The 277,796-nt window shown below is 42.7% G+C and overlaps 1 protein-coding gene, 3 long non-coding RNA genes and 1 pseudogene across 9 annotated transcripts; 3 read left to right on the top strand and 2 right to left on the bottom strand.

Annotated features, from left to right (window-relative positions):
- The first annotated feature begins 60,640 nt into the window (after positions 1-60,640).
- On the top strand, positions 60,641-92,859 carry LOC126929569 (uncharacterized). 3 transcript variants are annotated; one of them, XR_007717225.1, is made up of 4 exons: positions 60,641-60,738; positions 61,440-61,819; positions 81,389-81,476; positions 87,371-92,859. It is a non-coding gene; the product is annotated as an uncharacterized LOC126929569 (long non-coding RNA). The 3 variants fall into 3 exon arrangements; XR_007717226.1 differs by lacking the exon at positions 87,371-92,859 and adding an exon at positions 83,052-83,702; XR_007717227.1 differs by lacking the exon at positions 87,371-92,859 and adding an exon at positions 81,823-82,479.
- Positions 68,129-80,855, bottom strand: LOC126929562 (uncharacterized). Of its 2 annotated transcripts, none has more exons than XR_007717208.1 (3): positions 80,729-80,855; positions 80,230-80,278; positions 68,129-68,257 (listed from the first exon to the last, which is right to left on the bottom strand). It is a non-coding gene; the product is annotated as an uncharacterized LOC126929562 (long non-coding RNA). The 2 variants fall into 2 exon arrangements; XR_007717209.1 differs by lacking the exon at positions 68,129-68,257 and adding an exon at positions 72,396-72,782.
- A 17,312-nt stretch (positions 92,860-110,171) lies between the features above and the next one.
- Positions 110,172-114,077, bottom strand: LOC126929571 (uncharacterized). Its single transcript, XR_007717229.1, has 2 exons — positions 113,416-114,077; positions 110,172-112,811 (listed from the first exon to the last, which is right to left on the bottom strand). It is a non-coding gene; the product is annotated as an uncharacterized LOC126929571 (long non-coding RNA).
- Positions 114,078-114,169: 92 nt separating this feature from the next.
- On the top strand, positions 114,170-277,568 carry GRK3 (G protein-coupled receptor kinase 3). Of its 2 annotated transcripts, XM_050745912.1 has the most exons (21): positions 114,170-114,474; positions 155,806-155,882; positions 196,687-196,760; positions 213,946-214,047; positions 216,300-216,374; positions 220,430-220,491; positions 225,218-225,269; positions 227,082-227,173; positions 227,954-228,053; positions 235,241-235,319; positions 237,307-237,437; positions 239,953-240,047; positions 244,789-244,896; positions 252,668-252,734; positions 253,293-253,393; positions 258,911-258,977; positions 260,072-260,167; positions 263,423-263,585; positions 266,316-266,452; positions 269,351-269,464; positions 270,637-277,568. In XM_050745912.1, the coding sequence occupies exons 1-21, from the start codon at positions 114,362-114,364 to the stop codon at positions 270,796-270,798; spliced, it is 2,067 nt and encodes a 688-aa protein (XP_050601869.1). In that variant the 5' UTR covers positions 114,170-114,361; the 3' UTR covers positions 270,799-277,568. The 2 variants fall into 2 exon arrangements, with proteins under 2 accessions (XP_050601869.1, XP_050601870.1); XM_050745913.1 differs by lacking the exon at positions 196,687-196,760 and having other exon boundaries at positions 114,456-114,474.
- LOC126929517 (tyrosine-protein kinase Yes-like) lies at positions 198,260-211,328 on the top strand (annotated as a pseudogene). The gene has a single exon (XR_007717193.1). The product of XR_007717193.1 is annotated as a tyrosine-protein kinase Yes-like (transcript).
- Positions 277,569-277,796: the final 228 nt, after the last annotated feature.

Genomic DNA, 277,796 nt, shown 5'->3' with positions numbered 1-277,796 from the left:
TGCGGCGCAGTCACCTTGCTGTCCTATCCCCTTCCCCACAGATGGGGTGATTTTATGGGCTGTCTTTTCTGTTCCTGTAGTCTGTGTATCCCTGCACTCTTGCCACATTGTTAACGACTATTGCTTTGTAGTCAGTGTTGAGGTCCCTAAAACGGGGGCCCTCAAACCCTGGGCCTCCCAGGGCCTGAAATGGGGGTTGCACAGCAGGAGGTGGGCATTACAGCCTGAGCTCCGCCTCTTGTCAGACCAGCGGTGGCATTAGATTCTCACAGGAGTGCAAATCATATTGTGTGAACTGCACGTGCAAAGGATCTAGGTTGCATGCTCCAATGAGAATCTAATGTCCGCTGCCCACAGCCCGTGAAAAATTGTCTTCCACAAAATCGATCCCTGCTGCCAAAACATTTGGGGACCACTGCCCCATAACATGATTCTTTAGGAATGTTTTAGATGTTCTTTCCCCTTTAGGACTCCATTTAGAAGCGTTCCCTCACATTTGGAAAAGTGGAAAACCTTGTTGAATGAGCCAAAGTGGTTAAAATGATTATCATAAAGGTAGAAACCAGTAAGTGCTCCATATACACCGTAGAATACTATGCAGCCATAAAAAAGAATGAGTGCATGTCCTTTGTGGAAACATGGATGAAGCTGGAAACCGTCATTCTCAGCAAACTGACACAGGAACAGAAAACCAAACACCACATGTTCTCACTCATAAGTGGGAGTTGAAAAACGAGAACACATGGACACAGGGAGGGGAACATCGCACACTCAGGCCTGTCGGGTTGGGGGGCAAGGAGAGAGCATTAGGACAAATACCAAATGCATGCAGGGCTTAAAACCTAGACGATGGGTTGATGGGTGCAGCAAGCCACCATAGTACATGTATACCTATGTAAGAAACCTGCACGTTCTGCACACGTATCCCAGAACTTAGAAAAAAAAAAGTTAAGTGCTCAATAAATGTTACTGTCATCTATTTCTTCATTCTTCAACCAATACCTACTGCGTGCCTATTTGGATACTTGGCTTAGTACCTGGGTGATGAAATAATCTACAACAAACCCCCATGACACGAGTTTATAACAAACCTGCACATGTACCCCCAAACTGAAAAGTTAAAAAAACAGAATCCACACAAGTCTAAGCTACTTCCCTTGAGAAAAAGACTCCAGCTGAGATGAGATCTGAAGGAAGAGTAGAGGTTGCAGGGCTAAAGAAGAGTGTCCCAGATGAGAGCGGCATGTGAAAGGCCTTGTGGTGGGAGGAGCCTGGTAGCTCTGAGAAACTCCACAAAGGCACGGTGGTGGCTGGAATGCTCAGAGATGTGGGGGCACATGGAAAACCTTGTTAAAGTGGTTAAAATGATTATCATAAAGGTGGAAACTAATAAATGCTAAATAAATGTTACTCTCATCCATTTTTTCATTGATTTTTCACCCGATACTTGGTGCCTATTTCACTCTTGGAACTGGGCAGAGTAGGGGTACAAAGTAATAGATTCTACCCCTAGAAGCTCTCACTTAGGGGGGTGGGGGTGATTGTAATAGTTTGAGAGTAGAGCAATGGTGATTATTATGGATTGAATGAGAACCTCTCAAATTCATATGCTGAAATCCTAATCCTTAGTACCTCAGAGAATGTGACCTTATTTGTAAACTGGGTCATTGCAAGTGCAATTTTTTTGAAGCGCTACGGTCTCTACTGTCCAGGCTCGAGGGTGGTGGTACAATCATAGCTCACTGCATCCTCCAACTCGTGGGCTTTCAAGTGATCCTGTTGCCTCAGCCTCTGGAGAAGCTGAGACTGCAGGCGTGCATGACCACACCTCTCTAATTTTTTATTTTATGTAGAGATTGGGGGGTGGGGGGCGGACTCACTGTGTTGCCCAGGCTGGTCTCCTGGTCTTAAGCAATCATCCCATCTCCGCCTCCCAATGTGCTGTGACTGCAGGTGTGAGCTACCATGCCTGGCCAAATGTAATTAGTTATAGTAGTGGATCATACTGGAGTAGGGTGGGCCCCTAATGGAATGTGACTGGTGTCTATGAAAATGGGAAACTTGGAGAGAGCCACGCACACAGGGAGAATGTCATGTGAAGATGATGCTGGGGTGATGTTTCTGCAAGGCAAGAAGTGCCGCAGATTGTCGGCCACCCAGCAGAAGCTAGGGGAGAAACGAGTGTCACTTGCAGCCTCCAGAGGGACCCGACCCTGCCAATGCCTTAACCTCGGACTTCCAGCCTTCCTGGGGACTTCCTAGAGAGTACCCTGCCCGTCCCCTCTCTTCCTCCCCCTCTTTCTCGCGTGAGAAGTGCTCTGTTCGTGTCCCTACTCACCTCCCCTGGGGGCCTACAGTTTCCTCCTCCGGTCTGTGCAGGACCCGGCCGATTCTTCCAGTCGTCAAGGCTCCACTTCCTCCTGCAGCCACTAGGTGTCAGCAAAGCGTCATCCTCGGGGCTCCCGGCTGGGCGACCAGAGCTGCGCAGGCTCTGAAGCGCCGTCAGTGACGGGCGGGCAGCCCAAGCTTGGCGGGGCCACCGCACCTCCTCACCCTCAGTAGGGGATCTGAGGCTCAGCCCGGAGCCCGAACAGTGTGGCCCAGAGTCCCATGTCTTTGCTTTCCAAAACTCGGGAGGGGGAGAAAAAAAAATCCAGCAACCGTTCTTTGCCTTAGGAAGGTGATTCCAAGATTTCAAGGCCCTTTCTCACCCATGATGTCACTGGAAGCCACGGAGCAAAACCCCAGTCCCGCCACTTGGGCATCTGACAGACCAACTACTCCGTGCTTCGGTTTCCTTTAAAATAGGAGCAATAATGCCGCTCAGAGGATTGCGGTGAAGAGTCCAGAAGATGACACTTAACAAAGTTTAGGGCAGAGCCAGTCACACAGCAAGGCCCTGGGTAAAAGCACAGTGTGAGAAGTGGCTGTGGGGGCTGGGGTGTGGGCAAGGAAGGCTCCCGGGAGGAGTCGTCTTGGGTTTTGTAGGAGGAATAGGAGTTTGCCAGATGGCCTGGACGGAAACACCTTCCATATGTTCATTTACCAGTTCACTTATTCATTCCTGTCACAAAATTACAACAAATTTAGTTTAAAGGCCTTAATTGACTTTTTTTTGTTTTGTTTTGTTTTTTTGTTTTGGAGATAGAATCTCACTGTCGCACAGGGTAGAGTGCAGTGGTGCGATCTCAGCTCACTGCAACCTCCACCTCCCAGGTTCAAGCAATTCTCCTGTCTCAGCCTCTGGAGTAGCTGGGACTACAGGCACATGCCACCATGCCCGGCTATTTTTATTTTTGTATTTTTAGTACAAAGGGGGTTTTGCCATATTGGTCAGGCTGGTCTTGAACCCCTGACCTCAGGTGATCCACCCGCCTTGGCCTCCCAAAGTGCTGGGATTACAGGCGTGAGCCACCGCACCCAGCCTTTAATTGACTTCTATTTGCCGTTGTAGAATTGAGCAACAACATCTCATTCTGTAAGATAGAATTATGTGTCCAGATGAGTTGAACAGAAGAGATTTACAGACAGCAATGGGCAGAAGGAAGAAGATAGAACAAAAAAGCAGAATGGTCCTTTCAAAGTTACTTTCCCTGTAAAGGTTAAATCCTAGGGAACTTCGTTCTCCTGCCGGCTGAAACTGGAAGGCTGGGCAAACACCTTGGTTTGGGCTTGCTGGTGTGGCATGTCAGCACGAGTCACTCCATTTTGATTTGGTCAGTGGGGCCTAGGGCAGGAGCTCAGTCCAAACCAATGGTCTCTTATAAATTTGAGCGCTCCCATCTTCCTCCTGCCGCCCTTGCTCTGCTTCCGTCGTCTTCGCCCTTTTCCTGTTCCTCCTGGTCCTCTGGTTTCTCCTGCTCTGCACCCCTACTTTTCTCCAACCTCCACCTTCTCTCCTTCCTCTCCTCACTCATGGCCCCAGATGCAGCCACTGAGCCAGGCCCCAGCGTCACCCCCTAGCGTGATGGGGTGGAGGGACGGGCAGCTGGAGCAGGTGGGCTTATGAAGGTGGACAGACCACTGTCTCTAAGCAGCTGCGGAGGGCCTGCCTGTCCATCTGTAGGAGCCTTGGGTTTCAGGGGAACTAGTTCCTGGTGTTGGAGAGCTGGACTCAGCAGCCAGACTAGGCCCTGGGAAGTGGGCTGGAGTCTGGCAGAAATGGGGAGGAAGCCACAGGGCAGCCCTAACAGGCAGTGGAAACAGCCCCAACCCAGGCAGTGGAGCCAGAGGCCCCCGAAGTCAGGCAGGGCTAGAGTCAAGTCCCAGATCTCCTACTCATTGACCCTGTGATGGCAGGCAAATGAGCTTACCTCTCTGAGACTCTGTTTCCTCATCTAACCAAGGGCCATGGGGTTTTTACCCCATTGGTAATTCTCAGACACCTGGTCACCGACCTGACACGAAGTAGTTGCTCAATAAATGACAGCCTAGTTGCCTTTTCGCTCTTCATTCATTCATTGAATAGTGATTGGGGACTCTCTCCTGTGCTGCCTGCTGCTCCAAAGCAAAGGAAGGCTCCTTTGTCACTTGTCAGGAACTCCTGCTCCCTCCTAGGGCAGCCCCTGGTTAATGGAGCTGAGAGAACGCAAGATGCTGAGCCGTGGGGTGTGCACAAGAACCGGGAGGGAGGCTTTATGAAAATCAGGGTCCAGGTGCAGCCCCAGGCCAGGTCAGCTCACAGTGGGCAGGCAGGTGAAACTGGAGGAAATTGGAGAGACAGCAGGAGGGAGGGGGAAAAGGTAAAACCTTTCGCCGCCTCCTCAATGCCTATAAAGGTCTGAAGCTTGCTCAAAGCTAAGAATTTTAAACTCAAACTCAGACATCAGCCAATACTAAATGTTTGCAAGGCTTGGAGAACAAAAACTCTAAAGCGCTTCTGCAGTGATGTACACTGGTGCCATCACTTTGCAAAAATTAGAATTTGAGGCTGGGCGCGGTGGCTCAAGCCTGTAATCGCAGCACTTTGGGAGGCCGAGACGGGCGGATCACGAGGTCAGGAGATCGAGACCATCCTGGCTAACACGGTGAAACCCCGTCTCTACTAAAAAAATACAAAAAACTAGCCGGGCAAGGTGGCGGGCGCCTGTAGTCCCAGCTACTCGGGAGACTGAGGCAGGAGAATGGCGTAAACCTGGGAGGCGGAGCTTGCAGTGAGCTGAGATCCGGCCATTGCACTCCAACCTGGGCGGCAGAGCGAGACTCCGTCTCAAAAAAAAAAAAAAAAAATTAGAATTTGACAGATTCTAGTAATGTTGAAGATGCAGAAATCTGGAGGCCCAGCTATTTCTTCACTGGGTGTTTACCCTGGAAAATCTCTCCCACATCTGTACAGGAGATAGGCTCAGGATGCTCAGAGCAGCGTTGTCTGCACTAGCAAAAAACTGGAAACAACTTACATGTCCGTGAGAAGGAGAATGAGTAAATAATCAGCATGCAATAATATTATCATGCAACAGACAAAAGGGATACACAAGACCTTATGTATTCAACATGGGCATATCTCAGAAACATTGCCGGAGGTAAAAAACAAAAACAAACCAAAAAAAACAGGCAAGTTACAGAACAATATTTGATGTTTATAAGAATGTTTTTAAAACACAAATTATCTGCAGTGAAGGATCAGTTTTTGTATTTTACTATTTTTGACCCCTTATGGACTGAAAAGTTAGTAGAATATAATAAAAATGACCAGAAATGCAGAATGAAAAATACAACAAACATCCCCAATTTAAAATTTTTATATTAACAATTAAAACAGACTGTCAAATTATTAAAAGTCATCTTCTTTTTTTTTTAAGAGACGGGTTAGTAGGGGGGCGTCTCACTATGTTGCCCAGGCTGGTCTTGAACCCCTGGCCTCAAGAGGTCTTCCTGCCTCAGCCTCCCAAAGTGCTGGGATTACAGGGGTGAGTCCACCATGCCCAGCCAAAAGTTTCTAATCTTACTGTCAGTTTCTGTGTTTATCTCATCGCAGATTGATAACAAACAATTACCACCGACCAGACTTTGAGTAGGTGTTGGCAAACTTTTTCTGTAAAGAACGAGGTAGTAAACAGTTCACATTTTGGGGGACAATATGGTCTCTGGCAACTACTCAACCCTGCTGGCATCACATAGAAGCAGCTGTAGGTAAATGAATGGGTGAGGCTGTACCTCTGTAAAACTTTATGTCCACTGAAATTTGAATTTCATTGTCATGTATTAACACAAATATTTTTGTTACCTTTTTACATTTTAAAATTTATTTACTGATATTTTGGGGGGTAGATGTGATATTTTGATACACATACACAATGTATAATGATCAAGTCAGGGTAATCAGGATACCCATCCCCTCAAACATTTATCTTTTATCTTTCCTTTGTGTAGGGAACATTACCCAACACAAGTTTTCTCTTCTGGATATTTTGAAATCTGTAAGACATTATTGCTAACTATAATTTCCTTGCTGTACTATTGAATAAAAGAACTTTTTTTCTTTTCTTTTTTTGAGGCAGGGTCTCACTGTGTCGCCCAGGCTGGAGTGCACTAGCGTAATCTTAGCTCACTGCAACCTCCGCCTCCTGGGCCCAAGCAATTCTCCCACCTCAGCCTCCTCAGTAGCTGGGATTACAGGCACACACCACCACGCCTTGCTAATTTTTGTATTTTTTTGTAGAGACAGCGTTTTGCCATGTTGCTCAGGCTGATCTCAAACTCCTGAGCTCAAGTGATCCACCTGCCTCTGCCTCCCAAAGTGCTGAGATTACAGGCATGAGCCACCATGCCCGGCCTGAATACAGAACTTACTTCTTCTATCTAACTGTATTTCTGTACCATTATCTAACTTCTCTTTCATTCTTCCCTCCCCACCTTCCCTTCCCAACCTCTGGTAATCACCAATCTACTCTACCTCCGTGAAATCCACTTTTTAAGCTCCCACGTATGAGTGAGAACACGCCTATTTCTAATCCTTTGATTTTTTTCCCCAACTATTTAAATATGTAAAAACTATTTGTAGCTTGTGGGTTGTATAAAATGAAGTATTGGCCAGGTTTGTCCTACAAGCCACGGTTTGCTGACCTTTCCTTCAGCTTATCCAGCAATAGACATAAATCAACGTAATCTTTGTTTCTTTTTTCAGGAAGATCTAACACAGCTGCTGTCCAATTTCTCTTTTCTAAACAAAACGCTAATGATTTTGATTGAGTTACATAATTTTTTTAAGTATGCACATAGAAAAAAGACTGGAAAACATGCCAGATTATTAAAAAATGTTGAATTTGTAGTATGGGCCATTTAGGCAATTGCTACCATTTGCTTTATGCTTTTCTGTATTTTTTATTTTAATTTCCAGGAAGTTTCTCTTTTCATCATCGTGAGTCCTGGAAGGGTGCTGTGTTCTGTCCCTCTCACTCCTGACTGGCAGTGACTCTAAAAAACCCCCCACCTGTGAGGAGGCCTTAGAAAGTAGAAGTGGAGATGTGGTCACTGCTCTCAGGGGAGGCTGAAAGCGCAGTCATCAGCCCTGGGAGGGGGTTTCTGCACTTCCTTGGCCATCTCTGACCTCTGGGGTGTTTCACGTTTTTCTGGCAAACAGGATCATTCTGTGGAGTGAGTCTCAGGACCTTGGGATGGGGGAACAAAACTTTCTTGCTTTTTTGGTGCCCCCTGGGTGAAATAAGAAAACCACTAGGGGTGAGTCTTCAAAGCAGAGACAACCCAGGTGAGCAGAGTGGTGGGGAGGGTTTAAAAAAAAAGGTGGAGAGGAGCACTTTCTGTCAGCTAAGACCTCATCCAGTGGGGAGAACCACGCCTGCTCAGGATGGGATGCCGGCCTCAGAATCCCCTGGGACGTGGACTCCACCCCACCCATCTTCTTCTACAGCAACGGAATTGGTTTCTATCAAGGTGGGACCGAGGTGCTGGGCAGGTTGACCATCACCTCCCAAGTGATGAAGCAGCTGGCTGGGGATGTGGATGGGGAGGAGCTCACAGGCTGCCCGAAGCTCCTCCCAGCACGAAGCTGAAAACCAGACCCTTCTGCCCCTAAGAGGCTGTCGAGTGCTTCCTGGCTCCTCTTGTGAGAAAAGAGACTCAGCGAAGCAGGGTTAATATTAGTGAGTCCCCAAAGGTATTCCCAGCTGCTCTGAAGCTGTGGTTCTCAGCGTGTAAACCACAAACCAGCATCACTGGCATCACCTGGGATCTTGCTGAAAACGCAAGTTCTGATCAGGAACCGTGGCTCAGGCCTATAATCTCAACACTTTGGGAAACTGAGGTGGGAGGATCGCCTGAGGCCGGGAATTCGAGACTAACCTGGACAACATGGTAAGACCCCATCTCCATAAAAAATAAAAACTTAGCTGGGTATAGTGGTGCACACCTGTAGTCCTAGCTACTCAAGAGGCAGAGGTGGGAGGATAACTTGGGCCTAGGAGTTCAAGGCTACAGTGAGCTATGATCTCGCCATTGACCTCCAGCCTGGGCAAAAGAGTGAGAACGTGTCTCAATAAATAAATAAAAAGAAATGCAAGTTCTCGGTCCTACCCAAACCTACTGAATCACAATTTGGAAGGGAGGGGTGTCCAGCGATCTTCGTTTAACAAGCCCCTCTCAACTGTAAACCCAAGTTTAAGAACCATTGCTTTGCCAAGATAGGGTCTTGCTATGTTGCCCAGGCTGATCTTGAACTCACGTGATCCTCCTGCCTCAGCCTCCCAAAGTACTGGGATTATAGGTGTGAGCCATTGCATCTGGCTACCATTGCCTTTGGGTTTTGTATTTCTTTAAATTGTTCACCTTTCTGCATCTTTCTTTCACTAAAATAAGTGGGTGATATGTTCATTTTCCAAGACCAGTTTATAGTTAATGCTGCTGCTTCATAGAGTTATTTTTTTCACTAAAGAAGGCAACATTGAGTGGATTGGGCATACATTTTCTTTCTCTCCATTAATCCAGGAATTAGGAAACATCAACCAGGTGGCTCACGCTGCCATTTCCTGAGAGAGCAGTTTCTGTCCAAAAGATTGGTCCACATATTGGTCAAATCCTCCTTTTCTTCCAGGCATGCTTTATATTCATCATTATTATATATTCAGGAGGGAAACTGTATTCTTCTTTCTAGAGACAGGGTCTCACTCTTGCCCAGGCTGGAGTGCAGTGGTGCCATCACAGCTCACTGAGCCCTGATCTCCTGAGCTCAACTGATCCTCCTGGTTGAACCGCCCATGTAGCTGGGACTACAGGTGTGCATCATCATGCCCTGATAATTTTTTGTTTTTATTTTTTGTAGAGGTGGGGTCTCGCTCTGTTGCCCAGGCTGGTCTCAAACTCCTGGGCTCAGCTCAAGCAATCTTCCCGTCTTGGTCTCCCAAAGCGCTGGGATTACAGGTGTGAGCCACGGCACCCAGCCTTCAATTTTTCTTTAACGTTGGTTTCTCTGTTAGAATGAAAGCTCAGTGAAGCACATCTTGTTCGCCATTGCGTCACCGTCACCGCCACCGCGTACCATGACAGGCTAACAGGAGGCATTTAATTTTTTTTTTTTTTTTTTTTTTTTTTTGAGACGGAGTCTTGCTCTGTGCCCCAGGCTGGAGTGCAGTGGCGCGATCTCGGCTCACTGCAAGCTCCGCCTCCCCGGGTTCACGCCATTCTCCTGCCTCAGCCTCCCGAGTAGCTGGGACTACAGGCGCCCGCCACCTCGCCCAGCTAATTTTCTTGTATTTTTAGTAGAGACGGGGTTTCACCGTGTTAGCCAGGATGGTCTCGATCTCCTGACCTCGTGATCCGCCCGTCTCGGCCTCCCAAAGTGCTGGGATTACAGGCTTGAGCCACCGCGCCCGGCCACAGGAGGCATTTATTAAGTGATTGCTGGCTGATTTCCTCACACTCCAACCTATCACCACCTGTGGCTTACTCCCATTTTCTACGGGAGCCCCTGAGGCTCAGAAAGGGTGAGATGATTTGCTCAAGGCCATGCTGGTGGAAAATGAAAAAGCTAGGTTTGAACCCAGGGCTCTATCCCACCCAGGGTGGTCAGCCTCTCTGGCTTTCCTTGTACCATGGCACTCCAAAACCTGCTTCAACCATGCTGGAGGCCTCTCTCCTGGCTGCCCATGGTCACTGCACAACCCTGTGTACAGAGCCTGTCTCTTGCTGGGCTGGCGGGAGGTGAAGTTTTTGAAGCTTCCAGTACTGGAAATGTTGGTGGGCAGGGCACCCTGACCCCAGCTTTAAAAATGGGAAGCCTGAAATAGCTCTTTCTGGGCCTCCCCCTTGCTGTGGTCTTTGATGCTGCCGGGGTATTCTAGGCTGAGAGTCCCGGCGTCTTGTGGCTGCTCTTGACAGCCTCTGTGAGGAATCCAGGCTGGAAGCTAGGCCCAGGTCGGAGCCACAGTCCACCACAATAGTGGCTTCCTAAAACCAAATCTTTGCTCCGCATCTCGAGTGGGGGAGTTGATTGGTGGTAGACACAGGCATCTGGGAGCCTTGGCAGGGCAGCCCTGAAGAAGAACCTAAAAGAAGAGTGTATGATTTCTTCATGCAGCTCTCCTGAACTTCCATCACCCATTTGAGCTCATGAATTTGTTAAATTCACACACTTCTCACCAATCCCCTGATCCAGGCCTGCATTCTGTCTTGTTCACACAACGCCAGCAGCCTTCTCACAGGTCTGTCTGCACTCCCTCTGTTCCCCTACAAATCCCACGCAGAAGTCAGAGGGATCGCAAAATGCATATCTGATCGTGAGACCCTCCTGCTTAAACCTGCCATGGCTCCCCTTCACCCTCTGGATACAAATTCTAATTACTGACTCACAAGACCTGTGTGAGCCAGCCCTTGCCTTGTCTTTTCAGCTTCCTACCATGTAAATAAACTTTTTTTTTTTCTGTCCTGTGTACCCTTGATGAGTCCTCCAGCCACAGGACTCTGGCACATGCTGTTTTCCTGAAACACATTTTTCCTCCAGCTTACCTAATTATCCCCATTAAGAGACAGAGTCTCGCTCTGTCATCCAGGCTGGAGTGCAGTGGCGTGATCTCGGCTCACTGCAGCCTCCACCTCCCAGGTTCAAGTGATTGTCTTGTCTCAGTCTCCCGAGTAGCTGGGATTACAGGTGCACACCACCATGCCTGGCTAATTTTTGTATTTTTTAGTAGAAGCAGGGTTTCACCATGTTGGCCAGGCTGGTCTGAAACTCCTGACAGATCAACTGATCTGCCTACCTCGGCCTCCCAAAGTGCTGGAATTACAGGCGTGAGCCACACCTGACCTAATTATCCCCCTTATGCAGGCTTCAAATCTCAGCCCAGTGTCCTCCCTGGCTTCAATGGCCAGGCCAATCCTCTGATGTGTAATTTTCTGCTGTGCTCACCTCTCTTTGGAAGCCCTAATCGCACATGTTGCTTTATATGTATTTGTTTAGTTCTTTGATTTCATTTCCATCTCTCTTCCTAGGCTCTATGAGGGCAAGGGCCAGGCCTAATTTTTCATTCAGTATATCCACAGAGCACAGTATGTAGTTGAGGCTTGATAGGTATTTATTGAATGAATGAACGATCTAATGAATGAATGAGTGGTCAAACCCAGAGACTAGGACTTGACTAACAGGAAAGCCTCCTTAGAATTAGTCATGTCCAAGCACGAGGCCATGGAGACACCTGTTATGCTAATGAAAATCAAGGACTCAGATAAAAAGCTTGTCTTGTTCTCTCCACATGTGCTGATTTCTTCAGCTGAAAACAACTCATGGTTCAGGCACAGATGCTTCCCCCTCCTTGAGTTAGTGACCACCCCCATTCCTCCCTTCCAGAGCACAGACTCTAGAATCTGTTACAATAACTCTTTAGAACTGCGTGTCTTAACCAACCTCGTCTCAACATTCTCATCTGGAAACGGTGCATGTGGCTTGCTTGGCAGGAGATGTGGCCTGCAAAGTGAGGAATCCATAGCCTGGTGCCCAGGTGCTGTGTAAAAACATAATTTCTCCATTTTAAAACTTGTAATGCTTTCTTCTACCTTGGGTACTACCAGAACGCTCCAATCATCTCAGTCTTGAGAGTGTAAAGAAAAGTATCCAATAAATGCTTTCATTCTAGGCAGGGCTACTCATTCTCAACTTCACCACTTATTTATTTATTTATTTAATTTATTTGAGACAGTCTCATATTACCCAGGCTGGGGTACAGTGGCACCATCAGTGTTCACTGTAGCCTCAGCCTCCCTGGGCTTAGGTGATCCTCCTGTCTCAGCCTCCTGAGTCTCTGAGACCACAGATGCACCACCATGCCTGGCTTTTTTATTTTTTGTAGAGATGGGGTTTCGCCATGTTTTCCAGGCTCATCTCGAATTCCTGAGCTCAAGCGATCTGCCTGCCTCGGCCTCCCAATCAACTTCACCACTCTCGATGTGTGGTCGGGGCTGCCCTGTGCACTGTAGGATATTAACTGCATCCCTGGCCTCTACCAGCCGGTTGGCCAGTAGCAACCCCCAACACGTGATGACCAAAAATGTTTCCAAACATTGCCAGGTATCTCCTGGGAGCAAAATCACCCCAGGTTGAAAACTGTAGGGAATTAGGGATATTCATACTAGGGATAAGTACATTTCCAAAGAGGATAGTGGATGGGGTCACCAGTGGGATTTCCAGCAGGATTGTAGACAGGGAGGTGAAAATTTAGGACAAATTATGCAAAAAAGCAGGTGTTTGCCTCCACCTTCTATATGAGACAGACTCAGATAAACTGTCAGGGATGAAAGGGATTAAATTTCCCATTTTATAGATGGGAAAGTAGAGGTCCACAGGGAAAGGTTTTGTTATTGGTCAAGCAGTGAGACCTGGGTGCGTAAAACACACCCATATAAAAGCATATGCATGTAATATGTACATATGTATTAGATAAATATTTGACATGTATTATATGTAGCAACTCTATTAGAAATGTAGAACTCTTGAGGCCAAGACTTTGAGACCAGCCTGGCTTATGTTGTGAAACCCTGGCTGTACAAAAAATACAAAAATTAGCTGGGCATGGTGGTGTGCACCTGTAGTCCCAGCTACTCGGGAGGCTGAAGCACAAAAATCTCTTGAACCTGGGAGGCAGAGGTTGCAGTGAGCCGAGATCACACCACTGCACTCCAGCCTGGGTGACAGAGCGAGATCCTGTCTCAAAAAAAAAAAAAAAAAAAAAAAAAAAAAAGGATATGGGGTCACAAATAGGAAAGGAATTTTTTAAGGTTTTTTTTTTTCTGTGTACCCATGTGTGAGCACCCATATACTGACATACATGCATGCACACACAGACACAGGTGTATCCTAACCTCCTTGCTTGCTTTTGTTCAGGGAGGAGAAAGGCGGGGGGAATTTGGGGTGCATTTACTACCCGCAGTCTTTTGGCTTTGGGAACTCAGGAGGAGGAGGAGGCAGGACAGAAAGAGCAGATGGAACAGGTACCCTTTTGGTTAGCCAGAGGGGACATTTTTGGACTTAGTGGGAAGAAAAGTGTCATTTTGTCCTTTTGTCTTACGAAGCTATTTTCATGACATTCATTTGGTATTGAATGAAAGAAGCTGAATTTTACCACTGATTGTACATGTGAGTTGTCAGCGAACAACAACAACCACAATGAGTCTGGGAACTCCGGGAAAGTGTGATGGGGCCATGGGAAATGGCCCGCTTTTCCTTCATCGAGTGGTGGCCGATGCCAATCTCCTGGCATGGCCTGTCGGACTTCTCCTAGGATGCACTGTGCATGGTGGTGAGGACTCCAGGCATCTGACCGACAAGGCTGGCAGGGGGTGAGGGCCTTTTCCAGAAAAGGGGGTCACATATGCAAAATTATCAAGGTGAGAAAAACTACTGGGCAAGAGGGAGTGGAGGTGGCTCTGCATGCATCTGATGTGGCTTCTGCAGGGTATGGGAACAAGAATGGTGGCAGGTGAGGCTGGCAAGGCAGCAGGGCCCAGGTTGTGGAGGTAAATGTTGGTCCTGGAAAGGAGTGTGGGCTTGCTTCTGAGGGCACTGGGGAGCCATGGGAGAATTCTGAGGAAGGGAGTTGCCTGGCACAATTAGCCCTGAGGAATATTCCCTCTGGCTAGTGTGAGGAGTTGGGGAAAGAGGGAGAAGGCTAGAAGCTGCTCCCTTTGGTGAGTGAGAGACGCCAACCACCGGTGCTATCCAGGCAGGGGCATGCCGAGGATGGGGCAGGATTTCCCTGGTGCACCCATTCCTTGTAAGGGGGACCTGGGATCACAGCAGTCTCAGTGTGCAATGTGGTCCCATCTTTTGCACCTTTCTTTTGACATAGAGTCATGCTTTGTCACCCAGGCCGGAGTGCAGTGGTGTGATCTCAGCTCACTGCAGGTTCTACCTCCTGGATTCAAGCAATTCTCGTGCCTCAGACTCCTGAGTGCTGGCTTTACAGGTGTGCGCCACCCTGCCTGGCTAATTTTTTGTATTTTTAGTGCAGAAGGGGTTTCGCCACGTTATTAATGGCTGGTCTCGAACTCCTGGCCTCAAGCAGTCTGCCCACCTCAGCCTCCCAAAGTGCTGGGATCACAGGTAAAAGTACAGCCATAGGGCCCAGCCTGTACTTTTCAAAGCACATTTGTAAATTTCTTGTCTCAGACATCCTTTTGATTAGAAACAAAATGTTACATATACAGTGGAAGCCTGCTGGGTACTTCTCTGACACCACTCCCTTTTTTCCTCCTACTTTAATTTTTGTATCTTTTTTTTCACTTTAGCTACATGTGCCTAACCACAAACAATATATAGTATTGTTTCCACATTTTCCATAAGTGTTAAACTGTATGTATCATTTAGCAAATTGCAATTTTCCCTTCAACATTATGTTTCCAAGGCCGGGCCAGGTGGCTCACACCTGTAATTCCAGCACTTTTGGAGGCTGAGGTGGGCGGATCACTCGAGGTCAGGGGTTCGAGACCACCGTGGCCAAAATGGTGAAACCTCATCTCTACTAAAAATACAAAAATTAGTCAGGCGTGGTGGCAGGCACCTGTAATCCCAGCTACTCAGGAGGCTAAGGCAGGAAAATCTCTTGAACCCAGGAGGTGGAAGTTGCAGTGAGCTGAGATCATGCCACTGTACTCCAGCCTGGGCAACAGAGTGAGACTCTGTCTCAAAAATAATAACAAAAACATTTTGTTTCCAAAACTTATTTACAGTGGACTCTTGAACAATGAGGGAGGGAGGGGCACTGTCTCCTTCATGCAGTCAAAAATCCCCCTGTAACTTTTGACTCCCCCCAAAACTTCACTTCCATTGAACAGAAGACTTGCCAACACCGTGAACAGTGGAACAACACGTATTTTGTATGTTGTAGGTATTCTATATTGTAGGTATTCTTGCAATAAAGTAAGCTGGAGACAAGTAAACATTATTTAAAAAATCTGAAGGAGGAGAATATGTATTTACTATTCGTTAAGTGGACGTGGATCATCATCAAGCTCTTCCTTCTGGTCATCTCTATATTGAGGAGGCAGAGGAGGAGGAAAAGAGGAGGCTTTGGTGTTGCTGTCTCAGGGGAGGCAGAGATGGAAGAAAATCCAGGAATAAGTGGACCCACACAGTTCAAACCCATGTTTGAAGGGTCAACTGTATATTGCCACATATAGTAGATTTAGATCGTTCATCTTAGCTGGTGTGCAGTGTCTCACGCATAGGTATAATGCAAGTTATTAATCTGGTCTCTCTTTGTTGTTGTTGTTGTTTTGAGATGGAGTCTCGTTCTGTTGCCCAGGCTATAGTGGCGTGATCTCAGCTCACCACAACCTCCGCCCCTGAGGTTCAAGTGATTCTCCTGCCTCAGACTCCTGAGTAGCTGGGATTACAGGTGCCCCCCACCACACCCGGCTAATTTTTGTCTTTTCGGTAGAGACAGGTTTCGCCATCTTGGCCAGGCTGGTCTTGAACTCCTGACCTCGTGATCCACCCACCCACAGTCCCGTTTTGATGGACACTTGCGTTGCTTCCAGTCGCTGCTGCTGTGCACCATGCTGCCATGAATAGCCCACATGCATATGGAGCTATGTTACTTCACCTCTCCTTGATGGAGCTGTGACCCTGCCGAGAGCAAGAACTCGGCAACTGGGCTGACTGGGTTCGGATCCCAAATCTGTAATTTATGGGCTGGGCAACTGAGCAAGTAACTTAAGGACGCTGTTTTTTCATCCAGAAAAGTGGAGATACTAGCAGTACTTCCTTTAGAGGTTGTTGTGAAGATTAACCTGTTAGCGTCTGTGAAGCGCTTAGTACTATAAGGTGTTTAACATAATTATTATGCGGCTAAAACTTGAGCATGGGGCTGTTCTCACTTATTTGTGGGAGCTAAAAATTAAAACAATTGAATTTATGGAGATAGAGAGTAGAAGGATGGTTACCAGTGACTAGGAAGGGTAGGTGGCAGGGTGAGGTTAGGGGAGAAAGACAGGATGGTTAATGGGTACAAAAAAATAGAATGAATAAGATTTAGTATTTGATAGCACAATAGGGTGGCTATAGTCAACAATAATTTAATTGTACATTTAAAAATAACTAAAATAATATAATTTGATTTTTTGAAACACAAAGGATAATTGCTTGAGGGATGGATACCCAATTTGTACCGATATGATTATTATACATTGCATGCCTCTATCAAAATAGCTTGTATGCCCCATAAATGTGTACATCTACCATGTATCCATAAAAATTTAAAAATGGAAAAACATTGAGCATAGGAGAAGGTGTGAGTGGAGCTGTCCCAGCCTCATCTCTCAGGCTGTGCGACTTTGAACAGGTCACTGCACTGCTCCGAGTCTCACCTTCTACATCCATGAAACAGCGGTGTCATAAGGATAACAGGAGATGATGTGTAGTCTGTAACAGACACTCAACCAAGATTCGTTTATCTTTTCCCACTTCTTTTCCTCACCCTTGTGAGGTCGTTCAGGCACATGTCATTCAGGCACCTTCTTTGACAGATAAGGATACTGTGGCTCAGAGAGGTGGAGAGACTTTCTGCAGGTCACCCAGCATGTCAGAGGTGAATAGACTCTTCAGGCAATGTTCCTGGGGTGGGTCCCAGTGGTTGTGGTTGCCACACCCTGGAGCCAACCCATCTCCTCCTGCAGACCCCATTACACAGCCCTCATCCTTGACCTCCAATCCTACCCTCCTCACTTAGCCTCCAAGTTTGGCCACCCGCTGCGTTCTTGTGATGAGGTGGAACAGACACAGTCATCCATGTGGCCTTTTAGAAACAGCTACCAAATGCTCCCGTATCGTAGCAACCTCAGAATCAAAACAAGCTCTTATTGAAAGATCCAGGAAAGACAGGGAGCTGGAAAGCCCACTCCCCAAACCAGCCAGCCCTCTGAAGATTCCTGCTGCTGGGGTTTCAGTTCAGGGAGCTTATTTGATTTGCATCTTCAAATTTAAAGGAGTGCCCTCCCCGCTCCACATTGTTAACTTCTAGCAGACTGTGGCTGGGAGCCAGCAAGCGGGTTTTAAATACACAAAAGGAAACAGAGCATGGCGAGGTCTGGAGGAGAGAAGCCATCAGAGAGTGGGTGTTCCGGGGGGTGGCAGATCGCAGAGGCATTGCACCATGCCTGGAGCCAGGGAATGACCTTGTCTTGGCCCTTGAAGTTTCTGGAGGCTGAACTTAAGCGCTGCAGCCCCTTGTACTCACTGCTTAGCCTTTAGTTGGTTCCTTGCAATGAAATCCCAAAAGGGAAAGCCAGGAGGCCTTAAAGATCTCTTGATCCAATGGTTTCCAAACTTTTTTTTTTTTTTTTTTTTTTTTTGAGATGGAGTTTATCTCTTGTTGCCCAGGCTGGAGTGCAATGGCATAATCTTGCTTCACCACAACCTCCACCTCCCAGCTTCAATCAATTCTCCTGTCTTAGCCTCCCAAGTAGCTAGGATTACAGGCATAAGCCACCATGCCCTGCTAATTTTGTATTTTTAGTAGAGACAGGGTTTCACCATGTTGTTCAAGCTGGTCTCGAACTCCTGACCTCAGGTGATCTGCCCGTATCGGCCTCCCAAAGTGCCAGGATTACAGTCATGAGCCACCGCTCCCGGCCCCAAACTTTTTTTTTTTAAGCAAAGAAAGTGTTTCCTGGATAACCTCACATAAAGCATCCCAGTATGTAAAGCAGGTAACAGTGTTGGAAGTGAGGAACCTGGAATTCTGTCCATGGGGACTCTTCCCCTCGTCCTCCCAGACACATAAACCCTTCAGCTTATGCTTCCAACGTCAGTGTCCAGAGTTCAGAGAAATCCAGCCCCTTCATTCATAGATGGAGACATTATTGTTAGTCTTAGTAAATATAAGCTAACTACCAGTATTTACACTTTAAACATGCCTGGCCTAGGAGAATGATTTTATGTGTCCGATAGGATCAAATCCCCACAACTACCTGAGAAGCTAAGTATTCTAATGACCCCCGTTTTGCAGGTGGGTAAACAGAAGTCTAGAGAGGTACAATCACTTCCCAAAGTCAGCCAGCTGTTAAGTGGTGAGGGCAGAATTCAGAGCCCAATGTGGCTGACTCTATAGCCTGTGCCATTCATCCCTATATGGGTTGCCCACGGAGGTTAGAGACTGTCCCACAGTCTCACAGGAGCTGAGCTGGGACAATGAGGGGGCCCAGTGTGGAGGGAAGCTCACAGGTGTGTGGGGCTGGAGCTCTGGGTCCAAGATGTTTATCAGGCAGCCATCCCGGCTGGTAAGAGACTGAGGGTGAGTGGTCAATGAGCATGAGAGGAGGAAGGGAGCCTTGGGAGACCACACTGGGGAACCTGGAACTAGGGAGCTATAGCAGGTGTCTGAGCTAGAGAATTAAATCGTACCCTTGGTTGTACATCAATATTGGGACAATAGGCCCAGATGTGTCATTCCTAATAATCACAATGGTGCAGGATGGTGCTCAAAGCACTTTACCGGCATGATCTTAATCATCAAAAAGCCTCTATGAGAGAGGTGATGCCATGATACCCATTTTACAGATGAGGTCGCTGGGGGCTCAGGAAAGTGAAGTGCTTTGTCCAGGGTCACATGGCTGATGAGTCGGGGAGCTGACACTTGAAGCCAGGACTGGCTGACTTTCAAGCCCATGTGCCTCTGTCAGTTAAGTGTGGTGATGGTAATGCTGTGTAACAAGCCCCCAAATCTCAGTGCTGCAGGACAGTAAGTATTGATTTAGCTCACATGTCTAATGTGGGTTGGCTGAGCCAGGCTGAACTCAGCTGGGCAGCTGTGTGCTCATCCGTGTGTCTCTCATCCTCTCCTGGGATCAGTGGACCAGCCTTGGCATATGCCCCTCCTGCTCGTGGCAGGAGTGCAAGGGAATGAGCAGAAACACACAGAGTCACTCCTGCCTCATTCTATTGACCCCAGCAAGTCAGAAGGCCAAACCCAGTGTCAGTAGGTGGGAAATGGTACTCTGTTCCTTTAATAGGAGGAACTGCAAAGTCGCTTGGTAAGGGTGAGAATACAAAGAAGGGTAAAGAATTGGAGGCAAGTTTTGCATTATACCATATTGTCTGTGCTGGTTTAAAATATGTCCACACAGTCTTTGATAATCCCTTCAAAAGATGGAGCCTAATTCTACATCTCTTGAGTGTGGGCTAGCCTCACTGACTCCCCTTTAATGAATAGAGCAAGGTGGAAGTGATCGTGTGCAACTTCCAAGGCAAGGTCATAGAAGACATTGTGGCTCCCTCCTCTCTCTCTTGAGGAGCACCCACTCTAGGGAAGCCAGCCGCCATGTTGTGGGGATACTCAATCAGCCCAACGGAGAGACCCATGTGGTGAGGACCTGTGGTCTCCAGCCAGCAGCTGTGTGAGTGACCCATCTTGGAACCAGCTCCTCCAGCCCCAGTTCAGTCGTCAGATGAGACTGCAGCTGCAGCTGACATCCGGATTGCAACCTGATGAGAGACCAGAGTCAGAACTGCTCAGACTAAAGTTGCTCCTGAATTCCTGACCCACAGGAACTGTGAGACAACTGTTTATTGTTTTAAGTTGCCAAGTTCTGGGGTAAATTTGCCTGCAGCAATAGATACGAATGCTGTGTCTAAATATTCTGCCAACTCACTGCTGCCATAGCAAGGCCCATCATAACAAGCGAGGCTTGGATGGAAGCAGCTTTGTCTTCTCCCCAGAGAACCAGCAAAATCCCAACAATTTACCAAGATTAGAGAACCAAAAATACTCATGGTAAACTATAGTTGTTAAGAAACATCTGTTTTTGAGCTGCCTAAATTGGGTAGTTCTCAAAAGGAATAAAAATGTATCAGAGGATGGGGACAGCTGGGTGGGGACCGATGCCAACTGCCTGGCAGGCTCAGCTGGTCACTCGGGTTCCTTCTCAGAGCTGAGGCAGGGAGAAAGATCCAAACAAAGATCTGATGGGGCAAATTAGACAGAGTTGCCTGTAGCAAGGCATTGAGGGCTGTGTCCAGCTGCAGGGGCAGTACTTATGCTCACTGCATTCCTACTATGTGCCAGGTGCGTGGTGGGCACCTGCATGTGAGGACCAGGCATTGGGGTGTTGGAAGATTTTGGCTTTAGGCCAGGACTAAAGGGTGAGAGGCAGTATGGAGAAGGAATTAAGGACCTGTGGAGAGGCCTGGGCTTGAATCCTTGCATTGATGCTTACCAGCTGTGAGGCTTGTACGTGGCCACTTAAATACTCTGGGCCAGTTTCCTAAACTGTAAAATGGGCGTAGTCACAGTGCCTACTTGACCCATCCTTGTGGTCCTCTCAGGCTTGCTTTGTAGGACTCCTCCCGGACTCCTCAGGTTTTATCAGTCCTGGTGCCCTTCCACTGTAGCACATCCCTGGATCACAGTGTGGGTTCAGGAATAGACACATGACCCAAGGGAGGCCAGTCAGGTGAATATAGGGAGATATTCTTTCTTTCTTAAGGTGGCTACATTTAGGACATGAGCCAGGGCTGCTAGTGTCACCCATCACGTGTACCATATGAAGAGCTCTTGTCTGAGACCTGGCAAGAGATGATGGAGCCTAATGACATTGTTAAAGATCCTGGATCGGCTGGGTACAGTGGCTCATGCCTGTAATCCCAGCACTTTGGGAGGCCGAGGCGGGCAGATCAGGAGGCCAGGAGATCGAGAGCATCCTGGCGAACACAGTGAAACCCCGTCTCTACTAAAAATACGAAAAAAAAATTAGCCGGGCGTGGTAGCGGGTGCCTGTAGTCCCAGCTTCTTGGGAGGCTGAGGCAGGAGAATGGCATGAACCCAGGAGGTGACGGAGCTTGCAGTGAGCAGAGATCGCGCCACTGTACTCCAGCCTGGGAGATAGAGTGAGACTCCGTCTCAAAAAAAAAAAAAAAAAAAAAAAAATAGATCCTGGATCCAGCCATACCTGAAGCGTATCCAGTATTCCTGCTGAGTATCTGTACTAGTCAATGTTCTCCAAATAATACGCACAGGCATAACTCAGAGATATTGTAGATTTGGTTGCAGGCCACCTCAAAACAAATATTGCAATAAAGTGAGTCATAGGAATTTTTGATTTCCCAGTGCATATAAAAGTTACACTATACTGTAGTCTATTAAGTGTGCAATACCATTGTCTGAAAACCACTGTACATACCTTAATTAAAAATACTTTATTGCTAGCAATCATCTGAGCCTTCTGCAAACTGTAATCATTTTGCTGGTGGAGGGTCATGCCTTGATGTTGATGGCTGCTGACTGATCAGGGTGGTGGTTGCTGAAGGTTGGGGTAGCTGTGGCAGTTTCTTAAAATATGACAACAATAAAGTTGGCCACATTGACGGACTCTTTAGTTAAAGATTTCACTGAAGCATGTGATACTGTTTGATAGCACTTTACCCCCAGTAGAACTTCTTTCAAAATTGGAGTTAATCCTCTCCAATCCTGCTGCTGCTTTAGCTATTAAGTGTATGCAATATTCTAAATGTGGCCAGGTGCAGTGGCTCATGCCTGTAATCCCAGCACTTTGGGAGGCCCAGGTGGGTGGATCACCTGAGGTCAAGAGTTCGAGACCAGTCTAATCAATATGGTGAAACCTCATCTCTACTAAAAATACAAAAATTAGCTGGGTGTGGTGGTGGGCATCTGTAGTTCCAGCTACTTGGGAGGCTGAGGCTGGAGAATCACTTGAACCCGGGAGGCGGAGGTTGTAGTGAGTTGAGATTGCACCACTGCACTCCGGTCTGGGTGACAGAGTGAGACTCCATCTCAAAAAAAAAAAAAAAAAAAAAAAAAAAAAAATATATATATATATATATATATGTACACGCACTCTAAATGTTTATTGTCTTATCAACGATGTTCACAGCATCCTCACCAGTCGTAGATTCCACCTCAAAAACCACTTTCTTTGTTCATCTATAAAAAGCAGTTTCCCATTCATTTAAGTTGTTTTTTTCAAAGAGTTAGAATCTCACTTTGGCACCCAGACTGGAGTGCAGTGGTTGTGATCATAGCTCACTGCAGCCTCAAATTCCTGGGCTCAAGTGATCCTCCTGCCTCAGCCTTCCAAGTAGCTTAGGACTACAGGTGTACACCACCGCACCCAGCTTAAAGTTGTATTATGAGATTGCAGCAGTTCAAGAACCAGCAGCCTGGATACTCAAGAAAAACTCATGTTTTTGTTTGATTTGGAAAACAGGAGAAGATCGGTGTCCCAGCTCAATGACAGTAGTCAGGAAAATTTCTCTCTAACTCGCAGGAGTATAAGCCATTTGTTCTATCCAGGCCTTTAACGGATTGGGTGAGGGCCACCCATATCAGGGAAGATAATTTACTCAGTCTACCAATTTATGTGTTAATCTTATCCAAAAACACCCTCACAGACACACCCAGAATAATGTTTGACCAAATATCTGGGCACCCTATGGCTCAGTCAAGTTGACACACAAAATTAACCATCACAGTGTCCAAGTTACGTGATCTAATACCTTCCCCGATTTATTTTATTTTATTATTTTTTTGTTTTGTTTTGTTTTTTAGATGGAGTCTTGCTCTGTCGCCAGGCTGGAGTGCAGTGGCAGGATCTCTTTTCACCCCAACCTCTGCCTCCTGGGTTCAAGTGATTCTCCTGCCTCGGCCTCCCAAGCAGCTGGGACTACAGGTGCGCACCACTACGCCCACCTAATTTTTGTACTTTTTTTAGTAGAGACGGGGTTTCACCATGTTGACCAGGATGGTCTTGATCTCTTGACTTCATGATCCACCCGTCTCGGCCTCCCAGAGTGCTGGGATTACAGCTGTGAACCACTGTACCGGGCTACCTTCCCCTATTTATTTTAAACACATTTTGGTTCATAGAACTTGCTCACAACCAGCAGTTTGAATGATAGAAATGCTTATTTCATAGGGATAGTGAAGCAACAAATGATCTCTCTCATAGCACAATGCCTGAGGGAGACAGTGAGTGCTCCAAAATAATGATCACTGATGCATGTTATAGAGAAATATCATGGGAACAGGATTTCCCCATTTTGCTCCCACTTCTCCCCACAATGCTGACACATAAAATTAACTATCAGTGTCCAGGTTATGTGTTCTAATATCTTCCCCTATTTGTTTTAAACATAGTTAAAAATACATTTAAACAGAAATAATAATCATTGATGTATGTTACAGAGAAATATCATGGGAGAAGTCAGAAAACAGACAGACATTTTTTCTACTTCCACTATATCACGTCCTCTCTTTATCAGGGGTATCCAGTGGTTTTAGGCAGATGGGACAGACCCTGCAGTCCACAGACAAACTCTGTGTTCTAAGATGTTTGGCACAATTATTCATAAGCTCAAAGATGAGGAACCTGTAGAATTCTTCCTTAAGGCTATCGTCTGGTACATAATCTAATTTTGATGTCTAAAGCTTAACATCACCTCTGTCTTTGTATTTTCTGTAATAAATTCTAATCTCACCCAGACTAATGGATGCCGAGGGTGGTGGAGATAAAAATCTGTACTCAGGAAAGCAAAATGAAATACACATTAAAAACTTTTAAACTAGGTATCCCTGCTACATATCTTTTGAAGCATGCTGGATGTATTGATTTTGACTACTAGCGTCCCTTCCTTTATGAAACCATGCCTCCCTCACTCCCCAGAGGCTGTTAATCACTGTTATCTGCCTCCTGACCACAGTGGAGGGCCTATGACCAGGCTGAGCCAATTGTAGCACCCATGTCAGTGTCCTCTTGGGCTCAGTGATTGGTCCTGAGGTGAACATGTGACCCAAGCAGAGCCAATCCAAATCCTTAGTTGGATTTCTATATGGATGCTGAAAGAGAGAGCCACAGACAGATAGATAGATGGATAGATAGATAGACAGACACAGAAGTTTTGGATTACAAACCATAAGGATTCTGGGACTGCCTGTGACCATTCTTTCTACCTAGTAGAGAGAGTAACACACAGAAGAAAGATGGAGAGAATTGAGTGCCAGCCACATGGGTCAATAGCACGTGAGAACCTGGATCTAGCTACATTTTCCCCATCTTGCTTAAATTCATTTGAGCTAAAACAATGATCTCTGGCAGTTCCACACTCCTCAAATTCACTTAAAAATGATGAAGAAAGCTACAGACCTGTTTGTGCAAAAGAGTTCCAGCTTGGGCCATGCTAGGCTGAGCATCTCCATGCCAGGTGGCCAAGACTCCCATTACCCTTTTGTATTCTGGCAGTCTGCTCTGGTGCCCCAACCTGCAGGTCTTGGATGGAGAGGCCTAGGATAGGATCCCCAAATCCTGACTCTCTGAGCCTCAGTATTCTTATCAACTGTAGATATCAGTCCCTACCTCAAAGGAGAGTAAGAGAATTAAATAAGATTAATTTTATTAGTTAATAAATTAATGGCCTGGCACAGAGGAAGTGCTCCGTCGGCAGGAGCTGTCTAGCCCCAATTCAGAGTTCCCAGCCTGCTGCTCCCTCTCCTGCCTGACCCAGTTTTTCATCTAAATTTGGCCATTGGCCCAGGCCCTGGCCTATTTTAGGTACACCTCTTTTTGTTGCAGGAAAAAGAGACCCAAACAAGCTACCTTAAAACAAGGGGTTTATTGTAAGAATGAATGGGAACAGGAACATGGAGGGGGTGGAGGCAGGGAAACCCTTAGGACTGAAGCTGTTTTGATGTGAGAATTCTTTTTTTTCTTTTTCTCCTTCAGAAGGAATCATTTCACCTGTCACATATCCTTGCAGAAAGGGCCTTTTGCAAGGCCTGGATGTAAACAAAACTCAGAGAGGTATTGTCAAAGGCTAAATCTCTCCTGCATTGGTAGGGAGAGAATGGATTTTGGTGGTTGTTAATAATTTTGGTTTTAACAGCTCTCAGGCCCATGAGGTCTGTAGTGAGAAAGGAAGTGAGCAGGAACGTCAAAATGGAGGGATGTGTGAAGTGACTGTCATTTATTATCCTAAGCAGGATACTTTGAGAATGAAAGGGGCACCATGAAGAATTACACAAGGACAATAGACATGAAAACAGTCCAGGGAAACCAGGACATAGGGTCGCCTTAAGAGTACAAGGGTCTGGGAAGGAACGGACGGGGAAAGTGGGTTCTCAGACTGAAAAGAGTGTGGCTGCTGCCCAGGAAATGCCAGGTTCGTAAGTGGAGGGCTGGATGGCCAGTAAGGAAGCACCTGGGTACCCAGAGATCATTTTATATTGCCTGCCCCCTAGGTGGACAACCTTCAGGTATGGCTTGATCCGGGGGCCTGGATCAGGAGGTCAACAGGATCCTGTTTCTCTCTCTCTCTCTCTCTGTGCTCATGGAACTTTGATTCATCTGCAACAAAGGCCGATGGCAGCCTGCAGCCTACACACAGGGAGACCCAGGCCCTTCAACTCATCTTCTCAGACTTCCACTCTCCAATGTTTGAAACCATAGGAGACCTCTGTGCACTGACAGGTCATGGAGAGAAACTCCCCAGATACTTAGAGTGGGAAAGTGGGACTGAAGATGAGCATCCCCGTCCCATCCTGGATCAGTGTGGGCACCCTCCCTGTGACATGCAGAGCTCTTCATATCACATCTGTACACTCAGAACTCGATACATGCTGTGAGTCTTCCCTGACCTCCCCCACTTTCTCCAGGTCTCTGCTTTCTAGTGTCTGCACCTCTCCTTGACTCTTCCCTTTGTCTTCCTGACCAACTCCTTGCCCTGATGCTTATCAAAGCTTAGCAATGCCGAGACAACCTTTTCCACTCCCCAGGTAGGCCCCAGAATGCTCTCACCCCTGGGGGACCATGGGCACCTCCCTATGGTAGACATGCATGGCTCTTCTCATCCAGCTTATTATCTCTGCCTTTTATGTGGCAACAATGCCCCAGTATTGCTAAAGCGAGAACCCCACCCCCACTCTCATTTATTCTCTACGCTTTCAAGGAAGCCATCTCCACCCCTGGATATGAGTAGTGGAACATAGGACCTACGCTAAGCCAGTCAGCACATTCTGTCTCTCTAGCCACTAACTAGTCTAGTTATGGGTCATTCAGAGTCTGTGCATGGCCTACAGTCATAAGGAGAGCCTGGGGATTCTTTTCTGAGGCTCTGGAGGGGTAAAGATGGAATGCAGAGCTGTCAATGCCATTTTTGTTGAGGATTTGACACGTTGTCAAATCCAAGGAACTAATGTTGACAAGTGGAGAAACAGGATCTTGGTGATATCAGTGAAGCCCCTGGATCAAGCCATACCTGAAGGTCTGCCCTTGGGCTGTTCAAACACAGGAACTAATAAATTCCCTTTTCTCAGGCCAGGTTCTCTGCTACTTGCAATTGACAGAAGATTCAGCTCTAACTGAAGATTAGGACCCTTGGCCAAGAGGTGCTCAAACCAAAGGGATAAATGAATTACATAGCTGCTCACACAAAGCTCTGAGCCTTGCCCTCCCATAGGGTAAATTTCGAGGATCTACTTAAAGCTATTGACCCACATCCTCCTATCCACTAACCCATGCTCTTACACAATCTAGTCCTGGCAATATTATGAAGTAGGTTAAGTCTGTTTCTGAAGCTCCAGTGTCCCACCTGACTGCCCTCTGTGCAGCCCCCAGCCCAAAAAGTGGGTCTGCACAGCCTGTTTCATGCATATGTGGGTTCCCTGGAGCTACTTACGCCCCACCTCCCTCTGCTCAGGGTCCCAGATCCCACTGCTGTCTCCAAGACCCTGCAAGACTCAGCCCCTGACCTCCCTGTGCTTGTCCTGCACTGTATGCCCCTCACTCTGGGTGCCGGCGACGTGGGTGACTTCCGGGGTCCTTGACTCAGCAAGCTCTTTCCCACACTGGAGCCTTTGCAGATGCTGGTTTCTCTGGGCAAGAATCCCTTTTCCATATCTGTACCTAGTTATCTTCTAATCCTCCTTTAAGTGTCAGGTGAAATGTCACTCCCCCAGCAAGTCCTTTACAGCCTTTAATCCAGATCAAGCCAACCCATTTTACATTCTCATAGCACCTTGTGGCTTGTCTCTTGTAACTGTAATTCTGCGCTTAGTCGCTCCTTGGGGGCTGTCACAAAACCTGGCACATAGTAGGTTCTCAGAAACGTGGATGAGTGACTGTAGGAGGCACAAGCCCCACCAGCAGGCAGCACAGAAAGGAAACAAAGATCAAAAGGGAGGTGGTGACTTGCCCAGGGTCACACAGCAAATCTATGGTAGTGTGGACACCTGAGTCCAGACTCTTTAGTGCTCTTATGAGCCCAGAGGTGGTTGCCCATCCCTTTGCCTGTAGATGCTTGTTCTGTTTACATTCTGAAGGTCTCTTCTGAAACTCTGTGGCTGCCCGGCTGGTGGAAGGCCTGAGCAAGTGGCAGAGATGTGAGCCCGGCAGAAGGCATGGCTGTCTTGGGGCCCAGCAAGGATGAGTTGGGTTAAAGTTTATCCCATTTCCTGAATATCTGAGTCATCAGACCAACAGCAGGTGCAAAGAGCATGATTGTGTGGGTGAGACCCCTGTGTGTCAATGGCCCTGACATTGCTACAAGGCCCAGAACAAAAGAGGCAGAAGGCCCTGAATGCAGTAATTTCTCCTCCTGATCTTCCACCGTGATCAGTGGCTACACTTGGGTTTCAATCGCAGCTCTGATGCTTGCCAGCTGTGTGACCTTAGGTACGTAACCTCACTACTGCGAGTCTGCTTGCCTCTTTGTGAAACATGAATATTAATAGTAACAACCTCATTAGGTAGTAATGAGAATTAAATTAGAAGATAACATGTGCCTGTAACTGCCTTATCCCGAAAAGGTGCTCAAATTGCATCCCCTGGGCAATGGCTTAATATACCTACCCAAAAAGCAATTATAATATTGATTGCTTTGTTTACTTAGTGTCTGAACACCCCTCCAGAGTGTAAGCTGGACAAGGGCAGATTTCTTCTTCTTTTTTTTTGATACAGAGTCTCGCTCTGTCGCCCAGACTGGAGTACAGTGGCGCGATCTCAGCTCACTGCAAGCTCTGCCTCTGGGTTCACGCCATTCTCCTGCCTCAGCCTCCCAAGTAGCTGGGACTACAGGCGCCCACCACCACACCCGGCTACCGGCTAATATTTTGTATTTTTTTTAGTAGAGATGGGGTTTCACCGTGTTGGCCAGGATAGTCTCGATCTCCTGACCTCGTGATTCGCCCACCTCAGCCTCCCAGAGTGCTGGGATTACAGGCGTGAGCTACCGCACCAGGCCAACAAGGGCAGATGGATCATGTTCACCAGTAAATTCCTGGCATGGTGCCAGGCACATAGAAGGCACTCAGTAAATGGTGAATGGATGGATGAATGGGCAGATGGCTGGGTGAGTGAATGGGAGAGTGGATGGGTGGATGAAGAGATGCATGGATGAATGGATGGGTGGATGGGTGGGTGAATGGGTGTGTGGATGAATGGGTAGGTGAGTAGATAGGTGAGTGGATGGATGGATGGATGAGTGGAAAGGTGGGAGTAAGGTAGGTGGATGGGTGGATAGATGGATGGATGGGTGAATGAATGGTGGAAGGGTGGGTGGAAGGGTGGGTGGAAGAGTGGGTGAGTGGGTGGATGGATGGATGGATAGGTGGGTGGATGGGTGGGTAGATGGATGGATGGAAAGGTACGTGGAAGGGTGGATGGGTTGATGGACAGATAAAAATGGATGGATGGGTGGATGGGTTGATGGACAGATAAAAATGGATGGATGGGTGAATGGGTGGGAGAGTGAGTGGGTTGATGGGTTGATGGGCAGGTGGATGGATGGATGAAAAGATGGATGGAAGGGTGGGTGGATGGGTAGATGGATGCATGAGTGGATACAAGGATGGGTGAATGATAGATGGATGCATGAATGGAGGCATGGATGAGTGGATGGATGGACGGGTGGGTAGATATGTGGGTGGATGGATGAAAGGGTGGATAGAAAAGTGGATGGATGGGTGGGTGGATGGATGGATGGATGGACGGATGGATGGAAAGGTGGATAGAAGGGGGGGTGTGGGTGGATGGGCTGGTGGATGGATGGATGGAAAGGTGGGTGGAAAGGTGGATGGATGGATGGATGGATGGATGGATGGATGGATGGATGGATGGATGGAAAGGTGGGTGGAAGGGTGGGTGGATGGGCAGATAGATGCATGAGTGGATACAAGGATGGGTGGATGATAGATGGATGCATGAATGGAGGCATGGATGAATGGGTGGATGGGTGAATAGGTGGAGATGTGGAAGGGTGGGTGGGATGGGATGGGTAGATGGATTTGTAGAAAAAATGTAAGTTTTGGTTTCTGAAAACCTAGGTCTCCAGCCTCGGCCTTACGCTCATGTCTCTAATTCTCTTCCCTCTCTCATCTCGGTGTGCATAGCCCAGGTAGCTGTGAGTGCAAAGAACGTTAGGATAAACATAGAGCACTCTCCTCTGAGTATTATTTTTAGTTTCCATGCTGCAGAGGTCAGAGTGTCAAACAAAAAAGATAGACCTTTTCTCTCTCAAGGAGAGAATCGGTCACATGTGTGTGGGCAGCAGTGGAGGTGGGTGTTAGTTTGTTTGGTTTAACAGCTATTTGACTCAGACCTCCTGCCAGCAGGAGTGGGTGACCTTTCCTTGGAGCTCTGGACACTGAGCCAAGCCTAGGAGGGCAATTCCCTTTGCTCATGAGCTCTGTTAATGTAGCTGTGTCCTGCTGAGATTCAATTTCCCACTGACTTCACTTCCCTGTTGCCACCAAATGTGTGCATATGAGGGCTCTGCAGAAATAAGAGTCATAGGGGCCTGGAACGAGAGTGGAGGAGGAGGTGAAGAAATTGAAATGCCAGTCATACACACCCTGTTACATTAACTCCTTGTGGTAGACTAAGATGATAATAACCCCACAAAGAGTCTGTCTCTCTGAGTCCACACTCCTTTGCAATGTACTTTGTTGCTTTTCCCCTCCTGGATTTATGACTTGCTTTGGCCAAAAGGATGTGGTATGAGTGATGCTGGGTACTTTCCAGGGCTCAGTCTTAAGGGGTGCTGTAGTTTCTCTTGCTGTTTTGGAACTTTGGTTCCACCAGGCTGTGTAGAAGCCCAGTTGCACCTGTGTGGATGAGAGACCACATGAAGAAAACTGGAGATGGCCCAGTAGACAGCATCAAATGCCAGACACTGGCAGTTGGCCCCTTCAGCTCAGCGAATCCTTTAACTAAATGCAACCTTGTGAATGAACTCAGGCAAAACTGCAGAGGAACTGCAAAAGCAACCCAAAGCATCAGAAGCCACAAGGCAATGTTGTCTTAAGGCACATTGTGGGGTGGTTTGCAACCCAGCAAAGGCCAATGAATTGCTTCTGTAACAAACATCCCCAAAACTCACAGCTCAAATGATAAAAGTTTTCTTCTTGCTTCCATCCCAGTCTGATGTGGATGAAGACTTCTGCTCCGTGTCATCATTGAGGAACCCACATTTCTTCTATACTCTAGCTTTGATCATATTACAAGGTTCCTCTACTGAATCCTTAGGCAATGAGGTAAGAAAGGGCATGGAAGATGTCCCAGGAGGCTTAGGGGTGAGGCCTAGAAGTGACCCATGTCACTCCTGCCTCTGTTCCACTGGTGGAACTCAGTCTTATGGCTAAGTGGATAGCAAGAAGAGGGAAATGGTATAGGAAGCAACTAGCCAGTTCCAGCCTCTTCTTGCCAGACTCTGGGCTCAGCGCTTTGTCCTCAGCATCTCATTAAAGGCTCATAGCCACACTTCGGGATAGGGACTAGTCACCCACAGATTTGCACAGCTGTCCAACTTGAGCCAGTGATGAATAAAGACAGATAAGGTTGCTGTTCTCTCGTGGAGCTTACATCCAAGGGAGAAGTCAATCCATAAATAAGGAAACTAATACATAAGTAATTTCAGAGAGTGATACATTCTATGCAGCATGTATCAGAGTGGAGGTTTAGAGTGAGGGGTGCTATTTTGGATAGGGCGGGCAGGGGAGCTTTCTGCGAGGAGGTGACTAAATTAAGATCTTGCTGTGAAGCTGTTTCATTGCCTGCTACCCTCCACTTCTCCCTGAATAAAACAGCCATGATCTACTGTTGAGTTCCTCAATATCCTTGGCTATATAAGCATGTTTCCTAGCTTCCTTGCAGGAGGAGGGTTGGATAGGAGTAAGTTGTTATATGGACATTTCTTTTAAGTTCCTTAAGAGAGGAAAACTCAACTCAGAGGTGAGAATAATTTTGCCATTCCTTCCTTTTTCCTGCCTATAATGCAGATGTGATGGCTGGTGCTGCAGCAGCCATAAGGCACTATGAGGTGAGATGCTAAGAACAGCAGAGCAGAAAGACACAAGGAGCTGGGTCTTGTGTGGAAATGCTATACTGCCCTGGATGTCATAGTACAATACTTCTTTTGTGTGAGGGAAATAACCCTGGTATATCTTGTTTATACCATTATTATTTGGAATTGCTGTTGCTGAATGCAATTCCTAAGTAATACAGGCTGTATAATGGGATTTTATGATGAGCAAATTGAGACTTAGAATGGTTAGCACTTCTTGCAAAGTAACATAGTGAAATTGAGGAGTTAGGTTTTGAACTCAGGTCTGTGGGGCCCTAAGTTCAGAGTTTTGGATGTAGCTCAGCCTCCCTTGGCTGGGGGTGGGGGTGGACAGAAGGAGTTAGCCAACAGTATCAACTGTGGAAAGGAGTGTACTGACTGGATCAAGGATTGCTTCAAAGAGCCCCCAAATTCACTTTTGCGAGGTAAATTTTTTCTTCTTGACTTTATGATCCTGATCTAGGTTCTGGTATCCTAACTTCTCTCAGCCTCATTTTCGTCCACTGCCAGGTTGGTGCATCTGTCCTCTTACTGCTGTGTCAACACACTCTTGCAAGACCCTCACTGCAGCAGCACTTGGTGAACCGTCCTCCCAGGACCCTCACACAGAACATCTAAGCAAGCATCAGCCCAGCCCTTTGCTCCTAGTGCCAGGTTGATCCCAGGGAAGCCAAGTTAAAAAACAAATGCAAGGACATTTTGAGGGAAAAATCTCACTGATGCCCAAGGTAATATAGAAGCCAAGAGAAGATATTTGCTGCCAAGCAACCAGGCTGAGTTTTATGGGAGTTCGGGGTAGTGAAATGCATGCATGTCGATCATTCGAATGCCTCTACCTCCAAAGCATGCTGCCTCCTGGAATCACTCCAGTCGACTTTCCCACCCACGATTCCTCAGGCTTCCTGAAAATTGTGGGGGCCTGCAGAAGTCACCCCAAGTTGCTCAATCCAAGAAATTTTCCTCTGAGCTGACAATAAACCCTTAGACTAAATTTTCTCAGGTTGCATTCAGGAAGAGACTAGACACAGCTCGGCAGAAAATTGGATTTGTGCAGCTTGAAAAAGATGCTCTTGTAATTCCTCTAAAGCCTGTGAGCCACCTAAAGGGCCCTAGACATGTATAGCAGCCCATCTCCAGACCTTTGTCTGTGCTGTTCCCTCAGCCAAGAAGAATTTTGCCCTACCTTTTTACATGACTGACTCTTTCTTATCCCTGAGCTCTTAGGGTAAGTGTCACCCCCTCAAGAAATACAAATATGTCCACACAAAAGCCTGTATAGAAGTGTTCATAGCAGCATTATTCATAATAACCCCAAAGTGAAAACACCTAAAGTCCATCAACTGATTGATGATTCCACAAAGCGTGCTATATACGTGCTGTATCCTTGCAACACAGTATTATTTGGCCGTTGAAACAGATCTCTCTCTCTCTCTCTCTCTCTCTCTCTCTCTCTCTCTCTCTCCTTTCTTTCAAGATGGGTCTTGCTCTCTTGCCCAGGCTGGAGTGCAGTGGCATGACCATGGCTCACTCTAGCCTCAACCTCCCAGGCTCAAGCAATCCTCCTCGCTCAGCCTCCCAAGTGGCTGGGACCACAGGTGTGTGCCACCACACCCTGCTACTTTTTTTTTTTTTCCAGAGATGGGGTGTTGCTCTTCTGTCCAGGCGGTGTTTAACTCCTAGGCTCAAACTCCCAACTATGTCTCCCAAAGTACTGGGATTACAAGTGTGAGCCATCATACCTGGCAGGACTGATGTTCTGATACATGCTGCAATATGAATAAACCTTGAAAGCATTATGCTAAGTGAAAGAAGTCAGGCTCAGAAGGCCACACATGGTATGATTCCATTCATAATAAATGTCCAGAATAGGAAAATCCATAGAGACAGAAAGTAGATTAGTGGTTGCCAGGGCCTTTGCGGGAAGGAGAAAATGGGGAGTGACTGCTAATAGGTACAAGCCTTTTTTGGGGGGTGATGAAATGTTCTAAACTTAGATTGTAGTGATGATTGCACAACCTCGCAAAAATATTAAAAACCACTGAATTTTGCACTTTAAAAGGGTGAATATTACAGCATGTGAATTATAACTCAATAAATCTGTTTAACAAAATACCACTCCCTCAAAGAGGCCTTCTGTGAGTCCTCTCTCTGAAGGTGGTGTTCTTTTAAAAAGTTTTTTTGAGACAGCGTCTTGCTGTGTCTCCCAGGTTGTGGTGCAGTGATGCCATCTTAGCTCACTGCAGCCTCAACCTGCTGGGCTCAAGGGATCCTCTTCCTCAGGCCCGAGTAGCTCTACAGGCACACATCACCATGCTTGGCTAATTTTTTTACTTGTATATTTTTTTAGAGATAGGGTCTCACTGTGTTGCCCAGGCTGGTCTCAGACTTCTGTGTTCAAGTGAGTCAGAAGTCTCCTGCCTTGGTCTCCCAAAGCGCTGGACTTACAGGCATGAACCACCGTGCCTGGCTTCCTGATGTTCTTTAATTCAGGCCCTGCTTTATTCAATTCCCCATCCTGTTGACCACCAGCTGCGATAATTTGGTACATTTATGTGTATGTTGTGTGTGTTCATGCATGTGTGTGCTCCTCACTTCTAGCAGGAAGTTACATAAGAGCGGGGGGCTACGTCTGCCTCACCAGAATGGTTTCCCCGGCACTCAGTACAGGGATGGTTGTTGATTGAATATCTGTTGGTTGATTGAAGGAGTCCTGGCACGCTGTCGCTGGAAGGGAACTGAGTGCTCATCCAATCCTTCCTGTTTGCAGATGCAGAGGCCAATTGCTCAGAGGGGGAGGGGCTCACTCAAGGACTTAGCTTTCAGTGGCTGTGTTCTTTAATTTTATTCTCCCTCAGTTGTTTTCCAAAGATTTGGGAGTCCAGTAAACCACTGCTCAAGTGGAACAGACAGACTGTTCTGGACTTAGCAGTTAAGTGACAAAGATAAATGAGGTTGGGGGGGGGGTCCCCGTTGAGTTAATAGATGCATACTCCCTTCTATAGCAATAGATGGTGTGTGGCCTTAATGTCTATAAATGCCACTCATGTAACCATGAGGACCCAACCTCTGCTGAGCTAGTGGCAGATGCTGCCACAGGGAATGGGGGTTCCAGCCAACTTGGGTCCTGCTGTGGGACCCAGCTGACAGGGCACAGTAGCCCGGCCGTGCCCCATCGTGGCAAATTGCTCCTCAGTGAGCCAGCTGGCTCTTGGCCTGCAGAGCTGTGGGTTCTTTTGTGCCTTGAAGTAATTAATTATGCCATATGGCAAGGAAACACAACAAGATTTATAGCAGAGTCAGCGACAGATGGCCCCGAGAGAAAAACACAGATCTGCAGAGAGATACAGAGACGACGGGCGTCCAAAGCCATGGGAGATGATGTGTGTCGGGGGAGTGGGGAGGGAAAGGACCCTTGGCTGGGGTCCGAGGCTTTGACACTTCTTTGAGACTGTCCGTCGGAAGGCAGATCCTTTCTTCCGCCTTTGGAATTTTTTAATTTACCCCCCTCCCAGTGTAGGGGAAGAATTGGGCTCTGACTTCCAGGGTGTCTGTGTGGGATGAGAGAGAAATGCCAATTGAGAGATACAGAAAAGAGTGAGAAAATCCTGGAGAGGACTGAGTTAGTGTTCCAAGAGCCCACAGGCCCCCTGAGCTCTGAGAAGCTTCCAGCTTCAGTGTTCCGAGCCGCCTTCTGCATTTTGATCTGAGGAGTGATCCACCTCCGCTGCCATCGTCTCAGTGCCCCATCAACACCTCAAACGCAGCATATCCCAAACAGAAGTCATCCCTTCTTCCTACTCCTCATACAGCTTCTACTCTGGTTTCTCCCCTACTCCCCCGGCAAAGTCCTCCTTCTAGAATGCAAATCTGGCCATGTTACCCCTTGTTCCCCCACCCCACACTTAATACCTACTCCCCAGACTCTCCCCAGGGTCTTCTATATCCTTACCCCCGAGGTCCATCTCCCAGCACCCCTCCCTGGCTCCTACTTATGCCACATCTGCCGTTTTCTTTTTTTCTTTTTTCTTTTTTTATTTGAGATGGAGTTTCACTCTTGTTGCCCAGGCTGGAGTGCAATAGAGTGATCTCGGCACACCGCAACCTCCACTTGCCCTGGTTCAAGCGATTCTCCTGCCTCAGCCTCCTGAGTAGCTGGGATTACAGGCATGCAACACCACGCCTGGCTAATTCTTGTATTTTTAGTGGAGACAGGGTTTCTCCATGTTGGTCAGGCTGGTCTCGAACTCCTGACCTCAGGTGATCAGCCTGCCTCAGCCTCCCAAAGTGCTGGGATTACAGGCATGAGCCACCGTGCCTGGCCACATCTGCAGTTTTCTATACTCAATATCCTATTTCACACTCTATGCCTTTGTAAATGCTATTTCCCTCTACCTGGATTGCCTTTCCTCAGCTGGCTTGCCCAGAAAATCCTCAGTCATCCCAGCTCACAGATCTCTTCCTCTGTGTCCCTTCTATGACATGTTTGAACAGAGTTAATCCTATGCTCCTTTGTGCTGCCACCAAAATTTGAATATTGCTCACTCATGACTCAGCACTTGGTTTTTACAGGTCTGATATCCCCACTTGGTTTGTGGGCAAAAACTCTTCTATTACTTCCTTTTTTCTAAGCATAATAAAATGCATGGTGCACACAGTAGGCACCCTTGGGCTTCCCCTCCATCACCCAGTTATGGATCCTACATAATAAATGCATGTATATTAGAAAGATGAAAGAATAGCTGGGGTTTCAACTCTGAGGCCAGGATGGGAGTCAAAGGAAGAACCTAATCGAATTGTTTCACTGACGTTTGCTGTTGATTGATTGCATGGACTGATGCCAATTCATGGCCTCCCTGTATCCACACTTTTTGCAATGAGACTTTGAAGCACCTCCCATCAAGAAATGGAGTCTATTTCCCCACTCTGAATCTAAGCTGCTCTTGTGACTTTGACCAATAGAATGTGATGGAAGTGATGGCATGCAAGTCCCAATCCTTACAACCTTTCTCTCACTCTCTTGGACCTCTGCCCAGCTGCCATGTGAACAAGCCCAAGCTACTCTGGTGGAGGATGAGAGACATATGGATCAGAGACGTGCTGTCCTAGCTGAATCTATTCCAGACCAGCCCAGTCTAGCCAATCACTTCCCAGATAAACAGAACCATCAGGCTGACCTAAGAACTTGTGAGCTGAGTAAATCCCTGTTGTTCCAAGCCATTGATTTTTTGAGGGTGGGGCGGGGGGGTGGTTTGTTATGCAGCTATAACAAATACATGATCCAACATGAGCAGAAACCCATTATGCTGTTAGTTAATAATTAACTGACCCTTGATTGGAAAGAAGTTTCGAATGGGGCAGTCGTTCTAGGGCCTTTAATTTTCCTGCTGGTAAAACAAGGAGAGAAGGAGAACAAGAAAATAATACAAAGCTCTTACTCATCCCACCAAGTTATGGGTCTTATGGTTGAGCCAGAAATCTTAACACCAAGTTGTCCAGTGTTTCTCAAACTGTGTCCCACAGGGCATTCATTCTAAGGGATGTTATCAGATGTTACCAGGAGGAAAAAGGAAGATCTTTTGGCTAAAGACATTTGGAAAACACTGACTTCATGAAAGCAACTCAAAGTCTTTGATGGAGTCAATTGTCAGTGTCTTTAACATGCTCATTATGTATCCTAAGTTTGAGAAGGAGGACTTGATGTTCAGTGCATCTCAAACATATTTTCACTACAGTTCTATGGGACACACTTTGGCAAAAAGCTTAATTGGCATAAGTATCCGTCTGGTACACAGAACCAAGCTATGGCATTCTTGAAAAGCAGTCGGTCAGCCAAGACCCAGAGCTGAGAAATGTTTGTTTAGACAAGTGATTGGATTTTCATTCTTGTATTAACAGCTAGACCCCAAGCTTACATCTTCCAGTCCCACAGAACTTACACAAGTGTCAGCCCTCCAGAGACCATATCTTCCTCCTCTCCAGTCTCCAACCTACTCTAAGCAAAACATTTCAAGTTTCTTCAATTACATCTCACAAGGCTGGTTACAAGCTCCCTTCATCTACCTAGATACTCTCTTTTATTTTTATTTTTTTGTAATTTGAGGAGAACCATAACAAAATTTAAGTATTTCAAGCGTGGTATCATCATCTCCCTCATTTAGATTCCGGACCTCTGTTAATATGACCTAAAAAGGCTTTAGTGTTTGTGTTAATGTCAATGCACTCTTGATTTACATTGAGTTTTCTTTGAACAACAACAAAAAAAACCCCGTGTATTTAACTCATTGGAGCATTTGCAAAATTCATCTTGTACTTGTGCCATTTTTAAGACCTAAGTATAAAGCTTTATATTTGTCTCTTCTAAATGTCATCTTCTAAGATTTGCCTCCTAACTTCTGTTTAGATCTTGATTCTGAAATCCCTCATATTTCCAGTCTCTTAGAGAACTCTGCCTACATCATGCAGTTTAGCATATGACCTTTGTAGTGGCTGTGTGATATTCTTCCCACCCAGAAACTCTTCCAGTAACAGCAGCATGACTTTCCTCTGTTAGATTCCCTTCCTCACTCCCTACAGAACTGCAGGTGGAATTGACTCCACTTCCCTACTGGGATGAGCATGTGACCAAGTTTTGACCAATCAGAGTGTGGTGAACGCCCCCCATCTCTGGTTGGTTGACACATAGTCACATGATAAATAGCAGTGAGAGCAAAACCTTCAGTTTAGTCTGGAGAGACTGTGAAAGTGACCAGAAATGCCTCATTTTCCTCCAGGCTTGGTGCAGTAAGGATGAAAACCTGGAGCTGCTGACGGCTGTCTGGCTGGTGGTCACACACAGGGGCCTGCCTCCTGGGTTCACGCCATTCTCCTGCCTCAGCCTCCCGAGTAGCCGGGACTACAGGCACCTGCTACCACGCCCGGCTAATTTTTTGTATTTTAGTAGAGATGGGGTTTCACCGTATTAGCCAGGATGGTGTTGATCTCCTGACCTCATGATCCATCCACCTCGGCCTCCCAAAGTGCTGGGATTACAGGCGTGAGCCACCACACTCGGCCTGTCAAGGTTTTCAATTGTCTGGAGGATGTGGTTCCAACTGGAAGTGTTTGGAAAACAGTTGGCATTTTCTGTTAAAGCCAACCACATACGCCTACCCAATGTCCAGCAGTTCCATTCCATTCTTAGGTATATACCCAACAGAAGTGCGATGAATAGATGTGTTCACAAAAGACTTGCAAAAGAATGTGCATAGCAGCCTTTTTCTCTAATAGCAAAAAAAAAAAAAAAAAAAAAAAAAAGAAATCATAGTCCTTTAGTGGTAGAATGAATCATAAAATTGTGGTGTTTTCATATGATTGAATACTATAAAAATAATTGAACAAACAAGTGCTTCTCATTTCAACATAAATGAACTTCACAAACATCATGTTAAATGAAAGAAGCCAGGCACAAAAGAGTATATCTGAGAGATTCCGTGTATGTAAAGATCAAAAACGGGCAAAAGTAACGTATGGTTATACAAATCAGAGTTGAGGTTCCCTTCAGTCGGGGAGGGTAATGACTGCAGAGGACAAGGGGAGGCTTCTGAGAGGCGGGGATGAAGAATGTTGCTCCATCCCTTGTTCCTGGCTCTGGTTACAGAGATGTATTTGCTTTCTGAAAAATTATGATAGAGGTATATGCTTATGATTTGTTCAGTTTTCTGTATGTATGGTAGACTTTAATAAACCTTTACTTACAAAGGTGATTGGGAAGCAGTCAGACATTTCTGAGCAGGGGCCAGGGATGCCAGGCAGTACTACACAATGAAGAATTGTCTAGCAGCTCAGGCTACGTTCAAATGCCACAGCCAACATTGAGTTTGATGAAAACCCAGTTTGTAATTATTTCAGCCAGGAGCTGAACTCCATTTTTTCCCCCCATTCTAAATCTACACGGAATTTTCTGGAAGGGAAACGATGGTATAAATATAATAGAAGGAGAATTGTATTTCTTTTTTATCCTGAACAAGCATTGTTTGGAAAACCACATCACTCACAGCCATACCACTGGTAGTAGGCCATGGACACAGCCTACCTGTCAGCCTAAATTTGGAGCTGACATGTTCTTGGAGGATGTGGGCATCTCCTGTTTACTGCTAGTAATCCGTTCTTTTTTAAAAAGGTGTGACTCATACACAGTAAGGTGCACAAATTTTAAGTGTACAGTTTGACAGTTTTTATAGATGTAGACTACTGCACCACTGCCTAGATCAAGATACAGAAAATTCCCATATCCCCAGCAGCAAATTCCATCATGCTCCTTCCCAGTCAATATACCACCAAAAGCAACCACCATTCTGAATTCTCTCACCGTAGATTAGTTTTGCTTGTTCTACAATTGCAAATAAATGGAATCCTACAGTATGTACTCTTTTGTCTCTGGCTTCTTTCTCTCAACATTAAATTGATAACATTTCTCTACATTTTTGTGTGTAGTGGTAGTTATTCTTTTGCACTGTGGTATATAGTTTTCTTGTGCATGAATATATCACAACTCAGTAATCGTTCCTAAAAATCAGATGTTCTGGCCAGGCACAGTGGCTCATGCCTGTAATCCCAGTACTTTGGGAGGCTGAGGCAGGCAGATTACCTGAGGTTGGGAGTTGGAGACCAGCCTGACAAACACAGAGAAACCCTGTCTGTACTAAAAATACAATTAGCCAGGTGTGGTTGTACATGCCTGTAATCCCAGCTACTCGGGAGGCTGATGCAGGAGAATCGCTTGAACACGGGAGGTGGAGGTTGCAGTGAGCCGAGACTGTGCCATTGTACTCCAGCCTGGGCAACAAGAGTGAAACTCTGTCTTGAAAAAAAAATCAGATCAGATGTTCTATGTAAAAATACTGTCTATGATTGATACTATCTATTTATAAAACTTTACCTCCCTTTATGTTCCTTTGCCCTCCCCACTATTTATTATTGTCTTGATTATATCTTCTATATGCATTTAGAGGTGTTACAACTTTTGTTTCAATCACCAAACATAATTTAGAAAACTTAGGAGAAGAAAAGTCTATTATATTTACTCATATTTTTGCCTACTGTGTTCTTTCTTCCTTCTTGATGTCCTAGAATTTCTTTTATTGCTTCTTTTCTAGTTAGAAAACGTTGTCTTCTTCTTTCTTCTTTCCTCCTCCTCCTCCTCCTTCTTGTTTGTTTGTTTGTTTTTTGTTTTTCATAAAGAGACAGGGTCTCACTCTATCACCCAGACTGGAGTTAAGTGATGCTATCATAGCTCACTGCAACCTTGAACTCCTGGGCTCAAGTGATCCTTCCACCTCAGCCTCCTGAGTAGCTGGGACTGCAGGCATGTGCCACTATACCTGGCTAATTTATTATTACTATTATTTGTAGAGATGGGGTCTCACTATGTTGTCCAGGATGGTCTTGAACTCCTGAGCTCAAGTTATCCTCCCACCTTGGCCTCCCAAAGTGCTAGGATTATAGGAGCAAGCCATGGCACCCAGCCAGAAAACTTTCTGTAGCTATTCTTTTAGGGTAGATCTAGAACCAAAATTTCCTAGTTTTCCTTTGTCTAAGAATGTCTTGTTGTTTTTTTGTTTGTTTGTTTTGTTTTGTTTTGATTACTAAAGGATATTTTTGCTGAATATAGGATTCTACAGTTCTTTTCTTTCAGTACCTGAAAATTATCTTGCCATTTTTTTCTGGCATCCATGGTTTCTGAATAAAAATCTGCTATCATTTGAATTTTTTTCCCCCTATGGCTAAGATGCCATTTTTCTCTGACTGCTTTAAAAATTTTTCTTTGTCCTTAGTTTTCAGAAGCTTTATTATGATGTATCTTTGGTTTGCTGAGCTTCTTAAGTTTCTTCTTGATGTATTTGGGTAGTTTCAGCATTATTTCTTTGAGTAGTTTTCTAGCCTCTCATTTTTTTTTCTCACCTCCAGGACTCTGTGGACACAAATGTTAGCTATTTTTTATAATCTCATTGGTCCCTGAATGTGTTAGTCCATTCTCACACCGCTATAAAGAGCTGCTCAAGACTGGGTAATTATAAAGAAAAGAGGTTTAATTGACCCAGTTCCACATGCCTGGGGAGGCCTCAGGAAACATACAGTCATGTCAGAAGGCACCTCTTCACAGGGCGACAGGAGAGAGAATGAACACAGGAGGACATGCCAAACACTCATAAAACCATCAGATTGCATGAGAACTCACTCACTATCATGAGAACAGCATGGGGGAAACCACCCCCGTGATCCAATTGCCTCCACCTGGTCTCTCCCTTGACATGTGGGGATTATGGGGATTACAATTCAACATGAGATTTGGGTGGTGACACAAAGCCTAACCATAAGCTTTGTGAGTCTCTGTTTATTGTTTTTTTTTTCACTCTATTTTCTCTCTGTTGTTCAGGTTGAGTCATTTCTATTGTGCTACCCTCCAGTTCATGGATACTTTCCTCTGTTCCCTCTATTCTGCTGTGAGCTGGTCCATTTAGCTTGGTGTTTCAGTAATGGTGTTTTTCAGTTCTAAAATTTCCATCTGTTCCTTCTTTATATGTATTTCGTTTCTGAGCTGTCTTATTTCTTTGCTGAGGATTTCTGTTTTTTTCATTTGTTTCACACGTTTGTAGTTGCTTGTTGAAGCATGTTTATCAAAGTATCTCTACAATCACTGTGAGAGAATTCTCACATTTCTGTCATCTTAGTGTTGACATATATTGTCTTTTTCTTCCACTCAGTTTGAGATCTTCCTGGTTCTTGGTATAAAAAGTGATTGTTGATGAAAACCTGAACATTTTAGTATTATGTTATAAGACCCTGAATCTATGTAAATTTTCTGCCTTGGCTGGCTTTTTCTGACACTACTCTGAAAGAACAGGTGACAGGGGTGCCACCTAGTCACTACCAGAAGGAGGTAGAAGTCCACATTTTTCATCACTGACACTCAAAAGGAGGTGGTTTCTTGTTATTACTGGGTGGGTTTGAGAGTTACAGCTACCTTTGTAGTACCACTGACACCGAGGTGGCTGTGGCCTTATTACCACTGGACAGTGTTGAAAGTTTTGGCTCTTCACTAGGCCTTCTCAGACACCATCCCAACAGATGTGTTGGGCACCTCATTACAGCCTCAAGAGCATGGAATTCCAGGCTCCTCACTTGGTCTTTGATGGTGTAGGTGTAGTTAGGCTACTGACTTTTCTATGTTTGGATGCAACAGAACAGTTATTGTCTAAAAGTCTTCTGTCTTTCTAGGTTACCTCTTTCTTGGTCCTTTGCCTGGAAAAAGCAGGGTTTTGTTAGAGTCTTTTTTTGTCTGCACCCATTGGTGTTTCTGGGTTGCCAGCTTTTTCAGCTTCAACTCTGGGATATATGAAGCCAAAAACAATTTCCCAGAACTCACTACTATGTTGTTCTTCAAGTCCTGAGGTCTCTAGCTAGTCCTGTCTCCATTTCTCAATGTTTTCTTATATTTGTTTACATACAATGTCCAGGGTTTTAGTTGTACTTAGTGGGAAGAAGAGGGAAAAATACATCTGCTTCATCATCCTAGAAGCAGAAGTCTTAGTTTCCATTATTTTAAAATAGAAAAATTATGCCTTTGTTACCCCAAATCCCCAACCAATTTCTTAAAATGTAATTAAAACACAGTAAAATTGCTATATATAAGTGACAAATTCTTATTTATGATGTAAGATACCTAAAGCATCACCACAATATCAATACCATTGTTAGTGAACAGTTGTTTGGGTTCAGTGACTGCCTGAGGCTGGGAGTGGAAGATGAAGTGAATTGCAAAGGGGCACAAGGATATATGAGGGGTGGTGGGTATATTCTTGTGGCAGTGGTTTCCCAGGCATATACATCTATCAAGACTCATTGAATTGCATACTTTATATATTTTTATTTTTATTGTTTGAGACAGGTTCTTGCTCTGTCACCCAGGCTGGTATGCAATGGTGCAATCTTGGCTCACCACAACGTCTGCCTCCCAGGCTCAAGCCATCTTCCCACCTCAGCCCCCAGAGTAGTTGGGACCACAGGCATGTGCCACCACACAAGGCTAACTTTTGTATTTTTTGTAGAGATGGCATCTCACCATGTTGCCCAGGCTGGTCTCAAACTCTTGAGCTCAAGCATTCCGCCCACCTCAGCTTCTCAAAGTGCTGGGATACAAGCGTGGGCCACCGCACCTGGCCTGATTTATATACTTTAAATGGATGCAGGTTATTGCATGTAAATTATATTTCAGTAAAGGTGATAGAAAAGAACATAAATGGTAGTTTTGTTGATATTGACATGGCTTGTCTTTGCAGCTGTAACATAGGAGATTCATGTACCTTTTGTTGACATTGGGCGGACTTTTCAAACTGGGATCGTGATGTTCCACCAATTGTGTTTAGAGTGTAGCATCAAACTTACTCTGTACAGCATTTTGTTTACAACGTTGCATTGAATTTTGGAGATGCAAATGTAATTTTCTCCTATGTTAACATCAACATACACTGAGAGATACATTCGTTTCATGATGTTTGGGTATGAAAATCCACGAGGCATTCTACCAGGAAATGCTAATTAGGAAGACTTTCTGAGGGATATGCATATATGTATGAAAATGTCTATGTCACCATTATTCTAATTTGTTAAATATAAAGTAAAACTGTTGACAATATTTAGCCAAATATTGCATCACGTCTGTTCAAAGTGCAAGCTTTTGATGACTTCATTATGTCTTCTAGTGGAGTTGTGTGTGAACATTTATATATTGAAAAATATATTTTTATTATAAACCTATTTTCTTCTCCTTTGTATCATAGAGAGGGCACTATATTGGTGTTCTATTAAACTGTAGGGTAGGTAGATTATATTTTCTGTGAATTTCATTTCAGAATTCATGACATGATAAATTATTTGTTATAGAAAGATGTTAGGCCTAGTAGTGTTGACACCCCCTGATCAAAACAGACCTGGTGATGTATTTATCCCAAGCTCTAAACCACTACCTTGGCCTAAGCCTCTTAGGCTAACAGTTTAAAATTAAAATTAAATAAACTCATTTTATAGGTCAATAAGTGCATTTTAAAAAGCTAATTAGAGTTGGTATTTCTTTTTCAACTGCGTACATCCTGACTCATAAAATTACAGATTATTGTATGATTATGGATTATTATATTACAATTATACAATTATTGTTTGCCTTCTGTTTCCATGGGCTTTCTTCTTTCACAGTCAAGGCTGTGAGCTCTTTTAGAGCAAAAATTGCATCCTGTCCAGGTCATAGCTTTCCCCATATTGTAACCAGAAGAGTATGTGTTTTGAAGATTTAATTTTATTGATCATCTCTTATGTGTTCAAGGTCTGGGTCACATTCATTTTTAGTATCTGTTGTGCACCCACCTGTGCCGGGGCCATTGCTAGGCACTTTGCCGATACGATCTCCCTGAACACTTCAAACAACTCTTTGCTGTATAGGTATTATTATCTGGTATTGCAGACATGGGAAAGGAGTTCTGAGAAAACACTTGTCCAAGGTGGTACCAGGCAAGGAGCAAAGGCAAGATCAACCCCAGCTGGGGTAGGAGGATCGCTTGAGCCCAGGAGTTCAAGGGTATAATGAGCTATGATCATGCCACTGTACTGCAGCCTGACCCCAGGTCTGTGTGACTGCACAGCCCATGTTAAGTAGCTGTTGTTCTCCGTGTTGCGAACAGTGCTGAGTACAGCATAGTAATGAGGAAGATGGGCAAATATTTTCACCTTTATGAGCCTCAGTTTCTCCATCAGTCTGCAAATGGGGCAATTAGTAGCTTTGCCATGGAGTGGTTGTGAGGATTCAGTGGGAATAGTGTCAATCACTTAGCGTCTGCTTGTGTTTAATCGGCCATAAACAAATGTTCATTTCCTCCCTCTTCCTTCCCATTGGGAAATTTTACTCAACTGTGGTTCAGTAAATAGCCTTGGAGATGTCACTTCTCACTGAGCCCCAGGTATATATAATTGACCTAAAATCATAATCATAGTTTTTAAAAAAACACTCGAACTGCACCCCTTCTCCCCGAACACGCTCCAGGGCATTGCAATGGGGATGAAATTCTGATCTCTAAGTGGATGGTGTTTCCTGATATTTTGTTTGCAAATTTCCTCCGGTTGTTCCTGTCAGACACTAAAGTGCAGTTATGAATTAGTCCATGAGAGACCCTGGAGGAGAAAAGATTCTAGACCCTGCGGAAGAAAGGAAATGATCCTCAACCACCAGCCACTTGGCTCCACCCTGGCTTGACTCTGGTGGTCCAAGGACACAGTGGCCACTATGTATCTCCAGCTACCCCTTATCCCACTCTGCCACCTGTGATAAAAGATGCTGGATAGATTTTAGCAATTCCATGTGCAAATGGATGTAGCATGATTATAGTTGCTCATAGAGTGGCCTCATTGCTGTCTTTTTATAGATGGGCTTAGAGTGAGGTTGATTTTTTATTTTTTATTTTTATTTTTTTTAGAGACAGGGTCTCGCTCGGTTGCCTAGGCTGGAGTACAATAGTATGATCATAGCTGACTGCCACCTCGAATTCCTGGGCTCACGCAACACTCCTGACTCAGCCTCCCAAGTAGCTAGGACTACAGGTGTGTACCACCATGCCCAGCTGATTTTTAAATTTTTGGTAGAGACAGAGTCTCGCTATGTTGCCCAGGCTGGTCTTGAACTCCTGGGCTCAAGCAGTGCCCCTGCCTCAGCCTCCCGAGTAGCTAGGACTGCAGTTGCATGCTGCCATACCCAGCTGATTTTTAAATTTTTGGTAGAGACAGAGTCTCACTATGTTGCCCAGGCTGGTCTTAAACTCCTGGACTCAAACAATCCTCCTACCTTTCCCTCTCAAAGTGCTGCAATTACAGACATCAGCCACCGCATCTGGCTCTAAATTTTTTTTTTTTTAAATAGATTCTCACTCTGTCTCCCAGGCTGGAGTGCAATGGCATGATCTCAACTTACTGCAACCTCTGCCTCCTGGGTTCAAGTAATTCTTCTGCCTCAGCCTCCCAAATAGATAAGATTACAGGTGCCCACCACCATGCCTGGCTAAGTTTTTGTATTTTTAGTAGAAACGAGATTTCACCAAGTTGGCCAAGTTGGTCTTGAACTCCTGACCTCAGGTGATTCACCCGCCTTGGCCTCCCAAAGTGCTAGAATTACAGGTTTGAGCCACTATGCCCAGCCTAGATTTTTTTTTGTAATTAAAGAAGCATATTTGTCCCCAGAAAGAATCCTAAAGCCCTATCAGTCATCCAGACCCAAAAGGCCATATAACTGCCCATTTTGCAACCTTCATTCCAGGATTCCAGTACCCAAAGACATGAATGAGTAACATTAGACAATCATCCCCCCAGCTTTTCTAAAATGAGAATTCAGCAATGAGAGGAGTAGAGATTGTGTTCCAAACATAGGGGTCTCAGCCTTGGCTGCACGTTAGGATCGCCTGGGGAGCTCTGAACAATCCCAGTGCCAGCTCTGCACCCAGCTCATGAGGTCAGATGCTCTGGTTGGGGCCGGGTACCAGTGTGGTCAGGCTCTTTGGGAGTTTCATATGTACAGTAAAATCGAAGAACCACTGCCTGCAAACAAGTGGGTGGCTGGGATGCTCATAGAGTGTCTTCTTAGCTTTGGGGGCCAGACGGACATTTTTTGGAAAAGTCATATAAAAAAATCAAAACTCACATAGACTCCCAATTCTCTTCTCCCTATTCTAAACCACAGTGATTTGTATGAATATTTATTCAAATATTTGCAACTGTATATGCTGAATGTCTGTTGGATTGCAGGTACTGTTCTAAGCACCGCGGATGCAGCAGGAGGGCTAGCAGTCAGGACCCCTGAGCTCATGGATCTGGCTTTGTGGCAAGGGCTAATATGGAAAGCAATTGATGTCAAAATGCATTGTTTACTCTTGAGATGAAGGCAGTGACAAAGGTGTAAAAGAGGATAAGAGAACAGGGGCTGGCTTGGGTAGGAGAGGTGGTGATCAGGGAAGACTTCTCTCAAAAAGAGACTCTGAACTGGGCTCAAAAAGTGAAGGCTGAGGGGTGGGGTGAGGCATCTGGGAAGAGAAAGCCAGATTTTCTGTGGCTCTGTCCTCTCCTGCCATCATCTCACTGCTTGAAACTGGCAACCAAATGATCTGCCTAACACATCCTGATTTCATTTCATAGCCCGTATATGTAAACTTTAGATCACATACTCATCACCTATCATCAAGGTTATATGCTAAATCCTCACCTTTGGTGCTGGGATCAGCTCAGCTCATTGGAATCTCTAAATTGCTGTTTGTAGATACTGTAAAATATTCTTTGTTTTTTTTCTGTCTTGGTTTCCTGTATTTCTGGCCACTGTCCCCGAGCCCTGATGTATCCCTGCATCTGGCTTGTCATTCTGACTCCCTGATATTATCCATCCATCCATCCATCCATCCACCTATCCATATACATATATATCTATATATATGTACACATGCATACATCCTATCATCTACCAATCTATCATCCATCCATCCATCGATCCTCCATCCTTTTGTTCATCCATCCATCCATTCATCCACCCATCCATATACATATATACACACATACATACATCCTCTCATCTACCAATCTATCCTCCATCCATCCATCCATCTATTCACCCATCCATATACATATATATTTACATGGATACATATACCATCTCATCATTATCCATCCATCCATCACCATCTCATCATTATCCATCCATCCATCACCCCTTCCATTAATTCATTCATCTATTCATCTACCCATCCACCCACACATCCTTTCCTTCATTCCACAGATATTTATTGGACACTCACAATGTGCTAAACCCTAAGCCAGAATAAAAGTAGAATCTTGCAGTGCTGTCCTCCAAACAGGACAAGGTGGTCTCCTCACTGTCCATATCTCCATACCTCTGTTCACTTCACTCAGTACCTGGATCATCCTACCTATCCCCTCTGCTTATCTCCTGTCCCTACCCTCTAGAAAGGCCTGACTTAAGGCTGTTGAGCGGAACCCACCTGAACATAGACTCACTAGCTCGCTTGAAGGTGAGCCTGGAGGAGGATGAACGGATCTAGTCCATGCACATCCCATGAGTTTAGCACAGGGAGGTGAGTGTAACAAGAGCCAAATGCTGCAGGAAGAGAAGACAGTCCAGAGTCGGGCTCCATAGTCTTTACTTGAAGGAGTTGGAGGAGTGTTTACAGAGGGGAATGACATGAGGGGTGGGGCATGGAGGGCCAGTTGACACTCCCCAAACAGACAGGATGGGGGCAGTCACTCTAGGCCAGAGGAACCGCATGTGTGAAGGCATGTAAGTGTGAAGCACTGTCTTCAGGGTCGGTGTACGTGCCCAGAATCACGGAGTTTTAAAGGAACAGCTCAGAGACCATTCAGTTCAACCTTCCATTTTATAGATGTGGAAACTAAGATTCAGAGGAGAGTAGTCAATTACCCAGGGATGCATAGCAAATTTTCTCAGAGATACCCTACTCCCTTACCTCCTGCAGAATCATCGTAAACCTTTAAAGTTGATTAAACCTTTAAAGGCCCCAGGTTAGGCCCAGAGGTGCTGACTGTATTAACTCACCAAGACAAGCCTTCAGGGTAAAAACGATTGCTATGTTCATTCTACGTAAGAGAAAACTGAAGCAGAGAGGTTAAGGAATTTGCACTAGGCTACACAGGAAGTGAGTAGTAGAGCTGGGATTCAAACCCAGCCAGAGCCTCCAGAGCCCATCTTCTTCTTCTTTTTTTTTTTCATTAGCCAAATACTAAAGACATTTAAAGAGCCCATGTTCGTAACCACTGCGATGTGCTACCCATCTCACCAGTTAATTTAATGTATTTTTTTTTTTTTTTTTTTGAGACAGTCTCACTGTGTTGCCCAGGCTGGAGTGCAGTGGTGTGAACTGCAACCTCCGCCTCGCAGGTTCAAGTAATTCTCTTGCCTCAGCATCCCAAATAATTGGGATTATAGACACCCACCACCAGGCCAGGCTAATTTTTTTGTATTTTTAGTAGAGACGGGGTTTCGCCATGTTGGCCAGGCTGGCCTCAAACTCCTGACCTCAGGTGATCCAGCTGGCCTCCCAAAGTGCTGGGATTACATGCATGAGCCACCGCACCCAGCCAACTTTTTTTTTTTTTTTTTTAATAGAGATAGGTTCTTGCTCTGTCACCCAGGCTGGAGTATAGTGGTGCCATCATAGGTCACTGCAGCCTCCAAATCCTGGGCTTAAGTGATTCTCCTGCCTCAGCCTCCTGAGTAGCTGTGAACACAGGCATGCACCCCCACACCCAGCTAATTTTTGTAATTCCTTTTGTAGAGATGGGATCTGGCTGTGTTGCCCAGGTTGGTCTTGAACTCTTGGCCTCAAGTGATCCTCTTGCTTCAGCCTCCCAAAGTGCAAGGTGTGAGCCACCAGGACCAGCCAGTTCATTTAACTTTCAATGTATATTGTCCTCATTTTTCTGGATGTTACAGAAGCACAGAGAGGTTAAGTAACTTGCCCAGTGCTGCACAGAAACTAAGTGGTGGAGCTGGGATCCGAACCCAAACTATCTGACTGTACTGACAAAAGATGCATCAAAACCCAAAAGGGCAAGGTATTATGGCCATTACTAGGGGGAAGGGAGAACTTAAGTTTTCCTAATTCCTCCCACACTACCCAAGAAATCCTCCCTCTAGTCTCAGCGTAGCCCTGGGTCACAGAGCACAATCATGTTCTCTTTCTTACTCTTCTCCTATCACTTCATTAATCACTGTTTGAATTCTGCTCTCCTTGAAAGCAGCCGGTCATCTTGGCAATCAAAAATCCTGCCAGCTGGACACAGTTCAAGTTCAATTGCGTCTCCCTGACCGGGCAGAACCCGTCCGTGTTGAAATACTTGGCTGATAACAGCCAAGGGGATGAAGCCAACACAGGAAAATGGATTGCTCACAGATTGGTTTGCTCTGCCTCCAGCTCAGGATAATATATGGGCAGTGACGTAAAACAAATGGAGCCTTGGCTGGGTTACTTCACATCCTTCTTGGGGGCCTCGCTGCTTCTACCATGGGGCCTTGGAGCTGTTACTTCATAACCTGCAGGCCAAAACCCATAAACTGTGTATTCGCAAATTCCTAAAAATATTGCCCAGTGGTCTTGAAAAAATTAATGTCCTGTGACATGTTAGCATAATTTTCATGATTGAGGTGTTGAATATAGATTCTGTATATATTTATTTATATAGAAACCAACCCAGACTGGGGCATAATATTTTTAATTTTTCATGTTTCTGGCAAAACATTGACTGAGTTGCTTTTATTTATTTCACAGTTAGAGAGAAATTTCTTTTCACTGGAGAGATAAATGGGTAAGTTATAAGGGACAAGAGGAGGACAATCTTATAAAATACTCTCTGTACTTTAATAATCCCTGCTTTCATTTCATTTCTTTTTGTATCTGGTGATAATTTTAAGAGTCCAAGTGCTTGAGAATGGGTCCTAAGACCATCACCCAGGCCCCCTTTTCAGAACTCCTGTAGCATATTCAGTCTGGACCCCTTAAAGTTTAAGACTTAAATAAATAGTTACATTCTAAGAGGCAGGGAGGGACGGTGAAAACTTATTCAGCTCAAGTCCTGGAACCTGAGGTTCCACTGAGTGTGGAGAGGATTTTAAAGTAGTTCTGTGGCTGTTAACACTTTTGGGGATTCCTAGTCTCTTGAGAATTTGCTAGATGGTACATGTACACCCTCTCCAGAAAAGTGGACATACAATATAAAAATGGATCCACAATATACAGTATATAATTTTATGTGTATCAATCAGCTATTGCTGTGATTATGCCACATAACAAATCATCCCTGAACTCAATGGCTGACAACAAGCATTTATTTTTCTTGCTCATGCAAGTATAAATTGCTCAGGTGTTTCTGTTTCAGATTGTGGACTGGCCATGCCTGGCTCTAGGCTGTGGGACAGTTCAGCTCTGCTCCACATGTCTGATTCTGGATCCCATGCTGAAGAGGCAGCAGCTATATAAGGCATGTTCTTTTTGTGATGATGGCAGAAGTTTGAGAGACAAGTCACACTATACAAACATGGCTCAAGATTCTATTGTATAACATCTGCTCACATTCAACTGAACGAAGTCAGTCAAATGGTCTAGCTCAAGGCCAGTGGGGCCAGAAAAGAATACACTGCCCCAAAAGGGAGGAAAAAGTGAGTGAACATGTGTTGAACAATACTCCAATTTATTACCAGTAGGTCATGGAATCTTTGAAGCCTGAGTCTCGTGTGGTGATTCTCAAACCTCAGCAAATATGGATATCATCTGGGGAATCTGGTTCAAAATGCAGATCTGAGACTATTCTCCTCCGGAGTATCTGAGTCAATGGATTTGGGTGGGCCTAGGAATCTGCATTTTAAACAGCCACTTCCTGGGGTTATTCTGATACTGATGGCCCAGGGTCCATACTTTGAGAATCACTGGTTTAATGGTTCTCGCATGTGCTGAGGGCTCAGAGAGGTGAGTTCAAATCCCATCTCCACCCTAGCTTTGACCTTAGTAAGTAGCTTTGCTTTTCAGAGCCTCAGTTTTCTCCTCTAAAAAACTGAGTTGGCCAGGCGCGGTGGCTCATGCCTGTAATCCCAGTACTTTGGGAGGCCGAGGCGGGCCGATCACCTGAGGTTGAGAGTTTGAGACCAGCCTGACCAACATGGAGAAACCCTGTCTCTACTAAAAATACAGAATTAGCTGGGCATAGTGATGCATGCCTGTAATCCCAGCTACTCGGGAGGCTGAGACAGGAGAATTGCTTGAACCTGGGAGGCTGAGGTTGTGGTGAGCCAAGATCGTGCCATTGTACTCTAGCCTGGGCAACAAGAGCGAAACTCTGTCTCAAAAAAAACAAACAAATAAATAAAATAAAAAATAAAATAAAAATAAAAAACTGAGTTAACAGTAATACCTCTCTTAGGATTTGTATTAGGGTTCTCCAGAGAGATGTAAACACACACACAGGAAGAACACTTTGCATCCTTCAATCCAGTCAAGTTTTGACACTCAATATTAATCATCACAGGGTTGTAGAGAGGATTCAAAAATGGTGCCGCTAAAGCAAGTAGCATAGTGCTTGGGACAGACGAAACCAATAAAGGGTCGTTTGCTGAAGCTGCTACCTCAGCATCATGTAGTAGCATCATCATCATCTATTGCCATCATCACCATTGCCATTGTCTTCATGACACCATCAATCATCATCACTATTAGCATCATTGGTTTCTTCCAGCTCCAGTAGTCTATGATTCCACACCACCTCACACTGTTCTTTGACCATAAATCTTATTTCCTCAGACAGTTAGACTTCTAGAATTCTTTTCTTGAATCCCCATGGTGGGAAATGTTCTGCTTATGGCGAGGTCCAATGTCCAAGTTTAATTTCACCCACCTCATTGGGCCATGGTGTTCTGGATGCTGCATGGCAAGTCAGAGATGAATTTCCCCCATTCGGAACCAGGTAGACTGCAGTTTCTGAAGGCTTAAAAGATTCAGAGTGGTTTAAGAGCAGGAACCATGGCCGATCATCATTGCATAAGGAAGCAATGAAAGGTAAGTATATACCCTGAAGCTCATAGCTCACACTTTAGTGTTTCCTATATCCTTTTCATTTTCTGACTTCCTCTCTTATCTTGTTCCTTCTCTATTTCTATATTTCTGTATGTTTCCCTTGCTGCTCTTTTTCCTTTCCCTCTACTTCTTTTTCTCTCTCTCTCTTTCTCGTTACCTTTTCTCCCGTCTCTATATCTTCCTTGTTTTTCTGTATGTCCTGCTCTTTTTATACTCTCTGCCCCACCCCCTTCCTCATTCAGTGGAATGTGTGATTCCTGGTACCTAGTGGATGTTTGAGAAATGTATCAGTGAAGGAAGGAGTGAATGAAAGAAAAGCCTTCCTGCATCTGAAATCCAGTTTCCTTTCCTTGCACTCCAGCATGTCTCACTGCTAGACTCCTCTTGGTGAATGCAGTATTGATTAGCTGAGTGAACAGCAACAACATCCCCTTCAAAATCAGCCCAGGATCTGAACCAATCTCTTGCCTTTTAGAAGTGCCATTTACTGGCCGGGTGCGGTGGCTCACGCCTGTAATCCCAGCACTTTGGGAGGTCAAGGTGGGCGAATCATGAGATCAGGAGATTGAGACCATCCTAGCCAACATGGTGAAACCCTGTCTCTACTAAAAATGCACAAAAATTAACTGGGCGTGGTGGTAGGCCCCTGTAGTCCCAGCTACTGGGGAGGCTGAGGCAGGAGAATCACTTGAACCCAGGAGGTGGAGGTTGCAGTGAGCAGAGATGGCGCCACTGCACTCCAGCCTGGCAACAGAGCAAGACTCCGTCTCAAAAAAAAAAGAAAAAGAAAAAAAAGTGCCATTTACTGCCCAGAATAACTGCCCTGCAGCTTGCTTTTCCTCCACATCTGAAATTTGCTTTTCTGAGCCAAGTCTTTGTCCAGATTTTGAATTCCTTTTCCTTTCATCTACATACCTCTTAAAGATGCCATTGCTGAGCTCCCTGGGCCCTGCCAAAGCCTACGCATTCCTCACCTCTTCACTGTCTCCATTGCTTTTGATGGCTGGTTTCTTTACATTTCTAGTCCAGGTGTCGGCAAACTTTTTCTGCAAAGGGCCAGAGAGATAATATTTGGGGCTTTGTGGGCCACTCTGTCTCTATTGTAACTACTCAATTCTGGCTGCATAAAAGCAGCCATAGACAATAAATACATAAGTGAATGAGTGAGTGTGACTGTGTTCCAATAGAACTTTATTTTTACAGAAACAGGTGAGCCCAGTTTGGCTGCTCTAGTCAAGAGGATGGTTTAGACTTGGAGCTAACCCCCAGGTCCACCACTCCTAGCTATGTGACCTTGACCCAGTGCTATGTGACCTTGACCCAGTGCATCTTATATAGAACCTCAGATTCATGACCTGCAAATGGGTTTGGGCCGATCAATGGATGAATGTCTACAGGTCCTTATCATGGAGTCTGGCATATAACTGCCCAGTAACTGCTACTTAGTACCAAAAATTTGACTCTTATTTATCTGACTAATCTTTACAGAACACCTACTGTGTGCAGACTGCATTCCATAGAGATTCAGAAGGCTAGAGCTGGAAGGATTTTGGAGATCTCCTAGTCTAAAGGTTGAAAACTGGCAATGTATTCCTAATCTTTTTTTTTTTTTTGAGATGGGGTCTCGCTCTGTTGCCTAGGCTGAAGTGCAGTGGTGTGATCTCGGCTCACTGCAAGCTCCGCCTTCCAGGTTCATGCCATTCTCCTGCCTCAGCCTCCCCAGTAGCTGGGACTGCAGGCGCCCCCCACCACACCTGGCTAATTTTTTGCATTTTTAGTAGAGATGGGGTTTCACCGTGTTAGCCAGGATGATCTTGATCTCCTGACCTCGTGATCCTCCCGCCTCGGCCTCCCAAAGTGCTGGGATTACAGGCGTGAGCCACCGCGACCGGCCCATTCCTCATCTTATCCAAGGAGGAACTCTTTCTTATTTATCAGCTGTGTGACTCTGGGCCAGTTTCTGAACATCTCTGTGCCTCCGTTTCCTCATTTGTAAAATGGGAATAGGGTCTATCTCAGAGGGTGTTATGAGAAACACGAGTTAATACTTGTAAAGGGTTTAGGATAGTACCTGGAATTATAAGCGCTCAACTGTGTTCACTGTTATTTATTATTTGTGTTATCTGTGTCGATATTGTTAAGTTTTCTCTTACGTGGGGGCATGCACTTCCTGGTTTCCCTAAATTCTTAATCCAGCCTTCTGAAATAGCTTCTTTACCTGCTTTGCCTCTGAAGCCGTTTGATTTTTCCACCCCTGGTTAAGCCCAACCCTCATACTTTATAGACAGGAAATCTGAGACCCAGATCAGAATGAGTGACTCGGCTAAACTCCCACAGTGAGTCAGGGACAAACCCATTTAGATTCCTGGCATTTACTCTCTAACCGTAGGGCACACACAGCTCCTCACAGCCACAAGCCACACACCTTTCAAGTTGAAATCTTCCTCCTTAAATATTTCCACACTTGTTGCCAAGGAGTCGGAGACTGCTTCGCTTTAAAGCACTGTATCCCCTTGGTGAAATGCTGCAGATGGGCCACCAGCTACATTGGCTGGGAGACAATCTATGTGATAGGGATTTCCACCCACATGTACTTAATTTGGCTTATTGAGCTTAATGGCATATACTTTAAGGGGTGGGGAGTCAAGCTACAAGGAAAATCGAGGCTGCTCAATGGCATTCCCAGAAAGGGTCCAGAGAGACCTCTCCAGGAAGAGCCTGACTTAGGACTGAATCATTTCTGCTACAAAGTCACTGAATGTCTGCCGTAGATTAAAAGTCAGTCATGCACGGAGTGAGAAGGTCCTCCTTGCGGTCACGGGAAAACCAATAAGCTCACCTTGATTCAATCTTGAATAAGTGGCAGATGCATGAGCTGCCTTAAAATTACAGGGATCATGAAAAAAAAAATCACTGTTCTGGGCATTCAATTTATTTCAATAAAGGCATGTGGCTTTTGTTCAAAACTTCTTTGATAATGAACCCCATCATTTGTTTCTGCTGGATTGCTATCAAAAAGACTCAGTTGGGAGCTATTTCTTCTTGGTGAAAGAGAAAGAAGGACGGTCTTTGGGGGAGTAAACCATTAATAAACAAAGGTGGTGGTGTGCTTGCATGAAATTGTGTATTTCCCCCCTGAATTAGCTTACATAAAACCTCTCAACGATAGCAGTGTCAATGATGGGAACTAGAGGGCTTACCTGTGACCAAACATGCATGGAAATGTCCTCTGATCAACTCAGGCGTGATACATACATCAAACTGCCTTGCACAGTGGAAAATTTACAATATTATTGACCTTCAATACCCAAAGTAAGCCTCTTAAATTGACATTTGCCAAAGGCCCCAAATAATTTGACTCGAATTTCATGTAATACAAAAGCCACTGGGGGAGTGGAATGGAAAAAGTAGATTCTTGGTCAATTCTGCATTGACAGCATGAACTGGAAAATCTTAAGTACAATTGAGAATATCAGAGAATTTTTGTTCAATAGAGAAGTAAGAACTGGCACTTCTAGTGCTGACACCCCTCTAGCCTCAGGGTACCTTTGAGAGGTGTGACCCAGCTATATTTGTGGTTTCTTGTCATATTTGGCTTTCCAAATTCAGAGAGGCAAGTATGGAGATGGGAAGATATCATGGGTTTTGGATTAAGTCCTGTGTTTGATACCAGCCTCATCTCCTAGTTGCTAGGTGACAATGGGCACAGTAGTGAATCTCTTCGAGCCTCACAGAATTTGTCTGAGGTTTTGAGGGTTAGAAGAGATAGTGTACATGCCAGCCAGGAGCAGTGGCTCATGCCTGTAATCCTAGCGCTTTGGGAGGCCAAGGCGGGCAAATCACGAGGTCAGGAGTTCGACACCAGCCTGGTCAACATAGTGAAACCCCGCCTCTACTAAAAATACAAAAAATTAGCCAGGCGTGGTGGCGGGCAGAGGTTGCAGTGAGCCAAGATCACACCATTGCACTCTTGCCCGGGTGACAGTGCGAGACTCCGTCTCAAAAAAAAAAAAAAAAAGAAAAAAAAGAAAAGAGAGATGGTGTACATTAGGTACCTGGTATTTACTAGGAGCTCAATAAATTTTGGCCCCTTCCAGCAGTGTGCTAGCAAATGTTGAATAACTGGCTTTCAAAAAAAGACTCTGACTTAGCATTGGCTGATTTCTGTGGTGTAAATACTACCATCATGGCCAATTTCAAGCTATTGACATGATGTCACAGCATTTGGAGTTGAGATGATAAGTAGATGGGTGAAACAGAGTCTCTGGGTTCAGAGTCACATAGCCTATTAGTGGCAGAGCTGGGACTGTGCTGTATGCCTCCTCACTCCCAGTCCAGATCACTTATCACATTTTGATGCTCTTGGAACTCGCCATGGGGCTGTCCTTCCTAGCAAAATGGTCACATAGAGTGATTTTTGGGTGATTGCAGAAATTAAGTCCTTCTAGCCAGGCTCTAATAGGTCAGCTTTGCTTTTGATTATACAATTGATCCTTGACCAATGCAAGGGTTGAAAATCTAAGTTGAATCTATGCAGTTGAAAATCTAGGTATACATTTTTAATCCCCAAAATCTTTTTAAAAATTATTTATTTTGATCGGGCGCGGTGGCTCATGCCTGTAATCCCAGCACTTTGGGAGGCCAAGGCGGGTGGATCACAAGGTCAGGAGATCGAGACCATCCTGGCTAACATGGTGAAACCCCATCTCTACTAAAAATACAAAAAATTAGCCGGGCGTGGTGGCAGGCGCCTGTAGTCCCAGATACTTGGGAGGCTGAGGCGGGAGAATGGCGTGAACCCGGGAGGCAGAGCTTGCAGTGAACCAAGATGGTGCCACTGCACTCCAGCCTGGGCGACAGAATGAGACTCTGTCTCGAAAAAAAAAAAAAGAAAATTATTTATTTTATCTAATTTTTTGAGACAGTCTTGCTCTGTTGCCCAGGCTGGAGTGCAATAGTGTGATTATAGCTCACTGCAGCCTCAATCTCCTGCGCTCAAGCAATTCTCCTGCCTCAGCCTCCTGATTAGCTGGGACTACAGGCACATGCCTCTGTGCCTGGCTAATTTTTGTATCTTTTGTAGAGATGGGGTCTTGATTTGTTACCCAGGCTGGTCTCAAACTCCTGGGCTCAAGGGATCCTCCTGCCTCAGCCTCCCAAAGTGCTAGGATTACAGGCATGAGCCACTACGCCTGGCCTGACTCCCCAAAATCTTAATGACTGATAGCCTACTGTTGACTAGAAGCCTTACTAATAACATAAACAGTCAATTAGCATATATTTTGGATACTATTCATATTATATATTTGTATTCTTACGATAATGGAAGCTAGAGACAAGAAAATGTTATTAAAGAAATCATAAGGAAAATAAAATATATTTACTATTTATTAAGTGGAAGTAGATCATCATAAAAGTCTTCATCCTCGTTGTCTTCACGTTAAGTAGGCTGAGGGAGAGGAAGATGAGGAGGGGTTTTTCTTGCTGTCTCAGGGTGTCAGAGACAGAAGAAAATCCACCCATACATGGACCTGCACATTTCAAACCTGTGTTGTTCCGAGGTCAACAGCACATAGAAAGGGGTCACGTGGAAGAACTCCTACATGCGTGTGCAGTGTTGACAATGAGATTGTCTCATTTTCTAGCCTTGTGCATACCCTTCCCCACCTGGATTACTTGTCATCATGGAATGAAGCTTCTTCATTCTAATGTCCTTCAGGCTCTAGACCCCCCGAGGTTGGATAAGCTTCTCTTGTTCTGTAACACAAAGTGTCCTGGGAAAGATGGATAAGCTATGTCCAGTGTTGTTGGCAAACAAACCGTGGGGACCTCACCTTGACGTTGATCCTACATGACCTTTCTGTTCCAGGGGCATTCAGATGATGTTATGGGAGATGTTTTGAAAATCAGTTGCAAAGTCTTGGGGAAAATACCATCCATAAAGAATCCTTTGCTTTATCAACTAACATATCAGTAGATCTATCTATCTACTTATCCATCCATCCATCTATCTTATCTATCCATCCATCTAATCTATTATCTATCAATCATCTGTCTAATCTATCAGTCATCCATCCATCCATCCATCCATCCACCCATCCATCCATCCATCTTATGTATGTATGTATCTAATCTATCAGCTATCTATCTATCCATCCATCCATCTATCTCTATGTATCTATCGGTGTCTATCTTTATCTCACTTGCTAGCTAGCTATTATTCTTTCACATTTCTTCATTTAATCAATCAGGCATTCACTTGGCATGTTCTATGTCCTAGAGGAACTGTGTTCACAGGTTGTGGATTTGAAGAAGGATAGTCTTTAGGAAACATGTTTACATAGAATATAAAAGTATGCTTAATAGTCGGAGAGACCCAGATTCAAATCCCAGCTCTGCTACCTACTTACTGAGTAATCTTGGATAAATTGCTACACTACACCCCACCCCCAGGCCTCTGTTTGCTTATATAGAAAGAAAGTTAGTCCCTACTTTGTGAGACTGCTGTAAAGGTTCAATGACATGGTGAATAGAAAGTACCTGATGTAGGCCTGGCGTGGTGGCTCACCCCTGTAATCCCAGCACTTTGGGAGGATGAGGCGGGTGGATCACCTGAGATCAAGAGTTCAAGACCAGCCTGGCCAACATGGTGAAACCCTGTCTCTACTAAAAATACAAAAAAATAGCTGCGCGTGGTGGCAGGCGCCTATAATCCCAGCTTCTCAGGAGGCTGAGGCAGGAGAATTACTTGAACCTGAGAGGCTGAGGTTGCAGTGAGCTGAGATTATGCCACTGCACTCCAGCCTGGGCAATAAAAGCGAAGCTCCATCTACAAAAAAAAAAAAAAAAGGAAGGTACTGATGTAGAATCTGGTGCATAGTATGTTCACGATAAATCTCAGCTTTGCTTGCTTGCTTGCTTGATTGATTGATTTTGTCTATGCTGCACTAAACTTAGTTTGGGGACGAAATATACAAATACAAATCATACATATATAGCCCTTGTTTTTAGGAGTATACTGTCTTTTGGGAACAACAGATGTGTTTGATAATTAGAAGTGTTTGATAATACCCAGGGAGGTATTTATAAGCACTGTGGGTGTCTAGTGTGCTGGGCCTAAATCAGCCTGAAAATTAAGAGGTATTATCTGTGGATTTTCAAGTCCTTTATCCCATTTAACTCCCTAGAGAACCCTGAGAGGTTGGAAATATTTCCCCATGTCAACAGATGTGGCAACAGAAGGCCCAGAAAAATCAAGGCACAGTGGCCAGCGTTCTCTGCTGCACCTGGAAGGTACCAGACCCCCTGAGGCATCCTTGCTAGTGTACTCCTCATGGGTGAGGCCTAAGCCATGCCCACTGCAGAGTCCAGATACTTCCAGGAAGGTCTGATTATCAGTGAGGCAGTCTGTGTGTGCAGCCAGGAATCTCCGAGTCCAAATGACAGAGGAATAGAAATCTAGCAGGACAGGCTTGGCTCCAATCCCACATCTCAGGGCCAGAGAGCAGAAGAGATTCTGAGTGGAGTGAGATGACCATCTCTGGTCTCTTACTTTGGCCCAGTCCATGGACATGTGTCTGGGGCCCTGGAGGAGCGAGGGCAGCAAAGAAGAATGGGCAATGGGCTCCATGCAGACCTCTGCAACACACTGGAGCCTAAGCCCACTGCTGCAGGACTCATCAACTACAAGGAAGAGGGAGAAGGTGTATGCACCGCCCCCCCAACTCTCCCATGATCTCCATGGAGACCCAAAGATAGAGACTGCAGCACCCAGCAAAGACATGGTACTTGGTAAGGACAGCGGTACCCACCTGTTCCAGAGGGAACATACTAATCGTATTTGTAAACCTGTCTGAGACAGCCCCTGAGATGGGCTTGAATACCCGGCTGTGGAGGAATTATAAGAGCTGAGGTCCTATGGAGCCAAGAGGCAGTCAAGTTGGTATTTATTTATGTATTAATGACTATTAATGGGGCACCTTTTATGCCCACAGACTGCTGAGGCCCGCATTAAGCTGGCACAAGAGTTTGATAAGAGGACAACTAACCCTGTACTTTGAAAACCCAATTCACATTTCGTGAGTATGACTATGTCCTAGGCAGTGGGGATATGAAGGAGAATAACATAATCACCATCTATTGGAGACACCAATGAGAAAACCAGAATTGTAGTTCAACGCAATAAAGGCTATGCTAGTAATACTTGTGATAATCCCTGAACCAACTGATATGGCCAATCATAGGCATGAGATCTCAGCTAGCCCAGTCAGAGTAAATCTCAGAGCTCTGCTGGGAAAAAAAGCTTGTTTTTTTTTCTTCTAGGTGTTGGAGTGTGGATATGAGTCATGGAACTCTGGGGCTATGTTGCTGCCAGGTAAGAAGCTGTTCTAGGAAGGACAAAATCAATGGACATAGAAAGGCAGGCTGGAGGAGAATGGAAAGCGAGCTGAGCCTTCCTGATAGAGTAAACCTCTGGATTAAACTATGCCTGAAGCCCACATTCCTGTTTGACTTTTCATTTATATAAGCTGTATTACTCAGGGTTCTCCAAAGAAACAGAAATAAGCAGAAATACATATATTTCTATATAGAGAGATATATAGAGATTTATTATGAGCGATTGGTTTATGTGACTATGGAGACTGAGATGTCCCATGCTTTGCTGTCTGCAAGCTGGAGGCCCAGGAAAGCTGGTGGTGTAGTTCCAATCCAAAATTGAAGGCCCCAAAACCAGGGGTGCCAATGGTGTAAGTCCCACTTTGAGTCCAAAGGCTTGAGAGCCAGAAAAACTGATGTTCAAGGGCAGAAGAAGACAGATGTCCCAGCTCAAGCAGAGAGAATATTCTCCCTTTCTCTGCCTTTTTGGTCTGTTCAGGCCCTCAATGGATTGAGGGTGGATTGCTGAGGGTGGATCTTCTTTACTCAGTTGACTGATTCAAATGCTAATCTCTTCCAGCAACACCCTCACAGACACACCAGAAATAATGTTTTACCAGCTATCTGTGTATCCCTTAGCCCAGTGAAACTGACACATACAATTAACTATCACATAAGCTAATATTCTTTATTGTTTAAGGCTGTTAGAAATGGGTTTGCCACAACTTGCAATTGACGGCATCTTACGACACAGTAAAGACAGAGTGCAAGATTCAGGTCCTTAAAGGCTATAAAATGCCTTGGGTACTCATTTAACAGATTACAACTCTTTCCTCAAAGTCATGGGGGACTTCTTGAAGCAAAGGGTGAGGTAAATTATTAGGTTCTTATATTTTAAATGTCTTACTGGCTCCAACGTGGAACGTGGATTGAAGTAGGGCAATAGTGAACAAGAGGGGCAATATTTGACTCGGGAAGTTTAACAGTTGCCCAAGTAATGAGTGTAATATGCTATCCTGGATGAAACCATGGGACAGAAAAAGAACATTAGGTAACAACTAAAGAAATCTGAATAAAGTACAGACTGTAGTTAATAACCGTCTTAGTTCATTTTGTGTTGCTATAACACAATACCACAGATTGGGTAATTTATAAAGAAAAGAAATGTATTTGGCTCATGGTTCTGCAGGCTGGAAAGTCCAAGAGCATGGCACCGGTATCTGGCAAGGACCTTTGTGCTGTGTCATCCCATGGCAAAAGGTGGAAGAGTAAGCAAGCATGTGAGGAAAAGGAAATCAGGCCGAACTCATCTTTTTATCAGGAGTCCACTTCTGCAATAGATAACCTACTTCCCCCATGACAGCATTAATCCATTCATGAAGACAAAGTCCTCATGATCAAATCACCTCTTAATTGTCCCACCTCTTAATACCATCACAATGGCAATTAAATTTTGACATGAGTTTTTTGGAGGTGACCTCCAAACCATAGCAGTAATGATGTATCAATATTAGTTCATTCATTGTGAATAATGTGTCATATCATATGAATGTAAGATGTTAACAATAGGGGAAACTGGGTGTGTGGTTTGTTGGAGCACTCTGCACTACCTTTGCAATTTTTCAGTAAATCTAAGACTATTCTAAAACAAAAAAGGTTATTTTAAATTACCTTTAAAAAGCAGGTAAAAATGTTTTGGTTTCAATGTGTTTATGCTTTCACGTCTATTCCTTTATTGATCTGCAAGTATGTATTGAGTACCTCCTCTATGCCAGGCTCTGGGCTGAGTCCCGGGAATGAGCTAATATCTTGCTTAGGCTCAGGAAGACATTAATGATTTTATCTTCTATCTTGTTCACATGACTATGAGGTCCACAAGTCAATGGCCCAGAACTCTGGCTGGAGTCCCTGTCCCAGCCTTGCCAGTGACTGTTAACTATGACTTCACCTCTCTTGGCCTCTATTTCCTCCTATGTCATTTACAAAGACTTGTGCCTGCTTCGCCTACATCAGTCATAAATCATGAGGCTGAAAGGGGCACCAGAACATAAAATCAGGCCATGGCTTGAATGGACTTTAATGTCTATCCAGGCCAACCACTGTTTGAGGCACAGGGAAACTGAGGCCCAGAGAGGGCAAGTGACTGGCACAAGGTCACACAGATAAAATCAGAAATCAGACCTTCTCGTGCTTTCCACTATAGAAGGCTGGAAGGGTCCTGGAAAGTTTAAAAGCTTATGCAGGTAAATGCAAAGACAAATTTCTGTTTTTAAGAGTTCCAAAATTGCTAATTCAGATACTTTGGGTTTGTATCTTCGGCAAATTCAGGTAGGTTTTGGCCATCAACTGAAATTTGAATCTAAAAGGCAATGGGTTCTCAGAATATGGGTTCTCAGTCTGCCTACCTCTCTTTCTGCATACTTTTTTTTTTTTTTTGAGATGGAGTCTCGCAGAGTTGCCAGGCAGGAGTGCAGTGGCATGATCTCAGCTCACTGCAACCTCTGCCTCCCGGCTTCAAGCGATTCTCCTGCCTCAGCCTCCTGAGTAGCTGGGACTACAGGCATGGGCCACCATGCCCAGCTAATTTTTGTATTTTTAGTAGTGACAGGGTTTCACCATGTTGGCCAGGATTGTCTGTATATCCTGACCGCGTGATCCACCCGCCTCAGCCTCCCAAAGTGCTGGGATTACAGGCATGAGCCATTGCACCTGGCCCTGCATATCTTTTCATTTATTCATTCATTTATATTTAACTTCATGTTTTGAGCCTAGTTTCACCCTACTCTGTATGATCTGGCCAAGTTAGTAATTTCTTCTTGTAGGGAGAGAGCAATACTGTCAGTAGCATCTCTCCCTCCCTGTCTCACCATGCTCCCATTTCTGGAAATCCTAATAGTCTTCAATAGTAGGGCTGGGGGAAGAGAGATGACAACAGGTAGCCAAAGGACCGGCATTGCCTGGCTCAGGGATCCCCAAGGCTGGCCTGTGGCCACTTGGCAGCACAGGTTAGTGATTATGTCCAGAGAGCTTAGATGCAAACTCTGTGGCACAAATTCCAGCATTTCCCAGCAACAAAACATCAGGCAAGTTATTCACCCTGTACTTCTGTTTCCTCATCTGTAAAACAGGGACCACCCTTACCTCATGGGAGCACTGAGAGAATTAAATGAGATAATACATGAAACGTGCTTAGCACAGGTTGTGACATATTGTAAGAGTTTAAAATTACTGGTTCAGATCCCTAAGCTTATCCAATCCACATGTTTCACACTCATGAAAACTGAGGCCCAGAGAGGTGGCAAGACATCCTGGGAGGTAGTGACCTGCTGCCACTGGAGTCCTTGAATATTCACAGATCATGACGGGCCCTAAGAAGGTCTTTGTGGTGGTTTCACTGGGGTGGAAGGATCCTGCTCTCCAATCCTCACCTTCCCATCCCATTTCTGTTAGTCTTCAATTCTGGCCCCTTAATATTGCATCCATCCCTACTAGATCTGCATCTCTGGTGCCCCCCCGACATTTCCCTTGTTTCTTTCCCACCACACCACAGAGAATAATTAAAGGCCCTTAGCTAGGAGGGATGAAGCTTATGGGGAGGAGGAGGGTGGAGAGTCAGAGGCACAAGACTCTTTGACCATTATGCAGTGAGTGGTGTAAAAGAGAAAGTGGAATCGACTTCTGTATATAAACCCAAAAGAATTGAAAGCAGGGTCTCAAAGAGGTATTTGTACACCCATATTGATAGCAGCCTTATTCACAATAGCTAAATGGGGAAACAGCCCAAGGGTCCATCCAGTGATGCATGGATAAACAAAATGCCATCTATCCACACAGCGGAATACTCTTCAGCCTTAAAACAGAAGGAAATTATGACACATGCTTCAACATGGATGAACCTTGACAATATTATGCTAAATGAAATCAGCCAGTCACAAAAAGACAAATACTGTGCGATTCTATTTCAATGAAGTACCCAGAACAGGCAAATTCATAGACAGGAAATAGAATGGTGGTTGCCAAGAGCTACGGGGAAAGGGGAGAAGGGAGTTATTGTTTACTTCGTACAGAGTTTCAGTTTTGTAAGATGAAGACTTCTGGAGAGGGATGGTGGTTATGGTTACACAATAACATGAGTAAACGAATGCCACTGAATTGTACACTGAAAAATGGTTGAGGTGCTACATTTTACGTTATGTGGTTTTTTTTTTTTTAACAGTTAAAAAGGAAAAAGGAAGGTGGGAGAGCTCTAAAACGAGAAGGTAACAGTTTGATTAACTCTTACCAGTTTGATTAACTGTTACCAGTTTGATTAACTGATTAGTGGCATGAATGTACAACTTCTGTTTTGAACGTGGCTCAGATCTCCTGTGTTCCTATCCCAGCTCTATCACTTTCTTGCTGAGTGACCTTGAGCAAGTTGCTTGACCCCTCTGAGACTCTTTCCTCACTCATAAAATACAGATAATAATAGTACCTATGTCACAGGGTCGTTGTGAAAATGAAATGACATCATTCACGAAGAGTGCTTAGCACAGAACCTGGATATTTACTTTTCAGTTAGCAAATATTTATTAAGCTTCTACTATGTGCCAGTAAGTGCCAAAGATGCAACAGTGAACAAAACAGACAAAAGTTTCTGCCCGTATGGAGTTTATATGTCCATGTGCATTAGCCTGCATTTCCCAGAAAGCAGAACATGAGGCAAAAGCTTATGTGTTGCTTTTTTACAAGGAGGGGTGCAGTCCCAGGGAAATATGAGCGAAGGAAGAGAGGAATGAGACAGGGAAGAAAGGAGAGACAACACAAGTATGCAATCCTGTCTGGACATCTCTTGGTATCAAGGGCTACTGGTTGCCCCTCTCATGGGACCATCTTTGGTGGGGCTACATGAATTACTGTGTTTAAAGATCATTAAACTGGGAGCAGGAAGGGGAAGGAACAGATGCATCAACTTCCAGTCTAGATTTGTCAAAGGTTTGCTGCAAAGGGCAATCATTAAAAACTTAAGTTGCTTATGAATGGTTGCTGTCAGCTCTGCTGCTCTTAAGTCTCAGCATCAACATGAAGGTGAGCAAGGGTTGCAGAGCTTTCCCTGTGTAGAGGTGGTCGGAGCCCATGCACAGTCGATCACCCCCATGGCAACTGGAATAGAACCAGTAGCCAAGGGTCCCAAAAATAGCAGAGGTCAGAAGTCCACAGTGGTGCCCAAGAGGTGTCAGATACAATGTATGTAATGCATGTGCCTGTACCTACCCACATCTAGGTACATATTATAATTAAAACTCAGATGACACCAGCATCTGCAGCTAAGAACACTTTCAGGCAAATACAGCTCTGCTGATCATCCCTAGAAGGACAACCATATTATAGGACCAGCAGGTTTGTATGTCCACTGTGCAGTAACATACCAATTACACTGAGACAGCAAGGTTTGCAACAGAGAAAGAGATCCATGATCATAGGGCACTGAGTGAGGAGATGGGAGGAGACCCTCAAATCCATCTCCCCAAGGAATTCTGGGCTGGGTTTTTTAAGGGGATCATGGAGGGTGAGGGGCTAGAGAATTGGAGCTGTTGATTGAACAGGGAAAGGGGGATGAAATCATCAGAATGTGAAAACTGCATTCTTTGGCAGTCAGATTCTCATGGGGTCCTTCAGACCGGCTGGCATTATAGTCTTATTAGTATGCAGGACCTGAAGGACTATCTCAAAAGGAAAACTTAATGTTTTTTAATATTCAGGTTGTTATCTATAGAGCAGTTAAGGGGAGCTATAATCTTGTAACAGAGTCTATGTGATTGTGGGACAATAAGTACCAAAAAATATGAGGAAGCAGGTCAGAGAGCAGGCTGACTTAATGATTAATGCTGAATATGCTGCAAGCTTGGTTTATTTTCATTTATCCTCCTCCCGTTTTTCCTGATTAATTTTATAAAGTTCATAGGGGTGGTTTCAAACACATGAGAAATTACAGCCTTTATTATCAGAGTCAGAGCCTGACTATATTGATTGAATGAAGCTTTCCTTATAAAATGCAAAGTATGTAAACAATTCCAACACAGTAACATATTCATGAGTTTTTAAATTCATGAGTTTTAGAGAAGAGAAAATATTTTACTTAAAACTGGCACATGATGATCTCTGACAATATTATGTAGCCTGAACCTGGAGTTTTGGCTGATGGATTGTCTCAGCCTGTGGCAGATTTTAGCTGGCTTTGGTTCATTTTGTATCACACCCCCACACTCACATGCTCACACACTGTCTCACTTCAGACTGCCATCACAAAATGCGATAGACTGGGCGGCTCAAATAACAGAAATTTATTTCTCACAGATCCAGAGGCTGGGAAGTCCAAGGTCAAGGTGCCAGCAGGCTCAGGTCCCCAGTGAGGGCTCTCTTCCTGTATTCCAGGTGTCCACCTTGTTACCATGTCCTATGGCAGAGACAGAGTGAGAGATGGAGAGGGATTGAGAGAGAGAGGGAGTGTGCACATTGCCCCGGTCTCTTCATCTCCTTAGAACACCGATCCCATCACGGGAACCTGGTCCTCATGACTTCATCAAAACCTAATTACTTCCCAAAGGTTCCCATTTCCAAAAACATCACATTGGGGGTTACAGCTTTAACATGAACTTTAGGGAGACGGAAACATTCAGTCCATAACACACACCCTGTGATATACCCCCATAAAATAAATACATTGAGTGGCTGTTGGGTTTGTCTTCGGGTGGAAGGGTCTGGTCCTCTGAGCTTCCAGATAGGGTTCTTGAATGATCCACACCACATCTGCTTCAGTGTTGTCCAAGGAGCTGGTACAAAAGTACAGACTCTCAGGCCCCACCCTGGACATTTCAAGTTAGGGTCTCTGGGGCTGGGGCCAGGAATCTGCATTTTGGACCAATCCTTCTTTCCTCCACTTGCCTGCCCAGAAGATTCTAGCAGCTCCCAAAGCTTGAGGACCACTGCTCTGTGCCTCTGCATCCTCTGGAGATTTTCCAAAACTGGTGTACCTTCTTAGATCAGTTGTCTTTATAATGACTATGACACATAAAGCCATGTGATATAACAAAGGCTGAGCAGGATGCAGAAAGGGCTTTGTGACTATAGCAGGCTTTGGAACATGGATTTAATGAGCTACTACTTTGGTGAGTAGAGAAACGGGGAATAAAATCTCAGTGGATCAGGATTTTTAAAATTGAATTTATGTTTGAAAGGATAGGGAGAGAAGGGCATTGCTTCCCTAAAAACTAAAGTCCTTTCTTTTCTTTTTTTTTTTGATGGAGTTTCACTCTGTTTCCCAGACTAGAGTGTAGTGGTGTGATCTCAGCTCACTGCAACCTCCACCTCCTGGGTTCAAGAAATTCTCCTGCCTCAGCCTCCTGAGTAGCTGAGATTACAGGAATGTGCCACCACGCCCGGCTAATTTTTTAATTTTTAGTAGAGTCGGGGTTTCACCGTATTGGTCAGGCTGGTCTTGAACTCCTGACCTCGTGATCTGCCCACCTTGGCCTCCCAAAGTGCTGGGTTTATAGGCGTGAGCCATCGCACCTGGCCAAAGCGCTTTCTTAATCATATAAATGACTCATGTCTTCGTGCTTGGTGGCTGCTTTCTGTACCCTGCTACAGATGATGCTGCCTGTTTGTGAAACAGGACCAAAACAACTCTTCTGGAAGGAACTCTTTCATATCTAAATATCAAAACTGTTAATCATTGTTATTAGTAATTCATTAATATTTTTAATAGCTCAAGTAGTACAATTAACTATTCAGCTATTTAGCCCCCGTTTTCCTTTTCTAAATTTGTTTTTCCAATAGCACTGTTATTTGAATGCCAACTTTAGATTTTAGCCTCCTTTCAACTTAGGTGACTGTGAATCTATAAATTCTTATCAAGGAGCAAATGTGTAGAATCCATAATGCTTAGAGTTTGTTATTGGAACTATAGAAAATGTTACATTTGTGGTGTCAGACTCTATTTAGCGAGTAAGGACAAAACAGGAGCTAAGGCCAATTACTCGTCATCATCATCACCACCACATTTCTGGAATATTTACTATTTACCAGGCACTGAACCAACATTGTATATTCATCATAGGATATGGTTCTCATAGCAGCTCTATGAGGTTTGTGCCCACATTATCCCCATTTTGGTGATAAAAAAGCCAAGCCCCACAAAGGTTAAGTAAATTATTCAAGGTCCACAGCCAGTGTGTGGCAGAACCAGTTTCCGAAATCAGGCAGTCCAATTCCTAACCATTGTGCTATTCAGCCTAATGAAAGCAGCAAAAGATTCAAGGTAGACAACTGTATATTGTCAAGGGAATGTTCAACAGCAAGGTTGTTTGTTTTTAAATAATGTTGAAATCCATGAACAGTTTTTTGCTAATATTTGGAGCAACTGATAAAATACATCAAAGTGTAAGTGTGGACACGTCTATGCACCCTGGGGAAGTAGCAGAGTGGCCTAATTTTGTGTTGGAGAATCAAAGGCCGGAATGAAATGCACTTTTTACATCCCAAAGGAAAATTCCCATTCCAAAAGACATTAACAGCTTTTTTAGCAGCACCCATTCATCTGCTCCCCAAAGGCATGGGGTCATGTGATTTTGAGAGTATTGACACTACTCCCAATACATGGCAGTCATATGTAATTATTTAGGGGACAGTGGCTCCATTCACAGTTCCAAAGGTAAACGCCCCTCCAATTGACTAAAATCAATCAGAAAATCCTACTCTAGCACAGGATTGTTTCAGAGATGGGCACACATCTCATCCTGAGCCAATCAGAGCATGGCACTTCCCTCAGTCATGGTGATTGATTCAGAGATGGGCACACATCTCATCCTAAGCTCATCAGAGTGTGTCCAGAATTGGTGGGTTCTTGGTCTCAGTTACTTCAAGAATGAAGCCCTAGACTCTCGTGGTGAGTGTTACAGTTCTTAAAGATGGTATGTCCAGAGTTTGTTCCTTCAGACATTCAGATTGTCTGGAGCTTCTTCCTTCTGGTGAGTTTGTAGTCTTACTGACAGGAGTGAAGCTCCACACCGTCACGGTGAGCGTTACAGCTCTTAAAAGCAGAGTGTCTGAAGTTGTTTGTTCTTCCCGGTGGGTTCCTGGTCTCGCTGGCTTCAAGAGTGAAACTGCAGACTGTCATGGTGAGTGTTACAGTTCATAAAGGCAGCATGGACACAAACAGTAAGCAGCAGCAAGATTTATTGCAAAGAGCAAAAGAACAAACCTTCCACAATATGGAAGAGGAAAGGAGCAGGTTGCCCCTGCTGGCTCGGGTGGCTTGCCTTTATTCCCTTATCTGACCCCACCCACATTCTGCTGATTGGTCCATTTTACAGAGAGCTGATTGGTCCGTTTTGACAGAGTGCTGGTGTTTACAATCCCTGAGCTAGACACAGAGTGCTAGACAGAAAAGTTCTCCAAGTTCCCGCTAGGTTAGCTAGTTACAGAGTACCAATTGGTGTATTTACAAACCTTGAGCTAGACACAGAGTACTGATTGGTGTATTTACAAACCCTGAGCTAGACACAGAGTACTGATTGGTGCATTTACAATCCCTTAGCTAGACATAAAAGTTCCCCAAGTCCCCACCAGACTCAGGAGCCCAGTTGGCCTCACCCAGTGGATCCAGCACAGGGGCTGCAGGCAGACCTGTCTGCCGGTCCCAAGCCACGCCTGTATTCCTCAGCCCTTGGGCAGTGGATAGGATGGGGTGCCACGGAGCAGAGGGTGGCATCCGTCGGGGAGGCTTGGGCTGCAAGGGAGCCCCATGGCAGAGGCAGGGGCTTGGGCATGGCGGGCTGCAGGTCCTGAGCCCTGCCCTGCGGTGAGACAGCTGAGGCCCGGTGAGAATTTGAGCACAGCACTGGTAGTGCTGGGGGACCTGGTGCAACCTCCGCAGCTGCTGGCCCGGGTGCTAAGCCCCTCACTGCCCTGGGTCAGCAGCGCCGGCTGGCCGCTCTGAGTGTGGGGCCCGCTGAGCCTGCGACCCCTTTAGAACTTGGGCTGGCCTGTGAGCGTGGTGCGAAGCCCGGGTTCCTGCCCGCACCTCTTCCTCCACACCTCCAGGCAAGGGGAGGGAGCCAGCTCCACCCAGGCCAGCCCAGAGAGGGGCTCCTACAGTGCAGTGGCAGGCTGAAGGGCTCCTCAAGTGCTGCCAGAGTGGATGCCGAGGCAGAGGAGACACCGAGAGTGAGGGCTGCTAGTGCATTGTCACCTCTCAGGAGCATGGCACTTCCCTCGGCCATGGTGATTGATTCAGAGATGGACGTGTGACCCGTTTGCTCAGTTAGAGTGAAACCTAGGATTTTGTTTGGTAGTTGAGATAAAGACACTTTTCTTCAGGAAGATGTGAGGTATGGAACTGTTCCAGACATTGTGTCACCATGACAAAAGTGAGTGTGAAAAGTAAACCATCACGTTCAGGAAGGCAAAATCAAGAGAACTGCAGAGCAATGGAGTCAGCACCCTGATCAAGCCATTCCTGAAACTAGTATTGACCCATTTTTATTTACATGAATCAATAAGTTTCTTTCACTGTTCACATTATTTTAAGCTGGGGTTCTGTTTCGTTCAACTAAAGGCATTCCAGTTGGTACATCAAGCATTATGCTTGCCATTTAAATACAAGTGGGTTCCAGTGGGGAGATCTGCTGTCATTGTAAGAGCACCTTAAAATGGACACAGCACTTGGGACCAATATTTAAAAACAAAGTCTAGCTACCCTCTATGTTAATGAGAAATGGGTGTTTTACATCGTTATGGAAACACTGGGGAGAGAATTTACATCACATATGAAAAAGCAAAACTTAATAAGATTCCTCATCACCCATCCCCATAGGACTTCTGTGATGACACCTGTTCCACTTTTCCTTTTCCTTTTCTCCCTGAAGCTTCTAACATCTCCTTAGTAACTGCATTCTCGTGCTCCATTAATGTTCTGCGTGCTGCAACACACAAACAAATAAAACAACAGCAACGATGGGTGGGGGGGAAGTCATCCTCTGTCCCTCTAGCCTGTTCCCAATCCCAACCCAAGGCACTTCCCAGAGAGTAATTCAGCTGCTGAGTAATATTTCCATATGGTTATCTACTGTGTTCTAGAAATACACAAGGAATGCTCTTGGGCTCTTGTGCGATCCTCTCATCTTTGCAGCCACTCCCACAAGAAAGAGGACAAATCATTACCTCATTAAGTGAAACTTGAACTTTACCCAGCTTCAACTCCCTCCCTTGGGGAATTTGGAAGAGAGAAATCACAGAGCTGATTGAATGTGATAGACTTACTTTCTGAGTGATGTTAAGAATAACACATCTTTCTATAACCATCTAAAACTATCTTGGGATTCAAATCCTTTCAAGTCAGACAACCTCTTCCAGTTCAAACATTGCCCATGCTTAGCCATTAAATTATTCAGGAATAAAGAAGGCTCTATGGTTTCTCACTGCGTGCCAGGAATTGTGCTGGGTGCTAAGAGCCCAAAGCTGAGTAAGACACAGGCATTCACATCCTATAGTAAGAAGTGGGTATGTAGTTTTCTTTTCTTGCGATGTTTTTATCTGGCTTTGGTATCAGAGTCATGCTGACCTCATACAATGAGTTAGGAAGTGTTTCCTCCTCTTCCATTTTTTTTTTTTCCTCAACTAGAGTTTGGGAAGAGTTGGTGTTCATTCTTCTTTAAATATTTAGTAGAATTTACCAGTCATCTAGTCCTGGGATTTCCTTTTAGAGAGCTTTTTGATTATGCTTTAATCTCTTTAATCTCTTACATTGTTATAAGCCTATTCAGATTGTCTATTTCTTTTTGAGACAGTTTGGTAGTTTGTGTGTTTCTAGGAATTTGTCCATTTCATATAGATGAATTTATTGGTGTATAACACTTCTAAGAAGTGGATATACAAACCCATCTCTGCTGTAGAAGATAAATACTAAAACAAAGCCTGACAACAATGTAACAGAAACCTGGAGAAGGGAAGGCTTAGTTGCCTTTGGAGTTGGGGAGATGAAATAGATTCACAGGAGAGGTGATGGAAACACATTGGGTGCCATAGAATGAGTAGAAGTTGGTTAGGTGAAGATGTAGGGGTAGGGCATTGCATGTAAGGAAACGATATGAGTCAAGGCAGAGAGGAATAAAAATTTCTAGCATGCCCTAATCAGGACCATGATGTGGGAATAGCATAAAAGAGTTTCTAGACAAAAAAAAAAAAAAAAAAGAGAGACAGAGAGAGAGAAAAAAAAGAGAGGGTAAGATTATGAGACTATGAAAGGTGTTTATACCATGCTAAGGATTTTGTATTTTGTTCCTTGATTGATGGGAGGCCATTGACAATTTTTTTTATTTCTAATTTTTATTTATTTATTTATTTATTTTTGAGATGGAGTCTTGCTCTGTCGCCAGGCTGGAGTGTGGTGGCATGATCTTGGCTCACTGCAACCTCTGCCTCCTGGGTTCAAGTGATTCTCCTGCCTCAGCCTCCCGAGTAGCTGGGAGTAGTACAGACATTGAGCCACCACACCCAGCTAATTTTTGTATTTTTATTAGAGACAGAGTTTCATCATGTTGGCCAGGATGGTCTCAATCTCTTGACCTCATGATCCCCCTGCCTCAGCCTCCCAAAGTGCTGGGATTACAGGCGTGAGCCACCATGCCTGGGCCCCCACTGACAATTTTTAAACAGGACTTTAAGACTATCAGGCTTGTGATTTTTCTAGGAAGACAGTTTTGGTTGCTGTATTGTGAGTGCTTGGAGGGGAGGGACTGGTGGCAGGGAAACTAGGCTGTTGCTACTATCCATCATGAGAGATGCTGGTGGAGGGAAGAAGCCAAGTAGAAAGGAGAGGCAGGCTGGATGTCTGAGACCCTGAGTGCTGGAATCAGTAGGACACAGAGGCAACTAGCAGCGATGGAAGAGAGAGGGAGAGCATGCAACGAATGAGGCTGAGGCTTCTAGCCAGGGCTGTGCCAGTCCTGCAAGGCAATGAGTAAGTTCAACCTGTGGTGCTTCGGTACATTCTATTTGTGGATCTGTGGAAGAAAGTTATAGACATGGCTGCGTTTGTGTTGTCACATTAATCATAAAAGCTTTCAGGGGAAAAAATCCAAAGGGAATAAAGATTTTCTGAAAAGCATTCTTGTCTGAAGGAAGCTGCATGCAAATGGAAAACCTTGACATTTAATTGATTTCAATAACCGTAATGACATTGTGTTTTCATTCAGGTTGTGCAGTGGGGCTTTGAAACTGTGGGAAATTGATAGACAGGTCCTTGTTAGGGGAAACAAAAATGGCTTCTAGTTTCAAGGTTGAATATGTTTCTTTTCATAAAAATACCCCATCATTTCTAACAGTCTGAATGACACTTAGTCTTATTTCTCTTCATTAGTGGGTAAAACCTAACATTTTCTAGATAATAAAAAGCAGTCTGAGAGATATGGGTGACACATTTAAAAATACTAACATCCGAAAATATATCATTTTATAGATTTGACTTGGGAACCATATAAGTTTCTTTTACAATGATAAAAAGTCCAAAAGAAAATGAAAACTAATTCTTTAAAACTGAAAAGAAAATGAAACAAATGAACCTCGCCGTGCTGGCTTAGTGACTTAGCCACATACATGTGACTCTAAACACAGCAATTTGACTGTACCAAATAACAAGAAAAACAAAAAAAGGAAGAAACTATTCTCATTAATCATACTATTAGCAAAAATATTGGTATTGTTATTTCAATACATAGTGGGTAAAATAAATGGATTGGTAAATTAGTGTTGTTAGCAACTAAGATTTTCAGCATAAGAGAAAACATATAAAAATACAAGATCACCTAAGTGAATGAAGCCTTGTAATCCTAAATTTGAACTGGAAATAATATGAACTTATGATGCATTTCTTTTGTAAAATTTTTACTTCCTAGCTTTGATTATTGAAATTTTAGGTAATTGCGGTTTTTGCCATTAAAAGTAATGGCAGGCCAGGCGTGGTGGCTCATGCCTGTAATCCCAGCACTTTGGGAGGCCGAGGCAGGTGGATCATGAGGTCAGGAGATCGAGACCATCCTGGGTAACACGGTTGAAACCCCATCTCTACTAAAAATACAAAAAAATTAGGCAGACGTGGTAGTGGACGCCTGTAGTCCCAGCTACTCGGGAGGCTGAGGCAGGAGAATGGCATGAACCCGGGAGGCAGAACTTGCAGTGAGCCGAGATCGCGCCACTGCACTCCAGCCTGGGCGACAGAGTGAGACTCTGTCTCAAAAAAAAAAAAAAAAAAAAAAAAGTAATGGCAAAACCCTCAAATTCTTTTGCACCAACCTACTACCTAGAAACAATGACCAACCCAGCAATAACACAGATTATGGTCTCTAAGAACAATTTCAAAGTGAAAGGAATTACAGCTCCCGGGAGAAATGGCTGATTCCAAGAGTGGGGCAGGAAATGTACAAGATGATCTTAGGACATCTTGGTAATCAGAAGAAAGGAGGCTATCAAAGATTACTATGGTTGTGTCAAAAGGGCTCAGGAACCAACCCACTGACTCTTGCTGGCTAAAGATGAAATTCTATGAGCATCTGAAAGAAGAATAACTACATTGCAGTGAAACACATTAACGATTCTAAAGTCCATGAGTTACCAATGATCCTAAAAACAAAACAAATCAAACCAAAATGCATTGGCCTCCTTTGGAAGGTATTTTAAAGAACCAACTTATTATTCTGAAAATGGACAAATAAAAGAATTGAGCATTTATCTTTCCTGTAGGTACTGTATCTTAGTCGATGAAAAAAAGCTTTCTCCATAGTAGTCCAACTAATAAGAAGGACTTAAAATAGAGCCATTTTGCAAGTGCCTACAGAAATAAGAGCTCTAGGCAATGGTGATCATCGACTGCTAAAATCCCCTGAAGAGAGACTGTCAGACGTTAGGAGCCTGCTGATTGAATAATACAACTAACTACGAAATATTCTTGCTGAAAACTCAAACCTGAATCAGATAAAATCTTTAAATCTAAAGACCAATTCACGGAACATACAAGGGATGGAACAACGTCAAAAGATGCCACAAGAATACAACCAATGGAACACAGATTGTGAGGTACTCTACAGAGCAAATGATCCAGTTTTTAAAAATATGTCAATTGCAAGGGAAATTTTTTTTTTTTTTTTTTTTTTTTTTTTTTTTTTTTTTTTTTTTGAGACGGAGTCTGGCTCTGTCTCCCAGGCTGGAGTGCAGTGGCACGATCTCGGCTCACTGCAAGCTCCGCCTCCCGGGTTCACGCCATTCTCCTGCCTCAGCCTCCCGAGTAGCTGGGACTACAGGCGCCCACAACCGCGCCCGGTTAATTTTTTGTATTTTTAGTAGAGACGGGGTTTCACCGTGGTCTTGATCTCCTGACCTTGTGATCCGCCCGCCTCGGCCTCCCAAAGTGCTGGGATTACAGGCGTGAGCCACCGCGCCCGGCTGCAAGGGAAATTTTAAAAAATAGGTGGAGGCAGAAGCCATAGATAAAGGAGACTGAAGAGACATACCAGCCAAAGGCAAATGTGTGGAGGGATGAATCCTTCCCTAGTACTCTCTGTCTTAAAGAATGCCGCCACTAGTAACGCAGGTGCCAGAGTCAGGAATCTGGGATTTGCTTTTATTCCTTTCTTTTCCTTAGCCCCCTCCACCTGCATGCAATAAATGAGACCCAGCCCTACTCGTTTTACTTCCTAAGTGCCTTTAAAAATATCATTTGTTTTGATTTTTAATTGTAGCAAAATACACTTGACATAAAATTTACCACTTTATTATTATTATTATTTTTGAGACAGAGTCTTGCCCTGTTGCCCAGGGTGGAGTGCAGTGCATGATCTCAGATCACTGCAACTTCCACCTCCCAGGTTCAAGAAATTCCCCTGCTTCAGCTTCCTGAGTAGCTGGGATTACAGGCACCTGCCACCACACCCAGCTAATTTTTGTATTTTTAGTAGAGATGGGGTTTCCCCATGTCGGCCAGGCTGGTCTCGAATTCCTGATTTCAGGTAATCCACCCGCCTTGGCCTCCCAAAGTGCTGGGAATACAGGCATGAGCCACTGTGCCCGGCCAATTTACCACCTTAATTTTTAAGTGTATAATTCAGTGATATTAAATGTACATTCATATTGTAGTGCAACTGTCACGACCATCTATCTTCAGAACCTTTTTCATTTTGTAAAACTGAGACTATAAAACAGTAACTCCTCATTCCCCCCAACCCCCAGCCCTGGCAACCACCATTCCACTTTATGTCTCTATGATTTTGACAACTCTAAGTATTTCACGTAAGCAGAATCATATAGTATTTGCCTATTTGTGACTGGCTTATTTCACTTAGCATAGTATCCTCAAGGTTTATCCATGTTGTAGCATGTGCTAGAATTTCCTTCCCCTTTAAGGCTGACTACTATTCTTTTGTATGGATATACCACATTTCCTTATCCTTTCGTTGGTGGATGGACATTTGGGTAGCTTCCACATTTTTTAGTTCTTGTGAATGATGTTGCTGAGGACCTTAGTGTACAAATAACTCTTCAAGACCCTGCTTCCTATTCTTTTTTTTTTTTTTTTTTGAGACGGAGTCTCACTCTGTCGTCCGGGCTGGAGTGCAGTGGCCGGATCTCAGCTCACTGCAAGCTCCGCCTCCCGGGTTTACGTCATTCTCCTGCCTCAGCCTCCCGAGTAGCTGGGACTACAGGCGCCCGCCACCTCGCCCGGCTAGTTTTTTGTATTTTTTTAGTAGAGACGGGGTTTCACTGTGTTAGCCAGGATGGTCTCGACCTCCTGGCCTCGTAATCCGCCCGTCTCGGCCTCCCAAAGTGCTGGGATTACAGGCTTGAGCCACCGCGCCCGGCCCCTGCTTCCTATTCTTTTGGGTATATACTCTAAAGAGGAATTGCTAGATCATATGATAATTCTATTTCGTTTTCAGGAACCTCCATACTGTGTTCTACAGAGGCTGTCCATTTTACATTCCCACCAGTAGGGCGTAGGTGTTCCCAATTCTCCACATCCTCGCCAACACTTGTCGTTTTCTGTTTTTTTGATCGTAGCCATCCTAACAGGTGTGAGGTGGTATCTCACTGTGGTTTTGATTGTCATTCCCCTAATGATTAGTGATTCTAAGCATCTTTTCTTGTGCTTATTGGCATTTGTATATCCCTTTCAGAGACATGTCTATTCAAGTTGTTTGGGTTGAGTTGGGTTGTTTGGCCTTTGCTGTTGTTGTTGAATTGTAGGAGTTCTCTATATATTCTGGATATGATTCCTTATCAGGTATATGACTTGCAAATATTTTCTCCCATTCTATAGGTTTCCTTTTAACTCTGTTGAGAATGTCCTTCAATGCGCCAAAGTTTTAAATTTTCATGAAGTTCGGTTTGTCTCTTTCTTCCTTTTGTTGCCTGTGCCAAGTGCCTTTTGAATCTCTCTCTTCTCTCTACCCACCACCACCTTAACCCAGTCCAGGCCAACATTTTCCTGGACTCCTGTAATTGCCTTCTTACTGCTCCCTCATAGCCCTCACTGAAAACTTTTCTGTGGATCCCTCTTACCCTCAGAACAAAACTCAATCTCCTTACCATGTGACTCTTTGCCCATCTCTGCCTCTCCAAGGCATAGTGCACCTGGCATGTAATAAATGCTCAATAAACAGTCACTGTTAAATTAGGTGGTAGCTTGGGGATCTCTGAGACATCTTCTTATCTAAAGGTACCTCTCTCACCAAGCTTCCAGTGTCTCTAAACCCCACATTAGATATGCATTTCTGAACCCATCCCATAATTCTAGTGGTCCACTTTAAAAATAATTGTAATCATGGACATACAGAGTACACTAATAGACACTGGAGGCTGCAAAAGGTGAGAGGGTAAGAGGGGGCATGAGGGTTGAAAAATTACCTATTGGGTATGGTGTTCACTATTTTGGTGATGGGTAGACTAAAAACCCAGATTTCACCACTATGGGATATATGTATGTAAGAAACCTGCATTTGTTCTTTCTAAATATCTAAAAATAAAAAATAAGGCCATGCACAATGGCACACCTAGCACTTTGGGAAGCTGAAACCAGGAATTTGAGACCAGCCTGGGCAACATAGGGAGACCCATCTCTACTAAATAAATAAATAAATAAATAAGTAGCTAGGTGTGGTGACATGCACCTGTAGTTTCCCAGCTACTTGGGAGAGTGAGGCAAGAAGATTTCTTGAGCCTGGGAGGTTGAGACTGTAGTGAACTATGATCACATCACTGCACCCCATCTGGAAAAACAGAGCGAGACCTTGTCTCTAAAATAAATAAAAGAGTTGCAATATTGAAACAAAGATTGTAGAAACCAAAGACATACATCTGAGCCTGAAGGCTGTGATTTACCTCCCAGCTGTGTGATGCAATTAAGATCTCTGGACCTTTGTTTCCTCATCTGTAAATTGAAGGCAATAAAGCAAAATTTTACAAAGATATTGTGTGATCTAGGGATCATATCTGTGAAGTGTCCGCTCTGTTTAACACATCACGGACACTCTAGAAGTACCTACAGTTTGGGTGATGAATAACTACAAGAAAAAATAGTAAGTAAAATAAACAAAAAATGGGAGCATTCAAAGAAAAGACTAATGGAGTCAACCCAGGTGCCTATCAATGGTGGATTGAATAAAGAAAATGTGGTACAGATACACCATGGAATACTATGCAGCCTTAAAAGAGAATGAAATCAGCCAGGTGTGGTGGCTCATGACTGTAATCCCAGTCCTTCGGGAGGCCAAGGTGGGCAGACTACCTGAGCTCAAGAGTTTGAGACTACCCTGGGCAACATGGTGAAACCCCGTCTCCACTAAAATACAAAAAGTTAGCTGGGCATGGTGACCCTCACCTGTAGTCCCAGCTACTTGGGAGGCTGAGGCATGAGAATCGCTTGAGCCTCGGAGGCAGAGGTTGGAGTGAGCTGAGATCGCGCCACTGCACTCCAGCCTGGGCAACAGAGCAAGACTCTGTCTAAAAAAAAAAAAAAATGAAATCATGTCCTTTGCAGCAATATGGATGCATCTGGAGGCCATCATCCTTAGCAAACGAACGCAGGAACAAAAAACCATATACCACACGTTCTCACTTATATATGGGAGCTAAACATTGAGTACATGCAAACATAGAGATGGGAAAAATAAACACCGGGGATTCAAAAAGCGGGGAGGGAGGTAGGTGGATAAGGGCTGAAAAACTACCTGTTGGTTACTATGTTCGCTACTTGGGCAACTTAGACCCAAACTTCATCATCAACAATCTGTTCATGTAACAAACCTGCCCATTTACCCTTTGAATCTAAAATTTTAAAAAAGCAACTATTTTGTCTTTTCAGCATGCACAACCTATTGAGGGTAATTATTGCCTTATTTATTATTGGTTGGGAAGGTAAGATTTCCCTGATTTTCCTACTAAGAAATAAATAATGATGATGGCCATAATCTATGTAACGTTTGCGATATGACACACTGCTTCCGTATGTAACCTCCTTTATATTTCTCCACCATGCTAGGAGGAAGGCACCTTGATGATCATATTTTATAGACAAGGAAGATAAAATGCTGGAAAGTTAAGTGACTTCTCCAGGACCACACAACCAAGTAAGGCAAACTTGAAATTAAATCTGGCTGTCCCTGACCTCAAAGTCTATGCTTAAATTTCCTCTTTCATCCTCAAGGATGGCCCTGGTTCTCACATTTTTTAACAGTAAACTTTCTATTTGAGAATTCATTTTGATTTCAGACAAGTTGTGAAGATCGCAGAGAGCATTCTAACATACCACCCTGTTTCCTCTATTTTTAACACGAATTATATCTTACATGAACATGGTAAATTTGCCAGAAGTGAACCTGTACTGATACATTAACTAAAATTGTTACTTTATTTGGATTCCCTTAATTTTTACTTAGTGTCCTTTATTTGTTTATTTAAAAATTTTTTTGATAGAGACTGGGTCTTGCTATGTTGACCAGGCTGGCCTCAAGTGATCTTCCCACCTCGACCTCCCAAAGTGTTGGGATTACAGGTGTGAGGCACCCCTCCCAGCCAGTCTCCTTCTTCTGTTCCAGGATCCCATCCAGGATAACATATTCCACTTACTCATCGTGCCTCCCCAGGCTCCTCTTGTCTGTGACAATTAATCAGACTTTGTTTTTGATGACCTTGACAGTTTGGAGGAGTACTGGTTAGGTTTTCTTTATAGAACACTCCTCAACCAGGATTGATCTGGTGTTTTGCTCATGGTTAAACCCGTGAGGTGGGTTTTTAGGAGGGAGACCACAAACATAAAGTGCAATAACTCATCATATCATATTAAAGTTACCTATGACACCATAATTTAACCTTGATCACCTGGCTGAGGTAGAGTCTGTCAGTTTTCTCCATGGTAAAGTGACGATTCTCTTCCTTCACCCACCCCTGCCTTGTAACCCCTGAAGAGAGGGAAGTCACTATGCACAGCCCACACTTAGGGAGTGGGATGTTAGACTCCCCCTCCTTGAGGGCAGAATATATATGGTTATTTTTTGCAATTTTTCTGCACAGATTTGCCTATTTTATTCTGTATTTATTTCACGTATATCAGTATAAACTCATGAATTTTTTAATACTTTGGTTTGTAATCCATTGCAACTTTATTTATTTATTTTCTTGCTCGAATTGTTCCAGCTTTGGCCACTCGGAGCTCTTTCAGTGGCCCTTGTGTTTCTTTGACACACCCCCATCATTGTGTGTGTGTGTGGTTTTGTTTGAACAATTTCTAGCACTACAAGATCCTCCAGGCTCATCTTGTAGATTTCCTACCCCAGTCCTAGAATCAACCATTTCTCCAAAAAAATTTCTTTTTAATTGGAGAATGGCATTAAAAACAAAGATCTGGGTGTTAGGTGCTTGTTCTATTACTTTGGGTTGTGGAAGGTTCCCCCTTTTACACTCGGAAGTCAGAGCTTTTCTATAATTATTTTTGATTTTTCAGAATGGGGAACTTTGGTCTGTAGTTCCTCTCTGCTCTTGGTGTCTGAACCTCTTCCAGCTCCATTTATGCCCATATTGACTCCTCTGTAAGCAAAACAACCGCGTGACTTGTAGGCGTAAATGCTTCATAGTCATGAGCGGTGGGGTTGAAGGTGGTGGTGGTGGTGGTGAGTGGTGGGTGGTGTTTTCTGTCTTGATTCCAGCACCTTCTTTGCCGATGCACCGTGCTTTGTTGACTCCCTTGTCCTTGGAAGCCCTGGATTCACGTCATGAGGGATGAAGTTAACCATGGCTCTGGAATTCCATCTCTGGATCGTGTGTCATCTCAGAGCATATTATCTTTAACAGAGTCTGGAACATTTCCTTCAACATGTGCCTGACACTTCTGTAATACCTTCCTACCCCCTTTTTTTTATTGTCTCCCGTAAAAAAGTAACCTGGGAAAACACAGTATCCTTTGCAAGCTTGAGCAACTCCACCATATTGGCTCACTGCTGCACAATAAACAACACATTTCAATGTCATGCAGCAAGAACTCATTTAGTCCGTGGTTTGTGGGTGGGTTGTGGCTGATCTAGGTGAACTTGGCTGGTTGGCTCTGTTGATCTCAGCTGGGTTTGCTCACACATCTGAGGGTCAGCAATGAGAGCTGGGCAATCTAGAGAGAATTGGCTGGAGTAGCTCTGGCCTATGCATCTATCATCCTTCTCCTAGTTCCAGCACGCTAGTCCAGCATGTTCTTCCAGTGGCAACAGCAGACGCACCAAAAGGCAAGTGAGAACTGCAAGGCCACTTGACACGTAGTTCCAGAACTAGCAATAGTAAGTTCTGTCTCATTCTGTTGGCCAAAGTGAGCCACGCTGCCTAACTCAGCATCAAGAAGTGGGGGAAATAGCCTCTGTCCTTTTAGTGGAGAGGGAACAGGCAGTCAATATTTCTGAACAATAGTCTACCACATCCCACTCTGTACTTCGCTTTCTGGTTACTTATCAAGGCTAAAAATGGTGTTTCTGGAATCTCTGAATTTTCTACAATAACCATGTGAAAGAACTGCAGAGATTCCAAAAGCTGTGATTGATGACACACTGTTAGGAAGGTGCTGGTGTTCACCAATATCCATGTTCCCACCTCCACCTGAGCACCCACTATTCTATACTTCCCAGCTCTGTTGTATGTAGGTGGCACCATGTGACTAGTTCCAGCCAATGAAAAGAGACTAAAAGTGTTGGGTGTTACCTCTGGGTCAAGAAAATTAAGGGTGGCTGTGCCTTTTCTGTGTGCTCTCTTTCCTCATCTGCTCATTGGATGTAACAAATCTCGTGAAGATCCCCAAGGCCCTCAGGTACAGGAGAGCTATTTGATGGAAAGAGCCTGGGTCCCTGAATGACTATGTGGAGCACAGTGGTCTCCAACCCATGCTATCTTGGACTTCTTTGACAAACTGTTGTCATGTCAAGTCACTGAGATTCAGGATAGTTTGTTATAGCAGTTTGCATATTTTGACTAATATAACCCACCTTCCTGGTGGTCACTAGTGACACCTGTTGACTTCTTTGAGTTAACTCTGTAAACTGTAACTTTTATAAGAATTATGTATCTGAGTGTTCATTTTTGATAAGTGACCTGAAGGTTTACTTAAGACATCCACCTATCATTCCCAGCTCTGACAATATAACTGATTTTGCTTCAGAGAAATCATCCTCTCTCTAATCTTAGCTGATGTGATTCTACGGAAGGTGACCACACTTTCTGGAATCTAGGAGTAGTATATGTAACCCAAGCTGAGCCATGAGGGCCTTGTGTTCCTCCAGCCACAGTGATTGGTTCAGGGGTGCAGAAGTGGGCATGTGACCTAAGTTGGTCCAGATTTAATCTTAAGATGTTGGCTGGGCAGGTTGAAACCCCGAGTGCTTTTACTAGACATTATTAGAGAAGATGATAGATAGTCATGGTAGGGGCAGGCAGCTATCCTGTAATTATAAAAACAGCCAGCCTAAGGAGAAAGTTTATACTAAGGATGGCATAAGCTTGCACTAGAAACGGCAGAACAGAGCAATGGAAAGAGCAGTTCCTTGGCATCATATCAGACACCCGGATCAGGCCTTGCCTGAAGCTGACACTGTTGAATTCTCATTCAAACAAAGGTCAATAAGTAGCTTATATAGTTTAAGTGAATTAGTTGAATCTTCATTACTCATATGCAAACTATTTTCAGTGGATTCAGCCTTTATCACTTTTCTAATCAAGTAAGACAATGTTATTCAGAGAATGCAAAACAGTATCAAAATAATTGATCTTCAGGGATCACTTCTAGTTCTAAAATTTAAAGTTTACAAGGCCTAGTATGAATTCCCAGCACTTAAAGTGTTTACAGTGATCTACACCTAGGAATATCTGTTTATCTTAATAGCCAAGGAAAGTCTAATTATTTGGAGACTTTGGGCAAAAAGATGATGAATATTCCATAAAAGAAATACAGGCCTTCCACACATGGGCAAATCCCCTTCATGGTTCCCATTGCTCTTTTTTTTTTTTTTTTGATGGAGTCTCTCTCTGTCGCCCAGGCTGGGGTGCAGTGGCCGGATCTCAGCTCACTGCAAGCTCTGCCTCCCGGGTTTACACCATTCTCCTGCCTCAGCCTCCAAAGTAGCTGGGACTACAGGCACCCGCCACCTCACCCGGCTAGTTTTTTTGTGCGTGTTTTTTAGTAGAGACGGGGTTTCACCATGTTAGCCAGGATGGTCTCGATCTCCTGACCTCGTGATCCGCCCTGTCTCGGCCTTCCAAAGTGCTGGGATTACAGGCTTGAGCCACCGCGCCCGGCCTCCCATTGCTCTTAACAGGTTTTATACCTGACTGCTATCCACCTATCTGACCTTATCAGCTACACTCCCACCCACTCCCCAACTCACTGAACGTTAAATCCTCCGAGCTCATTTCTGCCCCAGGACCTTTGCACCTGCTATTCTCTTTGCCTAGAATGCACTTGTGCTGACTTCTCCTGGAATCTACTTTAGGTTCTCCTCAGAGAGACCTTCCCTGATCACCCTGCTAAAGAAAGTCTTTCTTCATTGACACTCTTTACAAATTACTGTTTAGTTCCTTCACAGCATTTTTACAGGCACAGTCTCTGGTTCATTTATTCCCTTGTCATCTGGTTCATTTATCCTCTCTTAGATTGAGAGTTCTTCAAGGGCAGGGCCTCTGCCCGTGCTGGTGTCCCTGGTGCTGGAGGCACCTGACACATGGCTGGTACAGAGCAAAAAGTAATCAGTCTGAGGAGTGAAACAGAGGCAGTAGTGGTGGTGGTGGTGGTTGTTGTTGTTGTTGTTGTTTATTTTTTAGACGAGTAGGGAGTAGAAAATACTTGTAGTGTCATGATAAGGTAGGGAATTTCTGGGAGTGTGAGCAATGTGACAGGGAACAGGGAGCAGGGTGCTACTTGGAAACTCTTATCCAGATTTATTCACAGAGACCCCTCCCCTCCCCTCCCCTCCCCTCCCCTCCCCTTCCCTTCCTTTTCTCTCTTTCTTTTTTCTGGAGACACAGTCCCACTGTGTTGCCCAGGCTGCAGTGCAATGGTGCTTTCACAGCTCACTGCAGCCTCAACCTCCCAGACTCAAGTGATGTTCCCACCTCAGCTTCCTAAGTAGTTGATGCCATACCTAGCTAATTTTTTTCATTTTTTAAATTTCTGTAGAGATGAGGTCTCACTGTGTTGTCCAGGCTGTTCTTGAACTCCTGGACTCAAATGATTCTCCCGACCTGACCTCCCAAAGTGCTGGGATTACAGGTGTGAACCATGGCACCTGGCCTCATAGAGTATTTTAAAAAGGAATAAATAGAGAAAGAGAGAGAGAGAGTGTGTGTGTGTGTGTGTGAGAGAGAGAGAGAGAGAGAGAGAGAGAGAGAGAGAGAGAGAGACCAACCAATAGAAAGACAGAGGAAGAGAAAATTCCTCATCCAAAGAAAACAATAGAATGAACATTAGAAGCTTCCTCAGATGCTTCACTTAATTTCTGCTTAACCCCTGGTATTTCAGGGTCTGTGCCCTCCCAGAGCCTTTATTACCCATGGGAACTTCTCCTCAAAGTTGCAATCTGAGAGCATCCACTTGGGGGAACAAAAGGACATCGCAGGCCACTGCAGTTCAGCTTCATCATTACATTTCACTTCCTTTTTATGAGATGGGAATAAAGATAGTTCCCTTAATTTCAGAAGATATGAAAATAATTTTTCTTTGGGCTGTTGGGTAAATGCTGTTAACTCAGATCCATATGCCCCTTCAGGTTTGGGGGGAACTTTCTCAATCAAATGTTGTGATTGAATGCAAACCTCAAAGCAGAAATTCAAAAGAATGAAGCTCAAGGCAGCTATATCTTGTTTCTGTTTTGCTTTAACCGAGAGTTAGAATACGCGATCAAAACCTATCTTTCCCTTCCTTATTCTTCGTTTTCCTTTTTCCAGCAGATAAGAAAAAAAAAAAAAAATAGCGGTGCTTCTTTTATGACTTAATTTTCAGAAGGATAATATCACACGGAGTTGGAGCCTCAGAAAACTGCTCTGGAAATTGATGTGCACACAGCCTGTTCTTGATGAGCTGAAAGAAGCATGAATGTTGAAACGGACCTGAAAAGGCAGTGGTAGGATGGCAAGGGAGACTGTGATATGTTTTTCTTCCATTTCTCCTTTTGAACATTGTAACATTTTCTTATTGTAGATGACCAAACCTCTACAAACCTGGTACCTGGTACCACCATGCTGCCGTTATTACTGTTTAAGTTGTCTCATGTGTCATGTGTCTGGTGTTACTTGTTCTTGGTGTTACTTGTTCATATTTTCTGGTTCATTTGGTTGATTTAAGATTTAATCTGTGTTGTCACGATTTGAGGAGGTTTTGTGTGTGTGTGTGTGAGACAGGGTCTTGCTCTGTCGCACAGGCTGGGGTACAGTGGTACAAGCTCAGCTCATTGCAACCTCTGCCTCCTGGGCTCAGGCCATCCTCACACCTCAGCCTCCTAAGTAGCTGGGACTACAGGTGCGCACCACCACATCTGGCTATTTGTGTGTGTGTGTGTGTGTGTGTGTGTGTTTTTGTAGAGATAGGGTTTCATCATGTTGGCCAGGCTGGTCTCAAATTCCTGGGCTCAAGTGATCTGCCTGCCTCGGCCTCCCCAAAGTGTTGGGATTACACGCGTTAGCCACCACATCCAGCAGAGGAGTTCTTAATTTCTGTTTTTTATGCTGGATACTGGATGGGAAAAGAGGAGGCAGCCACATTTTATGGAGGAGCTGTGGTCCAGCACCAGTAAATATTTACTCCACAAGTGATTTATCCCCTTTCATGCCATGATTAAAGTTTAACTTTCATTGAACAATTGCTCCATTTATATAGATGAAAATAAATAGTTGGGAACATATGTGACAGCTCTTTCACTGGTTTCCCCACAGTCCCCGTGGCCCCCCAGTAACCCATTATGTTCACAACAGTTTTTTTGAAAAAGAAAATCATGCCCCATTCCCTGCTCAACACATTCAATGGCCCCCTTTTGCCCTCAGAATTCAGCCCACACTTCCTATTCAAACTTTGAGAACTTGCAGAGTCTAGCTCTTCAGTGATATCTCCAGTTGAATCTCATTTCTGCTATCTTTGAAGAGAGGGATGGCGGTTTGGGTGCGGGGGCAGAAACTGGGTGTGTTGGTGAGAGGTTAGTCCGGGAAGCAGAGCCACACGGTGGTATGTTTGGAATAAGAACTGCATTACAGGAATCAGATGATACACACCTGTAGGAGAAGCTGGGGAAGAAGGTCTATTGAGGGCAACTGGAGATCACTAACAAGGGCTGGTACAAGTGAATGAGTCAGGAGCTTGCAGGGAAGTCCGAAGCCTGGTGTATTGAGCTGGTGCAGAGACACCAGGAAAGGGGCTGGTCTAGAAGGCTATGGAATGTATTAGTTCTCCATAGTGAGTGCCCCTGTGAGTCTGCAGCTAAGGGCCTGGGGGTGGGCTCGCCATCACTGCTGGTCGGCAGGGTCAGGGGAGAGCTGGATACGGAGCAGGAAAGATGGAGGACAAACTGGGAGCTGCTGGCCCCTCTGTGTCTGGCCACCCCTCACTGCTTCTAACCAATGATGACCTTCAGAGTGTAACGGCTGCTGCTTCCTGTGAGCCTCCCTGGTCTTGCATGACTTCATTTTTGGGCAACTCTAACCTAGAATCACACAGGAAAAGGAGGTCTGGGAAATGTAGTTCCCAGCGTAACCAAGTTGACAACAGAATAATCAGGTAGATGTAGTTTCTGTACTCAAAGAACAGGAAAAAAGAGCAGAGAGGTCTAAAGAGGGTACTGGGGCAGTTTTGCTATGTGATGGGTGATGTCATCGCTCCCTTCATATCTCCACCTCATCTTCAGTAAAATCCACAGCCCTTGGCCATACTGTTTAAGTTGGATTTATTTTTTCCATTTTCCCACTTTCTTCTTCCCTCTTTTCCTCCCTTCTTCCTCCCTCCATCCCTTCCTTCTCCCCTCTTCTCTCCTTCTCTTCCTTCCCTCCCTTCTCCCTTATAGATGTCCGAGGTCTGGTCTGAACTTGGCATGGGGGAGGACAAGGCCTGCAAAGGTGGCCCAAGCACACACAGTTTCCATTTTACTGAAAGGAGATGTGGGTTTCCAATGTTGAGAAATCACAATCTAGCCCAACCCTCTCGTTTCTGTTAACTTTGTCTCCTATCTATGAATGAGGCAATGCAGACGTACAAAAAAACAGGGAAAAAAGGAAAGATTCTGTCTCCCCCCCAGGAAGAAGGTGATGAAAAGGGAGAAGCTAGTGCCTCTGCACCAACTGCACACAACAAGCTTCCAGACTTCCCTGCAAGGATCCCTCCCAGCCCTACTTACTCTTTGTTTCACAGTCAAAAAAGCAGAAGTCCAAAGAGGTAAAGCAGTTTGCTCCAAATCACACAGCACTCATCTTGGCGTAGAAACGGGCCAATTAGGAGTGACCCATCTCTGAAAAGGCCACACTCTCAAAGCCTGTTCTCTAAAGTGCTTACATCTCCCCGAGAGGTCGGAGAGCGTCTTCACCTAAAACAATTTGCATTGATCATTGTGGTCGCAATTTCCATTTCAACATTAAACCGGGGAAGCGAGGCTAATTCTTAAGCTGTTGTTGGCAGAGCTTCTTACGGGGTGGTTGTGTCTTGGTTGAGGCCACCACGGATCAGGGACTGACCTCTGTTTTAGAAACTCAACTCTGCCGTTCACTTGGGTGAAGTCAATTTATTAATTTACCTCTGCAGTGACTGGAATGCTTGTGGATACATTTTTGGGCTCAGGGACTCTAGAAGTCTTTGATCATGGCCCATGGTAAGAAGTACATTATATTTAATACAAAGCAGCGGAACACACACACACACACACACACACACACACACCACACACACCACACATACCTGAAACAAATATTTCACTTAACGATGCTTACAACTGACTGTGTATGACTCACTCCGATGATTTTTATTCCATTCTGTTTCACTTCATTGTGTAAAAATGCTGCTAGCATCCATGTAAATGTATTCCATGACCTACCGATTGGCCTGGAGTCTCAGCATAAAAAACACTAAGCTAGGGCCTCTCTTCTTGCAATCGAAGGATCTCAGAAGGAAGAGAAATTGAATTGAATCATTATAAAGTTGTTGTTATACCTGGAGTCAGAGTGGAGAGTGTGAGAGCAGTTTGAGGATGAATTGAGTAACAGTGTGATGGGTCTGCGTGAGTTATACCTGCTCTCTTGCAGGGCTCACTTTTCTAGAGACTGTCACGCTCAGTTTGCTAAGGAGTGTTCTCTGTTCCCATTTACTGAGTCCTTATAGCGTGCTCAGCGATGGAGAGCAACAGGAAACATGAAAGAGGTCTGACAACAGGGTGGGAATGAGTAGATCGGTGTGAGTGAAGGAAAGCACTCCTCTGCAGAGTCCTGCCCAGGGACAAGCATAATGAAAACCAAGTCGTTTTAAAACCAGCTGGTGTCTGTGATATGGAGGTATGTGGAAGGAAACACCTGTCATCCATGTCATCGTGGTCACAGAGCATGATATAATTTATATGTCAGGAAGAAGACAGCAAGAGGTTTTTTGTTTTTTGCTTTTTTTTTCCCCCACTAGTAAGGGCCATTCAGGTCCTAAACATGGGGGTTCAGGACACCAAACCTCCAGTGTTATCATTACAAGAATATGGGAAGAAGCACTAGTTACTTGGGAGGCTGAGACAGGAGGACTGCTTGAATCCAGAAAATTGAGGCTGCAGTAAGATATGATCATGCCACTACATGCCAGCCTGGGCAACAGAGTAAGACCCTGTTTCTAAAAGAGGGAGAGGGAGAACTAGATGTGCAGATCTCAAAGGCTCCCAGGTGGGATGCTGTGGGGAGAATCTTGTATGGAGGGAAGAGAGAGAGCAGAGGAATGAGAGACTTTTTGTGTTGCATTGGAAAACTCCAGGCAGGATGCAAGCTGTGCATCTCTGTCTGCCTCTGATCAAGTTTGTGTAGATCAGATAATAACTCGCATAGGTGTAGATAATAACTCGCATGGTTGCATACCCATGTTGCCTCGCTGGTCAGCATCACTGTGGAAGAAATCTTGGGCTGGGAAATGGTAGATGGCCTCTCTCTTGATGCCTCAGGTAAGGACAATCAAGGCAGTCTGCTGCACTGTGGCCAAGAAGGTTAGGGATTGGAACAGAAGGTCAGCACCAAATACTTTGCTTTGCTTTTCTTATTTGTAACTCAATAAGCGCATGGGTCAATTACATGTATATACCCATGTAACCACGACTAGCTCAAGATATAAAACGTTTCCAGCCCCCAGGAAGCTCCCTTCTCCCGCTCCTGGTCAATACCCACCCAAGGTAACCCCTGTTCTGATCGTTATCAGCATTGATCAGTTTTGCTTGTTTTTCACTTTCACATTGTTGTGGTCTCAAATAACACGCATTCTTTTGTGTCTGACTTCCTTAACAGTACGTCTGTGTGAACCAAATTGCTGCATGCCATGGTGCTTTAGCATCACTGTGTAGTATTACGCTGTGTGAATATGTTACAATGTATCCATTCGATCACCAATTCCCAGACCACAGACCCGTACTTGTTAGGAACTGGGCTGCACAGCAGGAGGTGAGCTGCAGGTGAGCAAGACAAGCTTCATCTGTATTTACAGCTGCTCGCCATTGCTCATATTACCACCTGAGCTCCATCTCCTGTCAGTGGAGGAATCACATTCTCATCGTGAACTGTGCATGTGAGTGATCTAGGTTGTGTGCTCCTCACGAGAATCTAATGCCTGATGATCTGTCACCGTCTCCCATCACTCCCAGATGGGACCATCTAGTTGCAGGAAAGCAAGCTCAGACTCCCCCTGCTTCTACACTACTGTGAGCTGTATAATTATTTCAGTATATGTTACAATGTAATAATGATAGAAATAAAGTGCACGATAAATGTAATGTGCTTGAATCATCCCGAAACCATCTCCCCAGACTGTGTCCATGAAAGCATTGTCTTCCATGAAACCAGTCCCTGGTGCCAAAAAGGTTGGGGACAACTGCATTAGATTGTTGATGAATATTTGGGTTGTTTCAGTTTGGGCTGAGAATAAAGCTGCTGTGAACATTCATGTACAGGTTTTCTTGGTCTACATAAGCACTCATCTCTGTAGGGTATATATCATGGAGTTAAAATTCCTTGGTCGCGCATTTAGCTTTTGTGGATATTGCGAAACAACTTTCTGAAATGGTCAAACCAATTGACACTCACACCAGGGGCACAGAAGAGCTCCATTTGCATTCTCACCAATATTGGTTTTGCTTGTATTTTTCATTTTAGCCATTCTAACATAAAGCACAGTTATATACATGATGTCAGTAAATCCTCATGACAAACCTATTATTGTTCCTGCTTCCTCATTAAAGAACCACAGATTTGGGGGGTCGAGCCAGTTGCTTAAGCTCTCTCAGCCACTGTATAGTAACGTCGCGATTCAAACTGTGCATATAACACCCTGGGTTGCTGGTCCCTGCTGGATGTGCTGTGCCGTGATCCATTTTCACTCTGTCACCAACCAAGTCAACGTTTAGGCTGAGGTGCTTTGGGATACAATCCCCATGTATTGTATCCTCACATGTAATTATATGTTTTATTAAGTATCACCTTGGAATCTGGGGAACCACCCTTCACCCTGGCTGGTCCATTCAACGCCCTGTACATTGTGTTGATAGAGCTAATTCTCTGTTAAAAGCATACATTTTATCCAAGTGATATCTGTGCCTATTTATTAACTATATACCAATTATATATATGTGTGTGTATATATATAGATATACACACACACAAACATGCTAAGATTTGAATGTGTTCCCTCCAAACTTCAGGTGCTGAAACTTAATGGCCATGTGATCCTATTAAGAGGTAGCGCCTTTTTTTTTTTTTTTGAGACAGAGTCTCACTCTGTCACCCAGGCTGGAATGCAGTGGTGCGATCTCGGCTCACTGCAAGCTCTGCCTCCTGGGTCATGCCATTCTCCCGCCTCAGCCTTCCAAGTAGCTGGGACTACAGGCGCCCGCCACCTCGCCCGGCTAGTTTTTTGTATTTTTAGTAGAGACAGGGTTTCACTGTGTTAGCCAGGATGGTCTTGATCTCCTGACCTCGTGATCTGCCTGCCTCGGCCTCCCAAAGTGCTGGGATTACAGGCATGAGCCACCGCGCCCGGCTGCGAGGTGGCGCCTTTAAGGGGTGATTAGGTCATGAGGGTTCCTTCCCTCATGAATGGGATTAAGGCCCTAATAAAAGAGGCTTCACACAGTCTGGCTTGCACTTCTACCTTCCCCTATGTGAGGACACAGAATTCCTTTCCTCTGGAGGATGCAGTGTTCAAGGCACTGTGTTGGAAGCAAAGACCAGCCCTTGCCAGACAATCGAACCTGCTGGCACCTTGCTCTTCGACTTCCCAGCCTCCAGAACCATGAGAAAATCAATGTCTATTGTTTATAAATTACCCAGTCTCGGGTATCGTGTTATAGCAGCTCAGACTAAGACTCCAGTGGACTAAGAATATCTATATGAAATAGCAAGCTACTTGAACCAGTGACTAACAGTTTTGTTCTCTTCAATGGAGGAAAGCTTTCTAAAGTTGTGGCAGACAGACTGTAGGCTCATGGGTGGCCCCATGATCCCATGTTCTGGTGTCCCTGGCCTTTTGTGGGCCCTTCCCTTTGAGTGTGTGTGGGATCTATGACTGGATTTTAACCAATACAATATGCAAAGGTGATGGGATGTAAAAGATTGTAATAGCCATCTTGAGATGCTTTGGGCCATATTTGGGAGGTTCATGTGGCAAGGAAATTAGTGTACTTCTAGGAGCTAAGGGAAGCCTCTGGCCAACAGTCAACAAAAATCTAACAGCCTAAATCCAATAGACCACAAGAAACTAAATTTTAGCAGCACTCACATCAACTTGGAAGCAGATCCTTCCCCAGTAAGCCTCACATGAAACCACAGCCCTGGCTGACACGTAATTGCAGCCTTGTAAGATCCTGAACAGAGGACCTTGCTAATCTATACCCAGACTCCTGACCTACAGAAACTTTGAGATAATAAATGTGTAGTTTTAAAAAAAAACATGTATTTTTAAATTTTATTTTAATTTCTGTGCAGGATGTGTAGGATTTGTTACATAGGTAACAAATCCTGTGCAGGATTAATATATGTGCAAGATGTGTAGGTTTGTTACATAGGTAAACGTGTGCCATGATGGTTTGCTGCAGCTATCAATCCATCACCTAGGTATTAAGCCCCACATGCATTAGCTATTTTTCCTGGTGCTCTCCCTCCCCCACTCACCCCTGACAGGCCCTGGTGTGTGTTCCTCTCCCTGTATCCATGTGTTCTCATTGTTCAGCTCCCACTTATGAGTGAGAACATGTGGCGTTTGGTTTTCTGTTCCTGTGTTAGTTTGCTGAGGATGATGGCTTTCAGCTCCATCCATGTCCCTGCAAAGACGTGATCTCGTTCATTTTTATGGCTGCATAGTATTCTACGGTGTATTATGTACCACATTTTCTTTATCCAGTCTATCATTGATGGCATCTGGATTGGTTCCATGTTTTTGCTATTGTGAATAGTGCTGCAATAAACATATGTGTGTATGTAGCTTTATAATAAAATGATTCATATTCCTTTGGGTATATACCCAGTAATGAGATTCCTGGGTCAAATGGGATTTCTGGTTCTACATCCTTGAGGAATTGCCACACTGTCTTCCACAACGATTGAACTAATTTACATTCCCACCAACAGAGTAAAAGCGTTCCTACTTCTCCACAGCCTCGCCAGCCTGTGTTGTTCCTTGACTTTTTAATAATCACATTCTGACTGGCATGAGATGGTATCTCATCATGGTTTTGATTTGCATTTCTGTAATGATCAGCGATGTTGAGCTTTTTTTCATGTTTGTTGACTGCAAAAATGTCTTCTTGTTGTTTTAAGCTGTTAAGTGTGTGGTCATATTGTTACAGAGCAATGACTAATATAAAAGCTTTGTCTCTGCATGGAGATAAAGAATGTAATCAAGAAATCTGATCTAGCTGGGCATGGTGGCTCATGCCTGCAATCCCAGCACTTTGGGAGGCCAAAGCAGGAGGATTGCTGGAGACCAGGAGTTTGAGACCATCTTGGGTAACATAGCAAGATCCCCATCTCTCCAAAAAAAAAAAAAAAAAGAAAGAAAAATTAGCTGGGCATGTGGTGTGTACCTGCAGTCCTAGTACTTGGGAGGATGAGGTGGGAGGATTGCTTCAGCCCAGGAGGTCCAGGCTGCAGTGAGCCACGATCATGCCACCACATACTAGCCTGGGCAACAGAGCAAGACCCTGGAAAGAAAGAAAGAAAGAAGGAAAGAAGGAAAGAAAGAAAATAAAGAAAAGAGAGAGAGAGAGAGAGAAAGAAAGAAAAGAAAGAAAGGAAAGAAGGAAAGAAGGAGGGAGGGAGGGAGGGAAGGAGGGAAGGAGGGAGGGAAGGAAGGAAAGGAAGGAAGGAAGGAAGGAAAAGGAAGGGAAGGGAAGGAAGGAAGGAAATCTGATTTGATCAGCTAATAGAGATAGGAAAAATCCTCAGCTAATAGAGATAGAAAAAATCCTAGTGTTTTTTGTACTTTCATATACCACTCGACACAGCACTTCTGACACCAGAAGTGTGGAGATTTCTTCCCATCAGCAACCAGTCAATTATTCAGGGGACACCAACTGGGTATCCTCTAATTCAATTCACTCTGAGCAATTGCAAGTAGTAGGTTGTCACTTAACACTTCTGACCAATCAGCTATAAATTGGGGTTCCCATGATCCCCCTCCTCAAGTTCAATTAATTTGCTAGAATGACTCACAGAACTCAGGAAAACACCGTATCTGTGTTTACTGACTTATTACAAGGGTATTACAAAAGATATAAATGAGCAGCCAAATGGAAGAGATGCATCGGGCAAGTCCTGGGGCTAGGAGCATCTCTGCCCTCTCTGGACATACCACACTACAGGACCTCCATGTGTTCAGCTATATGGAAGCTCTCTGAACCCACTTGGTTTTTCTGCATTTATCTGGAGGCTTCATTCTGTAGGCATGATTGATTAAATCACCAGCCATTAGTAGTCAACTCACCCGTCAGCCCCTCTCTGCTCCTCAGAGGCTAAGGGGTGGAATGAGAAGTCTCAACTCTAGGCTAGATGTGGTGGCTCACACCTGCAATCCCAATACTTTGGGAGGCTGAGGAGGGAGGATGGCTTGAGCCCAGGAATTTGAGACCAGCCTGGGGAACATAGTGAGACCCCATCAACACAAAAAATTAAAAAAAAAAAACAGCTGGGCGTGATGGGGTGGTCCTGTAGTCCTAGCTACTCAGAGGCTAAGGTGGGGGATTGCTTGAGCCTGGGACGTTGAGGCTGCAGTGAGTGGTAATCACACCACTGCACTCCAGCCTGGGCAACAAAGCCAGACCCTATTTTTTTTTTTTTTAGTGTCAACCCTCTAATCATGCCTTCGTTTTGTGGGTAACCAGTCCCATCTTGAAGTTGTCTAGGGACCCTAGCCACCAGTCATCTCATTAACATACAAAAGACACTCTTAACATTTTGGAGGTTCCAAGGATTTTAGGAGCTCTGTGCCGGGAAAAGGAGGAAGACCAAATATATATATGTACACATGAATATTTAATATATACATGAATATTAATATATATGAATATGTAATAAGAACATATATGAATATTTATAAATCACAATATCACATCAGCCAACAGATCTCACCCAGTTTAAGTGCTGGTGACAGACAACCACACCATTTGTAGACGGGAGAAAACTCCCTGGAGAGCCGCTGAAGTCCCGTAACTCATGACCAGCAGATGAAGGCTTTCTGAGCCAAACATCCCATGACATCTGGATTGTAATTCCAGTCTTGGGAAATCGCTTTTTCTCTTGCAATTTGCTAGGTTCTAAGGGGGATCAAAAGAGTCACAAAGACTCCCCAGTGGGCTGTTAGCTGCAGCAACATTTCTTGAGCAAGGGTTCAGCCTGAGAAGCTTCCTGATCACGTGCTCAGCGTCCACATGGATGGGAGCTGGACTGATGGAGTAAGAAAGATCAGTGAGCACAGGGGAGAGGTCAGATGTTGTCAAATACACCGGCCCTGGCTGAGCCCCGGAGAGCCTTTGTCCCCAGCCAATTAGCCCATCTGTATGTGGCATCTATTTGCATAGCACACACTGTTCCCTGCACTTCTGAGGAAGAGGTGAAACAGACATTTCTTTTCAAGACCTCAAGGGTGGAGACGCTTTTGCCTGCAGTTGCCCATGGTTCTTGTTTGTTTAGAAAAATTCAGGCCTGGATGGACAGAGCTATCATTTGTTTGCTTCCTCTCATTTCTATTTAAAGCAGTTTATAAGGAAAGTCCTCCAGAAAAATCCAGCCGGCTCCCCACCCCCACACATGCCTTTTTTGGACTGTGTTAAAGGGAGAGAAAGGTTATTATCCAGAGGGCAGTCAGAGTTCTCTTTCACAAGGTCATGGGTCATGTCATGCCCCTGCTGAAAGCCCATCTCTGGCTTCTCATTGCTGTCAGGACAGAGACCCAGGTCCTTGGTGTGGCCTCCAAGGCCCTGCAGGGTCTGGCCTCTGCCCAGTCTCAGGTGTCATCACACACCCTACTCTTTTGCTGCCCAGCTGTGCTCCTTCTTTGCCGCCCAGGGCCTTTGCCTGGCTGTATGATCCACCTGGAGGCTGTCTGTGACTCCCTTCCGTTCCTCCTTCAGTTCTCGGCTTAAATGTCACCTCCTCAGAGAAGCCCTCCTGGGCCCACAACCAACTGTGGGCTCTTCTAAGACATCTATTAGATCGTTTTGGCTCAGAGCACAATTTTAATAAATTAACCAATTAACCGCCAATGCACCCTCCCCCCTGCAAATATGTTATTCCGTGAAGGTGGAGGGTGTTTACCTGTCCACCACTGTCATCCCGGTACCTCACATACAGTAGGTTTCCAAGAAAAATTTGCTGAATAATTGGTTGATGGACTGAAGAAATCAATGGAGATCAGTTTTTGTTTAATGTGAGTAATTGTTTAATGTGAGACCTTCCTCGGCCCCTGGAGGGCCTGGGAGGAAACCTTTCCTTGTCTTTAGATAATTACCACTTTGGCTTTTGGGTTTATGGTGGCTGGATTATAATTCTTTTTAGGGGACTGATGTCTGGTCAGGTTTGGTGATGCTTATGAGAAAGGTTGTTAGCCTGGCAAGACAGACAGTGACATTTGCTGGTTATAGGGACAGGAAGCAGGGCTTCAGGGCTGGAGCAGTTCCAATCCCCAATTAAGTCTTCCATGCTCTAACACTGGCCCCAAGAATGTGATTCTCTGGAGGAGAGCATTCTAGACGCGACATGGCCAGGATTCCAGGACGTTTTGTGGTCTCCTGCCAAGTTTCATGCCCAGTTCTTTCCAGAAACAATTGTGAGCAGTGGGGGCCCCAGGAATGTGTGTCGGTGTCTTCGAGCCCAGGCATAGGGTCCATCAGGCCTGACTGCACCAAGGGCAAGGAGGACTTCATGCATTCCAGCCCCACTGAGCCCTTATCGTGTGTCCTGTGATCTCATCTAGCACTTACAATAATCTTTACAATAGTTGATTACCCTCATATTATAAAGGAGACAACTGGGAGTCAGAGTGAAATCACTTAGTCTAAGATCATTCGAGTACTATTAGAGGCGAGATTCAAATTGAGGCCTTCCGTATTTTAATGTCCATCCTCTTTCCTTTCAACTGTATCACAATGCCTGAAATTATTCCAACTGAACAAAGTCAGCCTGAATGATTCCTAGAGTTAACCTGCTGCTCCTAACACATCACACACACACACACACACACACACACACACACACACACACAAAACTAGCAATCCTGTTGTATGAAATTCCTTTAAGAAAAGCAAACCCCACTATTTTATAATCAAGCATATGGTTTAAAATTCAGACACTGCTGGCTGGGTGTGGTGATTCACACCTGTAATCCCAGCAGTTTGAGAGGCCAAGGCAGGCAGATCACTTGAGGCCAGGAGTTCGAGGCCAGCCTGGCCAACATGGTGAAACTCTATCTCTATTAAAAAATACAAAAATTAGCTGGGCATGGTGGCACATGCCTATAATCCCAGCTACTCGGGAGGCCGAGGCAGGAGAAGCACTTGAACCCAGGAGGTGGAGGTTGAGGTTGCAGGGTGCCGAGATCGCACCACTGCACTCCAGCGTAGGTGACAGAGCAAGACTTACTTGGTCTGAAACACACACACACACACACACACACACACACACACACACACACCAGACATTTCTGGGAAAATTGACCTACCAACAAATTCACACTAAGGCATATATGATGGATAGGACATCTTTTGATGCCAGCAGCTTTTGATTAAGGAGGAGAAGAGAGAGGCACTTGTTCTTGAAGGGCTAAAGGGGCAAGGGGAAGTGGGGGGAAGTGGAGAGGAAGAGAGAAGAAAGGAAACAGGAGAAAAGGGCTTACAACGCAATAGGAGTCCCCCAAGATAATTTTTGACAGATTTGCATTATTGCCTACAAGTGTCTCAGTGGCTTCTCTCCCAGAGATGCCAGGGGTGATATCTGAGCAGAGATCTGAATGGTGAGAGGCCAAAAAAGGCCTTGAAGGAGAGTGTTCCAGGCAAAGGGAAAAGAAGGACAAAACCCTCAAGGCTGGAATTGCTTGGCCATTGTGACCCGGCATCATGGATTAGCAGGAGGTGAGATGGAAAGAGAATCTGAATGGGGTTTTATTGTGCACTTTAACATGCCGTATTTGATGTTGTTTCACTCACAGCCCCATGACTTAGAGTACAAGGACATTCAGAGGACAGGGGTTGAGGGAGAGGTTGAGACGGCCTGAATTCATATCCTGTGAATTTAGTTGTTGCACTTACTTTGCAAGTGACTTGATATTTTTCTTTTGGCTCAAATGAGCCCAACCAGCCAGGCGCAGTGGCTCACGCCTGTAATCCCGGCACTTTGGGAGGCCGAGGCGGATGGATCGCTTGAGCTCGGGAGTTCAAGATTAGCCTGGGCAACATGGTAGCACTCCTCCAAAACAAAAAAATTAGCCAGGCATGGGGACACATCCCTGTGGTCTCAGCTACTTGGGAGGCCGAAGTGGGAATAAGGGAGGAGACCACCCCTCATATTGTCTTATGCCCAATTTCTGCCTCCAAAGAAAGAAGAAGTAAAAACTAAAAGGCAGAAATGAAATCCACAAGCAGACAGCCCAGAGCCACACCCTGGGCCTGGTAGTTAAAGATCGACCCCTGACCTAACCGGTTATGTTATCTATAGATTACAGACATTGTATAGAAAAGCACTGTGAAAATCCCGATCCTATTTTGTACTGATCTAATTACCGGTGCATGCAGCCCCCAGTCACGTACCTCCTGCTCGCTCAACTGATCACGACCCTCTCACGCGCACCCCCTTAGAGCTGTGAGCCCTTAAAAGGGACAGGAATTGCTCACTCGGGAAGCTCGGCTCTTGAGACAGGAGTGTTGCTGATGCCCCTGGCTGAATAAACCCCTTCCTTCTTTAACTTGGTGTCTGAGGAGTTTTGTCTGCGGCTCGTCCTGCTACATTTCTTGGTTCCCTGACTGGGAAGCGAGGTGAATGGCGGATGGTCAAGGCAGATCCTTAGGCAGCTTAAGCCTGTCCTGTGGAATATCCCTGCGGGGGACTCCGACCAGCCTGAGCGACGCGGATCCTAAGAGTACTCCCGGGTAGGCCTTTGCCCTGGTGGGACGCCTGGCCAGAGCAGTGTGTGGCAGGCCCCCGTGGAGGATCAAAGCAATGGCTGAACACGGGAAAGGAACGGGCACTTGGAGTCTGGACGTCTAAAACTTGGTAAGACTAGTCTTTGAAACTTGCCCACTCTGTTTGAGTGGAAGCGTGGCCTGATCACCCATGGCGTGCCTTTATCGGCACGTTGGTTTTGGTTTTGGTTTTGACTTGGTTTGAATTGCTTGACAGGATGGTCTTGGGAACCTGCCTACTCCATTTGAGTGGAAGCGTGGCCTGATCACCCATGGTGTGCCTGTACCAGCACTTTGGTTTTGGTTTTTGACTTGACTTGGCTTGCTTGATACTTTGATTTTGGTTTTGACCTGGCTTGGACTTCCAGATGCTCTGATTTTGGTTTTGATTTTGGTTTGGTGCAAACCGCAAAAGTGTGTGTGTGCCCTTTTTAACTCGTTCTTTGTTTTGTGGTGTGCATGTGGTGTTAGCATGGTATTTTGTCTCGAAGAAGCATAGGTCAGGCACAAATAAGCCCACCCTACTAGGAAGTATGTTGGAAAATTTCAAAAAAGAATCTAAAGGAGACTATGGTGTAGTATGACACTAGGAAAACTTAAAACTTTGTGTAAGATAGACTGGCCAGCATTAGAGGTAGGTTGGCCATTAGAAAGAAGCCTGGGCTGGGCGCGGTGGCTCACACCTGTAATCCCAGCACTTTGGGATCACGAGGTCAGGAGATCGAGACCATCCAGGCTAACACGGTGAAACCCCGTCTCTGCTACAAATTCAAAAAAATTAGCCGGGCGCAATGGCGGGCGCCTGTGGTCCCAGCTACTCAGGAGGCTGAGGCAGGACAATGGTGTGAACTCGGGAGGCGGAACTTGCAGTGAGCCAACATCGCGCCACTGCACTCCAGCCTGGGCGACAGAGTGAGATGCTGTCTCAAAAAAAAAAAAAAAATAGAAGTCTTTTAGCACATGTACCACCCCTAGAATTTCTGGTAAACCAGTACCAGCCTGAAGATCACATTCTCATCAAAAGGTGGAAAGAAGAAAAACTTGAACCAGCCTGGGAAGAACCCTACCTTGTGCTGCTAACCACCAAGACTGCTGTTCCCACAGCAAAAAAAGGATGGACTTATCACACCCGAGTCAAGAAAGCACCACCCCCTCCAGAGTCATAGGCCATAGTCCCAGAGGAAAACCCTACCAAACTAAAGCTAAGAAAAATCTAACTCTTTTCATCTATTCTATTACTCTTTCTTCTTTCCTTGTTCTATTCCTGACCATCTAGTTATTAACATAACCAAGTCAATTTTGCCTCAAACTATTGCATTTAATGTTTGCCTTGTTATACACTGTGGGGACTTGCCAAGTCAAAGACAGCTTTCCACTTCAGAAAAGTACTTCTTCCTGACTCTCCTCAGACTAGGCATTAGTAAAGTAGGATCATTGAATCCAGGGAGATTTCGATAAAGACCCCAGTGCCAACCAGGTGTCTTGCCCCCTGATGTAGAGCTTTCATGCCATAGTTGGTCCAATGTTCTCTGGACTACTAAAGAGCAAGGATGGACTGCCCCAACCAGTTTTTGTAATTTCCTAAAACCATACACTCATTTTACTAGAGGATCATAGAAAGACTTAAAACAAACTTTAGCAATTAAGACAGGATACCAAGATGCAAATGCCTCGTTAAAATGGATCAAATATTCCATCTGCACATTGAACAAAAGCAATTGTTACACTTGTGCACATGGCAGGCCAGAGGCCCAGACTGTCCCCCTTCCACTAAGGTGGTCCTCCAGTCGACCAGGTGTGGGCTGCATGGTAGCTTTTTTCCAGGATTCTATAACCTGGAGTAATAAGTCATGCCAAGCTCTCTCTGTTATATCCCAAAGTCCGGCACCCTGTGGGTCAGCCCCTGAGGGCCATCCAGCCTCCATCTCCCAATACTAAGTTCACTTCGTGTCTCTCACAACAGGGAGGAAACTTAGCATTCCTTGGAGACCTGAAAGGATGCAATGAGCTTAAGAATTTTCAAGAGCTTATCAATCAGTCAGCCCTTGTTCATCCCTGAGCGGATGTGTGGTGGTATTGTGGTGGACCTTTACTGGGCACTCTGCCAAATAACTGGAGTGGCACTTGTACTTTAGTCCAATTGGCTATCTCTTTCACTCTGGCATTTCATCAACCAGAAGGAAAAAAATAAGACATCATAAAGTGAGACAAGCCCCTTATGGGTCTTTTGACTCTCATGACTAGACGCGATTGGAGTCCCATGAGGAATAATGAGGAATACCAGATCAATTTAAAGCTTGAAATCAAATAGCTGCAGGATTTAAGTCAATATTTTGGTGGGTGACCGTTAATAAAAATGTGGATTAGATAAACTACATCTATTACAACCAACAGCAACGAACTTTTCATGAGTTAAAAGAAAAACTCACGTTGGCCCCAGCCCTGAGGTTACCGGACCTGACAAAACTCTTTACACTCTATGTGTCAGAAAGAGAAAAAATGGCAGTTGGAGTTTTAACCCAGACTGTGGGGCCCTGGCCAAGGCCAGTGGCCTATCTCTCAAAACAACTAGACAGGGTTTCCAAAGGCTGGTCCCCAGGTCTAAGGGCCTAGTAGCACAACAAGCAGAAAAACTAACCCTTAGGCAAACCTGAATATAAAGGCCCCCCATGCTGTGGTAACTTTAATAAATACCAAAGGACATCACTGGTTAACAAATGCTAGATTAACCAAGTACCAAAGCTCACTATGTGAAAATCCCCACATAACCACTGAAGTTTGCAACACCGTAAACCCCACCACCTTGCTCCTGATATCAGAGAGCTCAGTTGAACATAACTCTGTAGACGTTTTGGACTCAGTTTATTCTAGCAGGCCCAACCTCTGAGACCATCCTTAAACATCAGTAGACTGCGAGCGGTATGTGGATGGGAGCAGCTTTGCCAACCCCTGCAAAGTGACTCTGAAGAAGACAAGCCTGCTCCAGTCACACCCGGAAGCTGACTGCTCCATGCATGGCCAAAGCATGAGGAAACTCATGGTGGGACTCATTTTCCTTAAAATTTGGACTTTTACAGTAAGGACTTCAACTGACCTTCCTCAGACTGAGGACTGTTCCCAGTGTATACATCAAGTCACTGAGGTAGGACAAAAGGTTGCTACGGTCCTAATATTTTCTGGTTATAAGTGTACTGGAACTCTAAAAAGAACTTGTTTGTATAATGTTATTCTATACAAGGTATGTAGCCCAGGAAATGACCAATCTGATGTGTGTTATTCCCCATCTGAGCCTCCCATGACCACAGTTTTAAAAATAAGATTAAGGACTGAGGACTGGTGAGGGCTCATAAATGATACGAGCAAAGTGTTAGCCAAAACAGAAGAAAAAGGGGTGCCCAAACAAGTCACCTTAAAATTTGATGCCTGTGCTGTCATTAATAGTAATAAATTAGGAATAAGGTGTAGTTCTCTTAATTAGAAAATAGGCTATATGGCAGAAAATAAGTACATCTGTCACAAATTAGGACTGTGTAGAAATAAATGTAAATACTGGTCTTGTGTCATTTAGGCCACTTGGATTAAAAAAAAAAAAAATGAAAAGGATCCAGTCCACCTTCAGAAAGAAAAAAATGGCCCTTCTTGTACTACGGGACAATGTAACCCCTTAGAGCTAGTAATAACCAATCCCCTTGATCCTCACTGGAAAAAAGGGGTGTGTATGACCTTAGGAATCAATGGGGCCGGACTGGATCCTCCAGTAAATATCTTGGCTCAAGGAGAAGTTTACAAACGCTCTCCTGAGCCAGTGTTTCAAACTTTCTATGATGAACTAAATGTACCAGTACCAGAAATTCCAGGAAAACCAAGAAATATGTTTTTGCAATTAGCCGAGCATGTAGCCCAGTCTCTCAATGTCACTTCATGTTATGTATGTGGAGGAACTGTAGTGGGAGATCAATGGCCATAGGAAGCCTGAGAATTAGTACCTACAGACCCAGTTCCTGATGAATTCCAGGCTCAAAAGAATAACCCTGCTAATTTCTGGGTCCTAAAAGCCTCAATTATTAGACAACATTGCATAGCTAGAGAAGGAAAAGAATTCACTCACCCCATAGGACGACTTAGTTGTCTGGGACAGAAACTGTATATTGGTACCACAAAAACAGTCACTTGGTAGAATTGAAATCACACAGAGAAACCCATTTAGTAAATTCCTAAAGTTGCAAACTGTGTGGACCCACCCGGAGTCCCACCGGGACTGGACCGCCCCTACTGGATCATACTGGATATGTGGGCATAGAGCTTAAGCCAAATTACCTGACCAGTGGGCAGGTAGTTGTGTTACTAGCACTATTAAACCATCTTTCTTCCTACTGCCCATAAAAACAGGCGAACTCCTGGGCTTCCCTGTCTATGCTTCCCGCAGCTATAGGAAATTGAAAAAATGATAAACGGCCCCGAGAGAATCAGACAATATTATGGACCTGCTACTTGGGCACAAGACAGCTCGTGGGGATACCGGACCCCCACTTACATGATCAACCGAATCATACGGTTACAAGCTGTCTTAAAAATAATCACTAATAAAACCGGCAGAGCCTTGACTATTCTGGTCCAGCAAGAAACTTAGATGGGAAATGCTATCTATCAAAATAGATTAACTCTCGACTACTTGCTAGCAGCTGAAGGAGAGGTCTGTAGGAAATTTAACCTTACTAATTGCTGCCTACACATAGATAATCAAGGGCAAGTAGTTGGAGCCATAGTTAGAGATATGACAAAACTGGCACATGTGCCCGTGCAAGTGTGGCATGGATTTGATCCTGGGCCATGTTTGGAAAATGGTTCCCAGTGCTAGCAAGATTTAAAACTATTATAATAAGAGTTATAATAATAATAGGAACCTGCTTACTGCTCCCTTGTTTGCTACCTGTACTTCTTCAAATGATAAAAAGCTCATCGCTACCTTAGTTCACCAAAATGCTTCAGCACAAGTGTACTATATGAATCACTATCAATCTGTCTTGCAAGAAGACATGGGTAGTAAAAATGAAAGTGAGAACTCCCACTATTGAGTGAGAGTCTCAAAGCGGGGCAATAAGGAAGGAGACCATCCCTCATATTGTCTTATGCCCAATTTCTGCCTCCAAAGAAAGAAAAAGTAAAAACTAAAAGGCAGAAATGAAATCCACAAGCAGACAGCCCGGTGCCACACCCTGGGTGTGGTAGTTAAAGATCGACCCCTGACCTAACCGGTTATGTTATCTATAGATTACAGACATTGTATAGAAAAGCACTGTGAAAATCCCTATTCTATTTGGTTCCGATCTAATTACCGGTGCATGCAGCCCCCAGTCACGTACCCCCTGCTTGCTCAATTGATCATGACCCTCTCACACACACACCCTTAGAGTTGTGAGCCCTTAAAAGGGACAGGAATTGCTCACTCGGGGAGCTTGGCTCTTGAGACAGGAGTCTTGCCGATGCCCCTGGCCATATAAACCCCTTCCTTCTTTAACCTGGTGTCTGAGGAGTTTTGTCTGCGGCTCATCCTGCTACAGGAAGACTGCTTAAACCCAGGAGGTTGAGGCTACAGTGAGCTGAGATCACACCACTGCACTCCAGCCTTGGTGACAGAGTGAGACCCTGTCTCAAACAAACAAAACAAAAACCCACAAAACAAAAAAATGAGGCCAACCCTCTCCATTATAGGTGTCTGAGGAAGATTATTAAGATAGTCCCACAAAACATTTAACATGATAGTTGGCACAAAGTTAGTATTTAATAAGTGTTTTCTATTATTATTTTCATTTGCTACAGCCAACACGCTTATTTGGAAGAGCATTTTAGTGTGGCTATCAGCCTCCCAAAATTGATTATGTGCCTTGGCAGATGAGTGATTTCTTTTTAGTGCCTTTCACATTGATGGTAGTCAATAAATATTTGTTGCATGAATGAAAGTGTGAACTACTGTGTCAAGGGTTAGGCAGAAATAGAAGTAGAACATAAAAGTGTGGGCAGAGGAGTTTGCAGATCATTTGGCCGGCAATGGGGAGCTATTGAAGGTTTTTGAGCAGGGGGCGGGAGAGTATCAGATGGGTTGAAGGAGGGAGGGTTTGGAAACAGGACAAGGAGTTAGCAACCTGTGGGCCCCTTCCAGGTGAGAAGTCAGAGAGATCTGGTCCAGGGAGAAGGGAAGTGGGAGGGCCTTCCTTTTGTACTTGGCTGCTTCAGAGGCCTGCAAATTACCCTGGACTACGAGTGATGTGCTGGTCTGCTGACTGCAGCTACCCTCTTCTGGGTCTCTTGGATTGCTACCCTAGATCTTTTTAGGGCCTCCCTTAATTCACCTATCCGCCCCTCTCCCACTGGTCCTGTATCCCCAGCTAGAAGAATCCTATAAAACGGTCCATCTGATTTTGTCACTCTCCTCTTGGAAACCTTCCACTGGCTTTTTGGTGCCCCGAGGATAGCTTCAATTCCCCACTGTGGCTCCAGGTGCTGCAGAATCTAGTCCTGCTGACCCCTCTGTCCTGCCTGTCCCTCCTCTCCTCCTTTGTCTGGTGGCTGTCCATTTGGGCTCAGCGGATCCGAACTTTCTCTAATCGGAACTCCCTCCCCTAAGTGAGGCCAGCCTGAACAACTTCAGGGTGGGAGACTGCCGAGGCATCTTGTTCCAGTGCAGATTTGTCTTTAGTTAATTCCGTGGTGGGGCCGAAGATGTCAATGTTTCTGCTGTGTTGCCCCCACCTGGGGGCTTGCAAAGAGCGCAGATTCCCAGGCCCCCACTGGACCTCTGAATCTGCATGTTGGCAATTTCAGCACATAAGTGTCTGGGGGTGCCGGCGGTGAGCATGTCTTAGGAGCATGTGACAGCTTTTCTGGTGGCTCCCTGGGGAGGGTAGGGGTGGTCCTCTGGGATCAGGGTTACGCCAGGCCTGGCCCACGCACCCTGATTTCATAATTGAGTGTGACCTGTTTGAATCTCTATTCATGAGCTACTCTATCCCAAGCAGTTTGGGAGTTATTTCTGTTGATCAAGAGAGAAGAAACAGACCTGGCCAGGACAGGAAGAGACAAGCTCTGAGAGGTCGGGGGTAGATTTGCTCAGTGCCTGCTGCCACTGGCCCAGGTGGCATGTGCCAAAATGACCTATGTTTGTAAAGGGGTGCCCTGGGAGATCTGTACACATTTTCTCAGCAGGCTGGGGTCGGTGGTAGCCTTTCTTGGATTGGTTTTGATATAATTTCCCAGCTAAATGGCACGTGTCCTTTGGGACAGAATGCTGGAGGGAAGGCCACCAGGCTAAGGGCCAGAGGTGACTTTGTGATGCAGAAAAGTTCTGGCCTTTTGTATCCAGAGGTCACGTATCCAGAGGTCATCTTCTTACTCCTTGAGAGGGAGACAAGCTGGGCTTTCCAGTCCCACGGAGAGGCCAAGGTCTGCCTTGGCTGTCTGCAGATCATCGGAGCCCACGTTCCCATCATCATGGCAGGCCCCAAATTCCCTGCTTTTGCTGAGTTCTTGTTCTCTTGCTCTTACAACTGTTCCTTTATCTCGGTCCTGCTATTGATCCCAGCCCTGGTTCCCTGCCTCCCCTGCGACTTTCCATCAAAGTACCCACAAATACAAGCTGGGAAGTTGTAAGGGTCACTGGAAAAGCACGGCATTGCCGTACAGAACTTCAAATGGCACAGAAGACGGAAACACAGATTTCCTGTTCCGGAATGTTTTCCAGACCACCCCACCCCCAGGCTTGACGGCCACTGCATGCAGTGCCTAGCCTCGGCCCATCTTGTTGCCCTCTCTCTTACTCCCTCTTTCAAGTTCCTCTGTAAATCCCCTTTCTGAGGCAAAGGGAGTGAGCGCTCTCCATTCCTATGCCTAGAGTTCCCAGACTCACCTTTGCACAGCCCAAGCACATCAGGGCTCTTGGCTGTAGGAGAGGCCTTCCAGGCCATAAGCAGCACCAAGGACCAGTGGGGACCTGGCAGTTAGCACTCCTCCTTTCATAGGAGGCATCCCTTGAGTGGCACTTGTGGTTTTAAGTAGCAATTTTCCCCCCTCCCTTTAGGTTATTTTCCAATAGAAGGTTGAGAGAATCTACAATCTTTACGTCATTCATTCATTTACTCACTTACCCATCCGACACATGTATTGAGCAAAGTCAGTGTGCTGAGTGCAGATGCTGGGGGAACAAATACAGACAGCCTTGTTTCCAGAAGCAAACTAATGGGTTGCTCACCTCACCTGCAGGCTACGGTGACAGTGGAAATGATTAATGCCCTGAGTATTGCCCTATGCACTGAAACCTAAACTCGTAAGATGTGATGGAGGGAGGTGAGTATTCTCTACCTTGCAAAATGATTCACTGCAGGATTAAAGCTGGAGAATTTTAGAATTTGAAAAGACCTCAGGGGACCCGCTCCTTCAATCCTTTCATTAGTTATTGGTGAAAAGTGAGATTTAAAAAGCTTAAGAGACTGGCTTAGAGTTATTCAGCAATGCCAGAGCCAGCGGGTCAGAGCCAGCGCTGTTTTGTTCATTCTCAGTGCTGGTCTCTCTTTCCATCAGGCCCTGTATGATGTGGAGATGCTTCAATGATGCTGCGGCTGCTGCTAACCCGGTCAATATTTATTGAGTGCTTTCTGTGTGCCAGACACAGTTCTAAGTGCTTTTTACCTGTTACAGCATTGCTGTCACGGCAATCCCGTTAACAACACTGAGACAGAGCTGAGACACAGAGAGAGCAGACAACTTGTCTAAGGTCACACAGCTCAGGAGGACTGGTCTTGGGCTTCTTATCCAGGCCATTTGACTTCTGAGTCCATGCTCTGAACCACAACACTGTGACTCTCCGACCAGCAGCACCCATAGAGAAATTGTTTCCACTCACATATTGAAAGGAAAGTACTTCAGTATTGAACATCATTTCAGTGCTAATCGGGGATAGTTTAATAAAACCAAAGGCTGGTGTCATACCTTTTGGCAGATCTTTTTAAAGTTGCCATATATAGAGCTGCCATTAAAGTTTGTAAAGCTTTGTGGATAAAAGTAGCATGAAAAGCAGTTTGTATGATGTGTGTGACAATAAACAGAATTGTGATCCAAATTACAGGTGAAATGGGACAGTGGCCCCTTGGAGGCTAGAAATACCTGCAGAGGCTTACAGAGTGAGGTGCTTATAAATAACACCATTCAAACCTCAATTGTGTGTGGGTTTCTTGAGAAGCAACTCTATTTAAGGGACTGCTTATACAAAATCAAGTTCTTCTTAGCAAGGATTGCTTTAAATATTTTGACTTGAATGAAGGCCAGTCATGTTCTGCCATTTTCAAAAATCTTCTAACTGGAGCCTTAGAGTTGATTTTCTTTTCATCCGTGATTAATTTTCCAGCTCCCACCCCACCCAGATTTTATAATCCAGAGATTCTGAGAGTAGGAAGTCCTAGTAAAGCCCAGAATCTAAAACAAATCAGACCAGTCAGTTCTAGTTAGCTTTTTTCCTTTCAGTTGTTAGTAAAATAAACTCTGAAAAGCCTAAACTTTAACGCACCCATCTCAGTAACATCTCCTCTAACGATGGGAAGGCGTAGAAAAGAAGAAAAGGAAACATTATGAATCTTGTGGGAACGCTGGAGTTTTGTCTATTATCACAAGCAGCGAGCCCGAAGTCATTTAAATCCTCTGGGGGTGGGAAACATAATTATTTGCAAGGGAGCATTATTAACTAAGTACAAATGGTTTGCTATTTGTTTTCTCTGTTCTTTGTAATGATTACAGGCTGGGGATGGTGTTTAGTAACAGGATCCAGCAGGTCAGTGATGACAACTTCATCACTGTCATTAACACCTTTTGTTTGCAGTGAACACAAAAAGCTATGCAGTATTAAGAGAGTCAAGAAAAAGAGAAATAAGAGGGGGTGGAGAAAGTGAGACAACCAAAGAGACAGCCAGGGAACAGAAATTGATACATTATGTATACCAGAAAAAAATACCCCTGGGTAATTGAGTCAGCTGACTCAAATGGTGTAGGGGCCTCAGTTAGAGGAACAAATTTTGGACTCCTTGTTCTTTCTGCCAAAAGAGTAATTGCTCATGTTTATAAATGCAAATGTTTTTGCCATTTTGCTTCCTAGAAATGCCCTAGGGAGACGTTATTTTTGGTAAGGGGTCTTCCTGCTTCAAGTGTAATGACTGTGAACAACTAGTTTCAGTATCTTCTATAGCATGCCAGGGTAAAATGAAGCAAAATAAATACAGGAAGTGCTATGACCTTTATAGAGGATCTACTGGGTGCCAGGCAAGATACTTTTTTTTTTTTTTAAGACAGGGTCCTGCTCTGTTGCCCAGGCTGGAGTGCAGTGGCGCGATCTCGGCTCACTGCAAGCTCCACCTCCCGGGTTCACACCATTCTCCTGCCTCAGTCTCCCAAGAAGCTGGCACTACAGGCGCCCGCCACCATGCCCAGTTTATTTTGTTCTTGTATTTTTAGTGCAGACGGGGTTTCACCGTGTTAGCCAGGATAGTCTCGATCTCCTGACCTCGTGATCCACCCTCCTCGGCCTCCCAAAGTACTGGGATTACAGGCATGAGCCACCACCCCTGGCCAATGCTGCAATCTTGACTCACTGCAGCTTTTGCTTCCTGGGTTCAAGCGATTCTTCTGCCTCAGTCTCCCGAGTAGCTGGGATTACAGGCGTGCACCACCATGCCTGGCTAATTTTTGTATTTTTAATAGAGACATTATTTTTAATGTATTTTTCATGTTGGCCAGGCTGGTCTTGAACTCCTGGCATCAAGCAATCCACCTGCCTCAGCCTCCCAAAGTGCTGGCATTGAGCCACCGCACCCAACAAGGTGCATTTTTATGTGCTTTTTCTCCTCTGTCTTCTCAACAACCCTGGGGTAAAAGGCCTTATTACTACTTTTCCTATGAGAACAATAAAGTAGAAAGAGGTAAAAGACTGCCTCGAAGATCACCCAGCACAGAGCAGGGATTTGATTTCAGGTGTGTCTTGTTCCAAACTTACTACACAGCACTGCTGGGGGAAAAAAAGAGCAAAAAGCAAAACCCAAAAGGTTCTTAACTGAAGTCAAAGACGACCAAGAAAATGCAGGCAGATGTCAGGTCTGATCATGTGGATGCTCAAATGATCAACAGACACATTGAGAGAAACTGTATTAATTAAATCATAAAAATATGTTCTGCTTTTTGGGGAATTTACTCCTCCTCCTGGGGTGACCCTCGACAAGACATTCTGTCTTCCTGTTTTTAAGCAAAAAAAAAAAAAAAAAAAAAAAAAAAAAAAACAGTGGGTAGAAGATTAAAGTTTGATATTTGGCTCATGCATAGCTTTGTCTCATTAATATATTTCATGCTTGCCTGTCATTTCAACTTTCTGCTGCCAGACCAAGCTCCTTCAACAGCCATTCCTACTTCTGACACTCCTCTTGTGCTTTTCAGGACAACTTTATGCCTATTGTGCCTTGGATCTTGAGAAGCATATGGTAAAACTGGTCAATGGTGATGGCAGGCTTAGCAGGGAATTAGATTGTGGGGGGTGGCGGGCTGGGAGAGAAAACAAAAGAGGGTATCAGGCTACTTGATGACGGAATCAGGCTGCTTCTGCAATGACATTACATGAAATACCCGAAATTTGACCTTAACTGTGTCTGGTGGGTCCCGTTAACCCTGTAAGTTATGGACAGAACATTTACTCAAATTCTAGCAACGTCTAGGCTCGTGGAAATACGTGACCAATTCAGGTGAATGAAAGGGATTTTAAAACATTCATTTCCAGGTTAGGTCTTCCTAAGACTGCCTGCGTGTCCCTTAACACCACGCCAGCCTGAGTGTCATATGGATCCTGAGTGTGGACTTGTGTGCACACTGTAGAAAAATAAGAAGCAACTGAAAACCCCAGGCAGGGGGTGGAGTGATGACGAAAGACACCGAGACCGAAGATCGGGAAGCTGGAAATTCCCCCCCAGCTTGGGTGTTTGGGCGCTATCTCGCCTCTCCACTTCCCTAAATCACCCTCGTGGTGCGAGTGTGCTCGCAGTAGATGCTTCCTAATTGTCCCTAGTATTGACCGTAATACCCTAACGACAGGAATAATCTCTCTCATTCTATTTCTCAACACCATTTCAACACCCAAACTCAAACCTCTCACCTGAGTGCAAGGGAGTGGTGACCTTCTTAAGCCAAGAGCTCTTCCATCAGGGGGCTCCCTAACGGCATCCCTGTTCAAGAGGGGGAGCCGTCACCCACTTTGTTCTGCTTAGCCTGAGACACGCAACTTTTTCCAGCTTTTACTCTTCGCTGAATTCTCACGGCGGGGTTGGGGGGATTTTCAGGGTCAGGAGCCAGGTTGGGGGCCCGGCCCGCTGAGCGCTGTTCAGGGGTAGCTCGGACCAGAGCAGGAGTTTCATCACCTGCGGGGACAGGTGGGACACGTGTATTTCCAGGGCCACCCCTGACCTCCCGGAGGATGCTGATTGACACTGTCCAGTTTGAGAACTACTGTGTCCAGGGAGCAGAGGCCTCCCCGGTGCCCCTTGGGTAGTGGGCATCGGGCCCAGGGCTTCTCTGGATGAGCGGGGCTGGCAAGAGAGCGCATGGAGCTGGGGGCGGGAGGTCGGGGCAGCGAACAAGGGGGAGAAGGAGAAGGCGGAGGCCGAGGGGGAGGGAAGGGAGGAGGAAGAGGAGGAGGAGTCCCTCGTGGCCACCCCGAGGGGAGGGCGACCGTAGAGACTTGGTCAGGAGGCGCTGGCAGAGCCGGGCCGCCGGGACTGTGCACCCAGGGGCGCCGACCGTCGGGCGCGCGCTCCCCGCAGACCCTCGCGGAAGGAGCAGGGGGCGGCGCGCGTGCGCGGGCCGGCGGGCGGCGCGCGAGGGGGCGGAGCGGGGAGGCGCGCGGCGACCCCGGCGGGCTACAGCCTGCGGCGCGCGCAGGGCGCTGGTGGGGCGCGCGGCGCGCGCGCGGGGCGGGGGCGCGCGGAGGGGGGGGCTGCCCCGGGGCGGCCCCCCCAGGTCGGGGCGCGGCGGGCGGCGGCGGCGGGCGCGCGTCCCGTCCAGGTCCCGAGTAACCGCCGCCGCCGCCGCCAAAGCTCGCCAACATGGCGGACCTGGAGGCCGTGCTGGCCGATGTCAGTTACCTGATGGCCATGGAGAAGAGCAAGGCTACCCCGGCCGCCCGCGCAAGCAAGAGGATCGTCCTGCCGGAGCCCAGGTACCAGCTGCCCCGGCCGGCGCCGGCCCCAAGCCGCCGCCCCCTGCGGCCGCCAGCGACTCCCTGCTTCCTGGAGGGTCAGGCACTGAGCCTCCGCTGCCCCGGGGCGGGTGACACAGCGGAGCGGGCGATGCGGGGCCAGCCTCGTTGTTCCAGTCTCTGAAATGGGGCATCGGAGGGCTGGTGGGGGGCACTCCGGGAGAGAGCGCTCCGAAATGCCCGGCGCGGCGCCCTGCGCGCAGCGAGCGCCCCAGCGAGGGGCTGGTTATGACTTTGCTGGACTAGCTCCATCCCTCTCGCCCCCTCCCGCCCAGCCCTGTCCTGCCCTGTCCCATCCCCGTGGTTCTTCCTGTTGCATTGGTGTGGTCCCCCTTGGCTCCTTTCCTGTCACTCCTTTGCGCTCCATCCTGGTCGCTGCTTCTTCCCGGGCTCTGCGGTCCCCCTTTCCAACTTCATCTCTCAGCTCCCTCTGGGCTGCTTACCTGGGGACTGCAGGCTTGTTGCTTATGGTCCGAGGTAAACTGCTGTTTTCAGTGCTTGCTCTTCTTGTAGTCACTAAGTCTAGTCGCCTTCTTAGGCTTCTCTTCTATTTTGTGCCTAGGCAGGATTTTGACCCACTCAATATTCTTTTTGGTGCGAAGTGTGTCACCTGAGCTGCTTTCCTCAACTTGTAGATCTACTGGTGGCACTTCATTAAAAAATTGAAACGGGAGTCACTTAAAAAGACACTTGAACGGATGATTCCAGACAGGAATTTGTTGTTAAATTATCAAAGGAGGGCCCGATTGAATTGGCGAGGGGCTCGGTGAGGTCCATACCAAGTTGCAATTTTCTCTCAAATGATTTATTATTAAGGAACTAGTAAATTTTTTTGCTAGTTCGTATCATCAGCACTTCCCCAGAAAAACTAGTTCGTCAGGTTAATGGTGAGTTTTAAATAGTGTATCAAGGCTTCAGCGATGGATTTTTTTTTTCTCTAGCTCCTTTTTCCTAATTAACACCATCATGAGTTGTGCAGCTAATGCGGTTCCTTGATGCTAAATAGCTCTTGGAATTGATGCTCAAAAGAGGCATTTTCTTTATGGTGAATTTGAAACCATGCAATTCTGTAAAATATTGGAATCTACACCAAAGTTACTGTCCTTTTGAAATCATCAGTCCGTCAAGCGTTAGGCGCCCGAGATTGCTTAAATGTTACCTAATGCTAAGTGATCATCATATGATTTTTTTACAAGTCCATCTATGAGCCCTATGATACAGAGAATACCAGTCCGCTTGTTATTTGTTGTGAAAAGCTAAATTGTGCAAATGAAGACTTGCTTGCTGGATATTTTTGGCCTCTTTTTCCTCCTTAGCCCAGGCCTCTTGTTGGCTTTGCAGGGTGTGCTACTCTTTGATAGGCAATGCCAAGTAGTGAAAATCAGGGAAAAGTGCAAACCTGTCTGCGATGTCGTGAGTTTAACACCCCTATTCCAGAGTGTAGCAGATCTGAAGCTAATTGAAATAATCAGTGCTGCTTAAAATTTCCGGCAAGTGGGAAACTTACTTAGAGAACAAGAACTCCTATATCAAACCTAAATTTCACCGAAAAAATTGTCCATTTTTATAAATGTGGTAGAAAAAGGCTTAATTCCTTTTTCTCTTGCCTTTCCTAGTGTCCCTCCACCACCCAAAGGCAGGGAGTCCTAAATATGTGGGGTTTCTAGATATACAATTGATAAATCTCAACTCATGGGCAGTTATTTTTTTGGGGGGTAGAATATAATATTACTAAAGTTAGGAACTTCTGTTCAGTTTTCTTTTTTTCTTGGTATTTGGAACTTAATGTGACTTCTGCTTTTTTAGTGTCCCTCTTAAGAACTTACTTATGCGCTTAGGGTGTTCACTTCCTTGTATGAATGCCTTTGTTTTTCAGTGGTATTCTTTGGTAATGCTTTCTTTTAAGGCAGAGTGACAGCCAGCATATTTCTCATGACATTTTAAAATTGAGAAATACCAACCAGAGAGTAATTTTAGGAAACAGCCCTTCAGTAATTGTTATTCTGTTGCTCTTTTTAAAATAGACTCTCGAATTGGGCCATTGGAACCTCCCCCTGAGATTCTAATTTGTTTTCTACTTATCTTAGTGGCTTTGGCTTTAGTTTTGTAATGTAGCTATTTACATAGTAACAGTCACTCCTTGGGCTGTGTTAGGATTCTGTCACATTGAGATTATCAGGTACAACATCTTGCAAAATTCTGTCTACCACGGGATGGCAGTTAGTAGCCTACCTATTTGATTCGGAGGTTGGGGGTTGGGGAATTTCTAGATCCTGTAAGAAAGTTAACTGCGTGTTAAAATGCCCCAGCCTAATGACTTAAATGGCTGGTATGACTTCACACTTTTGTTGAAAGGGATACGGGTCAAATGTTTTCTGATAAGAGTTTCTATTTCAGCTTCATTATAGAGCAAGCCATGTGACCCCCAGTTTTTGGTATTCTTGAAAGAGATGTTCAGATTTGTATTTTTAGTATCTGAATGAGAAGCATACATTTTAATTTGCCTTTGGTCTATCACTAGTGATTTTTTTATTTCCAGCAAATTATTTGCAGTCACTATTCTTTGTGCTTCCTTATTTTAGTTACTTTGCCTTTTCCACAGTTTTAAACAGAAGAGCATCAGAACGAAATATCTAGCTAATTTAAATGAAACACTGGGTTTGCAGCTTCCTGCTATTACAGGAGAGTCTCAGAAAATGGAACATTCTGCCCAGGGGAGATTTTGCTTCTCTGAGATGGCAAGAGGCAAACATTTTGTTATGTTGACACATTATTCAATTAACCAATGAGTGCAAATCCTGGAAAAGCTGACTATTTGTCCAAATGGTATAGCTGCTTTAGTTTACCGAAATGTTGTTGGGCTAATGTAGCTGATAATGGGCCCTATTGGGAGTAGTAGACTGTGACCCACAGACTCCCTGTGCAGGCCCAGTTAAAACAGGAGCATTTAGATGTGCAGGCCAGTTGTTTTACGTCACGTTGGAAAAGAAATACTTTTACTTAAGTAAGGTCTAATTCATAAGCAAAGGCCCACGAAAAGTCAACATCTTAAACCCTGGAGTGATTCAGATGACTTTTACTGTAGGCTGTATTACTCTGTTACTCTTTTTTTAAAAACAGAACGAAATTCAGATGACTTGAAATCACACATAGTTGAAAGAGGTTGAGTAACGTGAACTTCATCTTTCCCCTGGAGTCTCATTTCTGTTTACTGGACATTGCGAATGTTGGATCACCTATTGCAAAGCTTGTCCTTTCAAAGTATTCATACAATATGATAGGAAGGGCTGAAATGACATTTTAAAGATTCTTTGTAATTTTCTAGGAGGACTGAGAGTCCTTAAAGGACATTTATGATACCGTTTATGACATTAATTCAGTACATAGTTGTAGAGCCATTTCTATGAGCCAGGCCCGGGATACTATGACAAACCCAGCCACAGCCCCTTCCTTCATGGAGCTTATAGACTAGTGTAAAATGCACAGAGTCGAGCCAAGAAGGATGTTTGCTTTAAAGTGTAATTGCTTGAAGATTTTATTTAAGCACAAACAAATAGCGTATAGATGACTTTTATTATTCTATATGCATGGAATATAGAATAATAAAAAAGAATGAATATAGAATATAGGATAATGCATAGAACACATGATGTTTGGTAAGTGTTTTACAATAATTTGTTAGTGATTACCTTTGAAGAACTAGCTAAACATAGTCTCCATAGTGATATGGTAGTTTGCATCTTTCTGTTGTGCAGCTACTGCTAGTGGCCCAGTTTTCTTCTTTAGTGGACACGGAATTTATTCAGTAATTTTCTAACTCCAATCAGTAAGTGGTTGGTGGATAACTTGAAATATTCCTCTCTGTTTAGGCTGTAGAGTTTTCTGTGTCTTCATTCTCCGGTACTCATAGCCTAATTTTTAACTGAAAAGTCCATGTTCGAAGCACAAATAGCCTTTAGAAAGAAAGTATTTCTTATTATTGATAGGAGTAGTTCTCTGAGTAAGCAGTAGTGTTCTTGCTGCTTTTTCATTAAGGTACAAATTCAAAACATAATTGGTTCTGACCTTTCAGTTATTACTTCATTCTTGGTCCAAGTTAATTTGTGCCAGTGACTTGAAGATGCAAGAAGTGCGTGTAGTTGTCAATTCTTAGAAATGAATGTTCCGGCGAAATCTGTTTTGGACCTAGAATCTGCCAAAGCCGAGCATCGTGAAATGCTTCGAATGGAGAGCCTCATAGATCTCTCCGAGGTACAAGCAGTTCTAGCTTTTACACGCAATGTGTTCTTAGAGGCAGCCTCTTAAAGTGTTTCCCCAGTACACTGAGTTGGACTTTGCCAAACATCTGTTTGGGCAAGGATGGAAACTATCAGACGAAGGTGTCAAGGCTAGAGGAAGGGAAGCGCAGGTCTTTTTCAGTCAGTGGCTGGCCAGCAGAGTAGTGAAATGCAAAATAGTATTAAATAGCTAGCAGGACGCCTGGCCTCCCTAGGGTCCCTGGAGCCCTGGCAAGCGAAAGAGAAGTTTAACCTCCATGATGTCATAATGTATTAACTACCTTTAATTGAGAGCTCATCCTCTGTCAGGCGGTTGGCATAATTAGTTCATTTGTCCCCACAATAGTTCCACCAGGTGAGTTGCATTAGCTCCATTTAACAGAAGGAGCAGACACTCAGGGAAGGTAAGGAGCTCAGCCCAGGTGACACCTGACAGTGGCGGAGGCAGGAATGACGCCCAGGTTTTGCCCAGCTCGGGGTCTTTCCCAGCCCAGGCAGGGTCTTGCTGGGCTGCCTCACCAAAAATGAATACCAAACTCCCTCGCGTCTTATTTTGCAAGGAATGGATGAAACTGCGAGACTTTTTATTTGGGGGAAAAATCCTTTTTCGTACTCTCCCGATCGGCTGCTAGTCCTCAGAGACTGATAGAGAACACCTATTCCTCTGGGACCTGCAGAAACGGTAATTATGATTAAGTGAATAAGCAGCTTGTTCCTTATTTCCCATGAGCTTGAGGGTTAAATGCCTATTCTGTTTAACACAAGCCATGCAGTCTTGCTGGTGTTCGTGAGAAATTGTGTAATACACCATCTCACCCCCCAGCCTCAAAACAGGATTTGTGCTGTCTTTTTATTTAGAAAAGGGGCCGCCTGAGCTGCCCCCTCTCCTTTTTATTTAAAAAAGGAGTAGCCTGAGCTGTCCCCTGCCCTGAATTTTTCATTTCTGGGAAAAGAGTAAAAGGGAAAAACAGTATATTTGGCTTTATTTGCAATAACAATCACTTTCTCATTCAAATAATCTTCCTTTGTTAATACAGTCACATATCTGCGGACCACTGTAGGTGACAATGTAGGCTGTGTGCATGGCTATCATTGTCTCTTCTTATTCTCTGGACATTGGCAGTGGGGACATGGAAATGATTAATTTGGCAACTTTTACTCTATTATTGCAGAATCATTTGTATGGTAAGTAATTTGCATGCGAATGGGACTGGATATCCCGGCCCCCCTCTCCTTCTCTGATTTCTTACTTTTTTATTCTTCCCTTCCTATTTTTATCATTGATTAGAAGTTACAACCCCTGGGCCCTTTGTGATTGCTCTGTGGGTCTAAAATGCAGAATAAGTAATAATGTGGCTCTTCATAGCCTGTAAATGTTTCTTCTAATTTTGGAAGCCATCTTTTGGGTCCTCTCTGCTTCCACTGGAGCATACGCATATTTGAATACTTTCTATGTAGGACACTATATAAAGAGCCCATTGCAAATGCAGTGAAAATGTTTTTGCAAAATATTTTGTAAACTATTTTGTGATTGGTAGTTGGTAAAAGTCAGCTTGATCCAGCCTTGGACCCGTACTGTCGTTTGCCACCATTTCCTTCTCCTACAGTCTCAGGAGCAGGAAAAGATGCTGATAGGAAAATAGCCAGCCCAGACCTCCATCCTTAGTGCACCAGAAGGCCACTGTCATTGCTGGGCCCCTCGTTTTCCTGTGCCTTCCCTACTACCTGCCAAACTGTCGTGTAAGAGAAGGTTCTAGATCAGGAGCCAGAGGTAAGGATCTGATTCCACTGGCAACTTGCTGTGGGACCTCTGCAAGTCACTTAAATTTGCTGTATTTAGTTTCTCCATCTGTAAAATACAATATCTATTTCTTTCCGATTGTAAAATGTCCCAATAAAAATCTGCCTTGTGAGCATTTTCTGTCGTGCAATACATTTGTAAATAATAGGAAACATTAAAAATTACCCATATTGAATTTCAGACATGGATAACTCAAGAAAAAAGATGGGAAGGAATATTAAAAGAAATGATTAAAAACATTTATACTATAGGGTTATTGTTGAGATTATGTATAGTGTAAGATACAAGTACACCTTTAAAAAAGTACAATGTAATAGCGAATATTAAGGCAGTCTTGCAAGGAGACCCTGGTGCCATGTGCTCTGAGAGAGGAAGGAGTGGGTTTGGGAGGCAGGACTTCTAAAAAGCTGGATGATTGGTTGGAACAGAGAAGAGCAATTGTGGAGCCTTAGACTCATAAGTAGGTTAATTGCCCAGATTTCTTAGTTTTCCTCCTCTAGTTGCTTATTGTGGTACTGTGTGTCTAGAACCTTCTATGCATGATACCTCACTCACACTTTTTTTTTTTAATTATACTTTAAGTTCTAGGGTACATGTGCACAACGTGCAGGTTTGTTACATATGTATACATGTGCCATGTTGGTGTGCTGCACCCATTAACTCGTCATTTACATTAGGTATATCTCCTAATGTTATCCATCCCCTCTCCCCCAACCCCACAACAGGCTCCAGTGTGTGATGTTCCCCACCCTGTGTCCAAGTGTTCTCATTGTTCAGTTCTCACCTATGAGTGAGAACATGTGGTGTTTGGTTTTCTGTCCTTGTGATAGTTTGCCCAGAACGATGGTTTCCAGCTTCATCCATGTCCCTACAAAGGACATGAACTCATCCTTTTTTATGGCTGCATAGTATTCCATGGTATATATGTGCCACATTTTCTTAATCCAGTCTATCATTGATGGACATTTGGGTTGGTTCCAAGTCTTTACTATTGTAAATAGTGCCGCAATAAACATACGTGTGCATGTGTCTTTATAGCAGCATGATTTATGATCTTTTGGGTATATACCCAGTAATGGGATGGCTGGGTCAAATGGTATTTCTAGTTCTAGATCCTTGAGGAATCGCCACACTGTCTTCCACAATGGTTGAACTAGTTTACAGTCCCACCAACAGCGTAAAAGTGTTCCTACTTCTCCACATCCTCTCCAGCACCTGTTGTTTCCTGACTTTTTAATGATCGCTGTTCTAACTGGTGTGAGATGGTATCTCATTGCACTCATGCTTGTTTGCTTGCTTGCTTTCCTCCCTTTCTTTTTTCCTTTCTTTCTTTCATCTATCCATCTATCCATCCCGTAGGCTCCGGGATGGTGGTATCAGTGCGTAAGAGTTGCAAGCGTGCTAATTAAATAGGTATAACCAGGCAATTAGCAGAGTTGACTCATTCTTTAGAAGTCTTTGTTTCAGAAAAATGAACCAAAAATCATGATCTAAAAGCAGCTGGCTTCATTGTATTGTGTATAAGGTGATTCATTCCAGTCTTTCTTAGACATTAACAGATTGCATGTTAATAACATAGGATTGTAGTATCTCATGTTTGAAAAGATCTTGGGGGATGTCCAATCTAGTTATGCTTTTTGATGGGTGACTTCCCTCTCTAATATCTAGCCACAGGCATCTTTGATGAGCATCTTTGGAAACTGTTGTATCAGAAAGCTCTCTTGTAATACCTTCTGTGCACTGATCTCTTATTATCCCTTTGTGGTTGTGAGAAACAAGTTTAGTTCCTCTCAAATGTGACCGATCATCAAGCATTTGAAGGCAGCTCCTCTAGCTCAAGATGCCTTTTATAGGAAGCTGTCCCCAGTTCCTTTAGTTGTTCCTCATAATGCACGCTGCTGTGTGTAATCTATGCTCATTAGTCTGAACATTACTGAGCTGAGTAAGAATATCAAAATTTATGAAGACCAAAAAGAGATCTGTAAAATTATCATAATTAATTTAGTAATGACAAAGCTAGTAATAAATTCTATTTGAAGTGTGTGGTTGAGTCCCTCTGAAGTTCCATTTTAGGATTTAGTTCCTTGAATGATTTAAAATTCATTATACCAGTTTGCTTAGGGGATGAATATTTTCGTTAGTCAGAGTTTGGAAGCCAGGTATGGGTTACATGTGTATTATGACAACAGCTGCCATTGCTGACCGCTAAGTAGGTACTAGGCACTGGTGTTCTTAGATAATTATGGACTAAAATATTTCAGGAAGAAAGGGAGCTTTAAATATGCAGAAAAAAGTCATAGGATATTTATTAGGGGGTATGTTTCATATAGTCAAAAACATAAAATCACTGTAATCCCAGCACTTTGGGAGGCCAAGGCAGGTGGATCACCTGAGGTCAGGAGTTCGAGATCAGCCTGGCCAACTTGGTGAAACCCCGTCTCTACTAAAAATACAAAAATTAGCTGGGCATAATGGCAGGTGCCTATAATCCTAGCTACTCGGGAGGCTGAGGCAAAAGAATTGCTTGAACCCAGGAGGCAGAGGTTGCAGTGAGCCAAGATCGTGCTATTGCCTCTAGCCCAGGTGGCAAGAGCAAAACTCTGTCACAAACAAACAAACAAAAAAACCAACCAAAACAACAGCAACAAAAAACCCCATAAAATCCCATTGGCTAGGGAAGACAGCAAACTTCTTCAATGTCGGCAATAAAACTTTCTTGAATAATGTGCTGTTAGTATTCGTGCATTTTATTATTAAGTCAGTCAACTGATCTTTATCATCTTGTTTAGATACTAATATGTCTGGTTATATTTTCAGGTGTATTTCTTTGAAATTTTTCGTATCTTTATTGCCTTTGATAAAAGTTTAAATTAAAAATGAAGCCAGGTGTGGTGGCTCACGCCTGTAATCCCAGCACTTTGGGAGGACAAGGCAGGAGGATCGTTTGAGCTCAGGAGTTCAAGGCCAGCCTGGGCAACATGGCAAAACCCAGTCTCTACCAAAAATACAGAAAATTAGTCGGATGTAGTTGTGCGCACCTATGGTACCAGCTCCAGCTACTCAGGAAGCTGAGATGGGAGGATCGCTTGAGCCCAGCAGGCACAGATTGCAGTGAGCTGAAATCATGTCACTGCACTCCAGCCTGACAGAGTGAGGTCTCATCTCAAAACACACACAAAAAACAAAGAAAACCAAAAGCTAAAAGTCGCATGGAATGGCATTTACACAGCTGTTAAATATTGCAGACTTTCATTTTCCTTTGTGAATGTCTAAGACCATGATGGTATTTTGGAAACATCTTTTTAAAAAATATGAGGTATTTGGTGGTGGTGGTGGGGTCTATCTTCTATTTAAAATGGAATGAATCCTCATGGCTAAGTAAGATCAGGGGACTTTAATATACATCTTTAACCTGGTCCTACCTTTTTCAAGTGAATTTTCTTTGTCTTTTTTTATATTATGACACCGTAACTGGGAAAAGTATCATGCAATAAATATCATCATCACCAGGAAGTCTAGAATAGCGTGCAAAATTTCTGTCCTATCTTTTTCGTTCCATTTTGGACCTGCTTCTTTCTGTTTTGTTTCCAGTGGCAATGGAGAAAAGCTTTGTTTTTTATGCAAAACATCCCAATAGTATAGAAGAAAAACATTGCACAATAGCAGTTTCTAAGCAATGAATGAGAGGACACGTATGTTGGTGACTTTGTTGTTCCTCATCATCCCTCAAATAAAATAAAACCGAGAGTGTTTTTGGAAAGGGATTTATTAGGGTTTCATCATTTATTTGACTGGCTTATTAAATTCCACATGGAAGACTAGCTTGACTCTCCACATTTCTGTCCTCATTTAAGTAAGGTGACCTGCTTGATGCTGGATTGATGTTTCAAATTATTGTAAAAATTCAGGCTCCTCTATAAGAAAAGTTTATTTGGGTGGAAACTCCTTCGTGTGAGATGATCGTTCTAAGTGAAGCATTATGGCCTATGGTTTATGACTAGCTGGGGTGGCATAGGTGATGGTAGAGCAGATAGAAAAAGCAGGGCACGTTTGAAGTGCTCAGTGGTGCTAGCCTTTTACAACCCTCTTTCCCTTACTTTCAGGAAACTTATGCTCTAGAACTAGGGTTTGACTTGGGTCAGTATTGAAATGATCTTAGTGAGAGGCCAACTTGCCGGACTTCTCATGTAGATCTGTAGTTATACAGGTTAGCTAATTAAACCCAGTGACAGTAGATGGTCATTTATTTCGTGTTTATTACATTAGATGGTCATTTATTTAGAGTTTAAGAAAATCCCACAGTAGATGGTCATTTATTTAGAGTTTAAGAAAACCCCACTGATATTTGTAGATAGTGTTTTATAGTTTTATATATATATTAACTTTTAACTTTTTTACAATTATGCTTGGTAGTAGGTAGAATTTTTTTTTTTGTTGTTGTTTTTGGGAGATAGAGTCTCGCTCTGTCGCCCAGGCTGGAATGCAGTGGTGCGATCTCGGCTCACTGCAAGCTCTGCCTCCCGGGTTTACGCCATTCTCTTGCCTCAGCCTCCCAAGTAGCTGGGACTACAGGTGCCTGTCACCACACCTGGCTAATTTTTTTTTGTATTTTTAGTAGAGACGGGGTTTCACTGTGTTAGCCAGGATGGTCTCGATCTCCTGACCTTGTGATCCGCCCGCCTCGGCCTCCCAGGTAGTAGGTAGAAATTTTAAAAAGGACAAAAAATTACTCCAGCTTCATCCATGTGGAGATATTGAGAGGTATATTTTATGTATTTGAGGACAACTGGTTTTCTCCTTAGATACTAGTATCTTGACTGTGGTGCAGGGAGTGGCTTTTAGCCTTCCAGACTCAGAAACTAGATTTTATTATATCACTGTACTAAGCATCTGTCTCTTATTGTGAAACTCACATAATCAGCCAAGTCCGCCTGACTAAATTATTCTCTTCCTATAGGCCTCTGGTTCTTATTTTAAGATTAAAGACCCTTTTGAGAATCCTACTAAGTGAGAGCCTCCCCCTCCCAAAAGTGCGCTAACTCACTTACACAGTAGATTTACCTGAAAAGCTACACCATAGCTAGAATGTCCAGTTCGCTACATTGCATTGAACACTGGCTCCTGTAGGAGCCTCCGTGCCCAGCGTCTGTGTGGCTGGAGCTCTCTCGTGGGTCGCCCTTGTGGGAAGCAAAATGACCATCAGAAGGTGATGTAGCGAGCACGGACCCACGTGGATGAGTCAGATGGTTACTTGGGACTCAGTCACGCTCCACAGGGGCGGCTTACGCTGGATGTCCAGTACTTGAAATCCCTGACCATGGGTGGCCTCGGGACAAGTCATCTTTCCGTGTTTTCATGTTTCCTGTTGTAGCTGGTGGGCACACCTCCGCTGGATTTGACAATATAGTTCATGAAACCACTGCCAAAGCTGCCCAGACCAGAAACCTTTGGCATTTCTCGGCCCTTTGTGTTATGTATTGATTTAAAGTTTTAATTCTCAGAGAGCAAGCTTTTTTCTTTATTTAGAGATTCTTGGAAATGGCTCCATAATACTCATCATCTTATTTTAGAAGAAGGAAATTCAGGTTCAGGGAAAAGTTAATTGCTCAAGGTCACGTTAATAACAAATGGCACAGTTGAGCTTCAAACCCAGGTTTTCTGATTCCAAATTCAGCATATTTTCAGAGAAACCTTCAGACTGTCTTTTTCCTGGTGAATCTTATTTTATGAGGCGGGGGGACTCATGAATTTGAGTAGAGGAGCACTGTCAATTTCAGACATTAGTAACACAGTTTGAAAATGCATTGTATTCATTCAGTAAAGATTATCAACTGCAGGGGTCTGAGGAAGTGCTCCAGTAGCATAATTTCACTGGCCACATTAACTTAATAATAAATACATTAATAATTCTCTAGAAAAGGTGTCATAAATTCCATGTTAAGTAATAAGATTGTTATTAATAATGATGGCAGTGTTATAACTTGAGAAAAACTACATGTTATGGGTTCTTAATATTTTCTTACCGCAAACATCTTTTTGTGATTTTAGGTGCATTCTTAATTAAAATTCATCTCCATCCCTGCCAGTGGGTGAATGAGTATCCCTGACTTGAACACATTTGTCAGTTACTCTAGATACGTAAAGGAGTTTTTTTTTTTTTTTTTTTTGGAGACAGTCTCATTCTGTTGCCCAGGCTGGAGTGCAGTGGTGTCATCTCAGCTCACTGCAACCTCCGCCTCCCACGTTCAACCAATTATCCTGCCTCAGCCTCCTGAGTAGCTGGGACTGCAGAAGTGCTCCACCATGCCTGGCTAATATTTTTGTTTTTTTTGTAGAGAGAGGGTTTTGCTATGTTGCCCAGGCTGGTCTCGAACTCCTGGCCTCAAGTGATTCAACTGCCTCAGTATCCCAAAGTGTTGGGATTACAGGCATGAACCACTGTGCCTGGCCCGTAAAGGATTTTTAATGTTAAACTTGGCACTCGTTAGCAGTTCATTCTAAATTGTGATGGAAAATTAATGGAACAGGTTGCATATCTAACCCCTACCCAGAAAGGTTGTTGAGCTCAGCTTGGGGCAGAGTTGTATTTGTCAGGAACACATTAGTAAATCCATTTATGGCTTTTGCCTTCTTCACCTGGTGGTGCGTGTGGAGCTTTTCCTCGTCAGCAGTATATGGACCTTGTCAGTGTTTGGAATTGCTGCATGAGATGTCAGAACTCAGATCTACTTAACCCTGTGCTCAGAAGCCCAAGTGCAATTGCAGTGAATGTTCTTACACAGGTGCCTTTGGGTCTATGTGTGAGCCTTTCTCTGAGGTAGATAGCTGGAAAGAAGTAAGATAGGGGCACATTCTCCTCTACATTTAAGGATAGAGCTGCAAATAAATTTTAATTTTATTCAGAAGCTTTACTGTTAAGACTAATATTTTTATTTTGAAATTATTTCATATAAAGTCGGGTGAAACAAAAAAAAAGTTATTGTTGGTTAGAACCAAGAATTTAAGTGTAAATGAAGAGATACATGAGGACAAGATAAGAGTTAAATAAAAATTCTGTAAGATCAAATTTGAATTGGAAGGTTATTTGAAATTCATGATTTTTTAAAAAAATAAGTGTACTTATCATCCCCAGTCTTTAAAAAAATTCAAGACACAATTGCATTTCCATCACGTAGGCACCCCATGCACCTGCGCCTGACTCCAGGTGTGGGCGAGATGAGCCTGGAACCTCTGTTATCTGTTGTATCAGAAAGCGAAGGCGCCATCTAAGAAATGTGGTGGGCACCATCCCTAACAAACTCTGAGGCCAGAAGAAGGGGTTCCCACTGGCTAAAAGTGAGATACCCTGACCATCAAAAGAATATGGCTGATACAAACCCACTGTGGTGGGCAGAATGATGCCCCCCTGAAATATCCACATCTTAATCCCCAGAACCTATGAACATGTTCTATTCTACGACAAGGGGGCGTTAGGGGTGTAGGTGGCATCACAGCAGCTAAGCTGCTGAGTTTAAGATAGAGAGATGATCCTGGATTATCTAGGTGGGCCCTAGTGTTACCCTGAGTGGGGCGGGGAGTTGGTGTCAGAGCAATGCAACGTGAGAGTGAATCAACCAGCCACTGCTGGCCTTTTGAGGAAGGAGGAAGGGGCCATGGACCGAGGAATGTTGGCAGCCTGTAGAATCTGGAAAAGGCAAGGAAGTGGCCTGTCTCTTACGGCCTCCATGTAAGACCGCAGCCCTACTGACATTCTGATCTCAACCCAGGGAGGCCCATTTCAGACCTCTGACGTGCAGATCTGTAAGAGTCAATTTCTGCTTGATTTAAGCCCCAAGTTTGTGGTAATTTATTATGACTGCACTAACAAACCAAGATACTGATGCTAGCCACAAGCGATCCCCAAACAAGACAGAAGAGAACACCTCATTGATCACCACCAGCGGTAGAACCGTGGCACCTACCTGTCTCTCAATAGTGGCAATTGAAAAGGTAAAGAATTAAGCGTTTATCCTGAAAACTGCTTCTTAGAGTATTCAGAACCTAGTTGATGGTTGGGGTGGCGGGACAGGAATTTTTTTTTTTTTTTGTGACAGGCTCTCGCTCTGTCACCCAGGCTGGAGTACAGTAGTGGTGTGATCACAGTTCACTTCAGGCTCAATCTCATGGGCTCAACTGATCCTCCTACCTCAGCCTGCCAAGTAACTGGGACTATGGGCACAGGCTAGCATGCCTTGCTAATTTTTTTTTTTTTTTACTTTTTTGATAGAGATGGGGTTTTGCCATGTTGCCAAGGCTGGTCGAGAATTCCTGGGCTCAATGATCAGCTCACTTCAGCCTCTCAAAGAGTTGGGATTGCAGGCTTGAGCCACTGTGCCCAACCAATCAATGAGGCGACTTCTTTTTTTATTTTTTATTTTTTTTTGAGATGGAGTCTCACTCTGCCCCCAGGCTGAAGTGCAGTGGCACAGTCTTGGCTCACCGCAAGCTCCGCCTCCCGGGTTCACGCCATTCTCCTGCTTCAGCCTCCCGAGTAGCTGGGACTACAGGCACCCGCCACCACGCCCAGCTAATTTTTTTGTATTTTTAGTAGAGACAGGGTTTCACCATGTTCGCCAGGGTGGTCTCGAGCTCCTGACCTCGTGATCCGCCTGCCTCAGCCTCCCAAAGTGCTGGAATTACAGGCGTGAGCCACTGTGCCTGGCCCATATTGCAATTCTTAATGAAAATATTGATTTAGGCAAAGATCATCAGTGTATGATGTCACTAAATGAAAGACTGGTAGGGAATTTCAGATGGAGAGATCAGACTATCACTAACTGAATTTTCTATGTAATTTTTGCATCACTAGGATGAAATAACTGTGTACCCCATATTGTGAGGCAATATAAAGTACCAAAACCATCTCAAAAGTATTCCTGCCCCCAAATGGTGGACTTGAATATGATCAAGTCTTTTGAGGTAACTTTCAGTTTATAGGAAATATGGAGAGAGAGGAACAATGAAAGACCTTATAAGGAAGCAACAGACAGAAAGGGCATCCCCCGTGATGGCTTCCTCGGCTTCCTCAGGGGTGTCACTGCAGATAAAGGTGAGGGGTGGGGACAGTCAGGTGCCCTTGATGAGAAGAGATTTAAGAGATGGCGCTATCAGATGAATGTGTGGATCTTGGTTAGATCCGGATTGAAACCCACCAGCTATACAAAAGACACCTGAGTCATGGAAATGTGGTTAGAAACTGAGCATTGGATCTTCAGGAATTATTATTTCCAAGGGGGAGTTGGGAAGTAATAATAGACTGTGTTTATATGAGAAAAATTTCCATAATTTTTAGAAATGCAAGCTGAAATAGGCTAAAACGACATGTGGTCTTAGATTTGTGATTGATTGATTGATTGATTGATTGAGATGGAGTTTTGCTCTTGTCGCCCAGGCTGGAGTGCAGTGGTGCAATCTTGGCTCACTGCAGCCTCCACCTCCCGGGTTCAAGCAATTCTCCTGCCTCAGCCTCCCAACTAGCTGGGATTATAGGCAACTGCCACCATGCCCAGCTAATTTTTTGTATTTAGTAAAGGCGAGGTTTCACCATGTTGGCCAGGATAGCCTTGAACTCCTGACCTCAGGTGATCCTTAGATGAGCCACTGTGACTGGCTGAGATTTGTTTTAAAATGCTTTAAAAAATGGAGGTGGGATAAGTTGGGCGGAATGGCTCATGCCTGTAATTCCAGCACTTTGGGTGGCCGAGGCAGGTGGATCAGTTGAACCAGGAGTTCAAGACCAGCTTGGGCAACACACCAAAACCTCATCTCTACAAAAATTAGTTGGGCATGGTGGCACACACCTGTCGTCCTAGCTACTTGGGAGGCTGAGGTGGGAGGATCACTTGAGCCCAGGAAAGTGAGGCTGAAGTAAGCTGAGATTGCACTACTAAACTCTAATTTGAGCAACAGAGTGCAACTCTGTCTCAAAAAAAGAGAAAAGAAAAAGAAAAAAAATGGAGGGTGGGGTAGGGAAAAGTAGCAGATTACAGTCTTGGTAACTTCCAGTGAGGTGCTGAGTGATTGGTCTAGGTGTTCACTATATTATATCCTTTTGCATGTTTGAAAACTTTTGCAATAATTTTTCAAAACAGTAGAGAAGATGGCTAGGTGTGAAGATCACAACTGTGTCCCTGCAGGGCCGATGGAAGCCTCAGTTTTCCCAATGTCATGTGTAATAGCACTGGTGACTTAAGATGTACTGTATAGTTTCTATGACAGCATTATACACAGATGCAAAATGTACCGCAGGTCAGACAACTTAGATTGACGGGAGGATGATGTGTTTTTTGGAAACTGCATTGGATGACTCAAAAAGAGGCTCTGTGACGCTGATTACAAAGATGCGGGTAGAGTTTTAAGAGGCTCATTTGCAACCTAAGGGTCCTGACTGATCCAACCGGAGTGGACAGATGTACAACTTCTTGACCTGAAGGCTTGCCATAGAAGGATGATGAAAAACATGCAAGAAGGCTATTGAAAGGAGAAAGCACAGTAAGAGAGCATCCTTCAGAAAACGATGATCTATTTACTTCCTGAGTACAAAAGACTTCACTGACTTCATTCAGATCATGGATGTCTGTTAAATCACGGCTCTGATGTTTAAATTTAGCAGAAAAAAAAAAAAATAACCCGTGCTCTTTAAGATAATCTACCCTCTAAGCATACTATCCATGCCTAAGGAAACCTTGCAATCTAAGTCTCTTATTAAAATTATGTTACAGCTTTCTATTTTTAAATTACTTGAATATTAATTTGTGAAAACATTTTAAAATAATCATTTTAAAATAAGTGTTTCATGGCCGGTGCAGTGGCTCATCATGCCTGTAATCCCAGCACTTTGGGAGGCCGAGGCGGGTGGATCCCCTGAGGTCAGGAGTTCAAGACTAGCCTGGCCGACATGGTGAATCCCTGTCTCTACTAAAAATACAAAAATTAGCCAGGCGTGGTGGTGGGCACCTGTAATCCCAGCTACTCAGGAAGCTGAGGCAGGAGAATCACTTGAACCCAGGTGGCAGAGGTTGCAGTGAGCTGAGATTGTGCCACTGCATTCCAGTCCAGGCGACAGAGCAATATCCTGTCTCAAAAAAAAAAAAAAAAAAAAGACTGTGTTGCTCTAAACGAGGTCTCACTAAATAATTACCAACAGGACCAGTGTGAAGAAAAACAAAAGTTTATTAAGAGAAAAATTAACAAAAAAATCAGAGTAAATTGAGAGCTGTAACGTATTTCTAGACAGGAAAACTCGGCATCGTGAAGTTGTCAGGTCTCCACAAATTAATCTGTAAATCCAAGACCAAAATTCAAATGAGAGTCATTCCAAATGAGAATTTTAAAGAAACTCACAAGCCAGTGCCCACTCATCTGAAGAAAAAAATGGGCAAAAATAACCAATACAATTTTGGAAAAGTAAAACAATGGAGATCTGCTCTAATATAAAACATTCCTCTAGCAACTAAAACAGTGTAAATATTCATGCATAGATGTGTACACATCTCAGTTTGGTTTATGTAAAATACAGGTGGCATTTTGAGTCTAGGAGGAAGAGTGATGTGTAGTAGCTGTCTATCAAATAAAGCCATAATTCCTCCATGTTATACACAAAAATAAATTCCAGGGTATTTAATGAGATAAGAAAGAAGCTAAAAATACAGAAAGAGGATATATTCTTATTACTATGGAGTACAGATACTCTGGGCTTTCTTAAGCAAATCCCAAACCTGGAAACCACAAAGAAGGAGATGAATGGATACGAGGACATGAATGAAAAGTTGGCATGTGACAGAGATCTCAGAATCCAAATTAAAAGACAACCGGAAAACTTACATTGCATGACCTTCTGGGGAGCATGTTTTAGTTTGTCAGTCTGTCTGCTTAGATAGCGTGTGCTTACTAAAATTCCTGACTGGCTCTTGTCCTAGGGAAGAGAGTGGGTAGGAGGCCTGGATTGTGTTTGGGTGTCCAGGAAGTAAGGCAATTTGTATCAAGTGAGTCGCCTGTTTGCTAGTGGTAATTTCATCTGTCAGTCATTGGGAAGGAAGAGTTTGCTTTAAAAATGCTACAGAAAGATGGACGTTAATTTCATGGGTGGTAATTTAGGAATTCTTCTCACATGACTGTAAAAATAAGTCAGTCCAAAAGTGGAGGCTATTTGTGGCCTGGCATTTTTCTGTGTACTTCTTTTTTTTTTTTTTTTTCTTAGTTACTGTCATCCATTGTCTGTTCCATTAGATTATTTAGGGCAGGCTAACAGGACTTACACGATCCTTCCCAAGAGGTCCCCTTGGTTTCTGTCACTTCAGCCTTGCCCGTGATCCCTTAGATTCTATTGTTGAGCTGTAGTGAACTGGGTTCTGGGGCACCCTGCAGTTGCCCCTGTGGAGGCCGACCCATCATACTGTGTTGGGACTGCCTGTGTCCTCTGCTGGCACCCCCTCTGGACATGCGCTTCTTGAAGGCCGGGGATGAGTGGGGTTCACTGTGTATTCTGAGGGTCAGACTCAGTGCCTGGCTCAGGATAAGGATGCAGCACCCATCTTCTGAATGAGCGAATGGGTGAATGAACAGATGAGTTGTCTTTTCCTTTTCCTCCCAATGAGTCTATGTATTTATAGCCTATATTACACATAGCTAATATACCAAGTATTTGAGTCTTTTTTTTTTTTGAGACGGAGTCTTGCTATGTCGCCCAGGCTGGAGTGCAGTGGTGCCATCTCGGCTCACTGCAAGCTCCGCCTCCCGGGTTCACGCCATTCTCCTGCCTCAGCCTCCTGAGTAGCTGGGACTACAGGCACTCGCCACCTCGCCCGGCTAGTTTTTTGAATTTTTTAGTAGAGACGGCATTTCACCATGTTAGCCAGGATAGTCTCGATCTCCTGACCTCGTGATCCGCCCGTCTCGGCCACCCAAAGTGCTAGGATTACAGGCTTGAGCCACCGCGCCCGGCCGTATTTGACTCTTTAGAGACAGCTGTGGCAAAGATTTGATTCTTCAAATTATGCGAGATCAGAAATTCTTGAATTCGTTTGAATGTCCAAAAATATTGTATAGGTTATAACATCATATTTCAACTCCAAATTTGGACAGATTTGGCATTATAGATTTTATAAACTATGAAAAATAGTTTAAACAATGCTACGGCAGCTTATGTGAGATAAATACTAGAGAAAAGTGAATGGTTTATTAATGAGTAAGGAAATATACAAAAATGAAACTAGAATCAACTGGGGGCAGAAGTAGGGAGGTGGGAGTAAATGCCTAAAATCTTTGGGAGTACTTTTTCTGGAAGATTTTGATTTGTTTTGAAAAGTGGCTTTGAAAGCTCTGCTTATAGCTATGTGGTAGTTCCGCCATTATCTGCGGTTTTGCATTTGGCAGTTTCAGTTGTCCGGAGTCAGTTGAGGCCTGAAAATATTACATGGAAAATTCCAGAAATAGATAATTGATAAATTTTAACTTGCATGCCATTTTGAGTAGAAAGATGAAATCTTGCACCATTCTGTCTGGAACGTGGTTCCTTCGTTCAAGGAATCCTCAGTGTAGATGCTACTGCCCTGTGAGTCCTTTAGTACCTAGCTTAGGCATCAGATCCTTTGTAACCCTTATTTTATTGAATGATGGCCCCGAAGCATGTGAATAGCGATATTGGCAGTTCAGATATGCCAAAGGGAAGCTGCGAAGTGCTGCCTCAGTGAGAAGGTGACCGTTTTCAACGTAAGAGAACCGAATAAATCATATGCGGAGGTTTCTAAGAAGAATGAATCTTCTATCCAAGAAACTGTGAACAGTATATTGTTAGAATTGTTCTGTTTTATTAGCAGTTATTGTTGATCCCTTACTGTGCCTGACTGACAAATTTAACTTTATCATGGATGTGTATGTATAGGAAAATGGTGGATATAGGATTCAGTGCTATCTGTGGGTTCAGGCATCCACTGGCCTTGTATTTCCTTTTTTAGTCAAGATGATTTGAGAAACTTAGATACAGAGAAACTCTGTGCCTGGTCACTAGAATGGAAAGGCCGTCTTGTTAATGAAAACATGGGTTAAGCTGTTGTAACCAAGAGATCCCAAAATGAGATGGCCCCCAAGCCCAGGCCACTCCACAGACCAATTACATTAGACTCTCCCTGGAGAGGGCCAGACACCAAGATTTTTAGAATTCTTCCTAGGTCATCCTAAAGTCTAGGTACAGTTGAGAACCACTGGCCTGGAGTTATTCAGAAGTGACTAGGGAGGGTATTCAGAAGTGACTGAGTTTTGCAGCCCGCAGCCATCCCTCATCCTGGACTTGTAGAACAGCTCCGCCTGCCTCGCTATAGGGCTTTCACCGCTCGGCCAAGCCTTGTGTTATGGGTGTTTCCCACCCAGGAGGAAGTGGAGTGCACAAGTTCCTTTTAAGGAGGTGAAGTGGAAGTAGCATGTTTCACTCACATTCCACTGGCAGGTGCTAGTACAGGTGACGATGTAACTGCACATTCCATTGGCGGGTGCTAGGACACGTGACTGTGTAACTGCACATTCCATTGGCGGGTGCTAGGACACGTGACTGTGTAACTGCACATTCCATTGGTGGGTGCTAGGACACGTGACTCTGTAACTGCACATTCCATTGGCAGCTGCTAGGACACGTGACTATGTAACTGCAGCGAAGGTTGAGAAATGTGATGTGAATCTGGTTGGCTATCTGCCCTGCTAATTTTTGAGGTGGGAAGGTTTCTGTTATAGGTAGAAGAGTGTAATGGGTACCATACTATCCATTAATTAAAACTATTATTGATTACCAATTACCAACTCTAAAGCTGAACAGAGCTCAACTGACCTCACATATATAATTATGTCATATGAGATAATTATACACATACACACACAGGCAGGCTATGAGCTAGATGCATAGACTTGGGAGAGGCTTTGGTTTAATTACAAAGTTTTAAAGTTTTACATTTACTAAGCTTTTAGTTTCTATTAATCATGAAGTTGTTGCTCTTTGTTTCACTGTCATTTATGAGCTGTTTAGGAGTGGAAACCCTGCTGCGGGTTACTTTTTCATTTGTTTGGCCTCCCTTGGTGCAAGCTGTTTAAAGAGGCAGAAAAGCAATTTTAGCCAAAACGTATTCCAGTGATGTCAATTGAAATCCTGGGTCATCACATAAAGGTTATAGCAACTTTAAGGGTGTAGAATCTGAAAAAAGTTAAGGTTAAATAGGAATGTCATTTTTGGTAGGGCAACACATTTTCTAGAGCCCCCTTTTAATTATTTTGCTATATACACTCTTAACTGTAGAAACCATTCTTGAAGAGTTGGGGAAGGCTCAGTGGTGATGATGGGTACAGATTTAGTATAAATGAGTTAGTCTTACTCATCTTTCTATATTCTTGTGGCCAGAATACTTCCAGACCCATAACAGATCCTTAGCAAATATTAACCAACATGAATATGCTTATATCATTGTGTAGTTTATTTAGAAAAATGATACTCTTTCACTCCTTGTGGACATTTTGCAGTGACATGTTGAGTCCTTTGGTATGCAACAGTGTTGAAGGTGGGGGATTGAGTACTAGAATGATTGCTGACGTCTCTTCAAGGGCGGTGGGAGACAGAGACTTCTATCATTAACAGAAAGAATGAATAAGACCTGCTGTGCAATAACACCAGAGGGTGGCTATAGTCAATAATAACTTAATTGTACATTTTAAATAACTTAAAGAGTATAATTGGATAGTTTGTAACTCAGAGGATATCGGGAGAACCCGCTCCCGATGTTTAACGTGGGTTCTTTTCTATTTCCTAAGTGTCTCAGCTGGGTTGAGAAATAACGGGAAAGAGCACAAGAGAGAGAAATTTAAAGCTGGGTGTCCGGGGGAGACATCACATGTCGGCAGGATCCATGATGTTCCCCGAGCCATAAAACCAGCAAGTTTTTATTAGCGATTTTCAAAAGGGGAGGGAGTGCATGAATAAGGTGTGGGTCACAGAGATCACGTACTTCACAAGGTAATACAATATCACAAAGCAAATGGAGGCAGGGCGAGATCACAGGACCACCGGATGAGGTGAAATTAAAATTGCTAATGAAGTTTCGGCCGCATTGGCATTGATAACATCTTATCAGGAAACAAAGGGTTTGAGAGCAGACAACCTGTCTGACCACAATTTATTAGGTGGGAATTTTCCTCCACCTGATAAGCCTGGGAGCGCTACAGGAGACTGGGGCTTATTTCATCCCTTCGGCTTCCACCATAAAAGAGGTGGAACAGCTGAGAGGGCTGTTCATAGGCCTACCTTCAGGGCGCATTCTCTTTCTCAGGGATGTTCCTTGCTGAGAAAAAGAGTTCAGCGATATTTCTCCTATTTGCTTATGAAAGAGGAGAAATATAGCTCTGTTCCGCCCGGCTCACCGGTGGCCAGTTCAAAGTTATGTCTCTTGTTCCCTGAACATCGCTGTTACCCTGTTCTTTTTTTAAGATGCCCAGATTTCATGTTGTTCAAACACACATGCTCTATAAACAATTTGTGCAGTTGATACAATCACAGGGCCCTGAGGCGATATTCATCCTCCTCAGCTTACAAAGAAGATGACAGGATTAAGAGATTAAAGTAAAGACAGGCATAGGAAATCCCAAGGATATTCAATGGGGAAGTGATAAGTGTCCTTGAAATCTTCACAATTTATGTTCAGAGATTACAGTAAAGACAGGTGTAAGAAATTATAAAAGTATTAATTTGGGAAACTAATAAATGTCCATGAAATCTTCACAATTTATGTTCTTCTGCCACGGCTTCAGCCGGTCCCTCCGTTCAGGGTCCCTGACTTCCCGCAACAGAGAAGTGCTCGAGGGGTTGGATACCCCATTCTTCATGACGTGCTTATTTCACACCACATGTCTATCTCAAGACATCTCATGTCCCCATAAATATATCTACCTCCTGTGTACCCACAAAAGTTAAAAGATAAATAAATAAAATAAAAATCATGACTGTCCATTGTGGGAAATGATACAGCAGTGATGTACAGCAAGCAGTAGGAACAGAAGTGGGAGGGCTCACCTCTGCAGAGTTGGGGAGGGCTGCATAGTGTTGGTGACCCCTGAACTGGGTCATGGAGTATAGCAGGAGATTTTCATGTGAAAAGGAAAGGGCATTAGAGGGAATGGTATGTACAGCGTGATGGAGCTGTGGAAGAGCCTGTGTCTTTCATGAAAGGTGAAAAAATCAAGTGTGGCTGCAGTGTGAGAAAGACAACTCCATGAAAATGCTCCCTGCAGTACACTAAGGGGTTTGGACGTTGGGCAAAGTGAGAGGCCCTTGCAATGTTTTTTAATTTTTTTTTTGAGACAGAGTCTCACTCAGGCTGGAGTGCAATGGTGTGATCTCGGCTCACTGCAGCCTCCACCTCCTGTGTTCAAGCAATTCTTCTGCTTCAGCCTCCCGAGTAGGGGGGATTACAGGTGCCTGACACCATGCCTGGCTAATTTTTGTATTTTTAGTAGAGACGGGGTTTCACCATGTTGGCCAGGCTGATCTCGAACTCCTGACCTCAGGTGATCCCCCTGCCTCGGCCTCCCAAAGTGCTAGGATTACAGGCATCAGCCACCGTGCCCAGCAGCCCTTGCAGTCTTTTAAATGAGATGATTACATGGTCCGATTTATATTTTAGAAAAATTACTCTTGGAAACAAGGAGGCTGCATCCTCCCTGCATAAGGCTCCCTGATGCTAGTCTCTGTCCTCTAATAACACCATAGCTATAAAACAGTCTCTTCTGTATTATTCCTGATTTAAAGGATTTTGATGAAAAGGCAAATGAATTCTGAAATGATTCTCATAACTAATTTATTTTTATTTTTTATTTTTTGAGGCAGAGTCTTGCTCTGTCACCCAGGCTGGAGTGCAGTGGCACGATCTTGGCTCACTGCAGCCTCTGCCTCCCAGGCTTAAGCAATCCTCCTACCTCAGCCTCCCAAGTAGCTGGGACCACAGACACGCACCACCATGCCTGGGTAATTTTTTTATAGTTGTGGTAGAGATGGGTGATATGGTTTGCTGTGTCCCCACCCACATCTCATCTTGAACTGCACTCCCATAATGCCCACCTGTTGTTGGAGGGACCTAGTGGGAAATAATTGAATCACGGGGGCGGTTTCTCCCACACTGTTCTTGTGGCAGCGAATAAGTCTCACAAGATCTGATGGTTTGAAAAGGGGAAAGCCGTTTTGCTTGGTTCTCGTTCTCTCTCTTGCCTGCTGCTATGTAAGACGTGCCTTTTACCTTCCACCATGATCATGAGGCCTCCCCAGCCACGTGGAACTATAAGTCCAATTAAACCCTTTTTCCTGGATAAATCACCCAGTTTTGGGTATGTCTTTATCAGCAGTGTGAAAACGGACCAATACAATGGGGTTTCACCATGTTGCCCAGGCTGTTCTCAAACTCCCGAGCTCAAGCGATCCACCTGCCTCAGCCTCTCAAAGTGCTGGGATTACGGGTGTGAGCCACTGCGCCCTGCTTGTTGTAACTAATTTAAAGGGATAGTTTCAAGTATAAAGGTTCAGTTTCTTTGATTAGATAAGCTGAGGACCCCATAACTTTATTTATCCTTCAGCTGGTGTCTGTTTGGGGATGATTTTTGTATCTGATGACTGTGGGCCAGTGAAAATCAAGTATATTTAATGTAACCTTAGTATCTAGTTATATTGCAAAGAAAAAGGCATTAAAACAGAATGTGGATTATCAAAATATTGTAGGAAAAGCACAAAATAAATTTGTAGTTAGCTTAATTGGGTGGTTATCTGAATGTAGATTATCCTGTGCTGAATTGTTTAATACTATGCAAATTATATGAGACTTTCCTGTAAGAGACAGAAGAAACTGAGGAAACTCAAAGAGTTGACATTAAACTATTTAAGATTCTTTTATAGACTACTTCAGAATCCTGATGGAGTTTGGTGGTCTTAAATCTAGTGGTCAAGTTTTTATTGTGACTTTGAATAACAGAGCTCTATTCTGTGTGCTTGATGAGTGGTTTGTGGAAAATAGTAACTACATATAAGAAAAGTAGTTTCATTTTGGGGGAACAGAATCTTGATATGACTGTGTGGTCATTAAAAAACATCTGTCTTTTGGTTTTCTTGATGGTCAGTAATGGCAACAATTCTCATCTGTGTGCTGCTTATAGTTTATTAATTTTTTTTTTTTTTTGATACAAGGTCTATCTCTGTCACCCAGGCTGGAGTGCAGTGGTGAGATCATAGCTCACTGCAGCCTCAAACCCCTGGGCTCAAGTAATTCTCCTACCTCAGCCTCCTGAGTAACTGAGACTACAGGTTCATGCCACCATCTTGGCTAGCTTTTTAATTTTTTTTGTAGAGAGGGGTTCTTGCTATGTTGCCCAGGCAGTTCTCGAACTCCTGGCCTGAGGTGATGCTTCTGCCTCAGCTTCCCGAAGAGCTGAGATTATAGAACCACCAAGCCCACCCACTGCTGATAGTTTAGAAAGCACTCTGTTACAAACTTGTTCAACCTTTACAACTACCTTATTATGTACTACTAGTTTTTCTAGGCAATATGTTACCTATTAATTAAAATATTTGCTTAAATGCATTTTATTTTGGACATTAGAATAAAACAATTAAACCTCAGATAGAATATGTAGGCTCTTAATAATGTGAGGTTATCTAGCTATGTCCTAAAGATTGTAGTTTCTCTACTAGTAAGGTGTTGACGTACAACCTAGCCCATCTATTCTTGGCCCATAGGGAGCAGATACCTGGTGGCTGGTCTTTCAACCACTTTCGTAGTAGAAAAAAACCAAAATTATAATACAATATTTATTATACTTACCATGCATTTATGTAGCAGTACCCCAGTAGGCCATGACAGGTAGGGCTGGTATATTTCCAGCCAGTTGGTATTAAATTAACACAAGTCATTATGCCTCCAAGCAGTATACAGTGTATAATGTACATAACTCTTATTTTGGTGAGAAGTGTAAAAGTAATAACCCTGGACTCTGGAGGCCAGAATTTGATGCTTTAAAACTTTGTAGAATGAAAATTTTAAACATACACAGAAGGAGAGAATAGGAGTATGAAATTGATACAGCCATCACTCGGCTTTCTCAGTTACTAATACTGTATTAGTCTGTTCTCAAACTGCTAATAAAGACATACCTGAGACTGGATAATTTATAACGGAAAAAGCTTTGATGGACTCACAGTTCCACATGGCTGGGGAGGCCTCACAATCATGGTGGAAGGTGAAGGAGGAGCAAAGGCCTGTCTTACATGGCAGCAGGCAAGAGTGTGCGTGCAGGGGAACTCCCCTTTATAAAACCATCAGATCTCGTGAGACTTACTAACTTTCAGGAAAACCGCATGGGAATGATCTGCCTCAGTGATTCAATGACCTCCCACTGGGTCCCTCCCACAACACGTGGGAATTATGGGAACTATAATTCAAGATGAGATTTGAATGGGGACACAGCCAAAGCAGGTCAAATACATAGCTAATTTTGTTTCATCTATACCTCCTATTTCCCTGAGATTATTTTGAAATATGTCTAGAGATCATACATATATAATTTCATCTTTAAATATTTCTATATGCATTCCTGAAAGATAAGAACTCTTTCAGAATACAAAAGTGAAAGTGGAATACAATGCCAATGCAAAAAAAAAAAATGCTCCCTTAATATTATCAAATAGTCAATGCATATTCTCATTTCTCTATTTTTTTAAAAGAATACTTTTTTACTTGAATTGAGTTTTTAAATAAGGTCCATACATTATGCCAGATTATTATTTCTTTTGAGTCTGTTTTGACCTATACATTCCTCTGCTATCATTATTTTCTCTTGAGACTTTTTGTTAAAGATATCAGGTCATTTTGTTGTGTAGTTTCCCCACACAGGGTTTTACTTACTACCTCCCAATGGTGTAATTAAAACAAACAGATCGGGCGCGGTGGCTCACGCCTGTAATCCCAGCATTTTGGAAGGCCGAGATGAGTGGATCATGAGGTCAAGAGATGGAAACTATCCCGGCCAACATGTTGAAACCTCATCTCTACTGAAAATACAAAAAATTAGCTGGGCATGGTGGCGGGCGCCTATAGTCCCAGCTACTTGGGAGGCTGAGGCAGGAGAATTACTTGAACCCAGGAGGCAGAGGTTGCAGTGAGCTGAGATTGCACCACTGCACTCCAGCCTGGTGACAGAGCGAGACTCCGTCTCAAAACAAACAAACAAAAAACAAACAAACAAATAGCATTATTGAGGTATAATTAACCTAAGATAAACAACATATTACAAGTGCACAGTTTCGTAAGTATGTCTACATTGGCAAAACCATTACCAAAATTTAGATAATGAATGTCTCAATTGTCTTACCAACTGGGCATTCTACAATTCAGTTTGATTTTGACACCACCTTACGTTAGCAGAAACCCCTCCCCGCTGCTAGGTTAAGGGCTCATTCCCACAAGACTGTCCCAATTCAGATGCCAGCTAGGAATGGGGTTCCCAGTCTCCCATACTTCTGCCTGGCTGACCACAAATTCATGGGCTCCCATGACCATCCTTGCTGGTGTGCTATGTCACTAGAACGACTCACTGAACTCAGGAAAACGCTATCCTTGTGATTATTTTATTATGAAAAATGCAACTCAGGAACAGCAAAATGGAAGAGGTACATGGTGCAGGGTCTTGCAGGGAGGGGGAGAGAGCAGAGCTTCTGTGCCCTCTCTGAGTGCACCACCTTCCCATCTCATGATGTGTTCACCCGAAAGCTCTCCAAACTCTTCAAGAGTTTTTAAGCAAAGTAGCCTTGATTGCAGAAAGTTTTGGGTGTTGGTGACAGAACTCAATCCCCAGCCTCCCTGAGATCAGGGGATGAGGGTGAAAGTCTTAACCCTCTAGTCACACTTTTTGCTTCCTCTGGCAACAGGCCCCCATATTGAGGAATCTAGAAGCCCACCAAGAGTCAACTCATTAGCATAAACTCAGGTATGGTTGAAAAGGGCTGCTTAGGAATAAAAGACACTCTTATCAGGAAATTTCAAGTGTTTTTGGAGCTCTGTGTCAGGAACCAGAGACAAAGACTGAATATGTTTTTTATTATACCACATGCACTATCCTTAAAAGTTTGCTCCTGCCTCTTTGTAATCAAACGTTGTGTATTTTTTTGGGGGGTCTGGCTGCTTTAAATCAGCACAGTTTTTCTGAGATACATCTGTGTTTTTAAATGTATTCATAGTTCATTCCTCTTATTGCTGAGTACTGTTTCATTATAGTGATACCCGTATTTACTTACCCATTGTGGCCACTGTGTTTTTTTGACCATCACAGATAAAGCTGCTGAGAATATCCATGTACAAATCTTTGTATGGATATATGCTTTCATTTCTCTCAGGTAAAATACCTAAAAATGGAATGGATTTATCATATGGTAGGTGTAGTTTAACTTTACTTTCTAAGAAGCTGCCAAAATGTTTTCCAAAGTATGTGCTTCATTGGACATTTCCACTAGCAGTGTGTGAGAATTCAGTTACTCCACATCCCCCCCAACATTTGGTATGGTCCTTTGTAATTATAGCCACTCTAATAGGTATGTAGTGGAATCTTCCTGTGATTTTAATTTGCCTTTTCCTAATGATTAATGATGTTAAACAACTTTTCATATGCTTATTTGCCACCCACATATCTTCTTTGAAGTGTCTGTTCAAATCATTTGCCCATTTTTTATTAGGTTATTTTCTTATTCTTGAGCTGTAAAGGGTCTTTATTTATGTTGGGTGCAGATCTTCAGGTAGATGACTTGCCAGTGTTTTCTCTCAGCATGTGGCTTGTCTTTTCATCCTCTTAAGTGTCTTTTCAGAAGCAGCGGTTTTTAATTTTGACGAAATTAATTTATCAGTTTTTCTCTTATTGTTTATGTTTTTGCTCACATGTCTAAAGTCTTTGCTTGAACTAGTCACAAAGTTTTTTTTATATTTTCTTTGAGAACTTTTATAGTTTTAGGTTTTATGTTTAGATCTATGGTCCATCTCGAATTACTTTTTAGCAACAATAATTGCAGCTTTAATTTTAGATTTAAGGGGTACATGTGCAGGTTTGTTATGTGGGCATATTGTGTGATGATGAGGTTTGGGGTATGATTGATGCCATTGCCTAGGTAGTGAGCATAGTACCCAATAGTGTTTCAACCCTTGCTCCCTTCCCTCCCTCCCCGCCATTCATCCCTGGTGTCCAAATCCAGCAGCACATCAAAAAGGTTATGTCCATGAGTACCCAGTGTTTAGCTCCCACTTGTAAGTAAGAACATGTGGTATTTGGTTTTGTGTTCCTGTGTTAATTTGCTTAGAATAATCACCTCCCGCTGCATTCATGTTGCTGCAAAGGACATGATTTCATTCTTTTTTATGACAATACAGTATTCCATGGTGTATATGTACCACATTTTCTTTATCCAGTCCACCATTGTTGGGCACCTAGGTTGATTCCTTGTCTTTGTTATTAATGAAGAGTGCTGTGATGAACATATGAGTGCATGTGGTTTTTTTTCTTTTGGCAGAATGATTTATTTTCTTTTGGAAAGAAAATAAGTATATTCAGTAATAGGATTGCTGGGTTGAATGGTAATTTTTTGTTAAGTTCTTTGGGAAATCTCCCAACAGCTTTTCACAGTGGCTGAACTAATTTACATTCCCACCAGCAGTGTATAGGCGTTCGCTTTTCTCCAAAGCCTTGCCAGCATCTGTTGCCTTCTTTCTTTTTTTTTTTTTTTTACATAATAGCCATTTGACTGTAGTGAGATGGTATCTCATTGTGGTTTTGATTTACACTTCTCTGTTGATTAGTGATATTGAGCATTTTTTCATACGTTTGTTGGTCGCTTGTATGTCTTCTTTTGAGAAGTGTCTGTTCATGTCTTTTGCCCATTTTTTAATGGAATTATTTGGTTTTGTTTTTGTTAAGTTCCCTATAGAATCTGGATATTAGACCTTTGCCAGATGCATAGTTTGTGAATATTTTCTCCCATTTTGTAGGGTGTCTGTTTACTCTATTGGTAGTTTCTCTTGCTGTGCAAAAGCACTTTAGTTTAATTGGGTCTCACTTGTCAATTTTGGTTTTCTTTGCAGTTGCTTTTGAGGACTTTTTCTGCATTTTTTGAGGACTCTTTTGTATATGCTAAAAGGTGGGGATCCATTTTCAATCTTCTGCATATTAGCTAGCCAGCTAGCCAGCTATCCCAGCACCATTTATTGAATAGGGAATCTTTCCCTGTTGCTTATTTTTGTTGACTTTGTCAAAGATCAGACAGCTGAAGCTGCGTGTGGTTTTATTTTTGGGTTCTCTCTTCTCTTCCACTGGTCTATGAGTCTGTTTCTGTATCAGCACTATGCTGTTTTGGTTACTGTAACCTTATAATATAGTTTGAAGTTGGGTAATATGATCCTCTAGCTTGGTTCTTTTTGCTTGGGATGCCTTTGGCTATTTGGGCTCTTTTTTTGTTCCATATTAATTTTAGAATATTTTTTACTCATCCTGTGAAAAATGACATTGGTAGTTTGATAGCAATAGCACTGAATCTGTAGATTGTTTTGGGCAGCATGGCTATTTTTACAATATTGATTCTTCCAATCTGTGAGCATGGAATGTTCTTCCATTTGTTTGTGTCATGTATGATTTCTTTCATCAGTGTTTTGAGGTTCTACTGGTAGAAAAAAGTCAAGGAGGAGGGAGTCCTCCGTAACTCATTCTGCAAAGCCAGCATTACCCTGATACCAAAACCTGGCAAAGACACAGTAAAAAAAGAAAACTACAGGCCGACATCCCTGATGAACACGGAGGCAAAAATCCTCAACAAAATACTAGCAAACGAAATCCAGCAGCACATCAAAAAGGTTAATTCTCCATGATCAGGTAGGCTTCATTCCTGGGATGCAAGGTTGGTTCAACATATGCAAACCAATAAATGTGATTTACCACATAAAAAATTAAAAACTGGCTAGGCGTGGTGGCTCACGCCTATAATCCCAGCACTTTGGGAGGCCGAGGCAGGTGGATCATGAGGTCAGGAGATCGAGACCATCCTGGCTAACACAGTGAAACCCCATCTCTACTAAAAATACAAAAAATTAGCTGGGTGTGTGGTGGGTGCCTGTTGTCCCAGGAGGCTGAGGCAGGAGAATGGCGTGAACCTGGGAGGCGGAGCTTGCAAGTGAGCTGAGATTGCGCCACTGCACTCTATTCTGGGCAACAGAGCAAAACTCCATATCAAAAAATAAATAAATAAATAAAAATAAAAAATAAAAACAAAACCATATGATCATCTCAATAGATGTGAAAAAAGCTCTCAATAAAATTCAGTACACTTCACATTAAAAACCCTGAACAAACTAGGCATCGAAGGGACATACCTCAAAATAATAACAGCTGTCTATGACAAACCTAAATACAATATCATATTGAATGAGCAAAAGCTGGAAGCTTTCCCCTTGAGAACTGGAACAGACAAGGATTCTCACTCTCTCCACTCTTATTCAGCATAGTACTGGAGCAATCAGGCAAGAGAAAAAATAGAAGATATCCAAAGAGGAAAAGAAGGAGTCAAACTGTCTCTCTTTGCTGATGATATGATTCTATACCGAGAAAACCCTGAAGCCTCTGCCAAAGACTCCTGGAATTGATAAACGACTTCAGTAAAGTGTCAGGATACAAAATCAATATGCAGGAATCAGTGGCATTTCTATACACCAGTAACGTTCAAGCTGAGAGCCAAATTAAAATGCAGTCCCGTTTACAGTAGCTGCACACACACAAAATACTTAGGAATACATCAGATTACTTTTTGTACGTAACATTAGACAACCAGCCACATTCTTTGAGCTAAAAATAAAAACACGCAAGATATTAAAAATACAAATAGGAACTGAATATCACAGTGAAGAAAATTACAAGTAGAGCATAAGGGAATAGTCAAGAATTGTAGGAAAAAATAAAAATATAAGCACAGACTAGATTTCTCATGGTTAGGAAATTAGACTTTTTAAATAAATAAAAAATTGCCGGGCATGGTGGCTTGCACCAATAATTCAGCCACTTGGCAGGCTGAGGTGGGAGGATCTTTTGAGGCCAAGAATTTAAGACCAGTCTGGGCAACACAGTGAGACTCTGTCTCCAAAAACAAGTAATTACTGGGTGTGGTGGAGTGCACTTGTAGTTTCTGCTACTCAGGAGGCTGAGGTGGGAGGATGGCTTGAGCTCAGGAGTTTGAGGCTGCAGTGAGCTATGATCACACCACTGCACTCCAGCCTGGATAACAGAGCAAGACCACCTTTGTATGTATGTATGTACATGTAATATACATAGTATATGTATATTTTTGCATATGTATATGTATACATATACATGTATGTATGTATTTATAAGTATAAAATGTTCTACCTCAAGGCAGATGATTACATGAAGGTGTATAAGAACCACCAGCACCAACCCTCTACAGGAAGGGAAGAGTAAAAATCATATCATGGTAGGAATTGTATGGAAAAATTGGAAACTCAGAATGGAATAGGTAGTAAATTGCTAAATTTGGTGACTGTTTTAGAATGCTTCTGGAACACTTCTTCAAGAGTATTCATGGGGAAAAATGAGAGTCATGGTAGGTGAAAAGCCAATTGTCATACATGAAATGTTAGATGAATCAAATAAATGAGGTCTTTTAATTTACTAAAGAAAAAGACTGCCATTCTTCAAAAAGAAGTAATGTGATCTATGAATAGAGTTTAGACTCAATTGAACTATTCTGCTTCAATCAAGGAAATATTTGACAATATGAAAAGTGAGAGATGAAGAACATCTTAATCTCTCGTTTTTACTTTTACGTGCATTTTAAACATCTGTTTGAAAATGTTATCAATAAATTAGCAATTTCAAAAAAATTTAAAACTATCATTTGATTTATTCCCTCAGAACTTTGAGACAGGAGAGTACTATGAGTGACTTCTCATAACTAGGTGTGATTAAATGCAGGGGCCAGCAACTGGCTAATCTATGTACTGTTACAATTAGTGATAGACCATCCCTGGCAGAGTCTTAGCATGTCTTATAACTTGTTTGAAAAATAAGCCCTTTCTCTTCATTCATATCTTTATTGAGACTCATAATTTACTTGATACTTACCATGACTCAAGTGCTGAACTTGTGTTCACAGAGTTTAACTAATCATGGCACTTGATTCATGGTACTCTCTCATTATTAATTTATGCATGGCCTTCTTTATTTTGTAGTCATTGAATCATTCATTAATTCATTTTGAATAAGTATTATAAGCACTTATAGTACCAGCATGAGAACGAGGATACTGAGAATCATTTCTTTCTACTGTGAGTTCCTTCCCCATTCCGTCTCCTGGCCCTGTGTTTCCTTTCCTCCTCCTCCCTGTAGTCAGCCACTCATGAATTGCACATGACGCACTTCCCTGCCTTTCAGAAATGTATGGTTTTATTATTTACATGTATTTCTATAGATTATATTTTTAGTTTTGGATTTATAATTAGGGTCTCATGCTCCGTGTCTGAAAGTTGTGGGACAATATCAAATGTTCTAACATACGAGTAAGTGAAATATCAGAAAGAGAAGAGAAAGAGCTGACTAAAAACATATGCAAAGAGAAAATGGCTGAGAATTTTCCAAAATCAGTGAAAGATAGAAAACTGGGAGGGGTAGGAGAAAGGGTGGGGAAGGAAGAAATTTGTTAAAGGATATAAAATTACAGCTACATAAGAGAAATACATTCTAGTGTTCTGTAGCCCTGTAGTTAACGGTAATACATAATTTCAAATAGCTGGAAGGAGGACATTGAATGTTCCCATCACGAAGAAATGATAAATGTTTGAGATAATGGGTATGCTAATTACCCTGATCTGATCACTATGCATTGTATGTATCAAAACATCACAGTGCACCCCATGAATATGTACAATTATTATGTGTCAGTTCACAAAGCTAAAATAATGTTCAGAGGACCCCAGGCAGGGTAAAGGTAGGGAGGGAAAGCATACCTCTAGATGCAGTATAGTTAAACTACTGACCAACAATAAAGAGAAATTCTTTTTTTTTTTTTTTTGAGACGGAGTCTTGCTCTGTCGTCCAGGATGGAGTGCAGTGGCACGATCTCAGTTCACTGCAAGCGCCGCCTCCCGGGTTCACGCCATTCTCCTGGCTCAGCCTCCCCAGTATCTGGGACTACAGGCGCCCGCCACCACGCCTGGCTAATTTTTGTATTTTTAGTAGAGACGGAGTTTCACCGTGTTAGCCAGGATGGTCTCGATCTCCTGACCTCGTGATCCGCCTGCCTTGGCCTCCCGAAGTGCTGGGATTACAGGTGTGAGCCACCGCGCCCAGCTGAAAAATTCTTAAAGAAGCTAGATAAAGAAAGGCAGCCAGATTAAAACAAAATGTATGTATAGAGGAACAAACATAAAAATTGTAGCACAGTTTCTTATATAACCTATGCACGCAGAAGACAGTGGAGTGACATCAAGTGCTGAGAGAAAACAAACCTGCTGACCTAGGATCCTATACCCAATAAAAATACCTTTCAAAACTAAAGGCAAAAATAAAGACTTTTTAGAAAAACAAGAGCTGGGAAAATTCATTGCTAGTTAGCCTGCACTACAAAAGATGTTGGAGGAAGTGTGTTGGGCAGAAAGTGTATGGTACCAGGTGACATTTGGATATACACAAAGAAATATAGAGCACCTGCACTAATATAAAAGCCATTGAATGTAAAGACATTGCATATCTAAAGCCAACACAGTAAAAATATATTGTGAGGTTTAGAACACGTAGGAATAAAGCGTATGACAATAACAGCACAAATCACAGAGAGGACATGGAAATGTAAAATTTTATTTAGAGGTAGATTATGGTAAGTAAAGATGTGTATTGTAAACCCTAGAGCAACCCCTAAGGAAAAAAAGAAAGAAAAGAGTTAAAACAATCTAGTAGGGGAGATAAAAATTGAATCATAAGAAGAAGGCAAGAAAAGAGGAAAAAGGAACAAAGTACAGACAAAGGCAGGTTCAATGTTATTAAGATGGCAGTTCTGGTCCTGGCATGGTGGCTCATGCCTGTAATCCCAGCACTTTGGGAGTCTGAGCGGGGCGGATCACTTGAGCCCAGGAGTTCAAGACCAGTCTGGGCAACATGGTGAGACCCTGTCTCTACAAAAAAAATTATAAATTAGCTGGGCACAGTGGCATGCACCTGTGTTCCCTGCTACTTGGGAGTCTGGGGTGGGAGAATTGCTTGAGCCCAGTAGGCCAAGGCTGCAGTGAACCATGATCTCATCACTATACTCCAACCTGCGCAACAGAGACCCAAAAACAAAAAGATGGCAATTCTTCCCATATTGATTTATAGATTCACTGCAGTCCTGTTTGAAATCCAAGCAGAATAGGCAACACAATTTTGGAAAAAGAACAAAGAGAACTTTGACTGGTTTGACCACTTCCTGTAGGGCTGTCGTCATCAACATGGTGCTACACTGGCATAAAGAACATAGATAATGGGCCAGGCATGGTGGCTCACGCCTGTAATCCCAGCACTTTGGGAGGCTGAGATGGGCGGATCACGAGGTCAGGAGATCGAGACCATCCTGGCTAACTCAGTGAAACCCCATCTCTACTAAAAATACAAAAAATTAGCCAGGTGTGGTGGCGGGCGCTTGTAGTCCCAGGAGGCTGAGGTAGGAGAATGGCGTGAACCTGGGAGGCGGAGCTTGCAGTGAGCTGAGATCGTGCCACTGCACTCCAGCCTGGGTGACAGAGTGAGACTCCGTCTCAAAAAAAAAAAAAAAAAAAAAAAGAACATAGATAATGGAGCAGAATATGGAGGGGAGAAATCCTCACATTTACAGTAATTGATTTTTGAAAAAAATGCCAAGACAATTCAGTGGGGGAAATGATAGGAATTAAAAAAATATGATGCTAGAAAAATTGGATATTCATATGCAAAACCAAAGAAAAAAACAAACCAAAAACCCTTAGATATTTACCTCCCACCATACTCCCAGAATAACTCCAAATTGATCATAAATCTGCATTTATGAGCTAAAACTTTAGCACTTCTAGAAGAAAGCATAAGAAAAAGTCTTTGTGACCTTGGGTTAGGCAAAGAATTCTTAGCTATGATATTGTTAAGCACAATCCTTAAAAGAAAAATATTGTTAAATTGGGTTTAATAAAAAATTTAAAGCTTATCCTTTAAAGACACCACTAAGCAAGTGCAAAGATGAATTATAGACTCTGAGAAAATATTTGAAAATCACATCTATGATAAATAACTGGTATCTATAACATATAAAGAACTCTACAATTGAATATTAAGATACCAGTCCTCCTCAAAATGGGCAAAATATTTGAGTAGCTCACTAAGAAGATACATGAATAGCTAATAAGCACATGCAGAAATGCTCGTCATTGCTCATTAGGGAAATGCAAATTAAAACCACAGTGCGACGCTACTTCACACCCACTAAAATGGCTAAAAGAAAAAACTCAGAAAATTTCTAAGTATGTTCAAGGAGAAACAGGAATTCTGTTTGGCTGATGGGAATCTGAAAGGTATAGCCACAATAGAAGGTGGTTTGGCAGTGTTTTAAAAAGTCATACTAAAACATATTTACCATATGATCTAGCTAATTCACTTACATGTATCTACCTAACCGAAGTATGCATATTGTTTAAACACTTCAATTAAAAGAGATCATCAGGTAGGGTGAAAAAGCAAGATCCAGCTATACAGTCAGCTGTCCATATCTGTGGGTTACAGTCAGCTGTCCATATCTGCAGGGTTTTTTTTTTTTGTTTTTTTTTGTTTTTTGTTTTGAGATAGAGTCTTGCTCTGTCACCCAGGCTGCAGTGCAGTGGCACGATCTCGGCTCACTGAAACCTCTGCCTCGCAGGATCAAATGATTCTCCTGCCTCAGCCTCCTGAGTATCTGGGATTACAGGCGCCCGCCACCACGGCTAATTTTTGTATTTGTTGTAGAGACAGGGTTTCCCCATGTTGTCCAGGCTGATCTTGAACGTCTGACCTCAGGTGACCCAGCTGCCTCGGCCTCCCAAAGTGCTGGGATTACAGGTGTGAGCCCCGGTACCTGGCCATATCTGTGAGTTGCATCTGGGTATTCAACCAACTGCAGATCAAAATATTTGGAAAGAAAGAAACAATGAGAAATAACAATACAACAACAAAAATACAAATAAAAACCAATACAGTATAGCAACTATTTACATAGCATTTACATTACATTAGGTCTTATAAGTAACCTAGAGATGATTTAAACTATTCAGGAGGATGTGCGTAAGTGCTCTGTAGATACCACACCATTTTATATAAGGGACTTGAGCATCCTAGGATTTTGGGATCCGGGGTGGGTCCTGGAACTCATGGCTTACATACCAAGGGATGACTATCTGTTGTGAACTAGAAACTTATTTTAAACATGAAGATGTAAATCCTTAAAGGTAAAAAGATAGACAGAGATAATAACTAACAGAGATAAGCACTAACGAAAAGAAAGCTGGAATGACTTGATTAATATCTGATGAAATAGACTTAACAAAGATTATAAACAGGCATTAAAAAGGTACATTTCATAATGACCATGTGGTCGTTTCATCACGGTAGCACAACATTGTTCTTAAATTTTCATGTACTTAACAACAGAGCAGTAAAATATATAACAAAAACAGAATTGAAAAGAGAAATAGATTTACAATTATAGTTGACTGTTTCAACACTCCTCTCTCAGTAATTTATAGAAAAAATAGACAGAAAATCAGTAAGGATATAGAAAAATCTAAGCAACACTATCAACCAGCTTGACCCAGTTGATGTTTATGAATCAGTCTATCCAACAGCAGCATGCACATGCCCTTTAAGTATACATGAACTTCTCAAAACAGTAGATCATATTCTAGGCAATAAAACACCTATCAACAAATCGTAAAAGAACTGAGTTATTCAAAGTATGTTTTCTGACCATCAGAGAATTAAAATAAAATTTAATAACAGAAAGATAACTAGAAATCTCCAAGTATTTGGAAATGAAGCAACACATTTCTAAATTACGAATAGATCAAGGAAGAAATCTCAAGGGAAATTAGAAGATAATCAGAATAGAATGAAAATGAAAATAGAATGTATCAATATCTGTGAGATGCAGTTAAATCGATGCCTAGAGGGAATTTTATAATTTTAAGTGGTTACATTAGAAATAATTTAAATCCGTTGATCCAATTTCTTAAGTTAGAAAAGAAGCAATGAAGACAATACAATGTGTGTGTAAGGATAGACATACAGATCAATGCAACAGGATGGCCCAGAGATAGACCTGCACATACTTACTGTTGAACCAACAAAGGTGCCAAGATAATTTAATGGAGAAAAAGAAAGAAGGAAGTCTTTTCAACAAGTAATACCTGAATAATGAAATATTATACGGAAAAAAGAGAACTTTGATTTCTACCTTGTACTCTGTACAAAAATTAATCTGAAACGGATATTAGACCATACTTGTGTTTACACAAAATCTAAAACTTTAAAACTTACAAAGGAAAATATAGTTTACAGTCTTCATGACTTTGAGGCATGAAAGACTTCTTAGCACAGACTGTCCATCATAGAAATGTCAATAAATTGGAACTCATCAACTAAGCACCTCTACTCTGAGAAGGACTCCTTGAAGAAAATGAAGAGCTGAGGTGCTGCTAACTGGGAGAAAATCTTAGCATCACATAAATCTGACATAGGACTTATTTCTGGACTAAGTAAAGAAGTTGTACAACTGAATAATAAGACATCTCAATTAAAAGATAGACAAAAGATTTGTCTACACACCTCTAAAAGGAAGAGAGGAGAATTCCAATAATCATGTACAAACATGCTCAACATCATTATTCATTAGGGAAATGCAAATTAAAATACAAAGTACAATAAGATACTACTACACACCCAACAGAGTGGCTAAAATTTAAAAAGACTTACAACCCAAGTGTTGACAAGGATGTGGAACAACTGGAACTATCATACATTGTTGGTGGGATTGTAAAATGGTACAACCAGTTTGTAATATAGTTAATCAGTTTTTCATAATGTTAAATATGATTTTCCATATGACCAACAATTTCACTTCCTGGTGTTTACCTGTTAAAAATGAAAACGCATGCCCATAAAAAGACTTATACATAGATATTTAAAGCACCTTTATTTATAGAAACAACGCAAATGTCTGTCAACAGATGGCTGGGTAAACAAATTGCGGAATATTCATACAATGGCATGCTGTGTGGCATTAGAAAGGAATGAAATACTTATGCACATAGCAATTTGGATGAAGCTGTCTTATGTCAAACAAAAGAAGCCAGACACAACAGACAACATAGTGTGTAATTTTATTTTATATAAAATTCTAGAATTGGAGCATGTAATCTATGTAAATAGAAAGCAGGTCAATAGTTGCCTGGATTCCAGAATATGGGGAGATTGATTGTAAAAAGTGCTTTTGGGGGCAATGGAAATATCCTGTATCTTAAGATAGTAATTACATAGGTGTATATGTTTGTCAAAAGCACATTTAACAATATACTCTTTTTTTTTGGTTGTTGGAGACAGAGTCTCGTTCTGTCCCCCAAGCTGGAGTGCAGTGGCACAATCTCAGCTCACTGCAACATCTGCCTCCCAGGTTCAAGTGATTCTCCTGCCTCAGCCTCTCTAGTAGCTGGGACTACAGACATGCACCACGACACCCAGCTAATTTTTGTATTTTTAGTAGAGACGGGGTTTTACCATGTTGTCCAGACTGGTCTCGAACTCCTGACCTCAGGTGATTCGCTCGCCTCGGCCTCCCAAAGTGCTGGGATTACAGGCGTGAGGCACCTCATCTGGCTAACAATATACTTTAAGTGTGGATTTAATTATATATAAATTATGCCTCAATTTGTTTTAAAAGGTAAAAAAAAAAAAGTAATGCTAATTTGTTGTTCACTCCCATCATCAGTGGATAATAGAGATTCAATTTTCTACTTTTTCCATTTGGATAATCACTTTTGGGGTTCACTTACTGAATAATCCATCCTTTCCCCATTTTTCTGACTTGCTACTTCTATTATATGTCAAAGTTGAATGTATGCGTGGCTCAGTTTCTGCACTCTTCCATTTCCTTGATCAGTTTGTTGATCCTGTCTTTATTATTTTAACTTCATAGTAAGCCCCAGTATCTTTATTCTCTTTCTTCAGAAGTGTTTTAGCTATTATTGATCCTGTATTTCTTGTATACATTTTAGAAGGAGCTTATTTATTTCTATGTTCTATGAAAAATCCTATTGGAAGATTGATGGGGGTTATATCGATTTCATAGATAAATGTGGGTAGACTTTAAACTTTTACAGTATTAAATTTCTCTGTTGATCACTGTGGTATATCTTGCTATTTATTTAGATCCTCTTTAATGTCTCCCAGTACAATTTGTAATTTTTCCCATAAAGTTCTTGCACATATTTTGAAAGAATAATTTCAAAGTATTTGATGTTTTTTATTTTATTGCAAGCTAAATCTTTTAATTATGTTTTGTGCTTTATTGTTGGTGTATAGAAATATGATTTTAAACAATGTTAATGTATATCTAGGGAACTTTTGCTCTTGTTTTAGAAAGAAGCCCATTTATTGATGAGCAGAATTTGTGGTGGGGGGGCACATGCATGTGTGGTGTGTGCGTGTAGGGTGTGTGCTGTGTGCGTGTAGGGTGTGTGGTGTGTGCGTGTAGGGTGTGTGGTGTGTGCGTGTAGGGTGTGTGCATGTGTGTGCTGCGTGCAGACACATTTGTGAATATTTTGGAGAGCAGATATATTGAGGGTGGGTTTTCAAAGCCCTGAAGTTATTTTCTGCAGCTGAGTTTCTACGTGTTAATGTTGGCCCTGTGTCGCAGGAGGGGATGGTGGCTAAGTCTGTAAAGTTTCCAGCTTTTAGGCTAGTCTGCATTTCATGCAGTCGTGGTAAGAAGTTCTCTTGTAAAGCTGATATCTTTGAGTCAAGACACCCTATCTCTCTCATCCTGGGGATGGTTACTCACAATGTAGGCTGTATTGTTAAAAATGTGTCACTCTTCCCTTCCAGTATCCGGAGTGTGATGCAGAAGTACCTTGCAGAGAGAAATGAAATAACCTTTGACAAGATTTTCAATCAGAAAATTGGTAAGTCCTGCTTGTTCATTTGGCATACGGTAATTTCAGTGATGAAATTGGGCGATACTATAGTAATAAATGAATGCACCCTCCAGTGCTTTATATCCTCTATAGCTGCAGCTGGGAATAAAGGAAATTTCATGTAATTAATAAGGTATTTAATAATGACTTATATTCCTAGTAGCATAGTCTATTAATAAGCTCTTAGGAGATGGGTATTTCTAGGATTTTTACATGAAATCAGCATTGCTGAATGTAAGAAAATAGGATATTCCTTTCTTTTCTTTGCGTCTTGCCTGCCTCATATGGTTACTGAGGTGGTTTGCTGGGGAGCTGTGTGTAATAGCTGTAAAATTATTTTATGACTGGAGGAAATTACTTTATGAAAATTCCAAGAAATTAAAGTTCCCTAGAACTCAATTTGTGCTCTGTTTCCATGATTAACAGACATAGACTGATAGATCCCTTTAAGACTGTATCCTTCGAGATAATTCTGGGCTTGTCCTTTTGTTTGCTGATGAGGAGATGTAGACACAGGGAGGTGGCGTGACTTGTTCTAATTCCCAGTTCTCCTTCTTCTTTATTCCGATAATAAAATAGTAACCAGTAAATAATAAAATAATTACGAGTAGAAGCTGGTGCAGAAATCTTTGGATTTTGGTAAACCACTTTATCTGGTTTACAAAAATTAACCTGTCTGTGAAGGTGGTCTTTGGTAGATACAGCTTCTTTGATCACCCATGAAGTACAATGGGGAAGGTGGACGGAGTGGTTTGGAGAAGTAGATGACGTGTGGTCTGTCTGTGCCTGAGCACTGTGTGTGGAAAGCGATTGGTCTTTGCCATATAGAGATATTTCATCCTGCTCCTCAGGAGCTGGTTGGGGAACAGATAAGTTAAAAGAGTTTGGCTTTCATTTTGTTAGTTCTCACGGCTTCTCATTATTTTCATGGTGTGTGGTTACTATAAGCTACACAGATGTTCTCCTTTGCTTTTGATTTTGGACTAAAAAACAAAATAAAGCTGGTGATAACAAGAGAGAAACTCTGTATTTCCGGGAGCGGAGGGAAAAAGGAATTATCTCTTTATTTGCTAGTTAAAAATTTTTTAATTTCTTTTTGTGGATTTATTGAGGTATATTTCACATAGCATACAGTCCCTACATTGAAAGTAAACAGTTGAGTGACTTTTTGTGTATTCACCGTCATACAACCATCTGCACTGCCTAATTTTAGAATGTTTTTATCACCCCCAAAAGAACTTGTACCCATTAGCAGTCCTTCTGCCTTCTACCCTCCCTCAGCTCCTGGCAACCACGAATTGAGTTTCTGCCTCCATGGATTTGCTTGTGTTGGCCGCGCCACATGAAGGGAATCACACACTGTGTGGCCTTTCGCATTGGGCTTCTTCAGCATAATGCCTTCAAGGTTCGTTGTGGTGGTAGCACGGAGCAGAACTTCAGTCTGCTTTCCCTTCAGCTCTCATTCCAGTTTCTGAAATGCATCGAGGATTCTTCTTTTTGTTTTCTGTTCTTCTCTCTCCCTCCTGTGGCTCCTTTCCTGTCTACAATCCCCTTAAACATACATACAGCCCCCCAAACATGTATTTCCCGTTGCTTGGATTAAAACCTTACCAGACCCTGGCACCGGGAGGCTCTGACCTGAGCGCCCATTGGCGTTAGTGTGGCCCAGTATCTCAGCTGCACAGTGCGTTCCCTGAGAGCAGCCTCACTGGGCGCTGATGGGCTCTGAATCTTATCTGAAGTTGTTAAACATTGTTTAAATAAATACTTTCTTCTCTTGCCTTCAATTCGTGAGCTTGGATGTGGTCAGGAGAAGCCAAGTTTGATGGAGGCTTAGGGAGAGCGCACACCGCCATCTGTAATTACGTTTTGACAGAGCTGTGTGGTGGTGTTGGCCTGCTCCCCATTTTTCTCTGTAGTAGTCTCAGGGATTGAGACTGGTCTCAATTTCTCTGCCTGGTCTCAGAGATGGGGGAGAGTGGAAGGTGGGCCATGGTGGGAGTAAATGTGTCTGACACTCCAGGTCTTCCTTTTCCAGGTTCCATTCGCGCCTTCCAGCACTGACTCCATGCGTTCCTGCCTTACTCTTTCCCCTCGCCATCTTTCCGTCCCTCTCCTCTCATTGTTTTGCTGGTCCTCTTGTTCTGTTTCACCCTCTTACCTGCCTACCCATCTGCTCCTTTTCCCTCTTTGCTTACCTCCCAAGCTCCCCGACACATAGCATCTCCATAGGGCTTGGGGACTGCCCTCCAATGTGTGCTGTGGGCAGTTGGTAAAATGGTTTTCAAAATGAAAACCATAGAAGTCTTTAATTTACTTGGCCTCTGAGGCATTGCCGAACTGGCAGATTGTTTGGCTACACCCTGAAGTGCCTGTTATTTCATTACTTTTTATCTATAAAAGTAGGGATAATAATAGTTCTGGTCCATGAGGCTGTTGAGAGGGTTTAGCTGGTGGTGTCCATGAAGCCCTTAACACGACATCAGCAGATGCTCAGTGAATAGAAGCTAATTGTTTATGTTAAAAATTTTCAACATACAGAAAGTAGACTAGAATAATTAACCCCGTATGTATGTATGTGTATGTGTGTGTATATATATATTTACATCACCTAGATTTGATATATTTCACCATCTTGCTATACTTTGTTTTCCCATCCCGTCTTTTTTTGTGGTTACTGAATTAACAAAGCAGTCACAGCATTTTGTCCTATATGCAGCCCTAAAAAATATGCATGCTTTCTTATACAGCCGCAATACCTTTATCCCAAACATGAAATTTATCATGATTCTTAGTGTACTCTAATACTGAGTTTATTGTCAGATTTCTCTGATTGACTTAAAAATGTTTGTTTTTAACTCTTGGTTTGAATCAGGATTCAAATACTGTTCTTATATTGTAATTGGTGATAATATTTCTTGTAATCTAGACAGTTCCCCAAACATTGCCCCTGCCAGCACATGCATAGGTAATTAACTTACCGAAGAAACTGGGTCCTATGTGTTGTAGAATGTTCCATGTTCTGGGCTTTTCTGTCTGCTTCTTAATGGTGTCATTTAAAAATTATTTATGTATTTATTTTTTGGGGACAGAGTCTTGCTCTGTCACTCAGGCTGGAGTGCAGTGGCACAATCTCTGCTCACTCCAACTGCCACCTCCCAGGTTCAAGCAGTTCTTGTGCCTCAGCCTCCTGAGTGGCTGGGATTACAGGCGTGCACCACCACACCCAGCTAATTTTTTTTTTTTCCCCAGTAGAGACAGGGTTTCGCTATTTTGGCCAGGCTGGTCTCGAACTCCTGGCCTCAAGGGATCTGCCTGCCTTGGCCTCCCAAAGTGCTGGGATTATAAGCGTGAGCCACCATGCCTGGCCTTTAATGGTATCATTTAAATTATACTTGTGTTTCCTACATGTCCTATAAATCGAGAGTTCGCTCTAACAGCTTAATGAGGTTTAGCCTCAGCTGCTTTTTGGCAGGAGCGCTTTATAGGTGGTGCTGTGTGCGTCGTAGCAGGAGGCACATGCCACTTAGGATCTCTGTAGTCAGGTCTCTAAAGTGGGCTCAGATGCGGTCGGTGTCAGTTTCTTATTGACAATCATTGTCTCAATCAGTTATTTTGTTAGGGACCAACTTAACTAATGTTCATTAAGACATATAATTTCTATATAAGGATGAGGATAAAAGTAGCTGGCACTTAACCCCTTTCTTCTGAATACTGGCAATTAAAAACAAACAGTGGAGTTTATTAGGGACTTACAAAATGGTGAGTTTTCTAAATACACGATTCCTTCTGCATTGATTACTTTGATTCCTCAGTGAGAGGATATTTAGTTGCCTTTAAATATAGTTTAATTAGAAAGGCAGGTGTGTCGGTGCAACCCCATGACCCTTGCCTCGTGGTATTTCCCCCATGCATAACATGGCTGAAAGAGATTCTGCAGGTGGAATTAAGATGATTGTCCGAGTGACCTTAATCTACTCACGTGTGCCCTTTAGAAGCAGCGTTTCCTCAGGCCAACAGAAAGGAGGAAGTCAGAAAGATACGAAGCTCAGGAAAGATTCCACACACTGTTGCTGGCTTTGCAGGTGGAGGGCGTGTGGGTGCTCCCTAGAAGCTGAGAGTGGCCCTGGCTGGCAGCAGCGAGGAAACAGTCACCTCCATCCCACAACTGCAAAGCACAGAATTCCATCCGTAACTGGAATGGGTTTGGAGGCAGATTCCTACTCAGAGCCTGTAAACAAGAACCCAGGCTGACCAACACCTTGAATTTGTCCTGGTGAGACCCTAAGCAGAGAGCCCAGTGGAACCCACCCACGCTTCTGACCTACAGAACTGTGAGATGATACGTGGGTGTTGTTTTTAAGTCACTAAGTTTGTAGTGATTTGTGGCATAACATGAGAAAACTAATACAGCAGGCGAAATCTCCATTCATTGTTTTTAATTGCCATTATTCAGAATAAAGGGATTACGTGACAGTTACTTTTATCCTTATCCTTATAAAGAAATTATATCTTAATAAATATTAGTTAAGTTGATCCCTAACTTGCTGTCAGTAAAACTTACACATTTAGATATTGACGCAGTATCTTTGGTTTTAAGGGGATACTGGTTATTGAATAGACAGGAAAATCATTCTATCAGTTATAGTTAAGATTCTTTTGTGACTATTTTTCTTCTTTAAGATACATTGAAATTGTAACGTCATCACATGCAAGTGAGGCACATGGCATTTGATAAAGTCCATCTGTCTGTGGACAGTCTACTTAGCTTCTCTGTCTGCATGTTCACTCCTGTTAGAGGAGCATGTTTGAAATTATAAGGAGACTCCAAAATAGATACTTTTTATTTTATTTTTTTACTTTTAAGACAGGCTTGCTCTGTTGCCCAGGCTGGAGTGCAGTGGCGCAATCTTGGCTCACTGCAACCTCCGCCTCCCAGGTTCAAGTGATGCTCTTGCCTCAGCCTCCCAAGTAGCTGGGATTACAGTCATGTGCCACCATGCCCAACTAATTTTTGTATTTTTAGTAGAGATGGGGTTTTGCCACGCTGGCCAGGCTGGTCTTGAGCTCCTGACCTCATGATCTGCCCGCCTGGGCCTCCCAAAGTGCTGTGATTACAGGCTTGAGCCAATGCGCCCAGCCCCCAAATCAATACTTAATACATGGTGTATGTAAATGTCATTCTCATGTATAAAGAACATGGTGATTAATGTAATATTATATCACATACTGCCATTAAAGGCATTTCTTTTTATAATACTGACTTCAGAGCTCAGTCCCCAGTTTAAATAGTAATCTTTTTCAATTTGTGTGAAATAATTTGGTGTCTGATATATAGACACAAAAACTTGCAATTTTTACTTTTTTTTTCTTTGGGAGACAGAGTCTTGCTCTGTCACCCAGGCTGGAGTGCAGTGGCGCGATTTCAGCTCACTGCAACCTCCGCCTCCCCGGTTCAAGCAACTCTCCTGCCTCAGCCTCCCAAGTAGCTGTGATTACAGGCACATGCCACCATGCCTGGCTAATTTTTCTATTTTTTTTCTTTTAAGTAGAGATGGGTTTCACCATGTTGGCCTGGCTAGTCTCAAACTCCTGACTTTGTGATTCACCCACCTTGGCCTCCCAAAGTGCTGGGATTACAGGTGTGAGCCACCTTGCCTGGCCCTGCAATTTTTACTTTTTAAAAAATGACTTGGTGGTTGTAATCCCAACACTTTGGAAGGCTGAGGCAGGACGATCACTTGAGGCCGGAAGTTTGAGACCAGCTTGGGGACAACATAGTGAGACCCCATCTCTACAGAAATTTAAAAATAAAATTAGCTGGGTGTGGTGGTGCATGCCTGTAGTCCAAGCTACTCAGGAGGCTGAGGTGGGAGGATTTCTTAAGACTTGGATTTCAAGGCCTTAGTGAGTCGTGGTTGCACCAATGATCTCCAGCTTTGGCAATAGAGCGAGACTCTGTCTCAAAAAACAACCCTCAGAATGCAAAACTACTATATGCCATTTACTCATTATAAATGTATTATGTGATGATTTTGGTAAATTTCTACAGTTGTGCACCCATCACCACAATACAATTTAAAAACATTTCCATGCCTCCAAAAGATCCCTCCTGCCCATTTGTCGTTACTCTGCTCCCAGCCTCAGCCCCAAACACTCATCTGTCTGTCTCTCTCTATCTGCCTTTTCTTAGACATTTCATAAAAATGGAATTATAGGGTATGAAGTCTGTAGTCTCTTGCATCCGGCTTCTTTAACTTAGCATAAGGTTTTTGAAGTTAATCCATGTCGTGTGTATCTGTACTTCATTCCTTTTTTGTTGCAAAATAGCATTCCATATTATAGACAGAGCACACGTTTTTTGTTTTGTTTTAGTTTTTTTTGAGACAGAGCCTTGCTTTGCTACCCAAGCTGGAGTGCAGTAGCTCGATCTCTGCTCACCGCAACCTCTGCCTCCTGGGTTCAAATGATTCTTGTGCCTCAGCCTCCTGAGTAGCTGGGATTACAGGTGCATGCCACCACACCCAGCTAATTTTTGTATTTTTAGTAGAGACGAGATCTCACTATGTTGCCCAGGCTGGTCTCGAACTCCTGGACCTCAAGCGATCTCACCTCGGCCTCTCAAAGTGCTGGGATTACAGGCGTGAGCCATGGTGCCCGGCCTACAGAGCACACTTTCTTCATTCAGCAGTTGATAGGCATTTGGATTATTTCCACTTTTTGCCTGTTTATGGAGCAGTTATTGCCACTTTTTGCTTATAGAGCAATGCTACTATAAACATTTGTGTACAAGTATTTTATGGACATATATTTTCATTTCTCTTGAGTCTTTACCAAGGAGTGGAATTGCTGTGTTGTATGGCAAATTTGTGTTTAACTTTTTAAGAAATTACCAAATTGCTTTTCAAAGTGCCTGTACTGTTTTACATTCCCACTGTCAATTTATGAGCATTCCAGGTTTACTATATCCTCGTCAATACTTGTTGTCATCAGTCTTTTTTATATCCATTTGAATGGATAGGAAGTGGTATCTTATTGTGGTCTTGATTTGTATTTCTTCAATAGCTAATGATATTAAACATGTTTGTGCTAATTAGTTATTTGTATATTTTCTTTAGTAAAATGTCTATTTAAATCTTTTACCCATCCTGAAAGTTGGATTCTTTTTATCTATGTTATTTGTTGTTTATGTATGATTTACAAATGTTTTCTTCTGGTTGGTGGCTGGAATCCAGTCTCTTTCATTTTCCTAATGGTCACTTTTGAAGCACAGGTTTTAATGTTGAAGTCCAATTTATACATTTTTTCTTTTATGACTCATACTTTAGTGTCTTTTTTTTTTTTTTTTTTTGAGATGGAGTCTCGCTGTGTCACCCAGGCTGGAGGGCAGTGGCACAATCTGGGCTCACTGAAACCTCCGCCTCCCAGGTTCAAGCGATTCTCCTGTCTCAGCTTCCAGAGTAGCTGGGATTATAGGTGCATGCCACCACGCCCAGCTAATTTTTTTGTATTTTAGTAGAGATGGGGTTTCACAGTGTGACCCAGGCTGGTCATGAACTCCTGAGCTCAGGCAATCCACCCGCCTTGGTCTCCCAAAGTGCTGGGATTACAGGTGTGAGCCACCGAGCCCGGCCTTTAGTGTCATATTTAAGAGCTTTTTGCCTGACAAATTCGCAGAGGTTTTCTTCTAGTAGTTTTATTGTTGTAGCTCTTATATTTTGGTCTGTGGTCGATTTTGAGTAAATTTTTGTCTATGGTGTAAGGCAAGGTCTAAATATATCTTTTTTGCATGTGGATATCCGATTTTTTATTTCTCATTAAATTTATTCCCAAGTATTTTAATCTTTTTGATGCTATTGTGAATAGAATTGTTTTCTTTATTTTAATTTTGGTTGTTCATTGCTAGTACATGGAGATAGAATGAGTTTTTTTGTAGTGATCTTGTATCCAGTGATCTTTCTGAACTGGTTTATCAGTTCTAGTAAGGTATGTCTGCCTGTGTGTGTGTGTGTGCGTGTGTGTGTGTGTGTATGTGTATTCCTGAGGATTTTTTATGTATGGAATCCTATCTGAATAAAAAGAGTTTTACTACTTTGTTTCCAGTTTGGTGTCTTTTATTTCCTTTCAATTTTTACTTTTCACTTTAATTTCTTAAATGTTTTTTAAGTTGATCTCAAACATATTTAGCATGGTTTCAAAGAACATTTATCTAGAAAGAATACATAAATTATATTTGACATTTAGGGCCAAGGCATAAGAAATGTACTTGCTGTGGGCTTTGAAAGCAAAGGTGTGTGTTTCATTATAAAAAATAATGCATTGATAAAAACAGAAGCTACTACCTTTAAAAGTCCTTTTTTCACACACACACACAAAAATTCTGAGCAGTCTCTATCATAATGAAGATGGATGTGGATATACCATAGATGCTTATTTTTAAAATTTGGTAATTACAAAAAAAAAAAACCCCAAATACTAAAAAACATAAAACATTTTAGGATCACTTTTTTTTTTTTTTGTCAGTTTCAATGAATAAAGTTGCCAATCGATTTCATAATTTGTAAAATTATTGCTTGACATGTTTAATTATCTAAAATACAACACATAGATGGTTAAAAGCTGAAAACATGTATAAGTCAGCGGCTTTGGATTCAATGGTTAAGGTTAAATTATAGCAAGTAGAGCCCTCTTGCATAAGGTTGTAGAGAGGGAAATGTTATCCTGGGAACCAACTTCAACTTTGTTTTCCTCTGTGTTCCTACCTTTGTTTGGAAGTGTTTGTTTCTGTCACAGTGAAGGGCCTCCCCTGACCGATCCCCTGATTGACAGTGACACAGTCAGTTCCCACCCTGCCTTATCTATAAGATTTCTCTAACCAGAGCAATCACAGCCTCAGAGGAGAAAAACCTGGGGCCCCATTCAATTCTGCATCCATTATCCATGCCTTTGTGGAGACTTTTCGTGAGGGAAGGAGTTAAAGAGGCATGTAAACTTTCAAACAGCAGAGACCAACACTGGACTAAGCACAGCTAAATGGATTTTCTGTTGAAGAGGCAGTGAAGTGACAGGGTGCAAGCAGTAAGGGGAGCCTGGGTGACTTAGGGTCGTAGCCTCTGCACAGTTTCAACTTAGGTTTCCTAATAAAAATGCTGCCCAGAGAGGAAAGACACTAGGGGAGAGGAAAAGCTATTATTTACAAACCTACTGGCAAGGCGGTCTTTTCAGCTGACTTCATTATCTGTGTTGGACTAAACAAGTCTGGGCATCAGCTCCTGGTGCTGGAGTCTGCCCAGGCTGGGAGCCGCCACATGCCCCCACAGTGTAGCCTCTGTGACTCTGAAGATTTGGGACATCTGAGCGTTTTGGGTTAAAAAGGATAAAAAGAGCAGAAAAAGGCTAAACCACTTCTATGGGAAAATTTGGTTGTCTTTTTTTTTTTTTTTTTTTTTTTAACCCAGCTTAGTAGGGCTGGTTTTCCTTCTTAAAATTGTCATTCAAGTTCAAAGACCAGCCATAATTATCATCGCCCCACCCAAAAATAATTCAGAAAAGCTGCATTTTACTGGAAAAGCACAATCCTTTAACATCTACTGATCACTGGAAACTGGAGGATCGCTGATTTGCCAGCTAGCAAATATATTATCTTTTTTTTTTTTTAATGTTATTTATTTATTTTTTGAGACGGATCTCGTTCTGTGGCCCAGGCTAGAATGCAGTGGTACAGTCTCAGCTCACTGCAGCCTCAACCTCCTGGGCTCAAGCAGTCCTCCTACCTCAGCCTCCCGAGTAGCTACGACTACAGGCATAGGCACATGCTAACATGCCTGGCTAATTTTTGTATTTTTTGTAGAGACAAGGATTTGCCATGTTGCCCAGGCTGATTTTGGACTCGGGCTCAAGAGATCGACCCACCTCAGCCTCCCAAACTGCTGGGATTATAGGTGTGAGCCACTGGGCTCAGCCATCCACCGGCAATCCACCGGCCTTGGCCTCCCAAAGTGCTAGGATTACAGGCCTGAGCCAGCACGCCCGGCCTTTAGTGTCATATTTAAGAGCTTTTTGCCTAACAAATTCGCAAAGATTTTCTTCTGTTACATTTTTACTGCTTGATTTTCCCTGAGCTCTTCTGATTGTGTGATTGGAATACTATTAGTCCATAATTGGATTTACTATTGGTTTAAGACAGTGATGCTACCTGTGTACTAGACACTTCAGTGAGTATTTTATGTGGTGGTAAAATAATATGATCAAGTTTGCACAACTCCCAAGTGGCAGAGCCAGAGTTGGAAGTCATGTGCTTTTTCTGCCCATCACCTGCAAAATTTAGTGTGGAAATTAGCATGCATATGAAGTTCTTTAAAAAAATGACATATCAACTGTATAATTTTTATTTCCTATATAACGATACCAAAATCCAGGATTTGGCAGCCGTGCACAAAGATCTCTCTGTAGCTGGTCTACTTTATGTGCTTTGCTGAAGGGGACATTCAATCAAATATGTTTGAGTCCTTCACTGGGAATGTCTCATTAAACAAAAAGGCACATAGAGAAGACTAAGACAGAAGGCTCCCATCCCTAACCAGCTCACCCTGCAAAAGATGGGTAGCAAAGTATGTGTGGAAGCGCACAGACCTCTGGCATTCCAGTATTGAACAGTTGTTAAGTGTGTTTACTATCGCCAGGGAGCCCCTGAGATTCCCAGAAGAGCCTACTGGTCATTTTCCTGAGGCACGAATTTAAATCCTAAGGCAAATGTGGAGAAGCTACTCTCTTAGCCAAAACGTAAGCCTTGCTGATCAGCCAGCCTCTGCAGCTAAACTCAACTTTGTAGCTCTGTCTCTGCCAGGGTCGACGTATTTTAGGAAAAAAAAATTATATGCTCCAGCAATATTAGCAAATGTGGGATCTTAATCTATATGGCTAGAGAATGCCAAGGACCTATGAAGCATCACCTCTACTGGAAAAGTTCTCTGTAAACTTTTTGAACTGACAGTGGGGGACGATGGGGCTGTTTTAGGATTTTAAGAGCCCTCCATTGGTTTTGAAATTCAAGGTGGTGGTGCATTGTCATAATATCTTCTGGTTTTAGCCTTTTTTGGAGATAGCTTTTCTGACGGTTTTACACCTTGTCTTTGATTTATTTTAGTATTTCTACTTCTAGTCAAAGTTAAAACCAGGAAATATAGAGATGTGCTATGGAGGTGATGGTTAAGCTTTGTTTGAAACTTGTTGCTAAACATTCAGTTGTTCGTTTAATACATTTAATTATGTGCCATACGTTTCTCCTAAGAACTGGGGAATCCCTTAGTGAACAAAAGCAGAAATCCACACCCATTTGGAGCTAACTCCTCCTTCTTGGGGGAGAAAGATCCAAAATACATACTGCCCACAAGGGGGTAAATCTCAAGGAGGGTAGAAGAGCTGCGAAGAGAGGCAGGGAGTGCTGGTGCATGTGGCGGCTTTAAACAGGGCATTTTAAGAAGGTGCCGTTCATAAAGGACAATTGAGCGAAGTCCTCTGGGAGAGGAGGTGCCGAGCCCCTGTGGATTTATCTGGGGGAAGAGTGCCCAGGTGAAGTGTTCAGCAGGGCAAAGACCCTAAGGCTGGAACCTCCCGGTTGAGGCACAACAAGGAGGCCAGGGGGCTGCAGGACAGGAAGTACAGTGGGAGTAGGGGTGGGAGTGGAGAGTGGCCAGGCCCGTGAGGCCCTTGTGAGGTTTTCTGCTCTTACTCAGAATGAGGTGGGACATGGGGAAGTTTGAGAGTTGGGATGGCATAATCTGACTCAAGTGCTCCTGGATCAGTCTGGCTGTTGGGGAGGCATGGGCGAGGGAGGCTGTGTTAGTCCTGTCGCACACTGCTGTAAACAACTGCTTGAGACTGAGTAACTTATGAAGAAAAGAGGTTTAATTGACTCACATTTCCACAGGCCTAACAGGAAGCATGACTGGGAGGCCTCAGGAAACTTACAGTCATGGCGGAAGGCAAAGGGGATGCAAGCACCTTCTTCACATGAAGGCAGGAGAGACAGGGAGGGAGGAAGGGGAGGGCGGGGGGCGGAGAGAGAGAGAGAGAGAAAGGCGAAGTACCACACACTGTTAAACCATCAGATCTTGTGAGAACTCAGAGAACAGCAAGGAGGAAATCCGTCCCCATGACCCAGTCACCTTCCACCAGGCCCCTCCTTCAACATTGGGGATTATAATTCAGCATGGGATTTGGGCACGGCTACACATCCAAACCGTTTCAGAGGCCTCTTAGAAAGCTAGAGGCTATGAGAGACGATGCTGGCCTTTGGACCATTGGGGTAGCCATGGAAGTAGAGAGAAGTCCTGGATTTGTAAGAAATTATATTGCAGTACAAAAAAGGGTTGCGGGGAGAAGTGGTTTGCTGGGGACACTGTGTCCTCAGGTTTAAAGATAAAGGAGAGGTTCAGATAAGAGGTTGAGACTGTAGGGCGATGATGTTTATGCCTCTTGGAATTAAAGTAACTTGATGTGCACAGTGGGCCGTTTGCTGGAGTATTGTCACACCTCCTCTGCATTCTAGCTGGGGCTTTGAGGTCAGCAGTAAGCTAAGAGCTTTGTCCTGAGGCTGATAGCTTTTTGCTAGATGAACAGAGAAGATTCTTACGGGTGTGAGTCAGGAGTGAAATCCCAGCTGGGACAGAGAGAGTCCTTCTAGGCCCCCAGAGAGTCTGTTTATAACATTGGAACACAAAAAGAGAAACTAGGACAACTTTTTAAAGAAGCAAATATTCTTACCTTGTATGATGCACTTACTTTCCAAAGAAATATATATATTTTTTAGTTTAAATCATTGTCAGCCTTTGGAGTTTGCTCTTTAGGAATTCATTTCCTTATCTTAAAATTTATGTCTATTTAGGAAGATTGAAATTAGTTGTTTTTGGCTTCTACTTTTCAGCCAGCAATTGAGTTCACAATTGGTGACAGAAAAGAACTTGAAGTGGAATAGCTTGCTGGGAACAGTGATTTTGGCCCTTTCTTTCATTGTTGCCTTTTAGTTTATTTTCAGAATATACCTGATTTCCTATTCATGAGGTACTAAATATAAGAATCCAATGTTATTTTTTTCTTGTTTACTAATAAATGTGCTCTGTACTTGTACTCTTACTTTTTAAAACAAGTTAATGGATATATAATATGCATTTCTATAATATGCATTTCCATCACTTCAAAAAGTATAGTCTTACCCTTTGAGTTCAACTCACCCCAGCCCTGGGCAGCCACTGATCTGCTTTCAGTCACAATAGATCACATTCAGCTTTTCTAGAACTTCATATAAGTGGATTCAAACAGTACATGTTCTTTTGTGTCTGGTTTACGTTGCTCAGCATAATATTCTTGAGATTCTTCCATACTGTGTCTCCCGTATCAGGATTTTTTTCTTTTTTTCTGAGACGGAGTCTCGCTTTGTTGCCCAGGCTGGAGTGCAATGGCGCAATCTCGGCTTACTACAACCTCTGCCTCCCGGGTTCATGCGATTCTTGTACCTCAGCCTCCCGAGTAGCTGGAACTACAGGCACCCGCCACCACGCCTGGCTTATTTTTGTATTTTTAGTGGAGACAAGGTTTCGCCATGTTGGCCAGGCTGGTCTTGAACTCCTGACCTCAGGTGATCCGCCCGCCTCGGCCTCCCAAAGTGCTGGGATTACAGGCGTGAGCCAACATGTCCAGCCAGGATTTCGTTTCCTTTTATTGCTGAATATTATTATTTTCTGTGCACTTAACACGGTTCACTTGTCTGTGGACACTGGAATTGTTTCCAGTGTGGGGCAAGTATGAATAAAGCTGCCACAGGCATTTCTGTACAAGCCTTGTGAACGTACACCGTCATTTCTCTTTGGTGAATACCTGGGAGAGGAATTGCTGGATCCCCTCTGATAGGTGCACAGACTTTACGCTTGTGATGTCTTTTTGAGGAATTGACTCATTTATCACAGTGAAATGTCTTTTATCCTGGCAATATATTGCTCTGGCATCTACATTGTCTAATATTGATTTAGTCCCTTCAGCTTTCTTGATGTTAGTGTTTGCATGGTACATCTCTTCTCCATTCTTTAATTTCAAAGTGTCTGTATTTAAAATGTGTTTGTTACAGGCAGCCTCTGCTTGAGACTGTTTTTTAAACCCAGACTAACAATCCCTGTTATTTCATTGTAATTTTTAGATCATTTGCATTTAGTTATCAAAATAGTTAGACGTAAGTCTCCCATCCTCCTGTTTTCTGTTTGTTCTTTTTCCTCCTTTTCCTGTTGTCTTTTGAATTGAATATACTTTGGTATGTTAGGTTGTTGCCACACTGGCTTATTAGCTGTACCTGTTCATTTCATTTTTTACATTTTTTTGGTGTTTCCAGGAACCCCAGCATCCCTGAACTCTTGATGCCTTCACCTCAGCAAGACCACCATGGTCTGCTTGGGTCCCCCTCCTAGCGCTGCAGTTCAGTGCAGTTGACCGCTATACTAAGGTACCTCCAGGCCAAGAGCCAGCCAATCCTGGGATCCTCCTGGTTTATTTTCCTTCTCTAAAAGACCACAGCCCTTTCCATGTCTGAAAACAGTTATTTTATGGAACTTTTCTGTCCAGCTTCCCGGTTGTTCATGTTGAGAGATTAAGTCTGGTCCTTATTGTTGTATTATGCCCTTGAAGCATAATTTCATTTTTGAAATAAAGTATTTGGCTCTTGGTGGGAAAATCTGATAAATATTTGAAACTGAGACACCCTGTAAAATCCTAGACAGATAGCACCTTTGTTACAACTTTATGGTGCAACACAAACATGATGGTTGGCTTCCAGGTTACCCATAACAGCACAGGTTAGACTAAGAAGCTTTAGAAAAGGCTGTATCCGTACAGTTTGGGGTGACAATGACAGTTATTGAGCCCTTGGTGCTTAGTGCTCTATATATGTGGTCTCATTTCGTCTTCAGAGTGACCCTGTGCGGGTCGTTCTTGGCTCCCTTTTACAGGTAAGGAGCCGAGCCTCAGAGGTGAAGGGATTTGCCTGGTGTCTTGCACATAGTGATGGGCTGAGCTGGAGTCTGCCACACTCCAAGCTAAAGCTTTTGACCACTGTACTAAGCTGAGTAAGGAGTTTGTTTGTTTGTTTTTTGAGAAAGGGTCTTGCTCTGTTGCCCAAGCTGGAGTTTAGAGGTGAAATCATAGCTCACTGCTGCCTCGAACTTCTGGACTCATGCGATCGTCCCATCTCAGTCTCCAGGGTAGCTAGGACTACAGGCACACACCATCATACCTGGCTAGTATTTTTTTTGTTTTTTTTTGTAGAGATAGGATCTGGCTGTTGCCCAGGTTGGTTTCGAACTCCTGGCTTCAAGTGATCCTCCTATCCTAGCCTCCCAAAATGCTGGGATTATGAGCCACTGAGCCAGACCAAACTAAGTTTTTGAAATGTCTTAAGGGGCAGCAGCAGGTTAAGTGGTGCTGGAACGTCCATGAAGTGGTTGGTTTCTTCCTGAGGTAGCTACTTGTTGCCAGGAGAAAGCATTATGATTCATTTCCCACAAAAAGTGGTTCCCTCTCCCCCTTCTCTCTTCCTTTACTCTCTCCTGCTCCCCACATTCCTTCATCTTTATTTTGTGTGTGTGTGGTTTTAAGGAGCGGAGAGTTTAATAGGCAAGAAGGAAGGGGGAAGGAAGAAGCTCCCCTGTACAGAGACAGAGGGAAGGGTGCTCCAAAGCCAAGAGAGGGAACCCCAAATGGGGCAGAGACCAGCCAGGTGTATATAGAGAAAGGCTGGAGGAGGCGCTGTCGGTTTTGCACAGGGCTCGGGGGATTGGTTTGACCAGGCCTGTCTTTCACATAGCCCGAGGCAAAAGCTGGCCCTCCCACTCTAGCCTTTTAATATGCAAATGCAGGGCACCATGATGTTCTACACACGTGGGGATGTGCGGGGGCCATCAGGTTGCCAGGAACGTGGGGCAAGGGCAGGAAGGCGGTGGTGATTGTCCTGTTGGGTGGACCTAGTTTCTAATGGCCTGTATTTGGATATCAAAGGTTGCCAGCCTGATTCTAAGAGCAGGGGCTTTACAAGAAACTTTTCCCAAGATGCTTTAAAAAAGGAAAACGTCCCAAAACTTTTCCTCCCTATCTGCCTAAAATAATTTCTTAATAACTCCTACAACGTTCCCCTTGTGGAGACGCCACACTAACTGCTGTTGGAGGGTTTTGGGTGACGACTCTTTCTGGCTACTTCCTGCGGAAAAAGGGTGTTGTGGGGAACAGAGCTAAGGTTCCTCCTGGGGCTGATCACGGTCCTCGGAAGAATGGCGTGTCCATGTGTTGTTCAGTTGATAGCACCATTTGGAGTTTGATTTCTTCTAGGCAAGAAGAAACAATTTGAGTTGTAGTGTTGTGTATACAGGGTCCAAATATCAATACAAGACATATAAGTAAGAGAGGGATTAATAAAGGAGTTAAAGAATTCCATAAAGAAGACTGCAATTTATTAAAGAGGGATTGTAGCCACTCGGGGCTGAAGCCGGCATTTTCCCTAAGCCTGTCAATAATTTTGATTTGATTTTTAAGTACCTGTAGATTTTCCTTTACTATACTAGAGGTGTTAATCCAAAAGCAGCATGTTTCATTTAAAAGTGCATCGCTAGACCCAATAAAAAGTCCTAGCAGACTTAGTGATAGTAAAACTTCCATGTTTCCTTTTTGTTAGTAAATGTTATCCCTGCTATAGGGATAATAATTAAGCGAAATATGACAGCGATGGAAACTTTCTGTCCAGTATTTCAGCTAGAAGGTGCTACTGTATATAACCCTATTGCAAATAGTAGAGTGAGGACAGCAGTTCCCACAAGTGTGGTGTGGTAGGTAATTTCCATCTAAAATTTTACTCGCCAACATATAGAGTTCCCCTGTGGGGGTCTGTGAAGTTCCTTGGTTTTATTTTCCCAAACAAAGAAACCTCTGGGTTATGGACACCTTACTCACTTCCGTTACCTGACAGAATTTGCAAGATAATTGCCCAGAACTAGTATATTGATTCACATTTTTACATTACCCATCCCTGTTTTTCTTTTTTTTTTTTTTTTTCAAGCTGCAGAAGATCACCACTTGATTCACAGAAATAGGCAGGGTTAGTCTAAATGTAGGCAGAAAGCTTAAAAACAATTAATGAGACTAGGATTTAATGACAAATGTATGATAACCTTTGGAACAAAATTTTTCTCTCCAGTCCTCATGTTTGGTAAAAACTAATTATGAATAAACGCTAGTTTTATACTTTTGGCCTGATTATTTGCATAAAGGGCGGCAAGAATGGTTATTTTTACATGGGCCTTTTGGATTAGCTTTGATGAGACTCTATTCTACAAGGAATCTTAGATAAGACCCTTAAAGCCCAGCCATGGGTTTGTATCCTCAAATACCTGTGAGTTGGGTGATCCTCTCCTCTTGAGGTCCCAGGATAAACCGGGAGCTCCCAGACCTGTTAGAAAGTGACATTCTTTACTGACCATGGGTTAGGAACCCTGTGCAGAGACTGTATAGACAAGGTATGAGGCCAGTTCTCGCCAACGGGCTTTTATTGGCTGTACATGTTAAGCTTGATTCCTTGAAGGGAAACACACTGTTTCAGTTGAAGCCTTGGTAAAATAACCAGTTTTTCCAACTGTGTCCTGTTGACATCCTTTGCTTTTTTTTTTTTTAAATCCCTCCTCTCTTTGTCAAAATAGCAGTAAGATCACCAGCAGAAGAGAATGAAATCAAAACTGACCCCACTTGAATTCATGAAACCACAGAATGTTAGGCCTAAGTGAAACTTGAGAGTTTACCCCCTTCATTTGATTGATGAGGAAACTAAGGAGCACTGGCAGGAAGTGAGTTGGTAGAACCATACAGCTCGTTGGTGTGCAGCAGGCGCTGGAATGCAGGGAACACTGACCTTGGGTGGGATGCGGGGATCAGCTCCCTCAGCGTGAGGGTATCAGCCAGATCCTAGCGTCTGCTGTGCAGTGGGGTCATGAAGAGCCACGACCTGAAGGAGACCGAGTAGCGCTTACTTAGATTAGTTGTTTGGGGACATTTCTTTGAGGATGTGATCAGGGGATCATGGGGAGCAGCGTCGTCATCAGCAGGGGCAGGAGAGAGGGCAGTGCATTTCAGAAACTACCAGAAGGCCCACACGGGCAGCATCCGATGAGAGAGAAGAGGGAGGCAGGGAACTGCGCAGGAGCCAAGGTTTTGAGTGTGATGGGAAGCTCTGGTGGGTTTTGACCAGGCCAGATGTATGTTTTAAGATCATTCTAGCCTCTTTATGAAGAATGAATTGCTGGGATCAGAGTGGGAACATGGAAACAGGAAGAAGAATCTGGCGACTCCTATCGCGTTTAGGAAGTCGCCAAAGTTGGCTTTTGTCAGAGTAAGAGCAGCAGAGATGCAAGAATGGGTGGCCTGGGATATGTTCTGGAGCCAGAACTGAATAAGGAAGAGAAGACTCAAGGAGAAGTTCAATGCCATAGTTTTGGGGTCACTGTATACATAGTTTCTATAATTCAGGGGAATAAATACATTCTATAAAGCATATTTTCTTTTCTTTTTGTTTTTTGAGGCAGGGTCTCATTTCGTAACCCAGGCTGGAGTACAGTGGCGCGATCTCGGCTCACTGCAACCTTTGCCTCCCGGGTTCAAGTGATTCTCCAGCCTCAGCCTCCTGAGTAGCTGGAAACACAGGTGTGTGCCACCACACATGGCTAATTTTTGTATTTTTTGTAGAGATAGGGTTTCTCCATGTTGTCCAGGCTGGTCTCATACTCCCGAGCTCAAAGCAGTCTGCCTGCCTTAGCCTCCCAAAGGGCTGGATTATGGGTGTAAGCTACCGCGCCCGGCCATACTTTCTTAAGTTATTCAAAAATATAGAAGGAGAGGGGCTAGCTAATGCACAGAAAGATGAAGTGACGAGACAGAGGGATGCAGCAGCTACGACGGAATCAGGCCTTCCTGATTCCCGCCTTGTAAGGCCCCACCTTTGGCTTGTGCTCCTCTCTGTCTCCTGCATCCTTGTTTGCACCTGTGCCTTCCCACAAATAACCTCTGCACTTACTTGATGGCACAGCTTTGGTGCAGCCTTAGTGAGCCAGCTCGTTTCAGTTCTGTTGTTCATTTCATAATGAATGGTCATTTCTAGTGTAATGTGTTGCCGTTGCCTCTACCAGAACAGATCCAATACCTCACTAATTATCACCTCCCTGAACAGAAAAATGCAAACTAAGAAACCTGCACATCTGTATTCACGCATACACACATATGCACATGCACACCTGGTGTCCTTTCCTCCCTTTCTATTGACATTAATGACACCACTGTTCTCCAAGCTGTCCAGGATCCAAAGCTCTGAAGCCTCGCTGATGCCTTCTTGTCCTTGTCTCTCCTGCCCCATTATCCTCCATTTCCACCATAGCCACCTTAGTTATGCCATTATTGCCCTAACCCAGATAGTTCAGGACCTTCCTACCTGGCTATCCTATTTTGATTTTTTTCTTTCTCCAGCCCTTTTGTTAAACTTTTCATTGTTGCTGGGAAGCATAGCCTCTGGCCAGGAGTTAGGATCAGGCACTTCCAATCTCCAGCTCTTTTTCTGTTGTCTGGCAGTCTGAAAACAGTCTTATCACGGTGTGATTGCATTCCGAAGCTTTCCTAAGCCCCCACTGCAGGGTGCGGTCAGCTTGTTCCTGTCACTCAGGTACCCAGAACTTGCCTCCGTCTTTTTTTCCACATCTCTTAATTTCAGCGTTCACTGTGAACAGGCATCATGCTCCTGGCACCCTGCATCCTCTTTCACAGTCTGTCTCTCTCTGTGGAAGGCCACCTTCTTTCCTGTCCTCTTCACAAAGATTCACCATTCAGGGATTAGCTTAAAACCCTGATTTCTGGCTGGGTGCGGTAGCTCATGCCTGTAATCCCAGTACTTCGGGAGGCCGAGGCAGGCGGATCACGAGATCAGGAGATTGAGACCATCCTGGCTAACACAGTGAAACCCCGTCTCTACTAAAAATGCAAACAATTAACCGGGCGTGGTGATGGGCGCCTGTAGTCCCAGCTATTCAGGAGGCCGAGGCAGGAGAATGGCATGAGCCCGGGAGGCGGAGCTTGCAGTGAGCCGAGATCGGGCCACTGAGCTCCAGCCTGGGCAACAGAGCGAGACTCCGTCATAAAACAACAACAACAACAACAACAAAAACCCTGATTTCTGACTATGAATGATCTCTTTTGATGTTTCTGCTCTACTTATTGTCTGTGGCATTCATTGGGCGCTTACTGTGGAAAGTGTAATACTGTGAGGTGCCTCTTTAATGTTTCCCACCTCATCCTTGAGGTCAAAGCTCATCTCTGAGGCTATGTTCTCTTTGTAATTCTAAAGCTTCTAGTTGAGTATTTTACACATCTGAGGAATTGACTCTTCTTTTCTGGTTGACTTTCTGTTTCCGCACACAATGATTTCAACTGCCATTAGTATCAAACTGTTATTTGCAGCATTTAATATAAAGAGTGTATACTAGATGATGATTCTCTCTCTCTCTCTCTCTTTTTTTTTTTTTTTTTTTTTTTTTTTTTTTTGAGACGGAGTCTAGCTTTGTCGCCCAGGCTGGAGTGCAGTGGCACGATCTTGGCTCACTGCAAGCTCTACCCCCGAGGGTTCACGCCATTCTGCTGTCTCAGCCTCCCGAGTAACTGGGACTACAGGCGCCCACCACCATGCCTGGCTAATTTTTTGTATTTTTAGTAGAGACAAGGTTTCACCGTGTTAGCCAGGATGGTCTCCATCTCCTGACCTCGTGATCCGCCTGCCTTGGCCTCCCAAAGTGCTGGGATTACAGGCATGAGCCACCGCGCCTGGCCGATGATGATTCTCTTAGTGTGAAGTCTTAGCCCACGCACCTGTCTCCAAGTCATCTTGCCGTAGGACTTGCAGATGTCTGTGCACTGTTGGGATGGGTGATAAGATGAATATCTGTGGAAGTAGAGGGATCCTTGGGCAGCTGTTTGGAGTAGGGATCAGGGAATAGCAGCTGTGTCCACTGCCCTTCCCTTGTACTGGGAGCGGGAGGGAGTGTTCACCAATCAAGCCAACTTCATTTCCACAGGAGATATCCCCTCTTCTGGGAGGCTGTGAAGCCACTGGGTGTTACTTTCTTTAAAACATTCAGAGTGAACTCTCACTAGAGGTATTCACAACTTACCAGATTACTTTAAAAAAAAACCTCTGTTATTTAATTGACAAATTACTATATTCAGTTGGCTATAAGTTAAAATGAATTGGGGCAAAATAATCACAGAAACCATCTGATTGCTCTAGCAAGTAGTCAATTTATATGCATTAGATTCCACAGTAAATATGAAAAGCAGCTCTAACCACAAGCTGGTTGGGGCGGCATAGCACCAGGCTGTGGGTGTGAGGATTGGTGCCCAGTCAGGGCTAACCTCTGCCCCCAATGGGTTGGCAGTGGCACCCATACCACCTCGTGTTCCACTGTTACAAGTTTAGTCTTTTGAGTCTTGAAGGCTTTTGATAACATCTTCACATTCTAATAGAAATATTCAGTGGGGTGGAGGTAGGCAGGCACTATTAGTATATAGGTGTTGACACCAAGTACCTATTTTGGGTAAGGTTAGGGACAGGGAAGAGGATGCAAGGGTCAGCTGGGGACAGGTGTCATGGCAGATAAGCGTCATATTGCAGAGTACCTTGGGGGAAGGAGAAGGAGTACAAATTCGTAGTACCGACCTTCAGCCTTGCTCAGGGACTCCCGTGTTGGGGAGAAAGAGTTTCTCCTCTAAAATCCTCAGGACTGGGCCCAAGAGCCGAGTTTTTATTTTTTATGAAACAATTGCCCACTTATACTGAAAACTATTCCCCAGCAGGCTTTTTGGCATTTGAAGCTTTCAGCAAGCAGAGTATTATATAACTAATAAATACTGAGTATTGGAATTCCTGAGGCTGGATCACTGAGCCCGGTGGCTGAAGGCTAACCTTCCCTGAGCCTCCTTGGCGTCATAAAGCATACCTTCCACCTCTTCCCTGTAGGAACTTGCTCTGCCTAAATTGAAGTCACACTCTTTCCTTATCTCAAGCCAAATTTCCTGCCTTTGAGCACTACTGGTTCATTCTTTCTCCTGACTCTATAGCCCATTAATCTCTCCAAGCCTAGCTTGCACTCAAAGTCTTCCTGAAACCATCTGTGACTGTGCCCCAACCATGCCGGTCTTCCCTACCGCAACCGTGCCGGTCTTCCCTGCCGCAACCGTGCCGGTCGTCCCTGCCGCAACCGTGCCGGTCGTCCCTGCCGCAACCGTGCGGGTCCTCCCTGCCGCAACCGTGCGGGTCCTCCCTGCCGCAACCGTGCCGGTCCTCCCTGCCGCAACCGTGCCGGTCCTCCCTGCCGCAACCGTGCCGGTCGTCCCTGCCGCAACCGTGCGGGTCCTCCCTGCCGCAACCGTGCCGGTCCTCCCTGCCGCAACCGTGCGGGTCCTCCCTGCCGCAACCGTGCGGGTCCTCCCTGCCGCAACCGTGCGGGTCCTCCCTACCTCAACGGTGCCGGTCCTCCCTGCCGCAACCGTGCCGGTCCTCCCTGCCGCAACCGTGCCGGTCTTCCCTGCCGCAACGGTGCTGTCTTCCCTTAAGTAAATTTATCCAACGTTCATTGAGCTGATTAAGTACTAGCCATTGTGCTAGGGATGAGAGAGAAAAATAAACAAAAACAGACCACTTCCCTCTTGTAGCCCACAGCCTAGTCAGGGAGACAAATGAGGAACCAGGTGCTACTCATTGAACTAGGAAACGATGTGTCCGTCCTTAACATGATGCAGGCTGTTGATTTCAAAGGCCAGTGTCATGTTTAAGAGGAGAATGCTAGAGGTATTTCTGTCAACACCAGGAATGACATGGAACCAGGAACAGACACACAGATCACTCACATGGATCTGACCAAGTACCTGAGAGGCGGTCATCCAGAGGATTCCTTGAGCAACAGTGTTGACTTGCAAATCCCAATACAGAAAAGCCCTAGAAACTTCTAAGCAAAAGCCCCATCATCCAGGGTAAAAATGGGCAAAGCCTATTGAGAGCCAGACAGGTCATTAAAACAGGGAAACAGATGGAACTTAAACCTAAGAAAAGATTTTCAATGTTATTCAAAAGTGAGAGAAACACAAAGTTGCTCTCAAATGTTATTTTATTATCTTTCAAATTGATAAAAAGCCGAAAGTTAAAGAACACACTTCTGGTATGGCAGAAGGTTTCAAACTGGGCACTCCTATCCATTGCTGGTGGGAGTTAAAATAGGTACCACTCCAGCGGAGACGAATGTGGCCCTGTCTACTGAAATAACAAAATGTCTACATGACCTTTAACTTAGAAGTTTTATTCTGAGGAAGGCATCCTGCAAGCGTACCTGAATACATGATACACAGTGGACGTAGAGGGTTATTTATTGCAGCAGTTTTGTTAAAGCAAACTATTTGGCACAACCCAAATATTCACTGGAGAGCAAGTTATGTAAATTATGTTGTGCTATGAGATGGAATGCCATGCGGTTGTGAAAGGGAATCAAGTAGCTCCTCCTGACTGGTATAGAAAGATCTCCAAGGCATAGTGTTTTGAAAAAAAGGCTGATGTTGACAGTGTGTATAGAGTACAGTGGAAAATTAGAGTTCATATTTGCACTTGCTTTTATATTGTATTCGAAGGTAATGCAAACACTTGTAACAAGGAATCCGCAGAATGTCAGGGACTGTACACAGGCAATGTTTTTTCTCATTTGGTAACAGTGCTTGTCACAAGTTGTCACGAGCCTGTAACATTTGTCACAGGTTGTTACAGATCAGCGTGAGCCTTTTCTGCATGCACTGAGGTCTTCCATCTTGTGGCACCAGTGTCCCTTAGGACTTGGAGTCCCTGGCAGAGAGCTGTCACACCGATTTCTTAACAGCCGTGGCCCAGAGGTGACATACCCCACTTCCCAGAAAAGACGGAAGAAACTAATAGCAGCAGGTGCCTTGGGGGTGATGGTGGTGGTACGTGACTGGCAAGATGAAGGGCAGGAAAGAGAGGAAAAGTTTTAAAATATATTTTAACAATTTTGAACTATGTTATTCATTTATAAAATAAAAACAAATCATTGTCATAAAGTCGGATCATGTTCAGAAAATGGTAATAACCCAGTGCTGTGGGAGCATAGAAGGGGCAGCTCTGCCTTGCCTTGAGGAGCGGCCTTCCAAGTGTACTGCTCTCTGTAGTGCTCGCCTGAAGCCCTGAAGGTGTAGCAGATGTTAACCAGGTCAAGCCTGCAGGAAAAGGGGCTTGTGAGAAAGGGGCTAGACAAGTGGATGGCAGAGAATTGCCAGGAGATTGGTGAAGAAAGGGTGGGTGCCGAGATGGGAGGAGTCCGTATGAAGATACAGAGGCAGGATTTACGGTAGATAGGTTAATACAGCATGCGGAGCTGTGGGTGCTGGAACCTGCTGGAACTACCATCACCCCCAAGGCAACCACTGTTATTAGTTTCTCCCATCGTTTCAGAAAAGTGGGTTGTGTCACCTCTGGGCCAAGGCCATTAAGAAATCAGTGTGATGACTTTGATGTCTTTTCTCCCAACTCTGTGCAAGGGACTGTAAGTCGTAAGGGACATCTGGCTGGTGGGTGGGTAGGTCAGGTCTGGTCAGGTCAGGTCTATGGCAGTGCATTTGCACGGCAGAGGTATGGGACAGAGCGTGGTGTGCGTTACAGTAACATGAATGTCTTATCCAATATCCTCTGCAACACCCATGGAAAGTTTTAAAGCAAGGAAGTGTCATGATCAGATCCAGATCTGATGTGAGTAGCATGAAGGATGAATCGGAAAGGAGGATGACAGGTGGCTGGGAGCTTAGTGAGGATGCTGTTGCTGTCATCTAAGGAAGTAACACTGACGTTTTAGCATTTCTCCTCTACCAAGTGAATTTGGCACTTAATACAAGACGACTAAGTGTTATCATTTTGTGTGTAGCTATCAGGATCTCCACGCAGAGTACAATTGCATTGAGGACCCTTCATTTTACATTATAGTATCATGCCATAAATACTGCCTGACTGATTCTGTTTTCAATAAACTTTTATTGATTTAATAAAATATACATATAGAAAAGTGCTGAAATCATGAGTTCATAGCCACAAGAATTATCACAAAGCAAACTCATGGGTATCGATTGATTGGCTCTTACTCTGTTCCTTCCTTGTTAAAATTATGGTTAGACTCAGCATGTTCACAACCTCCCCACCCCCACTTTGTCCAGAGAGGTGGATAGATGATTTGTGCTGTACACTCAGACCCCGGTATCCATAATGCCAGCTTTAATATTTGTTCTTAGAGAAGTCCCTGGGAAATGTAAGTCATATGGCTTATTTGAATAATATTTCTATTTCATTTTAAATTATTTTAAATCTCTCTTTATTTTAACTGTCAGTTTGTTTACTGTCTGATGTGCAGAGAACTGTGATAAATGAAAAAATTGACTGCAATCTGGAGAGGAGTATTAGCATGGTGGCATAGTCAGAAATTTTTACTTTTCTGTCATTATGTAATGATTTTAAAAGGCTGAAAGCAAGCCAGCCATTGGAAGGGTTTGATAGAATTTTCTCGCCCCTACATTCTTACATTTCTCTCCCAGTCCCAGTTCGCGTTGTTCCTTTTTGAGTCAAGAGCCAATTGCTTGGAACATTCCATGAATTTTTCTTTGGCCACATTCATTTCCATTTGTGCTTTTGTCTATTGGACTCTTAATATTCATGGCTCAAAATCTCTCCATTATCTAAATGAATGATCCTATTAATAAATCTAGGAATATTTTATTGATATGCTGGAAGAACACATATGTGTTGAATTTAAATTGGGGGCAGGATGGAGAACTTGGGTTTTAGAAGATCCAAAACGATTTACAATATTCCCAAATTATATTTCATTTATAATTTTCTCCTCCTGTCAAGTTTTAAGTCAAGAAGTAACAGTTCCAGTTTGAAAAGTAGAGTTAAATAAAAATAAACGCATTTAAGGCTTATATGAAATAGATGATTACAGTTAACTGAATACTCACTTTGATTTATGTTTATTGGCTCCTGTTGGAGCTTGGAAGAAAAAAAGCAGAGAGCTGTTAATTGGGAATGTAGGTTAGTAATCCCTAGCCAGTAGAGACATAACATCTTATGGAGTTTTCAGGTTTTATATCTGTATGCTTTTTTCTTTATTTATGAATTTGCTTTTTTATTTGTCATGTACAATTTCCCTTATTTTCATTTGTAAAGAATGTTTTGTATCCTAGACATGTCAGAGTACTTGTTTATGACCTCTGTATTACCAAAAACCTTTCTAATGACTTATTTTAGTCAACACTTATGTGTATGAATAATTTTATCCTCCATACAAACTTGCATTTATGAAAACATCCTGTAGACACTGAGAACTATGCAAGTGATCAGGCTGGCTTCTAGAAATTTTAGATTCCAGTTTGTGGCCTACTTACAGCCACTGTGAGGGAACATCTCTGAGCTTTATTCCTGGCTCAACTGTATGTACCCAATTTTATTTTTCTTTCTTCTTTCATGGTGCTATTTTTATTTAGGTGGGGGTGTGGAGGTGCAGGTTTATTGAGGTATAATTTAAATAAAGTAAAATTCAGCAATTAGATCTACAATTCTATGAGTTTTGACCAATGCATAAAGTGTGCAGCTACTACCAAAATCAAGATACAAAGCAGTTAGTTACCTCCCCAAATTCCTGGTGACCCTTCATAGTCAGCCCACGCCTTATGCTCCAGCTCCTGGCAACTATGGATCTGTTTTCTGTTCCTATGATTTCTCCTTTTCCAGAAGGTCTTATAAGTGGAATCATTTAGCATGTAGCCTTTTGTTTCTTTGATTTAGCATGATGTGTTTGAAACTGGCATGTTGCACGTATCCATAGTTCACTCCCATGTATTGGGAAGCTTCCATTGTATGGATGCGTCGCAGTTGGTTTATCCATCCGCCAACTGAATATTTGGGTAGTTTCCAGTTTTTGGATTCTGTATATAAAGCTGGCTACTATAAATAGCTGTTTGCAGATTTCTGTGTGACTATAAGAGCATACATTTTTATTTCTCTTGGGTAAATACTTAGGAGTGGGATTATTGGGTCAAATGACAAATGTTTGTTTAAAGAAGCTGTTTTCAAAGAGGCTATACAAATTGCATTCTTACTAGTGGTCTAAGAGTTCCAACTGCTCCACATCCTTCCCAGCATTGCTATTGTCTTTTCTTTTTTGCTTTTGTTATTCTAGTATATAGTATTATCTTACTGTGATTTTAATTGGTATTTTCCTAATGACTAATGATATTAGTTTTTCATGCTTTCAGTTGACATTTACGTATCTTTGGTGAAAGTGTATTCAAGTCTTTTGCTCAAAAATATTGGTTTGTGTTCTCGTTATTGCATTTTGAGAGTCTTTCATGTATTTTGGATACAAGTCCTTTCGCAGATATATATTTTGTACATATTTTCTCCAAATATATGGCATGTCTTTGCATTTTCTTAAGCATGTAGAACAGAAGTTTTAAAGTATAATGAAACTGAATTTGCCAGTTTTCACCCTTATAGATCATGTTGGATCTTGGTGGCCTTTGCTTTAACCCAAGGTTGCAAAGATTTTCTTGAATTTTTTCCTACAATTTTATAGTTTGAAGATTTATATTTCATTCTGTTATCCATTTTGAGTTAATTTTTGTAGGAATCACATATATTTGCACAGAGATGTTCAATTGTTCCCGCACCATTTGTTGAAAAGGCTTTCTTCTCCTCGTTGAACCATCCTTGCACCTTGGTGAAAAGTCAATTGATTATGTATATGTAGATCTATTTCTGGACTGTATTCTTTTTCATTGATGTATGTGTTTATCCTTTTCTCCAACAGCATACTGCCTGGATTACTGTATCTTTATAATATATCTTTTTTGTTTGTTTGTTTTTGTTTTAGTTTTTTGAGATGGAGTCTTGCTCTGTCACGCAGGCTGGCATGCAGTGGCACGATCTTGGCTCACTGCAACCTCTGCCTCCCAGGTTCAAGTGATTCTCCTGCCTTAGCCTCCCAAGTAGCTGGGATTATAGGCACCTACCACCATGCCTGGCTAATTTTTTTTTTGTATTTTTAGTAAAGACAGGGTTTCACCATGTTGGCTAGGCTGGCTTCGAACTTCTGACCTCAAGTGATCCACCCGCCTCGGCCTCCCAAAATGCTAGGATTACAGACGTGAGCCACCGCACCCAGCCTATAATGTATCTTGAAACCAGATAGTGTAAATCCTTTTTGTTATTTTCAAAAAGTTTATTATTCTAGTTCTTTTGATTTTTAATATAAATTTTAGCATCAGTTTATTGATTTTTTACAAAAATTTCTGCTGGATTTTTGACTGGGATCATGTTAAGTCTATAGATTGATTTAGGAGGAATGGCCATCTTACCAATATCAAGTCTTCCAATCCATTCCATGAGCATGGTATTATTCTTAATTATTTGGATAACTTCTGTTTTTGTTCATTAGTATTTTGTAGTTTTTAGCATACAAATCATGCACATATCTGGTTAGATTTATTTCTAAGTGTTGGGTTTTTTTGTGTTATTATTGTTCTGTTGCTTAAGTTTAAATTTCCCATTGTTCAGTACTAATAAATAAAAATATCAATTCGGAATGTGCACCAAATATATGAATACATCTATTTAATTAATTTATTTCTCAAGCAAATGATAATTAGGGCACTTTCGATTCCATTATCTCTTGGCAAAATGGTTATGTATTTCATGATAATATTTTAAATAGTTGATTTTTCATGTTTTATTTTAATGCTTTGGTTGGTCAAACTTTTGAAACTTTCTAAGAAAATGCATTATAATAATTTGATTATTTGATTATTAGGGCTTTTCATTATTCCATACAGCATAGTTATGGTGAGTGTTCACTATCTGCTCTTTGGATAATTTAATTTTTATTTCTAGACCTTCATGTTACTGTCTAGGTGTTTGTCCCTAGCTTTTAAGGTCTTTTAATAATCAGCTTGTTTTGTCCATTTCATTTTCTTCTTCTCTTTGATTTCATGATTATTAGTTATGTTTGTATTTTTCACCATTCAATTCATGACTTTCTAATTTGATTAGTTTTATTTTATTTAGAGATATAGAATCTAAGAGTTGAAAAAATTCTGGAGATTAATCCAAGGGGTTTTTCTTTTAAACTTGAAAAAATCTACTAATATTAGAGAAACCTAACACCTATTTTGTTAATTTGTTCACATGGGCAGATTAAGACACAAGGTCTAACATGTAATGCTGGTTTAGAGATCCTGGTTTAGAGATAATTCTAGTAGGGTCAATGGGGCTGTCTCATGATACGTGTTGTGATGCTGGATGATAAGATGTAAGGTAGTTGTTTCATGGTGCTTGCAGGGGTTGGAGGGAATTTCCAATTATACGGGAGCTAGTGTGCTTGCTTAGGGTGTTTTATTCAAAAGACTGCAGAGAAATATAATACGTGAAAATGATAATCTTCAAATTGTTATGATAAAATATTTTAGAAAACTCTTGGAACATGTAACTGATTTGCTGCATTAAAGCACCTTTATGTTTCCTCTCAGAATTATGTTTAATTATAAGGGTGCTTATTAACATTGCTCTGGTTAAATTATATTAGCATTTCCATTATATTGTGTTTGTTCAAGGATTTAAAGTGCTGTATGTTTTCTTCCAGTACAAAAGTCTGTATATAGTTTTTAAATGAGTTGGAAATTACTAATTATAAAAGGAATAAATATTTGAAAAGCCAATTGGACAGCAATCATTTCTATTATTAGTCACATAAAATTTCTAATAGTTAAAAGCCACATTTCAGTTATTTTTCTCTAGCCTTTTTGCCAATAATTATATATAATTTTAGTCATAAATGAGTTTTGTGATTTTGCCACTTTTCTAATAACTTTGTATTTTGATATGCATTTTAAAATTATATTTTGAAATAACTTCAAACTCAGAAAAGCCATAAGAATGGTATGAAGAATTCTATATACCCTTTAAACCAAGCTTGTCCAACTTGCGGCCCGTGGGCTTCATGCAGCCCACGACGGCTTTGAATGTGGCCCCACACAAATTTATAAACTTCCTTAAAACATTATGAGATGTTTTTGTGATTTTTTTTTTTTTAACGTGTGGCCCAAGACAGTTCTTCCAATGTGGCTTAGAGAAGCTGAAAGACTGGACACCCCTGCTTTAAACAGTTTCATTGTTTGTATACATTTTGCCTCGTTTGTTTCATTATTCTTTCTTTGTATGATTTTTAAGGGGTGTAATTTAGAGACATCACACTTCTTGACTATTATATGTTTCAGCCTGTATTTCTTTTTTTTCTTTTTTTTGAGATGGAGTCTCGCTCTGTCGCCCAGGCTGGAGTGCAGTGGCTCCATCTCGGCTCACTGCAAGCTCCGCCTCCTGGGTTCATGCCATTCTCTTGCCTCAGCCTCCCCAGTAGCTGGAACTACAGGTGCCTGCCGCCACGCCCGGCTAATTTTTTTGTATTTTTAGTAGAAACTGGGTTTCACTGTGTTAGCCAGGATGGTCTCGATCTCCTGACCTCGTGATCTGCCTGCCTCAGCCTCCCAAAGTGCTGGGATTACAGGCGTGAGCCACCGCACCTGGCCAGCCTATATTTCTTTTTTTTTTTTTTGAGACGGAGTCTCGCTCTGTCGCCCAGGCTGAAGTGCAGTGGCCGGATCTCAGCTCACTGCAAGCTCCGCCTCCCGGGTTCACGCCATTCTCCTGCCTCAGCCTCCCGAGTAGCTAGGACTACAGGCGCCCGCCACCTCACCCGGCTAGTTTTTTTTTTTTGTATTTTTAGTAGAGACGGGGGTTTCACCGTGTTAGCCAGGATGGTCTCGATCTCCTGACCTCGTGATCCACCCGTCTCGGCCTCCCAAAGTGCTGGGATTACAGGCTTGAGCCACCGCGCCCGGCCAGCCTATATTTCTTAAGAACAAGGTTTTTGTCTTAGAGGTCCACAGTACAGTGTTCAAAATCAGGACATTGAGCACACATATAATATTACTGTCTAATCCAAAGTCCATATTCACATTTCGACAGTTGTTCTCCAAAATGTTCTTTTTTTGCGATAATTTTTCCTGGTCCAGGATTGAGTCTGGGAACATGCCTGCATTTCCTTGTCATACCTTTAGTCTCCTTTAATCTGGACAAATCCCTCAGCTTTCTTTTACTTTCTTGACCGTTAACATTTGTAGAGCACAGGACAACTATTTTGTAAAATATCCCTTTCTTTTGTTTTGTTTAGTGGTTCATAATAATTAAGATTCATGTTAGGCACTTTTGTCGGGGAGACCATAGGTCAGATGTCGTGTTGTTCTCAAGGCATCACGATGCGGAGTTGTCCCAAGTCTGGTGATTGTTAATTTTGACCGTTTGCTTAAAGTGGGTGTTTGCTAGCATCCTCCACTGTTATGAGTTTTCCCTTTGTAAATAAGTAACTTGTGGGAGTTGCTTTTGACACTACGTAAATATTCTGCTCCTACTCAAACTTACTCACTAGTTTTGGCACCCATCAGTTTTCTGACTCCATCATTCATTCCATAGTTTTTGATTGGCATTTGACTATAAGAAAGCACTTTTCCTTCTCCCTATTTGCTTATTTATATCAGTATGCACTCATGGATCCTTAATTTATCTAATGGGTTATGATCTATTACTCTTCATATTTATTTTGATATGTTCACACTTTCCCAGTTTTGGCTACTAGGAGCGCTTTTAAGCTGGTTCCTGTTCAAATAGCTCCATCATCCTACAAGCCCTTGCTTACTTTCTAGCAGATGTTTAAAGCTCATGTTGTTATTTATTCACTGTCCTTGCCCTAGAATCAATCAGCCTTTTCTCTAAGGAGCGCTAGTTGCTTTTAATGGAGAGTGGTGTTTAGCAGCCTAAATTTGGACACAGAAGTGCTCATTGCTGCTGGTGTGTCATTGCTTCTAGACCTTCATACACGGAGCAAAGAAATGTTTGTGTATATGTGTATGTGTTCACATCTCTACCTACCAAAAGCAATGAGTTCAAATAGATACTCCCATTCCAATTCAGTGCTACAGTGTACCTTCTGTTCTCTTTCCATGTTTTAACTCTCTTGTCCAAAAAGGCTCTTATTATCCTCAATATATTTACTCATTTGTGTAAGCCTAGAATACACTGTAAATAGTTTCCGAACTGCTAACTCGTACTACTGTGAAAGCAAACCTACTAGCTAGAGTTAATATTTGTTTTCAGTTCTTTAAGGTAAATTTACTTACAGTACTGTACACAGTTTAATTCTGATAAATGTATTGACCTACATAACCCCTACCTCTATCAAAAGACAGAATATTTCCATTCTTCGAAAGTTCCTTCATGCCTCTTCCCAATTTCATGTTCATAGAGGCAAGTATTTTTCTGTTTTTTGTTTTGTTTTTGTTTTGTTTTTTTTTTTGAGATGGAGTCTCACTATGTCGCCCAGGCTGGAGTGCAGTGGCACGATCTCCACTCACTGCAAGCTCCGCCTCCCGAGTTCATGCCATTCTCCTGCCTCAGCCTCCTGTGTAGCTGGGACTACAGGCGCCTGCCACCGTGCCTGGCTAATTTTTTTGTATTTTTAGTAGAGATGGGGTTTCACCGGGTTAGCCAGGATGGTCTCGATCTCCTGACCTCGTGATCCGCCTGTCTCGGCCTCCCAAAGTGCTGGGATGGGATTACAAGTGTGAGCTGGTTTTTTTTTTTTTTTTTTTTTTTTTTTTTTTTTTTTTTTAAAAACACAGATCAGTTTTTGCCTGTTCTAGACTTTATGTATGTAGAATTATACAGCATATACTTCTTTGTATCTGGCAACCTTTGACCAACGTAATGTCTGACATTTACTGACGGTGATGGTAAAGTTTAGTAGTCAACTTGACTAGGTTAAATGTGATGCCCAGATAGCTGGTAAAACATTATTGTTGGATGTGTCTGTGAGGATGTTTCTGGAAGAGACTAGCATTTGAATCAGTGTAAAAAGATCCACCATCAGGGATATGGGTGGCTATTGCCCAATCCATTGAGGGCCTGCAGGAATAGAACAAAAAGGTAGAGAAAGGGCCCATCCTTTGTCTCTTTTTGAGCTTGGGCATCCATCTTCTCCTGCCCTTGGACATTGGAGCTCCAGTTTCTCAGGCCTTGGAATTCCAGGATTGATACTAGCAGCCTTTTCTTGGTTCTCAGACCTTTGCCCTTGGCTTTAGAGAATGGTTCTCCTGGTTCTCAGGTCTTTAAGCTTATACTGAGTTACACCATCTGTTTCTCCAGCTTGCAGACAGCATAGCATGGGACTTCTCGGTCTCTATAATCATGTGAGCCAATTCCTATAATAAGTCTCCTCTTACTTGCTTATATATATCTTACTGATTCTGTTTCTCTGGAGAACCGTGACTAATACAGGTACAATGCTGGATGTATCAGTAGTTTGTTTTGTTTTATTGCTGAATAGTATTCCATTGTGTGAAAATATCACATTCTGCCTATCTTCCTGTTGGTAGTCTTTGAATTGTTTCAGATAAGTTATGAATAAAGGTGCTATGAAGATCCCTATACAAGTGTTTTTGGAGATACAGGTTTTCATTGGATAAGTATCTAACAGAGGAATCACTGCATTATACGAGTGTGTGCTTAACTTTATAAAAAACTTTCAAACTATTTTCCTAAGGGACTGAACGTTCTTTACCATGCTCAAAATCTATTTAACGCAACATTCTCCAGTGATACAGAAGTAATAGGATGTGTGTATACAGACAGAAAGAGACTTATTGTAAGGAACTGGCTTATCATGGAGACGGGCAAGTCCAAATCTGCAGTGTGAGCTGGCAGGCTCGAGACCCAGGATAGCTGGTAGTGCAGATGAAGTCTGGAGGCAGTCTTCTGGGAAATTCTCCCTTCCCTGGGGCATCTGATCTTTGTGTTCTATTCAGGCTTTCAACTGATTGGATGCAGCCCACCCACGTTATGGGGAGCAATCTGCTTACTCGCAGTTTACTGATCTAAATGTTAATCTCATTCCAGGACATTCTCCAAGATGAAATTAATCATCACACATCCACCTCTTGTCATCTTGGTGCTCATACACATCTCCTTACACCACGATTAATCTCCAATAAAGACGATAACAAGGTCATACTTCCATCTAACATGATACAACTAGTCTGCGTACAATGGAAAATGCATGGATTCTTTTCCCAGAGGAGGATGCAAAGTCCTTGGATAATGTTTGCTCTTTTCTTCGACGTCCTGCAACTTAAATACTTTCATGTAAAGTTAACAATATTTAAATGCTACACTAGGAAGTCAGTATATCTTCTGTTACATGATAAAGGGATAAGAAGGGGGAAAGAAAGCAAAGATATTTGTTTAACATACACACACACAATAAGGGGGAACCACTCATGACAGTTGCAGTCCTCATTCCTCTAACTGGTCACGTGGTTGTAGCTGGTATTCATTACTGCCATGCATTATGTGATCCCTTTACCATCAGTAAGCACCTCAGTGGGTCATGGTTCTGTATCTGGTGGGATGACCGAAATCATTACTCCTGAAAGGTCTGGGACATTCATAGCCCCACCTGAATTGGGTTATAGTTTTCCCTTGACTTTAATGACAGGCTATAGTAATAGTGGGGGGATACCCTAGGAAATCTCCTGTATTCCAGACACGCTCTTCCTTATCTCTCTAGTGTGGATCCCCTTGGCAGTCAGGCTCAGTCACTCCAGCCCACACAAAATCTCCCTTCCCTGGCTGTTGATTCAGAGGCATGGGGGACCCAAGGCATTGTCTGTCCTCCTGAGCAACTTATTGGAGTTCCGGCTGCCTTGTGTCCCTGCTGACACTTGGGGTTGTCAATATTTAACTTAGCCATTCTAGTAGTTGAGAAGGGGTATCTTAGAGTGGCTTAATTTACATTTACATGATGACCAATGATGCTGCGTCCCTTTCATGGGCTTACTGGGTGTTTATATTCCTTTCTTGTGAAGTGTTCATGTGTTGTGATGTGTTCAAATCTTCCTTGAGTTTTTTTATTGAGTTGTTCTTCTTTTAACATCGATTTGTAAGAATTTTGTTTGTTTCTTTGAATGCAAATTTACAAGGCATTTTTTCTAACTTAGGTTTTATGATATTTTACCCCAGTCCATGGCTGGTCTATTTTTCTAACAGTGTCTTTTGAAGAACAGAAGTTCTACATTTTGATAAAGTATAATTTATCATTTCTTTCTTTACCCTGCCTAAGAAATTTTTTGCATAAAGATTTTCTGTGAAGATATTCTATATATACTCTAGAAGCATTATAATTTTAGCCTTCACATTTAGTTCTATGATAATCCTTAATTTAATTCTTTATAAGGTGTGAGGTAACAATTCCTTTCATCCTTTTCCCCATATGGATATCAGCTTTCCCAGTATCATTTGCTGAAAAGACTTAAATTGACTATATAAATGTGGATATATTCTGGGACCCTATATTTCTGTTCCAGTGATTTAATCTAATGCCACTAAATTATATAACCATATTAATCAATCTAATGCATTGATTAAGATTAGTATGGCTATGTAATGAGTCATGAAATTGGATAGCGTTAAGGCCTTGAACTTTATTCCTCTTCCTTAAGATGTTTTGGGTATTCTAGGTTTTTTGCATTTCCATATATATTTTAGAATCAGCTTGTCGGTTTCTTTAAAAAGGCCTGTTGGACTTATGATTGTAATTGCACTGAATCTACAAATTAATTTGAGGAGAATTAACATCTAAGCAATACTAAATCTTCCAATCCATGAACTGAGTATATATTTCCATTTATTTAGATCTTCTTTAATTTCTCTCAGTAACATTTTATAGTTTTTAGCATATTGGTCTTGTATGTCATTTATTTATTTATTCCTATGTATTGATAGTTCTTTGTTATTACAAACTGACTTGTTTTTAAAATTCCATTTTAAAATTGTGTGCTATGAGTTTATAAGAATTTCATTGGTTCTTATCTAATGACCTAATATCCTGTGGCCTTGCTAAATTTACTTGCATATTCTAGTAGTTACTTTGGATTTGACAAAGATAGGATTTGCCAGGTAGGTAACCAGATTGAATAGAATCAGTTTTAATTCTTCCTTTTCAATTTGGAAAACCTTTATTTCCTTTTCTTACTTTATTGCATTGGCTAGGACCTCCAATACAGTGTTGAAGAGGAGTGAGATTACATATTCCAGCTTTTTTCTTATCTGACATGCATTGTATTTTGTTTATCTCACAGCTCAGAAAGGCCTTACTGACCGTTCTTTCTGAAATACATCTTCCTCTTTTTATCATTATCTCAGCATCATATTTAATTACTATATATTCCTTGTTATAAATTGTATGTGTTTATTTCTTTGTTGTTTGTCTCTTACACTAATCCATAAGCCCCATATTGGAAAAACACTGTTTTCACAATTACATCCTCAGTGAGTAACACAGTGGCTCTTAGTAGATACTCAGCATATGTTTTCTAGAATTAGTCAATATTGGGAGGAAGTTTTAGCAGTTATGCAGTCTCCTCTCCTTCCTAGTGTCTTAATCTCCTTGGTAAAACTGAGGACAAGTATTTTTTCTCGCAAGAAAATTTTCATGTTTCTCTTTTCACCTTTCTAATTTTTAGGAGATTTCAAATTTTCTCATAGAAACCACTTATATTTAATACTTTCAAAAGCTCTTAACTTACATTTTATAAAAAGCAATACAATTCTTTCTACTAATTTTTGAAAAATTATCGTGATGGCAAATTGGGATAGTTTGCCTTTCCTGGGTGTTACATACACTAAAAAGTTAATATTCAGCATTTTGCAGTGGTTCAAATATAGAAACAAAGTAAACACATTTCATAGATATCTACTAAGCAGGTGTTAGGCCACTATTTTTTACTCTTTAAGATCTGGAGAAATTGCAATGATGAAGTGAGCTTGTTAGGCAAAGTATTTCCTTATTTTTGCCTCTTATATTTTGCCCTAATCTAGGCCATGCTTCATTTGCTTTTTGTATAATTTAAGGCTGATGAAGGTAAGTTGTGTTCAGCCTAGGACATTTAGGAGGTCCTAGTGATTTAGGATTTAGCCAAAAGGCAAATATCTTTCTTCCTGCTGCTTCATTTTAACAGCTCCATTTAAATAGCTGATAGAAGGCAAGGCTTCAGTTTATGTGCACACAGGAGGAAAATAATATTTTGTGTTTCCTATAGTGTGTTAAACTAAGTCCTTGGCTTATTCTACCGACCGACAATGGAAATTTCCTTAAAGAAGTACATAAACACATTCTAAGCTGGATGTTCATTCATTCAACTCCCTCTTTCCCTCATCTCTCCTCTTTCTGTCCTCTTCCTTCCTTCTTTCCACCCACTTCCCTCCCTCTCCTTGTACCTATTCTCTCTCTTCTACCTTTTTTCCTTTATTCTCTCTCCTGAGCTCTGTCTTTGTCACAGTCAATCCTCTTGTGCAAATGTAGTAGAGAATAAAACACCTGTACCCTATGCATTGCAGCTTACATTGTAGTGGGAGAGGTAGACAGTAAAGAAGCAAATATAAACATGTGATAATTTTTGCTCATCGTAAGTGCTACAAAGTGTTTTGTGGTGTGTGTGTGTGAATGGATGCGAGATAGACAGCAGGACAGTGAGAATGAATGAGAATCATGAAAGGCCTCCTCAAGGAAAGGGGTATTTTAAGTGAGCTAATGAGCTGTTCGTCTAGAAGATCCAGGACAAGTGTGTGAGACAGTGGGAATAGCCGGTAAGAAACCCTGAGAAGGGAATGAGCTTGGTATTAGAGAAACTACAGTACAGAAGCTTGGCCTAAGTGAAGTGAGCTTGAGGAGAGCACTGTGAGATGAGGCCAGAGAAGGAAATGGTGACTCTAGAAGGTGTGGGTAGGGTGTGGGTAGGCTGTGGTAAAGAGTTTCAGTTTGATTCCAAGTGTAGTCAAAAGACAGTGGTCCATGTGTGGTATTATTTCATTTTGTCATTTAGACATTTTGAAAACATTTCTGATTTGATCAAAATACTTAAGTTCAAATTCTCATGTTAGTTTTCTCTTCCAGAAATAGAAAAAGAAATATATGTGGCAAAAACTGACAACATTGAAAAAAGATGAACAAATCTACAATTACAAATGGAGAGTTCAACACTTCACTGTTGATGATGAATAGAAAAAATAGACAGGTGGCCAGGCGTGGTGGCTCATGCCTGTAATCCCAGCACTTTGGGAGGCCGAGGCGAGCAGATCACCTGAGGTCAGGAGTTCAAGACCAGTCTGGCCAACATGGTGAAACCCCATCTCTACTAAAAGTTCAAAAATTAGCCAGGCATGGTGGTGGGTGCCTATAATCCCAGCTGCTCGGGAGGCTGAGGCAGGAGAATTACTTGAACCTGGGAGGCGGAGGTTGCAGTGAGACAAAATCTTGCCATTGCACTCCAGCCTGGGCGACAGAGCGAGACTCTGTCTCAAAACAAACAACAAACAAACAAACAAAAGAGAATAAATAGACATTCAGTAAAGATTCAGAGGATGATCTTTTATTTTGATGTATTTAGGGGGTACAAGTGCAATTTTGTTACATAGATACACTGCATAGTGGTGAACTCTGAGCTTTTAGTGTACATTGTACCCAGTGTGTGATTTTTCATGGCTCACTCCTCTCCTATCCTCCTGCCTTTCGGAGTTTCCAGTGTCTATTATTTTACTCCCTATGTCCACGTGTACCCGTTGTTTAGCTCCCACTTGTAAATGAGAACCTGCAGTATTTGACTCTCTGTTTCTGACTTACTTCACTTAGGATAATGGCGTTCAGTTCCATTTGTGTTGCTGCAGAGGACCATCTTGAACAACTCTATCAAGCCCACTTGGTTTAATTGCCTTTGTATTCTTTTAAATGAAACACTCCACCCTACAAGAACAGAATGCACATTTTTTTCAAGTGCCATACAGCATTCACCTAGATAGACTAAAAGTTTCAATGCATTTAAAAGCATTGAAATCATACCAAGCATGTTCTCTGACCGCAAACAGAGCTAAACAGAAATCAGTGTCTGAAAAATCCCCAAATATTTTGAAATTAAACTACACCCTTCTGAAGGACTCACAGATCAAAGAAGAAATAACAAGGGAAATTAGGAAATCCTTTGAAATGAATGAAAATCAAGAAACAATCATTACTCTTAAAATCAAAATACTAACATACAAACAGGTAGAGATGTATCCTTCCCATTTGCCTGCTTCTTGAATTTCCTACTTCCTGCCTATGTTGGGGTCATCGCAGTTTCTCCATGGGAGGAGCGTGGCTGTGCTCCCCCTGCAGGTGTGCGCCTGACCCTGGTAAAGTCTGGCTGTGCCTATTTAACTAGTACTCTTTGTCATTCTACTCTAGTTTGAGTGAACGAACGCTTACCATTTTCAAAGGCCATATTCCAGGAACTATGGAGGGGAATTTATGGATCAGTCACAGACCAGTTCAAGTTACAAGATCCTTATGCTAATGTTAATTAAAATCTCATCACAGCCACTTCCTTTTACAGTCCCACCTGGGGAATTCTGGTCCACTTCATCTCTATGTGGTAGACTTTGTGAGTCTTTCTTCAGTTCCTTTCTGCGGCGTCTGTTTCTGCGAACTCTCCATGTAATTGTTTTGACTTTTTGGAATTTTATAATCTTCAAGTATCTCTACCTTCAGTCTGGTATCAGCTTGTTCTATTCAACTTTGTTTATCTAGGCGTGACCATTAGGCATTAAGCTAGGCACTAGGATTTCAAATGGAATGGGAGCCTTATAAATCAGGTAACTAATTAGTGTGTGGTAAATATTTTGACAGAATGTTGGAAAGGCTGAGTAAACAACCATTCATTCAGTGCACATTTTTTGACCACCTACTGTGTACCAGGCATTGTGCAATAGGGGCTGTCTCATCAGAGAAGACTTCAGAGCACAGGCGGCCTTTGAGTTCAATTCTGGTTATTTTAGGAATTTTCAAGATACAGAGAGGGGTGTGATGTTCTAGGCAAAGGTATTTAAAGGTGAGGCATGTAGTTGTGAAGGAGTAAAGAATGACCTGGGAGTGGGTAATCTTCTCTGGCACTAGGTATTTGGTAGGGCCTTGGAAATAGTGAGTAAGTGGCAAGAGAAGGGACTAGAAAGGTTTGGAAAGTTCTTTTTGGAAGTTTTTTGTTTTTGTTTTTGTTTTTTAAGGGAGTTTAGTCCTATTTTAGTGGGCATAGTGTTTATTAGTGTCTTGGTGATTCTCACCAACACTTTCATACTGTCTGTATCTCTTATTCCTTTGGTTGTTATTTTGGTCACTACAATGGTCAGCGGCTCCAAGTGACGGTCGCGAAAGTCAGCCCTGTTGTATCATACTTTTGTAGAAAGTATGTAGAAAGTGGGGGGTGGGGAGGGGGGAACATCAATAGAGAAGGAATCCTGAAGCAATGAGCCAAGTATGTGGTATTTTTCTGCCCAGAGTATTTCCTTCTAGGAATTAATTAATTCACTAGTTTCTTGAATTTTTTTTTAAAAAAAGTAGAGGAGGAAGAGGTTGAGGTATAAACACATTGCTTTGAAAACACCCTTGTGGGATAAAATTTCAATTAATTGCCCACCCTGAAATTTTTTATTTTTTTCCTTTAGGTTTCTTGCTATTTAAAGATTTTTGTTTGAATGAAATTAATGAAGCTGTACCTCAGGTGAAGTTTTATGAAGAGGTAAGAAGTAACTGTTTTACTGATGCTTTTCTTTCAAAAGCATATTTAAACTGTACTTTGGAACATATTAAGACTACTCAATATCTTATAAATATTTAGAAATTCATTGAAAGTAATTAGTAGTGCAAAATATAGTATCAAGTTTGAGATGCTAACAGGTATAAAAAGCTGAGCATGCCATAAAAGTCGCATTCTTAAAGGCTTCAGAGTGCTATGGAAGCAGTGAGGGACAGTTCCAGAGACAGGAGGCTCATCCAGAGCTGCACCAAGGAGTGCCAGGTATTTTATTTTCTGTGGAAGCGTGCTAGTTCTGGAGATGTGAGCAGAGGCAGAGGACTGCTATTAGCTTTGAAAGAGATACTAGCCCAGGTTTTCTGGTCATACTGGATTGACAAATTGGATATTTGGTTGGGGGTGTGATGGAGCACTCAAATGCATGACCGATTTTCCCCATACGACATTTGGTGAAATCTGAGGTTGGAGGGGAGCTGAAGAGAGAGGCCAGAAACTTCTGGAAGGCACATTGAAATCTCCTACAGCCTTACAGTGCCTAGGAAACAGACCTGCTGGAGGCTGGAGGCTGGAAACAGAATGGGCGAGAGGTGAAAACCTTAGAGGAAGTGGTCTGGTGACATTGAGTGTCTACAGCTACTTTTCACCCAGGGTGTCTGTTGATTTCAGGTGTAGCAGGCAGATGAGCATCCAGGCTTGGCTGCTTCTGGGAGACAAAAAATACAGAAAAGGTTTCTGGAGCTAGAGTTTAAAAATAAGACTAGAGGAGAGCCCCACATATGAGATTAGTCACCCTCTCAAAACACATGCCAAGTTTTCAAGCTGAGTGGGGTGGGAGGCCAAAGAGCTAAGCTGAAAACTTGTTACGGGCAGAACTGAATCCAGTGCTAAGGAAATAAAAGTCTCTCCTTGAACTCCATGGAGGGCATGCCTTAGAAACAGGGTCAAGGGGCCGGGCGCGGTGGCTCACGCCTGTAATCCCAGCACTTTGGGAGGCCGAGGCGGGCGGATCACAAGGTCAGGAGATCGAGACCATGGTGAAACCCCGTCTCTACTAAAAATACAAAAAATTAGCCGGGCGCGGTTGTGGGCGCCTGTAGTCCCAGCTACTCGGGAGGCTGAGGCAGGAGAATGGCGTGAACCCGGGAGGCGGAGCTTGCAGTGAGCCGAGATCGCGCCACTGCACTCCAGCCTGGGCGACAGAGCGAGACTCCGTCTCAAAAAAAAAAAAAAAAGAAACAGGGTCAAGGCAGAAGCAGACGGGGTCCTACAAAAATGACAACCCAACCTAGCGCCATCCCTTATTGGATGATGAGCTCCCTCCTTACCTGCTTACCAGAGTACAAAGGGAACCCTTTTCTGTCTTTTTTACAGGTAGGCAATAACATTATATAAGGACTGTATAGTGTTTAGCATACAGTAAAGAATTATGAGACATGCTAAGAAGCAAGATCATGTGAATCATAAACAAGGCGATAAAAGCAGACCAGCAGGTGAGTCAGATATTGGAGTTAGCAGACAATAACTTTAAAATAACTATGAATCATATGTTCAAGAAAAAAGAGAAAAAGATGGACAAAATAGATGAAGGGATACATAATTTCAGGATAATTTGAATTTATTATGAAGACTTAAACACTTTAGAACAGAAAGTACTATATTTGAAATTAGAACTAATGGTTCAGTTCAATAGCAGATTGGTTAGATAGTTCAAGACAAAATAAATAGGAAGGCAGGTCAGTGGATAATCTCAAACTGAAGCACAGAGAAAAGGAATCAAAAAAAGAAACAGGAACATTAGAGACACATGAGACATTCTTAAACACATGTAGGTTTGGAGTTTCAGAAAGAGGAGAGAGAGAATAGGGCAAAAGCAATATTTGAAAAGATAATACTAAGAATTTTACAGGCCAGGCGCGGTGGCTCACGCCTGTAATCCCAGCACTTTGGGAGGCCGAGGCGGGCGGATCACGAGGTCAGGAGATCGAGACCATCCTGGCTAACACGGTGAAACCCCGTCTCTACTAAAAATACAAAAAAATTAGCCGGCTGTGGTGGCGGGCGCCTGAGGTCCCAGCTACTCGGGAGGCTGAGGGAGGAGAATGGCATGAACTTGGGAGGCGGAGATTGCAGTGAGCTGAGATCCGGCCACTGCACTCCAGCCTGGGCAACACAGCAAGACTCCGTCTCAAAAAAAAAAAAGCCATGGTGAACGGTGGGGAAGACACAATACTTTTAAAGAGCAACAATTTGACTGACTGACATCTTAAGAAAAATGGTTTTTAAAAAAGACAGTGAGGCTGGGCACAGTGGCTCACGCCTGTAATCCCAGCACTTTGGGAGGCCAAGGCGGGCAGATAATAAGGTCAGGAGTTCAAGACCAGCCTGACCAACATGGTGAAACCCCGTATCTACGAAAAATACAAAAATTAGCCAGGCGTGGTGCACGCCTGTAATTGCAGCTACTCAAGAGACTGAGGCAGGAGAATCGCTTGAACCCGGGAGGCAGGAGTTGCAGTGAGCTGAGATGGTGCCATTGCACCATGGTGCCTGAGTGACAGAGGGAGACTTTGTCTCAAAAAAAAAAAAAAAAAAAAAAGACAATGAAATGGCCATCGTTAAAGGAGAGAGAGATAATTGCCAGCCTAGAATTCTATTCCCAGCAAAAATTTCCTTCAAAAATGGGGGACGAGGAGGTGGAGGAGGGAGAGCGCCCCGGGGCCTCCCCTCCACCCACCACCCCCTCCCACCACCCGGAGCTGCAGCAGCAGCGACTCATGAGAGCACAGCTGGAGGACAGATTTGATAATGGGCTGCATTAAAAGCAAAGAAAATGAAATTCCAGCCATTAAATACCTGAAAATACTCCAGAGCCTGTCCGTACAAGGGTGAGCCATAGGAGCAGAACCCGCTGCAGTGTCACCATGTCCGTCATCTTCAGCAAAGGGAACAGCAGTTAATTTCAGCAGTCTTTCCATGACACCATTTGGAGGATCCTCAGGGGTAACACCTTTTGGAGGTGCATCTTCCTCATTCTCAGTGGTGCCAAGTTCATATCCTGCTGGTTTAACAGGTGGTGTTACTATATTTGTGGCCTTATATGATTATGAAGCTAGAGCTACAGAAGACCTTTCATTTAAGAAGGGTGAAAGATTTCAAGTAATTAACAATACGGAAGGAGACTGGTGGAAAGCAAGATCAATCGCTGCAGGAAAGAATGGTTATATCCTGAGCAGTTGTAGCGCCTGCAGATTCCATTCAGGCAGAAGAATGGTATTTTCGCAAAATGGGGAGAAAAGATGCTGAAAGATTACTTCTGAATCCTGGAAATCAATGAGGTATTTTCTTAGGAAGAGAGAGTGAAACGGCTGGTCGTGGTAGCTCACGCCTGTAATCCCAGCACTTTGGGAGTCCAAGAGGGTCGAATCACCCGAGGTCAGGAGTTCTAGACTAGCCTGGCCAACATGGTGAAACCCCCGTCTCTACTAAAAAAAAAAAAAAGCAAAATTAGTTGGACGTGGTGGTGAGCGCCGGTAATCCCAGCTACGCAGGAGGCTGAGGCAGCAGAATCACTTAAACCTGGGAGGCGGAGGTGGCAGTGAGCCAAGATCATGCCACTGCACTCCAGCCCGGGCAACAAGAGCAAAAACTCCATCTAAAAAACAAACAAACAAAACAAAACAAAACAAAAATGAGAGAGTGAAACTACTAAAGGTGCTTATTCCCTCTCTATTCGTGATTGGGATGAGGTAAGGGGTGACAATGTGAAACACTACAAAATTAGGAAACTTGTCCATGGTGGATACTATATCACAACCAGAGAACAATTGGATGCTCTGCAGAAATTGGCAAAACACTACACAGAACATGCTGATAGTGTATGCCACACGTTAACAACTGTGTGTCCAACTGTGAAACCTCAGACTCAAGGTCTAGCAAAAGATGCTTGGGAAATCCCTTGAGAATTTTGCGACTAGAGGTTAAACTAGGACAAGGATGTTTTGGCAAAATGTTAATGGGAACATGGAATGGAACCACAAAAGTAGCAATCAAACACTAAAACCAGGCACAATGATGCCCGAAACTTTCCTTCAAGAAGCTCAGATAGTGACAAAAAAAAAAAAAAAAAAAAAAAAAAAAGACATGGTAAACTTGTTCCACTATATGCTGTTGTTTCTGAAGAGCCAATTTACATTGTCACTGTATATATGTCAAAAGGAAGCTTATTAGATTTCCTTAAGGACTGAAGGAAGGAGATGGAAAGTATTTGAAGCTTGTACAAATGGTTGATATGGCTGCTCAGATTGCTGATGGTATGGCATATATTGAAAGAATGAACTATATTCACTGAGCTCTCCGGGCTGCTAATATTCTTGTAGGAGAAAATCTTGTGGGCAAAATAGCAGATTTTGGTTTAGCAAGGTTAATTGAAGACAATGAATACACAGCAAGACAAGGTGCAGAATTTCCAATCAAATGGACAGCTCCTGAAGCTGCACTGTATGATGGGTTTACAATAAAGTCTGATGTCTGGTCATTGGGAATTCTACAGACGGAACTGGTAACAAAGGGCAGAGTGCCATATCCAGGTATGGTGAACCATGAAGTACTGGAATAGGTGGAGCAAGGATACAGGATGTCCTGCCCTCAGGGCTATCCGGAATCCCTCCATGAATTGATGAATCTGTGTTGGAAGAAGGACCCTGATGAAAGATCAACATTTGAATATATTCAGTCCTTCTTGGAAGACTACTTCACTGCTACAGAGCCATAGTACCAGCCGGGAGAAAACTTATAATTCAAGTAGCCTATTTTATATGCACATATCTACCAAAATATGAAGAACCTGTGTAGAGTTTCTACAGGGATCAAAAGAAGAGTATCTTCTTTACTCTGCACGTTTTTAATGGTAAACTGGAATCCCAGATATGGCTCCACAAAACCACTTTTTTTTCTTCAAGTATTAAACTCTAGAGTACTGATGATGAATTTTCCAACCAATTTCAGGGTCCAAAGAAAATAGAGCTAAGATACTGATGACAATGTGGGTGATAGCATGGTAATGAAGGGCACTGAGACTACTGCTTATAAATCATTTCCTTTCTTTTCTTCCCCAAAGTCAGAATTACTCAAAGAAAATTGTTGTTATAGATAAAACTTGAGAGATAAAAAGCTATACCATAATAAAATCTAAAATTAGATTTTAGACCGAATAATTCCATTCCAGTTTTTTAAAGTTTCTTGCATTTATTATTCTCAAAAGTTTTTTCTAAGTTAAACAGTCAGTAGGCAATCTTAATATATGCCTCCTTTTGCATGGACATGGGCCAGGTTTTTCAAAAGGAATATAAACAGGATCTCAAACTTGATTAAATACTAGACCACAGAAGTGGAATTTGAAAGTATAATGCAGTACATTAATATTCATATTAATAGAACTGAAAAGTAAAACAAATTTTTCACTTCACTCCTTTTCTGAAGAGTTTGGCTTAGAATAATGAAGGTAACTGGAAAGTGACTTAATCTTGTGTGACGTTGCATTGATTTTTTTGTTTTGTTTTGTTTTTTGAGATGGAGTCTTGCCCTGTTGCCCAGGCTGGAGTGCATTGGTGCCATACCGGCTCACTGCAACCTCTGCCTCCCTGGTTCAAGCGATTCTCCTGCCTCAGCCTCCTGAGTAGCTGGGATTACAGGTAGCACCCTGTAATCCCAGCTCCCTGAGTAGCACCTGCCACCACACCTGGCTAATGTTTTTGTATCTTTAGTAGAGACAGGGTTTCACCATGTTTTCCAGGCTGGTGTCGAACTCCTGACCTCATGATCTGCCCGCCTCGGCCTCCCAAAGTGCTGGGATTACAGACGTGAGCCACCATGCCCAGTGACTTTTTAAGGCAATATATAATTGAAACTGTACTATCCAATCCAAGGGGAAATCTTTTAATCTTTAGATAACATGCAGAGTAAGACCCAGCATTTAAAAAGCCCTTTTGAAAAAATAGACTTGGTACTGTGAGATATTGCTAATATGTCCTTATGGTGATGGGTGCCACAAATAGAAAATATGACCAGATCGGGGACTTGAACGCACTTTTGCTCAGGTTGAAATAGATGAACAGAGGCCGGGCGCGGTGGCTCACGCCTGTAATCCAGCACTTTGGGAGGCCGAGGCGGGCAGATCACAAGGTCAGGAGATCGAGACCACGGCGAAACCCCATCTCTACTAAAAATGCAAAAAATTAGCCGGGCGCGGTGGTGGGCGCCTGTAGTCCCAGCTACTCAGGAGGCTGAGGCAGGAGAATGGCGTGAACCCGGGAGGTGGAGTTTGCAGTGAGTCGAGATCGCACCACTGCACTCCAGCCTGGGCGACAGAGCGAGACTCTGTCACAAAAAAAAAAAAAAAAAAAAGAAAAAGAAAAGAAATCGATGAACAGAGAGAGGAAACTGTATTTAAAAGAAAATGTGAAAATTTTACAAGAAGAGAGATGGAATGTAATGTTTAGTGTTGATGTCATGGAATGACAAAATGACATTGCTGGTGTTCAGAGCTCCTCACTTAGCTATCTTCTGAGACTTTTAAGAGCTATAAGGTGTAACTAACTATAAACTAATTTTTCTTACACACTAAATGGGTATTATTTGTTCAAAATAGTGAAGTTGCGGCTTCACATTCATTCCAGTGGGATACGGCTTTTATGCAAAACATTTTTAGAACTCCAGTTTTCAAATCATGTTTGAATCTACGTTCACTTTTAAAGTCTGCTTAATGGTGGTCATTTTTTCCCCTTTAGAATATATTAAATAGTTGATTTGGGGAGGAAAACTTATTCTGAATATTAACAGTGGTGAAAAGAGGACAGTTTTTGCCCTGAAGTGCAAAAGTTAAACATACAAAATAAGACTATTTTTAAGAGTCACTCAAAAATTTCAAAATACAAATTTGAATAGCAGCATTAGTGGTATCAGTGTCTAGCAAAGGAAAAATTGAATCTAATAAATAAAATGAAGGTCTGGTGTGTATGTTATAAAATACTCTCATACAGTCACACCTTAAATTAAGCCTTATACTAGGTTTCTCTGTTTTCAGGATATAACTCTTAACTATCATTATTTACCTGATTTAATCATTAGATTTGAAATTCTGTGCCATGGCATATATGTTCAAATTCAAACCATTTAAACATGTGACAGATGGACTTCATGTAAGTTGGCAATGGTTCTGGTACTAAAAATCGTAGTTGTTTTTTCTGTTTACGTAACCTGCTTCGTATTGACTCTTTCTACCAAGAGGGTCTTCCTAAGAAGAGTGACATCATTATTTCCTCTTGTCAACAACTTGTGACATGAGATTTTTAAAGGGCTTTCTGTGAACTATGGTATTGTAATTTTTCTAAGTAACAAAATTATGTTTATGTACTAAATCTGATCAGGAAAGTAAGCCAGGAAAAGTTGATGGTATTCATTAGGTTTTAACTGAATGGAGCAGTTCCTTATATAATAACAATTGTATAGTAGGGATAAAACACTAACTTAACATGTATTCATTTTAAATTGTTCTGTATTTTTAAATTGCCAAGAAAAATAAACAACTTTGTACATTTGAAGAGTTTTTCCAACAGCTTTTCGTCTTCAATGTCTTAATGTGGAAGTTAACCTTTACCAAAAAAGGAACTTGGCAAAAACAGCCTTCTAGCACACTTTTTAAAATGAGTAATAGTAGCCTAAACTTAATATTTTTATAAAGTATTATAATATTGTTTTGTGGATAATTGAAATAAAAAATTCTCATTAAAAAAATGAAGTGATGTAAAGATATAGTTAGACAAACAAAAGCTGAGGGATTTGTCAATAGTGGACCTGCATGACAGGAAATACCTTTTAAAGGGAAGTACTCTAGTCAGAAGAATAATGATCCAGATGGAGATGCAGGAAGAAATGGAGAGCATGAAGGGTAAATATGTATGTAAAATGTAAATGAATATTGACTGTATAAAACAATAATGTCGTGTTTCTCGAGCTTAAAATAATCTAGAACTAAATTTCATGACAGTAGCAGAAAAGGCTGGGGAGGTTTATGAAGTTAATATTTTAAGGTTCTAGGATTATTGGGGATTAGTGTAAGTAATAATTTTAGTATAAGTAATAATTTCCATTGGATTGTAATCAGTCAGGGATGTTTATTTTAATTTCTAAGGTAATTTATTAAAAAAAAGTATATATAGCCACGCACTGCATAATGATATTAGGCCAACAAAAGACCATGTATATGCCAGTGATCCCAGAAAATTATAATACTGTATTTTTACTGTACCTTTTCTTTGTTTGGATATACTTACCTTTGTGTTACAGTTGCCTACAGTATTCAGTACAGTCACATGCTGCGCAGGTTTGAATCCTAGGAGCAATAGGCTACATCATATGGCCTAGGGGTATAGTAGGTATACCATGTAGGTTCTTGTAAGCATGCTCTATGATGTTCACACAATTATGAAATTTCCTATTGACACATTTCTTTGACTGTATCCCTGTCATTAAGCTCCACATGACTGTATATCTAACAAGTTAAAAGAGGGAAAAATTAAATAAAGTAACATTTGCTAATCAACAGAAGGGCAATAAAAGGAATATAAATAGGGCATAAAATAGGTGGGTCAAATTGCAAACAAAGAGTAAGTAGCTACAAATCTATTTAAGTAATTACATTTCATGTAAAGGATTAAATACTCTAAGTAAAAGATTAGGTTTTTCAGCCTGGATAAAGAACCCACCCTCCCCCAATATACTGCTTACAAGAGATATAGTTTAAACAGAGGGATAGAAAAGGTGGTATAATACAAACACTAACCAAAGCAAAGCCAGCATAAGTACACTAACTAATATCAGGCAAACTATGCAATAATGCTGCTTTGAAATAAAGATGTATTTCTTAATGATAACAGGGTCAATCCAACAAAAAGATATCACAAACTGAAATCTGTATGTTACAAATAACATCACTTCAAATAATATAAAGCAAAAATTGGCAGATACAAAATGACAAATCTATAATCCTATTGGGAGATACTAACACATACCCTTCTACAGCTTATAGAACAGACAGACAAAAAAATTAGTAAGGATATAGAAGATCCTAATACATCATGAGTAAATTTGACCTAATTGACATATGTAAAATGCTGCATCTAGCAAAAATAGAATTCACTTTCTTTTTTCTTTTCTTTTTTTTTTGAGATGAAATCTTGCTCTGTTGCCTGGGCTGGGGTGCAGTGACATGATCTCGACTCACTGCAACCTGTCTCGCGGGTTCAAGCAGTTCTCCTGCCTCAGCCTCCCGAGTAGCTGGGATTGCAGGTGCCCACTACCACGGTCAGCTAATTTTTGTATTTTTATTAGAGATGGGGTTTCACCATGTTGACTGGGCTGGTCTCGAACTCCTGACCTTGTAATCCGCCCGCCTCAGCCTCCCATAGTGCTGGGATTACAGGCGTGAGCCACCGGCATCCAGCCCACATTCTTTAAAGTACACATGGAGCATCAGAATAGATCATGTGCTGAGTCCTAAAGAAAGCTTCTACAAATTTCATGATTGAAATTGCTTACAGTATGTTCTCTGACAACAGTAGAATTAAGCTCAAATTTAATAGCAGAGTTAAACTAACGAATCCTTAACTACCTGAAAATGAATATACTTCTAAACAATTTGTAAGTCAAAGAGGAAAGTAAAGTAGAAATTAGAAACTATTTTTAATGAAAATATATTTAAGAAATGATATATGCCATTATTATTAGTGTGGTGTATCTTTATCCTAAAACATTTTAAATGGTCAAAAGAAAGCATAGCATGACTGGGCCTGACTGATATAAGTCATCCTTGTAAAAATTTGAAAATTGGAGGAATATTCTTTTCTTTCTCATTTATATATGAAAATACACATAAAAATATACATACACATGAAAACTTAAACAATTATGTTAATATATTTTTAGAAAGAAGGGTCAAATTATGATGTACATCTACCATAATGTAAAAAAAGTAAGCTAAATCCAAAAGGATTTTACTCAGTATAAAGTGACCTTATTATTTCAGTCTGAATCATAATCAGGCATTTTATCTGGATACGTATCACAGCGTGATCTGTCATAAGAAGTTTCTTTCTTGTGTTTCTAAAAACTTGAACTCTCCCATTTCAGCATTTACTAAGTCACCTTGTCAAACACATAGAAATCTCCTTTAGCAGATAATTTTTGCTGGGTTGAAACAGATGGGCAATCTACTTGTGGTTATTTCCTAAGTACTTATTGCAGATACGGTGGTGATTGCTGCTGATGCGTTTCCATTTGAACTTGAAGCATTGGTGTTTGTCTTAACTGGCGTCCTCCCCAGCTCTTTTCATCTCTCTTCTGGCTTGGTACATGGTGGGTCTGGCTCATCAGATGATCCCCTTGGAGGATGCTGCAAAACTGCTCAGCAACCTGCTCTGTGTTCTTTCACTGAAGATATCCTCCACTCTTGGGGCTCAAGTGCATTTCTCTAATTAAATCAGTGCAGCCTTTACACATTGAAGTTGTCAGGAATTCTTCTCTGACCCCTCATTTTTGTCAGTTTAGTAATTTTTCTTTAGTTTCTGCTTGTTGGTTTGTGACCCCAATCTCTAGAAAGCTCTCGTCAGGTATCTTGAAATGTACAATTTGTACATTGTATTTCCACTTCCCTGTGTCCCCAAACAGTTACCCATTTCTCATGTTAAAGTTCTAACTGCGTATCCTGGCATTCAGAGTAGCTTTACATTACTTATTACATACCTCTCCCTGTTTATTTTTCACTATCTTCTTACATAGAATGTCTACATTGGCCAAACCTGACTAACCGGCATTCCCCAAATCCAAGCCTGTTCTTTTTGTTACTTTACTGTGTCCTTTCCCCAGCCTAGAATGCTGCTTCTTCACTTATTGGAAGCCTAGCTTTCTGTAAGGTCTAGCTCAATATGGAAAATTTCTACATTTTCTAGCAAGTCTGTTTGTGCAGCTGTTTCCGTCTTCTGTGATGGCTGACTCCTCTGATTCTTACACTGTTGTCTAATGCTCATGTCATGCCTACCATGTGCCTGCTGCTTGTGTGTGTGGTCAGCATTTTCATCTCGACCATTATTTGACTCATCAGCAGAAGACCTAGCTAGGATCTAGGTGCAACGGTGCCTCTCGTCTGCCGTGGCATATGGGGCAAGTGATTCAGCAAACCCTGAAGTATCTACCTTATGTCAGACCCTGAGCTTAGAAATGCAGACTCTGTCCCTTTACTTGAGGCTGTCATAGTATGAGGGCTTCATATCTGAGCTTCAGTTACCTCATCTATAAAGTGAGGCTAGTGATCATCTCCTGCTCACTTTACGGGCTGTAAGGTTCAAATAGGACACCAGGTGAACAATTGCTTTCAAAACCATAGTATCTATAATATGCTGTTCCGTTCTGTGCAGCATAGTGGTTCAGAGTTCTAAGTGCTGAACTCTGACTGCCTGGATTTGAACTCTACTACTTACTAATTGTGTAAACATGGGAAAGCTTTTCTCTACCTGGGATTCCTCAGCTAAGAATTGGAATGATTGTAGTACCTGTCTTGTAGAGTGGTTGTGTGTATACGCAACACACATAGGACAGTGATGCCCCACAGTTACTGCTCCGTGTGTTGATTTATATACTTCTTGTTCCAGTTAGATTTTGAGGCGGCTTATAAAAACATGTACATTATACCTATATTTAAAAATAAATAATGGAAAAGAGAAAATAAATATTCCAAGGTAAAGTTACTATATAGATTTTTTTTCACTGGTTCAACCAATATTTATTTATTATTTTTAAAATTTCGAGACAGGGTCTCACTCTATCACCCAGGCTGGAGTGCAGTGGTGCAATCATGGCTCCCTCTAGTCTTGAACTCCTGGGCTCAAGTGATCCTCCTGCCGCTGCCTTCTGAGTAGCTTAGATAACAGGTGTGTACCACCACACCCAGATACTTTTTTTTATTTTAAAAATTTCTGTAGAGATGAGGTCTCACTGTGTTGCCCAGGCTGGTCTTGAATTTCTGGCCTTAAGTGATCCTCCCACCGTAGCCTCCCAAAGTGCTGGGATTACAGGCATGAGCTACTATGCCTAGCATAACCAATATTTATTAAACAGCAACATCATGCCAGACATTGTTCAGATGAACAGATACAAAGAACTTATCTCTTTGAGCTTGTATTCTGGTTGAGAGAAACAGACAATAAACAAATAATAAACAGGAAATGTACCCGGAAGTAAAAACTGCTACGTAATGACTCAAAACCTACTCAAAACTCTGCATGTTGTATTGTGACTTTGGTGACCACTTTAGATTGATGGGTCAAAGACTGTCTGAGGAGATGACATCTCAACCCAGGTTTGATTGTTAAAGAGGTTGGTCTTTTGAAGATGGAAGCTAGATGAGCGGGAGAGCATTTTAGGCTAAAGTCATGGCCAAAACAGAGCCCCTAACATGGTAGGAAAGAACTGGGCATGTCTGGGGAACTGAAAGAAAACTAGTGTGGTCTGGTTGTACTGCATGAAGAGAGGGGCAGGTAGTGTGAGATAAGATCAGATTGAAGAGAGAGGCAGAGTTTTGGGGTCCAGAGTAACATATTTATATTTTATTCTAATGCCCATGGAAAAATTAAAACAGAGTATTAGGTGTCATGTTTTATAAGTATCAGTTAGGTCACGGTAATTGATATGATAGCTTCTACATCTCTTTTGATTTTATATCTAGTTGTTCTGTCAATTGCTGAAAAAAGGGTGTTAAAATCTTCAACTCTGATTGTAGAATGTCTGTTTCTTCTTTTATTTGACCATTTTCTCCACATTTTTTGAAGCTCTGCTATTGCGTCCATAAACATTTTTTATTGTTGTATCTTTCCATATGAAATGTCTGTATCTTTGGTAATATTCTTTGTCTTGAAATTGACTTCACTGGATATTAATATAGATGTAGACACTTCAGTCTTCGTATGCTTACTATTTTCATGATATGTCTTTTTCTATCGTTCCACTATCAATTTGTTTTTATATATAAAGTGTGTTTCTTTTAGACGGATATAAAAGTATCTTGATTATTTTTTCCCTCATTCCGACAGCTTCTGCTTTTTAGTGAAGTAATTTTAGATATTGTATTTATCCTTTGTGGAGTTTGCTGAGTTTCTTGAATCTGTAAATTTATATATATTTTTCTTTACCAAATCTGGGAAAATTAGGGGCCATTACTTCTTAAAGGATTATTTTTCTACCTCAATCTTTCTTTCCTCTCCTTTTAAGACTGATTATATATATGTTTGATCTTTGGATATTATCTATCCTATGTATCCTGGATGCCCTGTCTGAGTTTTCCCCCAATATTTTTTCTTTCTTTTCTTTAGGTTGGATACTTCCTATGGATTTGCCTTCAAATTTATTGGCATTTTCTTTTGGCATCTCTAATCTGCTATTACGTCTATCCATTGAATGTTTTATTTCAGACACTCTATTTTTTACTTCTGACATTTCTATCTGGTTCTTTTCATAGTTATTTTCTGCTGCTATTTCCTATCTTTTTATTCGTTACATGAATATTTTCTGTTAACGTCCTTTCTGTTATGTCCAGTTATAATAGCTGCTTTAAAATCCTTGTCTGATAATTCTAACGTCTGGGCTATCTTAGATTGGTTTTCATTGATGGTTTGTCCTCTTGCATATGGGTCACATTTTCTGTTTCTTCATCTGTAGAATAATTTTAGCCTGTGTCTGGAACATGTGATTGATATATTGTGGATACTATAAACTCTGTTATGCTCCTGCAAGGGATATGGATTTTTTCATTTGTTTGTTGAAGAATACAGTTAGCTTGGCTTACTCAAACTCTGAGCCCTGTCCTCTCTGCATGGGGGAAGATGAATCTTGTTCAGTTCTTTAAGGCTTAGCTAGGCTGCTTAGGGTCTGCCATGCTCATGTGTCATTATGGGGTCCACCAGGGATTTTGATTGGATTTATATGTAGAATTTTGGAGCTTTCCTTCTGTGGCTCTTTGTTTTCTTCCAGTTTCTGTTGGAGGCCCTTTTCCATTCTCTGCGTACCTTTGGTGACTCTTCGGTGCTTATTGTGTGTGTGTGTGTGTGTGTCCAGAATGCTAGTTGTTATCTCAGGAGGATTGTTGTGTTAGGAGTTAATTGGTGCTTACCAGAAGCAGAGCCTGAGTTTGTGTTATATTTTGAATGTAAAGCAAACATGATTTGCTGATGAATTGGATGTAAGGGGTGGTGGTGGCAGGGGCGTGGCGAAAGAGTGGAATCACGATTATTCGTTTTTTGGCTTAAGCAACTGGGAGGATGATTTTACTCATTTTTGTGATAAAGGAGACAGGGAGAGGAGCCTGTTTGGCTGGAGTACAGAGGATGTGGAAGTTAAGGGTTTCGTTTAGACGTGTTAAATTTGAGATGCTTTCTAGATATTCAACTGGAAATGTCAAATAGCTAGTTAGATATTTAGTATCTGGAGCTCAGGAGTCCTAGAGATCCAGACTTAGTCATCAGAATATAATTGATATTTGAAACCATGGGACTAAATGACTTTACCTAGGGAGAACTTAGCTGGTAAAGAAGGGGAGGCAGTTCAGTATTTGGAAGTCAAGCGGAGGAGAGGAACTACCAAAGGAGACCAAGAAAGAGAAGCCTGGAGAGGATGGGTCACAGAAGTCAGAGAAGAATGTTTCAAAGAAGGCGTCAGTGGACAGCTGAGTTGAATGCTGCTGAGAAGTCAATAAGGTGAAGGACGAAAGAGAGAGCGTTGGATTGGGCCAGGCAGAGATGACTTCACTAGACCATGTCACTGCAGTGGTGGTGGAACAAAGGATGGGCGCAGAAGCAGAGACTATGACACCTGTGGACCAAAAGTGCTTGCTGTTAGGGCTCAGGTTATTTAGTCTTCCAGTTCAGCTGGGAGCTGTGTAACCACCAAAGCAGAAAGGGACCACAGGTCTGTGAATATTTATTATTGATGATAATGTTTCTATCCTGCAGCAGGGAAGGCTTTTCACCTTGAACTTAGACCTTTGCCTGCCCAGGTTACCTGGACAACCAAACTTCTGGGATCAGAGATGGCATTTGCTACTTATATGCTGCAATAGGACATCTGTTTAGAGCTATTGGGAGTCGACTGCATGGTCTTTAATCAGTGGTCTTACTGATTATAGAAAGTGAATACCAAATTACAGCCACAGATGCTTTAGGCTCTTACTTTGCCTTCCAAGAACTACCTTTTCTGTTGCTCAAGTTGGAGCTTAGAAGGCACAAGGCTCTTAGTAAAGACAGTGTTGTGGTTCAGAGCATCATTTACCCAGAAATGATGGGATTTGACTGTTCATGGGAAGGAACTTCCACAGAATGAGCATCTGTTTAACCAGGTGTCAGTTTGCTTTGTAGGTTTCTTGGAACATAAACTTAAATTTCATTACATTTGTTTTCAAGGATCATCATTCCATGAAGTCTTATTATCCCTTGAGGTTGTTCTTAGGTAGAGGCAGAAACTTTTGCCTTTGGTTTAGTTATAGTCTGCCATTTTATCCTAGCATTCTGGCATTAACCTTTGGATTTGCCTAAAGCAAAATACAACAAAAGGAATCAACCAAGCCAAAAATCTTTGATTTATTTTCCAGCTCTCCTTCAGATTTTGGTATCTGGCTTCTGTTACTTTGCAGCTACCATATTCACATCTGGTATGGCGCTTGAACATGTTAGACTTCTTCTCCTGAATTGCCTTAGGATGGTTAAGCCCTGGTCTTTTGGCTGTGTTGACATTACTGGACTGATTCTTCGTTAAGATGGTCTTTTCCTGTGGGATAGAGTATCAACCTTCCCCGGCCTGCCTGCCTTTATGTCAGGTTTTATTGTCTTTTTCAAGAAGACTCCATGTGAATTTCAGCCATCACAGTGTAACACTGATGATCTTTCAGGACAATTAAGATGTTCCTGGTAATTTCTCAGCGTGTGAACCATATGGGACCTCAGTGCTTCACATACCCTTTTCCCCTCACCTGCGTGACTGTGCCCTTATCTTAATTAGGAATCTAATAAATAGGATATGCTGGTTTTGATTTCAAAACTGTGAAGGTCATACTATAAAGTAAAAGGTAACCTTTATTTCTGTTTAGTTGGTGCTCTCTCCCATGGGCGTAATTAGTGCCAACTTTTATCATACCAAAATAAAGAGTGCTTAGGTCAATATAGTAAGTGGATAACTGTTAGAAACCTTCTTTTCCAAAAATAAGTCGTATGTACTATCAGTCATTATAGTGAGGATCTTTGTGACAGTCTCCCTCCGAGCTTCATAGATCATGTATGTTTTCATTTTCTTCTTGTCTTTTGGATTAAAAGTATTTCTGTAAATAAATTGGGAACAATTCTGAGGTCCAGGACCTTCTGTTACCAGGTTAGAGCATTGGGAGCCATTTCCACATAAGGCAAATATTTGTAAAGCACAGTCTCATTATTTAGTCATTTTTAACACCAGCCAGGTTACCTTTCCTGAATACAGCAAAGTACGCGATTTGAAGTCACCTGCCTGTTAATACTATTATAGTGCAACTGAGGTTCCAACCTGCAAAGTCAATGCTTTCATCTGTGGGTGAATTCCTTTCTATAATACTTATTTGCTTTAGTTGATTTTTGAAAAATCTCTTTGCAGGAATTCTGGCAATATATTTTTTTCCTCCTTGTAGTTTTGGAACACTGTAGTTGAGTGAGAACATTCCCTATCATAACTCCTAGAACTGAATTACAGCCAAATTGAAATGATTTGTGCTTTGGAGAGGAGAATTGGCAAGGATGCATGGTCTATGGCTCGTGTGTTGTAAGATAATTGTAACCATGGCAGTGCGTGTTTCCTAATATTATGTTTCTACATTTAAGTGATGAGAGTCATCATAGGGAAAAAATCCACTTGTATGTTTCTAGTTGAATTTAAATTATTCCAACTTCATTATTACAACATTAGAAGTAGCTGTTTCCTGTGGAATAGCTGGTTCAGTAATTTGCTTTATCTCATGTGCAAGTGGTTTCTGCCTGGGCCAGTAATATATTTTAATGAGGCAAGTTTCCAGGAAGACATAACCTAACTCTGATAACTTTAAAAAACCTAGATAAAAGAATATGAAAAACTTGATAATGAGGAAGACCGCCTTTGCAGAAGCCGACAAATTTATGATGCCTACATCATGAAGGAACTTCTTTCCTGTTCACATGTAAGTATTTCTTCTAACTCTGTTACTTTAGTACTGATGAATATGGGACCATGTTCAGTGTTTCCAGAATGAAAATAGAACAGTAGAAAGGTGTTTACAATTGAAAAATGCATGCCCGGGATGGAACCCATTTCTTCTGCTTTGTCATTTGTTTCCTGGTAATATTGGCACGACGTGTGTTGCTTCATCTAAGCTTAGTTCATTTCCAAAAGCTGATACTTTCACTGCAAAAATCAATGAAATAAAATCGCTAATTTAGATCAACTGAAGAAAAAGTTCATCTCAATGCAAGACATTCTGAAGGAAATTAAGCTTTGTTATTTTAAAATGAGCTATACTTTAACAATTAAGCTAATCAACTATTGATAAATATAAATTTTAAATGGTCTCTTTGAATGAATAAGGTGGCTTATAATCATTATGTTAATTTTGTTCATTAGTAGTTAAATAGCAGTTGTAATTTTTTTTTTCTTTTAAATCAGATAAACAATCTAACTTGGTCATTAGGATAAAGTAGGTTATTAGGAAATGATTCTACCAGGAGTAACTGGAAAAAGATTTATCATGTACTATCTCTACAGTAGGAATATTTTCCAAAGCGTGACCTGACAGTCCTGGCCCGCTCTGTCAACGCAGTAGCCACTAGCTGCCTGTGGCAATTTACATTTAACTTTAAATTAACTAAAGTCGGCTGGGCGCGGTGGCTCAAGCCTGTAATCCCAGCACTTTGGGAGGCTGAGACGGGCGGATCACAAGGTCAGGAGATCGAGATCATCCTGGCTAACACGGTGAAACCCCATCTCTACTAAAAAATACAAAAAACTAGCTGGGCGAGGTGGCGGGCGCCTGTAGTCCCAGCTACTCGGGAGGCTGAGGCAAGAGAATGGCGTAAACCTGGGAGGCGGAGCTTGCAGTGAGCTGAGATCCGGCCACTGCACTCCAGCCTGGGCGACAGAGCGAGACTCTGTCTCAAAAAAAAAAAAAAAATAATTAACTAAAATCAAATGGGAGTAAAAATTTAATACCTCAGTTCCTCATGAGCCACCTTTCCAGCGCTCAGTGGTTACATGGGGCTAGTGGCTTTTGTACTGGATGGCACAGATACACAACCCTTCCATTGTCGCAGCAAGTCCTATTGGACAGCACAGGTCGTGGTCATGGTGTATTTTGGTGCTTCTGTATTCATTGTTTATTTACAGTTCCTGCTGACATTTGCATAACTGTGGCTAAAGAGGGCGTCTCTTTCTTGTGGCATGCACTGCTCTGTTCCTTGGACCCACCTGGCTTGGTGAAGAAATTTCTGGGCCTAGGGCTAATTGTTGCCACTCCCTGCCTTGCTGCCTCAGTAGGGAAGGACTGAACGCTTGAAGAATGCCAGATGTTCAATGGGAAAGCCTCCGAAAACTTAGTTTTTATGTAGTTCAACAATTTACAGGGTGTTTATTCGTATGATGGTACTTTTAAGCCTTTCTTCTTATTGTGCATTGTTAAAGAAGACACAATGTGAAGTTTGGAGTGGGGAGGATACCCTTTTAATTTTTATCAGTGGAAGCTCCATTGTTTTTGCCCTCGCTGGGGTTACAGTAAGACTTTCCTTAACTTAGAGCCTTTTACCGCTATGGCTTGACTTTGTAATCCTGACATTAATTCTTAGGGGTATTTTTGTGTATTTTCTCTTATTTGGTGGAAATTTTACATTTTTACAACCCCATTATCAGTTTGTTGATGGATATATTTAGGGTCCAAATAATCCTCCCACCTCAGCTTCCAGAGTAGTTAGGACTACAGGCGCATACCACCATGTCCGGCTCATTTTTATTTTTATTTTCATGGAGATGAGGTTCCATTATGTTGCCCAGGCTGATTGCAACTTCTGGGCTCAAGTGATCCTCCTGCCTCGACCTCCCAGAGTGCTGAGATTACAGGCATGAGCCAGTGCACTGGCCTGATAATAGGATTCTTTACACTTTATTATCAGAGTGATCTTGAACCCTTCTGGAATTGCATAGTGTCAGCCCCTGCATGGTCATTCTTCTGGACATGTAGCTAAGAACTGGATGCCCAGAGGAACAAGCACTTGCTGGGATTGCCTGTAAATACTCAACAGATTTTTAAAGAGTGTTTGTTAATATAATTACCATAGGTTACTGTTTAGTAATTGCTGTGCTAAATTTATCTGTTGTGATATTATATAACATACACAGATTCGTTACATCTTATTGTTAAAAAATATTATTTTTGACTTTTGATAGCCTTTCTCAAAGCAAGCTGTAGAACACGTACAAAGTCATTTATCCAAGAAACAAGTGACATCAACTCTTTTTCAGGTAAGTTAAAATGATTCCAAAATAAATAGATAATATTTGCTTAACAGTTGGTCTTGGTGACATTCTTTCCGCATGTGCAATTACACTAGAGGACTTGCTTTGTACAGACTGTGTTCTAATCTGGAGCTTTGTCTGGGACAATTTGAGTTTATTATCGCTTGTCTTCCCATTGCAAAGTGTCCTCTTACCAATGTGCTTCATAAAGCCTTTTCTGAAAAAGGCCACCAGAGCTTTGCAGTAACATTATGTTCTAGAAATCAGTCAAGATAAGATATCAGAGAAGAAAGCTTTTTTTCCCGTTTGACATTCTAGCACCTGTGATGAGCAAAGACTCGACAAGATTTATTTTGTAGTGCCAGGCTGTTGATACTTGCTGTGATTATCCTCTACGGGAAATACGATTTATTTTCAAGATTCAGGAGCAAATGTTTGAGTGATCTTTGAGTCATGGAAAATTGTATTTTACCTTGGTTGTTCATATCTTGAACACAATACAGTCATATAGGTTTAAATGACAAGACTTGGAAAATCAAATTCCCCACTAAAAGGCCTATATATTTGGCATTCTTTAGATGAGGTGGTTTCACCTCCTCCCAAAAGCCTTTTCCATCCTGTGTTTTTTATAGAGGTGGCAGTGGTTTACAAGGACAGTCAGATTCTTCAGTGACTAAGTGCTTTTCATGTTTCTGTGAATTACAAGAAATAGGAAAGAATGTCATTGAGTAATATATTGGTTTTAATAAATGAAAATAATCAACTCATCTTTTTCCTGGACAAGTTGGTCATTTAAAGGGAGGTAAGTTGACTTTGGCATTTTATGATAGTGTTTATGCAAAATGAATTTGATTATTCGGCAGAGCAAATGCCGATTTGGCTCTTAGAGCCTTTAGATAGTAACAAACTGGGTGTTACCTTTCTGTGACAATAATTAGATGGACTTTCATAAAATGTAATACCTGTCTGGATAGTAGTGGGTTATAAGCTTGGGTTATGGAGTTCATTGACCTGACCTGGCTTTGAGTCCCAGGACCGCAGCTGGAGGACCTTGGGTAAGCTTCTCCACCTTCCTAACTTCAGTTTTCTCATCTGCAAAGTGGAGACGACACTGCGCGCTCCCTCAAAGGGAGGTCTTGAGGATTCAGTGAGAAGGGCACACACGGGTTGCGTTGTACGAGGCCCGCCCATCACTGTGCTCCACAAATGTTAGCTATTATCACACATCTTACAGTCAGAAAGTACAATGTCAATATCTGCTTTCTGTTGCTTCCATGATACTTGAGTGTCAGAATTTCAGTTTTCATCAGACTTTGCCATGGTACGTAGACAGCCTCATGGTCAATTACATTTAACATTGCTAAACTATACCTCATAATACATGGGTGTTACAAATCTGATTTTAGCTTCTACTATAACATAAATAACATTGAAAAAACATTGTTCCAGTGGAGATACAAAGACCACTAGGATTCTTTTCATACCTTCAAAAAACACTCAATTTAGAAGCAATTTCTTTCATATATCTTTTAAAAAACACTTTACCGAGTTGTTTTGTTTGTTAAAAACATAGTCAAGGCCGGGCGCGGTGGCTCAAGCCTGTAATCCCAGCACTTTGGGAGGCCGAGACGGGTGGATCACGAGGTCAGGAGATCGAGACCATCCTGGCTAACACAGTGAAACCCCGTCTCTACTAAAAAAAAAAAAAAATACAAAAAAACTAGCCAGGCGAGGTGGCGGGCGCCTGTAGTCCCAGCTACTCGGGAGGCTGAGGCAGGAGAATGGCCTGAACCCGGGAGGCGGAGCTTGCAGTGAGCTGAGATCCGGCCACTGCACTCCAGCAAGGGGGACAGAGTGAGACTCCGTCTCAAAAAAAAAAAAAACATAGTCAAAATAATTTTCTGGCTAAATGGATATAGAATGGGTATTATTCTTATTTCAGAGGTGAAGAGAATATTATAATGTTTATTAAAATAGTGTCTTAATACAATTCTATGTATTCTGTACCATCAGAGCATAATGACTAAGTATAAGTAAAAAGTATGTGTCTGAATGTCCTGTTTACAGAGGTACATTAACCAATAAAGTCAGTTGAAGTTCATAGTAAAACAAAACTTTTTAAAGTAAATACAAATGCTTTTTATTACATTCTTTTTGTTGTAAGATTGCCTTTAGAAGTAAGTAAGTGGGTAGGTCCATTGGTGGCGGGCTTGGGAGGGGCCCTGGCTTGTGCTTGGGTGCTTCTAAAATGCACTGGGCCCTGAGCTCGGCTCTCAGCATTCTTAATCTTACCGAATTCTCACAACAGCCTTGCAACTTAGATACGACTGTTCTCTTTTACAGATTAAGGGAACTGAGGATCAGAGAGGGAAAGTAGTCTGATCCTGATGTCACTGTTGAACTCTGGCTTTCATACGCCTTAGCAGGCCTGCTGCAGTTCCTTCTATTGAAAAGGGGCAGCGTGGTAGATTCTGTGTAGTCTTAGAAATTCCCAGTGACACTCATCTTTCACTTTATTAGCAGAATGTAGGGATGTTTGATAAAATGTGAAAGAAAAATATTAATTGACATAATAGCTTTTATAAATAGAAAAATCTGTGATCTATAAATGTAGCCTTTTGTTAGATCTTTGAACATTTGAACCTATTTCGTCTCTTGACTCTTTTGAACCTCTTGAGACTTGTTGAGGACTTGGCTAAGATAGATGTTGTGTGTTTCCTGGAATCATAGGATTTCAGAGCTGGAAGGAACTTCAGAGAGAGATAATTTAGCTTCCTCTTTCACCACGAAGGGGACAAAGTCCATATGGTTTTTGCAACTAGCTGTGGTGCCTTCCCCAGGACAGGGATAGTTCTGCAAGTTGGCGTAGACTGGCTCACCCCCCACCACTACCCCCTACCCCATGTTGCCCTCCAGGCTAGCGTCCTTTCTGCTTGCAGGAAGCAAGGCTCCCAGAAGGACTGCAGCTGCCTCCCAGCCCATGTTTGGTTCCTGTGGCTTCTGCAGACTTCCTATTCTCGTCGCTTGGTTTGTACTGTTCCATGATGTAGTTTTTCTTTTCTTTTCTTTTTTTTTTTTTTTTTGTAAACTTTCAGAATGATCTATGAAGACATAAAAAAAGTTTAAATTTGGATCATTCAATGAACCAAGGGTGCCAAAATGTTTCCTGAAACTATCTAATTGACTCTGGGCTGAACTGTGAAATATTGGCACTTTATATTTTTATAGTTCTTGATTTTAAAAGTTCATCACATGGGAAAGGAAAGCTGATGCTGTTTCTTCAGTAATGGGTAAAGTGGCCTGAAGTTGAAGTAGATGGTAGTTGTCCTCCAGGAGGGCAAGAGCGCTGTGTATGTGAACCAGGAACCCTCGCCTTAACCCCAGTTTAGCCATGGACCTTCTCAGAGACCTTGGGAGTGCACTGCCTGCAGTCCGGTAGCCTTACCTGCAAGATGAGGAGTGGGATTGGATCAACTCTCCCCTGTGGGTATCTCTATGACTCTAAGAGATAGAAAATCAATAAATAAAACAGCTAATTAAAAAAAAATTTCATTTCATGGACCTATTAGCTTTGAGTTTTTAAAACTCAGTGCAGATTACAGATGCTTGTATTAGCCTACAAGTTGTGCCACATAACTTGTGGGGCCCAGTGCAACATGAAAATGCAGGGCTCCTCATACAAAAATGATGAAGAATTTCAGAAATGGCAACAACAGAGCTTTAAACCCAGCACCAGACTTTTCCGAGTCACACCTCTGTGAAGCAAGCCCTGCTCAGGGAGTAAGTGTCTGTAACTTGCCAGGAGTCATATTAGGTAGTAGGAATATAGTGGCAAACAGGGCAGACCTGTCTGTGTTGTCTTCATGGAATCAAGTGGTATAGATAAATATTGACGAATCCATTAGTGAATATTAGACAAGCACAGAGAAGGGCAGGTACCAGACGTGATGCTATGGGGAGTGCATAATTGGGAACTTCGCTTAACCTGAGTCTCACTGGTTTGTGTTTTTTTGATACGTTCCGATTCATTCAGTGTGGAATTTCTTTTCCATCTCTTCCAGCCATACATAGAAGAAATTTGTGAAAGTCTTCGAGGCGACATTTTTCAAAAATTTATGGAAAGGTATGAAACTTTATGCATGTATACACACAATTTTTTATTGTGTATGTGTACCTCATCTTATGCTATAAATGCTGACCTTAGAATGTGTGTTAATCATTCAGCAAGTATTCATTGACCACATACAATGTGCCAGGCTTTGTGTTCAGCTGTTTCCTCAGTACTTTACATTATAACTTTAGGGTTTGTCTATCTTAACATCTCTTTGACCTTCAATTTCTTAGCTTCAATATAGTCTAAAATATACACTGAGGAACCTCAATTTTAAAAAGTATCTTATTGGGAGACCTTTGCTAATAATGCAAACTTGACTATAATTTATTGGATTCATTTGCTTGGATTTTGGAAACATGTCTCCCAAAGTAGGACAAGCCTGAACTTGTTGAAAAGTGGCAGCGTGGTAGATTCTGTGTAGGAGATTTATGTGGGATTAGAATTTAAGGACATAGGTCAATGTCTGTTTATAATCGTGTACATCATTAAATACCTAATAAATATGTCCCTTGGTTACTCAAACTATAGAACATGTTTATCATGTAATATTCTGAAACTTTTTAGTGACACCTATAAAAATGTCCAGTTCATACGCTTTTCAGGCACCTACTGGTCAATTCTTCAGTTTTTGAGTATGTCTCTGTGACAATGCACCACTGAAATTGGACCTTCTAAAACAGAATCTGCATTGCCACTGACTTTACGTTATGAGCTTGGCTAATTTCTAGACAATATACATGATGATGATATCTCATGCTAGAGCTTTCTGCAGCTGCTCAGTAATTGCCCTTTAAGAACAATCGCTACTTTACTGTAGTTTTCTTCTCCACAAATTCACAGAACTAAAGCAATTAAAAAGAAAGTTGTGTCGCAATTCTATTGGAGTTCAAGAGATAATTTTATCCTGGAGTAGAGTCAGTATGTTGGGAAACTAATATTCATACAAATGACCGCTGTCTTCTGAGTAGTAGCAGGAGCTTTGCCAAAAAGCGCCCGCATCAAATGGAAAGGGTGGGCTGCTGGCTCAGGGCCGAGTTGCAGCCAACTCCTGAGCCATCTCCGTGGCTGTTGGTCCTAAAATCTGACCTTTCCCAACTCTTGGGTAAACCTAACTTTTGTGTGATCCTTAGGGGAGAAAGGAGAGAGAGGAAGGTAGTTAAAAGTGGGGATGAGGTTCTCCCATGGATATTTTATAACTTTGCCATGCATCCTTTCGCTTGAAACCAGGCTCACAGATAATAGTGATTTTCACTCCTTGAGCCAGTCATTTCGTATGCTTGCAATAAATGCAAATGACGCTGTTTGCATTTTAGGCAAGCAGGCACACGGGATTTTCTGCAGCCATTACAATTTTCTATGAATAAATTATTTTTAAAGTTGATGTGTTAATTTCTATCAAATTAGAAAAAAAATTCATGTCAGGTGATACATTTGGAGCTTTGATTTTGAAAAGCACAGGGACTCCATCAATATGGTCATGTAGCCTTTGACCTCATTGGGACTGGGCACATGCAGGGCGCCATGGAAAAGGCGATTTTTTTCCATGACCACCCTGAGTCTGATGGTAAAGAGGCAGCCATCAGCAATGCAGGGCCGTGTGCAATGTCTTCCCACCTTCCCTGAGGTCCAAGCAGGGCTATGGGGCTGAGTTACAGGTGAGGCAGAACTGGAGAGGGCAGTGGAGGCTTTCTGTCTTCTAGCTGAGAGCTTTGTGCCTCATTCAGGCAGTGAACTTCAGTAGCTCAGCAGGACAACGACTGAGTCAGGAATCAGAGTTAAAAACACTTCTTCTACTCCACCCTTACTGCATCCCAGGCGTTTCCATGTCTTTAACCTCTGATCTTCTCTCCAAGATCCTTTTAAGTCATCTGCAAGGGTTCTAGCTACCTGAAGCCCTGTAATTGTCTGGGCTCTTTCGTTTGCCACAGTTCCCCTCCTGTCAAAGTGTCCCACTCAGTAACCAGGCATTGGTTGGGAATAGCACTCAGATAACCCCCGTGGAGACAGAACTGAGCCTAGATACTCAGGGCCATCTGTACTTCCTAAAGAGGAACTTGTTACAGCAAATCCATTCTTAGTGGGCAAAATATGTGGGCACTTCTCTCTTCCTTGTTTGTTAACCCTCCTCAGCTAGTTGTAAAATGTGTCAGATTTCCATCCCTGTCACCAGCTCTGGACTCCAGAATCTGTGAGAAAACAGGTATGAGCTAGCCCAACAAACCAAGTGAATTTCAAAGACCTGTCATAGATTTATAAATGCAGAGTGCACCCAAATGTGCTTTTGCCTTTTGCATGCACCATGCTTTTAAAAAATAGGTTGAAATAACTCTTAGAAACTCTCAAAACATAATTTTAATTCACCAACTTCATCAGACATGTTAGGAGGATCAGTGAAACACTCTTTGTGAGTCATTTTAGATTAATTGAAAAAAAGATGCTATTGTAATTGCAACTGTTCCTCTGCTTTTGATTTTTAATTTGATTATTAGCCTCAGAAATATTTGTTACAGATCCTTATTTTTTAAAAGGTCTACTGGTTGGGTGTGGTGGCTCACCCCTGTATTCCCAGCACTTTGGGAGGCTGAGGCAGCAAGGATTGCTTCAGGCTAGGACTTCGAGACCAGCCTGTACAACATAGCAACACCCAATGTCTTCAAAAATAAAAATTAAAAACTAATAGCTGAGTGTGGTGGTGTGTACCTGTAGTCCTAGCTACTTGGGAGGCTGAGGCGGGAGGATCACTTGAACCTAGGAATTGAGGGTTGTAGTGAGCTAGGATTGCACCACTGCACTCCAGCCTGGGACACAGAGTGAAACCCTGTCTTCAAAAGAAAAAAAAAAAAAATTGTAAAGCTCATTAAATGAAGCCCCTAGGGAACTGTGATATTTGGATGTCTTTAAGGCATTCCAGTATGATGCTGATATTACCTGTAACTGCCTTCCTCCCTTCCTCCCTCTCTCCCTGAATCCTGTGTCTGTGTAATGAATCATGCCAGGGGCAAAATGAGATCGAACCATCACCACAATGTTCTCTACTTTTAAGAAGTATTCAATCGCCAGGCGCGGTGGCTCACGCCTGTAATCCCAGCACTTTGGGAGACCGAGGTGGGTGGATCACGAGGTCAGGAGATTGAGACCATCCTGGCTAACATGGTGAAACCCTGTATCTACTAAAAATACAAAAAAAAAAAAAAAAAAATAGCCGGGTGTGGTGGCAGGTACCTGTAGTCCCAGCTACTCGGGAGGCTGAGGCAGGAGAATGGCATGAACCTGGGAGATGGAGGTTGCAGTGAGCTGAGTTCGCACTACTGCACTCCAGCCTGGGTGACTTTTTTTTTTGAGACTCTGTCTCAAAAAACAAAAACAAAAACCAAAAAAAAAAAAAAAAAAAAAGTGTTCAATCTAGAATGCATTTATTTTGAAAATAGTTTAAAAAACAAACACCTGGCCGGGAGGGTGGCTCATGCCTGTGATCTCAGCACTTTGGGAGGCCAAGGCGGGTGGATCGAGACCATCTTGGCTAACATGGTGAAACCCTGTCTCTACCAAAAAATACAAACAATACAAAAAAAAAAAATTAGCTGGGTGTGGTGGCGGGCGCCTGTAGTCCCAGCTACTCGGGAGGCTGAGGCAGGAGAATGGTGTGAACCTGGAAGGCAGAGCTTGCAGTGAGCGGAGTTTGTGCCACTGCACTCCAGTCTGGGGACATAGCAAGACTCCGTCTCAAAAAAACAAAAAACAAAAAACAGAAACAAAAAAAACCCACCTTACAGATATGTTGCTCATTAATAAAAAATGTGATCAAAATGTCTTTTTAAATAGATACAGGATATATCTTTTTCCTCATGGATAAAGAAAACACTCATCAAGCAGTTGAGTGAATTGTGGGAGCATGTCATTGTGGCGAACTTACTGCCTCTTGGGATTCTAGACTGAGGGTTTCTCTTCTATGCTACCTGTGTCTTTGAGAGGCAGTACTAAATCTTGATTAAGACGATACATTAGATTCTTTTGGTCTGGGTTCAAATTCCACTGTCCCACTCTGTCACTGTGTGACCCTGGCCAAGCCTCTGAACATTTTGATGCCTTGGTCTCAGCTGTAAAATGGGGATCATAATAGTACCTGGCTGTAGAGTCGGTAGGAGGAATACATGAGCAGGCCTGGCACGTGGCTACTCTTAGAATTATTGTAAACATTAATTTTTTGTCTTAGAGCTGTGCTCTAAAAGCCATGGCTGTCCAATATGGTAGCCAGTAGCCAAATACAGCTATTGAACACTTCAAATGTGACAAGTCTAAATTAAAATGTGCTTTTAAGTACAGAATACAGATCAGATTTCAAAGACTTAATATAGTAACAAGAATGTAGAATATCTCATTAATTAATATTGATTTCATGTTGAAATAATTTTTAAATATATTGGGTTACCTAAAGTATATTATTAAAATTTACATTATATGTGTGGTTCATATTATCTCCCTATTGGTCTGTGCTTATTCAGATAAAAGTGTTACCATAGCCTATGACAATTAAGAAGAAACATGAGCTCTTTCATCTGAATCATGAAATAAAGCCATGAATACTGGTAAATGCTCTGTGAAAAAGGGTTTAAGAAAACGTACTTTATTTGACAAGCTACCCAAGAATGCCGTTCTAGTCTGTCTTACAGTGTTGTTTTGTAAATCCAGTTAATTTAATATTTAACTTTTTACTAATTATTTTATTCTCTTTTAGTGACAAGTTCACTAGATTTTGTCAGTGGAAAAACGTTGAATTAAATATCCATGTGAGTATCACTCTTTTCTTTTTTCTTTTTCTGAAATAAAAACTTCCTCTGGCTTAACCTCATGAGAAAATACTTGATTCTGGAACGTACTCCCAGAGGGTCCACTGCCCACACAGATGTCTCTCTTCAGCTTTAAGTACTAAGCACTCACCCTCCCATGCTTCCTTATAAACAATTGGAGCTTTAATTCGTTTTCATATTCAGATGAGAATGTGCTTATTTATGTAAGAAAGGATATTTTAAGCGGCAATTGACTCTTTAACAAAAATAGTAAAAACACAAATCTTTTACTTAATGTAAGTCCTTCATGTCCTTGCCTTCTGCCGTTCTGGTAGAGTTCCTTTTCTTTTTCTTATTATTAGATGTAGTAATACAAATTGAGTGTCATAATAAAAATAATGACGTCTTTTATCAGACCGAGGCTTCATCTTCTTTTTTATCATTTTGAGAGTGATAAAAGCAATCTTCCAATCCAGGCCACGTTCTAACACGTCATCTCCTTAGTGTTGCATCTACTTTAAGTTTTCAATTTCAATAATTCTTATTGCATCATCCTTATTGCAGTTTGAAAATGCCCACATTTCTTTGCACAGTCTTTCTTACCTTCTGTTTTACAATCTCCCTTCTCATAGGCTTGCAATTGGGCAAAACAATCAACTGGAATTTTTTTTTTTTTTTTTAGATTTTTACTTGAATGGTATTGTTGGAAGAGCAGTTTTGTTTTTTTAAAAATATTTTTAAAAATATTTGCTCTTTTTAATCTTCACTAAAAGGCCAAGAAATGATCTTTTTTTTTTTTTTTTTAAATTTCTAACCTCCTTTCCCCATGATATTTCCTGGAAGGATTTAGAAGCAAGAGGCAATAACACATACCCTAAAAACCCCTTATCTCTGCTCTGGTTCTTTCATATGCTTCTGCCTCGGGAGACCCTGTGACCCTGTGTCCTTGTGGACTCTGAGAATCAAACGTGAATTCTGTGGCCCAAATGCAGGTTTCTATACGATGTTTAAGGTTGTTTGGGGGAACCCTTAAAGAATCCCACCTTTAATTTTCCAGGATATGTAAAGTAATAGGTACTTGCTATTGTCTTATGACCTCTTATGTGAAATGTCAGATTCACTATCTGTCTTTGTGCCATTTCACATTATTAAATCTAATGATGAAGTGGGGCATTACTGAGATATTATTGACTGAAGGAAAGTGCTTATGAATACAGCCTCTGTATATACTTTACTCACATTTAGCCTTGTTTCACGCTCACATGGCCAGCATGAGTTCTCTCTATTCACTAATGTTATCAATAACAACTTCACATGGCCTGCATCTGTTGGGTTTCCTGATCATATGGCCTCGTATCATAAACACATAGATGCCCCTGACATGGACTCTCATTTTTCAACTCTGATAGTTCTTGGAAGCACTGGATTGTTCCCAGACATTAGGCTTTGGAGTAGCTAAGGCTACTTTTCATTTTGATTAGACATTTTACATTCACTTGTCTTCAAGATATACATATTGTAATCTGGGATTCGTGAGAATGGAGAAACAGTTCGGCTTGGTTCCACTCCATCATCTTCCCTCGTGCCTCCATTTGGTGCCTCGTTTATCCTGGAGGTGGAGCTGAGGGAGTCTGTGGAAAATCTTGCTCCTGGGGCATCTCATCCTTCAGCTTAAAGACTCAGTCATGAAAAGGGTAGATCCCTAAGTCAGATTGCTATTTTAATTACTGTCTATGTTTTGCATGAAAAAATATTTAAAACACCATAGCTTTATGTAATCTTATGTTTTCATTTTGTGTTTGGATTTCCCAGTTGACCATGAATGAGTTCAGTGTGCATAGGATTATTGGACGAGGAGGATTCGGGGAAGTTTATGGGTGCAGGAAAGCAGACACTGGAAAAATGTAAGCTTTCAGTGTTCGTATGTTTTACTGGCACTATTAAGATTTTAATATTTGCATGAAAAGAAAATTCCTGTAGAGAAACATGGAAGCCTATGACATTGCTTTTGAAGTACTTTACCTCCAAAAGAAATTAAGCTGTAGGCCGGGCACAGTGGCTCACGCCTGTAATCCCAGCACTTTGGGAGGCCGAGGCGGGTAGATCATGAGGTCAGGAGATCGAGACCATCCTGGCTAGCATAGTGAAACCCCATCTCTACTAAAAATACAAAATATTAGCCGGTGTGGTGGCGGGCCAGCTACTTGGGAGGCTGAGGTGGGAGAATGGCATGGACCCAGGAGGCGGAGCTTGCAGTGAACCAAGATCACGCCACTGCACTCCAGCCTGGGCAACAGAGTGAGATCTGTCTCAAAAAAACAAAACAAAACAAAACAAAACAAAACAAAAATTGACCATTGCTGAATTCACAATTCCTAGCTGCTAAATATATACATATGCCCCCATTATCAGTCATAATAAAATTTATTTATATTCATCTGCCTTATCATTTATTTCACTGGGATTTGTATCCATTTAATGATACAAATCTCTTAAGTATTGCTTGATTTCATTTTCACAATACATGCAAAATAAAAATACTTCTTGCATGGCGCTTGGGTGCTACTCTGCTTCTTTCAAACATGGCCTAAATATTCAGAAACTTGCCCCAGTATGATGTATATTGTTTAAATTAGTCTAGATATATTTGCAGCATAGATTTTTCAATAAATTTATGTTTCTAGGTATGCAATGAAATGCTTAGATAAGAAGAGGATCAAAATGAAGCAAGGAGAAACATTAGCCTTAAATGAAAGAATCATGTTGTCTCTTGTCAGCACAGGAGTAAGTATTCCATTTCCGGCATTTCTTTTAAAAATGTTTTGTTTGTTTTATAGCAGGATGATTTATTATTTTTCCTTCTAGCTGATTATAAGGCCTGCGAGTTCTTGGGTGGGTTAGAATCTGATAGTATCTCTTTATTTGATTTTGCAAGTTAGAAGAACACTAGCCAACTCCATTATGCACACGCATGGCTTCTCCCTTTAGTGTCTATTTATTTGTCCTTGACTTCCTTCTTTGCAGAATATGGTAGTGGAGATGGCAGAAAATAATGATAACCAGAAAAATCACTGGAATATAGTCAAGCCTTGACTAAACGACTGGCAAGAAGGACTAACCTAGAGAGGAGAAGTAAGAGAAAAGTGGCTTCTGTCCTTCAGAAGCAAATCGAGAGAAGCGACTTGGATTAGTCACATCTGAATTGTCCTTTTGAGATTGTCCCTAGTCAGTGTTTCCCTGGAAGGTGACTGGTACCTGCCAGTACCTACCTGCTACTCTGATTATCAGCCTTTCCATTTCTAGCACCGTATTTCTACTTACTGGACAATTTCTTTGTATACTAAGCTATCATTTTTAGCTCAACATGTGTGACCCCACTTTTACCCTACATCTTCTTACTAAATAGCTGCCCATTCCAATTTCTTTTTCTGTTAATGGTATTACCTAAGATGAAAACCTCAGCATTTATGTGTCTGTACAGATGCCAGTGTAAGTGAAGACACATCCAAAAACCCATCCTCCCAGTACCCTGTTCCTGCGCGTGTGCACTGGCATGGCTGGGACCTGGTGTTCAGAGTGGGTTAGGGAGTCAGGACAGAGAGGGAGAGGCATGGGGTGAGCGAGCGTGGAGGGGCCAGACACTAACTGTGTACCCCACATGTGAATGAAACTGTAGATACTCCAGCCAGGAAGATTTATATTCAGTGAGAAATGTGAGGGACTTCCAGATCCCATGGCTGGATTCTAAATAAGGTCTTCACCAAAAGGATCTGCAAAAACCAAAGTTTAGTGGCTAATGAAAGAATCCCTTTATTTTATTTTATGTATGTATGTATGTATGTATGTATTTATTTATTTGAGATAGAGTCTTGCTCTGTCACCCAGGCTGGAGTGCAGTGATGTGATCTCGGCTCACTGCAAGCTCCGCCTCCCAGGTTCAGGCCATTCTCCTGCCTCAGCCTCCCGAGTAGCTGGGACTGCAGGCACCCGCCACCACGCCTGGCTAATTTTTTTTGTATTTTTAATAGAGATGGGGTTTCTCCGTGTTAGCCAGAATGGTCTCGATCTCCTGACCTTGTGATTCTCCTGCCTCAACCTCCCAAAGTGCTGGGATTACAGGTGTGAGCCACCGCGCCCAGCCAAAAGAATTCCTTTCAATTGCTGAGCAAGTAACCTGAGACCCAGAGAGGTTAATTTCCTTCCCCAAATCTCTAGACTTTTTGGCCAGTACTCCTATTATCATCACTTTATAGACTGTATGTTTTTCATTTATCATCTGTATTTATTGTATTATAGTTTATATTATTCTATTGTTAAAGTGTTTCTAGAAGAGGTATTTGCTCTTGAAGCAAAAGAATAGCGTAATGTCGCTAAGTTGTAACAAATGGAAACCCCATAGCCATAAATAATTTCTAATTATGTGCCTTGACTTCCCACTGTATGGGCATTAAGCATTTCAAATAAGAGTTGCTTTGTGTGTATGACCAAGTTTTTAACTGATGAGAATGGAAACCAACATCCTGCATACTCTGTTGGAATCAGTGTGAATGGCATTGGCTTTTAATTTCTATTGGAAATGTCTGTATCCTAAATGTCAGACGTGGATGTGAGTACTGGATGAAGATTATAAGTGGTTATTAAAATATTAATTTTCAGTGAGTTATCTCAAAGCCTTGGATATTTATTCTCAAGAAGGCCTATAGAAAAAAAAGTTTTAATATTGGAAAAACATAAGTATAATTTTCATGTAGTATTTTTATATTGATTTGACTCTCAGGTGAGAGGAGATGTGGTTAAGTAGCTGTGTAGTTTCTCACTGGTGTAACCCTAAGAAATTAGGGTTATTTGAGGCTATCACTTTGAACTAATTTAAAAGAATTATTTGTATTTTATTTAGATATCAAAACTATACGGGCCGGTCGCGGTGGCTCAAGCCTGTAATCCCAGCACTTTGGGAGGCCGAGACGGGCAGATCAAGAGGTCAGGAGATCGAGACCATCCTGGCTAACACAGTGAAAGCCCGTCTCTACTAAAAAAATACAAAAAACTAAACGGGTGAGGTGGCAAGCGCCTATAGTCCCAGCTACTCGGGAGGCTGAGGCAGGAGAATGGCGTAAACCTGGGAAGCGGAGCTTGCAGTGAGCTGAGATCCGGCCACTGCACTCCAGCCTGGGCTACAGAGCGAGACTCCGTCTCAAAAACAAACAAACAAAAAAAAAGATATCAAAACTATATGATACTTTTAAAATTTATAAGTGCATAATTTAACCAAAATAATTACAGTAAAGTTATTTGGAATTGTTTTTGCTAATCAAGGCATACTTTCTATAGTTTTTAGTAAAACATAGTTGAAAATACCCTCATTAGGCGAAGCTTTTGATCAGCCTATATCGGCAGGCTTTCCTGTGTTGTGGGTATGTAACTGAAATGCATTAATTCACCACAGTTTTCTTTTTACTGGAAGTTTTTTGTTTTGTTTTGTTTTTAAATCTCAACTTAAGTATCCCACCCATCTCCCCAAAAGACAGTAGGAAGTGCTGTTCCGGTTTTCTTCTGTAATTCTCAGATGGCAAAAAAGGAAATATGCATGTTCGAGAACCAGCATAAGCGTGTCCACAGCTGTGAAGAGCAGTCAGCAATTCATCCAGTCAATCATTTAGGTTCCTCAGAAGTGTGACTCATTTATTCCTTGAACCACAGTTGAATGTCTAGGTTCAACCAGGCACTCTGCGGCAAGCTGGGGCTCCCAAAACCTGACTGTGGTCCCAGTTCTTAGTTCTTACAGAGCTGCACAGAAAGCGAAAAGATATTATTCAAATGATGATGGGAATGTATGGACAACTGGGACCTGTGGCAAGAGCCATGGAAGACAGGCACACGGTGCTCAGAAGGCCTTTTGCCAGGTGGAGATGGGGTCAGTGAATGCCCTTCTGAAGTTGGAGGAGCCAGTGCACGTCTGAGCCCAGGCACATGAGGTTGGGGGAATCAGATAAGGGGCCAGGTCTGCGGTGGTAGGAGGAGGCGTGCAAGAGAAAGCTGGAGAGAGACATGAAGGCCAGGCCAGACCATGAAGGGCATCGCAGGCCGATCTTGAGGAGCCTAAATGATATGACCGCAGTTAGAAACCAAGTGTTTTAACTAGAGAGAGACCATAATCAGCCTTGCAATTCACAAAGATTGCTCCGACTGCAGTGTGGAGGATTGTCTTTTCTTTTTTTTTGAGAAGGAGTCTCGCTCTGTGGCCCAGGCTGGAGTGCAGTGGCGCCATGCGCAATCTTGGCTCACTGCAAGCTCCGCCTCCCAGGGTCACACCATTCTCCTGCCTCAGCCTCCCAAGTAGCTGGGACTACAGGCGCCCACCACCATGCCCGGCTAATTTTTTTTGTATTTTTAGTAGAGACAGGGTGTTACCGTGTTAGCCAGGATGGTCTCGATCTCCTGACCTCGTGATCCACCCACCTCAGTCTCCCAAAGTGCTGGGATTACAGGCGTGAGCCACCGCGCCTGGCCAAGGATTTTCTTAACGACTTCATGGTCCTGTTTTATCACAGTTTTTTTATGGCGAGTTCCTGCAAAATGTAAGCTGTTTTGTTCACTGTTGGTAGGAAATCAAAGAAGACAGTTCCTTGCTCAAGAGTTTTACTTAATGGTCTACTTCTAAAAATCCACTTTTATTCTGACTTGTAATCAAGGCAGGCCCTCTTATCCATAATTATCCTTGGAACTATATCCCACCATTCATTAAATTGCCACTTATTTTTTCATATTGGTCAGTATTCGATTGTGTCCTGGACTCCACATGAAACCCATTATAGTGTCTGTTCAGCACCCCGAGAGGTGAGGGTTGCAGTCACTGATTTCTGTAGAGATAACCAAATCTGATTCCTTCACCTGGATGTTTATTTTACATTGAGTCAAAGATAAATATAGTTGGACATTAGTTAAAGCATGTACTTGGTAATTAAAACAGCATTTATTTGGTAATGACTAGACAGTAAGAGAAATAGCTGAGCTCCATTCTGACTTGTGCAGAGGTGACTGGATGTTTTAAAGGGACAGTGGCTGGTGGAGTGCAATGGGGAGTGGAGCAGAGTCAAGGAAGTGAAGAATTTTACAATGCAGGAAGGGGTGTGGTCCATATGGGACCCATGTTGGTTTGCTAACTGGGACTTATCCAGGTTAGACTCCTACCCTCCCATGGAGGCTGGAAGACAGGGGCTCTCTCTTTGAGTGTTGGCTGGAACAAATAAAAATTCTTTGGGAAGCCTTGATTTCTCCGAGGCAGGCATTTTAAGGGGGGCTGAACCTCCTAGGGATGTGGTCTTGAGCTGTTAGCTTTAACAATGCAACTTCTGTTTACAGATTCTATTGAAATTTGAACATTTTCTTTGGAATTTAATAATTTTGTATGTGTGTGTTTGTTAAGAAAGAGGATATAGATAATCTAAGCCATTTTAAAAACTGAATCAGTTTAGTGACAAGTATACACTATATATAAAGAATCTAAGTGGATTTCATAGATAAAATAGATATAAATAGAGCTAATAGATCTAACATAGCACTGATGAATTTTCATAAGGAAATACACGCATCTCTGGCACCCAGATCAAGAGACGGAGAGTTACCAGTATTCTAGAAATCTCTTTGTGCCTCTCTCAGTCACTAACCCCGCGCCCAACTTAACACTATCCAGATTTCTAACAGCATAATTTAGCTTTGCAAATTGTGTTTGAACTTTATAAATGTGCTCTTTTGTGTCTGGCTTCTCTCACTCCATGTTGCTTATGAGATTCATCTGTGGTGTTGCCCATGGCAGTAACTCCCTCCTGTAGCTGTGTGGAGAGGTCAGAAAGCCAGGTGTGGCTCAGGCCAAGTCTAGCTTGTTGGCCTTATTTTGTACAGCCCATGACCTAAGAATGGTTTTTACATTTTTAAAAGATTGTAAAGAAAATAAGCAAAGAATAATAGATGACAGGGATTGTATGCAGCCTGCAAGGCCTAAAATACTTGCTTTTTAGCCCTTTGCAGAAAACATTTGCTGATCCGTGCTCTATATAGCATTCTAGTGTATAAATATACCATACTATCCATTCTACTGTTGGTAGACATTGGGGTTATTTCCTGACTTGTGCTATTTTGAATGATGCTGTTTTGAATATTCTTGTGCAGGTATCTTGGTGCACATAAGTACAGACTGCTATTAGATGTCTACCTGGGAGTGAAATCACTGAGTCAGAAAGTTTGCGAGTGACACTCAGCCTTGGTAGATACCACCAAATGGGTTGCTAAAGTGGCTGCACCATTCATTGTACACTTCCAGCAGCCATATATGAAAGTTCCATTCACTCTATAGCTTCCCAACACTCAGTATCATCAGTGTTTTTCTTTTTAGCTGTTCTTGTGGGTTTAGTGACAGCATGTTGTAGTTTTAATTTGCGTTACCTTGGAGACATCGAGGTTGAGCATTTGTTCATTAGTTTGGGGGCTATGTGGTATCCTCTTATGTGAAATGCCTATTTTTTGGCCATTTTTCTGGGGGTTGACTGACTTTTTTAAGTTGATTTTTAAAAGTTCTTTATACATTCTAGATATGAGTCCTTTGTGTATTTATGGGTTTCATATATCTTCTCCCATCCTGTGACTTGTCTTTTTACTGTCTTAATGGTATCCTCTGATGAACAGAAGTTCTTAATTTTATTTTAGTCTAATTAACATTTTTATTGTTACTGCCTTTTGTGGCCTAATAAATCTTTACTTACCCTAAGATCATGAAGATATTCTCATTTGTTTTCTTCTGGAAGCTTTATTGTTTTATCTTTTACACTTAGATCTACATCAGCTGGAAATGACTTTAGTGTATGGTGTGAGGCAGGGGTCAAAGTTCATATTTTATTGTACAGATATTCAGTTGCTTCAGCATCACTGATTGAATAGGCCATCCTTTCCCCAGGCCCTGTTGTGTCACCTTAATAGCAATGAAATGGAAAAAGTAATCCATAATAGACCCACACATAAATGGTCACTTGATTTGTCTGTCCTTGGGCTAATACCACACTGTCTAAATTACTGTTGCTTTCTAATAAGTCTTGATATCTGGTCCTGTACATTTTCTGGCTTTGTTTATATTCGAGAATATTGGAATTTTTCTTGTCTGTTTCCATTTACATATATTTTAGAATCCACCTTGTCAATTTTCATTTCAATTAAGATTACATGGCATCTATAGATTAATATGGAAACACTGAAATCTTTACAATTGAGTTATTCAATCCTTGGTCATGATAATAGTTTTCCACTTTCAAAAGCTAATTTAATTCCATTTTTATTTTCAGTGTTTCAAAACAACACCACAAATAACATTCCTCCCTCCCTGACCTGTGCTGATTCCATCAACTTCAGAAGCAGAGATTGAAATGGATATTTGAATAGCCAGAACCAAAATGTTGACCAGCAAAAAGCCTGGCAAGATAGTGATAAGTTTCTGTATCTAGCATTTTGAAGAGGATGTAATTAGGATAGAGACGTGATTGAATCCAAGCGAGAAAGGACCTTCAAGGTCATCTGCTCCAATTATTAATGTTGTGTGTCTATGCATTTTATTATGTAACCAGCTCCATTTTACTGCGACTTTAAAAATTACCATGTAGGTGTCGGTGCTCAGTGCATGGGGTAGCAGCTTGGATAATAACCCATGGCATGTGTTGTATATTACAAAATGGTGAGAAGAGAGGCTTTTGAAGGTTCTCACCACAAATAAATGATAAATGTGTGAAGTGATGGATACACTAATGACCCTGATTCAATCGTTATACAATATAGATGTATGTCAAAGCATCAAACTGTACACCATAAATATGTACAATTGCAACGTGTCAATTAAAAAATAAAGAAATTTTTAAAATATGTAGCATGGTGTTGGCACTTTCTAGGCAGCTTTTCTCTTCTTATAAACTTTTATGTTTTCACTCTAGGACTGTCCTTTCATTGTATGTATGACCTATGCCTTCCATACCCCAGATAAACTCTGTTTCATCCTGGATCTGATGAACGGTAAGCAAAACTTGGAAAGTCTGACTGCCTTGAAAGACTTTGCCATGATGTTAAATCTTAGCATGCATTAATCTAGGCAGACTAGCAATGTGGGTCTTTCAGGTAATTAGGTTCCCCCTGAAGTTTGAGGAAACGTTTTACCCTTTAATCTTCACTGAAAATTCATTTTTAAATGTTGACTGCAACATCCTTCTCGGCCTCCCAGTCTCTTCCCAAGAAGTTGAATATTCTAGAAAAGATTCTCATAAAATACTTACAGTGAAACTTGATTTTCTGGAATGCAGCTGGCCTAGATCTTTAATTAGCTTATTTCCTGGCCCTCAACTTTTAGGAATGAAATACCTCATAAGAATATAGGCCAAAGATAGAAATGTATTTAAAAACCAACTTTGAAGGACTGACTTTGGGCCAAGTACAGATTTTAGCCCAATCTTCTGCACCTTCTAAATCTGCACTACTGTACATTGATCTTTTAAACTGTGGATGATGATTTTGAAAATGCTGGAAAACGTTTGGCTAGAAAAGGAGCTTTCTGATACTAGAAAGTGTCATGGTATATATCTAAAGTATTTTTAGTAACAAGAACTGAAATAAAGCATACAATTCACAACTCACATGCCTAGTTTTTTTTATTTTAAGTTCACTTGAAGTTTTATTATGTTCCAAGTGTTTGATTTAAAACCAGATCTACCCCAAAGCATGAAGGAATTTCACAGCATAATAACGAGCAAAAGAAGCCAAACCCAGCAGCATCTACCCTAGGTGACCCTGCTTATGTGACTGCCAAAACAGGCAAAACTAATGGATGGGGAGAGAGGGCTGAAGAGTGACCTTTGTGTGAGTGGGACTGGGGGGTAATGTCTTGACTGAAAGGGCATAGTGGTAGGGGAGCTTTTGGGATGCTGGGCATCTTTTCCATCTTGATGTGGTAGTGGTTTTACGGGAATATGTGTATGGAGAGAGAAATATGCTTGTGAAAGCAAGGGTAATAAAGTTGGATACACGCACTCATTTTTATAAATCAATAGAGGCTTCTCCCTTGTGTTATATAAAATCATTCCCTTACCCTGTTGATGGCATTCTCTGTCTCTGTAATTTCAGGCCATCTGATTATTTCCTTTCTCAAACATTTTGTTATGAAAAATTTCAAGCAGATAGCAATGTTGAAAGAATTTTCCTGGGGATACCCACCACCTGGATTTTTTATCAGTTAAAATTTTACTGTATTTGCTTTGTCAAATATCTGTCTATATGATCCATTTTTGTTGTGTTGTTGTTGTTGTTGTTGTTTTGAGACGGAGTCTCTCTCACCCAGTCTGGAGTGCAGTGGTGCGATCTCAGCTCACTGCAATCTCTGCCTTTCAGGTTCAAGTGATTCTCCTGCCTCAGCCTCCCGAGTAGCAGGGATTACAGGTGTGTGCCACCACACCTGGCTAATTTTTGTATTTTTAGTAGAGACGATTTCACCGTGTTGACCAGGCTGGTCTCGAACTCCTGACCTCAAGTGATCCACCCACCTCAGCCTCCCAAAGTGCTGGGATTACAGACATGAGCCACTGTGCCCAGCCTAGTTTTTGTTGTTGTTGTTGTTGTTGTTGTTGTTTGTCTATCCATAGAGCCATTTCCTAAGCTGTGTCTGTTGGATCACTCCATGGGTTGATTCATTTACTAGGATTTAAGTAATCAAAGCAGGTTAGCTGGTCCCATCTTGTGATAGTGGAACTAGGAGCTGAGCTGCCAGCCTGAAAATGGTGGCTTGGTTTTGCTGTCTTGTCCCTCCTGTCATTGCATTTAAATCTTCTCAATGTTTAAGTTTTCTCTATAACGTTTAAGTTGTTGCTAAACTACAGGAATGAAAGATAGGTATATAGACAAAGCAGAAGCATAGTTTCCCTTTTTCTACGGAGTCCTGATTATTTAGGATGAGAATGATTTTTGTGTCCTTTAAATTAATATGCTTTGAATTAAATTCTGAATCTGATTCCAGGGGGCGATTTGCACTATCACCTTTCACAACACGGTGTGTTCTCTGAGAAGGAGATGCGGTTTTATGCCACTGAAATCATTCTGGGTCTGGAACACATGCACAATCGGTTTGTTGTCTACAGAGATTTGAAGGTGAGGACGGTTGACGGACTCATTCTGCATAGTAGGCATTGTGTGAATGGTCCTCTAGAAGTCCCCTTCTATTTCACAGAGTCCTGTCATTTTCCTCATAGCCCTCGTCTCAGCCCTGATAAAGTCATTAGCTATATGACATTTTATCTCCTCTAGACCAGACTCTGCAGGGACGGAGCACATGTCTGTGTCTGTCATTATTATAACGCTGGTGCCTACTACAGTGCCTGCTGCAGCACATATACTAAGCCAAACATTTTCGTTGATCAGTTAATGAAAAGCAGTTTAGGCCAGGCATGGTAGCTCATGCCTATAATCCCAGCACTTTGGGAGGCCAAGGAGGGTGGATCATAAGGTCAGGAGATCGAGACCATCCTGGCTAACACGGTGAAACCCCGTCTCTGCTCAGAATACAAAAAATTAGCCGGGTGTGATGGCAGGCACCTGTAGTCCCAGCTACTTGGGAGGCTGAGGCAGGAGAATTGCATGAACCTGGGAGGTGGAGCTTGCAATGAGCCGAGATTGTGTCACTGCACTCCAGCCTGGGCGACAGAGGGAGACTCCATCTCAAAAAAAAAAAAAAAAGAAAAGCAGTTTAGGAGCCCTTTTGGTGTCACACATTTCATAATTATAATTCAGTTAATGTTCACTAAGCAACTGATTTGGTCGTGGCTCTGTAAAGGTGGACATGTACAATGATGAATAAGCAAAGAACATATATTTTATGGGGCTTAGAAGCTGGTGAGCTAAGACATAGAATGGCTGAGTCATAACTCCTCCAAGGCAAGGTCTATCAGTGAATAGTGGATTGCCGACCAGCCTGCGGAATTTCTCCCAAAGGCCACCCTCAGAGCTTTACGTTGTTTTGAGATTGTCTTAAAAATCACTGATAGAGTTTTAGATCCTTGAACTGTGTAACCTCCAACTGCTGTGCCCAGGTTTCTGTTCTTGTCCTCTGTAAGAGCTCACTCGCCTTGAAAGCAATGATATAGGAGTATTCTGAGTTTTTCCATTCCAGAACGTGGTGCTTGGTCCTGGGTTTTACACGTGGGAGGGAGATAGAAGCTGGCTCAGGACGTCCATGGTGACACTCACCTAGTTGTATGGCCAACAGCCTGCAGGCAGGCATGGAGAGAAAGGAACCTTGACAAATTAATGATTGCGCAAACATAGAAATGCGTAAATAGTAATAAGAAAAATGATGGGACTGACAATTTCCCAATAGGCAAGAAGATTCCGGGAGAATGTGTTTGCCTCTCTTTTCAGATGCCTTCTTGAATGAACCCACAGTGGCCAACTGAAATGTACAGATTATGTTCCTTCCTCTAGGGAGCTGAGATGCCGTGATTAGCTTTTGAAGATTACTTTCTAAGATATTATAAAAATTGTATTTTATTTCCAAGAATGTTTTTTTTTTTTACAAAATACTTTGTGAATTTTAAACCTTTCTGTAAGGTTACAGAATTATTATTACTCCCTTAGTTTTCCTATAAGCATAAAGAAGAAAAATGTATTTTTATTGAATTAGAAATAGCTAGACAATAGTTGGCCCTTGACATTTTATTTCCTTATGTGAGCTTTGCAGAAGAACAAAACACATGCTGAAGGCCCATGAAGCGCTATTCCAATACATTCTAATTTAAATCAATAACTGGTTTCTAATCATCTTTATGCTTTATTTTTATTTTCTAAGCTATTTGGAAGGCAGTGGTATTATTTAATTTCTATTCAAACTTAATTCTAGTCACTCATGATTATTCATGCTTCAGTTTTATAATAGCATGCCATTTATTTTTATTTCAAGCAAAACAGTAGTTGATCGCCAGCAGAAAAATATTAAGATGCCTATAATTCAATGTATATCAGAGAGACTAGATTTGTTGTTCATGATTATGATGACTAAATCTAATCTTCATGGATACATTTTATCAGAGTTGTGGTCACAATTATATTTGGTCATTTGGTAGGGCCCTACGTTAATGATGTACTAATAAGCAGAAATGACATTTATTGGGATTAGTGTGGCACTATGGAATATTTTGATTGCTTAGGTCAGTGTTGATACATTCTTGGAAGCTTCCTCTCTGTCCTGTGCTTCATGGCTTTACTCTTAGAAATCCTTGTGGTTCTCAGAAGCCCGGAAGCTGGTGTATTCACCTCCTGCCCTTGAGAGGCACGCTGTCCTTTCTGCGCAGCGGTCCTTGGTACGGGGAAAAGGAAATGCTTTTAACGCCGATGAACTGTGGTCCCGACATTCCTGTGTTACCTGCCCCATGTTTCATTTTCTAATGAGTAGAATCCTCCGCCTCTATCATTACCACTTTTCTGCCGAAGTTAAAATGAAAAATATTATTCTCAGTATCATGCCCTACTTCGATGTGATGGGATCAAGCTGTAATTTGTGTTTAGGAAGAAGCTATGATAAAATAGTAAGATATCAAGCATCCGCACTCAAAGTTCTCAAAGCCTCCATGGCATTTGGGGCACTCTTAAAGATCATTCTCTTTCTGTTTAGCCAGCAAATATCCTCTTGGATGAACACGGACACGCAAGGATCTCCGATCTTGGTCTTGCCTGCGATTTTTCCAAAAAGAAGCCTCATGCGAGCGTGTAAGTAATGCGTCAACTTTGGTTCACCATCGTTTCTCTCATGCCCCTTCAAAGGCGTGGCCATTTGTCACCGCCAGTGGTGATTCTCAGTATGTCGGGAAGATCCAACATCACAGGTTGTGGGAAAGGAGATAAGAACGGGGAGCCTTCCTCCCTGTCTGCGGAGAGCAGGAATTAACCCACAGTGGAGTTGAACCTGCTCAGGGACCAGGGTGGCCTCTAAGAAACAATCAGGACCTCAGCAAGAAACCAGAATCCATGCTGCCCGTGTGACCCTAAAAGTCAGTCAGTTACTTAGTCTGTTAGTAATCGAAGTAATAAACCCCTCAAAGCTGTCCTAAGGATAAGTGAAAGAGACTGTGCCTGGAAAGGCACCGAGGCAGCTGCGTGGATGTGGTCAAGGGAGGTCCTCGGAGCCAAGTTTCTGTCTTCATCTACTTTTCCTTCTTTTTCAAAAAGGCTTTACTTCCTTTTTTTCCCTGAAGAGAAATTAGAAATATTTCCCTCTCTCTTTTTTAATTGAAGAAACAAATCATCTGCTTGCAGTTTAGGCTTTCACTGCAGGTCATATTGTTAGAGTTGGGTCTTGCACCAGGTCCTCTACGTGATCACCCGGAGGGCACTCTTGAGGCCACAGCCCTCAGCCAGCACCTGACACCTCCGGGACACCGGACTGCTTCTGGGTGTGGCCCTGCTTGATCAGTGCAAACTGGCCCTGAACCGAGGACTTCTCTCTGTACTCAGAGTTGTTAAAAAGACAGCAGGACTAGGACAGTTTCAGCTCTGCAGAAACACCATGGAACATGCACTGGTTTTCATTTCTGTTTCTTTGGTAGGCGATGATCTGGGTGGAAAGTATGAACACATGTACAGTTTGTGGAAAAGCAGACAACTTTTGCTTTATTTTGTCTTTTTAAATGTCTCCTCCTTAGCACTGAATCTTTTAAAATTACATCTTAAGCTAACATTCATCTCTGTGTTGAATGGTCTTGAAAAAAACTCCCAGTGGTCTCATTTCATGCATCTGTGCAGAAAATAAACCACAGATCCTTCTCTTTGTGTAACTAGAAGTGGTTCTGAACTGCAATACTTTATGAAGGACTGCATTAAATCAGAATTGCCTTTTAAAGCTCTGATCAAATGTTAATAGTGAATAGCACTGTTTCTGTAAACATATTTCCCTTTTTCTACGGAATCTGGGATGTGGTGATAAAAGCATTAGCATTTTGCTAGCACTTTACAATTATTAGACCAGAACCTGTGGTCGTATAAGCTTCTCTCAGGGAGTTCATCAGATTCTTTTAAGAGAGTCCTTTGAATTTTTAATGCCACAGCTATTTGGTATGCTAATTTTTTTGGTTAGTATAGTCATAACTAAATATGAATCCAAGGGTTCATAAGAAATACTCTTCCAGAGGAATTAACTTTCAGATATGGGGTTATTTCCTAGCAGGACCTAGTGCACTTTTTGCTATAATTCACATATCAGCTGTGAATGGTGGGCTGGTCTTTTGCCTGCTCTGGAAAGCACAATATTTGAAAAGCATCTGTAAAGAGGTAGGACTGAGAAGGTGGGTTTCCATGTTTAAATAATGATCAGGAGGCCACTACTTTAAAAAGGTAAACATACAATACAATTTTATCTTTTTTATTTTTTTGAGACAGGGTCTTGCTCTGTTTCCAAGACCGGAGTACAGGGGCGTGATCATGGCTCACTGCAGCCTCCCTCTCCCGGGCTCAAGTGATCCTCCCACCTCAGCCTCCCAGGTAGCTGGGACCACAGTCATGTGCCCCTACATTCAGCTAATGTAAAAAAATATATTTTTATAAAGACAGGGTCTCCCTGTATTACCCAATCTGGTCTCCAACTCCCGGACTCAAGCAACCCTCCCACTTTGGCCTCCCAAAGTGCTGGGATTACAGGTGTGAGCCACCATGCCCTGTCAAAGTCCTGTACTTTTAAGTAAAGAAGGCATTTTGTGGCTAGGAAAAAAGACTCTGGAGCCAACAGATCTGGGTTTGGGTTCCTCTTCCTGGTTGTGTAAGCCTCATTTTTCCCTTCTGTGAGGAAGAGAGGACAATGATACTTATCTCCTGTGATAGTTGTGAGGGTTAAGTTAATGAAATAATTCAGCGAGTCTTTAACATTTGCTGCGTGCCAGCTGCTGGCGATGCCACTGTAAGACAGAGCTGACCCCTGACCTCCTGGAAGGAGCAGCCCTGAGAACTGTCCCCGAAGTGACCAGCATATGGAGTGGTGGCGGTACCAGCAGCATTCACTTTGTCTGAATATCCAGCTGTCCCAGTCGTGCATGTGTCATCCTCGTGGAAACCCCATAAATTATAGATGTCACTATCCAATTTTTGTGGTATGGAACTTGAGGTTCAGAGAAATCAAGTAACTTGAACCAGGTCACATGGCTGGTATGCCATGGGGCTGGAATTATAATCCAGTTCTGTCTGATTCCAAAGCCTGTACACTGTGTGGATGAACTCCCTGAGGCTTTGGCATGATCTACTTAGTACAAGACTGAAGATTTTAAGCCACAATTTCACCCTGAACTTGGTTTATCAGATCTTTTCAAAGCTGTAGATGTGATTCTTAGACTTCATCTCGCGGCCGGCCCATCTCCAAAGTAGTATTGTAGTTGAGGTTTTTGATTTGAGCTTAGACTTAGTCCATTTAACGAAAGAATCGCAAATTATTGTAAACTAGAAGTTAACTGTGAAGTAGCCATGAAAAATCACAGGAGAACTTCTGGAGCTGAGCAGATTGTCAGTGACTAATTTGAGTACTAGCTTATTTTATCTAAGAACACAAAGCTGTGTCTCATGTCACAGTGTCTTAAAACGTCCAAGTGTTCGTTCAGTATTAATAGTAGTACAGATCTTTAGTGGAATGCGTCAGGAAGCATTAGCAGCTGGCCCATAGGCAGAGTCAGAAAACCTCAGCGGCAGGCAGTCCACGGTTGAGTTTTCGTTGCATCTGGTATAAGCATTGGGGACTGGTCTGCATTCATTTCTTATTTATCCCGTAGATATCTATTGTATATATCTTTCCATTCCAGAACTGTGACTTGATCCTGATAAGGTACAGATTACAAGGTCACCAGAAAGGACTTTCCAGGCAACCCTGAAATTAAACCTTCCCGGAAAGTGGCTTGGATGCCCCTCATAGAAATCTCCAGTGCTCTCACGGCGTGGCCTGATGGCCTTACACCGTCCGACTTTAGGTTCGGGCTGATTGAGCTTTCCAGAATGCTGGATTTGCCCTGATGGACCTACGCCCGTCTTCACTATTTGATAAAACTCTCAAATACACCTCTTAGACAGAGAATACTGGACCCAGTGATGACCCAGCCTCATTAGTGATCCAGGATCATTTATTCTGAGTAGATTCTCACTGTTGCTGTTAAAAGTTAAAAATTCTTTTTTTTTTTTTTTTTGAGATGGAGTTTCACCCTCGTCACCCAGGCTAGAGTGCAATGGCACGATCTCGGCTCACCACAACCTCTGCCTCCCAAGTTCAAGTGATTCTCCTGCCTCAACCTCCCGAGTAACTGGGATTACAGGCATGCGCCACCATGCCTGGCTAATTTTGTGTTTTTAGTAGAGACAGGGTTTCTCCATGTTGGTCAGGCTGGTCTCAAACTCCCGACCTCAGGTGATCCGCCTGCCTTGGCCTCCCAAAGTGCTGGGATTAGAGGCATGAGCCACCGCACAGGGCCTAAAAATTCTTACACTACGATAAGCACAGAGATGCAGATCCCCAACATGAATCCAGTTGCTGCTGTATGTGAGCCCATGATGTATGTGCAGTGCTCACAACAACCCTGCGTGGTAGAGACGTCGTCTGATTACCCATTTTACTGATGAAGAAAATTAATCGTGGATGAAGAGGTTGTAGGGCATGCAACCTTTTGCCAGAGCCCCTTCAGGCTGCATCTTGGAAAGTTCCCCACCGGCTGCCTCGCGTGCTTCCTGCTGCAGCCGGGCGAGCTCAGTCCTTCAAGGAGGGGTGGAGAGTGCTAGAGCGGGAAGGGCTTTCGAGTTGCAGATGGTGCAGATTATATATAAAATGGTTGTCCTCTCAAGTGATTTTTCTCAACTTCCTGAAAATCATCTTCACATTTGCTTAGTGCTGAGTCCTTTGACCTTCTGCAGCTTTTGAAACCTGACACGTGATTTCGCCATCTTATGTACAACTGGGCTCATGTTCCTCCTTCTTCCCCATCCCCCTAGGGTCTGTTGCTGACCATGACCAAGCCGATGCCCCTGCGAGCTCAGGTCCTCAGCACAATTGGCAACACCACACAGAGGTGGATGTCTCCATGCCTTCGAGGTCCACAGCACCTCCGTGTGGTCGCCTGTTCATTGTCCGTTCTCTCTGCCCTTTCCCTGCCTCTCCTGACCCCACGCACCTCCACACAAGAGCTCCTGAAACAGCAGGAGAACCTTTGCTCTTCATAGCTGGAGTAGAGAAGGACTGATGAGAGCCCGAACTTGCATTTTACATGTTTATTTCATATGCTTATTTATGTTAATTCAAATATGAGCGAAGGCAGAAAAGAGCGTTTTCCCATTGGATGTTCAGTGCGTTGCGTTTGCAGTGAGGCACCACTGTCCCCTCTCCTTTGTTTACAGTCACTGCTGTCTAACGAATGACACCTGGACCTTGGGGTGCTGTGAGTGTTTTCTGAAGTGCGCATGCTCTGATAACTGTATCCTTCCTTCTCCCTAGTGGCACCCATGGGTACATGGCTCCCGAGGTGCTGCAGAAGGGGACGGCCTATGACAGCAGTGCCGACTGGTTCTCCCTGGGCTGCATGCTTTTCAAACTTCTGAGAGGGTGAGTGGAAACGCATCCTTCTAATGCTGTCCTCATGGCAGCAGGAGCTTGGATGAAAGCTGAGGATATGTAGAAATGACTAGATGCTAATGTTATTTTAAATCACACAGTGATCTTTAAGCCACGTGCTAATCTGGAAGACTGTGTCTTAGAAGAGTGAAAGCTGCTTCCCGATAAGCTGCTAGATAAAAGCTTATGGCTTCGTATTTTTATTCTATACCATGTAGGAAATCAGAATTCTTTTAAACCTAAAATTAGACTGCTTTGAATTTTTTTCTGTGATAAGCCACATTGTAGGAATAAGTATTGTTTTGAAATGTAGATAATTTAAAAAGGTAGAATAATTTTTTCCCTAGAAATTAATTATTCATCATTTTGAGCGTTTACAGAATTTCGAGTTACAAAAAAAGGATGAAAACCCAAAGTAAACCTATTTTATTTTATTTGTTTTTGTTTTGTTTTGTTTTTAGACAAGGTCTTTCTCTGTTGCCCGGCTGCAGTGCAGTGACACAAACATGGCTCACTGTAGCCTCGACCTCATAGGCTCAAGCAATCCTTCCACCTCAGCCTCAGTCTCCTGAGTAGCTGGGACTACAGACACGCACCACCACACCTGGCTAATTTTTAAATTTTTTTAGAGATTAGGTCTTGCCATGTTGCCCAGGCTGGTCTCGAACTCCTGGCCTCAAGCCATCCTCCCACCTCAGCCTCCCAAAGTGCTGGGATTAAAGGCATAAGCCACCACACCTAGCCGGTAAACCCATTTTAAAAAGCTTGCATTTATTGGGGAAAATGCTGAAATTAATTTGTCTTTTAAAGCTAGTAGTATACTTGGCCCTTGTTCTGAACTACCAAAGATGATGAAATAAAGTAGAAAAGATTATGAGAGGAAAGTACTCTCAAAATATGTTCTCATGTTAAACACTTAACAATTATGTTAATGTTTCCATTAATTCTAAGACTTTTAGCCAATTTTAATGGAAAGCTTCAATTAAATTTTTTTATTCAGACTCATAAAGCATTTTACATTAAAATTTCCTAGTTAATGATTTTCCTGTTAATATTTTCATATGAACACAGTCCTGATAGTTTGCTAAACGTTGCACCTTTCCATCGGAGAGCCTAAGTGAGCACCACTGCATTTTATTACATTTAGCACATCCTGGAGAGAGGCTGAATTCCACATTCCCCCAAAACTAGGTTCTGAGCACCCTCTGTTTTGTCAAGACTCTGATAATCCAGTTGTTCTCTGCTTTGCATTCACTTGTGATCTAAAATTGTATTATTGCTTAGAAAGTCGGGTTCTGTTATTCCTTAATTGAATTATTGTATTTGTGGAGCCTGGATGGCTTTAATTCATGTCATCAGACTAGCTGACCTAATTAGAGAGTTTATCTAAGCAAACCAGAGAAAGCCATTTCCCCTATGAGATGCTGTTCTCCCCAGTGGAGTCGCTTCTATGCATATGGAGTGCATGAAGACACCCAGGAGGTCTTTATTTTGGATCTCTGCTGGAGATGTGGTTGGAGACAGACAGCCCCTACCTACAGAATTTGGAGATGATTAAAAAAAAAAAAAAAAACTCTATGTAACAGCTGAACTGTTGAATGCAAAAATCAGCAGTAAAATCGGACAATCCCAGAAGCCTTGTATCTAGGACTTTGTGTACTTCTCTGTTTTGTGACTCTAGCTGTTCAAATGTCTGTGCATATAGGCTGGAGAGGATGTGGTGTAACACTACTTCACTTTTTAAAAGACTGGAGGGTTTTGTTCAATAACTCTGTCTGCTCCAACAGTGTGGTTTGTGGCTAATAAAATGAATTCAGTCTTATTTCGCTCTAATTCAGCTTTGGTGTACTGAACTGGAAGATATCAATTCCTTTGTGAAATCCTCTACTGGTCTTGATGGAAGCATTATGGTCAGTGGGGCTCCTGCTGAAAAGAGTCTTGACGGACAAGAAGACGTCCTGAGGATGGCTGTGAGGATGGGATGGATGGATGAGATGAATGGAGAGTGGTAAAATAGCTAGAAATGATGGCTTCTGTGGAAAGACTGAAAGAGCTGAGTGCAGAACTTAGGGGAGCGTATGGTTGACTCCAGCTGCCGGAAGGCCGTCTTGTTGAAGGGATCATATGCATACTGTGTAACTCCAGAGGGATGCATTTTGAGGAGAAAAAAGATTGCAGTTTGATACAAGAATCTCCAATCGTTTGAGCTACCCAATGAAGGAGGGTTCTGCCTCATGGATAGCAGGCTCCTTGTCACTGTCTGGTGACCATTGATTGATCCTGAAGTGGAAGGAATCTTTCCAGTGTGTGATAGATAGGATTAGATGAATCTCCTCCACTAGGATTTATTATCTCATGCCATTCCTCCTATTGTTTATTCAGAAGTCACTCACAGATAGGATATAGCACTGAAGCCAAAAAGCAGGAAACATTTTTGACTTAAGTGATTGAAATTAAATGTGATAAGCATTTATTGAGTACCTGTAATATACAAGAGACTGTGCTTGATGCTGTGGGGAAAGGAAAGGGGTAAGGAAGGAAAAAAGGAGGAGAGAGGGAGGAAGGGAGGAAGGAGAGGGAGGGAGGAGGGAAGGTGAAAGGGAAGGAGGAAGGAAGGTGAAAGGGAGGAAGGAGAGGGAGGAAGGAAGGAAGAAGGGAGAGAGGAAGAGAGGGAGGGAGGGAGAAAGGGAGGGAAGGAAAGAGGGAGGGAGAAAGGGAGGGAAGGAAAGAGGAAGGAGGAAGAGGGAAGAGAGGGAGAAAAGGGAAGGAAGGAAGGGAGGGGGGGAGGGAGAGAGGGGAAGAATGAAAGAAGAAGGGAAAGAAGGAAGGAAGAAAGCCGACCAGCCAGGAAGAGAGACACACAAAATCCGTGAGGGATAGGCAGTCCAGGAGAGTAGCTATTGATACACACACCGTATCAGGAGCTGGCCGAGCTGTGCTGACTTCAACAGGAGTGATGTGCTGGGAGCACAGACATGGGAGAAGCAGTTCTAACCTGGAAGTGTTGGGTTGACCTCATGTGGGAGATGGTCTGTGGGGTAGATTTTGAAGATAGGTAGGATGACAATACAGAGCCTGGAAGCAGGGAAAATATCAGCTTTCTATGTTTCTCAAGAGGGAGGAAGTGCTGCAGGAGAAGGCTCAGATGGTTGGGTCAGCACTGGGAGGACCTCGGATGCAGTGCTGGGAAGTTTGACCTTTATCCTCCAGGCCCCGAGGCTGAAAGCTTTTCAGTGGAGCAGCGGCAGGGTTGGATGGCTTTTCAGTAAGATTATTCTGGAAGCAGCCTGGAGCAATGGAGGGACTGAGACAGGGTGCCGGCAGAAGAATGTGAGCAAAAGGCAGTGAGCTTGCACAGCAGCCCTGGAACCTGACAGGAGCAGATGACACGGCGGTATTGCAGAGTTAGCATCCGTAATGCTTCAGTGTTTTCGTGGGGTGTGTGTTGTTGTTGTTGTTTTTTTTAATAGATGGTTGGATATGGAAGGATAGGAGTTAAACATTCCAGATGATTGGGAGAATAACGATGTCATTACTAAAATCAGTGTCTGTGAATTTTCAGTGATTCACGTGAAACTGAAGTGTCTGGAGGGCCTTTCAGGAGCAAAGCCCTGTGGCGAGGCGGGCAGGAGGTGGGACTGTGTGCAGGAGCCTTCACTGCCTCAGCTGTGAACAAGGGGATAATGCCACCTGTTCTACTTCCTCACAAAGTTGCATGTGGGAGAACCTCAGAAATCTGCCTCTCAGCCTCCTGCGCATTTTTCCTATGCTGTGTACAAGGGAGCCCCTGGCAGCTGTCTTTTCTCAGGCACACGGAGCCTAAGAAATCAACTGAGTGGAGGAGGAGATTGACTAGGCAGGGTCTCCGAGGCACAGGCTTGGGCACAGTCCCCTCTGCATCCTGACACTCTCCTGGAGTGCCGTCCTCAACCCTGGGGGACACTGGGCAATGGCTGGAGGCATTCTTGGTCATCATAACTTCGGGGGGGGGCTGTTACTGGCATCCCCTAAGTAGAGGCCAAGGATGCTGCTCAACATCCTATGAGGCACAGGACAGCCCCTGCAACACCCCGACAAAGAATTATTTAGCCCTAAATGTCAACAGTGCCAAGGGTGAGGACCACTGCCCCAGAGCAAGTGCCCCTCCCTCCTCCCACAGCTGTGCAGTGAGGTTGAATCAGTGGCCACCAAGGAAGGGTCTTTCTATTTTCTCTTTATTTTATTTTATTTTATTTTTTTTGAGACAGAGTCTCGCTCTGTCGCCGGGGCTGGAGTGCAGTGGCGCGATCTCAGCTCACTGCAAGCTCCGCCTCCCGGGTTCACGCCATTCTCCTGCCTCAGCCTCCCAAGTAGCTGGGACTTACAGGCGCCCGCCACCACGCCTGGCTAATTTTTTGTATTTTTAGTAGAGACGGGGTTTCACCGTGTTAGCCAGGATGGTCTCAATCTCCTGACCTCGTGATCCACCTGCCTCGGCCTCACAAAATGCTGGGATCACAGGCGTGAGCCACCGCGCCTGGCCGGTCTTTCTATTTTCTGTGATTTAATCCTCCTTGCTCTGACCAACATGTCCCCTTGCTTCGACCAATGTGCCCCCTTGCTTCTGCTGAAACACTTTTCTGCACACTTCATTTTGTCTTCATCCCCTACAAGAATACTGCAAGGCACTTGGAGAAGGAGTCTGGATGGGAGAAAGTTGTCAAGGCTTGAGAAGGCTTTTTGCGTCCCTGGACTCACAGTGATTGACTGAGCCACTCATATGCCCCATCTTTGGGTGCTGGTCACTACTGCTATTTCAGATGACTTTGTCAGATACTTAAGAGTGTCTGCGTATGAAGATGCGTCCATGTTGCAAATCTGTGTAGCTGCTGTCATGATCTTCACCTAGATTTAAGATGTCTGTTAAGGAAATCAATTGATGTGACAGTGGCCTCCATCTTAAGCTTGTCACTGTTGATTGTCTCCCTGTGGAGTTGTCAGACATGAGGAGAGAGCCTGGGCAGTGGCCTAGGGAGAACTGAGTGCTGCTGGCGCTATTGAGTTTGTTCCAGGCGGGGGAAAAAGGAAAGTTTATAAATATTTTGACAGCTACTGGCTTAGGTTTGAAATGTACATTTAATATAACAAGCCATCTTTTGAGTATTTTATAATTAACTTTTGATGTGAGAGTTTTTAATCGCATAAGTTTTTGAACCCATTGTTTCCCCATGAAAATGATGTAGAGGTAACTTTGTGGGGGGTGTGTTTCCTCCTCATTTATAATGTCCTGAACAATTTTCCAGTTCATTTAGGGGAAACGTGCAGCTGTTCCATTCTATCTGTAGTTCAGAAAGCTACACTTGACCACAGGACATGTGAATTCTTTTCCCATAGCATTCCCTGATGCAGCCAGCATGTTGCACGGGAAGAGCTTGGCCGTGCCTTGGAAGCTGTTGACAGGCCTGTTACTGTCTCCTATTTAAAGCGGCTGCATCAGGGAGCAGCTGCGATCGCACAGGATCTGTGCGCACCACGTGCCTCCCTCAGAATGGAGATTATTACTATCATAGGTTTTCTTTAACGTTTTTCAAAATAGAAACCAAGTCTTTGGCTTTGTTCACAAAGAATAATCAAGAATACATTGGAAACAGATGTGCATCAAGATTTCAACTTGAAAGACCAAGCTGTCTGAACATGGCAGCATAGAATTGAATAGCTGAAGAGCGTTTTCTGATAATTTCTCCTTGAGCCGGACATGGAATCGCTATATTTATAAATGGAATTTGTAGCAATGGGGCCCATGTGCTGGAAATGGTTTTGGCACCACTAACTTTAACTCCAAGTCCCCTCACAAGCCTCCCTGTGGTCTCATGAAAGACTTTTTAAATTTAGCACAGAGTGCTTGTGTCAGAACACAGCAGGCCGCAAGGACACGGGGACCAGATGCAGGAGTGGGGTCCTCTGGCTTTGCACACAGGAGCCAGGTCTGAGGGATTTGTCAAAACACCAGGGGATCTTCACTTAATCCCTTTTTATACGTTAAGGAACTTCGTGGGGTGGAAACAGCTAAGTGTCAAGCAGGGAGACTACGGTTTTCGTAAGATTTGATAAACTTTCATTCCTTTTCTCTGCAACTGTAAACACCTTAATATTTCCGTGGATTTTGTATAAAAGAATGATACAAGTATGTTTTTAAAAATTATAAATAACAGATATTGTTTGCTTTTATAGCTGCTTTTTAAATGTGGTAATTGTACATTTTTTCCTTGGAAATAAGGCAAAAAGAATATTTCCAATTAAAATCTGTTTTAAAAGTTAAATGCTTGCTGGGTGCTAATTTACCTTGTTTTGATCTTTTTTTTTTTCCCCCAGATTAATGCTTTTAAGAGATGGCAATTAGTTTGTATTTCACGGCATGATATGGAAGGAAATAAAGGACTAGAGTGCCCTCTCTTGTACAAAAATAAAATTAAAGTGTTTCAGACAATAAATGGTCTGAAATGTAATAATCTCAAAAGATAGTTTAATGTATAACCTAATTAATTCAGTAGGATGACCAGGTCAGTAGCAGTAAGTAGCAGTGCAAGATAAGTGGCATTTTCGTTCTTTTTTAGAATCTCACTGATTTATGTATTCACCATTCTAATCCATTTTATGGAGTTAATATTAAAATATTTTACATAATATCCTGCCTGCCTCAGATTATGTCATATATGCCTTATAAATAAATTTATAAGATTACTACTTACCAGGCACATCTTGCTATAAGAAAACTCAATCATATCTGTCCCTTTAATTTTCAGAATGAAAAATCAACCACGGTATTCTAGTTTGCATATTTAATAGTGTCTTTTAATGATAAGATTTCCTTTGAAAACCAGCGTCTCCAAAATTTTAAAAACATGAGAAAGAGTAAAAGTAATCTGTTTTACACAGTTCACCAAGTAGACATTCATTTCCTGAAGTCAGAGTTCTCTTTATTAATTCCACCAGTGATTACTGTATTAGGTGCCTACCGTGTACTGCCATTGTCTTGGCTACTCGCATAGATGTCACTTTACTTTTTCCCTTCACCGCTTCTGTGAAGTATGCGGCTTGATCCCCACTTCACAGATGAAGAATTGATACTGAAGGTTTCTATCTGGCTGACAGTCAGTAGACAGTCAAGTCGCAGCTTGAACCCAGCTTTTGTGACTCTGGAGTCTGGGGTTCTGCACAGGGAAAGCAGGAAGTACGCAGAGCGGTGGAGAATCTGCTGGTGCATGGTTAGTTTCTGTTTTCATCCAAAGGATGTATTACTTAAAATGACTGGTTTCTAGGGGTGAATCGTTTCATCTCCTTCATGTTTTGGTTCAACTGCTATTCCTGGGGCTGTTTGAGGAAACAATCTCCATTTTCCTGAAAAATGTACATGAAAGTTATTGTTTAGCTCAAACTCTCATATGACAAATGTTATATAAATGACTTTTATTCTCACGATTACCTGTTGGCTAGTTGTATGTTCTTTTCTAATGATATTTCCATTGGGACAGTGTGTTTTAGGGCCACAAGTTCACTGAAGTGAGACTCAGGCAGTTCAAGTGAGATACAAGTCTTTCTATTTCAGGACCTAACGTTTGTTCGCCAATTCTTCCATGGAAATGATAAATGTTTATGACTTTTGCATTTCTCCAGTTTCGAATGAATAGTGATAGGACATCATACTTTACCCAAATATTAGTCAGTGATATGTGCTATATCACCTGATGCCATATTTTAATAGAACAATTCTTTATTTCTACAGTCACAGCCCTTTCAGACAACATAAAACCAAAGACAAGCATGAAATTGACCGAATGACACTCACCGTGGTAAGGGATTCAAAACTGTATTCTTGTCTGCATGGTAATTGTCATGCTTCGTTCCATCAATAATAAAAAATGCTATTACATAAAATAGTATAGGAAATATAAAATTATGTATAAACATAATAAAAATTTGCTTTCTTGAAGCAAATAAATGCAGATACAATTTCTAAAAGAATTTCTAGGAGAAAAATTAATGGAAATAGATGCCAAGGCAAAAATCAGGATTTACTAACAAACAGTATGAGGAAGCTAAAGAAAATTGAGAACCAGAAGTAAAGAAATCAAAGAAAAGGAGAAATTACTGAGATGCCAACGAATGAGAATGCCTTTCGTTGGCATCTCAGAATGAGAATGCCTTCTGGTTCTTCTGATCTGCCCCTAGTCACTTTGATTTTGCAACTGATTAGTTACCTTTTTATGTGTCTATAGAGTAACTATTAATTCATAATGAGGCTGCAATTTTTAATACTATTCTTAGCCCAGTAATAGCCTTTAAATCTGGTTGAGTGTTAGGATACTGTTTCCATGAACGGATTTTTGAAATCTTACTCTTTTCCCCAGAATGTGGAACTTCCAGACACCTTCTCTCCTGAACTGAAATCCCTTTTGGAGGGCTTGCTTCAGCGAGACGTTAGCAAGCGGCTGGGCTGTCACGGAGGCGGGTAGGCCATTGTTCCTGCCTTTCGGTATCTTTACCAGAAGAGCAAAAGAGTGATTTTAAATACTGCCTATCAAAAGTCATCCCTAGTCATTAAAATCTTCCATTTTGATGTGAAAGGGGGAAAAAAATCACATGGGAAATATACATATATTGTCCTATGTGTTTTATAATTAAGAAGTTGAAGAAGTCACTCACTTTTTTACTTTATTTATTTTTGAGATGGAGTCTTGCCCTGTCACCCAGGCTGGAGTGCAGTGGCGCGATCTCGGCTCCCTGCAACCTCTACCTCCTGGGGTTCAAGCAACTCTCCTGCCTCAGCCTCCTGAGTAGCTAGGACCACTGGTGTGTGCTACCATGCCTGGCTAATTTTTGTATTTTTAGTAGAGACAGGGTTTTGCCATGTTGGCCAGGCTGGTCTCAAACTCCTGACCTCAGGTGATCCACCTGCCTTGGCCTCTAAAAGTGCTGAGATTATAGGCGTGAGCCACTGGGGCCAGCCCAGTTTTTAACTTTTACAGATTGACCTTGTAGATGACAGAAATGAATTCTGATATTTTGTAGTCCATTTGTTTTTTAGTGATGATTGTATTTGTGATTGTGGCAGTTTAACATTCTGATCAGATTCTCACATATTTCTCTCATGCAGAAATGAGTAACTGTGATCTAACACATGCTCACTGTTCTCCTGCCCCAAAACACTCTGAACAGTAATATCTGGAAATCTTATAGAGAGGGACTTCAGACAGACCTTTCTCCTGTATCTCTTTACCCCCAGGCTTGCTTGGCATAAGAAATAACTTTTCACTGTATATTACCTATATGTATATCATACATATGTGTATGTATTTTTGGTGTGCATATTATACATATAAGCATTTTACATAGATAGCTAAATAATGTACTTTTATATGAGTATGTCCTTATTTATCAATTTGCAAAATTACCTATTCCTGCTATAATAGATGAAGATTTAGCTCACCCATTACCGTCTCTGTAGCCTTCGCTTCCTCCACCTCTCAAAAGTTGAAACGCTGTTTTGGGCTCCTCTTTTGCTTGCCTCTGTAGCTTTAAATTCTGTGCTTAACTCGGTCGTGCCTTTTTCCAACTATAAACAGTATCTAAGTTGAGGATTTTGACATTCCTGTCTTTCATTGACTTCTTCTGTCTCATGTTCTTTCATGTTAATTTTTATTTTTACGTTATCAAGATGATACTGCTTTCTATTCTGTGATCATATTCAATCTTTGTGCTTTGCATATAGTTTGATTTCAAAGGTTGCAAAGGAAGAAGGGGTATTTATACTCTTATGGAATCAAAAATGTTGTTCCTTACATGGTTTCTACTTAGCCTGGTAATAAACCTTAAGTTAGTTTTATATATATATATAAAAAATATATGATATATATAAAAAATATGATATCGCGCTCTCTCTCTCTGTCTCAGAACAGAATATGATAGTTGTGGGCTTTGTTTTCCCTGATGTTTCTTTCGGGAGGGACTCAGCCTGCGGCTGCAGTGAGACACAGGCGCTCTCTTTCTGCTGATTCGCATCATCTCACCCAACACTTCCCTTTCCAGTCTCCTGGTCTGAATCTGCCATTCACTCGATTCCCTGCCTCCTGCTCTATTTCGGCTAGATATGGAATTCTAAGTAAATAACAATTTTCCCCCAGAACTTTGAAGCTCTTGCTTTATTGTGTACAAGCGAACAGTCGTGCAGGTCATGGAGCTAGGTTACCACTCACGATGGCAGGCACATAGCATCCCTCATGCTTGGAGACTCGTGCTCTTCAGCTTGGAGACCACCCTTACTTTACTTATTTGACATTTATCCTCCTCCGTTTCTCGTAGAACTCTTATTAGCCAGATGCTGGGATTCCTTTCTAGATTTGGGCCTCTGTGCTCCTGATCTTGTATATTATCTGTATCTTTGCTTTAATTCTTTGTTTTACTTGCCGATAGCATACATTTTCAACCCTTTTATTCATTTCTTTCTAAAAATCTTTAGCAGGTTTAATTTCTTAAAAGTAGAACCTTTCAGGGGTTTTACCCCATGTTAGAGTAAACACCTTGCTGCAGGTTTCTGGAGTTGGGTGTGGGGGAAGGAAGTATAGCGGGTATGGGTGTGCATGTGTGTGCGTGTGCAGCTCAATGTCCAGAGCTCCAGTCCTGTGTCTCATCCCCCAGCCACACACTGTGGTGAACTGGAGCTCAGCATGCTGGCTCCGTCTCCAGGGCAGTAGCTCTGCCCTGCTTTGCTGTCAGTCACTGCCCCTGTGTCAGCATCCCCTCTTGTCTGCTGATGGCCCTCTCTCTCTCTCTCGTGGTGGATTTATTTTTTTAATATTTATTTTTACTTTTTATTTTTTTGAGATTGAGTCTCGCTCTGTTACCCAGGTTGGAGTGCAGTGGCACAGTCTTGGCTCACTGCAACGCCTGCCTCCCAGGATCAGGTGATTCTCCTGCCTCAGCTTCCCAAGTAGCTGGGAATACAGGTGTGCACCACCACACCCAGCTAACTTTTGTATTTGTAGTAGAGACGGGGTTTCGCCATGTTGGCGAGGCTGGTCTTGAACTCCTGACCTCAAGTGATCTGCCCGCCCTGGCCTCCCAAAGTGCTGGGATTACAGGCATGAGTCACTGCATCCGGCCTATTTTTGTTTTTTAAAAGAGATAGTATCTCACTCTGTCCCCCAGGCTGGAGTTCTATGGCATGATCATAGCTCACTCCAGCCCCAAACTCCTGGGCTCAAGTAATCCTTTGGCCTCAGCCTCCCGAGTAGCTGGGACCACAGGCCCACATTACCATGCCTGGCTAACATTCTTTTTTTTTTAATAGAGAAGGGCTCTTGCTATGTTGCCCAGATGGGTCATGAACTGCTGGCCTCAAGTGATCTTCCCCTCTTATCCCCCAAAGAGCTAGGATTACAGGCCTGGCTCCTGTGGTGGGTTTATATCTCCATGTTGCTTTCCTGCCATTTCAGTGGTTATTGAGACTGTGTAAAGTTGCATGCTTGCACGCAATCCCTGGCTTGAACCAGAAACCTTCTTTCTGGGGCATTTCTAATTGCTTGGATATATGGAAGTAAATTTCTTATTTAGCGTACCACATTTAATGTGTGGACAATGATGGGTACAAAATGGAACCCACTAAGAAAATCACCGAAGTGTTTCCAGTAAAAATGCACAAGGATAACATCTGACTTGGATCCCATTCCTTCATTCAATGTCTGTTTACTGGGCACACACTGATACTACCCCGTGAAGTGGCTGAGGCAGTGCACATGGTAGGCATGGCCCCTGCCTTCCTGAAGCTCATGCGGTGGGAAAGCCATGGTGTAGAAATGTCGAGTAAGACAGGTCCAGATAGTTCGAAGCAAGACTTTGGAGAGTTTTGAGCAGAGAAGTGGTGAGTTCATTGAAGATGATTTGGGCGCTGTATGAAGTGGGATGGGGCTGCAGGTGGGCAGGACTAGAGGTCAGAGGAGGAGGCATTAGAGCAGTTTAGACAAGAGGTGCCAGGGCTCTGATGCCTCAGTGTTTCTGACGGGACGTCTATTCTTTCTTGCCTGCTCACAAATGCCAGTAGCACCCTAAGCAGGAATCACCACCCCTGGCTAGGCATGGTAGCTCACGCCTGTAATACCAGTACTTTGGGAGGCCGAGGTGGGCGGATCACAAGGTCAGGAGTTTGAGACCAGCCTGACCAACATGCTGAAACCCTGTCTCTACTAAAAATACAATAATAATAATAGTAATAATAATAATAATAATAATTAGCTGGACATGGTGGTACATGCCTGGAATCCCAGCTACTCAGGAGGCTGAGGCAGGAGAATCGCTTGAACCCGGGAGGCGGAGATTGCAGTGAGCTGAGATCACACCACTGCACTCCAGCCTGGGTGACAGAGAGAGACTCCATCTCAAAAAATAAAAAAAAATAATAAATAAATACATAAATAAAAATAAATTAAAAAAAAAAAAAGGAAGAAAAGAACGACCATCCCTAAGCGAGAGTCTCGTGAGGATGGGAGATGGTAGGAAGTAGTCAGGTCTGGGTCTGGCCGAGGGGTGGCTGTGAAGCCTGAGGGAAGACAAGCATCCAGGACCATCCTGCCTGGGCCTGGGCAGGAGCAGCGCAGAGAGGGCTGCTTTAGACCTGCCTGCGTCCTCTGAGTGGGCTGGGGAGTAGGAGTGTCCTGGAACACAGGGCACAGGTTGGTGCTTGGGATACAGATTGAGGAGTCCTATAAGGACACTCAAGCTCTGGGCTGGGCGAGATGCCCCAGGGACTGACTACAGAAGGGCCCCAAGAAGCAGCCTTGAGTTCTGTGACAGGACGTGGAGAGACAGTCAGCGGCATGTGCTGGGAGTGCTGCTCCCCGACGCAGGCTATTCCTTGGAGTGTGCAACTTTTTTTTTTTTTTTCCTGGCGACAGGTTCTCACTGTGTCACCCAGGCTGGAGTGCAGGGGCACAATCTCGGCTCACTGCAAGCTCCGCTTCCCAGGTTCAAGCAATTCTCCTGCCTCAACCTCCAAAGTAGCTGAGACTACAAGCGCCCACCACCACGCCCAGCTAATTTTTTGTATTTTAATCAAGACAGGGTTTCATTGTGTTGCCCAGACTGGTCTCGAACTCCTGAGCTCAGGCGATCCACCCACCTTGGCCTCCCGAAGTGCTAAGATTACAGGCATGAGCCACCATGCCCGGCCAACTTTTGCTCTGGGTACTCCGAGTTTTAATCATGACCTTCAGGAAAACTTGTTTCTTCAATTTATTTTTTATTTCTATTCTTATTTTTATTTTTGAGACGGAGTCTCGCTCTGTTGCCCAGGCTGGAGTGCGGTGGCGTGAACTCGGCTCACTGCAAGCTCCACCTCCTGGGTTCACACCATTCTCCTGCCTCAGCCTCCCAAGTAGCTGGGACTACAGGCGCCCGCCACCATGCCTGGCTAGTTTTTTTTTTTTGTATTTTTAGTAGAGACGGGGTTTCACCGTGTTAGTCAGGATGGGTTTCTTCAATTTATAAAGGATTTTGGTATACATTATATTATTAGATCTCTTGTTTGCTTCTGAGTAAATGTGGTGCTTCACATTCCTGTCATTTTCCTATTATATTATCTATTGTGATGTGTAAATATTTGCTATAAATTTCTTTAATGTATAGATATCCAATTTAATTCTCATTTTCAGTTATGTTCTCATGACTATAGAATTATTGTACGTGTGTGTGCGTGTGTGTATATATATCTGTGAAAATTTCTAGGTTATTTTAAACTGTAATAACTATCCCAAATAAATGATCATATGGGATAATTTTCCCAGGCGCTGCATGCAGTATTCTAAACATCATAGCATTCCTCCTGTTGTTTTGCAGGAAGCGTATTTATTTGCTTTCTTAAAGGAAAAACTGGAAATACTTGTTCCACAGCGTTGTTAACAGGAGACAGTTTTGCACAGTATTTCTTATGTTTCCAAATGCATACTTAGCACTGTTATGACTCTTTCTCCTCCAGCTCACAGGAAGTAAAAGAGCACAGCTTTTTCAAAGGTGTTGACTGGCAGCATGTCTACTTACAAAAGGTACTCCCTCCGTCTGGGACTCAACTTTGGGTACTGCCGCCCTGACACGCTCATCTCTGTCTCAGTTTCTGTCTCTGTCTCTCTATGCACTGATGGCTTCCTGGCTCTGTCTCCCCAGCATCCCCGCCACCCACCTCCCCCAGCATCCTGTGTCCGCAGTGCCCTAGTACCCAAGAGTTACCATGCAGCCAATTCCCTTTGGGGCACTCTCTCACTCTTTGTTTCCCTAATATAAACATTTTGAAAATATCTCCTGTATCAACTTATACAGGGTAAAATGGAGCTATTATCTAGTTAATTCAAATGCACATATAATTGAGCCGTTTTTAGTTTTTGCTCTTCTTCTTGAATTCTTATCTCAACGTGACTGTATTTTTACATAGATCTCTATAAAATGTACATGAAACTTCTGCCATAAATGTATGTATATTTTCTAGCCCAATACTACATAAGAATGAGCATGATTTTATATCAGGATAATTTCCTTTCCTTATTGTAAGCTTCATGATATTTGCGTTGATACAGGAAACACCCCGAGTTCAATTTTTAGAAAAATGTTGATTATCAGCTTTAGATTCGCTTTGCATGAACTCAAGCTGCCGAGAAATGATGATTTTCTCTAGTAAAGAAAGACTAATCTGTTAGGCCTGCCGAATTAGAGTTCGACCTCTGGGTCAGTTAACATGTACCTCAGGGTGTTGGCAGGTGTGCCCTGCTCCCTCTAGGCCCCGTTGTCTCTTGTGGTTCTAGTAACCTGAAGGTGGTGTTGCGTCCTCTCAGAGAATGTGCTTTCTTAAGCTGAGGTGGATGGATATGCAGTCCTGAGATTTTGTTATATTTGAAAATTATTTAAGGCTTTGGACATGAATCCTGTTTTTCTTTAATTTGTCTAAAATCTAGGGCCTTCCTTTGGGGCTATTCGGTGCAGAGGCTTTTCTACACAATATGAAATGTGATTTGTTACAAGCTTGAATGACATGCTGCGCAGTGTAGCATGCGGATATCTGGCACTGTGCTGTCTTTGTGGAATGTTAGGTTGGGACGGGACCATACGATCATCTGATAACTGTACCATGCTTATTTGGATCTTCCAGTACCCACCACCCTTGATTCCTCCCCGGGGAGAAGTCAATGCTGCTGATGCCTTTGATATTGGCTCATTTGATGAAGAAGATACCAAAGGGATTAAGGTACACATGCGATCACTTATTTCTTTATTTTTATTTTTGGATGGGGGGATTTCTGTTGGAAATCAAACTTAGTGGTTGTTTTAATATTGGGCTGTTTGTAGTATCTAGCCTACAAATGAATATCAACATATTTGAAGAATGTGTAAGTTAAGGACCTAAATTAAAGGCTTTGAAAGCTTTCTTCAGACTAATAGTTTTATTTCTGAGGAACTGCAAGATAAAATGTTTATTGATTTGGAATATTTGTGATTGAAATAAAACTTGAATTGTACCTGAAACAGGAAAAACAGCTGTGTGATAATCAAACATACTTCCCTAGTGCAAAAGAGCCAACTGTCTCAGTTCTTCTAAGTTTTTAGATCTCCCCACGTTAGGATGAAAGAGCAAACAGCATGAATCATTTTGCATTTGTCAGTCAAAGGTGAAATAATCACTGTTTTTTTTAAATACAATCCTCTGCCTTTTTTGAACTTTCTTTCATATTGTCATTCCCCCAAGTAAACAAGACATAATTAGAGATGGTGAGTCATGAGAGAAGATCATCCTGTTTAAGATGCTGGGTCAAAGCATATCACTACATCAAGCTCTCACCTACCCCCATGCTGGCAGCTTGCCCCAGGCTCTCCCCACTGCCCCCGGGCCTCCCCTGTTCTTCTTAGCTGCCCCCATTTACACCCTTCTGACACTAACCCTCCTTGCCTTCCCCACCAAGTAGCTTCCTTCTCCAGAAGGCTGCAGCACTATTAAAACACACGCCTGTGAGGTGTAAATAAAAGAGTGACAAGTAAAATACAAGGGCCTAGCAGGAGCTGTAACCGGAGACACATAGGACTTGGACCAACTAGGCTGTGGGACAGAAAAGGCAGTAAATGGCTGGAGGAAGATGGGAGGATTGCGGGGAAGGAGAGCAGCTATCGGGAGCAGCATGTACAGGCTAAGTGCACCTGGAGAACCCAGTGGCAGCTGGTCAGAGCTAGGGGCCCCAGGAGACGAGGGGCTGGGCCATGATGATGATTAGGGTGTTCACGGGACCAGCTTCTCAGGTGTTGGAGGTTAGGTGAAGACAAAGTGCAGAGGACCCAGGTCACAGGGCTGTGAGGATTGCTGACCAACTGAGAGACACCCTTCTGTGGTCTGGAGCAGTGGCTGGGGTCAGCATTGAGACCGATGCCTAGACCTGTACACCAGGCATCGTCTGTAGCCGGAACCATTGATACCTGTCATGTATATGAATATACAGCAGTGTTTTGGAGAATAATCCACTTTCAAAGGAATTTTTAAAATTTACTGCTGTCACAATAGAATTTTTTCACCTGCCGTATACCACTATCTATCCATCAGAGTACTAAAAATAAAATACTATTACGTGGGCGCCCACGAACATGTTTTGATGTTAAAAAGAGATTATCATACTTAAAAATGTTGTAAACCAAGATCCAGGCTTTGGAGTGAGACAGACTGGGCTGGGGTCTGCCTCTTAGCTGAGTGAATGTGGGCCATTCTGTGACCTCTCGAGTCTTGGCTTTCTCACCTGTAAAGTGGGGGGTTTCATTGCCAAGCGTTCTCTGAGGATAAATGAGGTGGCCTGCTGAAGGCTACAGGCATATAGTCAATGCTTGACAAACCAGTAGCTTCTACTATTATGCTTTGGTTCTTCCTGAGCGAGAGCTGAGAAGGAGCACACTTAGAACAAGAAGTCCTGTCTGGTCGGGAGTCAGCTGTAAGCAAGAAGCCCAGGTCCTGCCCCCATGAGAGCTGAGCCCAGCAGGGAGGGCAGGGGACTGCATTTTAAGAAACTATCTTTTAAAAACAGCCCAAATAATACATTTTCTTTAAAAGGGTGGGGGAAACTCACCTCATGTAAACATAAGTTTTTTTTTTTTTTTTTAAATTCCTTTTCAGCAAGGTGGGCTCAGTCATAAAGATGAAGTCTTGCTGAGATGATAGGCGGTAGAACAGTGTCTGTTAAACAGAGTTGGCCATTTCAGAATAACTACCTGGGCAAGGAGCGTGCTTTGATTCTTTGCCAGACCGTTCAAACCTGTCCCTGTGCGCCTGATCTCAGCTGCTCATCGGACCTTGAGGTTTTCAACACCCCATCACTCACACACACTCACACACGCACCTCCAGTCCCATTCAGAGCAACCGAGGGGCTCAGCTATGGGCTTAGATGGAATGCCTGAAGAAAACAGAAAGAGGAAAAGCTCTACAGGTCAAAGCGACCTCAGAATCAACAGATTATTATAACAGATCAACGAGACTGGATGGAGTAGGCCCCATATTGGGATGTGGGATGCAGCTTCTTCTGGTATTCTGTTGATCTGCTAAGGGAATGTGTGCAAGTGCCTTTGCCTCCTTGGTCTTTCTTGTCCTTGTCAGTATTTTGCCTGTTAAGATACCTACCCCTGCTTATCTTTCAAGGAGTAAGCAAACTAAGTTTCTAAGGAGGTCTGTGCTTCTAAGACAAGCATGTTTTTATCAGTAGACTTGCTAGTATTTCTGCCATAAAAATGTAGCTCACATGCAGAAAACCATTTTCTTTGTTCATATTCAAAGTGCAGCCTTACCTAGAGGGCAGAAAGAAGAATTTTGAGTACTCGCTTGGAAGAAAAATGCTACCATTAAGTGTAATTTTTGTTACAGCAGCTCTTAAAGTCTCCATTGCCTAAACTCTCCGTGTATCTGGAGAGTTCTTACACATGTGATTATGATGTCAAACTGCAAATAGTTGGAAGGTTCATGGAATTAATAGGAAGCTCAGCCTCATTTACCTTTTGTTTTTCTAACTTTTCAGATTAATTGAGGGTAGGTTCAAAAGCCCTCTTGGCTTCTCTCTTGTAACAGTTTCTGAAACTATAGAAACAGTTTTCCTACCTATATAAACAAAATATCCTTACCATAATTGAAATTTTACTTGGTTGTCAGAATCTCCTAGTACTTCAGGTAAAACCCCGTATATGTGAGTTTTCATTGGCAAACATGTCATGAAGATAGTATAGAAGATTGGGCTGGACGTAGCTGATCCAGGACTGAAAGTGAAGTGCTCCCCAGTTCTGTTTGTGGATGCTGATTGCTTGAGTTGTCATTAGCAGATATTTATGACAACTAATAACCTGCCTCGAAATGATTACTGCTGCCGTCTAGTTATCTTCCTATATAGAGTTATGATCGAGTCACCATGCATGTGGCGCCGTGGACTCTTACCTTTGTAAGTATGTTAAATCATAAACATCTTGATTTCTTAAAATAATCAGCTGCTTGATTGCGACCAAGAACTCTACAAGAACTTCCCTTTGGTCATCTCTGAACGGTGGCAGCAAGAAGTAACGGAAACAGTTTATGAAGCAGTAAATGCAGACACGGATAAAATTGAGGCCAGGAAGAGAGCTAAAAATAAGCAACTTGGCCACGAAGAAGGTAAAATAGCTCACGTGTCTCAATACATTTCTAATGCAGTAAATTTTCAGAATTTCTTGTAAAGCTAAAAAAGTATTTGGGTCTTATGGTATTTTCCAGTCGAGAAGAAATCAATGCCATAAATCGTTTCAGTTTGCTCTGGCTTGGAAGAGCTCAGTCTAATATTTCAAAGTCTTCAGTCAGCACACAAATAAGTCTATGGAGACAGGTGGCTGGGTTTCTTTAGTATGCCCTTTTATCTTGGAGTGCTTGGGGACTAGTTTGGAGGTTTTTTCCTTGCAGATTGAGTATGACAGTGTCAGGAGTGGGGCTGGTGTCATTGGTGTGTGCCCTGTGCAGTCATCTGGGCACCTGACTCAGTTTAGTCCTCTGTTGTCATCACCTTGAGACTCTTAGTCATTTTTAAACAAGGGGCCTGCATTTTCATTTTGCACTGGGACCCGAGAAGTATGTAGCTGGTCCTGGCAAGGAACTTAGCATGACACGTCACTTGTCAAGAGAGGTAAATGGGCTGGGCGCGGTGGCTCAAGCCTGTAATCCCAGCACTTTGGGATCACAAGGTCAGGAGATCGAGACCATCCTGGCTAACACGGTGAAACCCCGTCTCTACTAAAAAATACAGAAAACTAGCCGGGCGAGGTGGCGGGCGCCTGTAGTCCCAGCTACTCCAGATGCTGAGGCAGGAGAATGGCATAAACCCGGGAGGCGGAGCTTGCAGTGAGCTGAGATCTGGCCACTGCACTCCAGTCTGGGCAACAGAGCAAGACTCTGTCTCAAAAAAAAAAAAAAAAAAAAAAAAAGGGTAAATGTCTCCCATTCAGGTACTAACCAGACCCAACCCTGCTTAGCTTCTAAGATCAGACAAGATCGGGCATGTTAAGGGTGGTATGGCCGTAGACAAAAGAGTTAAATGTATGAAGACATTTATATTACAAACAGCATTTTACAAATTGCCAAATCAGGCCAGGCGCAGTGGCTCACGTCTGTAATCCCAGTGCTTCAGGAGGCTGAGGCAGGAGGATACTTGAGTCCAGAAATCCAAGACCAGCCTGGGCAACATGGTGAAACCCCATCTCTACAAAAAATAAGAATTAGCCAGGTGTGGTGGTGTACGCCTGTGGTCCCAGGGACTGGGGGGCCGAGACAGGAGGATAACTTGAGCCCAGGAGGGTGTCTGCAGTGAGCTGAGATTGTGCTGCTGCACCCTAACCTGAGTGACACAGCGAGAAGCTGTCTCCAAAAAAAAAAAATTGCCAAACTGTATTTTTATGTAAATAATTCAGTGCCCTACTAAACATAACATCAAGTAAGAAACATAAGTTTTAAATAAATCAAATTTTCTCGATTCAATGAATATGATTACTCTTGATTTTTCTAAGATTTCTTGAATTTTGGATAATTTATTGTAGTTGATGATTATGTTAAGATGTAATTTCATTTTCCCTCTGGGCAAAGACCCTTGCAAGGTTAACCATATGTAACAAGAATGACCAGAAACTCTTTCACTCTATTAATAGGTTACTTTGGTGGCAGCATCTTAGTATAGGATTCCTTGGTCTTATCTGACAATTTCCCTGTATCATTTAAAGTGTCTTCGATTCTGGATGACTTACTCTGTATATAAACGTTGCCAGAATATACCAAGGGAATCGTGCATTCTTTGAGCTATGCTTACCTCAATTCTGCAGGGACACACAGCCTTTATTTGTAAGCTCTTCTTTTTTTTTTTCTTTGAGACGGAGTCTTGCACTGTCGCCCAGGTTGAAGTGCAGTGGCACGATCTTGGCTCACTGCAACCTCCGCCTCCCAGGTTCAAGTAATTCTCCTGCCTCAGCCTCCCAAGTAGCTAGGATTACAGGTGTCCACCACCATGCCTGGCTAATTTTTTGTATTTTTAGTAGAGATGGGATTTCACTATGTTGGCCAGGCTGATCTTGAACTCCTGACCTTGTGATCCTCCCGCCTCGGCCTCCCAAAGTGCTGGGATTACAGGCGTGAGCCACCGCGCCCAGCCTTAAGCTCTTCTTTGGAGAACAAGTCCATTGTGATCACACTGGGCTGTTTGCCACAGCAGATTTTACACAGGAAATTGAATCAATGTGGACTTGCTCAAGGGAGGTGTCATGATGTCACTAGAATCCTGATTAATTGGATCCAGAAATATATATAGATCTTCATAAGCATGTTCAAGTGTATCCTTCTAGGCCGCACAGCAGGATCTGTCGACCGCCACCTGTCAGATCAGCAGTGGCCTGAGATTCTCAGAGGTGTGCAAACCCTACTGTGAACTGCACACGTGAGGGATCTAGGTTACGTGCTCCTTATGAGAATCAAATGCTTGATCTGAGGTAGAACAGTTTCAACCCAAAACCATTCCTCCACCCCCGTCTGTGGAAAAATTGTCTTCCTCGAAACCGGTCCCTGGTGCCAAAAAGGTTCTGGACCAATGCTACATAGTGTAACAACTATTTATGTAGCATTTACACTGTATTAGGTTTATAGGTAAACTAGAGGTGATTTAAAGTTTGTGGGAGGATATGTGTAGGTTCTATATCTTTAGATCCCCAGTGCACATGCATTTAAAACAAAAATCATGACTTCTGTAATGTGTTCTGTTTATAGAAACCTGCTTTTTCCAAAAAGTATGTCTGTTCTTTTTTCAGAGAATAATGCTGCTAAGACATTTTGTTTCAGAGCCTGTTTAACTCCTAGTGATTTTGTATTCCTCAGATTACGCTCTGGGGAAGGACTGTATTATGCACGGGTACATGCTGAAACTGGGAAACCCATTTCTGACTCAGTGGCAGCGTCGCTATTTTTACCTCTTTCCAAATAGACTTGAATGGAGAGGAGAGGGAGAGTCCCGGGTAAGTCTAAGGCAGTCTCACCGAGCATGTTTCCCAGTACGTACAATGGCATATGGTTATTTCATGTTGCTGACATGTTTTATACAATATCCTCTGAAACCCTGTGTGTCTATTTTACTGGTATCCATGAGATTGTAATGTGCAAACTTTAACTTGTTTTTACACTTCCACGTCAAGGAAGAACTTGGTAATACCTGAAAATAGAACATGCTATTTAGTGCGGTCAGAAGCACCTCATCATCAGATGGATTTGAAGAAGGCTGGAGAGCAGTTAGGCAGATCTAAAAAAAAAAAAGACAAGCCGGACTTTGAAGTCGGACAGAGGTGTTCAGCTCCACTGCTGAGTGTCTCTGGGACTTTGAACACATCACACTGACTCTCTCAGCCTCCGTTCTCTCATCTGACATGAGGGAAATAGAAATCATAACAACTGCAGTCAGCCCTCCATATCCACAGGTCCCCATCCTGGGATTCAAACAACCAAGGAGAGAAAATATTCGGGAAAAAAATACTAACAACACAACAATAAAAAGTAATACAGGAAAAAAAAAAAAAACACAGTCTAACAACTATTTACATAGCATTTATGTTAGAGGTGATTTAAAGTATACAGGAGGATGTGTGATGGTTGTATGCAAATACAATACCATTTTATATCGGCAACTTGATCATCCGTGGATTTTGGTATTCTCGGGGGTTCCTGGAACCAGTCCTCTGGTCCTCTGTGGATACCAAGGGATGACTGTACTGTAATTTTTGCATGTTTATGTGAGGTCAAGTGCTGTTAAAAAAAAAAAAAAAACAGGAACAATAACAACAACAACAACTCCATGTGTTTAGGAACATTTGAGGGTCCAACTCTCATTTTATAAAGAGGAAAGCGGGCTTAGAGGGGGAAAGTCTGCCACCCAAAAACACAACTGGACAATTAGGAGGTAGAGGGGTGACTCAGACCAGGTTGTCCTGTGTCCTCAGTCTCTCCATTGTACGGCCTCTCCTAGTTGGGTCAAATATAATGTCCCAGGCTATGACACTTGACACAGAGGTGAGGTCACCAAAAGGTACTTCCTTGTGTCTCCACCTTGTTGAGAATTTGTAGGTGGATCATACAACAGACAGCAAGATGTAGCTGCCCTCTAAGATCCTTTCAAGAGCTAATGTTTGTGAACAAGATAAAAAGAAGTTTCCGATTCACACTGTACCTTTCAGCAAATCAGGCAGCATTTATTAAGTGCCTACTGTATGAGGAGCCCAGGGCTTGTCACCAAGGAAGGAGCCAACCCTGGTGGAAGGCATCGCTTCTTTTCTTGGTGGGGGGTGGTGCCTGGTGAGTCATCAGAAGCAGGACAATGGTCCCAAACACTGAAAACATTGTTGATGTGTTGGATGTGTTGGAATACCACCCGTCTGTTCTGCAGGGATCAGAAGTGTGGAAAACAGGGCACCTAAATCTCATGTATTTGACTTTGGACTGTATTTTTAGTTTACTGTTGGCAAAGTTTTCATTCAATTATGAATGATTACAATTGCATATCACCCCATTTCTTTGAAAAGAATCAAGGTCTTCCCACCATCACTCCTGCCATCAAAGTGATTTTTGAAAAATTAGAATCTAGGATCTAAGTTCCAATTAATAAGATTCTTTTGGGGACCCTGAATTGTATCTCAGGGCTGGGAAGCATCAAAGTAGCTCCCCAAAGCTCAGCGTATTTCCAGGTAATGAGTGGACCCGGGCAGATTATACATTTATTATGCTACCCACTGGCATGTTAAAAGGAAATCACCCCACTTTTCAGGATGTTTGAGAATTTAAAAAAAAAAAACAACGTACCTTTGTTTAACATTGGATGCAATAAATGAGCTTGGTTTTAAAAGATTCGACATTTAGCGTTCTATTTGAGAAGCTGCATCATATGCATGAGCAGATTCGTAAGTCTAAGTAAGGAAAAAGCAAACCTGAGTGTTTATCAGGGTGTCATTTCTCATTCAGGATTCCTGAAGTATTTATTAAAAATAAAAACAAAAAACCATAAAATGGTAAGGAACTCATGACACTATAGCATTCACCTTAAGCAATAATGCTATAGACTTTTTTTTTCTTTTTTTTTTGAGACGGAGTCTCGCGTTGTCACTCAGGCTGGAGTGCAGTGGCGTGATCTCGGCTCACTGCAACCTCCACCTCCTGGGTTCAAGCGATTCTCCTGCCTCAGCCTCCCGAGCAGCTGGGATTACAGGTACTCACCAACACGCCTGGGTAATTTTTGTATTTTTAGCAGAGATGGGGTTTCACCATCTTGGCCAGGCTGGTCTTGAACTCCTGACCTCGTGATCCACCCACCTCGGCCTCCCAAAGTGCTGGGATTACAGGCATGAGCCACCGCGCATGGCCTATAGACCTTTTAATCTTTTAATGAAACCACCTCTATTTATGACATCATTGGGATACTATCAAAATATTGTTAGCTTTACAAGCTGACATCACTAAACATTTACTGAGTTGCTGCCTTAAAACTGAACCACACACCTTTGACTCACATAAATCATATGTGGCTCTATTGCTTCCTCACAATGTTATTGATAGAATTTGTATGAGCGTGCCGTACAACAAGTACGCCTGCAATTCATCAGCATTCAAAATCCATTCTGTGTTGAGGGAACAGCTTTGCCGTTTTGCCTTAGCAAAACGTTGCTTTCTCTGCAGTTTTCCTTGAAACATTATAATTTGAACTTTGGTGTGTGTTCCTCTACAGCCATTTTCCCCTTACTTCTAGAATATCATCAAAGAAAGAAAACTGAATGCGTTTTCTTTTTTCACTTGTTCTAACTTAGTAGTTTTTGGTATTACTGCTTAAGAAATCACGAAATAATTTGAATTTTGAATTTCTGTTTTTACGTTAGCAAAATTTACTGACAATGGAACAGATTCTCTCTGTGGAAGAAACTCAAATTAAAGACAAAAAATGCATTTTGTTCAGAATAAAAGGAGGGAAGCAATTTGTCTTGCAATGTGAGGTGAGTTTTTATTTATTTTTTCTTAGGTGAATGTTAGAATAATTAAATGTTCAGCGAAGTTGGCTGCCTGGCTATAAAACATTTTCTTAAGCCATGTTTTATCACTTACAGACTTAGTAAGAAAGCCCCAAGGTACAAGGTTTTCAGCAAATTAATCGTTATTTTTTTTTTTTTTTGAGACGGAGTCTAACTCTGTTGCCCAGGCTGGAGTGCAGTGGCCGGATCTCAGCTCACTGCAAGCCCCTCCTCCCGGGTTCACGCCATTCTCCTGCCTCAGCCTCCCGAGTAGCTGGGAGTACAGGCGCCCGCCACCTCGCCCGGCTAATTTTTTTTTTTTGTATTTTAGTAGAGACGGGGTTTCACCGTGTTAGCCAGGATGGTCTCGATCTCCTGAACTCGTGATCCGCCCGTCTCGGCCTCCCAAAGTGCTGGGATTACAGGCAATCGTTATTTTTTTAAAAAGGCAAACATTATCAGAAAATGGAAGGAGGATATACATAAAATAATGTCATTACCCTATCAGGAAAATCTGCTCAGTATTTAATGGGGCCTAGAATTTTATTTGTTCTATAACTTTGAAGATTTTTCAGCATGTGCGATGTTAAGGTTTATATATTTCGATAAATATAAGATGGCAAGCTGAAATGCCATCTTCTCTAAAGGAAAATGCCATCTTTTCCTCAAAGTTACATTGTAACACAAATTTCATTCTTGGACACTTTGCGACTGGTATACTAGTGTGTGCCTGTTTTAAGAGAGCATATTAGGGAAATAAACACGTCTTAGATGCAAAAAGTCATTTTTACTAACGTCATTACATACACGAATATATATTAAAAAAATTTTTTGTCAAAACTCCTTCCCCTATATTATAGATTTCAGTTGTTTTAGAAATCAAAGATAATCTCTAAAAAATGAAAGGCAGTGCTTCTCAGAGTGGAATTGTACTGGAATCATCTGAAGGGTTTTCATGTGGCCTTTCCCTGCTCTTTTCAAGAGATTCTGGAGAAGGTGGCAGCACGGCCCATTAGCTAGTAATGCCACTGGGGGTGGACACTTAGGGTGTGCTTCCTTCAGAGGTTCCAGGGATGCTGGTAATCAATAGAGGCGCCCATCGCTGTTGGCAAAGTGGGTGAGCCCGTCACCACGTCTGCCTTTGTGTTCCCCCTCAGAGTGATCCAGAGTTTGTGCAGTGGAAGAAGGAGTTGAACGAAACCTTCAAGGAGGCCCAGCGTCTCTTACGTCGAGCCCCGAAGTTCCTCAACAAACCTCGGTCCGGCACTGTGGAGCTCCCAAAGCCATCCCTCTGTCACAGAAACAGCAACGGCCTCTAGCACCCGGAAACAGGGAGGGTCCTTGCGGAGGACACACCAGGGTCTCAGCCTTTTGGGGTGAACGAGGATGAGGCATCTGATCTATTCGCTACCGGGACTCCTCCAGGCTCCCGAGAGGAGTCGGGACCCTTCGGCTCAGGGTCAGCTCAGCTCCCTGCCTTGTCACATTTGTCCACATTCAAAACTACTGAAGAAATAAAAGTTCTTTTTCTTTGCTACACACTTTGGTACCTATGAACCTAGAACTTGAAGTGACTCCCACTTATCACGTACATTTTTATGTCTGATATCAAACACGTCTTAGACTTTCCAGGATGGAATTTAAAGATGTTCAGTGTTGGGTAGCAGACTGCCCTAAGCATTGCCGCATTTTATCTCTAGTCACTGCTGATTGTCTGTGTCTTTGCTCTGTACTACTGGGGGATGGGAGAGCCACAGTGTTTCCTTTGCACACTTCACAACTGACTTCTTGTCCTGGGGTTAAAAGTTGAAGATATTTCTGCACTCGGGCCCTCCTCTGGGAGCTGCACCCACGTGACTGCCCAGCCTCTCACCAGTCTGTTCCGGGGCCCCCTCGGCCAGGTGGGAATGATGGACACGTACTCTCCAAGTGTATGGATTAACCAGTCATTGAAGGCATTCATCCGTCCATCACTGGAAAGATTTACAATGATTCTGAAGGACAGGCAGTGGAGTTTTAGGTTTCAGGGGCAAGAGCAGTTTTCAGAAGTCTTTGAGTCCAGTGTGCACGAGTCGACAAGCAGTACCTGGCGTGCAGAAGCACTCGTGGGTGAGTCCATCTCGGGTCTCGACAATTAGCAGTTATGTGACAGTCATTCTGGTTCCTTCTGCCTGACCCTGGGAGACATATCAGAAATGGATGTACAAAAGCAGGTCTGTTTTACGTTGTAGTATAATTTAAGATGAATTGTATTGAAAAAATGCTGAAGAATGAATGTGTCAAAATGGGTTAACTGTGTATATTGACGTTCATGTCGTCATCCATCTGTCATGAATGAGTGATACTTTGCACTGGACTGTACGACAGTGAGGACCTTAGGGCATGAAGCCTTTTTCCTGGTCCCTGCAGCGTCTGCCCCGTGAAGTCTGTTTTCTCCCACTGCCTCCAGGCCCCACTGATACCCCCAGATAGATGCTGGGTTATGAGAACCAGCAAAGTCCCCCATGTCATCAGTCTTAAAAAAAATAATTTTCCAAGTCCACGTATTTGTCCCATTCTTGGAGTAGTTTTAGTGTATGTCTTTACTAACAGTATAAATCACTTGACATCATAATGGTCTGCATCCTGTCCTTGATATTTTTAACGGTTCTAAATCTTTGTTTTTATATTTGTGTGCTGTGTTCATGGGCAAAGTAAGTACTTTTTAATGCAGTTATTTTGAGAGTTTGGAAGATAAATTACCAAAAGGGTCCATTATTTCATAAGAGTTACTTTGCAAAAAAAATGTGGGGGTTTGTTGTCTATCTTAACTACTAGTTGGGGTTTAAATGAACATACATTTTCTACTATCTGTTATTTCCAGTGTGGGAGGAGGGATGTACTACTTATATGCATTCTCCTTATTTAAAAAGGAATAGTATTCAAATTCTGTTTAAACACACACACACATACACACACACACACACACACACACACACACCCTAGAAGCAGAAAAGCCTTTGTTCTTAAAGAGTGAATGCCTTCCCAGCCCTGGTTAATTATAGCTGTGACTGATGCCATTCCTGTCTGCATCTCAAGCTCATAGGTTCTCAGCACATGCAGTTGAGGATGCGCTGGGCCTCATGCCTCTTCTCCAGGATAAAGGGCCTGCTGTTGACTCCACCAGGACCTGGGGTTAGCGTCTAATGTCTCGTACCTAGGGCATGAGCTACACAAATGTGTTCCGAAAGATTATTCAACTTTCCCACACTTGTTCTAAAATTGAGCTGATCTGCATCTCTTTCAAAAACTAGAATTTCTGCTCTAAGAAAAGAACATAAAGCTCCTCTCCCTTTTAGAAAAGATATATGAATTGGAAAATACCCTGAAAGTCCTTTTGCTTCAAACAAAAGTGTAAACTTTTACACTTCCCCAACTCACATTTGATTTGTAATGATATGGTTGAGAAGTACATCTAGATGTCATTTATTTAAAGTCCTTTGTAAGACTAGGTTGAGCTGCTTCTGAGGGCAGTCACCCGTTGTGTTGGGGTCTGGTTTGAATGTCTTCTGCCAAAGTGTTGTGATGGAGGTGTTTCTGCTGCACCGGGTTGCCTGCGTGGCCAGAGGAAAAGTCAGTTGGATTAAACATCGTGGTATACTTGGGCTGATTTTTTTTTTTTTAATTTTTTAACTTTTTGGGATAGGGCCTCGCTCTGTCACCCAGGCTGGAGAACAGTGGGATGATCATGGCTCACTGCAGCCTTGAATTCCTAGGTTCAAGCAATCCTCCCACCTCAGCCTCCTGAGTAGCTAGGACTACAGGTGCATGACACTTTTCCTGGCTAATTTATTTTTTGGGTAGAGATAGGGGTCTTGAACTCTTAGGCTCAAGCGATCCTCTTTCCTCGGCCTCCCAAAATGCTGGAATTAGAGATGTGAGCCACCATGCCCAGCCGTAGTACTTGAGTGTTTTAGAAGGTTTTCCAAGTGTTACTTAAGTCCTAGATGTTCACCCTTCTTACACTCCAACTATTAAAAAGGTCAAAATTCAGCCTACGTTTTTTCATTATTTTAGATTTCTGTGGTTGGGATATTTTAACATTGATGAGAAAAATAATTGAGTTTGGTATTTTTACAAAATCACGCTGTAATAAGTCTTGATTTCATGATTCAAAAGAATCAACAAAGCCTAAAAATAATAGATTACTTTAAGCTGCTATGTAAGATACATATGGAATAAATTAAAAACTTTTGTGAATCCAGGTTTATTATTTTTCACCTAAAACATTATCTTTGGTTCATTCATGCCCTCATGTCTTGGGGGCTCATTGGTTTTCTGTCTTTGTCATATTTAAGTATGATTTTTCAACAAAACTTCTAGAAGTCAGCTTATTATGTCAACGTTCACGCAAAGTGCTTATGCCTCTGATTGGTCCATTCACTGACGTGACAATTTCAAATCCTATGTTCACAAAGAAGGGGCCAGCCAGGCGCGGTGGCTCATGCCTATAATCCCAGCACTTTGGGAGGCCTAGGGGGGCGGTTCATGAGGTCAGGAGATCGAGACCATTCTGGTTAACATGGTGAAACCCTGTCTCTACTAAAAATGCAAAAAAAAATTAGCCGGGCATAGTGGCGGGCGCCTGTAGTCCCAGCTACTCGGGAGGCTGAGGCAGGAGAATGGCATGAACCCAGGAGGCAGAGCTTGCAGTGAGCCGAGATCGCGCCACTGCACTCCAGCCTGGGCGGCAGAGCGAGACTCCGTCTCAAAAAAAAGAAAAAAAAAAAAAGGGGGCTAAATATCCAGTGAGATGCACCGAGGAAAGGAAGCATTTTGCTCAAGACAGCAGCAGCAACCAACAACCGTCTGTTTGTTGCAAACAAGATGTAGCTTGATTTCTGGTCTGACATATGCCATCTGTGGATATTAGAAACAACTGTTTGAAGGCCACATTGGCCATCTACAAAGTAATGTTTACCAATTAACAGGGATTTAACTAGATTAAAAAGATCAAAGTGTGGTTTTTCTCTGCTTTTTAAAATTTCGCTCGGAATTTGTAGCTGGGCCAATTCAACACGTTTTACTTTTCAGTGGAATTGATTTTTCTAATGTTTCAGAATTTTAACATATCAAGAAGAAAACAACGCTCTCAAAGTCTAGCCTTTTTCGCGTGATGTAAACCTATAGAAATGCTTTGAAATGTGCTGGGGTAAGATAAGAGTTATCTCGTATGATTTAATCGTATGCAGTGTTGTCTCAGTTATGTTCAGGGAAATGTTTCTGTGTCATTCAGAGATGCTTGATGAATTCACACCTCCCACCCTGAGTGAGGGGTTGACTTGTTGGGAAATGATTTGGGCTTCACTGGGATCTGTGACAGGTGGGGGCTGGGCTGGGTGTCACAAAGAGAATAGTGGTAGAAATGGGGCGAAGGAAGAAAGAAGTTGCTGGTAAAAATCATTACACCATAAAGCACCAAGCAAATAACTGAGTTAAGATAGGTGAAGTTTTTCTCCCCCCCGTAACAGGAGATTTTTCCTTATGATAATTATTCTAAGACTTGGTCACTTTGTTTTTGAATGTGGAGCTGCTGAACTCATTCAGAAGCCATTTGCTGTCTGTCAGGACCTTCTGAAGAAGTTCTTTTGCCTCTGCCTACCCTCTGGCACCCTCCCATGAAGGCACAGGTGACCTAGAGCTAAAGCATTACCGGGCCATCTCCAAAACACCCTGAATGTGTGTGTGCACTTTGCAGCCCCCGAGGTGGAGAGGCAGTGTCTGGATCACTGTGAATTCATTGCCCCATTGGTCAGTTGGGGACACTGTTACAAATCCTCATTGTAGTCCTGGTAAAACTGTCAGAATAACAGGCCTCTTCTGTTCTGCCCTGCTCACTTCTATGGTGAGTTACCAGCCTGGGCAACATAGCAAGACCCCATTTCTACAAAAAATTTTTTTAAAGTAATTAACAGTTTAAATTTTTTCCTAAAGATTTAACGTGATTTTTCCCTCCTATGTAAAGTTTACTGGAGAGACTTGAATTAATTATTTAAATTCATGTTAATATGATTTTTTTAAAAGTCCAGGTCACATTTTAACAAAGTTTATTATGGAGCAAATGAAATTTGAACTCTAAAATGGTACTCCTTGGCTTCCTCTAGTCATAATGAACTTTATATTTTCTTTGTCCTTAGGAACTAAGATAGTTGTTTTACTTTAGCAGAATAACAGAGATTAGCACTCCTGCAGGCCCCCACCGCTGGCCCAATGGGGTCTTTCTGACCTAGCTGTGTTAGCATCGATTGAGAAATGCAAGGTCCTAAATTTTAAGTTGCCTTTCTTACAAACACAAAGAAACTATAGAAAATGGGTTAAGAGTATATGCATTTCATCAAACACAGAGAGAGAAAAAAAATCCTTCATTTTAGAGTTAAATAACTCAGCTTTGTGTAGCAGAGTTAGCTCTCCAGTATCTAACAATCTCAAAATCATCTCTGAAAACTGGTAACTATGCTTCCATTTTTAATTTTGTCCTAAATATCAGATGTCTTTGATGTAAGGGTAGGGAATGGAGAAATATTTTCAATTGTGTATTTGTATTACAAAGAACTTGAAATTTACTTTCTTAGTTGATTATATTAAATGATGTATATATTATATGTGGTTTATAAGCTCAACACTGGCCATTTTTTTAGTTTTATTGTTAAATGGTATTTTTCTATGTTTAATTATAATAGATTTGGCTTTTTCTGGATAGCATAAAGATCACTGATATATATATATAAAAGAAACAAGAGTTCTATTTTAGCACAAAAGCATTTTATATTATTTATTGAATCCCTAAGTTTGTTGTCATCAAAAACATTCCATATTATTTCTGCTCCTTTTTATTTGTATAGTTTGTTATTTAAAGAAATGGCAGTCCTTCCTGTTCTTAATACAATAAAATGGAAATAATGCACATAGCAATGTGGCCAACATCTCTTCTCACTACCATAGACTGTTTTCAACAACAGTTGATCTTCTGGTCTGTGCTGAGAGGCGCATGCACGTCTTTTGTCACATCGGGCAGCAAACCTGCTATGAAATACTGCTTTCATCTACCTCTTCAGAAGGCCTCTTGCTTGTTGACAAGTACCCCAAAGGCTTTATTCTGGACTGGCTATCTCATAAAAGGATTTCTGTAAGACTCTGCAGTGTCATTCCCTCAGAACCTAGGTTTGTTTCTAAAGCCACAGTATTGTCCAGGAGCCCCTGTGCGTGGGGCAGGTAGCTCTCCCTCCCATGTCGTTAGTAATCCTTTAGGATTCAAGGGACAACTGGACAGCATCATTCTTTCCCCTTATTGTGCCAAATCCCCACCATCAGCCTTGCCATTGCCTTAAGATTCGATTATTGCACCCAATTACCCAGCCACTAAACAGAAAGGCCACCTTCACTCTTTGAAAAAGACAAGCTGTGTCTAGAAACACTGCTTTTAAGAGGAGCACATTTGAGTGTGACCTTTTCCCCCCTTCACTATTTCAAAATGGTTTCGAAAATGGGGTCTTAAAGGTAAGCGCCCTCATGCATGACTGAAACTTTGTAAGAGGTCTTGTATTTGAATGGCCCCTTAAGGATTTATGTGAAACAGAATGAAGTCCTGTCTCTGTGAGAGAACGTGCCTCCTCACTCATTTGTCTCTGTCTGTTTTCATAGCCATCAATATAGTAACATATTTACTATGTTCTTGGCAAAGTATAATACCCTTGAAGAAAGAAATCCGTTTTCTATTGTGCATTGCTATACGAAGTGAAGCCAGTAAACTAGATACTGTACATCTAGATATTGTACCTAGAAAAAAATATCATTGGTTCTATCTCTTTTTGTATCTATTGTGCCAGTTCGGAAGGTTTATAATCCCTTCTCAGTATACACTGACTAGTGCACGTGTGAAATAGTATCCCACGGGAGATGCCGCTCCATGTCTGAGGCCACCTGCCCCGTGTGGAGGACACCACCATCAGTTAGCGCCACCGTTTTTACAGTGACTTCGGAGCTGCTAGACTGGTTTTCTGTGTTGGTAAATTGCCTATATAAATCTTAATAAAAAGGATCTGTACAAAGATACCTACTTCCGTGTGCTGTTTTTCCCCTCAGTTAAAAGCTGCATTTCTTTACCAAGCTGTTAAGCTATCAGAAAGTGACTGATTGGAAAGAATCCCGACTCTGCGGAAAATTCACGCAGAGACTGATTTTGTGTAGAGGAAGAAGGGGACCGCCGAAAGCATTTCTGCGGATTTGGTGGATTGTTGGAGCGTAGCCAATTTCACAGTTTCAGGGTTTGGGAGACCAG

This window comes from Macaca thibetana, chromosome 10 (assembly GCF_024542745.1).
Source record: "Macaca thibetana thibetana isolate TM-01 chromosome 10, ASM2454274v1, whole genome shotgun sequence".
Taxonomy (NCBI): Eukaryota; Metazoa; Chordata; class Mammalia; order Primates; family Cercopithecidae; genus Macaca; species Macaca thibetana.
The sequence above is the reverse complement of the archived record's forward strand: the minus strand, read 5'-3'. Positions and strand labels throughout refer to the sequence as shown.

Coding starts and splice junctions, on each gene's coding strand:
- GRK3 (XM_050745912.1), top strand. CDS start 114,362: ATGGCGGACCTGGAGGCCGTGCTGGCCGATGTCAGTTACCTGATGGCC. Junction 235,320..237,306: donor CATCCTGGATCTGATGAACG/GTAAGCAAAACT, acceptor ATCTGATTCCAG/GGGGCGATTTGCACTATCAC. Junction 253,394..258,910: donor CTGGGCTGTCACGGAGGCGG/GTAGGCCATTGT, acceptor TTTCTCCTCCAG/CTCACAGGAAGTAAAAGAGC.